This window comes from Myotis daubentonii, chromosome 7 (genome assembly GCF_963259705.1).
Source record: "Myotis daubentonii chromosome 7, mMyoDau2.1, whole genome shotgun sequence".
Classification (NCBI taxonomy): domain Eukaryota; kingdom Metazoa; phylum Chordata; class Mammalia; order Chiroptera; family Vespertilionidae; genus Myotis; species Myotis daubentonii.
In genome coordinates, this window is record NC_081846.1 from 8,102,513 (window position 1) to 8,390,870 (window position 288,358).

General features: G+C 45.3%; 1 protein-coding gene across 10 annotated transcripts; it reads right to left on the bottom strand.

The window, feature by feature from the left end:
* Positions 1–44,930: 44,930 nt before the first annotated feature.
* Positions 44,931–229,408, bottom strand: SATB2 (SATB homeobox 2). 10 transcript variants are annotated; one of them, XM_059702663.1, is made up of 12 exons: positions 229,393–229,408; positions 225,209–225,290; positions 220,659–220,886; positions 199,108–199,284; positions 148,092–148,218; positions 146,399–146,522; positions 132,729–132,831; positions 115,263–115,735; positions 96,450–96,662; positions 92,031–92,186; positions 79,152–79,349; positions 44,931–48,114 (listed from the first exon to the last, which is right to left on the bottom strand). In XM_059702663.1, the coding sequence occupies exons 3-12, from the start codon at positions 220,825–220,827 to the stop codon at positions 47,650–47,652; spliced, it is 2,205 nt and encodes a 734-aa protein (XP_059558646.1). In that variant the 5' UTR covers positions 220,828–220,886; positions 225,209–225,290; positions 229,393–229,408; the 3' UTR covers positions 44,931–47,649. The 10 variants fall into 10 exon arrangements, with proteins under 10 accessions (XP_059558646.1, XP_059558644.1, XP_059558645.1 ...); XM_059702661.1 differs by lacking the exon at positions 229,393–229,408 and adding an exon at positions 229,285–229,328; XM_059702662.1 differs by lacking the exon at positions 229,393–229,408 and adding an exon at positions 228,269–228,285.
* Between the last annotated feature and the right edge of the window lie 58,950 nt (positions 229,409–288,358).

Genomic DNA, 288,358 nt, shown 5'->3' on the forward strand with positions numbered 1-288,358 from the left:
TATTCATTGAATAATGATTGATTTTTATTTACAATAGTTTTTGTAGATCAGCATTTTTTTTATTTTAATCCTCACCAAGGATATTTTTCCCATTGATTTTTTTTTTTAGAAAGAGTGGAAGGGAGGGAGAACGTGGGGCAGAGAAAGAGAGAGAGAGAAACATCTGAGAGGCACATTGATTGGTTGCCTCCTGCTCACACCCCAACCAGGGCCAGGGATGGAACCACAAGTGAGGTACGTGCTTTTGACCAGGAATCGAACCCGAGGCCCTCCAGTCCTCAGACCCACGCTCTAACCACTGAGAAAACCCAGCCAGGGCTAGATCAGCATATTTGCTTGGCTTGAAATGACAAAGATTCTCTCCTTAACCAAACTCTAGACAGGCTCCTCTGAGCGCAGTTCTTGACCAGGCCTCCACCTGGCCAGGGAAACTACAGACTCTCAATACACATGACGTCATCCATCCCCTTCCCCCACATTGAAAGACTTAAACAAACAGGAACATAGTTCCTAACAGTTCAAGGCCACATCACAGTCCCCCTTAAAGTGCCTGCCTCAGAAAGCTCAAGCTGCCAGAGAATGTACTGTCCGTTCTAGCCAAGGCCTCAGAATAGACCCCTGACCACTCTTCATTAGAGCATTTACTAAGAGGGGCGTCCGATTGTAAATCTCCCCTCTGTCCCTTTGAGGTGTATATGCATTCCCTGTAAGTAAGGACCTGAAAGCCACTCCTTTATGAGGTAATCATCAGGCAGGAAAGGGCCTGGGTGTCTCAGACTCTGGGAAAAGAGAGCCCTCACTTGGATCATTTTGCCCTCGACAGTCACAGTTGACCGTCAGCATTCACACTGACCAACCCTTTGTAATGTTTCATTCCCCTCCTCTGCTGAGCTCCAACTCACCCCCCTCACTACCTCTGCATTCTCTCTTCTGAACTCCCACCCCCTCTGTGCAAACCCAAGTTCCTTTAGTCCATGCTGGCCCCGCTCCCCAGTTGTAAGAGCATGTTACTAAGAAAATCTTTCCTTCCCACTAGTGTCTGATCTTTCACAGAAGCTTATTCTTATCTTCTCTACCTTTTCAGCTAATATAGGGAAACCAAATATTCTAACAAAATTAGTTATAACATATTTCTGCAGAGAGTTCTATGACAATACCATCCATCAACATGTTTTACACATGGTTAGATACCTTTTTCCCTTGCATCCCACTGGAAGCATTGGGCTTCTTTGTATATGGTTATAATTTCAAAAACATTAGAAAACCAGTTCCAAGCACAAAAATCCCATAGGTCATTAAAAGCTATAAAGTATTTTAGCATGTGTCTAAAACTTTACTATCAGTGTCTTAATTTGTGACAAAAGGTTTACTCTCTGTTCTAGATGGAATGGTAGCAAATCGCCCTGGCTGGTGTGGCGCAGTTGGTTAGAGCATCATCCTGTGTAGAAGAAGGTCCTAGGTTTGCTTCCTGGTCATGGCACATGCCTAGGTTGGGAGTTCACTTCCTGCTCAGGGTGCATGCAGGAGGCAACAGATCGATGTGATATGTGTCTCCCATATCGATGTCTCTATCTCTCTCCATCTCTCCTCTTCCTCCTCCTCGTCCTCCCCAATCTCTAAAAAAAAACAAAAAGAAGGAAGAAAGAAGGACAGGTAGCAAATCTCATAACCACCTTTCAGAAGGGTCTCCATATCTTGCATGTTCATTGTTCTCTGTGCCTGCCTCTGGTGTCAGCGGTCCACAGATAAATAGTAATAATGGCCATCATCAGTGAGTGCCAGCAGAATATCAGACTCTCTTCAAGATACTCTCTGGGCTTCCCCTCAGAATGTACCAGCAACACAGCAAAATTGATATTATTAAAAGTGGGGAAATTGAGGCTCAAAGAGGTTCAACCAATTGCCACAATCACAGAGTCTGTAAATAACAGAGCCGTGATTTGAACAATGGACTGTTCGACTTCAACGTCTGTGTTCTTCCTATTCCACTTCACATCCTCCGTGCATATAGTCACACTTAGCTGTGGGGCTCTTTCTTATTTCTCATCCTTCATAACTAACATGCAGTCAAAACAAAAGCGAATGCGAGGGGAAATTAGACTCAGAATAAATACCGTCATTATAAAGAAAAAAGAAGGAGAAGAAAACAGTCAAGCTGTGGCAAAGCAAACTCCAAAGCAATCAAGAGGCTTCCAAGGCCCTGATTTTCTTTAAAGGAGCCATATTCATTCCTCCGAAAACTCTGGCTTTAGCGTGAAGGTGGCAACTGCGGGGAGACCAAGGAAATTAAACTTTTTAACATCTTATTGATTCCTATTTCTTTCATTCCATCTGTCTCCTTGGCATGGTGAAGGGGGTGACGATCAGCGCAGAGAAAGTCGGCTCTGTCAGTCAGAGGATCGGAGCTGACAACCAGACACGGGCTTGGGGGGCCTTCCGTGCGGGAAGGGCCCTGTGCCAGGTGCCAGGACTCATGGCGGGGCTGACAAAGTGTCGCAGACAATCAGGACGCGTCTGATCCAGATTTCATAGATAATAAGCAGGCTCGGCTCCGTGTGTATGCGCATAGATTTGAATATTTCTGGTCAAGTGCCTTATTTCGCATAGAACAGGAAGTATATCACAGCAAAAAATAAAAGAAAGGGGGCAAGCAGGAAGGGGAAACAAAGGAGAAACAAATAACTACACGTACAGTACAGAAGCCTTGAGTATTTTGGATCCACAGAGGATAATGTAATGACATGAGGGGGAAATGCTTCAGAAGTTAATATTTCTAACATCACTAGAGCACAAATACATTGGGATTTCGGGAGTTTTCTCTTGTTAGAACACTCAGTTGATGTTCCACCATAAAGAGCCTATTTCGTAATTTCTATAAGGTCACCTCCAATACAAACTCTAAAATAGCCATTGAAAATGATGCCTTTTGCACCAGAAAGACTCTGAAGCAGGTCACATGAAGTCCATGAAGAGGTGTAAATTCTGGGCGTCCTCATGAAGGGCTCCATGCAGAAGGGCCTTCTACTCTGGCAGAAAAAAGACTGAAATGGAAAAGCAGATCATGGAAGGAAGCTCATTGTGTCAGGAGCCAAGGCACCCACACGTGGCAAGGCTGCAAATGAGTCGGTTTTACCCTTTCACTGCTCCCGCCCCCCCCCCCTTATGATACTATGATACTATCATCCACAAAAGGCATCACACTATCTCTTCGCCTGCTTTCTCCTGGACCTGAAGGCTCTCATCAACACAGATGAGAAATGTCAAAAAACTGTAATCCTTTGAAATCACAAGACTATCTTAGAAAATCTCCATGTAAATAATTTGGTTCTAAAACACCCTTGATTTAACCTTCATAATTCAGCTGTTATGGGTTGAATTGTATTGAGAGAGAGAGAGAAGAGAGAAGAGAGAAGAGAGAAGAGAGAAGAGAGAAGAGAGAAGAGAGAAGAGAGAAGAGAGAAGAGAGAAGAGAGAAGAGAGAAGAGAGAAGAGTAAGAGATATTTTGGAGTCTCAACTCCCAGCACCTCAGAATGTGACCTTATTTGGAGATGGGGTTTTTACAGAAGTTGTTGAGTTAAAATGAGATCATTAATGTGGGCCCTAATCCAACATGACCGCTGTCCTTATCCAACACAACTGTTGTCCTTATAAAAAGGGGAAATTTGGACACAGATGGGGTGTCACCTAGAGAGGATGCCATATGAAGAGGTACCAAGAGAACAGGGAGCACTGAGTTATCTATATGCCAAGGAGAGAGGCTTGAAACAGCTCCTCCTTCACAGCCCTTGAAGGAGCCAACCCAGTCAACACCTCGACTTCAGATTTCTCACCTTCAAATGTAAGACAATACATTTCTATTGGATAAAACACCCAGGTTGTGGTCCGTGGTTATGGCAGCCCTTGCAAATGAATATTGACTTTGGTATCAGGAAGCAGTGGTTGCTGTAACAAACACCTAAATGTGTGGAAGTGCTTTGGAACTGGGTAATGAGTAGAGGCTGGGAGAGGTTCGAGGTACATGATAGAAAAAGCCTAGAGTGCCTTGAAGAGAGTGTGGCTGGAAATGTGAACGTGAAAGGTGCTTTTGGTGAAGTCTCAGGTGGAAATGAGGAAACTGGAGGAAAGGGTCCTTATTACAAAGCTGTGGAGGACTTAGCTGAATCATGTTCTATGGAATGGAAAGCAGAACTTTAACTGATAAACTTCGATATTTGGTTGAAGAGATTTTTAAGCAACGTTTTAAAGGCAAACCTGGCTTCTCTTTGCTGCTTATAATAACATGCAAGAGGAGAGAGATATGTTGAAGAGGTACAACTTGAAGATTTGAAAAACACTCAGCTAACCCATGTTACAAACAAGGACAGCATGCTCTGGTGAAGTCCCCAAGGGTGTGTGTGGACAGCCACCTGCTAAAGAGATGAGCATGTGACCTGTGGACCCAATTAAGTATCTCAGCTGAAACAGTGCCAGCCTGGACCGAAGACGACAGACCAGGACAGAATGAAAGAATGCTGTCAGACCTTTGGGCGTCTACTGACACAGCTAGTAGCAGTAAACATGAGTGAATGTTATGGAGAGGAAAGAATGACCCTGGGCTGTCCAGAGGCTGGTGGCCACTGCCATTATGGGCCTGAGGCCAGAGAGTTGGCATCTCCTTCTTAGGTCCTGAGGTCAAGGCCACCTCCTCCATTCAACATGGCAGGACACCCTCCTTGCTCTTCTCAGCTCCCCCTCCTCCCTTCTCTGTTTCTATGGTCTCACTTCCAGTAACCGAAGTTCAACATGTCATCAATGACTCCTTTCCATTCACTCCTATTCAATTAGGACCTGGTTCTGTTGATTCTTCCTTGCTTCGCAATAACCACTGTTACATTCTTAACCAGTTTTATGACATTGTACAAGGAATTTCGTGTGGTTTATGTTTTTTAAATTTTTATAATTTTTAATTTTCACTTGGGAAAATGTTCTCCCTTCTCAAGTTCTATCATCTGTAATATTCTATCTAAACCAGCCTCAGGTTTACTATGTTGACCACTGAGACAGAAATCATCACCTTCCCTCCACACTTCCTCTCCCAGAGTTCCCTGTCCACCTGCCAATCACTTGCCACTCACTTAAAATCTTAATGCTGCTTTTGACTCCTCACTCTCACATGATCCGCTTCTAAATGCTATTGTCTGTCCTGCCCCTAAAGGTCTCTGGATATACCGCTTTCTCTCCGTAGTCACTCACTATCTCAGTCCTCTTTTATGCTCCTTGGACTTCAGAACAAAAGAGAACTAGCCCTGGATTAAATTTCCACCCTCAAATGAGCAAAGACTGACAGGACAAAAGGGCTGAAGGAAGAAAGAAACTCAGGAGAGAGACTCCAGTGGCTTATGAGGAAAGATATAGTCCTAGAGAGATGAAGGAGAGAGGAGATAAAATCCATATCAACTGAGGATGGGGAATGTGGAGGATGGTGATGGGAGGTTCTGAAAGCTTGAACATGAGGAATTTGAGGAGAGAAACCAAGAAAGGGGAAAGGTAGCTGGGATCATGAGTCAGATCGCTTTAACTCAGCTTTGAAAGATAAGCAAAGTTTGCCATTCTTTTAAAATTATAGTAATACCCCCTTATCTGTGGGAGACAAGTTCCAAGACCCCCAGTGGGTGCCTGAAACCACTGCTAGTACTGAACCCTATACATACACTATGTTTTTTCCCATACATACACACCTGTGATAAAGCTGAATGTATAAATTAGACACAGTAGGAAGTTAACAATTATAACTAATAAAATAAAACAATTACAACAACATACTGTGATAAAAGTTATGCCAGCCACCATGTTAGGCCCTTTACATACATTATTTCACTTAACGTTGCTGAGGTATTATCCCTGTAACTGAGACAGCTGAGACTCACAGGAGCTTAGTAACTTGCCTAAGGTCACTTACATAGTCATTGGCAGAGCCATGAGCTGAACACAGATCGGAGTCCGCAGTCTATGCTCTACTAATCATTAAAATAATGTACCTCCGAAGACTGATGAGAGAAATTAAAGACCTAAATAAATAATGTGTTCATACATTGGAAGACTCAATATTGTTAACATTCAATTTTCTGTGGTTTCTTTTTTAACCTTTTTAACCCTCTTTCTTTTCTAGCCCTGCTTGTCTCCAACTGGAATATTCACCCATCTTATCTTCTCACCAGAATGTACACAGCCCTGAAGATAGGAACGATGGCCTACTTATCTTGGTCTAGCTGAGTGTCTCACACCAAGTAGATATCATACATATTTACCAAAGCAAATGGCATGGGATCCCACGGCCTTCTTGATTTTTGCCCCTATTAGGCAACGAGGTGAGTTGTCCACAAGGCTTTTGCATGGGAAAGCTTCTCATGGAAAATCTTAGCTTCTTTGTTATAGATGAAGCACCAATTAAAAAGCACCAAGTGACACAGTCTGAACCTAGAATATATCCCGGGGCCCAGACCAAAGAAAGAGACAAATTTAAAGTTGTACAAACCAACAGTGGGAGGACCGTCTATACTTAGTGACTCGTCTGTCAGAGTGAAAAACCTCAAGTGGGTTGTAAATATAGGGTTGATTCGTTGGGAGATTTTCCTTCTATTTGCTGATTCAGCTCCTACAATCAAGAGATTTTGTTGTTGTTCAATTTTACTTAAGGCAGACTAAATCAACTGATTCCATGTTTACTCTGGATTCTTGTTTTCCTTACCTTGGCTAAACTCTGTGTTTTACAAGGCCCTTTTAGTTTTGGTGATCAAACATATGCTTTTATCCTTTTTATTTTTTTTAAGCCATCTAATTCTTTGCTCATGCCTTCTATTGAAATCCAACTAATTTCTTATAAAACGTGATATAATTTTAATTTACAGGAATCCACAGGACTCTTGCCTTCTAATAGCCTGGCTGATAATATTGATGGATTTTCTTCCCAGCATTCATTAGGGCCCACTGTGAATTCATGTCTGCTCAACATGTAGATAGCTCACTAGTTGGTACAAATGGTTGTTTAACATTTTGTATTCTCATATTTAACAGTGTAACTCCTTTCATGATTTTCATTCTCTAGAAATAGAAGGGAATATTGAAGGCATATCTTTCAAGGAACTGCTCATTTCAGACAATCCAGTCTACCCAATGTTTACTTCCGTATGAGGGCCTTAAATGGGGGAATCAGCAAAAGAACAATGATTAAAGTTTCCCAAGCCTTGATTGGGCCAAGGTTTTAAAGGCTTTCTCCTAGAGCCACATGATATGGTCATTAGGCATTTAGGGGAATAACTATAAGATTAGCCAAAGTAAAGCAGCACTTCCCGCCACCAAAGTTCTAGGCAAAAAGGAAAGAGAGAGAGAGAGAGAGAGAGAGAGAGAGAGAGAGAGAGAGAGAGAGAGAGAGAGAGAGAGAGAGAGAGGAAAGAAAGAAAGAAAGAAAGAAAGAAAGAAAGAAAGAAAGAAAGAAAGAAAGAAAGAAAGAAAGAAAGAAAGAAAGAAAGAAAGAAAGAAAGGAAGAAGGGAGGGAGGGAGGGAGGAAGGAAGGAAAGAAAGAGAAAGAAGGGAAGGGAAGGGAAGGGAAGGGAAGGGAAGGGAAGGGAAGGGAAGGGAAGGGAAGGGAAGGGAAGGGAAGGGAAGGGAAGGGAAGGGAGGGGAGGGGAAGGGATGGGAAGGGAGGGGAAGGGAGGGGAGGGGAAGGGATGGGAAGGGAGGGGAAGGGAGGGGAGGGGAAGGGATGGGAAGGGAGGGGAAGGGAGGGGAAGGGAAGGGAAGGGAAGGGAAGGGAAGGGAAGGGAAGGGAAGGGAAGGGAAGGGAAGGGAAGGGAAGGGAAGGGAAGGGAAGGGAAGGGAAGGGAGAGCCCTTTGGGTCCACCATGTCTTAATGACCAGCATACTATGTTCTTCTTGAACAATTGCTTCACCCATATCTCCAAATAACAATTTCCCAAATATAAGACTCTGGCTTTTGACAATTCATACCCATTGCAGGCACCCACATATGATTCCCACATACGCACACACCCACACATTTACACACAGAAGTTTTCTTTCATATTTAGATTTGCAGAGGGTTGGAGGAAAAGGAGAGGAAAGACTTAAGCAAAAAACCTCCAGTAAGTTTGATCTAAACAAAATGGTTATTCAAATGGGCCCCCCTACTAATTTCACAAAGATGCGTGATAATATCCAACATATGGCTTCAACTATGTTTTTTAATATTAGAAATTGAATGCACATTTTAAGACACACGTTTTGCTGATATGCTCTTGATAATAGAGGAGAACTATTTTCCATTTGTTTCTAATTATCTTAAAGACAGCCTGGGGATCGTTCACCCTGGCTTCAGAGCATGCAGATAAGTCCGCAGATGCGACAGGCGGGCATGTGTCAGCTACTGCAGTGGGGCTGTGTGAGGGTGGCTTCACCAAGACTATCCTCTTATGACAGAAACCACTAGATACGGTTCCTAAGGTCAACCAGTGCTGAAAAATAAAATCCTTCCTTTGTCAACAGTCTTAGGATGTGGGCTCTGGAGCCAGACTGCCTGGCTCCACCATTTAACTAGCTGGGTGACCTTGGGCAAGTTAGTTAACCTTTCCTTGCCTCAATGTCCTCATCTGGAAAATGGGGCTGTGCCTGTATTGTTGGGCCATCACAAAGATTAAAATACCCAGAACGATGCCCAAAGCTTAGAAAGCACTTAATAATTCATCTGGCCCCAGCGTGGTTCTGCTTAATCTCTCTCTGCCTCCTCACCCGTGAAACTTGCCAGCAAGATATCTTTCAGGTCTTCCAGCATGCCTTCCCTTACCTTGGGCCTCAGTGCAGACAGCACCCGCTCCAGTCCGAGTTAGGTGGTCCTCACCCATGTGCCCACAGATCCCTGGGTTTCTCCTATTATGCTTTGTATAACACAATATTTTTAAAATGTTTTATTTATTTCAGAGCGGAAGGAGAGAGAGAGAGAGAGAGAGAGAGAGAGAGAGAGAGAGAGAGAGAGAGAGAGAAGCATCAATGATGAGAGAGAATCATTGATCAGCTGCCTTCTGTGTGCCCCATACTGGGGATCAAGCCTGCAACCCAGGCACATGCCCTGATCGGGAATCGAACCGTGACCTCCTAGTTCATCGGTCAACTCTCAACCACTGAGCTACACCTGCTGGGCAACACAACATTTTAATACTGATCAGTCTACCCCTCTGGACTCAGCTCTGAGGCAGGGATTGAATCTGTTTTATTCATTGTTGTAATCCCACCTCGTGAAAAAGTGCTTTGCACTGGAACTAACTGGATTATTATTATGTGTGAGTTTGGGGGAGATTTTTGTTGTTGTGTTTTGTTTTTGCAAGGCAGGAAAAATCACCTTCTATCTTCAGTAGGCAATCCCGCAGAGGAGGCAGGGGAGAATTATATGCTTACACAGCATTTTTTATTTTATTTTATTTTATTTTTTTAGGGTTTTTCTTTTTTTAAATATATTTTTTATTGATTAAGATATTACATATGTGTCCTTATCCCCACGTTACCCGCTATCCCCCCCATGCCCTCATCCCCCCCCCACCCCCGTTGTCCGTGTCCATTGGTTAGGCCTATATGCTTGCATGTAAGTCCTTTGGCTGATCTTTCCTCCTTCCCCCCACCCTCCCCTACCTTCCCTCCAAGGCCCGACAGTCCAATCAATGTCTCTCCTTCTCTGGATCAGTCCTTGTTCATCAGTTTATGTTGTTCATTCTATTCCACAAATGAGTGAGATCATGTGGTATTTATCCACTCTCCAGTTCCATCCATGCTATGGCAAATGGTAAGAGTTCCTTTTTCTTCTTCCTCTTCTTAAAGAATACCTTTCAGCATTTCATATAATGCTGGTTTGGTGGTAATGAACTCCTTTAGCTTTTTCTTATCTGTGAAGCTCTTTATCTGACCTTCTATTCTGAATGATAGCTTTGCTAGATAAAGTAATCTTGGTTGTAGGTTCTTGCTATTTATCACTTTGAATATTTCTTGCCACTCTCTTCTGGCCTGCATGGTTAATGTTGAGAAATCAGCTGACAGTCGTATGGGTACTCCCTTGTAGATAACTGACTTTCTTTCTCTTGCTGCTTTTAAGATTCTCTCTTTGTCTTTTGCTCTTGGCATTTTAATGATGATGTGTCTTGGTGTGGTCCTCTTTGGGTTCCTTTTGTTTGGGGTTCTCTGCGCTTCCTGGACTTGTAAGTCTATTTCTTTCACCAGGAAGGGGAAGTTTTCTGTTATTATTTCTTCAAATAGGTTTTCAATATCTTGCCCTCTCTCTTCTTCTGGTATCCCTATAATTCTGATGTTGGTACGCTTGAAGTTGTCCCAGAGGCTCCTTACACTATCTTCATACTTTTGGAATCTTTTTTCTTTTTCAGTTGGGTATTTTTTGTTTCTTTGTATTTCAAATCTTTGACTTGATTCTTGGGATCCTCTTGTCTGCTGTTGGATCTCTGTATATTATTCTTTATTTCAGTCAGTGTATGCTTAATTTCTAGTTGGTCCTTTTTCATATCCTTGAGGGTCTCACTAGATTTCTTGAGGGTCTCACTAAATTTATCGGCAGTTTCCATAAAATTCTTGAAAAACCTTATAAACATGGTTTTGAACTCTATATCCAGTCGTTTGCTTTCCTCCATTTCTGTCATTTGTGACCTGTTTCTTTGTCTCCACATTTTTTATGCTTCCCTGTGTTGGTAGAATGGTTTTGTGTGCTAGGTGTCCTGTAGGGCCCAGTGGCTCAGCCTCCCCCGTTACCTGAGGTGGACACTCTTGGTGCACTCCCTTGTGGGCTTTGTGCACAGTCTTGTTGTAGTTATGCCTTGATTGTTGTAGGATCACTGGGAGGAATTGACCTCCAGGCCAATTGGCAGTGAGAATCGGCTGTGTCTGCAGTGGGAGAACTTCTGTGCTGAAGACACCCTTCTGAGGCAAGACTTGCTTCAGTGGGGCTTTGGTGCTCACTGAGTCTGCCCCCTGGGTGTGTCCCTTATGGATCTGAGGAGTTGTAATCTGGATGGTCCCCCTCTGACCACTGGGTACACTGGCTCTTGGAGGTTACCCAGCAGGAGCTATGAAGAGAACTACAGATTTCCCTTCCTTTTTTGGAGTTTGGAGGTGCCCTGATGAGGCCCAGCTGTGAAGCAATGCAAGCTGCTGTGGGGCCTTGGGCCTTCTCTTGGAAGTTCTGGGTCTGTGGCCCAGCTGCAGTTTGTTAGGTAATTTTCAGGTTGCAAAGGGCCAGGGCATTCATATGCAAAAGCCTCTGCCCCAGCCTGGGTGGGGCGGGGTCTCAGGGAATCAAAGGGCGGAGCAAGCAGCTATGGCGGATCCTCAGCCCTCCCCTAAGGGGCCACGCACGTCTGGGTGTCCTGATAATTTAATTGCTGCAAGCACCTCTGAGGGAAAGCCGCCCTCGAGTTCCAAGTTCTGCCCGCTGCCAGACAGTCCAGTTTCTCCCCGTATGAGTCCTGGGTCCCCAGAGACTTCCCGGAACCGGAGTTCAGAGCAGTCGGGAGCTTGTGACTCCCTCCCGATTCAGAAAGACAGCCGCGTCCTCAGGTACCAGCCCCTTTCTGCGCGCACTCGAGCCTCCGTACCTTTGCACTTTACTTCCTCAGCTCCTGACCCTCAATGTGCTTTTCTCTTTCCTTCTAGCTGTAGAATTTCCACTCCGCCAGCCCTCCTGTAAGTTCTGGATGATGTCCGTTCTGTCCTATTATTGTGTTTTGAAGTTGTTGTAGGAGGCAGCAATTTCGGTGTTTCCCTATGCCACCATCTTAGTTTTTCCAGCATTTTTTATTTTAATCCTTTTTGAGATTTCATGAGCCCTGTCAATCTGAAAATTCAGTGTTTCATCAGCTTAGGGATTTATCCTCCCACATCCACACATGGATGCTCATGTGCATGCCCACTCTCTTTGCTTCCATTTCCTCCTTTATCTCCTGGGTAATGGTTATCATTGGCTTAGACAGTAGTTCTCAACCTTCCTAATGCCACGACCCTTTAATACAGTTCCTCATGTTGTGGTGACCCCCAACCATAAAATTATTTTCATTGCTACTTCATAACTGTAATTTTGCCACTGTTATGAATCGTAATGTAAATATCTGATATGCAGGATGGTCTTAGGCAACCCCTGTGAAAGGGTCGTTCGACCCCCAAAGGGGTCGTGGCCCACAGGTTGAGAACCACTGGTTTAGTAGGTCTCCTGGGTTTGTCGATTTATTTCTTCTCCCATCTTCACAGCCATGCTGTTCTTGCACTTCATATCTTTGCTCTGTGTTTGAAACTGCTCCTCCATTTAACCTTGCAGATCAGTCATTTTGTCCTCAGCGATATGGGTTCTCCTTTCCCTTCTGCCAGTGAATTGTTTCCACTTGGAAATGTTGGCTTGACTGTGCTCATCTTTCCTGACATGTTGCTAAAGCATTCGCAGTACGTTTGTTTATTTATTTGTTTTTTAAGTTCCATCTACTTCTGTCTTTAAATCTTCCTCCATCCATGGCAGCTTGGCCTGTCTTTTTCAAGTACCTGGGACCCCTTTGCTTGTCCCTTGTGGTCCGTGTTCATGTCACAGAGCAGGTAGGTCCATTAGCACCGGCCACTCAGGTTTGGGGGAGTTTGGGGGGCTTGGAGGCTGTGACAGGAGGCTTCCTAGGAGACGAGTCCTGCAGTGCCACCAGCCAAAGAGGGCCTCTGTGCCGAGAGCGGCCCTCCCAGCAGCCGGGCGCAGAGCCTGCACTGTCTCCGCTCCCAGAGCAAGGCTCCCCTCCGATGCCCTGGAAACATGGGTGCTGGGTGCCTGCTGCTCCTGCCCGGGTCCGTGCCCAGACCTCCGCGGCTCAGCTTCCTACAACCTGAGTGGATCCTGCAGGGTGCGCAGAGGTACATGGCGGCCACGGGCATGTGTCCAGGCTGCCATCTCCCTTTTTTAAATTTTATTTTAAAACTATCTGAGGTGATGAGAATAAGGGAGAACTATGACAAAGCCTCTTAAAGACAAAAATGCTATAGTCGAAGCTGAAATGCCTCAAGTTAAAACAATTAGGAGAGATTTCCAATTTTAAAGAGGAAACTACAAAATCAAAACTTCTCTGAAGTTTACTAAGATATCCTGTAAGATCCCCACATTCTTATAGAAAAATTTGCCTCAAAGCTTGATGGATTCTTTGAAGCCTAGCATGGCTGTCCCTGCAACACTGAATATGGAGGCCACGGGGTGTTAACTACACAGCCTTGCCTCAGTTTCATTGTCTGTACGATGGGTTCATAATGATTCTCACCTCACGGTTTTGGGAAGGTTCAATGACTCAGTATTTGGAAAGTGCTTAGAATAGTGCCTGGTATATAATAAATGCTACGAACATCTTTGTTTTATGAAATAAGTACAATATCAGTATTGAAAGCTGTGAATGCCAAAGGAAAATTTTTGATAGCCAGATCATTGAATTTTTATCTTTCTCAAATACCTTCGCCATCAAAATGGGTTCCTGGCTGCCTATTTAATAATCCTCTGATGGATGCGACAAGGACAGAGGCACAGACAGTCCCGGGATGCCAGGGTCTCCAGGGAGAGGGAAGACGAGGAAGGAAATGGACATTTTTACTTTAAAATGTTTCCTTGATAAATGTCTAATCACCATATTGTACACCCAAAATTAATAATATGACATTGTATGTCAACTGTAATTGAATAACTTTAAAAATGAAAAAAAAATAAAAAAGTCTACTCGGCTTATGTTTTCATTAGAGGCTGTTTTCGATGTGATGATAGAATAATACAGTATTTCCATCAATTAGACAATATTAGCAAAATCCTAAAGTTTCATCTGTTTTAGAGCTCTGTACACTCTCAAGCCACAGCAGAGGTATATTTTACACTAAAACATTGAAACGCTGAAAATTTAAAGCAACCAATTCGGAGCAATTTCCAATTTCTGAAAGAAAACAACAGAATGAACGGCAGCCACTGGCGCATTTGCTCAGTGAGAGCTAACAGGAATGCACGCGCCAATGAGCCCTCTTGCTGTCCCTGCCTCTGCGTCACCAAGGTGACAGGAAGGGGCAGCACCAGCATCCGAACAATGACTGACACGCCAGTGGCGGTGATTAAACGACGAATAATAATAAATAGTGAGAGCTACCAGTTATCGGAGCATCTTGATAAGCACTTTTCCAGCATTATTTCACTTGATCTTCCATAGCTGGGATTTCATAGCTTACTTCTCTGATTACGCCTTAGCTCTTAGAGGATCTTAGGTTAGCTGTATCGCTCCCATTCCTAAAGGCCAGTTAACCAAACAACTAGGTCCATTTCATTTAGTTTTAATAGATTTTTAACCTATATTTTTATTGATATTTTAGAGAGAGAGGAAAGGAGAGGGATAGAGAGATGGAAACATCGATGAGAGAGAAACATCATCAATCGGCTGACTCCTGAACACCCACACCCCACCCCACCCCCCGCCGGGATCGAGCCTGCAACCGGGCATGTGCCCTCAATGGGAATCGAACCTGCGGCCTCTTGGTTCCTGGGTCGATGCCCAACCACTGAGCCACACTGGGTGGGCTAGTGTTAATAATTTTGATGAGCCAGATGCCAGCAGAGGTTTAGGATACAGGGCGTTTTGGAGGCACGCAGAAGTGGGAGGTTAAAGGGCACCACATAAACGGTTGACTTTGACCCGCTGAATATGCTTCCACCCGCTGTACAATTCACGCAGAACGTCAGCTTGATCCCGACAACAAGGACCACGCCGGGTTTCATCCTACTTGATGCCGACAGGGGAGCGACGGCTCGCTACAGCATTGACCGTCAGCCTCTCTGTCTCTGAATGCCACGTGGAGTCCAGTGCAGAGATCATGTCCTGCTAGCGTTTTTTTTTTTTAAAGAACGGCCGAGGCTCAGGCACCAGAGAGAAAACAAATGCATGTGACACGCAGAGCCAGGGAGGAGGTCGTGTCCGCTGCAAATTTGGATTCAGATCCCCACCGTTGCCCAGGTCGTGACCCGGCCCGTCTGTCTCCCACGGCGAACAGAAGCAGAGCGTTCTGCCTCAGCGGACACGAGCAGCCACTCTGCCGTGTGAAATCCCCATCAAGGCCGCAGAGGTTTCCTGCCATCACCCTGCGCCAGGTAGGCACTTGTCACGAAGCATTAGAGCTGAAAGGGGCTGACAGCGGAACTGCGGGCGAGCTGGGGGCTCAGCCCGGCCCGCACCTGCCGCCGCTCAGAGGGGGTGTCCTCTGTCAGGACACAGCCTGGCGATGGCTTCAGGAGGCACCCGTGTCACTGCCCTTCGCTGTCAGCACGCTGGAGGGCAGCCTGTCTAGCGAGAGCAGGACGGAAACCTTGCAGGCCACCTGCCTGCCCCCATATGGTGACCATTTAAAAACCCGTCACTTTTCTAAGGAAGCTCTCGGATTATTCATTCCTCAAGCGCAGTCTTGACTGGCCCGGATGCCTCGATGCATGATCACCTGATTTTGTGGTTTGAAGAGCTTTGTTTTGAAAAGGACGGCATCTGTGTGTTACTAAGGGAGAGGTTGCTTAAATACACCTGGGTAAGCGAGTCAGGTCCATTCCCCCTTCTGGGCGCCCACACCCACCTCCAGCGCCCACAGAGGACTTCCTGCGAGCAGGAGCGTGTGCACATCCCCGGGGACCTCCCTCCCAGCCCTCGGAGGGGGCATCTCACAACTTGTTTCCTCCCTCCCTGGATCCACAGGCAGACAGTTCACGGGGGAGGAGATGGGGGGAGTCAGAACAGGAACCACAACAAAACACTGACAGGCACAGGAGTGTTCACCCAGAGATCAGCAGAGTCCAGACAGCTGAGCCACGGAAAGGGCCCGGAAATCCGGGACCACCTTCATGCACATCCCATTCCACCCACAGTTTTTCTTTTAAATTCACCCCATGAGGTGACGCAGGGGTATGGCAACGTTTCACTAGATTGCTCACATTTACTTCCTGATTTGTCTTGTGTTTTCTGATAATCTCCCTTCACTATTACATAAACTCCACAAGACTAACCACTGCACCACTACAACACCGGGGCCTGAAGGGCGCTTGACACGTAGGAGGTACTCAATAAATCTTTAGCAGGAACACTGGACAAATAAATGCAAAAAGGAATGAAATCTTGAATAAAGCGCCTGGTGTCTTATAACAGGGTTTCTCAGTTCTTTTGCAGGGGCTGTGATGGAAGAGGTGAGTAAAGTTGAATGATGAGAGTAATATACATACTAGTATATTCATTTTGATTTAGTTTGGTACACTTGGGCTGAAAATGTAAATGAAAAAACCCTGCAATAATAAGGAATGCATTGATGGGGCACCTGCTAATTGGAAGCACTTCGCTGCTGTCTGCATGTGAGGCTCGTGCACATGCCCCACCTCACAGCAGAGAGGTTCATAAGAAAACAACAGGTGAGGGTTTACATCCTTTCTCCTAAAAACAGCTGCTAACAACCGGGTCCTTTTCCTTCAGTCTCATCTTGCCGCGCACGTCATCTATTCCTCTTTCGTCAACTGACGACTCTGCTCAGGTGATAATTACCCCGAGACTCCTTGTGAGATTGAGCTTCTGCTCAGACCATTAGCTCCACTGGGGGGGTCCCCAAAACCCACAAATGCAACTCCCAAACTCCTGCCCATCCTCCTGCAACAGCGCCTCCTCCCCTGTGTCCATCGCAGTGAAGGTGCCAGCGTCACCCAATCCAGCAAGCTGAGGACACCCAGGATGCCTCCCAGAAGCCACTTCCCACACCACAGCCCATGAGTCACCACGTCCAGTGGATTCTGAGTCCTTAATGTCACTTGCTTCTATCCTTCACCCCGCCCCCCTTTACTACAGAAACTCAGTTCAAGCTTTCATGATCCGAACTAGGATGGTGCAACGGCCTCTCACAAGCCGTCTTGCCTCCAGTCTTGCCTGGGTGGTCTTTCTAAAATGAAAACTTTCGTGCTACCTCTCCACCAGCTCAGTGTAAACCCACTCAGTGGCTTCCATTGTCTCGAGGCCCCCGGCTGAGCCTCTATCCTGTGGCCTAGAAGAGCCTGCGGGACCTAGAGCTCGTCTTACTGCTCAACGAGACTTCCTCTGCTTCCTTCCTCTACTCCAGCCATGTGAGCTGCACAGGGTTTCTCAGTGGCTAAGGCTGTTTCATCCTCAAAATGCCACTCATGCCCCCAACACCAGATGAGTTAGGCCTTGAAAAAGAAAGGTATCCTGGCCAGTTGGCTCAGTGGTTGAGCATCAACCTATGAACCAGGAGGTCACAGTTCGATTCCCAATTAGGGCACATGCCCAGGTTGTGAGCTCGATCCCCAGTGTGGGGTGTGCAGTAGGCAGCCAATCAATGATTCTCTCTCATCACTGATGTTTCTCTCTCTCCCTCTCCCTTCCTCTCTGAAATCAATAAAAATATATTTTAAAAAAAGAAAAAAGGAGGTAATAGTTGCCTCCCCCAAGGTGCTGGAATGGCAGAGGTAGGTAGCTAAAGAGGGAAACTTGCCAATATTGGTAGAGCTTACTAAGAAGCCCCACCTGCTGCGTTAGCCCACAGGAGAACTCAGCTATTCCTCTTTAATTTTGGTGCGAGAAAGTATTGGCCGGACCCTTGTGATTTCTTGCCTGGGCCAGAAAAATGCCTTCAGAAGTATCTTCCCTTTGGCCTTCTCCTACTCCATTCTCCGTACTGCTGCCAACTCTCTTCCCAAACCTCAAGTAGATTATCATCACACTCCTTCTTGAGTCTTCTGTTGCTCCCAGCTTCGCCCCAGTTCTGAGAAGGCCTTCCCACCTCCCAGGGCGGCTCACAGCACACTCAGCTCCCACCTCCTGCTGAACAGAAGGGCATTAGTAGCTTCCAGACTGTCCAGGTAAATGTTTAAATTTTAAATGAGAATGGACAGGTTTAGAACAACAGCAGCAGCAAACAGCGCCTGTCAGGGTCCATCGCTGGTGACATGTGTTTGGGGTCTGTGGTTGTCGTTGCAAGCCTTGCCTCTTTGCCTTTCCCAAACTGAAGCAGTGGGAAGAGGCTAGAAAACTACAGGCTTTGAGAGGCAAGGACCCGGGTCCAAAGCCTGGCACGACCACCTACGTGTGATCATGTCCACGGGTCCTACTCTCTGTGAGCCTCGGTCCCTTGTCTGCAGGTGGAGAGCATACTCTTATATCATGGTAATTAATTGTGGGGATCAATTGGTGGGTATGCCCCTTTCAAAGGACACCTAACTTACCTTCTCTGGGAACACAATATGTCCACCTATTTGGATTACTTACATCAAACTTAAAAGGCATATGGTTTCTTTCTATTAAAAACTATTGCTAAAATGGAACAAATAAGCAAAAATACAATAAAAGTGTTTAGCCTAAAGCTGGGGCTAAGATCTTGAGGCTTTGAGGGATAGGTGGGCTGGTTTTTTTTATTTGTTAGTGTTTCCTTCTCTCACACAGATGTTGGGTCGTGAGAGACAGGCTGCAATGGACACTATAAAGAGATCATCTGACAGAAGGGGTGGGCTTCGAGGGAAGGAAAACCCTGTTTTCAATTCTTTTAAATCTTTAAGGTCAGCTTCAAACAGGGAGTCGGGAGAGCCTAGCCAAATTGGGAGTGACTAGGCAGTGACCCAAGCCGGGTAGCACATTGCTAGCTAACAGAACCAAGTCACCTTTCGTGCGACCCCCAGCTGAGCGTCAGGTTTGCCTGCCCGCCACTGACAGCCCAGACCAGAGTCTGTGCTCCTAGGACCACCTCCCACAGAGGCCGGCTCGGTTCAGGGCTTGGATGGAAGGTGTTTAGATAAACTAATAGTTGCCTAGGGATGTGGTTTGCTCAGGAGAAGACAAGACTGTGTTTAAATGTCTGACATTCCTGGTGTCGCTAATAATTGTAACCTCTGCTTCAATAAAACACACAAATCATGTTTCTGAAACATTCCTAATCACAAGGTATTATTTTTGGTCTGAAACAGATGCAGCCCTCGGCACTTGAAAGGACATCTGGGTGGATTTACCTCCGCTTGAGTGGAAATAAAAATGTTGTAACGCTGGCCAAGCCCCAAATCTGAGAAGCATCTATTGGAGCGGTGGCAGCTGAGCAGCGTGACTGAGGTGCCATTCCCATCTCAACCACTAAGGGTCGTATGGGGAGACCCTTATTTAAGGTCCTGGTGGAAGATAAGCCAGTAGGTTGAAGGGATATGAGTTGGCAATTTTGAACACATAATAGTCGTCAGGCTGTATAGGAATATGGATTAACCTCATTTCCATCTCACAGCAAACCCATTTTACAGATGATGAGACTGACATCCAGAAAGTTGTATAATGGACTCATAGACACCTACATAGTAAATGTGGAGCTGGGATTCAAACTCAGGGCTGTCTATACATAAATCCCATGCCCTTTGCATGCTCTCATCCCTGGGGAATTGTAAAGAGCTAACCTCCCCCACAAGGGGCACCTGGGGTCCAATTGCCAGGGTTCAAATCTGTGCTCCATTTGCTGCTATCTCTGTGACCAGGATAAGGCGTTTCATCTCTCCGTTCTTTAGTTTCCTCTGAATAAAACAGGAGTGAATATAGCTTCTACCTCACAGTGCTCTTAAGAGGCACTGCAGATACAAGACTCAGTGCTCGGCCTCTAGCCTTGTGCCCAGTCCAGACACACCGACACCAAGCCATCAGACAAGCAAACTGGCTTCTCTCTTCAGCCCAGCCTTTTCCATAGGACCCCTGGGTTAGCCCAGAGACTACTCACTCTAATCCAAAAGAGAACCCTACTGCACCCCCACCCCCACTAAATACCCTGCAAACAGCCATGACTGCAGGTCAAATGCTTCGTCTACCACAGGGCGGTGGGTCATCTCCCAGGTTTTGCACTCAGTTGCCCTCCCAAGCCTGCCCTGAAGATACTCCCAAGATGCTGAAAACCCTCAGCCCACTCATAGGAACCCACATGTCCTTACTCGTTCAGGTCGTGCTGGAGTCAGTCTGCCAGTAAAGATTTGCCAAGCCCATGTGGAAAACATTAGCTGCTCTGTGGATTCAGGCAAAAGGTAGTTAGTATCCAAATAAATCAGATTGATGCTTTATCTAACAACCATTAAAGCAAAACCTGGATTCAATATTTCTGGCTGCAGACAAGGCTTCATATAAAAAGAACAATCACCCCAACTGGAAGGAACGAAAGTCTTTGGGTACAGGAGTGCTTTCTCCTTAGCCAGAAATAGATGCACACCAGTGTTCTAGAAGTTAATGTCTTGCATGGGACATATTAAACAGATAAGGTACACCGCAATTGTAGGGAATTATGAAAAATTAGGCAGTGAGGTAAAATAAATTCTTCTTTTTTCCAGTTAATCATTAACATTTCTCCAGGAAATAAACAACCGAGGCTATTGTCTTATTTCCAAAGGTTGCCCAGGGGTGAGCAGAAAAGCTAATTTCATTAGATGCAATACATAAGCCCAGGGTGGTCACACAGGCATTGCATGCATATGTGCCTGACCATAAAAATACCTCAACGACTGGGAAGTTTCAAAGTAAATGTAAGAATAGGATACACAACGACATTTCACACAGTGTTTAAACATGTACATGTTTCAATAAAATGCACAAATCAGATCTCCATTGTTTAAATACAGCCACTCGGCCATTATTCAATGCAGGTCAGGTGCCAGGAAAGCAGAAACTGACTTCCCCTTGAGTCCCATTTCGGTATTTTAGAACAAGAGGTAGAGAAATTGTGAAAACAATACATCATCCACCATTATCAAGTCAAGCAGCAGAAAGGGGGGAAAATCAGAATGCTGAGTTTTTTAAGTAACCAAGAATTGAAAAAGAGAGATCTTTCTGTATTTATTCTCATAACTACACAGTCAATAAAGCTCTGGATCACACGTTTTTCACCACGAAACGTAATGAAATTCCACTAGTCGAACAATTAGCAGTGTAGGGCTCCATAATGTAAGGAAAGCTCTTAGCCCAATGGTAGGCACATGTAAGAACAGGGTTATAAGTTATCAGGAGGTAGGTCTTCAGTCTTTCTGTGATTATTATAACTGTTATCCCCTTTTCCTGAAATTTATCTTAACCATGGAGGATGTCACATGGTTTTCTGTTCTGAATGTTTCTTCACTGAAAAGTAAAGATTAATGGATGAGAGTTGCCTCCTTGGAATAAATCCTTGAAAAAGAGATTCAAGTCATTTAAGTCCTGGAGATACTCAGTTTCAAAGGCTTTGGCCACTCTCATTTCTTAGGCCCTGGATGTAACAGAAATGGCGGAATTACCAAATTTATAGTGAATTCTAAATGTTTACCTTTTCCAAATTTACATTTTAACCCAAAAAATATAAAATGACAAGATTTACTTTTAAGGAATTGAAATGTATGGCCCGGTAGTTTGTAGAGACATTGAATTTGTCTGATGCCTGCTATCCTCCCTCAATTGTCACAAGTCTATGTAGAGCAGTGGTTCTCAACCTTCTGGCCCTTTAAATACAGTTCCTCATGTTGTGACCCAACCATAAAATTATTTTCGTGGCTACTTCATAACTGTAACGTTGCTACTGTTATGAATCGTAATGTAAATATCTGATATGCAGGATGGTCTTAGGCGACCCCTGTGAAAGGGTCGTTCTACCGCCAAAGGGGTCGCGACCCACAGGTTGAGAACCACTGATGTAGTGTCTCTGAGACTCATCTAGGCTCAGCATGAGGATCCCTGGTGTTATTGGGTAAATTGTGCCCCCCAACAAAAATTATAAAAAATATGCATATATGTTGAAGCTAAGCTATTATTTCTAAATAGGGCCTTTACACAGGTAATCGGGTTAAAATGAAGCCTAATGGGTGGGCCCTTAATCCAGTATGACTGGTGCCCGTATAAAGGGGGAAATTTGGACACACAGACAGATATGCACAGAGGGAATACAATGTGAAGAGACACAGGGATGGTGTATGTGAAGACAGGGGACTGGAGTGATGGATCTATAAGCCAAGAGAGGCCAACATTGCTAGCAAACCACTGGAAGCAAGGAAGAAGCAAGGAAGGGTCCCCCTATCAGTCTCAGAGGGAGTATGGCCCTTGCGACATCTTGATTTGATATTTCCAGCCTCCAGAACCAGGAGCCAATCTGTTGTCCTAAGCCCCCCAGTTTGTGGTACTTTGTTTGGCAGCACTCGGAAACCAAGACACCTTCTGGGCCGTCCCTGGTGGCCTCTTGCCCCTGTGTCTTACTCCCCAAAGGATCTCTCCCCTTAGACACGAGGCAGCTGGTAAGAATTCCAGGCGACCAACCTGGCTTCCGCAACTTGAATGACATTTGTCTGCAATGTTGTTGGGGTTCCTTTAGATGCGGTGTGTGCATGCGGAGAAACAGACATCTCATGAATATGTTTTTGTGCATTACTATTTCCAAAAAGAAAGCAAGGAAAGGAGGCAACAACCTTCTGTTACATGTTCATCTTAGTGACAGGGTTATGTTATCAAGAGGTAGGTCTTCAATCTTTCTGTGATGATGAAACAATTTTCTAAGATGATGGCAGTTTTGGATTTTAAAAAAGGGCACATGGAGAACATGGTCTAGTGTACACAGACTCCTTATCCACATTTCAACCTACGTCAAATTGATAGGTCGTGGCAATCAGCTGGATTACATCTGAGTACACGTGCAACTCAGTTTTCTTCTTTGGGGGGTAACTTTTACATGTTCTTTTCCCTGAACCTCCTCTTCCCTGGAAAGAGTCCCAGGATATAATAATGATGATGATGATGATAGCTAATATGTGTCATTTGCCACCCACTGTGCCAAATCTTTTATGTGCTCTATTTCATTTAAGCCTCATCATGGTCTTTTGAAGTAGGTGCTTATTGCTTTTGCAGATGAAGAAACAAAATCAGGAAATATAAGTAACTTGCTCAAGAGAAGATGGGAGTGAGCAGCAGGGGCAGAGCTTGAGCACCGTGTTGTTGGCCCCCAAACCCCACACTCTTAGGCACGGCATGACCCCTCCTCTGCTAGACATCCCACCTGAGGGGTACTTTAGATGAGGCTGGATGCAGTGACCAAGATGCCTGGATGCTTCCTGTCTAGACTGACAGCTCTCATTCTCAACCAGTCAACCTTGAGGTCTGTGGGGTGACCCGTCCGCCTGCATACATATAAATCCAACAAAATCCCAATGATTATTTGTTGTGTTCGTACTCTCTCTATTGATTTGAAGTTCTTCATTTTTAAACTCTTAGTGAGCCAGTCAGAGGTTATTTTCAACATCATTTGATAATTTATATAGACTTAAGAGCACCCAGAGAGTTGATTTTGACTCCAAGCCAGCTATAGACATTCATCAAACCACCATTTTCCTGTATGATAAAGGACTCAAAATGAACTTTACAACAAATGTGCAGTTGCGCAACAAATATCTGACATTTCTAGGTCTCTGGTGATTCAAGATACCAGGCCAAATCTATGTAGCCGTCGCATAGAAATATTACATCTATTGGTAGGACAATTTGATGGGAGCTTCTTTAAATAAGAACCAACAATTCAGCAACAACTGCCATTGGTTGAGTGCCTATTCCAACAACGTGCCAGACACAATACTGGTAACTCTGAGCCTAAAACTGATGGTAAGTTCTTCATGTCACAGATGGGGACAGTGATGCTCAAAGATGTCAGAATTTGCTGGTGGCCTCACAGCCAGGAGAAGGCAGCACTAGGTTTCCAACAGGGGACCGTCTCTAACTCTTTACTGTTTCACTACCCTGATCCTCGAGCCCAGCGGTTCTCAACCTGTGGGTCGCGACCCCTTTGGCGGTAGAACGACCCTTTCACAGGGGTCGCCTAAGACCATCCTGCATATCAGATATTTACATTACGATTCATCACAGTAGTAACATTACAGTTATGAAGTAGCAACAAAAATAATTTTACGGTTGGGTCACAACATGAGGAACTGTATTTAAAGGGCCAGAAGGTTGAGAACCATCGCTCTAGCCACATCGTGCGGGAGTTGACCTGGGGGACAGATCAAAGAGTAATCGAGCGACTTGGACAGAGTCTGCATCCTGCCTCCAACTCCATTTAAATTACATTTTTATCTGTCTGGAGACATTTTTATCTGGAAACATAATGAAGAGGAGAGTTATCATCAGTTACACCTGTAATTCTGATTAGATAATCTTGCTTCTGGAGAGTCCGTGGGTTTTAAATGCAGGTTATCCAAAAAGACCAGAGAAGCACCCAGATCTCCTTATTCCTCATCTTCTCCAAGCACAAAACCAAAAGATCGCTTTGAGATTGGCGCTCATCTCTCAGACGGAGGTATCAAAAGTCATATGTTTATTAGTCAGAAACACATTTACTCCAAATGGTCCTCAGTGTGACCAGTGCTCACCAATTATTCCGTAAACACAATGAACTTAGAGTCAGACTCAGCTATTCTCCTATTAGCCATGTCACCCTGAAAAAGGCCCTGTTTGCCTCTGTGCCCGGTTTACCAACTGTGGATGTGGTGAAAACAGTATCTGCCCATCCTACACAAGTGCTATCAATACCAAGTGCCACATGAATTTGAGGGGCTAATACTCCACCACTTCCTTTTCCCTTTATCATCATTAACAGTAGCATACCCCTGGTCGTCCACCACTAAATAGTAGGAAAGTACTATTTGTGCAAATATTCTCTCATTTGCTTTCATTCCCACCTCAGTTAGAAAAACTTGGCAATTTTTTTCCTGGACCTCCACCCTGAACTTGTTAACAGCCAGTACAGAGCTCCCCATGTGCCTTCTGACTCCCCACACTGCCTGTCCGCCTGTGATGAATCAGACCCCCCATGAAGGCATGTTCAAACACTGTCCTTCTCAGCTTGCTCAGTGACGTTACAGGGTGGTATTTTAACACCTCATCTCCACAGCCTCTTAATTTCTTTCATCTAGTATGATGGGTGTACATTCTTACCAAAAAGAAAAACCCAACTGGCACACTTTCAGCTTTATGTGGACTAGGTTGTATGTTAAAGTTTGTTTGATTTTAACAGATAGTGTCAAGTCTCTCTTGAGCCTTCTTTAACTTTCTTTTGCCTTTCAGATGGAAAGGTGAGAAAAGCCTGATCAATGACATTCTTTCACTCATCCTTCTCTGACAAAGACCAGGGACTTGGGTATGGGCACAATAAGGCTTGGAGGAGGCTTATTAACGAGTTACTCAGAGCACTGGTTCTAACTTAGCTGCCCATTGGCCTCACTTGAGGAACTTTAAAAATGCTGCCTGGCTGGCATGGCTCAGTGATTGAGCACCAACCTATGAACTAGGAAGGCATGGCTTGATTTCTGGTCAGGTCATATGCCCGGGTTGCGGGCTTGATCCCCAGGAGGGGGCGTGCAGAAGGCAGCGGTCAATGATTCTCTCTCATCATTGATGTTTCTATCTCTCTCTTCCTCTCCCTTCCTCTCTAAAATCAATAAATATATATTTTTAAAAATAAAAATAAAACAAATAAAAATGCTGATGCCCAGATCTCAGAAATATTGATATAACTGCTCTAAATTGTGGCATGGGCATTGGGATTTTTTAGGTTCCCCCAGTGATTCTGAGTGCAGTCAAGTTTCAAAGCTGCTGATTTCCAACTTGGAGAAGGCCAGTTTGAGTAGATTTAGCAAGTCAGGGAGAAACATTATGATAACAGGGATGAAGCTATCTTGATTTTCCTTTGGTAGAGCACAGACGTGAACTGGCAACTCCTAACCTGCCCCAGCACACACTGGGGCAACGTTCAGGGGCTTAGCTACGCTCCCTCTGCAATTCCTCTAATGGCCTCCTTTCTTTGGGAGTTTACTCCTCGGCTTTCTTTGATTTTTATGTAGAGTGAAGATATTTTTTAAAATGCTATTGAAATCAATTCTGCTCTTTGCTTTGCAGCACCACAGCTTTTAATAGAGATCATCTTTCAGACCACGTTGAAACAAACAAACCCGTCTGTTTGAAGCTGCTTGGTAAAAATTCTTCTAAATACCAATCCCAGCAAAGAAAACAGAGAGGCCAACCTAAGAGGCTGGGATCATTCCTCCCTGAGTAGCGACTCAGTTGCCGAGTGTCAGCATGACAAGCCAAGAAATCACCAGGTGAAGAAAGAACCCGGGCGGGTAGCGCCCACATCAGTGCGGTGGACGAGACGGTGTGGTCTTAAATAGTTGGCCCTAATTTGGAATTTCCTTGTTTTGGTGAATTAAAATCCTTAGCCCTAATCTCAGGCGGTTATTTTTGTAGGATTTATTTTCTCTTCCTTTTTGTCATTCAATATTCAAAACCACGTGAAATGCACCTCCCTCCTCACATGGAGAGTGAATTCAGCAACAACTCAAGCACGTAATTCTTCTCTGCATGGGAGGCGCTTCTGGACATCTGCTCACCCCGACCGCAGAGCGACCCGGTACCTGACACGGCAAAGCAGCCGAGGAGGGGTCCCCGGCGGCTCCTGGCAGCACACGCTTCAGGAGAGAAGCACACACACAGCTTTATTAGAGGGAAAGGACCTGTGAGTGCCGCCTTAAACACCTACCTACTGTCTGTCTGTCTGTCTCCTTGAAAATAAACTCTCCAACCTTGTGTGCACAACGTACGGACGCAGACAGTGGGGTGGTGAGGACCTGGGGTGGAGGAGAGGACCGAAGGGGACCGATGGGGAAAATGGGGGACATACGTAATACTTTCAACAATAAAGATTTTAAAAATTAAATAAGTAAATAATAGCCCTGGCTGGTTTGGCTCCGTGGATAGAGCGCCGGCCTGCGGACTGAAGGGTCCCAGGTTCGATTCTGTTCAAGGGCACATGCCTGGGTTGCAGGCTTGATCCCCAGTGGGGGTGTGTGCAGGAGGCAGCCAATCAGTGATCCTCTCTCATCATTGATGTTTCTCTTCTCTTCCCTCTCCCTTCCTCTCTGTTTTAGCTATTGTGAATAATGCTGCAATGAACCTACAAGTACAGGTATCTCTTTGAGATAATCTTAATTCCTTTGGTTATATACCCAGAAGTGGGATTGACGAATCATATGGTAGTTCTATTTTTCATTTTTAAAGAAATCTCCATATTGTTATCCATAATATCTGCACCAATTTACTTTCCCATAACAGTGTACAAGGATTCCCTTTTTTCCACATCCTTGCTAACATTTGTTATCTTTTTTTAATAATAGCCACCCTAACAAATGTGAGGTGGCATCTTATATGTTTTTAATTTGCACCTTTTCATTTCCCTGTTGGCCATTTGTATGTTTTCTTTGGAGAAATGTTGTCTCAGTTTCCTTACCCATTTTTTACATTGGGTTATTTTTTTATCAAGTTGAAGGAATTTTGTATATTTTTTGCATATTAACCCTTTATCAAATATATGATTTGCAAATATTTTCTCCCATTCTGTAGGTTGCCTTTATCATTTTGTTAATAGTTTCCTTTGCTCAATTTTATTGATCGTTTCTATAGTGTTTTTAATTCACTTATTTAGCTCATGCACATTTAATGGTATTACTGATATACTTGGATTAACTGTTTTCTATTTGTTGTCCTTGTTTGTATCTTTTATCTTACTCTCTTTTTGTCTCCTCTGTTTTTATGGGAGCATTTTATATAATTCCCTTTTAGCATAACAATTATATTTCTTTTTTAAAAGTTTAGTTGCTGCCCTAAAATTTGAAATATACATTTACAACTAATCTTAACTTATGGTCAAGTAAAACTGTATGCCTTCGCAGAAGCACCTTAGAACAAGATTATTCCCAGTTCCTCCCCACCATTCTTGTAGCATCGCTATCATTCATTTCATTTATCCACGAGCTATAACCACTCAGTACATTGTTGCTGTTACTACTTTGAACGAACAGATATCTTCAGGAGAGTTTTGGCCAAAAGTAAATAAATAAACAACAACCCCTTGATTTCGCATCAGTGTCTTACCCATTGATCTAAAAGTCCTTTATGAGGGATCAATTTACACCAGGAGCTCAGTATTCTAGCATTGCTGTTCATTAGAATTCATTAACAGCTAAAATCAATTTCCCATTCCGCTCATTTTACTGCCCTGAAATCCTCTTCTCAGCATATCTTTCTAACAAGTTTGGTTCAGTTTAATACCTACTATCCCACTTTCTCCACTAACAAAAAGGGTCAACATCCAACCAGCAATGTCCTGCTAAATATTTCACAGCCAGCTTCCAAAAAATAAAATAAAAATACACAGAAGCAGAGTGATTTCTAGAATTCAGCTCTGTGGGGTATAAATACTGCCACTATGGCCAATTCCTTTTCTTTTTTTATCTTTGTTGCTGAAGGTATTACATATGTCCCCTTTTCCCCTCATTGACCTCTCCCAGCCCCCCTTCACCACCCTATTGTCTGTGTCCATGGGTTATGCAAATATGCATACCAGTTCATTGGTTGATCTCTTCTCATCCACCCACCATCCCCTGCCTTCCCTCTGAGGTTTGACAGCCTGTCGGATGCTTCTGTGTCTCTGGGTCTATTTTTGTTCATCAGTTTATGTTGTTCATTAGATTCCACGTGTGAGTGAGATCATGTGATATTTATCTTTCTCTGACTGGCTTATTTTGCTTAGCCTAATGCTCTCCAGGTCCATCCAGGCTGTTGCAAATGGTAAGGGTTCTTTCTTTGATACAGCTGTGTAGTATGCCATTGTGTAGATGTATCACTGGTTTTAATCCATTCATCTGCTGATGGGCACTTAGGCTGTTTCCAAATCTTAGCTATGGTAAATTGTGCTGCTATGATCATAGGGGTGCATACATTCTTTCCAGATTGGTGTTTTGGGTTTCTTAGGATATATTACTAGAAGTGGGATCACTGGGTCAAATGGGAGTTCCATTTTTAATTTTTTGAGGAAACTCCATACTGTTTTCCACAGTAGCTGCATCAGTCTGCATTCCCACCAGCAGTGCACAAGGGTTCCCTTTTCTCTACATCCTTGCTAGCACTTGTCCTTTGTTGAATTGTTGATGCTAGCCATTCTGACAGGTTTAACGTGGTACCTCATGGCCTTCTTTTTTTAAATATATTTTTATTGATTTCAGAGAGGAAGGGCAAGGGGAGAGAGAGATGGAAAAATCAATGATGAAAGAGAATCATTGATCGGCTGCCTCCTACATGTCCCCTACTGGGGATTGCACTGGCAACCCCTAGGAGATGCATCAGTAAACATATTGCTATGAGAGTTGTCTGAGATTTTGCTGCCAATGATTGCATTTCTTATATTTAAGTCTTTAATCCATTTTGATTTTATTTTTGTGTATGGCATAAGTTGGTGGTCTAGTTTCTTTTTTCTTTTCTTTTCTTTTCTTTTTTCTTTTTTGCCTGTATCTGTCCAATTTTCCCAACACCATTTATTGAAGAGACTGTCTTGACTCCATTGTATGCTCTTGCCTCCTTTGTCAAATATTAATTGAGCATGATGGCTTGGGTTGATTTCTGAGTTCTCTATTCTATTCCATTGGTCTAAAAATTAAGATACTTAGAAATAAACTTAACCAAGGAGATAAAAGACCTGTACTGAGAAAACTACAGGATGCTGAAAAAAGAGATAGAGGAAGAGATACACAAGTGGAAGAATATACCCTGTTCATGGGTTGGTAAAATCAACATCATTAAAATGTCCATACTACCCAAAGCAATCTACAGTTTCAATGCAATCCCTATTAAAATACCAATGGCATATTTCACAGAACTAGAACAAACTCTCCAAAAATTTATATGGAATAATAAAAAACAACAACAACAACAAATAACTGCAGCAATGTTGAGAAAGAAGAACAAAGCTGGAGGGATCACAATACCAGATATCAGTTATACCACAAAGCCACCGTACTCAAAACAGCCTGGTTCTGCCCTGTGGCCAAATTCAAGCTCTCCACAGGACCTCACCCGACGTGGAGTGGGAGACAGACACTGTAGCACAGGATCACGTCATACTCCCACGGTGGACAATGGAAATAACCTCAGGAGCATCAATAACAGTAAGTTGATGGAAAGTAATTTTGTAGTGATAAGTTTTGAGTATGTATAATATTTCTTTTACTGTAATTAATTTTATTGTAAGCTTATATAATTTAAATTTTAATAATGTCTGCATTTAGCAATTAGCTCACAGTGTTCCTAGAAACACACCGATCGACACGCTGGTTTGAGGGGCTCTCCATGCTCTCAAACGGCACTGTAGTGAAAGGATGCAGCAAGCATCGTAATGAGAAGAAGGGCCCTGGATTTTAGCTCAGAGACTGTGGGTGACCTGCGTAACTTCTCAGGCTTTAGTGGCTCTCAAAATACATCCTATTCAAGCCACAGGGCTCTGATTTCCAGCTTTCCATTGCCACGCCAAAAAACTCTATTCTGCTGCCCTTCCCACTTTACACATGTAGATTCCTTTCCACCCAAACACATTTACAACATGAATAAGCATTTTTCATAATAATTGCTAACATTTATTGAACATATACTATGTGGCAGGAATATATTAATAATAACTTATTAATCCCCCACAATTCAATGAGACAGATACTCTGATTATGACCACTTCAAAGATGAGTAATAAATATACGAAGAGGATTAACAAATTGCTACCATGGCCTCTTTCACTTAATCATTGCAATCTAAGTAAATAAATAAGAACATTCCACTATGAAGGGGTCATTTTTAGGACTATTCAGTGTTGTGATATTTCAAAGGGAAACCTGATAAAACAGGAAGTGTGTTTGTGGGACCAGATACACGGAAGAAATACCCTATTTTACCAGGGTCAATATTTTTTGATGGCTTACATTTTTAAAAGGCTCTTTCTGCCCTAGCCGGTTTGGGTCAGTGGATAGAGCATCAGCCTGTGGACTGAAGGGTCCAGGCTTTGATTCTGGTCAAGGGCACAAGCCTGGGTTGTAGGCTCGATTCCCAGTGGAGGGTGTGCAGGAGGCAGCCAATCAATGTTTCTCATTATTGATGTTTCTATCTCCCTCTCCCTTCCTCTCTGAAATCAATAAAAATATATTTAAATAAATAAATAAATAATAAAAAGGCTCCCTCTGCCGGCTTGTGTTCTCAGTGGTTTAGCACAGACCCATGAAACAAGAGGTCACCAGTTCGATTCTCAGGGTTGAGGACTGGATCCCCAATGCGGGGGGTGTAGTAGGCATTCTATAGATGTTTCTCTCATCAATGTTTCTATCTCTCTATCCCTCTCCTTTCCTCTCTAAAATCAATAAAAAGAAGAAAAAGTAGCCCTAGCCGGTTTGGCTCAGTGGGTAGAGCGTCGGCCTGCAGACCAAAGGGTCCTGAGTTCGATTGGAGTCAAGGGCACGTACCTTGGTTGCAGGCTCCTCCCCGGCTCCCGCTGCGGTTGGGGCTTGTGCAGGAGGCGACCAATGGATGTGTTTCTCTCACATCCATGTTTCTCTCTGTCTTTCCTTCTCTCTCTGCTTTCCCTAAGAATCAATGGAAAAACATCCTCGGGCAGTGCCCTCTGCGTTGGATCTGTCTCCTCTTCCAGTGTTTGGAGGGAACAGCCCCAGCGACGCCCCTTCTTCCAGCCTTGGTCAGGCTCCGTGTCTTATCCAGTCCCCACCTTCAGAGCCACCTCGGGGACCAGCCAACACCCCGCTGTCGCTTCCTGCCTTCACTCCTCGTGGCCCAACAACCACGGGCTCCAGATTCCTCAGCATTATCCGCCCCCACCCCCACCCCAGGAGGAGGCTGCAGTCACCACCGCCACCTGCCCCGCGGGCCGCCCCGCCTACCTGTCTCTGGGCGTCTCTTTCCACCTGACAGTGAGGCCCTGGAGGGCGGGGAGGGAGGGGCGCGTCTTCCTGGAGTTGGAGAAGCCAAGGGCGCTGAGCCTCTTAAGATGCAAACCCAGCGCAGGGCCGCTTCTCTCCAGGACGAGCTGGAGCCTCCCCAGGGGAGGGGGTGACACTGGGACCCCAAGGAGGCCGTGGCCTTGGAGAGGAGGTGGCCCAGGCCCTTTCGGAGCTGCAGGCCCTGGTGCTGCCCACAGACCCTCCGCCGTGACCCCTGCAGAACCACCTCCGGGTGAGGAGGGCGGCTCATCAGGAAGATGGGCCACACCTGGCCCCTCCGCAGGTGGCGGCCCCTGGGCGGGGCTGGCGAGTGTCTCTCCCAAAGGCTCCCCCTCCAGCACCGCCAGGCGCCTGGGGCCCGGAGGCCTTTGGGGGCCCCTCTGTGTCCCCCTGGGGTCTCCCCAAAACCACACTAGGCATCCTTTTACCACCTGGAGCCTCTCCCAGGCACTGAACCAAATGCAACAATAAAGCTTTTTGCAGGCAGGAAGGAAGGAAGGAAGGGGGGAGGGAGGGAGGGAGGGAGGGAAGGAAAGAGAAAAATATCCTTGAGTGAGGATTAACAAAACAACAAAAACGAAGAAATAATAAAATAAAATAAAAAGGCTCCTTTCTCTTAAAAAAATGTAATATCCTATAGTAGGTCCTGACATAGGAAAGAATTCTTCATTAATTTTAAAAAAAATACTGCTTTACTATGCAATGAGCAAGATGGCAGCATACAGTAATACAAACTTATTAGATACAAACAAATGAGATAGTCCCTTACCGCCCCCCGCCCCCAATAAAATCACATAAGATAGCACTGATTACTGTGATAATTACCTTCATTTTCACCATCTGGTTCTTCTGAATAGAGAGAGTGTGTGCCCATGAGCCTGAGAACAAGACTGGGAACTGTTGTTATCTTGAAACATTACAACATGTGAAAATAATTGCTTTTAGTGTGGCTAATACTCATATCACACACAACACAACTTCAGGGCAAAATTCTTGTCTGTGTTCCATAGAATAGTTTGACTCCTACATTCAACTCTCCTTAATATGCACACAACTGACTAAACAGTCAAAGACTGAATAAATTTTGCATAAAATTTTCCAAACTAACTCAGTGAGGAAAACTCATACACAAGAATAGGGAGTTCATTTATTTATTTCCATAATGTGCATGACCAGGTGACTTGAGTTTTTAAAGAAAGATAACATATGTGCACTCTCTGCGCTGGTCATTCTCCAGGTGCCCCTCAATCCTGCCCCCCCCTTCCCTGCTCTGTGCCAGGGGGGCTGACCTCTCTCATCGCCTCAACCCCTGTGCCCTCTGGCTTCCGATTGGTTTGGGACAATGGGAGGAATTGAAAGGATATTGAAACATGTTGGAAAGAGATGGGGTGAGAGTTTTATGCCCCTGCCTTGCTGTGGTTCTGAAGGACTTCAATATTCTGAGGCCACAGATCCTGTTACACAGCCCCCCTTATCCTTCCACCTCCTGGTCCCTTCAGACCTTCACGGGGTGACAGCTAACACTGTTGCTAACCCCTCAGGTGCCCAACACCCCTTCTGGGTTCCTTTCCCACTAACCACACCTCCTTAAGCAGGCCCTTCATTACCCTCATATAGTTAAACACTGTGCATGTCCCTTGTCCAGCCATTCATGGAAACACCATGCTTCAAAGAAATGAAATATGCATATCAGAAATATTTTTAATGATGAGGTGGATGATTTGTTCTATGTGATAACTTGTCATTGTGTGTGTATGTTTGTGTGCACATAGATACATATTTTCTCTACTCAATATTCCTTCGAACAAAGAGTAAATCCTGAGCTATTTGGTTTAGGTAAACCTGACTTAAAAGCCGCTTTTCAGGAGATGTACCTGTCGCATACATGGAGGCATCCTGGAAATGCAAGGTGTAGCTGAGTGCTGAAGAAAAGAAAGTAAAGATGCATCTTGGTCTCTGGCCATGGTTTTGGCTACTAAATAGTGAAAGCCAACAGAGTCCAGAAAAAAATAAGACCCATTCTATCCCACGTTGTACAACTGGCTTTTACAGTTTTTCATTACCACCTTGAAGAACTTTATTTTGCTGCCTTTTTCACTTTTGATCTATAGACTAGAGGCCTGGTGCATGAAATTCATGCACAGGTAAGGTCCCTAGGCCTGGTTGGTGATCAGGGCTGATTGGGGCCTTCTGGCTGCCTTCAGGGGCCTCCCTACCCTGGCTGCTGGCTGCCCGCTGCCGGCCAGGTCCTTCCTTCATTCCATGCCTCCCCCTGGTGATCAGCGCATGTCATGGTGAGCAATGGAACTCCCGCTCTCCCGGTTGAACTCCCGAGGGGACACTTTGCATATTAGCCTTTTATGTATACAGATTCCTTTTCAGTCACACACAAATAAAGTGAACTAGTAATCCTTGTCCATAACAATAATACTTGATAACATTTATGAAGCCAAATATTGCATGGGACATGTGCTAATTCTCTGAAATTCATATTTAACTAGGTGTCCTGCTTTCTTAAATTTTGTTGTGGTTTGGTTTTGCTAAATCTGGAAACTCCACACATGTGTGAGGGGCTATCATTCTGGGCAACAAAGCCATAGAACATTGCCATCATTGCAGAAAACGCTACTGCAGAGTTCTCTTCCAGATGCTTGTGAGCTCCATTCACATCATGCACTTCCCGTGCATAAAAACCAACAACGTGCTCTGTGTTGTCCTCTCGCCCCCTGAAGGGCAACACATTTTTATAAAAACAGACATTTGTGTCATTGAAATCCTGAACACTTATACTGACTGTATTTGTTTGGGGTGAAGTAAATATAGAATGAACCTTTTGACCACCAGATTTGAAGTTAACACATTGGGGAGTTGAAGGTCACTTTCCCCAATAATTAACCTTGTGAGACAGCCTTCTTGTCAATATCACATCTTTTTAAAATTCTGTAAAAAAAATAAAATCTCCATACAGAAATGTGTTTAATCCATTACTTGTCTAGTTTCAAAAATAGTCAGAAGTCTTGACATTCCTTCATGATGTGTGGTAGAGGCTGGCTACTCTCATGGTATCATTCTGATTTCTTCCCATATAGTTCTCTAAATCTGGCCAGAAATAGCTTTCTTATGTTTTAAACTCCCCTTCCATCAGCACCTGATAAATATGTTGTTAGAATCCTCGATACATTATTTAGAAACTAAAGGAATAGATTGTGTTAAAGGGAGGCATTAAGGAGATTGACCTCTGTCTTTCTAATAAAATTGGGAGAGACAGGATCCTTCCAGCCCAATCAATGCCATTAATTAGTTATTGAAGCAAATGAATGATTCTCTTTACCTGTTCTCCAAATTTAGGAGGAGCTAATCTGGTCAATTAACCTTTGGCATCATGAATCCGAAGCAATTTGGAAAAAGACTATTTTTCATTCCCCGGGGCTATTCTCCTGCCCCATGGACTCTAAGAGAAAACTCTACCCAAGACATTCCAATAAACATGGCAGGAAAAGCCCCGAAGCCCCGATGCCAGAGAGGTGAGAACGCCCAGGAGGATGTGGGCCTTGTTCTGGAGGGAGGCAGCTGGGTTGCTCTCAGCGCGACTAAGAGCATCTTTCTCTTTATGCGGCTTCTCTGATCAGGCCTGCGGATGGGCATCAGTTTACCCGTCAGTAAGTGGAGTTGAATAATATATACTTACCACTCGATAGTAAATGAATATTGAAGATCTTTGGCTAAAGAGGGCCATGAATATGTAAAAGCACTGTGAATACAAATCAAGCATTCATGACTTAGTAAAAGCTCAATATGTTGATAAATCTTGAGTTTTTGCAAATGCTGAGATGTTTCACTTCGATTCAGAATATATAATAGTCAGGGATTGAGGTTTAGCCAGAGAGGCTTTATGCAAAGGACACATATGTAACTACATTCAGCAAAAAGCTGTACATCTGGCATGGAGGGGGAAATTGCAGGGACCAGTCAGTCAAAAGTTCTGACTAACACGTCTTCCCTGCTTTTGATAGCTCTCTTATTTCCAGTCTTGGCCTCGGCACTGAAGCCTGGGGGCTGAGGGGGTGGGGAAGAAAGGTGGAGAGTTTCCTCAGGCAAAGCTCTGCTTTGCCCCAACTCCAGGGCAGCAGAGGTAGCCGGCCTCTGCCCCATGGGAAGGCCAGGAGCCCCGAGAGGGCCCTGCTCAGCAGTCATGCGGAGGTGATGGGAGGAGAGCGCTGAGATGGGGTGCAGACATGCAGATGAGTTTGCAGAGTGAGGCAGAGGCGGCCGGCCACTCTGCCCCTTGCTGCTGGTTAGGAAAGGTGCCTCGTGCCCTGGACAGGAGCAGACCACACACCACGGGAGGCGACTTGGTGGCCTCTGCCTTCTTCACCTGGACACAGTGCCCCTGTGCCGTGAACAGCTGCACAGCCAGTCGCATCAGGGGCCCGAATATGAACTTGGGAGAGGTCTTTGGTCTCTTCAGAAGGATGAATTCGTCTGTGTGAAGACATGTGATTAACTTTCATGTTTTGATGACTTGCTCCTAAAAGCCCTGTGCTCTCCAAACTCAGCTTTCTGGGTACCTGCAAGTGTCACCTCTTTTCCATTTAGGAGTACAGGGTTAATTCAGTAGCTAGGAATACCCATTAGAGTTGACTCTGAGCTTCCTAGCAGCCAGGGCAAAAAGGAAGTTTAACTGTCCTCATGATTGGAAAAAGGTGGTAACATACCCATTCCACTGGAGAGATCTTTTGTGCTTTCCACTCTAGAAGAATTTCTCTAGTGGAATTTCACTTGGGAGCCACTGAGGGATTACAGGCCACAGCAGCATCAACAGTCAACAGCAGACTCCGTGGCAAGTTCCCCTCGGGCTGTGGTTTCTCCTAACAAACCTGGATACCAGCAAAGCCAGGTTGAGACAATGCTGAGAAAGCTCAGCTACTTAACTGTGCATCTTTGGTGCTTGATTTAATTTAAAAATATCGTATCTGGAATAGGAAGTCCCCAGCCTGGTCCTCAGAGCAGCGACTCTCAAATGTCATCTGCAATTAACTTCTGGCTCGTGAGTGAGAGATTTTTCGCTGCCCATCAGGGAAAGGCGAAAAAGAAGAGCAAGACACACACATGTCATTGCAAATCGGTTAACACTCCTCACCTGGGTAGGACCACACCTTATTCTAAGATTATGTCCTCCCACCTTTGGAAGGGTTAAAGGTTCTCTCTTTGACGTAATGATGGTGGAGCAGATGGTAGTTTTGTATTTTGTGTTGTTTGTTGAATGTATGTATTAGCCAATGTGAACTTAACAACTATATTCACCCCAAGTCCGAGGGGTGGCTACGACTGGTTCATGAAGCCCGATGGACTCTGTCCCCAATGGAACTGCTGAGAATAGCAGCCAGCTGAAAGTTGCACTTGGCGCTGAGAGCTCGGCCCAAGTGCGCCTGCTCCATGCCCGGGCTGAGGATTGCAGTCTCCCCACTGTGCCTGGTGCAACAGGCTCCCCACTGCCCCAGAGTGGGGCCTCGAGACCACCTGCAGGAAGCAGCCTGGGGTATGTGCAAGAAGTTTAACACACAACCTGGTTGAAACCCCATTGTTCCCCTGTTTGAGACTGGAGGCTCTCCAAGCAGTGTTACCTGTCATCTGCCTTGGATGTAGAGAAGGTTCTCTTGTTTTGACCATTTTTCTGATGTTTTTCACCACAAAGCAATGCTTGCCCACCGTAGAGTTAGTTGTAAAATGTGATCCCAGATCATCTAATGCGTGGGAGTGGGCCTGCCATCAGGAAAGGTTAATGCTGTGCAGCTGAATACAAATGAGTGACTGTGGAGATCTACCCTAGACTAAGTCCACCCTGAGTCCCGCTCACAGGATAAGAGATCAGGACGAAGTACAGGGTGAGGTCACCCCTTGTTTCTGCTGATACAAGGAGGCAGCCGTACCTTAGTGCACACTGACCTTCCCTTCCCGTCTCCAGGGGATCGAAGTTGTCCCACCTCAGGGTTCACAGGTCACCTACCCACTGTACTGTCATACTTTTCTTAAAGGCAAACACCACGACTCCCACAAACATTCCCACAGTTTAAAAAAATGAACACTTTGCCATTTGCAGCAACATGGTGGCCCTAAAGGGCATTATGCTAAGAAAAATAAGTCAGACAGAGAAAGACAAATACTCTTTGATTTCACTTATATGTGGAATCTAAAAAACAAACAAACAAACAAACCGGACTTCTAGATACAAGGAAAAGTTGATGTTTGCCAAAGGGCAGGGGGTAGAGGGATGGGAACAAACAATAACAAATAATTGGATGCTTTGCAGCAGGCACCATCCTTGGGAAGGGGTTGTAACTATAATGAGGGAAGCAGTGTCATTTGCAGGCAGGCTCTGTGCTCCAGGTGCTTGAATCATGATCCTCACACACGAAAACAACCGCAAGGTAGGCATTGTTTTTCTCCTTTTACAGATGTGGACACTGTGATGCAGGTGAAACTGTAGCCCGAAGTCACAGAAGGCTGAGCAGCCGAGTAGTCAGGATTCAGACCGGCCCCTTCTGATTTCACACCAGGCCCCATGTTGTTTGAAGGGGACGCGGCACCTTTCTGCAAAGAGCTCAGTCAAGTAATCCTGTTGCTGTTGGCGGTCAGGCCCCGAGCACCCCTGCCAGTCTCCGATGTTCAGGGAATTTCCCACCTAGGAGTCCGTATTTCCTGAGACAGAAGGCAGAAACTCATGAATCATGAATTTTCTGATCCATGTGTGGGCCTGCCGTCAGGAAATGTTAATGCGGTACAGCCAAATACAAAAGAGTGACTGTGGAGATCTACCCTTGACCAAGTCCACCCTGAGTCCCACTCACAGGATAAGAGGTCAGGACCTAACCCTAGCCCTAACCTTAACCCCTAACCCTAACCCCTATCCATAACCCTAACCCTAACCCTAACCCTAACCCTAACCCTAACCCTTAAACCTAACCCTAACCCTTAACCCCTAACCTAACCCTAACACCTAGCCTCTAGCCCCAACCCCTAACCCTAACACCTAACCCCTAACCCTAACCCTAACCCTAACACTAACCCCTAACCCTAACCCTTAAACCTAACCCTAACCCTAACCCCTAACCCTAACCCCTAAACCTAACCCTAACCCCTAACCCCTAACCTAACCCCTAACCCCTAACCTAACCCTAACCCTAACTGACCTGTGACTTAGGCTCCTTCAGTCCATGGCACCTGCTTGACACTTTCCTTTGGAAGAGAGTGGAATGAGGAAAAACTGCCCTGGGGATTCCAGTCTGTGAAGGGCAACAGCAGAGCCATCCAGCCTTTGGAGGCAGCAGAGGTAGAGGTTCTCCAGGCGGCATCCACGCCCGGGATGAAGGGCCCAAGTTGTGATGCTGGTGCCCCCTGGACAGCAAGGTGGTCTACACTAGAGTAAACATGGGCATGGACCCCAAACGCTACACCAGATTTTCTGACTCTGCCAGAAATTCTCTGAGCACTCTAATGTTTTTTAGTCCACCTGAAAACTTGCTATGAAATGTACCCCACTTACACGTTTATAGATTAAAAATATAGGCTTTGGACCCTCTGGGTATTTTCATTTGGAGCTAGAAAACTGACAAATAAGCAAAAACATAAAATATAAGGAAATTATAGGTTATGTTATAAGCTAAGGGGAAAAAAAAGGAAGTGGGGTAGAATAAAAGGGACCCAGAAGGCAGGGTGAGGTCTCCTTGCAACTTTGAATAAGGTAGTCGGAGCAGCTCCCACTGAGGAGGTGACCTCTGAGCAGCCTACAGGGAACTGAGGCGTGATCCGTGTGGCTCTCGCGGGGAAGAACTTTCCCGACTTAGCAAAGAGATAGAAGAGCAGGGGCCTGCAGGCAAGAGTGGGCCTGTCTGTGACACATCACCTGTACATTGCACTGTGTGCCCACCACCCAGAGTCAGGTCATCTTCCATCACCATATGTTTGACCCCCTTTCCCCAGGACTACCACCCACTGCTTCCCTCTGGTAACCACCATCCTACTATCTGTGTCTATGAGGTTTTGTGTGTTTGTTTTTCTTGTTTGTTCATTTGTTACTTTCAGCTTTATATCGCACACATGAGAATCAGCATGACTCTCTAACCAACTGAGCCACCTGGCCAGGGCCACCAAAAAGTTTGAGTAAATAAAAAAGTGACATAAGGAATGGTCAACTCTGATACTTAAAAAAAGTAGACAGAGCATGCAATTAGAAGCAGCATTTGCTGGATTCCACTAAATAAACAGACTCATTACAGGGGCCAGGGAGAAAAAGAGTGGGCCTATTTACTCCAGGAATCCTGGGGGGCGTGAAAGAAAAGGAGGTAAGAGAAGCTCAAATTGGGTCAGGGATGATCTTGATGGCTCTGACCACGCTGTAGCATATATCAAAGGTGAGAGGTTGGAAGCTTGTGAACATATCTCCAAGGTAGAGCTAAAAGGACTTCGTTGACAGATTGAAAAAGAATAAGAGATAAATCTCAAGTTTTAGGCCTGGGCAACTGGAGGGTTGTAGTTGTCATAGCTTGGCTGAACAAACCTGGGAAGAAGATAAGGAGGTCATTTGGGACATTCCAGTGAGGTGTTAACAGGCCTAGAGCTTAACCGTTTGGAGCTGCGGAAAAGGTCCAGGCTGCAGATGGAAACTGGAGTGCTGTCCACACATGGGTACATTTGGTGCCATGATGGAGGTCGAGGAAGGGGTTCATATCCAGGGAAAAGAGGACCAAGGAAGGGCCCTGCAGCACCCTGGGCACCAAGGTGTTAGAGAGAAAAGAAAGAATCAGCAAAACACACTGAAAAGGAGCAGGAAAAATGTAGGAGAAAAACAAGAATGTGGTACCATTTGTGTTTAAACTTCTAATTTTGAAGACGTCAGAAGGCTGCTAAAACATCCCATTTTCTTTCTGGTTAAGAAAGAAAATGATCTTATAGCTCTTGACAGGAGGGAATGAGGGAGGGGGGAGGGAAGGAAAGAGGTGGTAAAGAAAGAGAAGGCAAGAAAGAGAGGGAGGCAGAAGGACAAAGCAGGAAACACAGCACAGTAGCCCTTCAGGCACAAACACTTCCAATTGTCCGAAACAACTTTCGCAAACGTCAGACTCAATCCTACTTTAAAACTCATCTGAACTGTGTAGGGTCATTTGTAACATGTTCTTGGCCTGCTTTCCTTTTTCCCTTGGAAGGAAGGAAGACAGAAAGGGTTGTTCTAGATGCATCTACCTAGTTATTTAATCATAACAACAATTCTGAGATATATGAGTTATTACCCCTTTTGTGAATGGGGAAGTTGGGGACCTGTAAAATAATGTAAATTGTGCCTGGGTGGCATGGATCAATGGTTGAAGGATAGACCTATGAACCAGGAGGTCACGGTTCGATTCCCGGTCAGGGCACATGCCCTGGTTGCAGGCTCGATCCCCAGTGTAGGTCATGCAGGAGGCAGCTGATCAGTAATTCTCTCTCATCATTGATGCTTCTCTCTGATGCTACCTTCCTCTCTGAAATCAATAAAAATATATTTTTAAAAAATAACATAAATTGCAAACACGATGAGACATAGATACTAGGGTAGCTCACTGCCTCCTCCCAGTTGACTTGAGGCAGATTCGGGCTCTGCCAGGCTCCCTCCCCTCCTTTCCCTGAAGGTGGAGGCTGCTCCTGGGGCTGCAGTTGCCTCCAGGGACTCCCTCAGTCTGTGCTGTTTTGTGTTAAAATGGAATTGTGCTTGTTAATGGGTAGTGAATAAATTATAGCTCTCCCTTTAATTAATCATTGCTCTGCACTATTTATTGCAGTGCTAATGGAATATTTGTGTAATTATTTCTCCATATGTGGAGGTAACACTTTAAACCTTTTAAAATGTCACCAAAGAAGCGACTTGTGGATGCTTCTGGGATAGTTTTGCTAGCAGAGCATGTGTTTTTAAAAAATACGTTTTTCTGTCAGAACTAAACTCCATGAGAAATGTCAGTCTCAGACAAGATTATAAAAAAGTGTGTTAAGACAAGTCCCAAGGTCACCCCATAAAAAATATGTTGGTCAATAAATTGATGTTCAGTTTGGTTCATACAACCTTTCTAGAACACTCTAGGACATGAAAAGAGAGTCATGTAGACCTGCCTTGGATCCTGGCTCTCCTATTTCCTGACAACATTTAATGAGCAGGGTTCCAAATCTCCTGCCCCTCATGGCACCTTCCATGCTTCACTCCTGTCTCTGATTTGATATGCTCATGGTGTTGGCCATACTCATCCAGAGGAAACACTGCCACACCTGTCCCCACAGAGCCCACATCCCCTCTACCTGCCTGCCCTGTCCTCTGGGCGGGCAAATGCAAAGAAAGACTTCATACCTTGCCACTGAGCATCCACAGCAACCACGCTGTGCTGGTTAGTCCTGTGACCGTAGACTATAACTATGCGAGCATAGGAGGATTTGTAACCACACGGCAGAGCAGACCAGGGAGGGCTTCCTGGAAGAAGTGGTTCTTGGATTAACCCTTACACTTAGCCAGGAAAAGGACTCGGGGTGCGAGGAAGAAGAGCTGCAAGCTTTGAGAATAGCCGCAGGGTGAATGTGCCTTTTCACTTATCCTCTTGGTCTCTACCGTTTTCAACATCCTTCTTGCTACCTTCTCTGGCAGCAGTTGTGTGTTGCCTACCCAATACCCACTTCTCTCTGGAATGAATGGGGAAGGGAAATAGTTGCCAGTTTCCCCGCATCCAGGTGGGGGGCTTGGAGACGTCTCCCCAAGAGAAAGGAAGTACGCTGTTCTTTCCTCCTCTCTCCTTCCTGGGGTCTGGAAGGTGTGTGTGAGGGCCAGAGCGCTAGCAATCTTCTGGGACAGAGGCAGAGGGAACACGGGGGAAGTGGAGGCAGAAGCTGGGAGCTCCTGGGCAACGTCATGAAGCCACTTGCCTCAGCAACTTCTTTTATGTAAGAATCAGGTAAACCATCACCTCGTCTGGGTCATTACCAGTTAGCGTTCTTTCTATTATATGCAGCCACCCCTAAGTGATCCACCTCTCAAGACCAGCCTGGCTCACAAATAATGATCGTTTCCTTCTCTAGATTCATAGCGCTTGTTTGCACCACTCACCGGACAAATAAATCTCCGCCCGGAGACACCGGTTGCGGGGCTATTTCACTTTTCCTGGATTTATATAAACCTCCCCAACCAGCAACAAGCTTCTGGAGGAAGAGCCTCAGGCCATATATCTGTGCCTGTCACTCAGTTCCTAGCCAATTCCCTGGCAGCGCGTGCATGCTTAATAGCTGTTCACTGTCGGATTATGCCACGATTGCCCTTCAGAAAAAACGTGGGGCTTTTAAATCTTTGTTTCAAACTCTTCAGGAAGGGCAATAACAGTGTAAAGGAAACTATCCCCTCTAAGGAAAAAAAAAGACAAAAACTCAACCCCCAGAGTAATGGCTCTGAGATGCCATAATACGACAAGGTGTAGCCAAGACATCACTCGCGTTGCTTCCTTGGAAATAGGCGTTGGTAGCCCTCGCCCATTTGGCTCAGTGGATAGAGCACCAGCCTGTGGACCGAAGGCCCAGGGTTTGATTCTCCAGGGCACATGTCCGGGTTGTGGGCTCGATCCCGTGTGGGGCGTGCAAGAGGCAGCTGATCAATGATTCTCGCATCCTTGATGGTTCTCTCTCTCTCTCTCTCTTCCACCCTTCCTCTCTGAAATCAATAAAAATACTTTTTAAAAAAATAAAAAGTAATAGGCGTTGGTAGCACAGAGACCCCCTTCCAGACAGAAGCCAGCCCCCCTGTGAGCAGAGCCTCGCCTTCTGAGTTTGTCACCGCTGAGATGTCTGACCCTGGAAACACCGCCTCACGCACAAGGGAGCTGTTGGTGCTGGAAGTCAGATGGCCCCACACATGCTCGCCCTCCACGCCTTTCTCCCAAACGCAGCCTTCAGTGCCACTTGCACAAACGCTGTGCTTCCCCCTGTACAGAGCCGCTGGTTTGGCTTTGGAAGCCTCAGGGCTGTGCTCTGGGGCTGCCCACCTCCCTGCAAGCGCTGTGTCTGCAGACTGTCCTGAGCACTTACCCACACAGCCGTGGGACAAGGCCAGGGAAACTGAGGAAGGGGGGGCGGGCCATCCCATCTCTACATCCACCAAATACAAGACATGGAAAAGAAAAACACAGGAAAGACGATGTACAGTGTCAAAAGAAAACAAAAATCGCTTTCTAATGGGCTTCCTCTTCGCCAGCTCTGAAGCGAGGCACTTGCTTCCTCCTTGTTAACATTTGCCTTTTGAGTAATTTTTTCCACTGTAAGCACTTTCTAAAAAATCGTTTTCACACATTTCTCCGATACATGATTCCTTTCAGCATTCCTCCATGCGCACATTCTGGGACCCCAGCTCTAAATAGAAAAGACTTTTATTATGTCCATTAACCATGGACATGTGTGCTCCAAAAGTTTCCTGACACGCAGTCATTTGTGGTTTTTAATTATAAACAGAAAATATTCACTAGAAAAATAAAGCAGCAAGCCCATAAATACATCTTTATGCATTTGCTCGCGGACGACAGAGCATTTGGATACACGGCTCTCCCGGTTGCCAGCTCCAGGATGCGAGCACGTGTGCGTTTAGAAACACACAGAGAGGAACATACACTCACATGCACATTCAAGTCCATGCATCGTACTGGACTCTGGCATCTTTAACTTAGAGTACCGCTGTCGGTTTTTCCTTTTAATTTCAGAGAGGAAGGGAGAGGGAGAGAGAGATAGAAACATCCATGATGGGAGAGAATCACTGATCGGCTGCCTCCTGCACACCCTCTACTGGGGACCAAGACCACAACCCGGGAATGTGCCCTGACCGGAAATCCAATCGTGGCCTCCTGGTTCATAAGTCGATGCTGAACCACTGAGCCATGCTGGCCGGGCCCACTGTCTTCTTTCTAAAATAAAGAAACGGGTTTTCCTCACCAGCTCTCACTCTACATGAAGGTGAATTGGCAAAGGCAACGCCCAGTAGAATACCTGACAAACAACGTCATATTTATTGAATGCGTTTTATTTTAACAACCAAAAAATTCTAACAGCCTAACGATGCACATAAGTTAAAAATTAATTATCACTTAGTGATAACAAAGATAGCTGATTTACATGGAAAAAAGAACATTTACAATATGTTAATCCTTATTCACATTGTTGATACCGCAATAAAACACAATTTGTTTTTCATTTCACACACACAAAAAGGCGGGAAATTGTGCTTTGTCAAGAGGCACTACAAGAGAAAGTTTCTTCTTCCAAATAGATATTATATGACAGATATTGAATAAATAGACATATATGCATTGTAATTCGCAAAGATCTGGCAAGACCACAGGCTAAAATGCCCACAGATTCACTTAGAACCACTGCAAACTTGGCAGTGAAATTAAAAAATAAAAGGCAAGACTTAGCATTGAAAAATACCTAATAAATTTTTGGTTGAAGTGTAAAAGATACCAAATGCGGATGCCATCCATCGATGAACCACCTTGTAAGAGCTTGGCAAATCAGTTTCCGTTACGTGGACAGAGTGACCTTCAGCGACAGTGTAAGAAGACAATTTGGAGAGAGTAACTCGGAGATCAGGGGGCAGCCGCGGCCTTTCTGATGAAAGCCGCAGCGCGCTACAGGAGGAGGGGGGCTGGGCCCAGGCTTTAACCGCAAACAACCATTCCTTCGCAAAGGTATGTGATGCTCGTGTGGAGATCATCTTTTCAACATCGGTATTGGGAAAAGTACAGGAACATGTCCCTTTAAAAACTCCAGAGGTTACTGAGCAGCTAGAATTAGCTTGTATTGCAACGTCTTCTCCCTGTATAGTGTAAGTTCTGAGTTAATATCTACACATAGAGGTTTGTTTTTTTTAACTCCTACCTCTTATACCTTTCAAATATATAAATAGTATTAACAGTTATATTACAATGGTTGTGTAGTAAACAGAAAATAACTTTCAAAGTGATATTGCATGAGGTCTTTGACAAGGTTGCATGAGAACACAACTCAATAATAAAAAATAAAAAAATCCAACGGTGTGGGGCTGTCCGCTGGCCACGATGAAGCCGGGTCAGGCTCACCAGGCCGGTCCTGAAGGTGAGGTCTCCTCTTGCACTGACGCTAATGGAAGTGGGCAGCAATGCTACGAGTGTTTCTGAGAAGAAGCTAAAGGTTGGGGAGCTGTGGCAGAATGCAGCTCTCCTGCTCATTCCACTCAGCAGCCCGTAGGCATTCATTCTGCATTAGGACAAGTAACTGCTGTGTAGGGAACTGGGAAAACGTTTCTGATGGTGACAAGCAGGCGACGCCACTGCAATTGTGTCACCTGCTCTATTGCTTGGAGCTGCACAATGACTCAACCCGGGGGTCTGGTGAGGGCTGCCACGCGGGGGCTGCGAGAGCAGGAATGAGAGTGTTTGGTCGGGGGGACGGAATGTGCAGGAGGGAGAGGAAGCCCAGAGTGAAACAAGAGTGGGAAATGCCTTTTGGGAGACGGATGGAGATTTATTTGAGAGGGGGCCCTTGAACTGGGCAGCAACTTCTTTTCTAACTTAACGTTACATTGAACTATTTTCTATTTAAAAACAAAAACAAAAAAAGACAAAAGAAAACAGCAACAAACAACTTTTAAATGAGCAGGCTTATTCATTTTAAGATTTGAAGCCACGAGCAGGTAAATAAATTTCACAACAGAATGTGGCTCATACTATGAATTCCATATGTCCAACATCAAAATGGCGTTTCATCAAGACCACGCTAATGTCCAAGTTTTCTCTGTACCGAATTTCAGGTTTACTCGTCTGGAATTCCACAGAAATACATCTGATCACTAAAGCAACGACAGGTTGAATAACGGAACATATCGAGTCAGTTTAAGTGTGCATTGTGTCTTTAAGAGTAATTGGACTTGTATCATTTAAGGTGCCCTGATTTTCTTTTCCCTTTACCTTCTTCTTCTCTCTCTCACTTTTTTTTTATTTTTTATTTTTTATTTTTTGGCAGTGTTGATTTATTTTGTTAAATACATACCTCAAAAATTACCCATCAAGCTGCCAGATAGGAAGCCATAGAATTCAAAAAAAATCAGGGATAAACACAGAAAATAAATAGGAATTCAAAAATAGTCACCCCACCCTGAGAGCAGGCCTGAAGTTTATCAAAAAGCCAAAGCGACTCACTGGGAAGTGGTTTTTTGTTTTTAATACATAAACAAGTCTCTTCTCCAAGAACTCATTTCACAGTCTCTTCTTTCCGGTTGTAAGGTTCTCTGTCCCATGCAATTTTCATATATATATGTAAATATATAGATATGTACATATACATATACACACACGCGTCGCTTCCTTCATGTGTCTCGTCCATCTTTTCCTCCCGGGACTGGCCCCCTGGCTCTTCGATGAAGTGCAAGAACAGCGAAGGCAGAGTCCCCCCGGGCCGGCATGACTGTGCTCCAGTCCGTGGTCGAAGTGTAACACTCGAGTGTCTTTGCCAAGGCGACCTCTGGTTGGGAAATACTGAACGTATTCACTCTACAGGTGTATCCTGTGCAACAAAGAAATGTCAAAAAAAAAAAAAAAAGGTAAGAAAAACCAAACAGACCAAAAAAAAAAAAAGGCAAAAATAAAATAAAGCCAAAATTTTTTTTTTTTAAAAAAAAGCAACGAGAACAGGAAATCCTTGGACCGATGTATTGCTGTGCCTGGCGGGGTTCACATTATCTCTGGTCGCTGTCCGCGGGCGCGGCCTTGCCCTTGTCCGCGCCCTCCTCCTCGGCCTCCACCTTGAACATCTCCTCCGAGCCCTCCTCGCTGTCGTTCTCCTCCGACTCCGTCAGCAGCTCCTCGTCCTTGTACTCGGCCACGTCCACCGCGGCGCCCAGGTGCTCCTTGAGCTTGCCGTGGTGCTTCACGTGGTACCGCTGGTTCTGGAAGAACTTGATGATGGTGTGCTTGGGCAGGTCCAGCTGCGCCGAGAGCGTGTGGATGGCCTCCTGGTCGGGGTACAGGCCCACGTCATGGATGAAGCTCTGCAGGATCCCCAGGGCTTCCAAGGAGATCTTGGTGCGAGACCGGGGCTTTTTGGCACAACTGTCTTCTGCGGGCGGCGGCGGGGGCGGGGCCTCCTCGCGGGGAGGGGAGCTCTCCTTGGCAGCCTGGGCCTGCTGCCTGTGAAGGACCTGCTGGTTCAAAGGAAAAGGGAGTTAACATGGGACTCGCCATGTGACCTTCGCCGCCGAGGCATCATCCTCTGCACGATGGGCTGTCCGTGCAGCAGGGGCGCGAGGCTGTGCTCGCCTGGACGCTCGGGCCTCCAGAAAACCAAAAACACTGCTGGGGATGTAGACTCACATCTACAAGAGGTTCGTAAGAGCCCGGCCCGGGTGACTCAGTGGTTGAACATCAACCTATGACCCGGGACGGAGGTCATGGGGCGAATTCCGGTCGGCGCACATGCCGGGCTTTCGGGCTCCATCTCTAGCGTGGGGTGTGCAGGAAACAGCCGATCAAAGGTTCTCTCTCATCATTGATGTTTCTCTCTCTCTCTCTCCTTCTCCCTTTCTCTCTGAAATCCCTAAAAATGTTTTTTAGAAAGAGGTTAGTCGTAGTGATGTTGGCAGATATTTACATTCTGAGGCACAAAGACGTTGGTCATGGTGGCCAAGGTCATTTGAATTCAGGCAACCTGGCTCCAGAGTCCTCCTTGCAGTTAGCCAGCATGAAGTGCCTGCTGCCTCCCTGAAAGCCAATGGCAAAGAAACCGGACCCAGAGGAACATGTGGGCTCTGCAATGACAACCCATGGGTTCAGGTCCAGATGCTTCCACTTAGCGGGGTGTCTTCATGCAAGACACTGACCATCGTTAAGCCCAATCTCATCCCCTATAACAGAAGGATGAGACTACCTTCCCAGGGGCGTGGCAACAAGGAGTAAATGGCACAATGTAGGTAGGAACAGTGCCTCTCGGAAATCAGAGGCTGACAAACGTGTCCACTGAAGGGCCAGAGAACAAATACTTTAGTCTCTGTTGAATGGCTCAACTCTATCTTTACAGCATGAAATCAGCCGTAAGTAATATACACACAAACAAACATGGCTACGTGTCAATACCATTTTATTTACAAAAACAGGTGGCAAACTGAACGTGGCCCATGGGCCATTGTTTATCCACTCTGGCTTCGGGCCGACTTCCAGTGAATGACAGTCAGTGCTATCATCAGCCTCACGATCACTCTTAGAGGAAGCGTGGACATTGGAGCCAGAAAACCAATCCTTCATAAAACTGGGAACTTTTCTGTATTTTCTCTTGGCTCTGATGTTGATCCTTATGTATATATTTTTAAATAAAAACTTCCCCATGAATTTAAAGGTAAAACTGTTTAGGAAATTATGAATTTTAAATGACTGTTTCATACTCATATAGGTGACTTTCTCAATGTCACTATAAACTATTAATCCTGTTTTGTACACATTGTCTACTTTCTGCATTTTTACCCTTAATATCAAGGTTTTCTAGTTGTAATTAATTTAAATTTCTGTTTTATCTTTACCTATCTTCCACTTATTTTTTTTAAAGCTAGTTAGGCAAGCTTTTCTTTCTTTTTTTTTTTTTTTAATCCTCACCCAAGGATATGTTTTTTCATTGATTCTAGAGAGAGGGGAAGGGAGGAGAGAAACACCCATGGGAGAGAAAAACATCATCAGTTGTCTCCCCTATGTACCCCAACACGGGGACTAAACCCACAACCTGGGCCTGTGCTCTGACTGGGGGTGAAGCCATGGCCGTTCTGGTGCACGGGATGGGGCTCAGAGCACGCCAGCCAGGATGGCAAGCTTATTCTTGGTCTTCTTAATGACGTCCCTCCACATAGAATAATCCCCCTTAATATTTATTTATGAACTTACTTACTATGACAAAAAAGGGAGCAATTCAGAGGAAGCAGTCAGAACCACTCCCTGCACTGTAGTCATCAGCCCATGTGAGAAGGGTCATATGGGGGGAGGGCTTCTGGGAGAGGGGGCAGGGCATGGATCCTGAGAAGGAAGCTCAGCTCTGCTCACGCCTCGCAAGGGCAGCAGCGATGTTGTGGAACGAAGAGGCGCACATGGTGGCCCCACTATTGTGAAGGCAAAGACCACATTTCTCCTACCCAGATCCTGCCTAACTTCCCGGATCTTGCCAAGCCCTTCAAGAACAGTGAGTGGACTTTCTAAAAAGTAAACACACGTTTCTCCTCTCACCATTCTCTCCTATTTTATACCATCTTTTTCATGTTAAAGTAACACGTTCAATACTTTGCAGAGTTCAGGGGGAAGTCCGTCTAATCAGTGCTGAAGAAAACATGTCTAGTTGCATTAAGGAATGACTGGTCCCACCACCCTCACCACCATCGCCGTCACCACCACACACTACCCACGTGACCCGGTTTCCTTTTTAGCCATAAAACCTCACCATCAAAGCAAGTGTTTCAGAAAAAAAATCGCTGACATTTATCCTCGTCTTAGGGACCATCTGATGAGAAAATAACTTCCCAGCAATGGGAAAATGCCAGTCTTTCACACAGAATTTAACAAATATTGGGGCAGATGAAATTGTTACCTACGATAACGATAAAAGAGGATGAAACTTTTCAAATAGTAATTGATAATCAAGCGACAATCAAGACAACAATCAAATCTAATGCAAATAAGAATATCTCATTCTAAGCTGACTGCCGGGAGTAAAAAGGAATCTGAAACAGAGACCAGGAAACAGTGGCTCAGGAGGTCCCTGTGATGTTGGCCAATTAAAATGAATGTTCCTGGCGTTTGCTTTATCGCTTTCAACTAAGAGCAAACTCGTGTGGTCTGCCATGGGAAGCTGGCGTCAGCAAAAAAGTGAGCCCCATTACTTCAACACCCTAATTACAGCAGCAGGAGATGCGGAGTGGCGTGGTGGGCCGCACTGCCCACGGCAGCCTTGATGGCAGGAAGACCCTGCCTCTGAGGTCAAAATGTGGGCGGCCGGGCCCTGCAATAAATGAACCCCCATGTCAACAGGTGAGGGGTGGGCTTTCCGGTGAGCGAGGGAGATTGGAATTATGTATGGAATATATACATACTCAAAGATCAGACGCTCAGGCACGAGTACCCCCTATTAGAGCAATTGCATTAATTGGAAAACAAAAGAGAATTAAAATGCCCCATTTTCTAAATTATGCTTGCCTTCTGTAGTAAAAGTCAGCACAACGGTTCCATTTAATTAAATCATCAGATTGGTTCTTTAGGGGTTTTCCATTGTGCACTGGTTAGATTTAAAGAGATTTTTCCAAAACTCTACTTGGAAGTTACTGTAATCTTTCCGCATGACAGGGTTTGTCCCCCCAGCAGGCCCGCACCACCGCCCTGCTTCATTAGGACACAGCAGTGGCAACACATGCACACGGGAAGCCACACATGAAACAGAAACAGCGGGGATCACAGCTGCCCTTACTGACTGTGTCCTCTGTGCCAGGCAGTGCTGAGAACTGCACGTGGACGACGTTTATCAACCTCCCGGTGCAGCAGGGAAGTGCTATTTGGACCAAGAACAACCTGAAAACACAGAGCATCTCGGGAAACACTTTCCATTGGAAATGAAGACCACCAGGTGCGGTGGGCTGAGAAAGCAGGTGTCCAAGGAACAATGCCAGCCCACCACAGGAGAGAAAGATGTTTCTCAGAGAAGTAACAGCAGTAGACATCATCCACAAAGTGGACTCTCTTGTTTCCGGTCAATGTTCTCTAGTGAGTTGGGCAGCATGGCACTGTTCCATGAACAAGGTTAAGTGGTATTTCTAGCATCTTTGAAGTGATAAGGAAAAATAGAGATTGACAAAATGAGTAGCTCTAAGGTTAGACTGTCTTACAAGTCACCAAAAGGGCCTACCTGAGGTTTTGGGGGTTTTATTATTATTGATTTTGTTTTTTGAAAGAGAGAGACAGAAGAAGGGAGAGGGAGAGAGAAACACTGATGTGAGAGCAAAACATCAATTGGCTGCCATAACTCTATAGTTGACTTTTCAATACGACAATTTGGGTTAATAGCACGGAAATTTCTAATTAGCTTCAATAATAAAAAAATAATAATGATGATGGCATTAGTAGGTGGTAGCATTCATAGAAAGAGTATTATGAGTTAAAAACTAGCTTAAATGCTGTAAATATATTTTATTTTCGCAGTAACGCTGGAGGTAGGTGTTTTTTTACCCCATTTTATGATGAGGAACCTGGAGTTCAGAGAGTTCAGGTAATTTGTCTGGGGCCATGGAGCTTGTAAGTAGCAGAACTGGGATTCTAAAACTTGTCTGTCTGCTTTGAAATCCAATGCCCTTAAACGTATGTGCTCCTGCCTTCTGTGAGCAAGATTGCATTGGAAAACTGAACAAAGTCTCTAGAGCAAAGATGGCAGACCATAAACAAAACATCAGGTAGCAATAACTACTATAAGCAAAAATAGAGCAATAGATGAGGAGAAGTGAGGGGAGGGGACATTATTTTAGAAACAGTGACTCAAGGAAGCCTCTCTGAGGAGGAAGCATTTGAGCAGAGGCCTGAGGGAGTGAGGACCAAGCCAAGAAGAAGAGCATCGGACACAGGAAACAGCCAGCAGAAGGGCCGGAGGCAGGAAGACACTCAGTGTATTTGAAACATCAAGGAGGATACCACGTTAGAGCTCTGCCATCCAACAGAGCAACTACTAGCCACACTGTCTGTTCACATTTAGAGTTAAATTAACTGAAACTAAAAAAGAAAAAGCTCAGTTCCTCAGGCACATTAGCCACTTCTCAGGTGCTTGATGACCACACTGTGCAGTACCATCTTGGACAGCACAGACAGGGCTCATTGCCCTCCTCACAGGAAGTGGTGGTGGGCAGCCTACACTAGACGGTGCAGAGGTGGCCTTGGCCAGAGCAAAGGACCTTGGCATCTACCGTCAGGGTGGTGAACGTCCTCACAATGAACTGCAATCATAATCAGCCCAAAATATAGTGGGACGTGAAACTGCCACTATTACTAGAGAGAAGAGAAATATTCATCTATCCACATGTGAAGTAAGAAAAGCTCAGTTTGTAAGACATTACTGGACTTTCAAGGGCCTTCCACAAATAGCTACGCTATCATAAACACAACCAGGAAGATGCATGGGCATTCTCTCCTCAAGAGAATGGTCAATTTACACTTAGCTGACGGCTACCCTTTTCATCATACATGCTTAGCATGTCTAAAAGAAATTAGATTTAAAACAATCAACCTTGGGTCAAAAGAGTAAAAAAGGATCCATTTATCAAATATTTATGGAATGTCTATAATAATTGAACCTATTAACTTACAAAGCTTTCTAATAAGGAGTCCTATCTTCAACAATTAGGTGTTTATGAATAGGTTATGGGTAGGACATAAACAAATAGAAAGTTAAAAGCCTAAGTTCCTTCTAATTTATTTGCTGAAATCTCCCTGGTCTAAATATGACATACATGTACATAAAAGGACATGAAGATGTGACAAAAAACAAACAATGTTGTAAATATACTCAAAATAGACATCAGCTGCAGAATGAGACCCAAGCCTCCTTGCCCAGTGATGAAGTGCAGTCAGAATACGGACACGCCATTGTCTGCCCTCAAAACTGAACATCTTGAAAACACAGCGACAAAATGGTACCATGACAAAATCTGAGGAAGATAAAGCAGTGCTTCTTAAACCTCTCAGTGTTCAAATACATTTTGAGGGCTTCAATGAAAACCAGCTGGGAGTCATGTGTAAAATATAATGGTTTTTGCCTGCAGGGAAGGAAGTGAGATCTTGAATGATTAAGTTGAGGAAAGTATATAATTCACTGTATCATTATGGGGTGAAATGGATTACTTATAATAAGCCAAGACTTTGTGGTCTTTTTATAGAGAGAAAATGAGAAATGATTAAGGAGGTGACTGCAGAGGGTGGCTGATCCAGGGTGGCAATAGGTTGAAACAAACTTGCCCAGGTGGTCGCTGCCACCTCCCTAGGACAAGTCCCACCCGGAGAGGTGAACCTCCCCGAGCTCAGGGCTGATGCATGTCCACGTGCACATGAGATGAGGACACAAACAAGACGGCTTTGTTGCATTTATTTTGAGTTAGTATCAGAATTACTTGGACTGGTTTACTCTTACCGCATTCTATGATGGCAGAATGTAAAAGAGTTGACCCAAAAGAGGAAAGCATTCTTCCACTAAGAGTTCCGAGAGGAATATATTTAACAGATGATAACAACTGGTTGAAAGACCCTGTGCGTAACTCAATTAGACTTTGTTAAATGAATGAATGAATAAATTCTGTTATTTAAAAAAAATACCATATATAAAAAATACCATATAACTTGAGATATTTGTCTTAAATTTCAACAACCCAGTGCTACACCCTAATATTACCCTTTTTTCTAAAGCATCATTTAAGACTATCAATTTTGGCTCAAAAATTCAATGAGGAGAACTTAGCATTAATGATTAATGATGAATGTAAATACCGTATATCTATCTCAACGATTGGACTGTGACCTACACACGGGCATGCCATATGCCTGGCACGCTGAGTGCTCAGGTCCTCTGTGCTCTGTGGCACTAAATTAACTCCATATCCTCTCTACTTTCAGACCAGTTATTATTCTTGTTCTATGCATCTTACTATTTATTTTTTACAAACTATGTTTTAAAAGTAAAGAAACTTTACTCATCATAGAAACTTACATTTAGTGTGTATAGGAGAGTATATATATATACATACCATTTCTTGTATTAAAAAAACAAAACAGCAACAACACAACAAAACATACCGGGGCATGGTATAACCCATAAGATGATTGTTATAGAAGTTGTGAGCAAGAGTTTGGGGGTCACAAAGTTCTGGTTTTGAATCCAGCCTTACTCCCAAAAGCACATCTGTTTACTAGCCTGGTGAGTCTGAGAAAGCCACTTTGCTATTCTGTAACATCTTTCATGTAGCGATATGAGGAATACGCGAGACAGTGCATGTTAAGTTCTTAGCAGAGTTCTTGTCATAAGGTTTTCATAAGTAGTTACTACCATTATGAATGAAAAGAGGATTTAAGAATCAGTAGTATACTGCCTCGTGTATTTTTCTATCAATTGTGAGTCATCGACAAATTCAGAGATTTCTTTCCTTTCACACCAAAAATCAACAGATCTGCAAATAGAGGTGTCAACCAATAAACGCTCTGGTTTCTTTTGCTCATACACTACCTCTGTCTTTGATCTTTAACATGCCACCTAGCACACGGGTGTTGCCTCTTAAGCAGCTGTTACATTAAATTATACTTCACAGTCACAGTCCTGTGGGAGGCGACACCTTCTATATACACCGCCTGGGCTCCCCACCTTAGGAAGACATCCTTTGTCAATGGTTCTCAAAATGTGGTCCAGAGACACCCGGGAGGATCCCAATACCCCATGAAGACGTCCATGACCTCAAAACTATTTTCATGGCAGAACTAAGACAGTATTTGCCTTCTGATCGTGCTGAAATTTATACTGACGGTGCAAAAGCAGTGGTGGGAACACTGCTGGCCTGTTGGCATAAATCAGGTCAGCGGCATCAAGCTGCATCTAGCTATATTCTTCACAGCCACACGCACAGTAGAAATGCCACTTTCATGTAAGAAGGCCCTTGATGATGTAGTAACATATGATGAATTATATTAAGTCCCAATCCTCGAGCATACCTTTTCAAAATACTCTGCAGGAAGAAATGGGACGCACCTCTGAAGGTGCGAGAAGGAAGATGGGTGATGGTGGTCATGAGAAAGAGCATCATTTTTATTGGAAGGAACAACTAACAGACAAACTATGGTTATTCAGAGTTGGGTATTTGGCAGACATTTCCTTAAAAGTGAAGTAAGCCTGTTACTTCAAGGAAAATATCTGAGAGTATGTGTGGCCAATGATAAAAATGGATCTTTCAAGCAAAAATTCAAATTTAGGAAAACTTGTAGCTGCCATTATAAAATTAACAGCTCCCCACAATCTTAAAACTTTCCTAATGATATTGATGGTGATTTAACAATTCTTTAAGGTGTCCTAGAATGGAATATGTCAAAATTTAGATCTACATAACTCAATATTTTCCAAATGACCAATTCATGGTATTGTGACATCATAAATAGGTAAAAGAAACATTCAAAGTGCAAGGCAAATGAATGAGTTACAAAGTTAAAAAAATATATATGAAAAGTCCATCAATATGATTTTAGATTCTAATTGGCAAATATCCTGTAAGAAACCACTTGTAGAGTTTTGCTATAATATCAAAGAAGAATATTACCTGGGGAGGCTATGAATATATTCCTTCCCTTTCTAACTGCATGTCTGTGGGAGTCTTGCTTTTCTTCATTTACTTGAACCAAAACCATATATTGTGTCAGAATGAATGAAAAAGCAATTAGGAGGATCCAGTTAAGCCAGATATTTAAAAATATTTACAAAAAATATATAATCCTATGGTACTCTTCTCATTTCTTTGTTTTAGAAATAGTTATTTTTTTCATAAAAATATATTATTTATACATATCACATATTCTTATACTTATTTTAAAATTAAACATTTTTTAAAATTTCTCAGAATTAATTTCTACTATGGTAAATACTCACAGTTAAAACACATTATTGTAGTTCTCAAAAGTAAAAGTAAAAAGGGATCTGGATACCAAGAAGCTTGAAAATTTCTAAAATACATGAATCACACTCAACATATAGGCCTGTCATTTTCCTAATGAAAATCAAGCACTTCACTATAACATTCAAAATGGACCCCACAGTGTAAGACATCCTTATCTGAGCCAAGTCCCCGGAAACATCTTAGGGAATGAATGTAAGAGAAATTACACGTGCATTATGACTGGTCTCTTGACTTTATCACTCAAAGACATTTTCACAGGCAAACCATTCTCCAAGAAACACAATTCAGACTATCTCTAAGTCCAAGTGATCTTACTTGAGTTGGCTCTTCTGGTTGTAATTTCACATCCTAACATTATAAGACTTATTAAAAACCATGCTTTAGTTTTTGTTGCTTTTTTTGGATTATACAGTATCCTAAGGTCAAAACTCAGGAAATCTGTTATTAAAAAAAAAAAAAAAGTATCCATGAAGTGATGACAAATTGCAGACTACAGGTGTTAGATTACATTTTTACTCCAGGCAGGTTTAATATAAGTCGGTCTCCTTTTACAATTGCTCTTAGCACATACAGCTATAAGAAGGGGATTGTTTTAAAAAATTAAAAAAGGAGAGAGAGAGAATAAGGAAAAAAAAGAGCAGTGCTCAATAAAAGAAGATCGTGTCAAGAGAAATCAATACAAACAAGCAAAATGGTAGGAAGTCTGACATGGAAATATGTGTTCAATTTCATCCAGCCTTAGTCTGAGTTTCCTTTAATATTGTAACCAAGATGATATTGGGACATCATGTATGTTTTTAATGCAGCTTAATAATTGCTTCTCAAAATAAACACTTTGGACAAAGATAAAAGCACTGTGACACAATAATCTGTTAGAATAAACTTGGGTGTTGGAAAAAGCCTAGTTCTTAAAACAGCCTTTGGCTTATATCATTTCCTCTTTGGTAACAAACTGAGAACAACTGATGCTAACAACTGTGGGATGGTTTGGGTAAAAAAAAAAAAAAAAAGGGTGGAGTGCAATCACTGATCCGACTATTGGGAGTGGCCAGAGTGTCAAACACAGAAGAGGTAGCAGCTGGGTAGCGGCTCCCGCACTGTAAGAGACGAGCTGACAGACAGGAAATTAAGCAGAGTCAAGATGAGCAACTATGTCTCAATCAAATAGACATCATGCAGCTTAACAAACAACCATTTCTCCTGTTAGAATGTAAAGAGGCCAAGCATGGACATGTCTTGAATCTAAAGGCAATGATACCTTTCCCTTCATCAGCATCACTGATAGTACGACCAACATTCTACCAACAGGACAGACAGAATCCGTGCGATGACTCAGGAGGAACAGGCTCTTCAGAATGGTCCAGGCCATGGCCATGTATCCTTCTGCCCAGGAGAAACCATCTCCCATCCCACCCACCCCAGTTCCACTTGCTTGGCACCCATGGGCATTCATATCCTCCCTGCTCCCATGCACCCCCACCTCCTTCATAGCGTCTTCTCAAAACAGAAGCATGAACAGAGAAGACCCAACTCTTTAAGGCCAGACTGAAGGTACAGGTACCACTAAAGTGTCTTTAAAGACTTTATATTTGTGTTAAAATGATTAAGGACTAACATGGACATGGCGAGGACTGGCAGTTACCTCTGGAATAATGATTTGAAAACAAATGCATGACTTGCTTCCTAGGTATAACCAAGAAAAAAGCGGCTGTTGCACCATCATGATTGAAAAAAAGGGTCTAGTTCAAGTTAAAGGTAACCCAGGTGACTAAACAAAGAGGGTAAAAGGTTGGGATCACTTGAATACCAGGAATTCATCATGTATTAAAAGAGCCAATCTGAAAATGCATAATACCACATCGATAGCAAAGGCCAAGAGAGGAAGGTGTGGGAAGGGTTTGGGATAAGGATGACCCATTAGAATTGTTAGACCGTGGGTCCAGCTGGCGAAAATAATTCTCAAGGTCAGAAAAGGCGTGACCCGAATGAAAACAACAGCCAACGCCAGTGATACGTGACTCGGTGAGCTCTAAATTGTGAATTTTTAAAACAGATTCAAAGTACGATTTAAAAGATAGAATGCAGACACTACTTCAGATCAATACATTGCATCCAGTAAGTTTAACCAGAGCAGGATTTTGGTTCCTGTTATATGAAAACATGTTACATTAAATGGAGGCAGAGAATACATGCATTTTCCTAAGTACAGATATCATGTAGCCAACCCAAGAACTGTGTCAATGAAGATTTAAAAATGATTCCTAAGATAAAGCTAGAGTCAGAACTCAAACCACTTCCAAATCTGGTATTTATAAATCCAGTGACAAAAATAGTAACTTGAAAATGCCTCTTTGGTAAAGAATGACCTAAAAATGAGGATAACATTGGGAAAAGTAATTATATATACTTTAAGTCACAGAATCTCAATAAATTATGTGAGCATCACTGAAAGAAAGCATTACTCTTCTTGATTTACACACTCACTATACAATGTGACTTGGGGGTCAAGTTCCTATAACTATTTAATCATAGAATTAGGATATTATCAAAGCATTTACTGTATTTCAAAATGTAAGTGGGTACTGTTGCATTTATTCTTCAAAGGAGGAAATGAATACATGAAATTGAGCTCTGGCCCCAAGTCACAAACCCCAGAGTCTAACCTGCAACATACTCTTGCTGCTGCTTAGGGCTAGGAAATGAAGAAAAACACAAAAGTATGCTCCATTTCAATTTAAGTTTTGAGGACAATTTCATTTTGGTGTGAATAAATATCTTCCAATTAAAATATAAAAATAACCCTGGAAACCACAGAGGGTACTATTCAGTGTTTCAAGTTAGGAATTACAAGTGAAGACAAAGAAGTCAGAAAAATTGGAATACATGATGGAGAAGTTCCCCTCCCACATGCTAACCCCACTTTTAAAAAAGCACAGACCCCATTTCATCAAGATGTCCTAGCACCAAAGAGAGAGAGAAGTCCTGACGAAGCTCAGCCAGGACTCGGGCGAGGCCTAACTATCCCCTAACTGTGATGACCCTAGTGACACTGTAGTTCTGTCCTCTCCCAGCTTCTTAAAGAGGAGGATTTATTAAATTACTTAAGGAGAAAGTTTGGATTAGATTGTTTACTTGGGGCAGAAAAAGAAGAAAGAAGGTAACCCATGTGTCCGAGGCCTCAAGGAGGCTCCTGGGAATCCCGGGATGGGCCGCATTTCCTGCATAATTTTTACAGTCGGGGCATGCAGAAGTCAGAACCATCTGACAGCTATGGTTAGTGAAAATATTAGACGTTCGCCAATAAAATACTACCTCAGCGTATTTCTTGCTTTCTGGATGTAACCACTTAATGACAGGACTTAAGAAAACTGCGCTGTGTGGATCAAACACATAAAAGCACAAATATTCCTTTTATAGAAAGCGAGCCTTAGGCAGCGCATTATAACCAACCCCTCTGGTGGAAGACGGAGTAGCCAGCACCAGCACATGCTGACATTGTGGTGTATTATAACCTCATGTCCAAACTGGGTAAACAGAGTCAAATGATCAAAGAAAGGCCTTCTCCTTGGCCAGCCGTAAAGTGGAGGCCACTGATCCCCAGGGCGTGGCAGCGAAGATTCCCGGAGGCTTAGCCGTGAAAAGGTGTCAGAGGAGAGCTTATCAAACTCACGTCATTTCATCAGAAACCGGCTCCCTTGGCATGACTGTCTCTCAAGAGAAAAGGAATATGGAAAGATGAAACGACAGGAGGTAGAACTTCCCAAAGGCTAATTCTGTATCATTCTTTTAAAGTCTAAGCCACTTTTAATTAATGTGCGAGGATGCTGGCTTCACACCCTACCACGTGAACGGAACCAGGGATGGGGAAACTGTGGCTTCTAAACTCGGTGGCAAGCGCACCAGGTGAGATGGAAAGCAGACGGGCCAGGGGGTGGTTTCCTCAAGAAAATGAATGTCAGTCTCCCTCCCAGCGCGCCAAGATGGCCACTGGGAAGGGCAATGCTCAGCTCCTCGTTCCCTGGCGATTCCTTTCCCCACAGGAAGCCCGGGGTCTGCACCTGCAGGTGAGCCATGTGCCCGCGGGCGCGGCCGGCCCAGCGGCATCCTTATCGGCTCAGACGCACAGAGCAAGTCCCCCGGTGTCTCTGAGCCTCAGCTTCCTGAGCACACAGGGTGGGCCAACAGAAGGCTCACAGTTGTCCGTATGGAAGAGAATGCCACCGTTAATCAATAATAATATGAGAATACACTCTGCTTCTCCAGCTCATGGCTGCAAGCCCCCTGCTGCCCACCTGTGTGGCTGTCCTCAGGGACCAGAACTGCCAGGCATTATACTTTCAGATGGGAATGTGCTTCTGGGTGGATTTAATGGAAGAGCTGAAAATGCTGCACAAAACAAAGCTACTTACAGATGCCAGGGGCCGGGAGGTCATCAGGAACGCTGGCTGGTGCTCCAGACGCTGCCCCCGAGGTGCCCCTCACCCGAATCCCCACATGTAGTCAAGCCCTGGCTGCTGACCAATCCTGAATCTTAAACACGTCTGGGTAGTGTCTCCCTCTCCGCACTCACTCCATTGCTGTTGCTCAGGCTTTGACCATTGATGGCCTGAATGACTATGACTTCCTCCCAACTGGCCTCCTGCCAGGGCCAAAAGAGAGCATCTTCCCAAAGGCCTCCCGCGGCCCTAAGACAGGCAAGGCCTCGGGGCTTCCGAGGAGGCTCCTGACCCGGGCCCCGGCCCCGGCCCCCAGCCCCGGCCTTGCTCCTCCACCCCGCCTCTCGGGCTGCCCTCGGACCCCACAGCTGCGGCCGCCACGCTATGCTGCGGTGCCCCTCCACCTCGGGCCTCTGCCGCCCCTGCACCGGGACAGCTCCTCTATGAGGATTCTGTAAGTGCCCTGGGCGGGCCTCCTCCCGCTGGCTCTCGGGTACATGTGCCCCTGCTTTGGGCTTTTCCTCCTCTGCCCCACTTCCAAGCTGGGGGTTGTAGTCATCTGTCCTGCACCTGTCTCGCCACAAATCTGTGAGCTCCTGGGGAGTGGATGCTGTGTGACCTCCACCTCCACACGCTTGGCACTGCGCACAGGTCAGGCTCTGTGTCTGAGTGACTGAAACTCAACACTGGTCCTCCAAGGTCCGGAATCGTCTGCACTGGTGACAGAAGTGCCATGCAGACCAAAGTCTTCCTAAAATTTAGAGCATGTCTTCAGCTCCAAGGGGAGGAAAGCAGTGACAAGGTAGATGGCCGCTCATTGAAAAATACACTTATCACCAAAAAGAGCTGAGTGACAGTCGTTTGTGATAGTTATTAAATGCAGACATATACTTTGAATAGGCTAGTAATATCATACAGTGATTCATGCAGTTCTATACCCCAAAATTATCTCATTGAAAATCACCGACACTCAGAGACATACGTGCAGTTTGTGACTGTCCTCAGGGCTAAAAGCTGACATGTTTATCGGTTTGCCTCACTCCCTCTCCCCGGTCTGCAGAACTCACAAGGCCCTCAGCGGACAGCTACTATGATGAGGAAACCGCTGGAGGCAAGACAGCAAGGCAACAAAGAACAATGAGAGAATCTACAGAAGACAGAGAAAGGAAACCTTTTAAAAAGGTACAAGAGCCAGACGTATTTGCTTAAACGTGGGTCGCATGGATCACAGTAAGAGCCTGAGACACAGCACTTCTCAGCTGCACGCAGAAGGCTGCCTATCTACACGCCTTGGGAAGCACTCAGGTTTTCTCCAAAACACATACGAAATGCCAAATGGTTATTCTTGGAGTCGAATGAATGGCGTGAGCCCGTGTGTGGAGGAAGAAAAGTAACGGAGTGACTTCAAAGCATGTATGTTTGCCTCCACTTTGAATCAACCTCTGTAGTTCCTACACCACACAATCCAAAGTGAGTGAGGCGAACGGTTTCAAGTCGGGGCCAGAACCTGCCGTCGGCGCTTCCTGCCGCCTTTGCAACACAGTTAGATCTTATCAAAACGTGTTTTTAGAAGTATTCCACTGAAACCAAATAAACCGTGGAAGTATGGAAAATCTAGATGCTAAATAGAAGCCATCTCCTTCATACTGGCAGAGACCACAAAGCATTTTGGTCCCAGAGAACGTTTTTGCTCCATGGTGCGGGGCTTCTAAGGTGTTTCATAATTCCCCTCGCTGACAGCACAGTCAGCTCTGTCAGGGTCTCTGTTGGAATAATAATTCCAGACTGAGCAAAGAATTCTATCAAAACTCAATTATCGCATTAAGACACTCCGTCATGTGTTCCCTCAAGATTCCCAACTTTCTATTTCTGAAAAGAGAACAGATTTAATGAGATATTTTTCAAAGTGGAGCTGGTGAAGGGAATATTTGTGAAGAGGCACTGCCAAAAAGACAATTCACTGGGTAGGCACAGATAAGGCAAAATTTACCACAGACGCTGGAGCGATGGGTATTAAACAGTCATCTCCGAATAAACTCTACACATCCACGGGGCCCGGATGGTCTACGCCAGTGGTCGGCAAACTCATTAGTCAACAGAGCCAAATATCAACAGGACAACGATTGAAATTTCTTTTGAGAGCCAACTTTTTTAAACTTAAACTATATAGGTAGGTACATTGTTATTAACTTAATTAGGGTACTCCTAAGGCTTAGGAAGAGCCACACTCAAGGGGCCAAAGAACCGCATGTGGCTCGCGAGCCGCAGTTTGCCGACCACGGGTTGCCAAAGGTGGCACTGCCTAAAGGAAATCTCTAAGGTCAACTCGCAATTAACTGAAAGGTTTTGATTAAAAATGCTATTGACTGCTTTTATATCACACAGCTTCCTGCTTATTATATTTCATGGGCTAAGGAGGTGCCAAGACATTAAACTGTCAATAATCTATTAATACTGGACTGTTACACTCACTCTCCCCAAATCCGCAGGCAAAGTTCTTCAAGCCAAGTACCTGCTTGGCTCATGCAAATTCCTCAATATGGAAAACATCTCTTTATGAGCTCCCAGATTAAATGCCTAGGAGTGTTGACAAAATAGGACAAAAATATGCAGATAATAAATGCGTATTCAGGGGAGTTAAACTAACATTTGTTTTCTTAAGAAACTGCTGAAGGGATGGGGACTTTGTCATGGAATTGGGCTTTCTTTCTAAGCCATATTTAACAGTTTCTAAATTGAATGTAATAAACACTTTACGAAGAGAAATGAGAAGTTATTTAAAGGGAGGCTCATAGGTCCCTGCCAATCAGCATCTGGAAAGCAGTTATACGTTGGGGCAGGGTGGAGGGGGGGCTTTTAATGAATTTAATAGAGAAAAGCACTTCAATTAAATGCTGTCAAAGCGGACTGTATTAATGACTGCACACAGAGGAATTTCGAGCGGGCCAAGTTTATTTAGCAAAGAGGAACGGGGCTTTCAAAGCCTGCGAGTATTTATGTTTCCGCAGTTGCAGTACATCTAGAAGATGATGGTGGTGCCAAATAAAAGCGTTGAGTTATTAGATATGATTTTATTTATTGTGTATTATTAAAGCCTCAAAGGCCTCAGGGGAATTAATTTCATTTTCAAAATGAAACTCCGCGTCTGATCTGAAAGGGTTAAGGAGAGTGAATATTGGCCCCCATTTTTCCGTGCCCTGAGTGGCTCCTGGGGAGGACCCTGCCCAGCGTCAGCCAGTCGGCATGCACTTTGCAGCATGGCAGTGGCAAAGCAATCGATGACAGTATTTCTTCTAAGACTTTTTCTCCTGGTGTTTTTCTTTCCCAGTGATTTGCCACTAGACATAATTCATTCTATTACACATAGCAATAAGCTGAAAAATGACCAAAGCTCCTAAAAATCTCCATGAAAATTTGGCTGCCATAACTTTCTTAATGGAAAACACGAGCAGCGCAAACTTCGACAAAGGAAAAGGCATGGGGAGTTTGACTCGGGGCGAACAGGAGAAGAAGAGAGGTCTTCTTCAGTACCTGCTAGTCAGAGGGAGACCACAGAACAAGCCTATCATTAATGCTCATATTTTAAAAAAATAAACAAAGAAAATATGAGCCTTAATGCATGAAAGCTGTAAAGGATTGAAAAGCTGGTCTGGCTGGAAAATCCTACGTGTGTGTCAAAATGATTTTCTCTACCGTTTGTAAAAATGTAATTATCCATGATATGCTATTATCCACGATATGCTGCAAGGGCGAGGGATTTCAAGTGAAGGCACCGCGAGCCGAGGTCTCACGTCCCTGCCTCCACCATGTCTGTGCGATCACAAACCACGCCATGATTTACCACATCCTTCTCGCAGTTATATATAAACATAGATACACTTCTTCGGTCTGTCTTTAGATTTTAATTCAAAACATGAGGAAGGGGGAGGAGGGAAATGTGAGGATGGAGGAAAAGCGCAACACACAAAGCCGGGCACCTATTTCCTTGCGAGAGCAGGGTAGTGATCGCCAATGGAGACTTTCAACGTCCTAAATAAATAATCTCATTTTTAATACCCCCCCATCCCAGCTATTTATTAGTATCAGATGTCTGATCTGTGTCTTTGTAGTTCTGGGATTTACAAGCAACTCCCCATCTGTGCTAAGATGTTTCAGACCAGTCTTTGAAACGCTGCAAATGCAGATGAATATGACATAAAATAGGAACTGATCCATGCACATAGGACACAGGACACAGATGGCAACACAGGACACAGATGACATTGCATGTTCGTAGGGGTCCTCTATAACTCAGCTCCATGCATGCACATATGTAGAGATCATGGAAGTCCAGCTAGCTGGCCTGACCGAGGGGCTCAAGGGAAAGTGGTTGGTTTCTTGCAAATAGCATGTTAAGGAAACATCTCCCCTGGTACGTCAGTAGCTCTACTATGTAGATGGATCAAAGAATCGTCAGTTGCTAGAACATACCGGTGCATCTGATCCAGATTATGTTTTACAAGCCAAAGAATCTGTCAATTTGCTTCTCTCCTTTCATTACCAAGGCAGCGACTATATTAACTCCCAGCACAGACTGTTTAACCACTCTAGCTCTATCTCTTTGGGAGGCTTTTGTTTCACGTGAAGCGTAAACTCAAATAAGGATTTCTCTCAAACGTCTACCCCTAACTTATACCGACATACAAATATTTGGCACTGGTCCACCATTATTCCTTCCCACTCTTCTGTTACCACACTCTTTGACGTGAATGGTCATAAAACTGAAATGAGAAAAATGATACTTAAAAAGTACTGGCGTGTGGATAGTGCGCGTCTACAGTATAGGCTCATGTTAGCACATTCTGTTCACTTAGATCACAAGAGAAACAGGAAGACCTTTCCATGTCTACATATATTTATCTTTAAGGGGTCACATCATGGATATTAGCTCCCTAAGCTTAGAGTACTTCTTAAAAAATAACTGACTTTCCCTTCTGAAGTGCACTGTCTGGGTTCAGTTTACCATATTTTTAAAAGTTCTGCTAAAATAACTTGTTTCCCATTTTCTACCTAGAGTCCTCCAATCTCTTGGGTGTTTGGCGCTAGGAAATCACAGACTAGGGACTCATGATACTACATGGTTCTGATTCTGCAAAATGAATCTAACCAGACACTAAAGTCAGACGTGTACATCACATATGGAAAGACACACGAAGACAGACTTCCTTGAACATGAAGAAATAAATGTAAAGGAAGGGAAAACATGGCAGGGGGAAGAGGAGAAACAACTGTCTAAATAAACCATTTTGATACCCAGGTGATCATGTGAGCAGTAATACCATTTGGCCATTCAGTTCTGGGAACACCTGACCTTTCTCTCATTCAGTGGTTTTCAGCATATTTTCTTTATAAAAAATAAATAAATGGATATGCACAGACCTTCAAAAAAAGTTAAATGGAGTCTATTCAGTGTTGTGCTGGAAATGTCTAACAACTGGCTCTCTGGAGAAAAAAGCCCCAATTCGATCATTTGCCAGTTTCTGTCCTGAGAATAATCCCAGCGTGGCCAGCTGAATTCTACTGACGGTGTAGCGCCACCTTCCCAGATTCCTGACCTGCAACCAGGGGTGCCAGGAGCCTGTGTAAACCGACTCCAGCTCACACATAATCTGCTGTGCAGCGGGAGACCCGTTCCTCCTCTGCTTCCAGCCTTGCTCCCTGGGACCCTTAGCTTGGCCTGATTTACCTGTCACTGCCCCAGCCCCACAGTGACGAGGACGACCCCGATGTGATATATAATTCCAGAAAAGAGTCTACATCAAAGGTGAAGGGTTATATGATTTGCTTTGAATTAGATCTAGAAAACAACCTGTGAAGAAATTGAACTTGTGACCTTGGAACTGTCAAACCTATCTACTTTGCTTCATCCCCCATTTCTAGGGTTAAACCGAGTAATAGGACTTTGGCAGTCTTCCTTTAATCGAAAGTGTGCTTTTCTATCATTACCAGGGGAAGTTCCAGACTTGAGCTTAATAAAAGTCAGCGGCAGTTTTCAGCTACATTAGATTTCCACACTAAACAGAAACAGCTGAAGAAGCCACCGTAGGTAGGTTGGGCTACGAGCGTTTAAAACTCAGTGCCTGCCTTTCTCCTGCAATTGTCATAACTCTCAGTCATGAGACAATCCACTGGATCTCTCTGAGCCCATATGAGGTGTTCATTAGCTATTCTTTTGCTGCCAATTTCTTTTTCCAAAATGCATTTAACCTCCCAGGAGCAATGTCATACTACACTCATATTTAAGAAAATCCCAGTCATCTATATTGAATGTGTTTTAAATAATTATAATCGGAAAGATCTGCATTTAAAACACACATTTATGTCGGTGTCTGCCATTCTGGAGGACACGACAATTTTTTCAAAATTAAAATCAAATGGCTATATTTATCACCAGGCTCGTAATCCTACGGCGCCCACTCACGGAGCCATGACTTATACATTTGCTGTGAACTGCACTTCAAATGATAGGTTACCATCAATCGCAAAACTTGCAAATGTTTGACTTTTTTCTTTTGTTGGTGGTGGGTTAGAGCTGCTTCTATACTCCTTCTATAATGACACTATTTATACATGCCTCCACTCCTCCTGACTTGCACTGATGATAGGAAAGGGGGTAGAATTCCAGGTGGTGATGCCAGAAATTGAGTCACATGCATGATAACCACCCACTGTTATTTCAGTATGGAGGACTGTGTGAGTGTCCTAGGATCACAGTGGATTCTGCATCTTTGCTCAACCTACACGACTGAGCCTACTGTGCAAAAGTCTGTATTCACTCCTCTGGCAGCAACACCAGCCAGAGGCTTTCCTTCCCCGTCTGAGCCCATCGGAGGCCAGTACAGAGCTGCTGGTGGGTGGGTGCTTGTCTAATGCTGGACCAATGCGATTCAAATACTGTCATGAGTGAGTGACATTTGGACAACCCTGTGGATTGTAATGTGTTGAAAGGGTCAGCAGAAGTTCTAGGGATGATCCAGAAGCTATGTGGTCTTTTCGCTTTTTCAAGCTAAAATCTTTTTTTTTTTTTAAAGTACCAACCCACTTTTGTCATATCCAATGCATTTTATTATGCCTAACAGGGATTTTATTCAGAGCTCAGAAGAAAAGTTTTCACTTTTAAATAACATATAATGCCTTTTAAAAGAGCTTGGAAATGTAGAAAGATCAGATGAAACTAGACAGCTCTGAATTTTTCAAATCTGACTCCAAACAGCTGCACAACATACAGCCGCTGGAGGCGAGGCGCCCTCACATCTCACCAGGATCCTGCTACCTTTCTCAGCGCCTTCTGTGCAACCACCTTCTTGTGTAAGCCTCAGCGCTGGAGAGCTGGGGTTACTGTCACTATTTCCAGAAAGTGGAAGTGGCCTCAGCAAGACCACAGAGATCCCACTCCAGTGCTGACCCAAGCCCAGGTCTTCTGAAGGCCCAGCACTCACTCCTCATTACCCAGACTCCTCTTCGGGCTTCTGGCCGGCTACGGTGCCCATCTACTTGGATCAGCACTTTGATCATTTAATCACTTGTGTTAAAAAGGAAGGAGGAGGGGAGGTCAAAGAGATCTAATCTTCATTTGGATATCGTACTTTCTATTAAGATATTTTTTGCCTGGCCGGTGTGGCTCAGTGGTTGCGCATCAACCTATGAACCAGGAGATCAAGGTTTGATTCCCAGTCAGGGCACAGGCCGGGTTACAGGTTCAACCCCGGTGTAGGGGCTGCAGGAGGCAACCTATTGATGATTCTCTCTCATCACTGATGTTTCTATCTCTCTTTCCCTCTCCCTTCCTCTGTGAAATCAATAATAATACTAATATTTTTTTTAAATCTGGCACTCCAAAATTTTATAAAAATGGCTGTACTCATATGGATTTGTGGGCCAGTTTTGTCAGCTGCATCATTCCCAGCACGCAGCCCCATAAATCTCAGAAAAGCAACGCGGACTGGGCGTCCAGAGCTAGCCTCACGCCCTGTTTCAGCTGCAGCCTTCTCTCAGGTTTACGGACTTGGGTGATCAAGCCTGAATCAAAGTCTGTGAAGTTAGCACCCCTGCCCTCAACAGTCCAGTGATGAGAACTTCATCCATGTGGGGAAACCCTTCTGTGCGGATGGGCAGCTGTTTCTTCCACAGAGACAATGAATACCTCCCAAATCCACAACCACCGATGAGAGGGAAGCGCTCCGGTAGGAAACGTGAGGAGGAACGTGAAGCAGGCTCCCATGGTCCCAGGACAGTGTGTGTGTTTCTGCCACAACTGCTCCCTTGGAGACGGACCAGTTCACACACCTGACCCTCCACAGGCCACACACGGCTTTACCAGCACCCGCTCCAGGAGCCAGGTAGTTCGGTTCAAGGGTTTGGTCAAGTACTAACAATAAATTCACCCATAACCCCAGGGCCAAGTCATAAGGTAGCTACTTAGAGAAGTCACTTGGGTGGAGAGAATGAACATGAACAAGATTTGGAAAGCAGTGTTTGTCTGTGTGGCCAGGGAGCATTTAGGGGTGAAACAGACATACTTAACTGTTTCCCATCAAAACCAACTTTTCAAGTGCCACTCAATCACTAATCTGCATATGCAATTTTTTTTTAGAACTATGTGAATCCCCTGGGATTCTTTAGTATAGCCTCAGAATGTCTGTTTGCTTCAAATAGCCATACTTTCTTTCTTTTCTTTTCTTTTTTTTAAGATAATATCATCTCTGAGAGGCTCAGTGTGTTTTAAAAATATTACCCAGTACCTTCTGGAAACAGCTAGAAAAGCTGAAGCAAAGAGATTCCACACAAAGTCAGAATCAGAGAAAGAAATAGAACCTATGGATTCCACTAACTCACAGTGGAATTCTAGATTAAGGCAAGGTAATAAGAAGGAAAATACAAGCTTGTTTTAAAATATAATTCTAAGTGAGTAAAGGGGAAAACTGCTCAAAATTTGTGTGAAATTCTACCTGTTTTATTCACTGCTACACACATGGTGCCCAGAATAATAGGTGGCACACTGAAGGAGCTCAACAAATATTTGTTAAATAAATAAGTAGAGATGTGAGAATAAAAATGGCCAGTCTTCTCAATCACGTCTGTAACTTGAGGCCTGAAAACAGTTTTTCCATCAATATTAATCATCGTTGCCAAAAGCCAGACTTTGCTAGACATCTATACACGTATTCAAAGGGGTGTATTTTGGTTCTCACAGATGAAATGTGACAGGGCCCCACAATTGCCTTAATTTAAGTTCAAGCTTATTTTGTTGTTTCTGTGAGTGGGGGGAAGAAAGGACGCGTTCAAATGCGTATCTTAGTTTCTCTATTCATTCTGCCTCTCTCTTTCCCAACTTGCTCCCTAGTGCTCAAATTTAATCAGTTTGCCCCTCAAAAAATTTATTAGCCATTACCCTCTATTTATTCATGTTTTGGAGTTTTTTTTTTTAAGTGTTTCAGATTATTGAAAAGAAAGAAAAAAAAAGGGCAGGAGTGAGGTAGAGAAGGAAGAAAGGACAAAAGAAGGAAGGGAAGGGGGGAGGAAGGAGGGAAATAAGGAGGGAAGGAAGAAAGGACAACCAAGCTTTATGTTCAAAAGTATTATGTGTACATGTTTGATATTATTTTCCTATCAGAACATCCAGAGAAGGCCAACGTGCTAAAGTTTATTTGTGGCTTCATTTGATGTCAGGAGGAAAAAAGACAAAAAAATGTGTCTGAAGAGTACCCTGCTGTCCCAAAAATTTTTAAACCAGACATAAAACTGATAACTTCTTTGGATGATTTTAGTGATTCCTGAGCCCTGGGCAGTGAAGGAACCTGTACCATTGAGGAGTACTTGAACGATGTCAATGACGCAGCCAATCCTGATTCTCGCCTTTGCCTGGAGAGCAGCGTTGGCTAAAACACCTTCCATTCATTGGTTCTAAAAGCCAACGAATATATCAGTAACCCACAGTGTGAGAGAAAGGGATCATGCTGCACCTCAGAAATGCAAAATATCAAAGTCAGACTATTTTTTAAAGCAACACAGCAATAATGGAAGAGCAAGGTTCTTTGTGTCCCCGCAGGGCAGGACAGAGGGGGGGAAGGGGAGCCCGGTTGACTGACATTCCATCTCCCGCTCCCAGCCAGCCCTGATGTTTAGTTTGGAGGGTGGTGTGTTGTGAAAGTGCAGGCGGGAGAGCTCAGCTTGGCAAAAACACTGGAACAAATCCACCAAGAATGAGAAGCAGAGAGCTAATTCCAATTACCGACATGATAAGCCTAGTAAAATGTTGACCCCACTTTAAAGAAATAAACAAGCAGACCCAGAACATTACTATAAAATTCTAAGCTTACTTCCTCACAGTACCTACAGCACAATGCCTGAACACGTGGAAGTACACAATAAATGTTTTTCTCTAAAAATGCAATAAAATAAAAAGGCATAAAACTTTAGATACACGTGAAACTTAACATCGCCCTGGGCATTGGTGTCCTTCTGCTCGCATGTCCGCAGCTCTTTACATAGAAAAATCATATAAATCTCCCTTAATATGAGAATTTTATATTAGACTTCTCACTCATACCCACAATCATCCACCATGGTAAGTGCAGGGTCCTAGAAGCCATGTTCAACGATATGGCCCTAATTTCCGGCCCAAGGGCCGCCCATTAACATGTTACCTACAGGTGGTCTACAGCCACTTAGCTTTCTGCTTCTCATGATACTGTTCCAACATTCTTCCCAACAGAACTCCACCTTTAAAAGGCAGTGCTTTCCAAAGGAAGCATTCACCTGACTGGTTGGGAATTAAAGGTCAAGAAAGTTTCCCTTTGTGGGTTAAGGTGGACCAGTCAATTTCCCTCTGAGTATAAGAATTTAAAGTAGTAAATATAGTTTGGGCAACAGACGCTGGACTTGACAAAGACACAGAGGTAAGCTATGAGGTAGAGCAAAGGTCATGGGTAGCCCAAGGTTTTGAGGAGGCAGAATTATAATTCAGAGAAACTATGAGTATAAGCAGAAGGTACAAGGTAGTACAAGGATTCAGAGTAAACGGGAAATCCGATGACAGTGAGAAGAAAAGCTGGAGTAGAAAGAAGCTGACATGAGTTGGAGGTATGTTATGTCTAAGACAGCAAGCAAGAGAGTGAACCCATGGACTACGGCTGCGTAATTGAACCCTAACCATGTTCACAGTCCCACACCCGGATTTTCATGAAGGTCTATCACCCTCAATTTCTTTGACTTTATCTCCAATAATTAAGCTGAAGAGCCTTAAGCTGAACAGTCTTTGTCAGAATGTCTGGTAAAAGAGCACCTTTAAAAAACTTTAACTTTCGCTAATGTCTAATCTATTGGCTACCGACTCTAAAGAGGTTCTTCAACTTTCTGGCATCATTACTGAGAGAACACACCCACCACACTTTGGAAGAAGGTCAAGACAGAAACGTCCATTTCCTAGAAAAAAACAAACTGGCTGCGAATGAACTCCAAATCTGCTCTATACTCCCAAGTCACAAATGTAAAAGTTTGGACATGTCGAAAAGCTAAGTCATAACATAGAAATGAAGAATAAATGCATGTGGTTAACATAATAGTAATGTGAAAGAAGCTAGTGTGGCTCCTCCTTGAAGGTCAGGGGCTCCCCAAGTTTTCCAGGTGAGGACCTACTTGTCCCTAATTGCTGGAATATGTCACTAGAAATGACAAGTGTCCTTTCGCATCTCTCCCCAGGACTCAGCCTTGCCCCATTCAGACAGAAGGCTTTTTAAGAAGGAGCTTGGGATGAATGCAAGGTGGGGGAAATTCTAGTAACCTGGTTAGAGAATTTGCAAACATCCATAACTGACTATTAATTAGCTTACACATTTCTTTTCTTAGAAGTCCTTCTAAAAGGAAGCAAATTCACTAATCAAGATATAGCTACAGCTGGAGTACAGAGGCATGAATGAACTCTCAGGGCTCAAAGATGTAAAGTACCCTTAAATATTAGCAACGGGAGTCATATTCTAAAGCCATCTCAAAAATGTGTGATGCAAAATAAAAAATGTCACCTCTGTTCTCTGACATCACACCCAGGCTATAGGTTTCACCGCATTAAGTATCCTGTAAAAAAGGAAGCTCACAAAACTAGATCTGAAAGAATAACTAAAAACTGACCAAGGCCCGGCCGGTTTGGGTCAGTGGTTGAGTGTCGACCTATGAACCAGGAGGTCACAGTTGGATTCCCGGTCGGGGCACATGCCCGGGTTGCGGGCTCGGTCCCCAGTGTAGGGTGTGCAGGAGGCAGCCAATCAATGATTCTCTCTCATCACTAATGTTTTTCTCTCTCCTTCTCCCTTCCTCTCTGAAATCAATAAAAATATAAAACTGACTTACATACCTCAACAGCTCTGCATAACACAGGCAGCTGACAGCAAGTGCTCCTGGCTGCCGGTGCTGCACGCGGACGTTCTGCCCAGCACCCGGACAGAAGTCAGACACGGAGGCAGACTGATGTGGAGGGAGGTCTCCCTTTGAGCAAGTTACTTCGCTTCTCTAAGCGTCAGTTTCTCCCCCGCCCCCTTGGTTTTTCACAAGGTTTGAGGAAAATAAGACGTAGAAGTCTCACACTTTGGAAGCCTGGTTCCCCAAAAGGCGAGCTGCTGTGGGACTGAAGACCCATCGTCGTCACCACCACGATTTGTAGTTCTGGGGTTTGTACGGGAAGAGCTAGGAAGAGGCCGCAGCGGTCACTATGCTTTTTCTCTTACCGTGTTGGCAGGTAACAGTGTGTCCCTCCCAGGGCCTGGCCCCAGCACCTGGCACTGGTGGACAGAGAAGTCTCGGTTTGGGGGGAGGGAGGCTGCCCTGTGTATTGAGGGATATTTGGCCTCATTCCTGGCCTCCACCCAGTAGGTACCAGTAGCATCTCCAAGTGATGATAACCCCAAAATGTCTTCAGACTCTGTCAATATCCATGGGGGTCCAAGTCACCCTGGCTGAGGACCCCGGCTGACAGCAGTGGCAGGGCATGGGGGTTAGGAAATGCTGCGAACCCCCCCAGGGGCCGCCAGGGGCCGAGCAGGGCACACGCCGGCGGCTGTCCCCACCAGGTCTCGCATTCCTCCCCGGTGTACGGCATGGAATTTTAAAACAAGGACTTGTCAGGAAACCACACAGCAGCAAGCCCAGAATTCCTGAGCTTACAAAATAAGCCATGGAAACACTGTGGTGGAAATATAATAAAGCCAGAAAGCGCGCACTTCACAGACACGAACCGTTCGGCCACGGCTCCCCAGCCAGGCCCACGCAGTGACCAGTCCTCCGTGAGCACCGTCCCTGCCTCTCCGGTGCGCGGAGAGTGTGGTCAGAGGAATCAGGGTGCCAGCGCCTGCCTGTTCATTCAGCGGGCGATTGGGCCTTCGGGCGAGGCTCACGTCTCTGCTCCAGTTTTTCCAATTGAAAAATACAGACTTTTGAACAATAATAGATACAGAGGCAGAGCTGCCTCAAACAGATTGTCGAGCTGCAGCGGGAAGGCCGGGGAGGGTTGGGGGGCAGGAGGTAGGGGGGTAAGAGATCAACTAAAGGACTTGTATGCATGCATATAAGCATAACCAATGGACATAAGACACTGGGTGATAGGGGAGGCTAGGGGACTGTCTAGGGCGGGGGGATAAAATGGATACATATGTAATATCCTTTGTAATACTTTAAGCAATAAAAAAAAAAAGAATAACAAGGCCAAAAAAAAAAAAAAAATACAGACTGTCCAATCTCCGCGGGAAGGCGGGAGGGGGGGTGGGAAGAGATCAACCAAAGACCTTGTATGAATATATGCATAGCCCATGGACACAGACAATAGGGGGTGAAGGCCTGGCGTGGGGGGCAGGGGCAGGCTAGATGGGGGGTAAGTGGGGGGGGAAGGGAACATATGTAATACTTTCAACAATAAAGAGGTGTTTTTTTAAATGTAAAAAAAAAAATGCAGTTGATCATAACGGACACTCTGACCTGACTGGGTTTTGATCCTCCATTCACTACAGGGCCTCAGGTCATAATAACCAGTAGGGAGAAAATCACTACAACCACAAGAAACAATTGTGCCTCCAACTTCTGGCCTGAAAAAGAGAACTTGTTTCATCTTTGCCACGGAATGCCGTAATCTGCCTTCCACGCCGTCTCACTGTGCTGGCCTCCTTTGAGCCACAGCTGCATGGACCAGAGCATTCTGCATGTTAGTAGCACTCGCCCCCCACTTTCCTCTCATCCCAGAAGGCGCCTACTGAGGGATGTTTCCCTAATCATCTCTCCTGCTTCGTGACATTTTAATACCAGAGATCTACTGAACAGCTAGCTCCCTTTGGAGGCCACGAGCCATTGTAAATGGAAGACTCTTCGTGCTCCCCACAAACCCATTTTCACCCCCTGGGGCAACACTGCCCCCACCCAGGGCCCCCAGTATAGAGGCATCTACCTTGCAATGTGAGCCCAGAGCCAGGAAAGCCCCCTTCTCCTTGGCGGGGCCTTCAATGGGGGCTTCCGGAGGGACCCAGAACACCAGAAAGCAACCGGGAGAAGCCAGACGGTCCCATTGGACCTCAAGGCTACTCACCACCCGAGAGGTCGGCATTCCTGGGGCGGAGCCACCTGCCTCTTCCCAGGCCCCCCAGTCTCTGGGGCCCACAGCACCTCTCGGTGGCCAAGCCCAGCTAGACCCCAACCATGGCCTAGCCCAGCCGTGGGCAAACTACGGCCTGTGGGCCGGCCGGATCCGGCCCGCTTGAAATGAATAAAACTAAAAAAAAAAAAAAAAAAGACCGCACCCTTTTATGTAATGATGTTTACTTTGAATTTATATTAGTTCACACAAACACTCCATCCATGCTTTTGTTCCGGCCCTCCGGTCCAGTTTAAGAACCCATTGTGGCCCTCGAGTCAAAAAGTTTGCCCACCCCTGGCCTAGCCTCATCTTTGAGGGGAGATCCCACCAACGGGAATTTCTTGGGAAGCTTTCAAAGGATTCTGTCAGGTGTTAGGATTATAAAAATAAACTGCAAAACTGACGACGGAAGAAGTCATGATCACGCATGGACACGTGTGGGTGGCGAGGGCCGTGCAGCGGCGAGGTGCGTGCGTGCCCTGCAGAGAAGGACCAGCTCTAGCCAAGCAGCCCAGGGGGTGGATCTCCTGATTTCATGGCTTTTATGTGAAATCTGGATTTGATGTGAAATCTCCTGGTTTTTAAATGTGGGTTTTAAATTTTAAAACCCTTTGTGGACTTTAAAAAGGAAACACAGCTGTAGGCAACATAAGCCTATCGCTCTGTAAGCTATTTGCAAACCAACAGCAGGAAAAATGCCCCCTCATCCCAGAGGAGAGAGGCCCTGACCCAAGGTGCTTCCCAGCGTCGCAGAGGGTGCTGACGGGCGAGGGGAGGGGACGCTCCTACAAAGCAGTGAGGTGGGGAATTATGCACGATGTCCGATGCCTTACTACTGAGGAAACACTGGGAAGGTGCGCCCTGGCTGCTTAAAGAAGTGTCAGTGGCATCCTCCTGTGACCACTGTGAGGCAGACTTCGTGCATTTTAATCCGCTACATATACCAGAAGCTCTAATCATCACTGATTTCACCGGAGCTAACCATTTAATAATGGTGCCTTTTCTGCCTAATGAGATAATATGTAACATCGTCCAACCAATATTATGCTACACATGAATTTTAAAATTCCCAAAATATGTAAGCAACCCTAGCTCCTTAAACTTTTACTTGGTATAAGGATACAAGTGAATTCCAGTCCTGAGTTCAATGGCTTCCCTTCTGGACAATTACAGACATTGTTTAGCAGTTTGGGGTCTTTCTGAATACAGTCCCTCCCAAGTCAGAGAGGCTGTGCCAATCACATTCTCCAGGCTCAGGAGTTCCAGTTATTTTTCATATCAAGACTCTAATGAATACTTAATACAAAACTTTGTATTTTGCTGATAAAAAAGATGCAGCATTCAAATCAGTGCAACTCAGAAATAGGCACAATGTAAAAGAAAAGGTGATATATTTGAAGAGTTTCAGAGTAGTTATGGGTTCAAAGTCATTGGCTAAGGTTAAGTCAATGTAGAGAAAATTACCCAATTTGTAAACTCTTTAGCTAAGATCTGAGTGATGAGAATAACCTCTAATACAATAAAAAATGCTCTCAGTGATATCAGAAGTTAATGTTAATAGCCACAAAGTGTTTAAAACTGAATATAAAAAATTACAGACAGATTCTTAGCCATTAAGTATTGTTAGCACACTCCAGTTTTGACATACTATCATAAAAGATAATAAAACTCATAAATCAATTGGCTGTCCAATTCTAATATTTACTTTTCTCAAACTGGTTAGTTAAAAGAAAAAAATATCACACTGAATATCCTTTAGCTCCCTAAACATTAGGACCTCATAGAAATGAAAACTTCTGGACAAAAAATGGAGACTGAAATGTACAGGAGCCATCATTCAAATAAAGCAAAGTTCTTAATTATAATAGAGACTAGGTTTTTAGTCTTTTTATCTCAAACTTCTCTAAATTTCCAACCCTAACATAAAAATGGGATTTAAAATGGGATGCTGCCAATGTCTAGAATAAAACAGCTTTTCATTGCTGGATTGAACTAAGATGAACCTGAATGCAGGTTCCCTTAATATTTTTGTATAAATTTATTTTCCTAAACAAAACAAAATTTTAATTTCTACTAAATCTCAAAATAGGAAAACCCTGCTCTATGTGAGTCAGTGTGTTGATTTAATAGGGAGGTGCTCTGGTGTGTGAATGAGGCCCCAGCCAGGAAAGGTCAAGGGGAGGAAAGAGGGTGGGGTGGGTCCTGAAGGGCAAGCCCAGGGGTTCACCTCTGAGGAATGACCCCCAACCACCACCCCAGAGCCAGGAGTGAGGACTCAGCCACTTATTAGCCCGCCCGTATCACCCACTGACTGAGTGTGCTGTGGATGGTATGAGATGGCCTCTAGGCGCTTCTAGCTCTATGAAGTCATTGAGTTTAATCTGTGACTTTGGAAATTGACCAATGAGAACAGGAAAGCATTGACTGAGATGTCAATATTTGGATGAAAAGTGATGTAAGCCAGAAGTCACTTCTGACTTCTCCCTCGGGCATGTAAGGGTGGACCAAGGGGAAAGAAGATAGGAAGCGTCAGGGTAGAGCATCTCACTCCATCCTGCACCACCTCTCCTGTGCGTCTTGATCAAGAAACCATTCTTTCTCTCGCCTCATCTCTTTCATTCTCTACACACACATACCCAGCTATATGCACTCCTGCCTCAACCTTCCTCTTCTTGCTACACAAAGGGAGACTCAGAGGGAGACTGTGGAGGGTCCTCTTTGGTGGCAGCTGGGTTGGTGGTATGGGCAGTAGGACAAATCTCATCACCTACCAAAATAATCTGTGGGCAAAACTCTGAGGGGTATAACCTTGTAACCCCTAGTTAAGATTTCTCCCAGAAGCTAACTGATTTTTAGAGTTCAGCAAGAGTCAGTAAACTCAATCAGTCTTAGGAATATTTCAATGGTAGCAAAAGCAAAGCAACAAAGCATGCAGCCCAAGTGAAGGTAGATTTCTAAAACAGAGGAAAACAAAGATCGCAAAAATGCATCTTAAAATTCCAAGACTCTCTCAATAATTCCTTCCCAGGCTTCGGTTGAGTCCGGGTATTTCCTAGCTCATGGGGATATTTCTTTCCCTCAGCCTCATCACACACTCCTGGAGGAATTTTGACTCAATTCACGGCCACTTCAGTGTTTTCTCTTTAGAAAATGGACTGATGAGAACTGTGAGTTATGTTTTCTGACGGGGAGATGTAATTCTGCACGAACCTCTTGCTTCTGGATCCCACAGGTAACACGCCCTTAGGACAGACAGGGGCTGCCCCTGGCGCTGATGCTCAGTCACGTTTCTCTGTGTGAGCAGGTGTGTGCATGTGTGCGGACACTGTTCCCACTGAGAGAAGGGGGTCCTTGTCCTAAGGACACAGCCTGAGACCCCCACAGCCGCCAGCACCGCCAGCGCTGCTCAGAGTGGAAGGAGGGCGCTGGGAGGGGGCGCTGACCTGCACTGGCTCGGGTGGCAGCTGGACCACGTGCTGCATGCGCTCGCTGTGGTGGTGCCGCGACTCCTCCTCGTAGATCACGTCTCGCTCGTGCTGGGGGAGGTTCAGGAAGCGGCGGATGGTGCACAGGTTCTCCCAGAGCGTGCGGTTCTCCGGGCTGGGGTTCTCCTTCCAGCGGAGCAGCTCGCACAGCCAGCCCTGGGGAGAGAAGGTCACTAGAGGTCACCTGAGGAGCGCAGAACAGAGGCTGCTGGCTGCAGGCAGCGCCTCCCCCCTGATCACACTCTCCTGCCCACACTGCTCCCACCAACCTGGGGAGGCACGGGGGCAGCCGGCATCTCTACACCCAACCAGTCACCACTGGGCAGGTCACACCAATCAATGCCTGAGAATCTTCACTCGTGTTCATCATCTTAGCACCTTTCCTATCACAGACATTCTCAGTTAATTCTCAGTTCCTTTGTAAAAGATGCTCAAGCAAGATTAGTTAGCCAATCCTCAGAAAAAAGCAATTTTTGTTGGTCTACTACAATTTTTAAAATTAGCCAATTGCCTTTGGACTGAAGGGTCCCCAGTTGGATTCCAGTCAAGGGCACATGCCCAGGTGGTGGGCTCGATCCCCAATAGGGGGTGTGCAGGAGGCAGCCCATCAATGATTCTCTCTCATCATTGATGTCTCTATCTCTCTCACCCTCTCCCTTCCTAAAATTAGCCAATTGGATGGTATCCCACCCTATGAAAAGAGTGAAGATGAACAAATATGTATTACAAGATGGAAAATTCTAAAGAAAAACAATGTCTAAGTGTGAAGAGCACTGAATTCCCTAGGGAGAAAACAGCCTTACAATCATCAATAATTCCACCTAACAGAAGCAAGCACCTTAGCTAGAAAGAAAAAAGAAGTGTATATGTGCTCCATCTCTGAATGCTTGTGGCTCCAGGCCCTGTCCCCATCACCTTCCCTCCACAGCCACACCTGCAGGAAGGTAGGCAGTGGGCCGGGTCACACCTGCAAATGTGTGCCTCCCACCTCTGGCATCAGAATGTTCTCGCAACGGCACGAGGAAGAAAATGCAATGCAAATAATGATGGAGTATATGAAAATAATACAGAGGATGCTGTCAACATCGCTCGCTGGCTCATGTCAAAATATTTTCCCCAGTCGCTTTCTAACTCATCATTTCCAAGCTACGTCGCTAATTTTAAAAGCAAGAACTGTCCCACATCGCGCCTCTTGTAAGAGTCAGAATTTTTCCAGCAAGGTGCATAAGTAAACACAAATGACTTTGTGAAAAATCAACCCCACACCTCCATAAATCTCTATATCACAACTTGTAAGCCAATGGGCGTTCCCGACACGCATCCTAAAGCCTCCATATCATATCATGAGCCGTTGTGCGTCTGACACTCCACTGTGTCTTCTGCCTTTACTGCCCCCACTCCCCCCCAAAAAAGGCAAGATTTGATTATCTCCGCTGCATCGGCCAAGACAGCAACACCAGCTGTTCGCATTGTGCAGCCTCTTCCTCGCGGCCTCCATGTTAATAACCTGATCATTCCATTTTCTCCTTCAACTGCTGGCTGCCGCACCGCGAGGAGACAAAAACCCAGGCCCATCTGCAGCAGCTGTAGGCACTGAACTGTGAAGCCACCGGGGATTTATAAACTAATCTGTAACACAACACTGCCTTGTTTTTACAAGTGAGAGGCCACATTTGCGCAGACCTGATCTTTTCTTGCAATAAACTGGAAGCTGGGGAGAGTTAGAGGGCTAGGAAGAATGAAAACAAGGCATCTAATCATTTCTTTGGAAATGTTTTCCCAAGCATTTTCACAGATTTTTTTTCTTTTTTCAACTCAACAGAGAGATAGGTAAGTACTAGTTGATTTTCAAGGTGCAATGTCTAGAAACACCAGAGACAAAACGTTTATCTCTATCAGAAAATCCATGATATTTTTTTTTTAAAAAAAATCTCCCAGTCCCAACGTGTTTCCTCAAGGGTTTCTTGGTACAAAGGAAAGGATTCTTGAAATGGAAACGAAACCATCTGTGGAAAAAATAAGCTATTTCCCTGTCGTTTCACAGATCTGAATGCGTCTCCAACTGAACTCTTTCAGATCTTTCAAACAGGTATGCTTAACCTCTCCCAGGGGGAGCCACAGCCTGGAGACCGATCGTTTAACAGAAAATAGAAACAAAAACCTACATCTGTTAAAGGATGAAGTTCTGACATGCCCAGACCTTCAGGGGGACGGCACCTGCCGTTCCGCCAGAGGCGTGAGCTGCATTGTGGGAAGCCAGCGCTTGAAAGGGGACAGGTGACAGCTGAGTGGTACCTCCACTTAGGACGCGCGGAATGTCTCACACCACAGTCACCGCCGCGTTTGATTTATAGGTGCTGCTGTAATCGGCGCTCATTACAATCACTTAGAACCAACTACGGCCTGGTCGCGGGCCCTGCTGTCTGCCATCAGTCTTTAAGGAGTGTGGTGCTCAATTTGCCCACTGACATGCGAGGTCCCGACCTTGAAGCTATTAGGGAGCGGATTAGACACAAGTGTGATCATGTGTGCAGACATAAGCAAACCAAATTAATTTCTGGCACAGGGAGGGAGCCAACAGGACCCTGTTCCCGGGGCACCAGAGCACTCCCCCCCGCCCCCATTCCTGGTGGAGCTGAGCTAATCGCGTGTTTAAGGGAACCCGGTTTTGAAGATGAAGCACATTCATGGTATTTAGAGGGTTATTAATCTAGTTTCCCCACCAAGTGTTTGCTTGGCTGATCAGATTAAGGGCTGGAGCCTTCCGCAGCGCGCCCCCTCCGCAGCAGGCCCCGAGAAATCTGTGATACTTCACAGCCTTGGACATATTGCACCATGTGTACCCAGCTGCTTCAATAATTAGCTTATGAATGTATCAGCTGGTTCTGCGATTTTTATAAATAATAACTAACCTACGGAGCAGAAAGATTGTCAGGAGCCTTACAGCAGCACCAAACGGCAAGGAGCTCTCGCTGTCACTGGTTCTACTGAATGCCGGGATTCCCCACTCACAGAGCTCCCGTGGTGTCATTTATAAGTTATTTATTTTGCGTCTGAAGTGGCAATGTGTCCTGGTCCATTTGCTTCACGGCAGCCATGATTTGCTTTCTCCTCACTCTCCCTATTTTATGCTCACCTTCCAGAAATCTATTCTCCCACCTCACCTCCCATCTCACCCTCCATCATTTTATTCACGCCACCCTTCCACCAGGCCATTCGGGAAGCTTATCTTTGTTTTCTCAGTGGGATGTCTCATGAGCTTGTTTGGTGGCTAATGAATGTGTGAGAAAGTACCACGCTCTTGCCTGAACACACATGCATGTAACTGTGAGTGAACCCATCTCAGGAGAGACAGAGTCCCCACTTTGGGATTTTTTTCATCTATATAAATTTTGCATGCCATCCAAGAAAGTTTTGCAGTATCAGGCAAAAAAAAAAAAAGTGTAAATGTCAAATAAAACAGTGACAGATGACAGTATTCTCTATTGAATAGCACTGTTTCTGCCGTGCATGTTCAATGGGAACTCATGAATTATTAATAAACAAATCTCCTTTTTCTGTTAAAAATCTCAAGTAGGTTTTTTGTTGTTGTTCCCTGTGTGGTATGTGGTGCATTCCAGGAGAATGAGTTCCATTTTGGAAATACTGATACAGACGTTCATCTGATTCTCAGCCCTGGCCAGTTCTGTGAGAGGCACCATGAGCTTTTAATCTGGTTGTAAGTTTTGACCAAATGTTGGCTAAATATTCCTATAGTCAGTTGAGCTTTTTTAGTGTGGTAAAACTAAGGCTAAGTGTTTGAGCACAGCTGAGAAGCACAGAGAGCATTCAACTTGGATCCCAGAGACCTAACTGCTAAGTTCCTGCTCCAACGTTAAGTAACTGAGTGACTTTCAGGCAAGTGGTTACCCTCTTGGAGCTTCTGGGAAATTAATATGGTACATTCCATGATTTGTTACCTTATTTGCCAGAAATAGCAGATAATAGTTGACTATTAGGATTAAAGGACAAAGAAGAAATCACCTTGACCAAGGTGATCAAGGTCAACATCACCAGCGATGACATGCGGACACCATGAATCCTGTGATGTGATGCACCACAAAAGACACACACTGCGGTAGTCTAGCCCAAAATGCGTAACCTCAATCGAATCATGACAAACCCACATTGAGAGATGGCCAACAAAAAAGCATTCTGTGAAAATGGCAAGGCCAAAAAAAAAAAGGAAAGTCTAAGAAGCAGTCGCCGACTACAGGAAACTAAGGAGAAATAATAAAAAATGCTGTGTGGTTTCTTGAACAGGAAATGGACTTAGAGGAAAACTATGGAAATTAGAGTACATTTTTTAAGTTTAGTTAATTATATTAAAAATGTTGATGACCTGGTTTTAATTATTGCACTATAGTAATTTTTTTGATGTAACGTGTTAACATTAGAGAAAGTTACGTGAGGGATATATGGAAACTACTCTTTTGCAACATTTCTGTGAGTCTAAAATTTGTTAAAAAAAATGAATAAATAAACATAGGGACTCCAGAGAGGGAATATAGGTTTAAAGGCTGCATCCTTGTAATCGATGGTTAAAGCATTCTCACACATTCAGGGCATATGCAAATAGTACCTATTAACATCTCAGTTTAGCCATGCTGTCAGCCTCTTAACCAAATATATTCCCCTCAGTAGAAAAAAACAAGTCTGATCCTCCTTTTCCACTGTGAAGGGGATGCGGCACGCACACCCATCAAAATATAGTTTATTTACAAATCCACGTGTTCCTATAAAGTTGTACATCAATCTAAATTTACAAAGCAAATTATGTTGTCAATGTATTAGCAATGCTTACTACTTGAAGACATGTGTCATTATTTCTTTCTGGAAGATGAGTAATAACCCCATAGTTTGTCCGTTAGCAAAGTGGTAGTCACTGGTGAGTTACTTAAATGAGACATCTCTCATTCACAATTCGAAAGCATTAAAAGAGGAAGCAGTAAGAACCACAACTGGCTCCTGGTTTTCCTTCATGGTCTCATCTCCCACCCATTTCTCTATTGACCTCGTGCTCCCACAGTGAGTTACTTTCAGTCCCCAAATCTGCTTGGTGAATCCTATCTCCATGCATGAACTGTGGGGTCGGTACCTATGTGTGATTTCTCTTTGAGGATGGTTGTAAGTTTTAACCAAAGGTGGGCTGAATGTTTCCATAGTCAATTAAGCTTTCTTTAGCTAAAACTGAGGCTAAGTGAATTACAAGTGTTAGCTACAGCTCATGTTCCTTGAGTTACTCCCTTGGCTGAAATGTCTCAGACTCAACCCTCGTCCCCCATGAGAAGTTGTGCTTCAAGGCTCAGCCAACATGGTCTCAGCTGATCTCCTGAAAACTGGTTGCTCAGCCTCGCTTGACCGCAAGGCATTTTGCTTATACTCTTTCACAACTTGATGATGATTATTGTGATGGGTGAGCACGTCTGCGTTCCCATCACAACCGTCAGCTTCCTGATGGGGCTGGAGGGAAAGGGACGGCTTCTTCCTCAATCCAGCCCTTTCAGCGGAGACTCTGGGACCTTGCCCATAAAAATTGCTCAGTGAGTGCTCATAGGACTGAGCTGAAATTATTAGAGTATATAGAAATGAGTGTAGAATTTCTCAGCCTCAAACTTGGAGTTACAGTTGGCGAGGAGTACCTTCCTCCCTCCCTTCCTAACTCCCCTCCTTCCTACCTCCTTTCCTAACAAGTCCTTCGAGAAAACACTGGGATAAAGTTGAGAACACCATGGACTCACAGTGGCCTGGCTGTAGTAAAATACATACTTCATCAGCTTCATTCTCTAGGAGTTTCATTTAAAAAAATAATGACCTAAATGCCACACTATAGCAATCATTTTAAAAAATCCATTCTCATCTTTTTAATCATTTTTTTCTGTGTGTGTTGCTGTTGTTGTTCAGATGAAGCATTTTAAAGCTTTCCTGGGTTAAAATGAATGAGGAAAGGCAATATCTATTTCACTAAGAAAAAAATCTTAAAATTTTCAGGTAGCCAATAAGTGAGTGATGACGTATTCTCCAAATGACATGTCAAAGGCTGAGAATTTTCCAATGACCAGTGAGGTCTTTTAACACAGGCCAGTGTCTGAGTTTGAAGTCCATCAGATGTAAGCTTGAATCCTAGCTCCAAAACTTAAGGTTACGTGATGGGGGAGGGGATGCAAGTGGGAAGATTAAGGTTCCTGTCCGTGGTACTGAAATGTCATCGCCTATTAGGTACTTGTTGTCCTACCGCCAGGACACTGGTAATGATTCCAACTTCCCCATGTTTTCTCCTTAAAAATAAATAAATAAATAAACAAAAAAAATAAATAAATTCCATGTTGGTGACACATTTCCTAGTTTTTATAATATTTTAGAACAAATACAAACCAGGGTTTGCTCAGCAACACACACAGGTTCACAGCGGGCTTTGATCTCCAACAAAAAAACACACACATAAATGGCCGTTCCTGTTAAGTAAGGTATTATGAGCCTTGAAGGCAGGGCCTTGTCACAGCTATTCCTGTTCCCCTTCATGTGTCTAGCACAGAGCTGATGGGTGAATTCAATCTTCAGTCAATGGCCCCCACCACCTTTGCCCCGCTGGGAACGCCAATAAATAAGTGGGCAAATGAACAGCCTTGGGAGGATGACTCAAGGATTCCTACACCAGCCATGTAAAAGGCCATTTACTCACCCACATTTCCAATACAGAAAATGTCAGCATATGCACCCGAAAGGAAATGTTTTCTGAGCGTCTCAGAAGGAAATTCAGATTATTAACCACAGACAGTTCGCTTTCTAAATGGAAGCACACGAAGTCCCAAAACAAACTTCTGTAGCTGTGAGAGGATTTCTCTTCATCTGGTTGAGACTCTTGTGAAGTGTGAAATGAGCCAGATAATATTCAGCTCTTGTTTCTTAGTCACCGAATTCTCTTTTCATGAATCCAATAAGTGTCTATTAAAATAAATAAACCCCCTAATGATTCAAGATAACCTAATCAGGAAGCTGAAATGGGTAAAAGGCTAATGGCAAGGGAGACTCATCAAGGGCTTCAGCGAATGCCTGACAGGGGGTCACCTCAGCCCGAACAAAGGTGGGTGCTGGGCATTTGGTTTTAGTTCATGGTTAATTATTTTAGGCCTTGCATGTGTGAAGTAAAAATGGCCCGCTTCTGTCTTTATTTTTCAAAATGGTACGCTAAGTTCCAAACTGTATTTTCATGGGGACCAATTTTCAGCTCTCTCCGGGCATGTCCCTCACATGTCTATGGATGTGCTTGTAAAGACTGAGTCTGTAATTGGGAGTAATGAAAATTTTATTTCAGACCAATTCCTTCACCTCTGTTAGAGAGGGCTCAAGTCAAGAGGGGATTTTTTTTTTAATATATTTTATTGATTTTCTACAGAGAGGAAGGGAGAGAGATAAAGAGCCAGAAACATCGATGAGAGAGAAACATCGATCAGCCGCCTCCTGCACACCCCCCACTGGGGATGTGCCCGCAACCCAGGTACATGCCCTTGACCGGAATCGAACCTGGGACCCTTCAGTCCGCAGGCCGACGCTCTATCCACTGAGCCAAACCGGCTTCGGCTCAAGAGGGGATTTTATAAAATCATTCTGCTCTCCTTACCCTAGATACATAGGATACACATTGCTACCTAAGAGTGTGAAAATTCGGTATGAGTTTATATAAATATGTACACACACATACATGTGTACATGGGAACATGCATCTGAAAAAAGTTGTCCATATCTGTCAAAAAGATGAATGAATTGGAATTGTGTTCTTCTCCACTTAAGTAGTAGAAAGGTCTTACCAGTAAAATGTATTAAAATATGAAGCAGAAAACAACAAAAATATTTCCAGGCCCTGACTTCAGGTCCAAATTCTAGCATACCTATGACACAATACTATCTATTGTGCAAAGTGCCTCAAAAACTTGTAAGTGCAAGAGGGAAAAAACCAAACACATCAGAAAACTGGGAATGGTAGTTGTTTTTAAAGATCGGGGCTGGTTCTAGGGTGAGGCAGGCAAGCGACTAGTGCACAAAATGTAAGGGGTGTGGCTCTGAAAGTTCAGGCCTCCTTATGTTGTACATCCTAGGACCTAGTTTGCCTCACCCTACTCTTGACCCCGTGAAAGGGAGAAGATAAACCGTGTCTACAGAAAAGTGGTAGGAATCATTCATAGGCACCAACATTCTCCACATGTAAGAACCCTGCTTTAACTCAATGTCCTCTTGAAAAGATTGCTGGGAGTGTTCAGGGACGGGGCTTTAATATGCCAACCTGACTGGTTTCAAAGTTGCATGCAAGTGTCCAAAGGCGCTGTGTCATAAACAGGCAAAACCATGCAACTCAAGGTTTCTGCAGTCAAGTTGCGCTTAAAACCAGTACATGAACATTAGCAGTGGGTAAATGCATCTGACATTTTAAGATCTGCATATGAACTCTGTGATTAATCTCTGTTGATAGCTAATTAAGGGCTCCCATAAAAGCTAGTTTTAGGGCATGAAACCTTAACATAACTAATGGTGGGCACAGTAAAAAGATCCCAACTCCTCACTATAACGTGGATACAGATCTTGAGGGAATTCTGCTTACAAAATCTCACTAGAATCTAATCCTCTAAGATTATGCTGAGAGAAAAGGCAGAGAATCAAAGACAGGTTCAACCCAACAATGAAACAGGAATGTTGAGAAATCTAATTTCTTTACCATGTGGCATCATCATTTTTTCAAATGGCACTTAGAGTGTAAACGGCTTAGTTCTTTATTTGAAGTTGGTGGCCAGCCCTGACATTATGGCATCCATACCCCAGTTGACAAGAGTAGAAAGCTCTCCTTGGTAGGCTATAGAAATTACTGGCCAGCAACAGGCGCAGCTGCTCAGGTGAGGCTGCCTGCCTCATTTTAGTCTGCCTTCCGCGCTGAATCCAAGATGGCAAAAGCAAAATCATCAGGAGTAAGACTAAGATCGCCAACTCATTTTACATGGGGCATCATATGGTCTGTACTTCCTGTCATGGTTTATACCAAAAAGATGGGTAAAGATCTGCGTCCATTGGCCTGAGCTAACTCTTCCCTATAAAGCCATCTCCCAAAAGGAAAACTCATAATATAACTTGTGTAAAGAGGCAAACCTTTGATCCTTGTATAATATTTTCTAAAGGAAAAGAAATTAACTAATGAGACTAAAGATAGTATTTTTATGCCCCTACATAAAAAGTTGGCCTTAAAAATTGTACTTTTGACTTGTCTTATAATTATGTGTCATACAGTATGATCGTAAACATCCCTGTGCACACCCATACATATATGTACATTAGAAGGAAAGACTCTAAAATGTGAACAGTAACTATCTCTGAGTAGTAGAATCATGAGGGACTCGTATTTCCTCATTTATACATTTCTTCATTTTCTAAATTTTCTAAAGTGAGGATATTATTACTTTAACATATAATAGAGGTATTTTTAAAATATATATGCAACTAAATTGTGCCTGGGACATTTTTTAAAAAGAGATACAAAAGCGAAGATTAATATGGTAACCCAGAACTGAAATGAAAAGATTATGTTAGCACATATACTGAATGTATTATAAACTCCAATAGCAAAGAGCAATAAGAGGAAAACAAACCAAATAACATATCCAGTATTTTTCTTTATGTAAAGTTATCTGTTTCTCCTTCATTTTTTGCCTTATTTTAAAAGGACCTGCCACTGAGACCTGTACGCAAATGCATCCTGACATAACCCACACACTACGGAATCACACACACTTCCCAGGAATATATCCCACCAGCAGGACCTTAAGCCAAACCTCAAAAGCTTGTCACTCTTTCAGCTCCTTTTCTGAATCCCTCTTCCCATTGTGTCCCTCAACACTTAAGCCCTCAGGGACCATCTGGGCCCAGAACCTGCAATCTCTCTAAAATTTTCCTTTCTTTTTCCTACTTCTCATTCAAAGCTTGCCTCACACACAGTGTTAGGTATTATTCTTAATAGCTGAGGACAGCAACTGACACCAAAGAGTGAATGTGGTTTAATGGAGGGTTTATTTCTATTTTAAAAGATAGTTAATATGGAAGTGGAGGGGCCATGGTGTCTATTTGAACTGGGCCTTCAAGGTTCCACGCCCACTCCCTTTCCCCAAGCTCCTCATGAAAGGTTCCCCTGATTTCACATCCGAGAGAATGAGGAAGCCTCCCTACCCAGCAGCCTCCTCCGGCCATGCAAGGATCCCTGACCTCTCCAAGAAACACACTGAAGGGAGGAAAGGGGGGAACCTTTGCTCTCCATCCTTCAGTGCAAGGAAGAGAGCGTGGCCACACCCCACTGCAGCCTGGAGGGGTTAAGTACCGTGGCCGAAGTCCCACAATTAGTCCTGTGCATGCACCCTGTGGGTAGGCACCAAAGACACGTGCAAAGTACCGAATCATGCAACTGATTTCACTAAAGATGCTTTTCATAAAGCCAAAGCTGGTGCTCATAAAACGGAGCGAATGTCGTCTGTTAAATCACCATTTCAAAAAGCTCAGCATTTGATTTGCCCATCTTGTCAGCTATTTCCAGCAAGGTTCCCCATTCACAAATGAGCACGAGACCATGGTCCCAAAGGAAAACAGAAAAACTGCAAAGCGCCGGATCCCCACTCAGGCTCAGTCTCATCCTTCAGCACATGAGTTCCTGGGACTACATTTTCCTCCAGATTCTACAGAACCGGGGCTACCGCGTTCTTTGGAGGCACCGCGCATTTGGAGCACTAACTGTGGGCCGCCTGGCACCGCGGCTTTCACTCAGCCACCTGAGTTATTTCTGGAGGCTGAGGGCATCACTCTTTCCAGAAGCCACGGTGCCAAGCCAATAGGAAGATCACAGGCATTTTGAATCAAGTTCTCAGACTGTGGTCTTCATTTTTTCTTGAAAGCTTCTTATTAAAAAAAAAAAAATAAGGACTGAGTGAAACTTTTAATATTTACGTCAAGTCACGACTAAGGGGCAGGTTTGCAAAATCAATTGTGTAGCTTTTATACCCGCTGCACATCTACCACATATGTCCTTTATTACACAGTGGAAAACCATTAAATGCACAGTAGTTTTGCCAAGTGGCATTATGCATTTAACAGCTTTATTCGTTTAACAGCTCCAACTCTCATTATATTTTGCCATGTGGTCCATGGGATTTTATGCATCGAACAGTTCAGGAAGGCTCCATGGTATTTTCTTTTCATGTATTTCATTCTATGGTTGGACATCAAATCTTAGCAAACTGCCTTTCAACGGTTTCACTGATGAGCGATAATAGGAATAATCTGGAAACATTTCTACATTAACATTGGAAAGGGAAACAAATATTTCCATTCTCGTCAAAGTTCCTTGATCTTCTACTCCTTTCCCTTTATCAACATCTGAAAAATAACTTAAGTCAGGTAACTGCCAAGCGGCAGGTAAAAATGGCTAAGCCCCATAATTAGCCTAAATATAGCACCTAACTCTCTCTCTCTCTCTCTCTTAAATTATATATAAAATCTTTTTTGAAACTTGATTTTTATTGAAAACCTTCTTGCTTAATAGAAACACAATATTCAGTAACTTCCTTTCTTCATAGCACACAATGGAAGATCTGTTGGGGAGACGACGGATCTTTTTACCACTTACTTCGCAGGGATGGGAACATTAGTCATGAAAGGCCACAGAGGAAATCAAGCTCAGAATCAAAGGGCTCTCAGAATGATGCTGCAGCCAACTTCGTCCCCTCCACCGTGCATTAGGTCATTGTTCATCTCGGGGAGAAATAAGCAGGCACATCCACCTAGCCCAGTGGTCGGCAAACTGCGGCTTGCGAGCCACATGCGGCTCTTTGGCCTCTTGAGGGTGGCTCTTCCACAAAATACCGACTTCTGCACATGGGCCACAAAGTTTCAATCGCACTGTACATGCGCGCCCGCACGTGGTATTTTGTGGAAGAGCCACCCTCAAGGGGCCAAAGAGCCGCATGTGGCTCGTGAGCCGCAGTTTGCCGACCACTGATCTAGCCCATTCTTGGACAGGGTGGTGGTTGTCCCTTTAAAGGAATGGGAACAGACAGTGGATCCCATCCACGGTTGCTGCTTTCAGAAATAAATTTCCAAAACCCTAAGCATCTGTCTACGTTGGTCCCCGGAGCATTCCGCCCCACCACCCCCGCTCTGCACAGATCTGCACTGGAGACGCTGCCGTGTGTTCCTGTTAGAGCTTTTAGCACACACCCTGGGCCCTCACGTGTGTTTTCTCCCAGAGAAACAACTGTATTCTACACATAAAAGGAACACCTGACTCACAAGGTGTCTCTGGGGCTTGAAAAGCAGTTATTACACCAATGTCAGCCAGGCCTCTGCTGGGAGTGAGAGGCGATGAGACGTGGCTGAGATGCGGTCTCAGAAAGATGCTGTTCTGTACATATCAAGTTTGGCTCATATACACAAAGAGAGAGAGAGAGAGAGAGAGAGAGAGAGAGAGAGAAAGGGAAAAAAAGAACAGAAGAAAGAATACATAGCAGTGTTTAGAATTAGAAGAGAAATCATTCGAGGCCAATTCTTTTTTCAACGATTCTTTAACAGACACAAGTCTGGGTTTTGACTTAGTCTCTATATTGAACTCCAATGGGAATAAAAGCAAACTGTGGCGCCAAACTCGGAACACGACAGGTCCCCTCGGGATTCCTGCTGTTGTTATTACTATGGGAACAGATGTATTTTTATGGGAGGGAGGAGGAGCACAGTGGAACCCCGGTGCTCGCCTCTGCTCCTTTAAGCACCGCTCACCTGACTTTTATTTGCAGCCACCTTGGCGAACAGGGCTTGGGACACCTTGGCCCTTTTCATCTCCTGCTGGATCTCGTCGTAAATGGCAGCTGTGATGTTGACGTTGGCGCCGTCCACCTTGATGGGGAGGTCTGCTGTCGGTGTGGAGGTTTTGGCCTACCAAGAGACCGTGAAAACAATCATTCAAAAAGTGCCGCATTCAGCCCAGCCATCTGTGCAGAAATTACCCAAGGATTTCAGTCAGCTGATGCCAAACAGCATTAGCTACAGAGGGACACTTCCTGTCCATTATTCTAATCGGGTTAATTGTGATTGGAAATAATTGCGGTGCATTCCTATAGGACAGGCGGAGCCCTGCACAGCCTGCTCCTTCCCTCACGGAACCCCAGGCGGCTCACAGGTAGGCCGCGCCCGGGGAACTGAAAGCCATCACTTAACTGCCGGCCACGCACGCAGGACACACACAGCTACCTCTCGCTTTCTAAAAATGGCATACCTCGCAGGGAGGGCCAATTCTTCCAGAAAAAAAAGAAAATGAGTAAATGGGTAGCGGTCTCTAAATAATAAATTATTACTCAATTGAATGCACTCCCCAGAGTCGCTCTCATTCTTTATTAAAGCTTCACGTATGTCATCCGAGTATGTGTGGTTCCCCATCGTTATCATCATTATGCGACCCAGACAGTCACCTAATTTCACCTAGGAAATCAGTGGGAATGAAATAAAATTTCATTTCATGAAACGAGGCTTCGGAATGCCTTTGATGTGGCGTTTTCATTTTCTTAAACTCATATTGTGGTTTTATGTATTCTGCAGCGCTCATTTTAATTGAATGATTTCCCATCAGCTTCAGAGACAAATGAAGGACAATAGAGAAGGGGTCTGTACTTCTTGGGGTTGGGAGAACCCTGGAACGTTTGGTGCTACTTGATCGAAAAGACGGTCAGCGCTTGCCCTGGTGTGTGATGCCAGGGGCTGGGTGGCTTCGTCAGAAGCCCTGGCAGCACGCATCCGCCCTAATCCTTGGCTTCATGAGCGTAACCAGCTGATTTGGTCTAAAGTGGGTTGTTTTTCCTTTTGTCCCCACTTACCCTTAATCCCAAACCAAGCGAGTAGTCCCAAATCACCACTGTCCCTCTATGGGTGTCCTAAGCTGTCCCCACTGGGCTGAGCAACACAGGTTTGGGGGAAGACAGGGCAGGTAGTCTGGACAACTTGGGATCATTCTCAATGACCTCGAAGCCAGAGCGAATGTCCCAAGTTGCCCTGACGGCTTGGATTCCTAAGAGCCATCGGTGACTTTTACCATTCCCCTTTGACCTCCCTGTCTCATAAGATTTTCTAATTATTACCAAAAAATAAGAAGAACTGATGCTGAGCTTTTTATGTGGCAGGCCCTCAAGAAAGCATTTTATTTCTGTTATCTCATTTAATTCTTCTAAAAACTCAATGAGTTAGACTTTATTTTCATTTTACAGATGAAGACAAGTGATAATGAAAGATGCTATTGGACCTCCTGGAAGACAGGCAAAAGCAAGTGAGACAACCATATTCTGAATACAATCCTTTCAGGTGCCAAAGCGTGGGCTCAGGGCCACGGTGCGAATCTGCCTCCCAAATCTCCAGGTTACACCAACGCTAGTTTCACAGGAATCTGCTTGCCCTCCAGTTGGGAGTCTGCCTATACCAATCCAACTGCCTGTCACTTTTTGCAAGAAATTCCTTTTCCTTCTCAAAATTTCTAGTACTCTCCCTGTCGAGTGCATGCTTTAGCACATTATTTCTGCCTTTCTCAACTCGGGTTTCTTATTAGCCTCACTGACTCTCTCACCTGACTGATCAAATCCTCTGTAAAATCCTGGGGGCTACAATGAAAGCCCTCGAAGCACTACGCTATGTTGTTAGGAGCCCAGGACTTGGAATTAGGGCAACCTGAGTTCAAATCCTAGCTCTACCACTCAGCCATGTGGCCCCAGTTTTCTCATCTGTAAAATGGGGATAACAATGCAAAACAGTGAAGATCCAATTCAGGCAAAATGCTCACAATACCTGATACACAGTAAGTGCTCAATAAATGACCGCCCTTATCCTTGTATTGTTCTGTTATTATTAAGTACATCAAGGGTTACGGGCCAACTGAAGCCTTATGAGAAGACTCTGGAGGTGTAATTTCAAATCTGAAATGTCTTGCCCTGGCTTAGTTGGTTGGAGCGTCATCCCATACAACAAAAGGTCACGGGTTCAATTCCCAGTCAGGGCACATACCCAGGTTGTGGGTTGGATCCCCAGTAGGGGTGCATATGAGAGGCAACCAGTTGATGTCTCTCTCTCTCTCCCTCCCTCTCTCTAAAAAGCAATAAACATATCCTTGGGTAAGGATTTAAAAAATAATAATAAAATAAATTTAAAATTCTTCAATTTGCTTTAAACCAATTGGGGTTTGGAAAATAATCTCCATGAACCTCTGTAAGGCTGACTCCCACCAAAAGGCTGCCTCAGGGGGTATCTAACATGTTTTCTCATGTGGAAGCTTTACTCGCCACGGACCTTCACTGCTGAAGCATGTCGGTAAGAATTCTGAGTACATACATAATCATGAAATGTTTTAACAACTTCCCCTTTCTCAATGTTTAACCAATAGGAAAACAAGAATGACCCAGAGAATGTGAAATGCTGGTGCCATAGCTGTAGTCTCAAAAATATTCTGAGAAAAACATTTTATATTTATTTTCATAAATCTCAAAACTGTGACATTAAACGATTCATTTCCCTGTTATCCTTGTCCCGAAGGGCACCTCTGCCTAGGAATTTCCTGGGTGGGATTCTGTGCTATTGAAAAAAGCAAACTCCTGGCTCTGTGCGGCCTTGTAAGCTGGTCTGGCTCTGACAGCTCTCAGGTGTTTGAGAAGACACCTAGGACAATGGTGCCGGAGAAATATCACGAAGGAGCACACAGACCTGCGGGATTTTCTAACAAGTGGGAGTGGCTTTCTCAGGAGAGGTGTGCGGGTGCACAGCCAGGAAGCATGGCTGGACTCTCCCATCATGCTTTAAAGGACTTCAGAAGCAGCAAAAATACTGGCAGATTTAATAGAAGTAAATATTAGTGCAAATCAACAGCTCACCCAATTCAATAGCCTAATATGTATGTCCCAAAATGGGGAAAAAAATCCCATACAAAAGCTTGGTTACACTCGTCCAAAGTAAGCAGTTAAGAGACTTATTTTTGGTTGAACAGTCATTACAGCTCATCATTCGCTAAAGACTAAAGTGTAAGCATCGCAGTTTGACTGCCGGATAGAAAATGATCTTCAGTTAAAAATTTATTGCGGAGTACAAAATTATGAAAGTTAGAAAATGTGAAAGAAAACGGATGTATATGAAAAAGCTCAAATATTTCTACTAGAATACAATTCTGCTTGTATGCTTGATCCGTTCTTTGGGACTTACCAGAAGACAAACTCACACACGCACACACTATAGCATCTAAGCAAAAAGTCCTTTGATTTCAAAGTACCCATTTTTCTGATTTGTACAAACGTGCATCTGTTGATTATCTTGAGAACTACCACTGAGAGGGAATTTGCAACCATCCTGGCAACAGTGGAAGGAGATGGCTGTGTCCTCAACCTCCCAGAGAGTAGTGCAGCTTAAGGATCGGAGGTAATAGGCTGGAAATGAGGGGTTCAGATCTGAATGGAAAATGACTCGTGACTGGCTGGACCCTTCAGTGAGGATCTCTGCAGCCCATGGAGTGACTAGCTGCCCGCATCGGCCAGAGGAGCTGAGAACAGAATGCCTTACAGTTGTGGAGAGAGGAGGATGGGCAGCTGCGCCCTGGAGTCCCGGGGGTCACCTGGGAAGCAGAATAATGAAGGCCTACCTTCCCATGACCATGTTCTAAAGGCTCCGTGAACGATCCAGCCATTGTGAGGGGTCCCTGCACATGGGAGCTCCCATCACGCCAGGTCCCTCCCCATTCTGTCTTCCTCAGATCACACAAAGCAGAGTTTGGATCCTCATGTGCCCCCTGACCCCCGCTACCCCCCCCCCGCCCGGAGTAAACATGATGTAAGGAAAAGCAGGGTGCTGGCGACGCACACTCAGCTCACACAAACCCCTCGCTCCCTCCTTGATGATGAAGCAGCTCCAGGTGGACACAGCCTCCCCCGTCTCCCTCCTCCGTCCCCTGCTCTCCTGCCGCGGGGGGAAGGATGGTACTTCTGCTCCCAAAGGGACACCCACGGCACAGGACATAGCAAAGCACAGCCCACTGCACACGGTCGGTTCCCTGTCCTCTCAGCAACACGCCCCGTGGACTCAGAACCCTGAATTACGTCTGTTTCCAGGGAAAACCCGCAGTGCCGGCCAGCTGCTTCCAGGGCAGAGAGAGAAATGTCCGCGGGGCGCACATCTCACCTGAGGGGTCCGGGAGGAGCTGGGGCTGCTGGAGGCCGAGGACACCATGCTCACGTTGGGGTTCATGCTCCGCTCCCGCTCGTCCTGGTAGATGCGGTCCCGCTCCACCTCGGGGAGGTTGAGGAAATTCTGCATGGCCCGCAGGTTCACCAGGAGGGACTGCGAGGCCGTCCGCGGGTCTTCCTCCTTCCGGAGGATCTCGGACAGCAGGCCCTGATTAGATGGGAAAAGAGGCCGAGTCAGATCTGGGGGGGGGGGGGGCGTGTTTCTGTCTCCCATACCCACCCCCTGTATTATTTGGGGAAACCAGTTGGCTGTGATGTCAAGAGCCGCAGTCTAATCCCAAGGCTCCTCCGGCAGGAAGATGTGGTGGGAAGGCGCTTGCCTTGCAGGCGCTGTGGCTTATTTTGGACCGTTCTGTCCTGACACTTTATCATCACTGTAACCATCGCTGGGGTGCAGAGATGCCAGCTCGCCAGGTAGGCGCCAGGGAAGGGATTGTGAAGTGGCAATTACCAGCAGGTGCCTCCTGCAAGGATTGCAGGAAGTGTCAGAACTCTCTGCTTGAAATTGGGAACACTTGGCAGTCCTGCTCCGCTTTAAAAATCTGCCAAGTTTGGTAAATTTAGTTCCGACATTTAAACAGCATGGGAGATTTACATCGACTTAAAAAAAAAAGTTCGGCTGAATTTCTATGTGACCGGCCACTGCTTTCAATATAGATGTTTCTTCTAGAAGAAAAAAAAAAGCAAATGGCTATAACTTGTGTTAACCCCAGCTTCTCAATGCACACACATAATAGGTATCCCTATGTATGTACCAGAGAGCACCCACACATTTCTTTGAGGCACCCTCCCAGGGGGAGCTCTAAGCCCATCATCAAAGGGATGAAGTGTGGTCACATCCGGTGAGGGGCCGGAGCACAACTGGAGATCGCCATGGTAGGCTCAGAGACTTTCTGAATGTGTGACATCCAAATAGACAGCTTTGAAAGGACATTAGTGCTTTATGTGCTCTGATGACAGAATTCACACACACACACACACACACACACAAGGAAAAGGTTGACAAGAGTGGAGACAGGCAGCATGGGTGTAAGAAAAGGCGGGGACCGAGCTGGGACACTGCAGGACCGTGGGCACCAGCAGAGCCACTTACACTCTGCACGCCTGTTAGATTATCACACAGAGGCCTCCCTTACACTCCCAGCTACCTCCGCACTCAGGACACTGTGAGATCAGGGCCTAGGACCAGCCCCCAGGAAGAGCTGAGGTGCTAACCTCTGTGGCTCAGACCAGATGGGGCAACCCCAAGTCACGAGAAGCAGATGCCAAGGACATTTCCACTGAGGGGACTATCCATGCAAAGAAAACGTGGTCAGATCTGCACCCTGTGGCTTAACTATACAATGATGCAAGAGGAATATGCCATCTCCTGGTTGGCCAGAAATCTTTAGGATAAGTTAGGCGATCTTGGCAAATAAAGTAATGCATTATAAAACAGTGACATACATGTCACTTACAGGAAGGTGCATCCCACTGTTATCAGTTCTCCAAGAGAATAATCACCGTTCAGGAGACCAGGAAGGCAATTTCACTACAAGGAACCTACAAGCACTATATAAGCCATCACATAGTTCTGCAACTTGGGTGTCATGCTACTTTGATTGGAGATGTCTTTACGAATGAGAATGGAATATGCCATGCAATGAAGCCAGAAGAAATGTTACCCAGTGCGGGTCTGTGGGCACGCGTGATCAAGAACAAGGTAGGATGGGATGGAAAATACCCTACTGGGAAATGGCTCTAAGAAAATCCAGATTTCTTGTCATACTTTTAGAAGCAACAAGTGACACATCTGTCTTCCAGAAAATGTTACACAATCTAAGTACTGATTCTCTTTCTAAAACTGAGTCAGTTGTGCCTTAAGTTATTCTACTTCCACTTGTGCTAAGCAACCTAAAATATTAATAATAAATTTGTTTCTGAGATAAAATATCTCCAAAAAAGAAGTGAATTTAAAATCAATACTAATCTCCAATACCAATAAGACGCTAAGATTGACCTTTCTGAGCATTCATAAAGGATAAGTCGGTCTCTTTCTCCTCCTCCTGCTTCTTCTCTTACTCCTCCTCCTTCCTCCTCTTCTCTCATAAGAGATTTTAACATTTTATTATATTTCAGACTACCAAATTGGAGGAGGAGTTTCAGGGTCTATACCAGTGGTTCTCAACCTTTTTTTGGCCATGCCTCGCCTAAGCATCTCTAAAATCCTGATACCCCCTCCCCCCCCCCCGCATGACATATAATTCTTCTTATTCAAAAAATGAACTCCTATTCACGTGGAGGAAGCCTAAAAGGCCATTAACTTGGTCTAAACAAGCTTCCAAAGAACATGGCGTCCATGAAAGAATCAAATAAAAGAACAAAAGGACAACTGAAGTACTGAGGAAGAAATCACTAAGGAATTGTTTTAAAATAATAATAATATGAAGTGATATGAAAAAATAGCAAATAAAGTTTCAAAACGTATCATAGAGAACTGAAATGCATAAATATGTGACAATGAATATTTATATACTGTATTTGAGGCCCCTAGAACCATAAGAAATGGTTTGTAAACGTCTATGAAATTATTTTCACATGCTGTACAGTGTGGCTCAGAATTTGCACACATGATAGTGAAATAACAAAAACTAGTCTTCTAATAGACCAGGTTAAAAATTGCTCACTCTTCATCAATCATAAAAGAAAACACTCCAAAGCATAGAGTGGTTTTTGTTTGTTTGTTTTCTTGTTTTACTTTCTTTTCCACATTGAACCTGCAGAGCTCTTTCCTCTGCATTTTCCACCGATTGGACAACCTCACAGGGAAGCGAATCCATCTTTAAGAAAAATCAGGCCCACGCATTCTTGTAAATGACTGTTCATCAGCATCATTTCTGACACGAGACCCAGTGTCTGTGTTTGAAGGGCTGGTGGCACACACAGTGGCCTCTGTTTCACTCGCCTAACTGAAGGGAAAGTCTCAAGCCAACAAGGTGGCCGGCGCCGTCTCCACGCATGGCCCTGGAGAATGAGCAGCCTGTTCCAAGCTATTTACTCAAGGTCTCATCTGTGTAACCAGGGTCCCGAAGCAGATTCTTCTCACCCAGACCTTTTCAGTAACAAGTGGCTAATGGGTGGGCCTAGGAAGAGTCTTGGGTGTTTTCTCAAGTCTTTTCCATTTTGGTTACTTATGCGCTTTTAACTACTTAAACTGGGATTTTTAAAAATAGAGTCCAAATTCTGTAGGCTCATAAATGCAAAAGGAGCTTATTTGGGTAGCTGAAAATCATCACTGGGGAGGAAAATTAGAAGAAAATGTATGGCATAACTTAGATACACCACACATTGCCCCATCTAATTATCAAGATAAGTAAATGTTGACCACATGGAAACCGTCTTGAATAGAACATAAGTTAATAATTTATCACACATAAATATTTCCAAGGCCCTTGTCACTAGATTGTCTGGCATTTTAATTATCAGCCAGCCCAGTGGAAGGTGTCACTTGGACATTCCCATTATGCAGCCCGAGATATAGAGACTGTGGCATGGCACCTGGGCACCGGGAAGGAAAAAAAAAAAAAAAGATGTACTCTTATGAATAGAAGGGTCATGAATATTGAAAATGTGAAAATTGAGGGACATTAATAAATTACCCAGGATATTGCTTATTAAACTTTCATATCAGTAATCACATTAAAACATATTGCGAGCATTGCGCAAAGTGGTCATTAAGTAGTTTCCTCATCGTAGGCAACAGAGCTTTCTCCTGGGAGAGGTTGGAACGGCTCCCCCTCGGAGTGAGGGAGGTTACACACGACCAGGAAACGTGTGGACGGGGAGGAGAAGGAACACCTGCGCGGGGTGGAGAGGCACCAGCACAAATACCTCTTGGGCGACAAGTCGCTGAAAAATGAAGGGGGTTGGGGAAAAAGGAACCTCAACTTGGCTTTCTCTGTAGCCTTTAAGCGGGGACTTTGCGAGCTTCATAGTCTTTCCAGCACCAGCAACGAACAGATGAGGATGGCAGACAATTCAAACAGAGCAAAACAATTCAAAACCCCAAACAGGAGCTAATACAATGCCACCTAGCCTGATTGCTAATGGAGGTTTCCTTTGCAGACAAAACATTCAGGCTGACTTTTAAAATTTAAAAAAAAAGGATGTACTTATTATGTCTAGTATGTTAAATAATATTTATATCTAACAAATTAAATGACTTTAATGTTTCTGAATTTGCAGTTTCTGTCGATGGGCTTTTTTATTTAAATGATTATGATTTCCATATTTCTTCAGTAATTCAATAGGTTGCCCCAGACTTCTAGCGTGCAAAACACATGCTAATACTCAGAAATGTTTGGGAAACATTGCCGTGAATGGCTCTATAGGATGTACTTGTAAGTTTCTGCACTAGCCCTTGAAGACCTGTCTGGGCAGGTGAGAAACTGCCTTATGGGCCTTACCCCTTTAAGAGAACAACAAGGGGCCCCATGCCTGGACCAGGCCTTAGGAACACTGAGCTTGAGCCCCTCAGACACCCCCCCCCCAGGCACTCCGGGCCCACCACCAACAGTCAAGGTCATTACTGACTCAATGTTAACAGACAGCGTTCTTCTTAGCTCTCACATCTTTGGTAATTCTTCAGGATTGAGCTACATCCCCCATAGACTATCTGGAGAACCCCCAAATTCAATATACCTAGTACCAAAGAATGACAGATCAATCCATTAATTAATTTCTTATTTGTGACTTGACACAAGGCTCAGAAAGGAATAAACAGATTCATTAAGACACAGATTCTGATGCCAAGCAGTTTACCATGTGATGGTTTACAGAAGCGCGATGCTGAAGATGGCAAGGGACATACATTCCAGATAGAACTACTGCCATTTCGGTGCAAGTGAGGGCGAAAGCATTGCCAACTACAGGACTCAGGGAAAGGGTCTTGGAAGAGGTGGGACTGCACTCGGCTGGGGTTTGAAATATGCAGAGTCCCTGGATATAGAGATAATGTGAGACCGGGGCCACAGAGGAGATCAGTGAGGGACAAGACAGTACCAGAACATTTGAAGAGCCCAGCCAGTGTGGCTCAGTGGTTGAGTGTCGACCTGTGAACCAGGAGGTCATAATTCAATTCCTGGTCAGGGCACATGCCTGGGTTGTGGGCTTGATCCTCAGTATGGTGTGTACAGGAGGAAGCTGATCAATGATTCTCTCTCATCATTGATGTTTCTATCTCTCTCTCACTCTCCCTTTCTCACTCAAGTCAGTAAAAAAATTTTAAAACATTTAAAGAAAAATAAAAAGCATGACTAACCCAGGATACCAAAAGAAGTTCCTATTCATTAAAAGGCACAAAAACTGATAAAGTCGTAGGAGACATTTTGAAGTGAAAATAATACTGCCCGTGTCAGTATCATTCTGAACTACTGGAGTATAGACACAGACTAACCAGCAAACATTACCCCCGAAATGAAGTGATATTAGATAATCTGTTCAGCCTTTTTGTCACCTGCAACAAATTAGGTTTTCAATATGCAAAACATCTTCCTTCCAGAAAAACAAATGATCATGATTCCATTTAATTGTAATTTAATGAGGCATAATTTATTTTTTAAAGTGATATACACCAGGTGTGTACTGAGGAAACTGGCCCAGCCAAACCCCAGTGCTTTTCTTTAGTAAAAATACTTCCAACTAGCAGAGGCTGTTTTCATTTCTGTAAACTGTATGTCTGTTTGTGGCTGTTGAAGTCGGAGAGATACAGCATAACTTGTGTTGCGGTGTTCACATATTTATTATTACACCTTTAAAGTAACTCAACCCCCACCCCCAAAATACTCAAGTTATATAAAGCAACTGGTTTGAAAGTGTTGGGTTCCAATCTAAACAAAGGGAGATATTATTGCAGAGTGTGGGGAGTGGTGTGGAAGAGGGCAAAGAGGGGATAAATGGTGATGGTAAAAATAAAATAAAAAAATATAAACCCCAAAGATAGCTGATGTGATTTCTATGCTAAAAGCAAGGCTGTGTGCTGGACACTTCCTTAGGAACATTTAGAGATAATAGGCCTTAGCCCTCATAATATATCTTAATTATTAACTGTTAGATGTATGAACAAAGCATATAAGCTTTTTCATGATGGTCCTCTCCAGAATCAAGTCACATCTCTTTAAAAATGTATGAGTTGAAACATTTATCTGGCAGTCTTCTGTAGCGGTAAGTTGAAAATACACTGTTTTAGTTCTAATTTTTATTTTTTAGCAAATGATGTCATAACAGCTAAGCGAGGTCAAAAGGCACACAGATCCCCGATTCACAGATTGGAAGTGCAGCAGGCCAAGGGTGGGAGGGCCTTGGCGCTCACATGGGCCAACCCTGCCTGCACCCACCTCTGAACATGACCTACCACACACGTCCCTTGAAACATACACACACACACACACACACACACACACACACACACACACTCACACTCACACTCACACTCACACTCACACTCCCTTCAGAGGCACTCCTCACCTTTCAGTGCCCCTTTTGCATGCTTATTTGTTAGCCTTAATTTTCACACATGTCTGAAATGTCTGGTTCCAGCTGACACGAGAGCCAAAACTGGTCTCCCCCTAAGAAGACCAGGTAACCCCAAATTCTGGGCCGAATCCTAAAAGTGAACTCCTGCATTTCAGCAGGCCATGCACAGGCCCCTGCAGCTGAGGAGTCAGCGGCGTGGCTGCCGAAAGCCCTGGCATCCTGCATCCTGCAAGCTGCCCACAGAGTCGGCTCTCTCCCACTCTCCAGGCTCATTTCCTTCTAGGTCAGTGGTTCTCAACCTTCCTAACGCCGCGACCCTTTAATACAGTTCCCCATGTTGTGGTGACCCCCAACCATGAAATTATTTTCGTTGCTACTTCATAACTGTAATTTTGCTACTATGAATTTTGCTACATTACTATGAATCGTAATGTAAATATCTGATATGCAGGAGACCCCTGTGAAAGGGTCGGTCAACCCCCAAAGAGGTCGTGACCCACAGGTTGAGAACCACTGTTCTAGGTGCTTCGAGAGGGCATTTTCCCCTCTGCTCATGAGCATAAACAGGTTTCCCTGAGCCCCATATTCATAATCTACACGCCCACTACGAACTTGCCCGCTGAAATTCATTGTGTGTTGCCAGAAACACCCCCCTCCCCTAACCCCTCCCCCCGAGCACCGCTTAGTCATAAAGCCAGAGTGTGTAGTCTGATTTGAATAAAAGGTTTATAGGGCACAACAATGACAATTTGATTTTTATTATTAAAAATGATGTGTTAAATCCTCAAAGAAAATGTCGTTATTGCATTAGTTTAATAAAACCTCTCTTTTCTTATAATATTTCTTTATTGGGAAAGACAGCCTATGCATGCAGCATTTTTGCAGGATGGGGGTGGATAGAATTGAGCATCTGAAGGGAATTAATGTCTCTGCAAGTATAAATGCACATTCAAGAATAACATCTGCAGATAGATGTTGCTGCTGCAGAGTGTATCCTACAATGAACTGAAAGCCTATGCATTGTGTGTACACACATACGCACTGCAGTTGGTGATACTTTCTCCCTCCTTTGAAGGGAAATGGCTCTAGTTCTCTCCCATTTAGGACACTTTTATCTTTTTTTTAAATCCTCCCACCAAAGGATATTTTTTCCATTGATTTTTTAGAAAGAGAGTGGAAGGGAACAGAGAGAGAGAGAGAGAGAGAGAGAGAGAGAGAGAGAGAGAGAGAGAGAGAGAAACATCAGTGGGAGACACATCAACTGGTTGCCTCCCGCATGTGCCCCGGCCAGGGCCAAGGATTGAAACGCAACCCAAGTACATGTCCTTGACCGGGACTCAAACCCGTGATCCTCCAGTGGGCTGACTCTCTAGCCACTGAGACAAACCGACCAGGACGACACCTGCATCTTTTATACTGTGCTGCTATAAAACATCTTCCCATGAAACAGGAGGCTCCTTGGGAGCACAATCTACACATTCTGTGCTTAGTGGTCAGTTGGGGGATATACAGAAACTTAGGGCACCAAGAAGACACTTCACGCATATTTTTTCATTGTTCTGAGAGCTGAGTCCTATTTTTGCTGAACAGCATGCCCTGACAGACCACACGTTCAAAGATTCCCATTATACGCAAGATCTTTTCGTTCAATCTATTGAAAACAGGAAGATGATGGAAACCGAAATTTCGGGCAATGCAAACTCCACTTTGGAACAAACATGCCATGTACCCCAAAATACAATAAAACTTTGCTCATGCCACGTGATACATCAAAACACAGAAAGCATGCAACACAATGTGAGTGCCTACAGCCCAACAGCCTGCACGTCTTAAACTTCCTCCCCGTCCGAGCCACACCTGAGCAGGTACAATGGAGGAACCGGGCCTCAAACAGACTCCTGGCAACGTGGCTCACATGTACCGACCTAATCTGTGTGTTAACAGATGCCATTAGATGAGCAGTTCCATCTCACTTTCCTCCCTACTCCTTCTCTCCTGGGCTTAGGAAGTCTTAGGTAGTGGAATGGGAGGCTACGCACAACCTAAGTCTAAATTTTCGAAGCGTGTTAGCACCAAAAAGCAAAAGCAAATGGAGAACTGAAGAGGTTCCCCTTGGAAGCACTTCACAGCGGTGCTATGGGCTCCGGGCACCCATGGTTTCTGCTAACACTCAGTTCCGGGGCCAGGAGCATTGCATTCCCACCGGCCTGGACCCCTCGTTATTCCATGAGCATTCTCCGAAACAACTGCTGGCAAAATGCCCCAAATTTACTAGTTTTTCCTACTTTTTAAAATCATTGGCAAAGATAGAACTTTCCAAAAATAAAAACAAACCCAAAACATTCATTTATTGAATATTTTTATCTCAAATGTATCAGATGCATTCAGATATAAGAAGTAAAGCAGTTGCCCTGACCGGTTTGGCTCAGTGGATAGAGCGTCGGCCTGCGGACTGAAGGGTCCTGGGTTTGATTCCGGTCAAGGGCATGTGCCTTGGTTGCGGGCACATCCACAGTGGGGGGTGTGTAGGAGGCAGCTGATCGATGTTTCTCTCTCATCGATGTTTCTAACTCTCTATCCCTCTCCCTTCCTCTCTGTAAAAAATCAATAAAATATATTTTTTTAAAAAACAGAATTAAAGCAGTCTGTTAATAAAGGAGCTGACTCTGTCCTGAAACAGTTATAAAACATTAGTTTTTCCTGCTGAAATATGTCTGCATGAACCTCCATCACCTCCAGGGTCAAGAGCATCTGTTCCCACGAGTCCATGTGCCACGTCACAGAACTTATCCTACCACCGTGGGAGCACTGCTTTGAAAGTCTCTCTACTCCTTGCATTTCACTCCCTGAAGGAGCAACTGTCCATCCTCTTCCGCTCTACGACAGCAGAAATGAGTGAAAACAAAGTGGTTCTGAGTGTGAGTTCCGCACTCTGAACTGCTGGGTTTCAAACTGGGCTCCGATTGCACATGGATTAATGACTCTTCCTGCGGCCCCGTTTCCTCACATGTCAAATTAAGATAATAATGCACATCCCCCATTGGGATCCCTAGAGAGCTTATAGCTGTACCCAATACATGTTAAATGTGCAATAAATATCAGCTATCATTATAATGCCTAGCATAGTCTCTGAGCACATAATAAATATTTGTTAAGTGAATGAATAGATAAATACAGACTTAACATCGAAGTACAGTTCTTACAGTCAAGGCTTTCCAGTTATATTTTGCTAAGTGTTTTACAAATACAGTCAAAAGAAAACATGAAGAATAAATTTTAGGAAGTAGGGTAATTAAAATTATTGGGGGGTAAAGGAAAATGTAAAGGAAAGTTTAATAAATTATACTAAGTGAAATGAACATTCAGGATAGCACTTAAACTGAGATATTCACTTTATACTTCAGAAAAGTAAAAACAACTTTTCCTCCCTAAGTAACTTTGTATCATTTAAAATGAGCCGTAGTCTGCATCATTGCTTAAACAGGGACTATAATTATTAGTGAGTGATAAAATTAATTTAGCACATCATAACTAACATCCTTATACTGAAATGCAATTAGGTTAGAAAGTGCTCCGTACATGGTACAGTACTGCTTCATGAAGGTTTTTTTTATCTTTCATGAAGGCTTTGCTTTAGAAATATACACATAAAGATATAAGTGGAAATGAGATCGAGTTCAAGATAGACATACAATATGCAGTGCGGCCACGTGTGTGCATGTGTGTACCAGCTCCCGCGATAAAAAGTATCTTACAGGGTGTTGCAGTCACAGCAGTTTGAAAGCAAATGCTTGCCCAGCCAGCGTGACTCACTGGTTGAGCATCGACCTGTGAACCAGGTCACGATTCGATTCCCAGTCAGGGCACATGCCCGGGTTGCATGCTCAATCCCCCGTAGGGGGCATGCAGAAGGCAGCCGATCAATGATTCTCTCTCATCATTGATATTTCTATTCTATCTCTCTTTTCCTCTCCCTTCCTCTCTGAAATCAATAAAAATATATTTAAAAAGAAAAGGAACTCAATGCTGTAGTCTGCACTGAGGCTCAAAACTTGTAGATAAAATTTAAGCAACCTTGAAATTTCCACCTGACTTTGAATTGATTCAGTTATATTTTTCTCACAGCATTTCTGGTCTTTAAATTTAATTCACTTTATTTGAACAAACATGCACTTAACCGCAGGCCAAATGGTCACCCTTTCACTCAATGGTCAGGGCAAGAACACTTGTGTATTTATTTTATTACTTTAAATAAGCAATGGCGAAAAGTACATAAATAGTGGGATCTAAAGCTAGTGTTTCCTGGTGTGTCTTCTACAAGAATTCTACTTTAATTATAAACATCACCCTGAATTTGGGGAGAGCAGTTCCATAATATGTTAATAATAAAACAAGAGGCCTTCACACTGAATGTGCAGGTCTCCACTGAGACACTCACTGGGGGTGAAAGAAAGTCCTGATTGAGGACAAAGACGCCTTATTTGTGTGAAATGAGTCCATCCTTCCTTGTTAGGGAATAGTGACAAAAGTTTATAAAACCATCGCCAAAAGGCAGTCTTTTTTGGTAAAAATGGTGAAACCTGCATTTTCTGTAATTAGCTCATAACTAATTTTATTTTATTTTAATCCTCACCCAAGGATATTTTTCCATTGACATTTTTAGAGAGAGTAGAAGGAAAAGGGAGAGACACAGAGAGAAGCACTGATATAAGAGAGACACATCGATTGGTTGCCTCCCACACACACCCTGACTAGGGCCTGGGATTGAGTCTGCAACTGAGGTACGTGCCCTTGACCAGAATCAAACCCAGGACCCTTCAGTCCGCGGGCCAATGCTCTATCCACTGAGCCAAACTGGCTAGGGCTCCTAACTAATTTTAAGAACTTCTCACACTAGTTGGTGAACAGATAGACCATGGGCTATCTTGTGTTTCCTTTGGTACAAGTTCTGTGAGGGACAGGGGTGGAGGGGCGGTGAGGGGGACAGTGGGTGGGGAAGAGTCTTCCAATTTTCCTTTATATAAATGTTTCTATTTCAAGTGGACTAGGGACTGAGGAGAGAGTTGTGTATGTTCGACAGCTTTGCCTCAACCTTCTCGTTACCCAGAGCACTAACAAAGCCAGCATCTTGCCCAGGCTTTTTGGTTGAAATTGCCTAGAAAGTGCTAATTAATGATACTCTTTCTATGTACACACGAGGCACTACAGGAAGACCACTATCTACAGGGCCATCCTCAAGCCATCTAATAACTTGGAGACACTGCTATTCTGCAAGATATTAATATTATTATAATCTTTAAATCTATGAAGTCACGCCAGTGGTTCTGAAATGAAAGATTGCCTGTTTGATGAAGCAAGCAGGGCCATCTTCTCCTACTTTATTAATTTAATGTTGAAATCAAAAGAAGGTATATTATTTGCTTCCCAAGCCAATAACATGTCCGTGCCTGATCTGTGGCATTTCATATTGACAGCCCATCGCTCAGAGGGTGGACTTCCTCTCCTGGCAGGTCCCCCTGTCGTTTTATAACCAGCTCACTGGACCATGGCGCCCAGACCCCCAGGTTTGCATTGTGTGTTATTCCTGTACGGCTTGCGGAGGGCCCTATCTTTACTGGAGAGAAGAAAGGCTGATGACTAAGACCAGAGGTCTGCTGAGGATGAATTCTGAATATCTTGGCTGTCAAATTTTCTACCCATATAAACTGGATGTGTAACTAAATCATGCCTATCTTTGGCAAACAATATATATAAATTAAACACAAGACTTAAAAAACAGCTTCTCATCCCCCCGCCCCCCCCCAAAAAATGACTGGCAAAGACTGAAGCCAAGACTTCCAAACAGCCTCGCCAGCATGGCTCAGTGGTTGAGCATCAACCTATGACCAGGTCAGGGCACATGCCCAGATTGCATGCGGGATTGATCCCCAGTGTGGAGGCAGCCAATCAATGATTCTCTTATCATTGATGTTTCTATCTCTCTCTCCCTCTCTCTTCCTCTCTGAAATCAATAAAAGTATATATTTTAAGAAACAAAAAGACTTCCAAATATTTTGGTCACTAAAATTTTCATCTTGTTACTACACATCTCTTCCTAATGCTAAAATTTTCATCTTGTTATTACACATCTCTACCTAATGGTGCCCCTTCAAAATATACTGGTCAGCAAGTCCTGAGGCATTTTAACCTTAATAACCTGAGTGTGCATATACCACAAACATGGTGCCAAGAAAGCATGAGAGCAAAATCCATGTCACTTCGCACGAAGACATTTGTATTTCCAGCCACTGACCTCACTGCCAACTTTCCTGATACATCATTCAATCTAATTTTCCAATCTGCTGAAACATTCTCCGGTTGCTGAGTGACTTCAGAAATTATATTTATAGCCCTGGGCTTCAGTTTCTTCAAATGATGTGGCTCTGATGCGTAAACAGCAGATTTTTGGCAAAGTCTCATAAAAAATAACAAGTAGTCAAATAAGGACGGGTCAACCAAGTGAGTTCCCTGAGGATTTTTTAAATCCTCTTCTCTTATCAGATCAGACCAGGACAGCTTTCTCCAGCCAGGCCTTGGACAAAAAGTTGAGAACCTGGCCACTCGGTGACTTTTTCATGGATCCAAAGAAGGAGCCAGATACCAAATCAGGGGCCTTACGGTTACAGAGGAACCACACCGCCTGCAGAACAGACCTGTGCCTCTACTGAAGACGTGTTTCTAAGAGCTGGCTCAGGAGAGCCACCTGAGACACAAAATGAGCCTGAACTTTCTGAGACTCAGCAAAAGTCTTGTTTAAAAATGATATAAACGCCTCATTGCCGATTCTCTGCAGAAGGATGTCAGATAAAGGGGCCAGTGGTGCAGAGAGAGGCCGAGGACCACAGCTAACTGCCCTTTCCGGGCATTCTAACGCTCCTATCCGCACATGCGGGCATCCGTGCCAATGGACTCAGCCTAGTTTGGGTCAAAGCGTCCTCTCCTTCATTTAACAGATTTGCTCAGATGGGCGGTCTCAGAGGAGAAGCAATGTTAGTAAGTGGGGGGTTTCTAGAATATGAATAAGTAGGTCATTGGATTTTTAACTAAATTAGAGAATAATTTATCTGTTAAGGAAGACTCACTGTACATATTTTATGAAACTGTGATCACAGGACAGTGGACATCCCACAAGCATTCTTTAAAAATATTAAGTCTTTTAAAATACTGTCATAAGCCTCTGGCTAATGTTTTAAGTCCATAAAGTGACAAGGGGCAAAAGAATACGTGAGGTTAGGATTCATAATCAAACTGTCAAAAGGGAAAGATGTAAAAACAGTAAGTAGCTAAGCAACTTATTCCATGTCCATAGCTCCAGAAAGCAAAGGTCTGCCAGCACTAAAGCAAACTCAGAATAAGGCAAGGGGAAATACATATGGAAAAAACACCTGACGGATAACTGGTCCTACTGCTTCTCGAAATTTTTGGTCCTGCATCCCCGACAGAGCCCTGGAGAAGGGGCGGGCCAAGGAGCAGAGTGACTCTGAAACTCACAGAAATCACATAACTCACCATGCAGACTCAGGAAGAATGGCTTTCATTTAAGTCAAATTTGGAAGATCTCAGAGGAACTCAAAACTAATGTGTATCTGACTCACATTCTCTCTCTCTCAACCCCCAATATCTAATACCATAAGTAAAACTGACATCAATATCAGTCCACTGAGTTCAGGGGACTCAGTTTAAAATAATAACAACATCTTGCTTTAGATTTGGGAAGGTAGTAGGCTAAAATGGAAGGTAGGTTTCATTCAAACTTCTAACCCATGGCATAACCAAATGTCCACTAGGCTGGCAATGGCATTGATCTATCACCTGGGACTTACTAAGGAAGTGCTTCTGAGGGATATAGGCGAGGGACTAGGAGGAGCAGCAGGACACGGGAGGGGAGAAACCCAAGCAAGGTCCCAGCCTCAGCCGATCCTGCAGAGAGGAAGAGCTCTGGGTGGGAGTCACTCCTCAGAGGGTCCCTGCGACAGCAGGCACGGGAGCTGGGCTTCGTCCTCCTCCGCCTGGCAGGCCTCGGGTTGGCATTGCCAGCCCCTTGCTGGTGGGAGCAGGCAAAATGCAGTGGCCTGAGCAGGATCCTTTGAGTTTTTCATCTGAGAGTCTTAAACATGAAAAGCTATTCTGATGTATATTCACAAGTCCAGCATCATTTATAAATGCTGTGCATGTGATTTTGTTACACACACACACACACACACACACACACACACACACACACACACACAAGATTTGTTCTTGGTCTAATCGTCAGGCACAAGTCCAGATACATAAACTGTAGGCTGAAAAATTGCTTTTCGTTTAATTTGATAATAAATGAATAATGGACATCACCAACTATCTCTGGAAAATACACAGTGGACTGAGGATACGCTACATATCAGTAAAGCAACTGAGTGCAAGACTGATACGGCCCTAGGTGTCCATCAAAACCAACGGTTCTGATTCTGTTTGCTTTGTGGGAGAGAGGAGTTGGGATTCTTTTCTGTCCAAAGAGTAACAATTCTTTTATGTAATCATCTATAAAAGTTAATTTTATTTGCTTATTATAGCTGGCAAATTATTATATCACCCATAAATGCCTGATTCCACTCAAAAAAAGCCTCCCACTTGGAAAGTGCATGGTTGGTTTGATAGGGCATCATACCCCCTATTTTCCACATAACAAGGCTGCTGGGGAAGCCCAGCTGTCCAGCCTCGCTGCTGGTGACTCCGTGCAAACAGCAAAAACAATCTGCCTGCTGACCTCCGGCTTGAGTTCAGACTATGTCATTCTGTCAATACCATCTACCTTGATTAGGTTGGGCTTTATACACAACAGGTTATGATCCCAGAGGGATGAAAAGCTTTCCCAAATTAAAAGCAGAATTTTAAAAGGAAATACTCATACATTCCTAGGCAGTTTCCATTTGATATCCTCAAGGCTGGCCCATGAACCCCAGCTCATGTTGATTGAAAGTGAATGTTCCTTTCTGGGTGTAGCCATCTCACAAATTTAATGGCAGGAGGAAAAAAAGAAAATGTGTTCCATGCTTCAATTAGACCTTTTATAACTTGGCACTTGAAAGATGGCAATGCCAAAGAAAAATCATTAATCCATAAAAATAGACAAAAAGGACTGTGCCGCCGAAGACAGACCTCCCGGAGTCTCGGCCCTGGCGGGGGTTCCCTCACACCGGCCGGCCTGGCTTTTGTCTAGCCTCATTGTGCGTCTTCTCTCGGGCTTCGTGCTACTTGGACAAAAGGTATACTGTATTTGGTTTTAAATCCGAAGTAATACAACCATGCTTTCAATTGTGTCCTTTGCCAAAGGAGCTGTATATAGAACCAGGCAATAAAATGTTGGCTAACCATGAAATGCCTATTCATGGGCATGAATGATACATGAAAGAACTCACCCGCACACACGTGCACACACACGCACGCACACAGAGCTGCACATGCAGACTGAAAGATGCATCTTTCCACTTTGTATTTTGCAGCAGCGCCCAACAGCCCCGCTCAAAAGGACCAGAGCTTTTCATAATCACAAAGGCTGCCTGAGGACCCGGAGTCACAAGAGAAACGTGATGGAGTGATGCTTGGAACATGCGCAGACCTCTGTGAACGTCAAGACTCACTTTCAAATGATGTAAACAGACTCCATCAATAACAGAATGTATAAATTTGTTAAGAGTCAAGGGAGCAAGAAACTTCACCTCCCTGGGTCTCCTGCCATACTTAATCCGTCAGCACCCAACCTCAAGCAGCCCCACGTGTCTCTTCCTTGCTCCCACTCCTGGAGGCCGGCATTGCTGAAGACTGAGCAAGCCACAGTGGTTGCTTCTAGCACTAGTGCGTGCTGGTGAACTTCAGCCGAGGCCTCCAACTCCCTCACAAATCCTTCTATCTCAAACTGACCCCCGATCCCATCCAGACTGTCAACCTACTTCTGGCCTCCCTTTCAACACCAAATTTTGGAAACAGTAATTTGCAGCCCCTGCTTCTGTATCCTCAATGGTTCATCACTCCTTAACTCCTAAATTCTGGCTCCTGCCTTCACCACTCTAATAAAATTATACTTTAAAGTTTGCAAAGATCTCTACCAACCAATCACCCAATTTCATGGCACAGTTTCAAGCTTCTTCCTCCCAGACTTCTTTTGGTTTCCATCCACAATGAAGTCTCCTGGAAACCTGACTCACGTCTTCCATCCATCTCACTACCACTTCCCCATTCTTCCATCTCCACCTAACCCCAGCTCTCCTGGCATTTCTTCTGTCTCTTCCTCGTAGGAGCGGTGGTGATGGTTTCTTCCCCTCATTCCCCTGACTCTCTAAATCCCAGGCTCTGTAAATAAATTTAAAATCTCGTTCTCTAACCCTGACCACTCTTTTTAGCATCAACCTCCTATTTTTAACGACGGCAACACATCTTCACGTCGGAAATCTGCCTGCACCTCCAAGTCAAAACAGCCCAATCCAACACATCTCTTTCAATATCCCCCTTGATTCTCTAATTACAGCTTTATTCTCAATCACCAGGCTCACCCCTTGGCATTATCTTTAGTTCTTTCCTCTTTACCCAGTCAAGTAGCTGCATTTTCTGTCAATGTTACTTCTGCAATGTTTCTTGACCACTCCATCACCATCAATCTAGTTGAAAACTTCTACTCATTTCAGCTAGACACTATGGCAGCCTTCTAAATGATAGTCCTACCCTCTTGCTATCATGAGGGAAAAAGAAATCTTCCAATTCTAATTATTGGATCATAGCACATTCCTACATAAAATTGTCAATGGCTTCCATGTGCCTATGACTTACCATGTGCCTCGTAAAGACTTACCACGCGCCTATGAAATAAAGTTCAAAGTTCTTAGCACGGCCCAAAGACCTTTTTTGATCAGTTCCCTCCAGATCAAAGTCTTACTATCTAGCTTTGCTATCAAGTACCAACTATTCTTATATTTTTGACTCAACACTTTTCTCATGAATTCCTTTAGCCTGGAATATCCTACTTCTACTTCTTTGCCTGTTAAATTTTACCTGTCCTTCAAGGTCTAACTCCCCAACATACTCAAGTCAGTTATTTGCACATGTGCTGGCCCATGATCTTTTTTATTTGCACAGAGCTTAGATTCCTGCCTAACTTAAACCCACTGTCCTCGTAGAGACTTAGCATGTTCATTCTACTGTAAGTATTCCTTACTCCCACCTCCCCACGAACACCCGCTGCAACCCCTGCTTCCTCTCTCCTATGCTATTCACCGCACTTCGTGTTTTACTTTTGCTATTTGGGCTCAATTATTTCTCACTACAAGGTCCTTAGTTCCTTGAGATTAACACTTTTTACTTTGTTACTCAAACGAGGGTTAGATTAGTGGCTCTCAAAGTATGGTCCTCAGACAGCAGCAGCAGCGTCACCTTACTAGAAACGCGAATGACTGGGTCCCACGCCCAGACCTATTGAATCAGCAACTAGGAGGCCACACAATCTGTGTTTTAACAGCCTTCCAGGCAATGCTGAAGCATCTGCACACACTGACGGAAAAAATGTCTTACTTAAAAGCACCCCTCCGTAAAGAAGACACATATAAATAAACTGTTCCATAAAAGAAGACACATATAAATAAATAAAAAAGGGTAAAAATAAACTTTTTACCCTTTATAGTTACCTTAGAACATTATAAAATGAATAAATTAGCCATTGCCACTTTATCCATATCTTAAATCTAACTTGCATGTTTTGAAGAGTTTATAAATTAAAGAAATTATAACATATAATGATACTTTTTATAAAGTTCAAAACCAAAGTAATAGATTGGGCATGTGTTAGTAGTTTTAAAATTACTTTTTAAGAAGACAAAGTAATGACAACCACAAAACTCAAGGTCAGGGTTACATCTGAGGAAAAGTAGATGAGAAGATGAGGGAGGAAAGGAGCACACAGACCAAGTCACTGGTCATATTTGGGGTCCTGAGTTGGTGAGTTCAGTTACGCTCACTGTGTTGCTGAAATTGACTCATTGGTTATAACTACGCATGGACGAATCGCGATAGTGGTTCATAAACTAAGCAGTATTCGTTAATCTAATTCTATGTGCTCTGAGAGCCAGAAGAGGTTTTTAAGAGATAAAAAAGAAAATGTGTCACAACATCATCCCTAGTATTCTTCTTACCCACCACCAGTTACCCTGCTCAGTGCTAACTGTACCTGTGTGCGGTTGAATGCCACTCTTGCAAAGACAGCTTGGGACACGCTGGCCCTCTTCAGCTCATCTCTGACTTGCTGGTAGATGTCGGGAGAGACCTCCACAGAAGAGTTGGTTGGCTCAGGCTTAACTGCTCTGGGGATGGGCGGATGGTTCAGGAACTGCTGGTTGATGGCTTGAGGGTGCTGGTGAGCCAGGAGGCGGCTCACAGCGATCTGTTGGTTTATCAGATGGGCCATGGCTATTTGCTGCCTGACAAGCTGTGGGCTAAGCTGGGGAGAGAGCAGCCCCGGGCTCATGATGGGCTGTAACGCGGGCACTTGGTTTCGGACTGGAGTGCTGTGGTGGATTTGGCTATGAGGAGACTGTTCGTTGGTTTTCCCCAAGGATGCCAGCTGATTCATATTTGGTAAATGCATTGGACGCTGGCCCAGAACACAATAGTCTGAAAGGTTTTCTCGTTCCACTCTTTCCACTGTTAAGAGATAAAAGTGATAATGATCATGATTTTCATTGGTATGATTTACTGCTAATATATCACATTTTTTTGGTAAATTAATGACATAAACAACTTTTAATATGAAACTGGAAACCCTGAAGTAAAAGTAAGTTACCCTTTCCTGCAAAATGTTAGAATAATAGAGTTTTTCATAGGTGATCTGAAAGTGATAATATTTGACACTTTAATTTTCTTAAATTCTTAAAAGTAGGCATTTTATTGAATAGCTAAGACAGAAAACACTAACCATTATACTTCTAAATCCTCTCATATATCCAAGCTCTATCATATCCTTTCTCACTCTTCATTATAAATACACCAGCTGTTCTCATCTTCTGTTGTTCATGGTCATCAGGAAATGATGAGCACAACATCTTCTGCCAAATGGACTACAACCTCCTAATAAAAATCCACCTAACTATGAAAACCATCATAGAAATGTCTAACACACAGTATTATCCTGTTATCTACTCACTCGTTATCTTTGCTATAGAAATATTTAAGAAACTGATATTTTAATGATGGTAATATACAGTAGGATAAGAAGCCTCATAAAATTAATAATACCACCTTGACTTGCCCTTAAATAAGATGCTCCCACCTCTGGGTTACCTACTTTCTTACATTCTATTGCACTTAAGTGAAACTTTAAGGACCAACCTTGAAAGGGAGAAGATACATATATGCTCAAACATGAGGCAGATTTTTTTTTCTTCCCCCTAGAATAGTTCTCAAGAAAGAGTGAGTCACCTCATAGTCAAATCCTTGTCTAAATCTCTGTATTACTTCATTATGTAAAACAGAGGTTTGCTTGGAGAAAACACATTTGGCTAAAAAACCCCTCCATCATTACTAGCTTTAAATGTCGATAGAAATAATCTACAAAATCTGTTTTTTAAACAACAATTCCAAACAGATGTAATACCTATTTCATAAAATTGCAAATGTTGGATATGATTTGCAAAAGCCTATTAAGATAACTGTAAAGAACACTACTGTGGGTGTTGCATGCTGGAGATCAAAAGTACTCACCTAGAGGAAAAAATTGTTAAGCACCCCCCTATTTTGTTCCGTTATTATGTGTATGTAATTTGGCATACAGTTTACAGTGACTGAATCATATTTGAATCACAAAAAGCACTAACTCTTGCCCAGCTGGTGTGGCTCAGTAGTTGAGCATTGACCTATGAACCAGGAGGTCATGGTTCCGAGTCCCAGTCAAGGCATATGCCCGGGTTGCGGGCTCAATCCCCAGTGTGAGGCATGCAAGAGGCAACTGACCAGTGATTCTCTCTCATCATTGATGTTCCTATCTCTCTCTCTCTCCCTCTCCCTTCCTCTCTGAAATCAATAAAAAATTTTAAAAATTTTTAAAAAGCACTGAGTCTCAAAAAAGTTTAGGCAGAAGTGAAATGTGCTGCAACACTGGGTGAGATGACTCAAAAAACAGTGATGAGTTTGTCTTTACTTTGATGGAAGATGCTCGTGACCGATCACATGTGAAGAATTATAATAATTAATTAATGAACTGTAAGGGTGGGGGAAAGTAACATTTCTAAATTAATATTTTACGTAATATGTGATTTTAAAATATATGAGGAGATAAATTAATACATAAAAAATGTAAGCAGACATCTGACCATTTCATCTGCATGTCTAGAGGTTTTATACATTCAAAACTTTTCATTGGGAAAATAGATAAATACTGATACCTCAGGTTCACATTATATTCAGACATATACAGCATTTTTTCTGCTTTAAAAAAAAACAACACACTGAATGATTGCCTAACTTTCCTATGAACCCCAAATAAGTCAAAAGTTCACCTCAAACTTCTGTAAGTGTTCAATTTTTAACTTAATCCTTTCAATGTAATTCATTTAGTTTGCATTCACCTTTTCCTCATAAGGTCAAGGTGAACAAATTATTTTAATCTTATCCTCTTAAAGGAAAATCCTTTTCAATCACTGTATTAATTAAACTGTAAGGCATACAGTCTTAAAATCAAACCAAGCAAATAGTTAAGAGTCTTCGAGTAAGGTAATCTAACACAGTGTCTGTAAAACAAAAATCACTATTATGACTTCCTTACTGAAAAGAGAAGTGGAGGCCATGGGCCCTTCCAGAGTCAAGTTGTACTTTAGAGGCGGAAATACTTGGCCTCAGTAGACATTTTATTCACTTTTATTTGTTTGTTTGCTTTTTAATTCAGCCAAACTAAAAACAAATTCAAATATTAAATTATGTTTTCAGGTACTTAAGCAAACATTTTATCCATTTCTTTTTCTACTTAAAAAGAAAACAGACCCATTCTCTCATAGCATGCATTCTTTGACCAAACGCTAATTTTCCAAAATTTCAGCATTTTCAGTTTTCAATGACTTAATTACACTTGAGTGAGTTACTTTCTTGAGATATATTTAAATGACATCATCAATTAAAAAAACATTCACAGATATAGTCAGAGCATGCACACAATTAAGCATGAACATCAGAGTTCTATGTAGCCTATATGAATTGGTAAAAAGAATCAGAATAATGTCAGCCCATATTCCTTTAAGATGATGCATAATGATTCTCACTTGCCTTATGAGTTCGCAGATCCTTCTAAGTTCATATAGTTAAGAGCAGTGACAGCAGAAGTATCCTTAGAAACATGTGGTACCACCACGAAGTACTAACTACCTAGTGGTGAACCATACGGAGCGAATTGCAAACACTTCCAGGCACAGAGCAGCCAGCAAAGCCAGCTGCAGAGGCAGGAAGTGGAGCGTGGAGTGAGGGAAAGCCTTGAATGAATGCACATGGCATATTGCAGATCTCTGTTGTTTCAGCCCCTCTCCTGCATCAGCCAGTTCTTGTCTTCCTCCTATTGTCATTTCTTCAGATTTTTTTTCAAGAAAATAATAAATCTGGATTTTTAGATGATCACTCCTAATTTTTTAAGTGTTGGCAACCAATTCCATTTACAAAATGTAATAAAAGCCAAATGAAATATTGCTGAGCCCAGCCAGTGTGGCTCAGTGGTTGAGTGTCAACCAATGCACCAAGAGGTCACAGTTTGATTCCAGGTTGCTGGCTCGATCCCCAGTAGGGGGCGTGCAGGAGTGATGTTTCTCTCATCATCGATGTTGCTCTCTCTTCCTCCTCCCTCTCCCTTCCTGTCTCTAAAAATCAATAAAAAACATATTTAAAAAAAACACCATTTCTGGAAACCAGATGCTGCCCATGGACAGCCAGCCTTAAATTTGTGCTTAGAAGACTCAAGACACCCCCTATGTTGTTAAGGATAAAAGTATCCATCAACACTTGTCAAAGATGGTAATGCAGACCTTATCAGGACCACTGCGACAGACAGAGGGGACCCTACAACTGGGTTGCACAGAGCGGAGAGAGTTTGGGCTTAACTCCAAATACAGCAGGGGCCAGTGGGAATTCAGAGCCGAGGAGGATGGTGAGGGTCAGTGGATGGAAAATGACCAAGAGGCACTAGCAGCAGTAAGGAGGATTCTGGCTCAACCAACCTAACAAGATTCTTTGCTGGAGACAGGCCAGGTAATCAGACATCACCTGGGGGATCCTGGAGGATGAGATATGGAGGGTGATCAGATACCAGGGGGAGGGGATTCTGGGTAAACTGACTTAGCAGGGTTATTGTTAAAACTGGAATTTACAAGGAAGTGCAAGGATGGGCCTAGGAGAAGGTCAGGAGCCTGTCGACAGGTTGGTCAAGCAAAGAACCTGAGTCAATGTTTTTCAGTCCCTGGCAGCTCTACTAATAAAAGCCAAGTTCTTTACTCCTAAGAATGACGCGGGGAAATCATCACCCCAACTTTACTAATGCCTAAAAATCCAGTGCTCAGGACCCCAAAGTCTTCTCAAGTTCATAGTTGATGAACTAACCAAGAGCACCCTCTGACCACTAGCTATTAAACGCCCATGATTTGGGGCGATGGCAGGCTGTTCATACCTCAGAAGGCTTTGCTCCTCCCAAGAGATTTATCCTCGTTCCAATTAGAAGATATTTGGTTCAAAAATATCATGTTACTTCAAGCAATTTTATAGTACATCCAGGAAGCCAAGTCTTTCTTTTAATTATTGCAAATCCTGATTATATATCTATATCTATATCTATATCTATATCTATATATATCTCAATACTATATATGCACACACACACACACACACACACACATAACTTGTCTTATATTCCTATCTGACACTTTTGGTAATTTCTTTATTGCCATTTTGGGAAAATATCTTTTCATCTGTTGGGAAAGATGTATGATATGATGATTATAAGCACAGACTCCTAAGCCAGACTGCTGGGATTTAAATCTCAGTTCTACCACTTGGTAGATGTGTAACCTTGGGCAGGTTACTTAACTTCCCTGTGCTTAGTTTCCGATATATTTATTGTGGGCTAATAACTGTGCCTATGATGAACGATTATTGTGTGGATTAAATGAGCTAATATTTGGTGACACTTAGAACAATACCTGGCACTATGCAATGTTTGCCATTACTATCACATTCATCTTGTCATGTGTGTGTGTGTGTAGACAGAGATGAATGAATGCGCACTGTATATTTCAGTTGTTTCAGAAATACTCAAAATATGGTCCTTTAACCATTTATAACCATCTCCCCTGAAAGACTGTTAGAAACATAAATTCATAGGCCCAGAATCAGAATCTCTTAGTGTTCTATGTGCACTAAGATTCCACGTAAGATTTGTTATATACACTGAAGCTGGAGGATCAATGTTTACATTGCCTTTGCTTTTACTTAGTATCTTTAGAGATTATGCCAGATGCTTATTATTATCTCAGAATTGTAAAATTTACATGATTAGTATCTACATAAAAGCTTCTTGTGAAAGTGCCATTGTAAATTTCAGAAAACTATCCGTATCAATATGACTGACAGATAAGGCTACTCATTGCAAAATTTCCTGATTAGGATGTCCTGGCCAATGTCTGCTATTTCCTAAAGGGCACCTAAAGAATTGCAATCTTTTCTTTGGTTTCAAGTAACTATGCCATGTTACATCATACCAAACTTAAAGACACACCCCCACCGTTTAAAAGAATTCATTATCAATACAGAATTGCATACTTCATGGTATGTGCAGGAATATGTTGCTATTCCCTTTCTGCCAATGAGGCTTCAGAGTTCACACTCTGACCCATGAATCAGGAGGCAGAATTGATGGAAAAGAAAATGCCTTAATCTCACATCACAACTCTTGACATTAAAGTCACAGGAGCGTTATACAAATGCAGCTTTAAGTGTCAAAAATTATTATAAATAAAAAATAGGGAAACACAATGAATAGAATATGCTTTAAATGTATGGGCATACCTCGCTTTATTGCGCTTGGCTATATTGCACTTCTTTACAAACTTTAGGTTTGCGGCACCCTGTGACAAGCAAGTTGATCAGCATCATGTTTCTACCAGCATTTGCTTACTCCGCATCACATTTTGGTCATTCGCACAAAATTTTAAACTTTTTCAGTATTACTATATTTGCTATGGTGATCTGTGATCCATCTGTAGCCACCAACATCAAGGCAAGGCCCTCTACCAGCAAAAGATCTTGCTGAAGTCGCAGATGATGGTGAGCAATGAAATTTTTATCAATGAAATATTTTTAAAGATATGTACATTTTTTGAGACATAATGCTATCGCACACTTAGTAAGCTACAGTAGAGTGTAAGCATAACTTTGGTATGCACTGGAAAACAAACACGTGCATGTGACTCGCTTGCCTGTGATTTGCGGTGTCTGGAGCTGAACCCGCAGCATCTCAGAGGTGTGCCTGTGCACCTGTTACATTTACCTGAACCGAAAGAAAGGAAAGTGTCCCACAGTACTTTTAAAAGGCTTGTTTTTATCTTCCAGAGAATGGATAAATATCAACATGTTCTAACTTTTAAAAAATAATTTTTAAAAAACACATACTCCAGGGACTAAGTGCCCCCTAATGTATTTTCTGAGCATTTATAAGCAGCATCTGATAGGCACAGGTGCCTGCCAATCAGAGCAAGATGTTATTGGATAGGTGGAAAGAAGAGCAAACGGGGACTTTTAAGGCCTGAGTTATAACTTGTTGAGTGTTTGGGGATTACCTGTAAAATGGGGAGGATTACCTGTAAACTGGGTTTGAATCAAGCTTCCAGGTTACTTACCTAATAGCATCTTAGAGTCCTGATAGGATTTTTAAACAATTCCCTCTCTCAGACTACATGCTTCTGTTTTTTCATTCTGGCAAGAAGTTAGGACTCTGCTAAGACATCTCTCTTTGTGAAACTCCATGCAGCAACAAGAATATTAGTAGCTTATGTAGTGGTAATAGTGGTAGCTGTAGTATTGCTCTTGGAAGCTAATCTACCAATACTGCTTTAAAAAACTGATAATTTTTCCAGAACAAGGAACCTAGTATTTCAATGCAAACTTTAACACAGTTCTTTTGGAAAATAACCCCTGGGGTCTGTCCATAATTATAGTAAGTGAAAAGCAATGAACTGAGTAAACAGTTTCACACTGAGAAATTTCTAGAATTTCTGATCTATGGATTTTTCCTTAAACCATTAAGATGCTCATGCAAAGGCATTCACTAGCATGAATGACTGCTACAAAAACCCTCAAGTATCCCCCACACAATATCTCCTAAAATCCTGAATGGAAGAATATAAGCCAAGTTAAAAAAAAAAAAAAAAAAGAAAGAAAGACTCTTTTAGTTTCAGAAAGCTCTCTGGAAGTGATTCGGCAAGATAAGACATAGGCTTGCCTTTGGCACTCTTGGTAAAAAGGTTGCCAATGAAAATGAAAATTTCAAATGGATATCCAAACCTTGAGCACATAGAAATGATACGTGAGCACACCATTGCCCTAGATTTCCAAACTTCCATTCCAAGGTCCTTGCTCCCCGCTCATTAGCCCCAAAACCTGGTGTCCACAGTGATCCTACCTAATACCCAGTGAAGTCAGATAACTTGTTCAAGGTCAAATATCTGTCCAAATGTAGATAAATATTTAGGAACAGTCAAAGGATTAGGGCTGGCTCTAGCTTCATTAGCATAATAAACAAAGCACAAGGCCAGGGAAAACCACTTCTTTTCTCTTTCTCTGAATAACTCAAAGTCAAATTCTTAGAGCCTAAATATTTCACAAGTACTTTTTAATGGATTTCCTTTAGAGAAAAATGTTCTTATTATAAGTACTAAAATTGTCATAGCATGCTAATATGTCTCTTTTAAAACATGTTGGCACTGTAGGTAACATCAGGCACTGAACTAACCCCTTTACACATTATTGTCAATTAATTCTCACAACAATTGTATAACAGAGATATGATCATGCCCACTTTATTGAAGAAGCAGCTCAGAAAGTACTGTCACACACTTATCAAAGGAAGAATCAGAATTCAAACCCATGTCTTCAGGACAGTAGTGCCTTTGTGCCACTGATTATGCTAAACTGCCAACTTGGGTCATGTGATAATCATTAATTTTAGGGTGTGAGTCAGGACTAATCAACTTTTCTACGGATAAGTCCTACTTCCTGTTTGTACATGCATGTGTGCATGCATGCATGCATGTGGCATGTACATGCATAGGTGATATCATGTATGGATGAGTTAACTGAATGGTGAGAGCTCAACCTCATGCCTCCACTAACATCCTGTCACCTTCTTGAGGTGACGGACTGAAGCAGATGGTCAGTTCTAAAAAGTGATGAAGTCACTGATTTAGCTAATCCATAAAACAAGGTCATTCACTTTTGTTTATTGTGTTAATGCGTATAATAAATGTTTATTAATCAACTGTTATGTGCTGGGAATGATGTCAGCTCCTGGAGATAAAGTACTGAATAATATCAGCTTTATAAAAAAACTCCACCTATGGATTTGTATCTGATAATTGAACTGTTTAGTACACGTAGATGCAACATCTGCCTATGATTTAAAATGCTTTTCTATTTAATCAAACATAACTCCTTTGGATCCCTGTCTCGTTTTTTATTATCAATTCATTCCAGTCATCTAAAACAAATTCACACTCGTTACATTTATTTTCATGAATCCCTCTTTCTTTTATTTTTCTTGTGGCCAAAAAAAGTTTTGTCCCAAAATGAGTGTGATCAACATGGGTCCCAGCTGACTGATGAATGACATGACTCACACAATGAAGACCTTCAGCAAGTATTCATCATAAACGCTGTAAATATGAAGTGCTTATTAGAACCACGTAGCCAACACAAAGTAAAATGGGTATGCACACTCACATAACATGGTAATAACCCCGGAATCTCCATTACATGGAATGGCTGATATGCAACAGTCTGACCTGCAAAAAATGGCAATTTCATATGGTCCTACCTGATATTGATGTTGACCCTCTCTCTGAACTGTACTACATATTGACGTTAAGCAACCCTACCATTCAGGCAAAATCTATCACTGAGTTAAATTCTTTTTAAAGTGTAAATATAACACTAATTTCCCCCAAAACCCAGAATAGCATCCCATCTGCCAATACCCATTATGTCCAATCACAGAAAACACTTCTAATTTAATCTCTCCTATTCAATGACTGCAGGTACAAAGGCAATTTGTTATATGAAAACCAATTTCTGTTAACACGATCAGAGACAGACATGATTTCAAAGAGCTAAAGCTAATATCCCATATATAACAGATATAAATCCCACAGCACTGGATGGGGGGAAAAAAACACACACAACTATTACCAGAGAGTTCACTAAATATAATTAAAGAAAATATTAGGCATCTGAAAGGGCTGGGGGCAAAAAAAGAAAAGCTAAGTCTTTGAGGACCACAAAACCTAAAGATGTTTTTCTCTACATTCGTTCAAGAGAATCTGTTTCTGGGTTGAGAACTTGCTTGCAAATCTCTGCCTAGAGCAAGCCATTCAAAGCCAACTTGTTAACTCCTAATAAAACAAGGCTTGGAAGGAAAACGCCTCCAGGCCCATAAGTGAGGTGGACCAGCCGGCACTGATAAGTCTGGATGACTGTTCTTAGGTGTATTTTCCCCTTATTATCAACTTCCTTTTTCCGTCATATTAAGATCCACACAAAAACCCACATATATGTCTAGCATAAAGCAACCTGAATCTGGACACCTCTGTTTTTTGGCCGTAAAAGCTCATAGGACCCCATTATGTTCCATGGAAAAAGTGAGCGTTATCCATCCACCTTTACCCACGCTGCCCCTGAACATTACTGTCCCTTTGGTTTCAAACAATGCTTTATCATAGTGTGGACAATCATTGATCACTTCAAGTATTCCCATAACTGTACGTATAGGATAAAGTTACTTATGTGTAATAACGTCTTTATTTTTCTTCTTTCTTTTAATCTGAAGCTATAGTTTCAGAGGTGAATTCACACATGAGAAAGGAAAAACACATTTCAGGAACTTAGCATCATTGTTTGGGAGCATTCTATCTTTGCCAGTTAGCTTTCTATGTGTATTAATTCCTTAGTTCAAACCTATTAAAGAAAAATCAATCAAGGAAACAATCAACCTATGATTCATTCTTTTTTACTCTGATTTTATAAAACTTAAATGTCTTAGGCCATTTCTTAAGGAAAATACTCAATAAACTAGCTAGAAAAACCTCAAAGGCATGTTTTCCTCAGGCTATATAAATGGTCAATTTTTACTCCATACAGGTGTCTCTTTCAGTGGAAGTGACTATTACTAAATCTTCAGCTCAATAACTAATTAGCAGAAAAAGAGAATGACTCTGATTACTAATTGGCAAAGGACATTTGTAAAATGATTCAAACAACCCAGTATTTTCTTTTTTCTCTCAATTGAAAAATCAGATAATAAATAAGATCAGTCACGATATAATATGTGCAAAAATAAAACTGTTCTAAGTGCACATATGTTCAAATAAGCTCATCTACATAATTTAATTCTATTACTATTTACTAAGTACCTACAATGTTCAAGGTCCTACACTCACAGGGCTCTGAGGAAGTCACACAGTGGATGTTTCTGAAAAGAATTACTAATCTAGTGGGAGTTATTCAAGAATCGAGACTACTGGGGAACACAGGACATAGAAAGGTGAGAGTTGAAGGGCCAGCATTAGCACTCATAGCCTCACTGGTATTCCAGGTGATTCTAGATCAGCCGTGGGCAAACTACGGCCCGTGGGCCGGATCTGGCCCGTTTGAAATGAATAAAACTATTGAAAAAAAAGACCGTACCCTTTTATGTAATGATGTTTACTTTGAATTTATATTAGTTCACACAAACACTCCATCCATGCTTTTGTTCCGGCCCTCCGGTCCAGTTTAAGAACCCATTGTGGCCCTCGAGTCAAAAAGTTTGCCCACCCCTGTTCTAGATTAATGCTCAAGCTCTTGGGACTTCAGGACTCCAAGATCAGATAACCTCCAAGTCTTACAAAAGTTAAAATGATGGCCCATCATCAGTCAGGCAAACAGCTGGTTAAACTGTCTACCACGGGCAACTGTCATGCTAGTCCCAGCATCTTACACAGCATTTGTACTTAAGAGCTTTGAGCACCTTGCAAACTTAAGTGCTTTTCAGCTTTCAACCTGGTAAATTGTCTGAAGAAAAACAAATGATTTTTGATCAAGAAACCAAGAGAATTCTCTGATTTTAACTAACTGGTCCCCGCCCCACCCCCGCCAAATTAGAGGACATCACTACAATCATGCCAGATTTTAAATAAGCTAGACATTTTCTGGTCTAAACACCAAAATTCTCTTTCACAACTCTGTAGATTCTTCATCAGTCACCGCCAGATATATCTTTGTTTCTGAGTTTTTAATTTTGGTTCAGGGCAAGACAAGTGGAAATCTGAAACTATGGGAAATCGAAAGCATGCTGGAAGTACTAATAAATGCTAAGAATTAAAGAGACCTGTTCCACTATGCATCCTGTCAGGTATATAAAGCAGATGCATAAATTTATTTTTAAATGACAAAACATGTGACAAAAAGTCTACATTCTATAGTCATTATTTCATATATAACATTGAGTTTTTGAAACCAGGCCTTGTGTCTTATACTCCTTTCAAACAGTAAGCATACATGATGGATGGATGGGTGAGTGGATGGATGGATGGATGGATGGATGAAAGGAGGAAGCCAGGAAAGCAGATATTCTATCCTTTTTAAGCATGTATTTTAAATGGCTTATAAATAGTATAAATATAAGCAGATAGCAAATTTGTTTCTTTTAACCTACAAACGACTTGTTGACAAACAATTGTTTTACTTCTTAAATATTTATGAATAAACATATTCAGGCTAAAGAAGCAGCTACCTGGAATAAGTAAGGAATGAGCCCACATCTGAGCTAGGGTCCAAGGCATTTTCCGTGCGCCATTCTTCCACATGCCGACTCTCCCAGGAAGCTTCTAGTAGGGAGGCCAGGGAGGGTACGGGGACTGGTGAACAGTCGCCCGAGCTCAGCAGGGACTGTCACAGTGAAACTGTGCAAGCTCTTCCAAGTGTTGGAAAACCAGTAAGATAAAAAGTGGTTGACTGTGAAAGTGATGTTTCTATTTCCAGGAATCCAATGTTGGTATGAAACTCAAGGGCCTGATGCTGGCATTACTGTCAGCAAGGTACAGTATAAGCAGGGGACAAACTTCCTTGCCAAACACCTGGATTTAGATCCAAAGCCGAAAGCACGTTTCTTTCATAACGCGGAGGAAGAACAAGGTAGACAACAGTAAGTGACTTGTACCTCCCGAGAGCCCAGCACCAGCAGGGGCAGCAGTCCCGGCCGCTGATTAAAGGCACTGTCCTGACCACCGACAGCACCGTGGCGAAGCGAGGGCCGCCTCCTGGAGCCAGGTCAGAGGACACTGACTCCTCTATGCAACTCGAAGGCACCACTTTGTAAATGACACAATCATTTTGGGGTACAAGAGGTGCTTTAAATGTGGTAACATTATATCATTTCAGCTATAATGATCATAATTACTTATTTCTTTTAATCACAACCCACTTAACCACTTTAGTACAGAGGACTAGTTCAAGGAGTTTAATTTCCATTCAACATCTAATCTTTGTGTTTACTGAAACCCTTCCCGGGCTTTGTTTACTGTCTGCGCGCTGGCCTGGACGTTTGATCTTGCAGGACTAGATCAGACAGCGTCAGATAAAATACTGATTACTAGAATAAACCAGGCTTGGGGAAGGAACTCTGATTTTTAACATCCTCGTTGCTCCCAGCTTTTTAATATTTTGCTAAATAAACTCAAATAAACAAATAGAATTAAGACAACTAGCAATCAGGGGATTCTTGAGCAATGACTGAGAAGAAGAAAGTGATGGGGATAATTTTGCTTTTTGAACAAACTATGGGGTTTGGTTAGGTCCATGCATTCTAGTGGTATTATTTTATGACACAAATAATTTCCCGATATGCACTAGTATCCATGTGAACTTGCGATGACCCCCTAATTCTGTGACATATTAAATACTTGTCACAGTATTTGAGCTCGACCTTACCAGAGACAACAGTTCACTTGGTGTTTGGTGCCAAGTGCAAAACACTTTAGATATAAAATTATTTTTTAACTTGTTAATTTTTAATTAGGAAAGATTTAAAATACAAGAGCCCTTCTTTGTTGTCACTATCTTATTCTTATAAAATCCCCTGCATGAGTAGACTGCCATAAAAGTATCGTTGCTAATGGTATGGCCCTCATAATTCCACTTAGTTTCATAAAAATGGTGGGGAAAGTTTTTGCCTAAAAGTAAGTAACACAAAAGAAGAATTAGGTTAAAAATAAGTTTTTTATTAAAATGTATAGAACAGCCCTAGCTGGTTTGGCTCAGTGGATAGAGCATTGGCCTGAGGACTGAAGGGTCCTAGGGTCGATTCTGGTCAAGGGATCAGTTGTGGGCTCGATCCCTGGCCTTTGTCAGGGTGGATGCGGGAGGCAACCAATCGATGGGTCTCTTTCGATATTTCTGTCTCTCCCCCTCCCTTTCACTCTCTCTAAAAATCAATGGAAAAATATCCTCAGGTGAGGATTAACCAAAAAATAAAATGTATAGAACCTATGAAAGAAAAATTGACGGAGTAAATCCTACATAATCCCAAGAATTCTTGAAAATAATGTGATGGCATGAACATCTTTAGGTCTTTGTGGACTATCCTTGTATCTAACACTAAAACTCCTCCACATTAAACAACTGTTGATATTACCCTTTTTTGTTCTTTTACACAACATGCACGCTTCTTTCCTTATACTTTGAAGCTACTGCTCTACATTGTAAAATGTAGGCCAGAAGCAATTATAGTATGAGATGAACAGCAATAAAAAAATTGCTGTCTAAACCAACCTACTATCCCATTCACCCGCTTCATTTCTTCATGGGATGTAGGCTCATAGTTCTGGACCTTAAAACCAGAGTATACACACTGTCTTCCCATCCACCATGAATGAACACTAACGTTAACTCAAATATGTCTGCGTCGACCATGATTGTCTTTGAAATTAAAGGAAAAAGGTAAACAGAATGTGCTCTGCTATGATCTCTGGGGAAAATAAAGTTAACAGGCTAACCCAAACCAACTTAGGTCTTTTTAAAAAATAAGTGTAAATAGTTTAGCTTTAAGAACAACAAATTCAAAAAACGCACATTAAAATGTTTACTTCAAAATTTAGACAATTCCATTTGTATATAGTTTTTACATCTGTTTTTAATGATATCAAGTTATTGATTGTTCATTTTTCTCATATTTATTTAAGCATTAACTATAGAATTTGCAATCTGATCTTTTTTTTTAATCCTTCCAGTAGACTTTTATTTTTGCCAGGTTTTAGTCATATTTACTTTGATCTTTCCGAGTATATAATTATTTTACTGTTTATTTATTTCTATGAGAAGAGAGAAAAAAATCTGACCTAGGAGATCTATATGTGGCAATTTGTAACAGAATCACATGGCTTATGTTTAGGAAATCATGGTTTTGATTAAGAAGCAACCATTTAGTTCCCACTGTTTTATTAAAACAGACATTAGCAGATAATAGGAAACATACTTGACAATGCAGCCGGCCTTCAGTTTGGGACATCAGTGAGTTAGCGTGAGATTTCCTTCCACGCTGACTATCAGCCATGGGACATGTAACTAGGTAACTGTGGGCTGAAAGCGAGGAGGGAGGGGTGGTGGGGAGGAAGCCCAGAAGGAGGGAGAACTGACTTAGCTCTCAGGAAGAGCCCCGAGGTGGAATTCTGGGTTTGCTACTACTCATTTCCTTCTTTTTATTTATTTATTTATTTATTTTTTCATTTTGAAAATGGATGGACACAAACAGAAATCTTACACACAAAATCATTACTTTCTCGTGAGAACTGGATTCTATGAGAGAGGATCCCCCACAGCAACATCTATTCGGAGCATAAAGCTCCTAGCCAATGAACCGTGTCTGTATAGGTCCAACACGTGCTTTTCTCTGGGGGTCGAGAGTTAATAAAACACTCTTCTCGGGTGTGGGTTTTCTGCGCACCCTCCTACCTGCCGCGAATGCTTTGTTTTCCCTCCCACCCCCTGGGCTGATGCATCAACACCACTTGAACTGTTTTACGGCAGCTTGTGTTTACTTCACACATACCTTAACCTTCCCTGTTCTCCTCCTACCGACACACACGCTCGCATACACACGCTTTCCGCAGGAATGACTAGCTCCATCTCCCTGAACAGCATGTGTACACAGCGTCTGGCAGCCTCTTCAGGTATGTGGATCCTTGACCCCTGATTGAAATCAAGGTCTTAGTCTGTTTTTACGGCACTTAAACAATTTAACTGTGCATTTACTATCTTGAAAAGAAAGAGGGAAAAAACCCTGGATTCCTAAGGAAAACAAGAGAAAAGTAGAAGCCATAAGGGTTAAGGTGTGTGTGCACAGATTCACACAGACACACGCACTCTCTGTAGTGGCCATCCTGAAACTGAAGGGTTTCCAGTCTTTCTGAATCTGGGCTTACACTCCAGATGACTAAAGGAGGACACGCTCTTCCGTTCTCTCGTAACAGCGAGCAAATGGGATTCCACAAGTGACCTTGGAGCTGCGAGATTCTGTTGATTTTTAACCGAAGAGGGTATGTTCAAGCACTTGAACCATCTTATGCTAAAAGAAAAACTTGGAGACAGCACTTACAGAAAAGAAACCCTTCTGAACCATGCAATCATGTCTTGTGGCGAGGAGTTGTTCATCGCATCCTGTACAAGAGTTAATACTAATAATATTCTAAAGCAAGTGCCCGAGCCAGAATCTAGAAGGTCCTAAGAATTTGAGAATAGGTTGAAAAGAAAGAGATCTGAACTCAATCTCCAGTGGATTTCATTTCTTTTGGGAGTTCAACATTTTGACATTTTTATAAGTTGTATACTTAGCATAAAATGCTCTCATTCCTTTGTAATAAAAAATGTGCCTCCAAAGGCAACCTGGTAAACTAACTCCCAAATGTTCAACAACCAGCAAGCGCCCCTTCTACACTCTGAACCCCGAGAGGAACCAGCTGTAGTAAAACAAGTAAATCCATCCTTCACTGTTACCTACTACCCACCAACCATGCCACTGGCCCTCAATAGGGCAGTGAACTGACAACAAGGCTACGAGAACCTACAATGAAATGTGATGGATGATATCATAACTATGCAAAATATGGACTGAAATACCTGTGAACATCAACCTATTATATTACCAAAAATTCCCCAAGTGCCCTCAGTGGCCAGCAGCATTTGAATTGAACAGCATTTGAACTGGGGTGAGAACAACGTAATTTTTCCAACATTGACATATGTGCAAAGGCCAAATATCACAGATATATTTAAAGGACTGGATGGTCTAAATCGCATGACATTTATTTTATAAGAGAGCTGTATATTCAGGACCAGACATAATTTCACATGTAAGACATTACTAGTAGTACAACTACTGCTATTAATTATTGTTATAGTAGGAGAGCTACTAATTAAGAGATTTCTTTGTGCTAGTATTAACTTATTAATACTAGCTAGCCAGCAACTTAGATACTTTTATCACTGCAACTTTCAGATAAGGAAACTGAGTCTTGGTGAAGTTAAGAAATGTGTTTGAGCTCACACAGCTGGCAAATGGAAGATAATGATTTGAACACAAGTCCCTTTGCTTTAACCATGGATGGCTCTAGAATTGTCTCCGAATACACACAACAGCAAAACTCCATTTCTGACTCCAAAATTCCTGGGACCACAACAATCCTTCTAATATGTAATTGCTACTTAAACTACAAGTGCTGATTTAACCTAGAATGACTGCTTTTAAACTTTCATTACTATATAAGTGGAAATGATTTATTGATTAGCTTTTAAATAAACATGCCTATGTGAAATAAACCATTTCAAAATATTTTGAAAGATCTCAACCCCCACAAGCATCTCTTGTGAAAACTATAAACCCCATATATTATGCTAAGAATTTTACTTTTAGCTCTAGTGGGTTTGGCTCAGTGGATAGACCACTGGCCTGCGAACTGAAGGGTCCTGAGTTTGATTCTGGTCAAGGGCATATACCTCGGTTTCAGGCCCCGATGGGGGAGCATATGAGGGAAAACCAATCGATGTATCTCTCTCACATCAATGTTTCTCTCTCTGTCTCTCCCCCTCCCTTCCACTCTGTCTAAAAACCAATGGAAAAAATATATCCTTGGGTAAGAATTAACAAAACAGAACAACAACAAAAAAGAATTTTACTTTTAGTTCTAATACCATCTTAGTTTTAAGGAAGTCAATTTGGATCTCTTGATGGAAATATTAAGAATATTATCTTTATTAAAAATTACATAAAATTTTATTTTAAAAGTACACCTAAAATTAGCATAAATTCCAAAGACTCAACAACTCATTAGCCTAAGAAACTGAAAATAGGCTTCAAAAATAAAAAGCTTACCTTTAATCTTCTTGTACTTCTTATACCATCGCCCAAACTCCTGGCACTTGGTTGCTGACACGTTGGCATAATATGTGCTATTTACAATGGATGAAATCATACTCTGTAAAGAAAAAAAAACACACAGTTATTTTTCATAAATGTGAGGACTCTCTTTTAGGGACAAAAAAGGGCACACGATCGCCCACACCAATCTCCTTTGTCTTTTAAGTTGGAAGGGCTCACCCTCCTACAAACTAAACTATTGAACACTAAATATGATTACCTAGCCCTAGCTGGTGTGGCTCAGTGGATAGAGTGTTGGCCTGCGGACTGAAGGGTCCCAGGTTTGATTCCGTCAAGGGCACATGCCATGGTTGTGGGCTCGATCCCCAACAGGGGGCGTGCAGGAGGCAGCCGATCAATGATTCTCTATCATCATTGATGTTTCTGTCTCTCTCTCTCTCTCCCTTCCTTTCTGAAATTAGTAAAAATATATTAACCAAAAAAAAGGCATGATTACCTAAATTTACTACCCCTTTAACTAATACGTGTCAAAGTATAAGGGACAATGTCAAAGATGGGTGGGCAGGCCACGCACGGCAGATGCCCAGGGAGAGAACAGTTGTGATTTAGGAACCAGAGCACCAGGTGAGACCCGAAGCCGCAGCCTCTGTCACCCAATAATGCCTTTCAGATGCGCCTGTTCCCTCTCCAACTGCAGCGAGCCCAGAGAGCCAAGAGCCAGGGAACATCCGTGCTGCACGCTGCAGAACAACGTTTAGGGAAATAAGTTAAATTAATATAATTTATAGGAACGTGTGATTAGCACTGGTGTGAAAATTCACCCAATGAAAAAATTAACAGTGCTATTTTGGAGCCAGGGAAACTAGGCCTAACACTTGTACTATGTGTCAACCAAAAATGAATCCAAGCTAAGCCTTTCTGAGTGCCTCCTGCTGGATTCCTCTCCTCCTCCTCCTTCCCTTCCTCCTCCGCGACTGTGGTAGCAAGAGAAGGGGAACATAACCCATTCACCACTGAGAAACTAAAATGGTGATCACACACCTTAAATTTTCTACAGCTATGTTTTCAGGCAATATACCATGCCCGGGCTAGCGCTGGTGGCAAACAGTAACTTATACCTCAATGAGTGTGATAGGGCAGGCGTTGTTTTATAAATAGGTTTTATTGCTGCAGCTTCTGTCTAAAAACAAATGGACACAAACAATGCAGGAGCTCTGAAGGTTTTATATCCTGCCTTGGACTCATCTTTCTCTAGAACAGGCCCCCCAGATACAACGCAGCTGAGCGAAATCTTAGGGCGTCTCCTGGGGTTGCTGCAGAGGAGCTGATGAAACGGAGGATGGCGCGTTATCCACCAGGCGGCTCTAGCGCCAGCATGGTCCTCACAGCCGCCCACTGGAAACCACGCCCTCTGCGAGCCCACAGGCTCCTTCTCTCCAATCAGTGTGCAGCGCTGGTGGGGGAGGGGCCCTAATTCAATTCCCAGAAACCCCTTGGGCCCTTTCGCCTGAGCAGATGGCCACCCTCCCCGGGTCGCTGATCTCTAAGTGACAGCTCTGCTCTCCAAGGGGAAATAAGGAGAACTCTCAACTCAGGATCTGAGCGCAGCCCTCGGAGCGCCTGAGTGTGTTGCCGAACTTTCGGGCCTCGCCCGCTGCCCTGGAAGATCTGTGGGACCCGAGCCTTCCCGAGGGGGGCCTGCTGTGGATACTATTAACAAAGCGGGGAGGAGTCTCGTCCTAGCTGGGCCAGTGCCCTCTGGCTGAGCTGTTCTCTGTGTCCTGGTCTGAGATACCCAGACCTGGGATGAAGTGACTGTATCTGTTTCCATTTTCTCTTCCTCCCTCATGTCTACCACAGTGCTGATGTGGGGTAGCTGAGTCACTGGAATATAAGAGATGAAAAGGGACAGCGATGAAATTTTAAAATGCGAAATTGAAATGTCATAATAACGGAAGATTTAACGTGAAAGCCTCCTAGGAGTAGAGGCACCGTCACCTTGGTGGCTGTGAACCATGGCAAGTGGACTGGTCATCTCGGAGGCTGTCTGTAGGGATGCTATCCCCCCAAAAGGCCCTGGCTACGCAGCCACGCAGGAGTCAGCACTAAGCCTTTGCTGCAAATGATTTCACATCCAGAGCAAAGGAAGGTGAGCTCAGAAGCATCAGCACCTGTCTTCCCAAAAATGCCTTTCAGATGGGTCCCCTTTCCTGCTGCAGCAGAAAGACTGAGGTGGGGAGTGCCTCAGGCCCTGCCCGGAGCTCAACTCCTCCGCCCTAGGACGGGCCACAACCCAATCACTCGGGGCCTCACACCGTCCACGTGTCCACGTGTCCACGTGTCCACATTCCCTGCCTTCATGCTTTGTCTTTGCTCCACAGGCACCTTCCCTGACACAGCCCCACGCCAGCGTCGACCCAGGTGGAGAGGAGATGAACACCTGGCTTTCTATGGCTCTGTCACCAGTCCTCCGCTGGGGGCACACTCACACTCAATTAAAAAGGAGGTGGCTACGGAGACTCAGCCAGATCTGTTCTCTTCCCCAGAGCGCTATACATTGGTTTTCATCTTTACTGATCGAAGAACAAAAAATAAACTGAGCCAAGGAACTATGGGTAGTAAGTGAAGAGAGCTTCCTAGCTAATGGGAATATTTAGTCACTGGAAAGATCTCTTCCAATTTGTGGCAAATTTTATTCCTACTAGTTCTCTACAGGTCTTTCCACATAGTTGACACTCGGAGAAGTCTTACTGATATAAGGTTGTATAATCCCCCCAAAAGCTTTAAAGACAGAAGAGGTACATCTTGGGGATGTGTTAGATGCAAGGTCATGTTATGCCCTATTACTTCAGTTTCAAACATGGACATGCCCTAACCCTACATTGGACTGTTACATTCTCATAGCCCGAGTCTGAGTTACTAGGCCTCACTAGAATATTCTGGATGCATACTACAAGGTCAACTTCATTTTAATGTCAACTTATTTTTAAAAAATCGAAACTTAACTCCTTATAAACAACACTGCAAGGGGCTAAGGCAGACGCAGCACATGCGGCCTTGACAGGGAAGCACGCCCAGAGGGCGGGCACAGGGAACCTGGGTTTGCCACGTGTCACCGTTCTCCACCACATGTGTTAAACCTTTACCGTCCCTGAAGCTGAGACGCATCTTACATCAGTAGCATGTTAGACCTGATGAGATAGTTGCTGCAAAAATGGAATGAGTAATGATTAAAATCTCCCCCACCTACTACCCTGCCAAAAAGATCTAATTTCCATTTACTGCTTTTTCAAAGACGTATATAATTCTGCAGTTTCCGTTGCTCTTTTATGTTTTCCAGTCATTCTCAAGCAACCACAGAACTTTTAGCATCCCCACACCTTCCTGATAAATGAACAGGAAAGTTCTCTTCCAATCCAGAATGCAACCAAACCCTGAGTGCCCAAGTCAATATAACGCCATGCTGATACACGTCAAAAAGATGAGTGCACTGTTATGTGTTGGCTAACCAAAGGGCTGTGCTTTATGGAGGGTTATATTAAAGTAACTGTGCATATACTGAGCTCATTTCTTCTTTTTTTTAAAAATATATTTTTATTGATTTCAGAGAGGAAGGGAGGTGGAGACAGAGATAGAAACATCAATGATGAGAGAGAATCATTGATTGGCTGCCTACTGCATGCCTCACACCAGGGGCTGAGCCTGCAACCTTTGCCTGGAATCAAACCTGGGACGTTTTAGTCCGCAAGACTACGCTCCTCCCACTGAGCCATACTGGCTAGGGCTGAGCTCATTTCATGTTGCATGGAGCAGGCTATAAGAAAGAATGGGAGGACACACATACAATGGGAAGTCAAGGCAGCACCTCAGACACTTGGTCACAGCCAGGAACATCACATAGACAGGGATACACCACAGCTACTTTATAGGAAAATATTATGTGTTAAAATAAATAGGAAGGCTTAACAGGTCCTGCCAACTACAGAAATGTTCTGGAAGTTCCAGACTTCTTTGTAATTAATCACGAGATTATAAATATGAAGACTGTAGATGGGGTGTATAATCAAAGTGTCCTCATTTGCAGTCACTCTGACACATCATTTGCCACTAATATTTGCAAGTTTGGGGGGGTTTTTTATATAAAAGGAGGTATTTGAGAAATCGAAATATACCAGAACTAGCTACTCCAAACTTTACTAGCTCATTTGAATTTGCTCCACGCCAAATTGCAAAAGCATATCATAATACTGCTAATAGTACTTATGAGAGCTAAGTAGACTGACTGCCTTATCTAAAAAGAAATTTTGTTTTAGGTTCCTCAGACAAATGTTAACCACATTCGTGTGTGTTTTTCACTAGTCAGAGAACAGATGTCACCTGTGATTAGAACTAAGGTTCCAATTTTCAAATTGAGGGCACGAAGCTCAGAATGTAGCATCTTGTCCAAAGTCAAAAAGCAATGGGTAGCCCCACAAAGAGACACCACTACCAGGCCCCACTGTGTCATGGGTCTCTTAAGAAGGAAAGAGAATGAATGAAAGGAAGGACATATTCCCCACCACCTCCATCTGCCAGCACACGCTCAACACTGGACACTGCAATCAATTCTTTAGACAAAGCAGGGAACAAGGTGACGGAAAGTAAAACAACGGTGTGACCTCAGGCCCCTTCTATGAGCGGATTAAGTTTCGAGTCAGAGAAAACTAAGGAATCAAACTTAATAGGAAAAGCAAAACAATAACCATGAACTAAGATGATCTGTACAAGACACTTAGAAAGATCTGAGGATCCCCTCTCCCTCCCCCAAAAGAGAAAGATAAAAGAATAGTCTGTTCTTCACTGCCTTCCCCGTGGCTCAGTGAGATTTGTTTGAACAGGAACGTTATAATAAGAGTAGCCAACCTGCAGACACATAATACCGTTGCTCTAAAAAAGAACATTTTAAAAGCAAAGTGGATGGTTAGACGTTCTGCCAGTGGAAATGTCCTGTTTAGCAAGAAGAGTGTGAGAGTAAGGGAGAAGCCGGCATCTCCAGCCTCTTGGCCCACGCTAACCTGGAGGACAGCATGACGCAGGCGATAACTAATGCGTGCGTTCCTTGCTCATTTTCGGCTTCTTCGTGCTGCTCTGTGATATGCTAAATAACATCCTGAACATGAGATGATAAGGATACTTCAATTAAGTACGGCGAGAAACAAAACCTGATGTGGAGGAGTTACTTGGTCATGAAAAACTCACTCGATGCCATTCGGCAGCCTCCCACCATGGCTTTCCAGCCCTTTCTGAGCTACGTGATCTGTGTGATCCGAGTGGAAAACCATTACCATCGGCGCTGAAAGAACCACTTCCTCCGGGCTTGGGGCGTAAGAAGCCCCAAAATAACCGCGGAAAGGCTTGCTTATCGAATGGTGGCCCCTCCTCTGGGGGCCTGGGGTGCGGACACCTGCCTCGGAAGGGTGTCAGGATTCGGGGAGATGATGCGTGGAAAAGTGCTAACACAAGATGCGGGATCAATGGATGCCGGCTCTCTCCCCTCTGTGCAATCACTTCGCATGGACCCTCCATCACCCACTCAGGTGTTCTTTCAAGCTGCCAGAGCCTCCGTCAACCTGAGCTCATGAGCTTGGGCCTCGAACTAAAACAACTTTGCATGAAAATAACAACTGAGAGCTGGTTACTACAAGACAGGGTGCATCCTCACTTTATACGCAAATTTAAGATTCAACTAAACAGACAATTGGCAACTGGTTAGCACAGGACTGGCCCAGAAGTTATCATCTGCTTGTCTGTAGGTGAGACACAATCAACTGGTTTTCTTCTCCTGGCCCAACTGGCTGCCTGATTTCACCGCCCAATTATGTTGGCATATGGTACATGTAAGTTAGTCATTTAATGATCCCCAAATGGACCATGTTTGCCAGGGGTAACAGAAATAATTATCTTACAGCCTCTTTCTAAAGAAGACTAGCAATGCTATTCCACCATCATACTGGAAACCTAGTCACGTGTTCGCAGTTCTGTAACTTTGGTCAGTCATTTTATTCCATGAATACTTGACAGTAAAACCGCAACTAGGGACATGGGACAGAGCTTTGAAAACATATCTACATGCTTGAAATAAGCCAACACACAAGGAGAATTATTCTATGACCTTACTTTTATGAGGTGCCAAAACAAGCACATTCACAGAGACAGGAACTAGAAGAGGGGTCCCAGGGGCTGAGGAGGAGAGGGGACGGGGGATTATAACTTCATGGACATAGACTCTCTCTTTGGAATGATGAAAAGTGTGGAAACAGATGGGAGTGATGGTTGCACAACACTGTGAATGTAATTAATGACACTGAATTGTAAACTTAAAAATGGTTTTAAAAGATAAACTTCATGTTATATGTATTTTATCACAAAAAAAATTTTTTAAGCATATCTAGAGTCACAGAGAGCATGGTTGGGGAGAGGGGGCGGGCAAAGGGACATTGGAAGGTGCATTCATTCACAGATTGTTTGTTCTTTCAATGCAATTTTCATCAACAAGATGGTCTTTTCATCCATTCCCTTTGGTCCTCCTAACCTATGAGGCTGACAAGGCAGGGACTGTGAGCTCTCCTTATTTCAATGGATCAAAACCCTGAGGACTGGGGTTTTATCATTTAACTCTCCCTCAATTAATCAACACTAATAAAAGAGAAAAATGGTAATTGGTGTACGAGCTACCCTTTTCATTGGCTAATCAGGGCTACATGCAAATTAACTGCCAACTAAGATTGGCAGTTAACTGCCAACAAGATGGCGGTTAATTTGCATATGTAGGCACAATGCAGGGGGCGAAAGGGAAAGCAGGAAGAAGCCCCCTGCCACTGACAGTAATCGGAAACCCAGGGGGGAGCTAAGAGCTGGGGGGCAGGGCAAAGGCGGCCCTGGGGCCGCCTTTGCCCTGCCCCCCAGCCATGATCGGAGAATCAGGTGCCTTTTCCGCCCTGGCCAGTGATAGCAGGAAGTAGGGGTGGAGCCAGCGATGGGAGCTGGACACGGTCGAAGCTGGCAGTCCCAGGAGCTAGGGGTCCCTTGCCTGGGTGCCGGTCCATCCTTGCTGTTTCAAGGGACCTGGCATATATGGCATACGGTTCTTAATATGTTTGCTCACCTTCTTGGCGCTGTGTTTTAACCAAGGTCACCTCTCCGAGAAAGGTTGAATCCCCAGGTAGGGATTTTCCCCTGAAGTTAGGGAGGGAATAAAACCCCTCAACTAAGTGCCAGGCGGGTAATTAATCCCTTTAACTACAAACAATCATGCTTAAACTACATAATCTTTTCTCCCTGGAATGGAGATAAGAAACGCCCTAACCTTTGTAATAGAGATTGATAGGATTGAATCAACTGGTATAAATACAGTTGTAACAAGACAGAAACACTCAGAACTTAGAACAGAATCAAGAAGACAGAACTTAGAACACAGAACCAGACAGAGAGACAGAACTTCAGACACAGAACTTAGAACACAGGGCTTGGAAGACAGGACCAAGAGAGACAGAGCCTAGGCACAGAACCTACACAGAACGTTCTCTAGAGACAAAAGAACTTCGCTGGCGAGAACATGCCGGAGGATCCTGGACAGGGACTGGCCTCGGAGCCTGGAGGTGGAGCCTGGCGAGAGAGCATCGCAGGGGATCCTGGACTGAACCTGACTGCAGAGATTGGCAGGAGAGCCTGACTAGAACCTGGCTACTGAACCTGACTGGAGAACCTGCAGAACCTGGCTGGAGATCCTAACCAGAACTTGGCTGGAGATCCTGGCTAGGCTGCTGATCAACTGAACGCTGTCTCCGTGTCATTCCTTCTTCTCCGACTCCGTCCACACCTTTGGGGACCCCTGGACCCGCTGGGGCTGGACCCCGGCACCTGGGCCTAAAGCGAAGCCCAAGATCCCGGGGCCGCTGCAGCTGCGGGTCCCCGCTGCCCGGGCCGGACACCTCAGTCAGAGGCGTCCTGCAGGGGCAAGGGCGGAGCCCGGGCGATCGTGGCACTTCCCCCCCCCCCCCCCCCCGCTGCCACTGCAGGTCCCTGCTGCCCGGGCCGGACGCCTAGGCCAGAGGCGTCAGGCCTGGGCAAGGGGCCGATCCTGCGATTGGAGGGTGATGGGGGTCAACGCCTGAGGGCTCCCAGTATGTGAGAGGGGGCAGGCTGGGCTGAGGGACACTCCCCCCCACACACACACCCAGTGCACGAATTTCGTGCACCGGGCCCCTAGTTATAAATAAGCCACAGAAAGATGTGTTCATCTGCCCTTGCATGGACTTTCCACTCTTCCACTGTCCAGGGTGCTCTTCTGAACTGCAGCCCACTGGGAAGTTCAGGAAAGGCTGTATTAGCCACTGAGTCATTCCTTTATGCAACTGCCAAATTTGAGTGAGGAAAGATCTAAAATGGTTTGGTTTGGAGGTAATAAGGAAGAATTATTTAAAAACAGGAGATCACGGTTTGATTCCCAGTCAGGGCACATGCCCAGGTTGGGGGTTCGATCCCCAATGTGCAGGAGGCAGCCAATCAAATATTCTCTTCCATCATTGATGTTTCTTCTCTCTCTCTCTCTCTCTTCTTCTCCCTTCCTCTCTGAAATCAATTAAAAATATATTTTAAAAAATAAAAAATAAAACTAGACATCTTTTACTCATGAGTGGAGTCTATTTATTTTAAGTAGCCCAATAGCCAACCTTTCTCCTTTGAAGCAAATAGTGCTGTGTGCTTCGCTCTCCTCTTCCTAGATAGAAGGCTTGGTCCCCATGGTCACCACCATACCCCCAGCCCACTGCAAAGTGCCAGGCGCTTACTTGGGGATCCATAAGCTGGTGGACTGCACTGCTCAACTGCTCTTTCACCTTCTTAGAACAGAAATGCGTTCTTTTTCACGTTCCATAGGTTGAACTTCAAGAAATTAAACCACTGCACCTCTTCTACTGCAACCTCCAACAGAATAAGTGAGGTTGTCTAAATGCAGTCCAGCCATGCGATGCAGGTGAACAATCTGGAACATTTGAGGGTACTACCTGCAGGACTAGGGAGGGGTCCACATTCCATGCCCATGCTGGCTGAGGACTCCTGCATTGAGATCAAAATCACACAGCACCCCAGAAGCCCAAGTCAAATCCCCCCCAAATCTAAACAGCAGTCCCAGCCCGCTTGACTAAAACTGTACTGGGCATCACCTATCAGCTGACTGCAGTCACTGTCACTAGTTCAAGACAGTGTAGGGCTGCCAAGGACACTGTCACATTACTAAACCTTCACATGGCACTGCACTTTCCACAACACTTTCCTACTCAACTCTTCATTTATTTATTTATTTACTTGTTTGTTTGTTTTAGAGAGGAAGGGAGTGGGAAAGAGAGAGAGAAACATCAATGATGAGAGAGAATCATTAGTCTGCTGCCTCCTACACAGCCCACACTGGGGATGGAGCCCACAACCTGGGCGTGTGCCCCGACTGGGAATTGAACCATGACTTCCTGGGGATGTGCCCTGACTGGGAATTGAACCATGACTTCCTGGTTCATAGGTCGACACTCAACCACTGAGCCACGCCCGCTGGACCATCCTGAACTCTTTACACCCGTCAGAGCAGTGGTTCTCACGAGAGAGTGACAGTGCTCCCTCACGGGGCACCTGGCAATGTCTGGAGACATTCTGGCTGTCACAACGGGGGTGGGGGAGGGAGAGGGATGCTACTAGCATCTAGTGCAGCGGTTCTCAACCTGTGGGTCACGAGCCCTTTGGGGGTCAAACGACCCTTTCACAGGGGTCGCCTAAGACCATCCTGCATATCAGATATTTACATTACGATTCGTTACAGTAGCAACATTACAGTTATGAAGTAGCAACGGAAATCATTTTATGGTTGGGTCACAACATGAGGAACTGTATTTAAAGGGTGAGTAGGTTGAGAACTACTGATCTAGGGGTTGGAGGCCAGGGATGTTCTAGACATCCTACAACACCCAGACAGCCCCACCGCCAAGACGGGTCCAGCCCAGAAGGTCAATAGGGCTGAGATGGAGAGCTCCAGCCTTAGAGCCTCAGCTATGGGGAAGAGACACGTTGTGCTGAATGGGGACATGACGATAAACAAGAGTTGGCGTCTGCGACTGTGGGCAGTTCATCCGTGATAGGACAGGCAGACCCCAGGGCAGTGGGCCGGGATCAGCGCTGGGACAGAGGGGTGTGCGGAGGCTGCCGAGAGCAGAAGCCATACTTCAAGCGGAAGTCAGAGTCCTGCCCCAGCGCTGACTTTCCGCAGGGATATGAAAGATTTCATCAGTAGGAGAGAGCAGTGCATGCTGGAGAGAGCACGTGCGAGAGGGAGCGGTGACTCTGGGTCATCGGCAGGTGTGCAAGGGCTGCCAGAGCCAGAGGCCAACCCGGTGCATCTCCCTAAAGGGCCAGTCCCACAAGCATGGGAGACGGTTAGCAATTTTACAGGTAGTGATTTCCAAGGCTTTTTTTTTTAAATATCAAAAACACTGGTATATTGAGCAGAATATAAACTTGGTGTGAATTTTTAAAATAACACAATAACCTGCCCCGGGCGGTGTGGCTCATTTGGTTGAATGTTGTCTCATGCACCAAAAGGGCACAGGTTCGATTCCCTGCTGGGGCGTGTCCAGGGTTGTGGGCTCGATCCCCAATAAAGGGTATGCAGGAGGCAGCCCATCGATGTTTCTCCCTCACATCAATGTTTCTCTTTCTCTCTCTCCATCTCCCTTCCTCTCTCTCTAAAATCAATAATAACATTTTTTTTAAATATACAAGAAGCCCAGCTGGTGTTCTAAGCAGTTAGCGTCGACCCATGAACCAAGAGGTCAGGGCACATGCCTGGGTTGCGGGCTTGATCTCCAGTAGGAGGCATGCAGGAGGCAACCAAACGAGATTTCTATCTGTCTATCCCTCTACTTGCCCCTCTCCCTAAAAAAAAAAAAAAATCAATAAAAACATTTTTTTAAAAATAACACAAGATACTTTGGTAACCTTACAAAGTACAAGGGTACTAGGTAGCTTTCTCCCACTTCAGGAATATTTTGGTGAAGTTTGAACAATGGCAAATGTTCCAAGTAATTAATGCCATGTGTTTGGAGCTCAGAGCAGGTGCAGGTAGAGGGGGCAGATGGCTCTGGTGGGAGGTGGACAGTCTTCCGATGGCTCTCAGAGGCCATGCTACGGAGTCTGTGCTACCGACAGACCGGGTGTGGGAAGGGGGCGGAGATGACGGGAGGGTTACATGGCAGGAGATGGCCTGCAGTAGGGCTGGAGCAACAGGGGGCAGGAGAAAAGTCATGACACATGACAACTTAAAGAATCTCAGATGAGAGGTGAGGGAAGTCTCAACAAGGCCCTGGCACAAAGGAGGGCGGTTTTCGACGTGGAGGCAGTGGGACCCACAGGCTCAAACATGAGAGAAGAAACTTTTCAGGTTAGGCAAATGGTGGGCGAGCAATGGGCACGGAAAATGGAGAGAGAGCTCTGTTTACAGCAGGAGTAGAGATGATGTCATGTGAACCTCCAGGCAGCCCTGTGAATGACGGAAGATGTGTCGACACGATCATGTCGCGTTGACAGAAGAGTCTGATGGAGCTCGGGGAGCGCAGGCCTCGCCAGGATCTTGCATCCGGCATCAAAGAACAGGCCGTGGGGCTCAGGGCTCTCGGCCTCAGATCTGGGTTCTTTCCACTCTTGCCCTCTCTCCAGTCACACGTCATAGTTATAATCAGGCCTGATCATCATGATAGATCAGTTTGGGCCAAATTTCCATCGGCCTTAAGAGCCCTGGATAAAACTCTGAGTTGGTGATACTAAGTTAGGAGCTTGTCCTCCTCCAGGCAAAGCCCATTCTGACTTCCATGTACGTAAATCCAAGAGGCAATTCATTGTGACTAATTGTGAAATCAGGACAAATGATTGAAAGTTCTTTTCCTAAACTGCTCTTTACTCAGTCCCTGCGTATGATCAGAATAATTCAAAAATAATTATTTTTTATAACTTCATGAGCTATCACATTGGAATAAATCAAATTTCTAGCAACAGCCTTAGCACCTGCATACATCCCTACAGGTAGGCACTGAAATGGCCTGGGTGTGCCCTGTAAGCACCAATGCAGGCACAGAACCGGTTTATGATCAGTTCACTTAACATGCAGTATCGCTCTTTCTCCAGATGCACTTCTACCTGGAGTATTCACCACGAAATCCCTACAAATGTGTATGACGCAAAGACCACCTCTCTCTGCGAGACAGGGGAAGGGCTCAATAAATACATATAAATAAAGATGGGTCTGACATGGTTGACTCACTTCATTCACCAACCTGTGCAATGGTTTCAAGAGCAGATCAAGAAGGCTAGTGCCCCTCTCTTTCTGTCTAGCTGCCTACTACTCAGATGCATGCCTCCCTGACATTTTGGGAGCAAAAACATGAATAGTATGATTTGTCTCAGAGGGTCTAAATACTAAAACACACCCCAAGACACACACACACAAAAAACTGTTCACTCCAACAATATGATGTCTCCATCATAACAGCTGATACTGTTCACAGAACATCGCTGCACACCATGTTGCAGGCCAAAATAGCTCTCACTCTATGACTTAGAACTATTTCTATCCTGGTTTGCTTACAAAGAAATAGGCTCATAAAGGTGAGGTCATAGAGGCCATAAGCCAAGACATGCATCTAGATCCACCTGCCTCCAGAAGGCGCGCTCTGAACCACCAGGCTCCCTGCTTCTCCCCAAGGCTCCATCATCCGAGAACCAGCTCCGGTTCTACGGTTCGCATCACCTTCCCGTGAGCTTCACAGGCAGGTAAGTAATCTGCTGTCTTACACCAAGTGTAGCAACTCACACCAGGAAGTGGACTTCCAGGAGTGGCTTTAACTCCTGTCAACCTGAGTTCACGTCGCCACGGTTCTAAGCCACTGCCTCTGGCCACCAACATGTTATCTCATCGTTCAGAAGAGTGGGGCCTTGCCCACGGACACAGATGGACAAGCAGCCCTTCTGTCTGCTGCATCCCCCTTCGATCCTCTCAGTCTCTTGTTTTGGTCTATGACCAGGTCACTAGAAGTGCAGCATCACTTCTTCTCCCAGTGCACTTCCACCCGGTGAATTCACTACAAAATCCCGACAAATGTGTATGATGCACAGATCACCTCTCTCTGCTAGACAATAAATAAACAGAAATAAATAAAGGTGGGTCAGGCGTGGCTAACTCATTCCACTGAGCAGGTAGTGCAGTGATTTGGAGCCTGAGCTTCGGCAGGTGATGCTCAGCGTGTCACTTAACCAGCCGACCAAGTTCAGGCAGGTCGAGTGCTTCTCCCTGGATTTCTTCATCTATAAAATGGAGACACTGAGACCTACCTTCTAGAATACAAATGAAAAGATAAAGATTGTAGATGTAGAAGGTTTTAATACACTCCCACTACATCAAAGCTTTCAGTAACTGGTATCTTCTATGCTACAACAAAAAGCATCACAATCTCCATAGTTTTCCAACCAAAATGCAGTGCGACTCTATAAATAAAACACAGCTGTCAAAGCCAGTGTGCCCTCCCGCGGGATGGTCCCCCGTGGCGTTTCCTGTTCTCCGGCCCCCCCGCGCCCCCGACCGGGATACTGACCTGGGAGAGAGGGCATTCTTTGGCTAGTGTGCTCTGGTTCATCTCTTTGAGCAGTTCCTTTAAGGCATTGCGGACGGTGGCGTGGTTCCACTGCTCCGCGGGCAGGTCTTCCAACTTCGAGCAACTGGAAAACACAGCGAGGAGGAACAGGCAAACCTTAATGAAGGGCCTGACTGCAGAGGTGTGGGTTCCTCCCGGCCCCACGGCAGCACTAGAAAAACTGCTAAAGGCCCGGCCTGCGTGGCTCAGTGGTTGAGCATCCACCTATGAATTAGGAAGTCACGGTTTGATTCCTGGTCAGGGCACAACCCGGGGTGCAGGCTGGATTCTCAGTAGGGGGTGTGCAGGAGATAGCCAGTCAATGATTCTCTCTCATCATTGATGTCTCTATGTCTCTCTCCCTCTCCCTTCCTCTTTGAAATCAATAAAAACATATATATATTTAAAAGTAAAACTGCGAAAGAACGCAACCCAGTGTGGGCCCCAAATAGGGAAGGGGGCAGAAAATGGCTTCTCTCTGCCCCTGACACAGCCCAGCAGTTGCTCACCCCAGCCTGAGAGAAAAAGCCCCTTCGGACTTTTGCTAATTTTTAAAAATAAGATTTCCCTCATCTGCTGAAGGAAGTGGTGTGGCCGTGGGAGTATAAACTTCCAGGATACAAATGGAATTACTCGGCCTCCCTAAGGCTAACTGTCAAGCGATGCTCCGTCAGACCTGAAGTTTAAAGGCCCAACCTTCACTCTCACAGAATGATGCAGAGATGTGGCTTTCCTCCCCGAAACAGAACTTTTAAGAGAAGACACAAAGCTATCCGTGCTCCCATCAGAGCACAAGTTCTCCGAAAGCGGCAAATCCAGAGCCTTCACACTACAGGATGTGGTTGAAATCACGTGACCGCAGGCATGCACAGGAGCAGGCTCTGCAGTGCCTCCAGAGCCGTGGTTCCCAATCTTGGCTGCATATGAGAGTCACCTGGGAATCCTTTTAAAATCCTGATTTCTGGGCCTCATCCTCCGGAAATTCTGTTTCTTTGTTACTCATGTTGTGGCCCCATCCCATCACAAAGAAACAGAATTTCCGGAGGATGAGGCCCAGACATCAGGATTTTAAAAGGATTCCCAGGTGATTCTCATGTGCAGCCAAGGTTGGGAACCACTACTCTAGAGTCTTTGAAAGAGGCACCATTTGTTCTGGATGCTGTATGGGGGATGGGGAGAGCGGGAGACAGTCACCATTCCCAGAATCTCGGCAGCCCGTCCGAGAGAAGAGGGGCAGAGGCGTCCAGTGCGGTGATTTTTAGTCAGTCTCTCCCACGGCAGAACGCTCGCCCCTCAGCACACAAACCTGAGACCGAGGAGGTATTTCATCCTCCAGGCCTCCGTGCTGAGCATTTCCCAGGAGGGCCCATGGGAGCAGGGCGGCGGGGACCTCCCCTTATGGGCCGCAGATCTGTAATGATTTGTCAGCTTCCCTTCCCCCGGTTACCACTCCGCTGCTTCTGAAAACAAACCCTAACCCGGCTGGAATGTGGAGGATAAAGATGCCTGGGGAAGGCACTCTCTCTCTCTTTTTTTTTCTTTCCCATTTCACCCAATGTCTAGACACTCGCACAGACAGACGCACTGGGCTCCGGGGTGACACCTTGCCGGACGGACGGACGGACGAGACGCGAGGGCAGACGTGCGGACCCACCTCTGCAGCTGGATCTTCAGCGTCACGACGTGATAGACGTCCTGCAGCATGTCGGCCACCGTGGCGTCGGGGGCCTCGGTCACGTAGCTGAGCGGGAGCGGGTTCCACCTGCCCAGCTTGATTATTCCTGCGCGGGGAAGAGAAACATCATAAACACCTCTCTGCCATTTATTAAACCTGCCGCTGTTTGTTCGCGGTTAAGAAGGTCACTCCAGAGTCAACAGGCAAGGCCCCACTCGGAGAAATTTTACAACCCAGGCCAATAACCCCGTTCGTTCTGGCCGACGGTGGAGTGAGCCAGCGCTCCGGGCAGGAGGGGAAGAAAGGGATGAGGTTCAATCACGGACAATCGGTTATTTCATGTTTTCCTGTTTCTTAAATTACTTAGCAAACCATAAGGACACTTCCTTCCCCCAAAGTCTCGATTCACACTCTAACTTAAGCCGGATGCTAAATATACCAGACTGCTGATTTCATAGACCAGAAGAGAAAAAAAAAAAAAAGCAAGCAAGCTTTAAGTAAATAGGAGATCTGGCCTGGAATTGTACAAGAAAATTCCTGCGTGTGGGCTCGGCAGACACCGTCACATCCTGACTGCGGTGCGAGCCCAGGGTGAGCGGTGCTTGGAGCTGACGGAGCAGTTCGAGTTCATGCCCAGATTGCATCGCACCGGGCAGAGGGGGTGTTCGCCAACGGCACAGGGGCTGACCACAGATCGCAAAGAGCAGCCGTGCCTTCAACTTCCTTCTTTTCTAATTCCTCCGCACTTTTTATCTTTTTTAAAAAATATTTTTTAAAATATATTTTCATTGATTTCAGAGAGGATGGGAGAAGGTGAGAGAGAGAGAAATATCAATGATGAGAGAGGATCATTGATCCGCTGCCTCCTGCATGCCCCCCACTGGGGATGAGTCCACAACCCAGACATGTGCCCTGACCAGGAATGGAACCATGACCTCCTGGTTCATAGGTCGATGCTCAACCACTGAGCCAGCCGGCCAGGCTCCTCAGCTCTTTCTAGAGTGGCAATGGTCCCCTTTCCCTGTGGGCTCCCATGACAGACGGCACACACAGGACAACGGAGAGAGAATAAAATCCTGGTCAAGTTCAGGCTTCATAGAGCAGCGATGTTGGGGATACCCTTGCCACAGGAGGGTTCACGAGACAGCTTTGGCAGCATGTCCTGAAAATGCTAACTTCCTCTTAAGCTGGACCCATCTTCTCTGGGCACCCATAACATTAAAGAGGAAAAAATAAAGAAAAACTCATTTCACAAACACAGAGTAATGAAAATTTTATTTGTGTGCTATGAAAAGTCAAATGGTCCCAGGCTGTTGGAAATTCTCTCTCTCTCTCTCTCTCTCTCTCTCTCTCTCTCTCTCTCTCTCTCATTAACACAGCATTTTTATTTTTATTTTTGACAATACAGGTGAGTCCAACTACACTGTTCTTTTAAAAAATATTTTTGTTATCATCAGAGAGAGAGGACACCTACATACTCAAGTGAATGTTTAAAAGCTTCACAAAATAACGCCTTCTAGCTATGGGGTGAAATCCCAATGATAGGAGGCGAACTCCCTGGTCAGGCCATGTCCTGTCCAAGATGAAGTAAATGAGTGCGCAATGCTTGACATAATGCTTGAAAACAGGGGGTAAACAGAACAAAAATATTAAAATGATGCACTGTTTCAGTATTAAGCTTGAACAATCTGGTGCTGAATATGCTGCAGTATAAATAGTGCCTGGACTCGCTTCCAATAAAGGAACACAGCTCTCATTCATGGTACCGTATGTCTCCAGTGCTGGCTCCTTCAGTCATGTTCCACTTGCCAAGAAAAGCTGTTTTCTTTTGGGGACGGTTGTGCTAACATTCGCTCTCATGACAATGAAAAGTGCACAGCACGCAGCACGCAGTAGCCATGAAATGCGCATCCGGGCCCGCCGGACAGCCACCCACGAGGGGCGGGGGCTGCCTCCGTGCTTCTTCTACTCCTGACACGTGAACATACTAAGGAGATACCATGTCACATGTCTAACGTATTTCCTTTTAAAAAAGAACCACTCCACTGTTTTAAATTCCTTTAAGAGTCATGACCGTGGTAGCCCATTGGTTGAGTATAAACTGGCCAAGTTCTAACGACACGACGTTTCATTGTCAGAGGTGAGAGAGGCATGAAAACGAAGCTGGCAGTCATGCACGATGGAAGGCAAGTAGCAGAAGCTGATTCTGTGGGTCACTTTGGTTACTACGGACGCAAAGATAATACGAGGTGAATGAATCCTGCAGAGTGCAATGTACAAGCCTAGAAGAGATGCATCTATGCTGTTGTGTGTGTCTTTGTCCACTCCTTTTTACTGAAGAGGGTTCCACTGTAAGAATGAACCACGCCCGGCCGGCGGGCTCAGTGGTTGAGCATCGACCTATGAACCAGGAGGTCATAGTTCGATTCCTGATCAGGACACATGCCCGGGTTGTGGACTCAATCCCCAGTGTGGGGTGTGAGGAGGCAGCCGATCAATGGTTCTCTCTCATCATGGATGTTTCTCTCTCTCTCTCCCTCTCCATTCCTTTCTGAAATCAATAAAAATATATCTTTTTTAAAAAGATTAAACAACAATGCAGCTAAAAACAACACACTATTTCTGTATGGTTTCATTTATATAAAATGCAAAACAGGCCAGACTCATCTAAGAGCTCAACCTCAGAAAGTGGTTGCCTGGGTGGCAGGGGCAATTGACTGGGAAGGGACAGAAGAGAATTCTCTTCTTTTGCTTGGTGGTTGCATGGGTATAAAAGTTGTCAAATTTCATAAAACCCAACAATATGCATACATTTTATTGTATGTAAATTATACCTCAAAAAAAAAAGGTGAAGGGGGAGGAAATGATAGACAAATCACTCTACTGAAAATAGCAGCCTCCATTTAAGTAAATTCTCTCCCCACATTGGGAGCCAGAAGGAGACTTGTTTGGGCTGGAATTAGACACACAGGTGTCCTCACAACACGCAATGCCTCCGCCGAGAGCAGCTGCTACAGGTTGGTCTCTGCCTTAGACGAGAGCTGCTGACGGAAGAGCTATTTTCAGGCAATGGGGAGTGTGCGCCCTGCTGACTAGCGCCCCAGTCCTGGGAGCCTGTCCTGTGCTCCACTGTGTCCCAGGTTCTGCAGGTGGCGGATCTGCTAGGACAGCCGGTGCTAGGCACTCAGACCAACGCAACCCTCTGAAATACGTGCCTTAGCTACAGACTTGCTTCTCTGATATAAAATAGACAAAAATATGATTTGGACTAGGAGTCAAGTGTTAATTGAGGAAATCAAATTGGGGTTTCATATAAGTCCAGTCCTCCTCTGTGACTTATAATAATGAGGACGTAAAAATATCCTTGTGTCAATATTTTTTTAGATAAATGGACTCTACTTTTTAAGAAGTATCAAGACTTCTTAATAGATGCATCTCTTCTATTGTTCAGTTGTGCGCTGAACTCTGCAGGGTCAGTTCAAAAATCAGGTTGGGAAGCAGGAGAGCACAGTGGCTAAGAACACAAGCGGCCAAGTCTAACTGCCTCCGTTCACATCCAGGCCCCTCCACCTACTAAATGTGTGGGCTCAGCGAGTTACTGCGTTCCTCCATGCCTCAGCCTTCTCACCTGTGAAACGGAACAATAAAAGTACGGACCCCCTAGGATTCTAATGCAGAGTAAGCGGAAAGCCTTTAGCACAGAGCCTGGATGTAATTAATCTCAACAATTGTTTACAGTCATTATTCAGGTGATTTTAATACTTCTTAAAAAGAAGATAGAGTCCAGTTATTTAAAAAGATATTGACTCGAGGATATTTTTCCATCTTCGTTACCTTTCCCTTTTTAATCTGGTCGTGTGCCTGTAAAAGGCCTCGTTATTATAAGTCACAGAGGAGGGCTGGACACCAATCATGTCCCTCCTCGACCCCCACCCTCTTCAATGCCTCCATCCTTACCCCTCAAGGTCTCCTTTCCTTTCCCCCGAGTAGACTCAGCTCTCCCTGCTCTAACCATTGCACTTCCACACTCCCTTTCCCCTCAGTGCTGCACCGCCACGTTCACTGGAAGTGCACCTCCAACTTCTCCCTCAGACCTTCGCCGCTACGTATCTAGTTTCAACACTTTCCTGGGGAAATGGGAAATCTGAAAGAACAAAGCCCAGATTCCCTTCGATCGCCACGTGCTTGCTCTCCTCAGTACCCTCCGCATCACAGCGGCTCATGTGTGAGGCACGTCGGAAGAGAAGACGGGGAGAGAGCGTGGTTCCAGGCCTGCCAGGCCTTGAATGCCCGGCTCAGCAGCACGCTGCATGGGTCAGAGGTCAGGAGCAGAGCCTGGAGTCAGAGGCGCGTGTAGGTCCCACCTCGTCTGCTTTCAGCTGTGAGACTCTGAACAGGCTGTTCATCTCGTTGAGTCTCAGTCTCCCTCATCTGTAAAATGGGATCATAACGACATCTACCCCTCAGGGCTGCCAGGAGGCTTTGAACGAGAATTAGAATTTAGGGCTGGGGCTGGCACACAGCAAGTGCTCAGTCAACCTCAGGGGAAATGGATCCTTCGAAGTCTGGGATTTGGGTGTAATTTAGGAAAATGAACCTATACTGGAATGCAGATGGATCGAAAGAGGGATGCATTTTGAAGGAAGAAAAAAAGAGCTGCAGTAATATAGATAGGTGTGTCTAATTGTAGCCTCTCCCTGGCTCTCTCTAAGGAGGGAGACCAACCCCAGCAAATGCTACTGCCCACTGGCGGAGGACAAAGAAGAAAGGATCCCCTGTAGATACTGGCTCACATCCCTGGAAAAATCCCAATAAAAATGGCATAACTATAAATATACAGATACATGTCCAGTGCTCACATTCTATGAATAGGTTTTGAAAACCCCAATCTGGAAAATGAGAGAAATGAATTATGATTAAATTAGATTGTATTATGTTCACATAGGTGTACACATACACACACACCACACCTTGAGCCCAGCCAGGCACACGGGGAATGCTCAATGGATGCCAATTCCTGTTTCTTCCCGGAATACATATCACACCCTCATTCTGTCTGGAGTACTGATCCCCAATATTCACTGCTAGAAATCAGACACATTCTTTCCAATTCTGCCCTGAGCATAATTCTAACCCTGATCAACCCAGCCTAAAGTAATCCTTTCCCTACACAGCGGCACAATAAAAATTCTTGGTTGGTTTGGGTATCTTATAAGAGACGAACTTTGTCACACCATCCCCTTGTGTTACCTTACAGTTTGCAAGTGTTTTTTTCAACCCATTAGTTCATTCTCATGAGAAGAGTGATGGGGCAGCGTTCTAACTGGCAGCCAGCTGAGGGTCACAGAAGAGCCATTTTCAAGGACACGAGTGGGGAATAGTCAGAGCGAGACACTGGGCTTCATCTCACCAGTGTCCTAACTACAGGGCCAACACCACCCTTCCCACTTAGCTCCGCCCACATACCAATGCCCAAACACACGATGGGCCCTGGGAAGGCTGGGCCATGCGCATCCGCATCCGAGGTCACCTACCAGGCAGGGTCTTGACGTTTCATGTTATACAAAGCAGATGAGACCAATGAGGAGAGAAGTGATGGGCCCAGAAAAGCCAGCTATACTTGGAACTTCTCTGGAAAACACTGTCTCCCACAACAGTGCCATTTCAGAAATAAACATTGTTTCCAAAATCATCGTTCCTATTTCTAAGGAATTTTTCATCTGCAAGCATTTAGAAAAGGCCTGGTGTTGAGAAAAGGCCTGACTATTACAGATGCAGTTTCAAGGTCTTTGAGTCACAAATTATGGGCCTTTATTTGGGGGCTGAAATTCATACAAATGTTAACATGATTGAATGGAGCTTTATAGAAATAAAATTGTTTACACCCAGACAAATCTGTTCACTGAAATACAGAGGACCAATCCACTCTTTGTGCAGAGCCTTTAGACCAAATAACAAAATGCAATTGTAGGTAGATTTCCCATTAGTGCCATAAAATTAGGTTGGCAATGGAGGCAATCTTTGTCTAAAATTAAAAAGATGCAATAATGGAGACCGGTTTCCACTCTCTCGATGCAGTCTTCTGTCATAGTCACAGAGCTGACATTTCATAAAAAGAAATACCAAGTTGTGCGTGTGTGTTCATGTTTTCGTTATTTTTTGAGTTTATAATCTATCTCAGAGAAATCAAATACTCTTCTCAGTAGATGCGTAATTCATTATTACTATTATTTACCTCAAATTATGCAAAAACAAGAGTGATAATAATATACATTATAGTTCATCAATGTTTAGCTTTTTAGAAAGTTGATCACTTCTGAGAACTAAATAAAATTATATGTCTAATACAACATAATCAATAGGGCATCAGAAGGGTTTGTATTACGCAGTAATCATTCCTTCATTCATTCAACAAGTTTTTCTTTTGTGTCTCCAGCACAAATCGCAAAGATGCAGAGATAACCCGGTACACGCTCTCCCTACACCCTGGGGTAGAGGAGCTTATTATCGCCAAACACGTAGCTAAGTGAAACCACTCCTAAAATAAACCACACGATAGCTTTTATCCCCTGTACTTCAACTATGAGAAACATTTACTTCACGAAGGCCTGCATCAGATACCTTGTGAAGTACACACACAGAAATAATTCTCACTGTTTGCAGCAGCATATAGACACTAATAAAATAGGTATCGATTGGGTGTACTGTAGAATAAAATCCACCTACCAAATTGTGAGACAGATATAGGGACCCGCCAAGATAGCAGCAGTATTCTGATCACGCAATTCAGTGAATAATGTTCTTTTATTCCAGTGATGTTTTAACATGAATTTTCAAAGCAAAGTGAAAACTCAGCCTGGGGGGGAAATGAGACATTTGCTTTCATATCCAAAGGCTGGGGCTTACATATCTCATTACTCCCTGAAAGAGATTTCAGCAAAGGAGTATCAATAAAAAAGCCAGGCTCAGAGTGACTAAGCCTGGGGCTTCTGGCTCCTGGTATTATTTCCATACCCACTGGTGACGAGGCCCCTTGTAAAAACAGAACTCCTGGCATCGATCGCACCTCAGAGTGGCCGTGGCTCTATGCGGCAGCATATAATTTTCTGTTGTTCAGCTACGCTTTGTTAAAGAAATGAAACACTGTCTGTCCTATGTAACAATGCCACAGGATGATTTATCTGGAAGTCAGTTCATGGGAAATCCCTACCCGGCAGTGTGTCATAACTCAGCTTGTTTCTAACCTGTGCCGACTGTGGTATATCAGCAAACTGTAGCAACACAAAGTCATAAATTGTAGTTATTATTGTTAAACCTGTGGTGGGAAAGACTTTTCCATGAGAAAAGAGGAAAAATGCCGGACAAAAGTGATTCTTGGAGTGCATACATTTCCCTTTGTAATGCATAGCTTAGCCGGACCCCGATACAACTTTCTATAGCTCTTCTTCACCTGCTGCTTTGATTTTAAGGACTACTAGTATGTTTCACATGTCTTGCATTGGGGTAAAAGTACATGGAAAATGAAATAGCATTCTTCTAGCATTTACATTATCCAAGGGCCATGATAACTTCCACAAGTTAATGAAACTCACAACACACTTGTCTGGGAACCTGCAATACATTTAATCTTGTCTTTATGACAATACAAAAGAAAGCACCAGGCACAAATAAATAATTCAGTGATTCCCAATAAACGTTGACGCTATATTGTTAGATAAATCATCTAAAAATCAACATACACACACAGGATGTACTATTTCCTGTCTCCAGACAGCTCCTCTATCTGCATCAACTTGGGGATTATTGACAAACACAAACAAGGTAGTTTTGTACTCTTTAAGAATCCTAACTTTTATCTTAAAGCATAGCTGTATCTTTCAGGGAAAATTATCCTCAGGAACACTGTTAGTAGTAAGACACTGAACTATGATGTTAGAGAGCTTTCTGAATTAACTCTAGGGATGAACAGCCGTCTGTCAATCTTTACTTGAGTTGACTACTCCCTTACGCTACAGAAATGTTCTACTTAAAAAATATTTACAGTACGATTTGGTGCCTTGTAATTCTATACATGGTTTTTACATTTTGCAGCAAAAAGATTTTTGTCTCATGTAATAGATGCAGCTTCACATTTGGGAAACGTTATGTTATAACCCTGACTTTTATTAGATTATTTAATATAAGCACTAAGTAACTAGACTAAATTAATAAAGACCCTATTGAAAAAAACACACAAAATTATTCCACAAATTAAATAAAACTTTCTGAAGTTGGCATTTTAGAAACCTTTATTTAATTTTGAAAATTCCGATTCTTCTGAAAAACAGCCAAAATATTGGTCAGGATATGAAAAAAATATGGTTGCTGTTTAGCTATTTGTTTCGTAAGCATGCCATTGAAAATCGTTACAATGGAGGAATGGGACAAATGAGAGAAAAAAAGGGTTACGAGAAATTATTTGGGATCCGTTCTAAGCTCCGGTCACGGGTTAAAAAACTATTTCATCTGGTACATATTGTGTTATTGTCCCCAGTTTAATAGCTTAATCATTATCTAAAAGTTTGGAATTCAAGGATCAGTTTTGGCAGGTAACCCAAACAAACCTCTCTTTTCTTTTCCTCCTTTCCATTCAGAAATACATTTGCATAAAGAGATTTCCCGCTAGCATTTGTCCCCCTAAAGTATCTTCAATAATCCAAGACACAAGGGGAAAGTGTACTCTTTTAAACAGACTTTGCTATATTCTAGCAGATGCTGTTCTAGCCCGCGTTTCTGCCTCCTCTGGGGTAAGCAGTACCCACTGACGACCTAAAATACAGTTGCCGCACACGGTTGCCATCCTAATTAGTGACATGTATTCTTTGCAGATGGGGCTGGAAGGACCTAGCCTTCCAGGTGCTCATCTCGGGCCCAACACCTGCGAGATCCCAATTACATATTCCAGAACTGCCCCCCGGGCATCTTCTGTTCCCGATAATTTAAGGTTGCGCAACATGTGACCTCAAGGGCCACACTATATTGGCATGCTGATTATCAAAGAAAATGTTGCCATATAATAGGAAGGGAAAAAGTAGACTTACTTATGTTGTACATTTTTACTCATGTTCCCACTAACCTGATTTCACAGTAATTTGTTAAGAAACTATGAGACATGGAAGCAAATATGGTGTAACTATTACAAAATGGTAACTGCTTTTGGCTTAGAGTTTTGTTTGGCTTTTTGTTTATTCGATTTGATAATTTTGGGGCCCCTTTAAGAACATTTTAATAATTTTCACTTGCAGTACATCTTCCTATCAGATGTTTTACATTCAAAACAATTTTGAAAGTTATTTAATTACCATTTTTGGAAAATGTTATATTAAATGCAGCAAACTCAACCTTTAAATATGGTACTACCATTTTTGTTTGTTTTTGTTTTGTTTTGTTTTTTAAATTTTCTTTATTAAGGTATTACATATGTGTCCTTATCCCCTCATTGCCCTCCCCACCCCCTGCTCATGCCCTCACCCCGCTGGTGTCTGTGTCCATTGGTTATGCTTATATGCATGCGTACAAGTCCTTGGGTTGATCTCCCCTACCTTACCATGTTAATGGCTATAATTAAGAGGCCCAATACATAGGTGGGGCTCTCCATTGGCAAATGTTTCTTGGCTTGAATCTAAGATAGATCTGTAGCCATTACATAACTGTTTATGAACAATGACAATGGTCTACTTGAGTCCAATAAAATATTCAGCCATGTCAGGAAAATGCCATATAGAATCAATGGGCTACTGAACTGTGATCCTTAGCAATTCCTCCTGAAAAGATGCCAGGCTATCCTTGGTAGCTGAGAAGTTTGGGATGATCTGTAGGGCAGAGCAAGGTCAGAAGTTAATTCTTCCCCCCACCCTCAGGAACCTCCCTTTCAGTAAGGGCTGTGCTGCCGAGAGCTGTCACATGGAGTGATCGAGTTCCAAGCTCATCCCCAGTCATGTCTGTGGCCATGCTCTGCCCCAACCCCACCCCAGCTTCGGAAACCAAAGTGCAAAAGGTAGGTCCCGGGAGACACTGAGGGTGAGCCAGGTGGAGAAGCACTGCCCAGGTGGCCTGCTAATATTCTCATTACTGTCAAGTAGGAAAAGAGAAGAGAGAGAGTCAGGGCATGTGAGAAGGAAAATGGGGTTAGGAGTGCATCGTCACTGAGTTACATTTCTTTTTAAGTTTTCAGGATTTGACATGAGCTAAAGAGGTGAAGGCCAAGGGAAACAGGTTTCCTGTAGATACATAAGCTTCCCTTATCCCGACTACAAACTGCCAGAGGGCAGGGTCAGTCAGCTCACTGTTTTTACAACCCTGTCACAGCCCGTAAGCCTGAGGATGCCTCGGACACAGTGGGCATGCGACGGCCGCATCTCAGGAAAGCCACTTGGAAGCAGCAGCAGCAACCTGGCATCATGATGTCTAGCTCTGGTCTTGGGTTCTGTCGCTCTGCACTTATGGCAACTCAATCTCCCGGGGCCCCTGTCTTCACTTCTACAAAATGGGTATTGGAAAGCAAATCAATGCTCACTGCAGTGTCATCTACAAATGCCAAGATATGGAAGCAACCCCAGTGCCCAACACTAGACGAGTGGATAAAAAGGATTTGGTACATATATACAATAGCATATTACTAGGCCATAAAAAAAGACTGAGATCTTACCATTCATTTCATCATGGATGGACCTAGGGGGTACTATGCTAAGTGAAGTAAGTCAGACAGAAAAATTCACATACCACATGATTTCACTTACATGTGGAATCTGAAGAGCAAAATGAATGAACAAACAAAATAGAAACAGAATCATAGATACAGAGAACAGACTGGTAGCTGCTTGGGGGGGGGGGCCGGGGGTTAGGGGACTGGATGGAAAAAAGTGAAAGGATTAAGATAACAAATGTGTCGTCATGAAACAGTCACAGGATGTAAAGTACAATGTGGGAAGTCCTATCATTAATGTTGTGATAACTGAATACGGTGCCAAGTGAGCACTTGAAACATCGGGGGGACACTTGTGAAGTATATGACTGTCTAACCACTAAGCTGTACTCCTGAAATAATAGAGAATAATATTAAATGTAAATGGTAGTTGAAAAATAAACTTTTAAATAAAAAATAATAAAAGCAAAAACAATAAAATCAACACCAAAAAGCAAAACAAAACAAAAAAACCCTCCTGTCTGACTCACATAAGGGAATTACAATAAAATACATAAGCTAAACTGCACTGAAAACTGAAGGTGCAGCATAAACACATACTGGCTTCCACGAATTCTAAGTTAACATGGAAAAGGGAAGCATAGCATTTTTTAGAATGTTTCTAAGGGAAAGTTTCCTTAAACAAAAATGGGAATCTTCTAACACGTCATGGCTGATGTAGTCAGAGAACCCAGGCCCGGAGTGCCTTCCATCTCATAACTGGGGCAAGCCCCTTCCTCTCTCAGGCCCCCACTTCATCATCCTTAGGAGCTGAAACCTGAGACGCAGCGTCAACAAGGCATTTCACCACCTGCCCCACCGCATCCCAGACCCCCTGCGGCTGCAGTGCTCACCGGGTCCCTTCCTCACTAGAGCCAAGCTGCACAGGAGCGCAGTGCCTGGCAGATGGCAGAGGCACAGAGATGGATGGATGGGTGGGTGGATGGATGGATGGGTGGATGGATGGATGGATGGATGGGTGGGTGGGTGGGTGGGTGGGTGGGTGGATGGATGGATGGGTGGGTGGGTGGGTGGGTGGATTGATGGATGGATGGATGGATGGATGGATGGATGGATGGATGGATGGGTGGATGGGTGGATGGGTGGATGGATGGGTGGATGGGTGGATGGGTGGATGGATGGATGGATGGATGGATGGATGGATGGATGGATGGATGGGTGGATGGGTGGGTGGGTGGGTGGGTGGGTGGGTGGATGGGTGGATGGGTGGATGGATGGATGGATGGATGGGTGGGTGGGTGGATGGATGGATGGATGGATGGATGGATGGATGGGTGGATGGATGGGAGGGAGGGAGGAAGGAAGGGAAATGGGGAAAGGGAGGGAGGGAGAGACGGAGGGAGGGAGGGACTGAGGGAGGGAGGGAGGGAGGGACCGAGGGAGGGAGGGAGGGAGGGACGGAGGGAGGGACGGAGGGAGGGAGGGAGGGACCGAGGAAGGGAGGGAGGGAGGGACGGAGGGAGGGAGGGAGGGAGGGACGGAGGGAGGGAGGGAGGGAGGGACCGAGGGAGGGAGGGAGGGACGGAGGGAGGGAGGGAGGGAGGGACCGAGGGAGGGAGGGAGGGAGGGACGGAGGGAGGGAGAGAGGGAGGGACGGAGGGAGGGAGGGAGGGACCGAGGGAGGGAGGGAGGGAGGGATGGACGGAGGGAGGGAGGGAGGCCACTTTGCCTTGATCCATGGGCATCACTGGCTCACTTTGCAGGTTCACTTGATGCTCTCTCCCCAGATTCTGTCCCCAGCCTCCTGCTACCCCCCAATAAGTAGAAAACTGAGCTCCCACATCTTGGCACCCTGGACACCCAGCATAAGACATATTCTAGACCAGTGATGGCGAACCTATGACACCCGTGTCAGAGGTGACACACGAACTCATTTTTTTGGTTGATTTTTGTTAAATGGCATTTAAATATGTAAAATAAGTATCAAAAATATAAGTCTTTGTTTTACTATGGTTGCAAATATCAAAAAATGTCTATATGTGACACAGCACCAGAGTTAAGTTAGGGTTTTTCAAAATGCTGACACGCTGAGCTCAAAAGGTTCGCCATCACTGCTCTAGACGCTGCTGAAGGCACAGAGAACTCTAGGCCTGAAGAGATGAAACCCCCACACCCCATCTTCTCATGGAACCACGCTGCGCAGAGATGTCCGGATCGCCGACCCCTGGACGCTCTGACGCTCTAACGCAAAGCCCCGTCTGAATGCTCTGGCACCCAGCCATGGAGGTGTTGACTACTGTCATTTTAAAAAACACTTAAGCCTTCAAAACTGTGAAAATAAACTCAACATTGAATTGGTAGACTGAGGAAGGAAGGGAGAGCGGGAGGAAAAGTCAAGAACTCAGCATTTTGCTTCCCAGGGAGAGCTCATTTTTAAACTTTCCAAGTAAAGTAAACAACTTCTAAATTCAGGGTCATTGAAGGTCTGCCAGTTGGTGAACAAAACAATGGCTTTGGTATCAACCACAAGAGGAAACACGGCTCAATCAGGATTTTATTAACTGAATATCCTTCTGCCAACTGCACTTTTACTAAAAGAGCAAAAGCTGCTGCCTGCAGACTACTGAGCGGACCACTACCTGAGCAAATGCAATTGTGTTCATCACTCCTCACGTTCAAATCATTAGCCAGAAGTGACTTTCCCTGGGATTCTTTCATGTTAATGAAACATGGTAACACAATTATTAAAACAGGTAAGACACGCACAGATCAATTTTGCATTTCCATCATACCGAACAGAAGACATAAATTGTTTATATGCCTTCCCAAATAAGTAATTTCCTGTCCTTAAAGATGTATTTGTATATAACCAAATAAAGTCCCTAACATAACCCACATAAGTAAATAAATCTAATTCACTCAGGAAGTATGATGCTGAAAATTAAGATCAAGGCACTGAAATCTCAAAATTATCTGATTATAAATACTAAGAAATTCCCTAGGAATCATGGACATATGAGACCCTGGAAATGTAAGCGAGACTTACTTTTATTCGGGGCTTTAAAAAATAAAGACTGGCTAGGAAGATGAGAAGACAGGAGCATAGAGCTAATACTGCACATTCCTATTGTGTCCCATTAGAAAAAAGACTGGAAAGAAGCCCTGAGGGCTACAGCCTCAGGAGGATTTAACTTTAATTCAACCATCCTTAAAATAACTTGCCCTAGCTGGTTTGGCTCAGTGGCTAGAACGTCGGCCTGCAGACTGAAGAGTCCCTGGTTCGATTCCTGTCAAGGGCACACGCCCGGGTTGTGGGCTCGATCCCCAGTGGGAGGCGTGCAGGAGGCAGCTGATCAATGATTCTCTCTCATCATTGATGTTTCTATCTCTCTCTCCCTCTCCCTTCCCCTCTGAAGTCAATAAAAATAAAATAACTTGAGTGGTGTTTTATTTTGATTCTAATATCAAGCCACCATCAACTTCCCACCTCTAAAGAGAGGAAAAAAGACAAATCTCAAAAACTGATTTGGTTCTCTGGTCACTAAGTCAAATGGGGGGGGGGGGGGGAGAACAGTTTATTTCACTTTTTGTTATTTGCTGCTTTAACATATATGCTCTACAATACATGGGAGTGGCACAGAAAATAGTCACTACAACAAGACTGGCTTTCTTCGTGTCTTTCATAGCACGATGAGCTGCATGGGCCCTAATAGGCCCAACTTTTCCTCTCAGACTCACTCATCAGTCTGTGTAGCATCATATTCACTTTCTAATGATCCATCAAGAAACTGGGCGTTACTTTGATGCTTCTCATGGTATTGCTAAGTTACTACACTAGAAGAGAATAGTTAACCAAATTATCGAGTATCACATTAAAAATAGTTCACACCAGAAACAAAGAATAAGTTACTAATTTTTAAATTCTGATGTAATACTTTCTAGTCTGATTCACAGTAAGTTAAACTTATTTATGTTAAAATGCCCATGGAGTCCAATGTGGCTCAATGGTTGAGCGTCGACCCAGAAACCAAGAGGTCACAGGTTCAATTCCCGGTCAAGGCACATGCCCAGGCTGCGTGGGCGTGCAGGATGCAGCTGATCGATGATGCTCCTGTCTCATCAATGTTTCTATCTCTCGACCTCTCTCTCTTCCTCTCTCTCTAAAAATCAATTAGAAAAAACATAGTTTAAAAAAATGTCCATGGATATTTACGTATCAATTTGTGGTTCTTCGAAACTTAAAACATCTCAAAACCAGTTGTAATCAATCAGGAACTATTCATCTTAGTGTCCTAGCCCAGTGATTGACACTTAGTCAAGGCCTCAAAATAATGTTTTAAAAATACTGAAACATGATTATGTTCTAAGAACTATGAGCCCAAAAATGGCTGCAAATGTCTTTCCCAATCACATCCCTGTAACTCATAACTTTAGCATTTTGTTTATTTTGCCAAGTAAAGTAAATAAGAAGCAAGAGCTTATCCATTCTTGCCCCTGCTACCTACCTAGTTATTTGATGACACAAAATATTGGGTCGGGTGGTGCATATAAATAATGCTCATAATAAGCCAGAATAAGGGTTTATTATGAGTCTTATTAAAACACAAACCTTTTATTCTTCCGTAAACCACTCCACATGAAGCAAACCCATGTAAAGGACTAACTATGATATCTGTCACACAGGACCGTCTCTCTCCGCTCTATTCATGACGACACAGACTATGTTAATTGTTTGATGTTCTGGCTCCCCCATGGGCAGGAGCTAATTCGGGTTACAAAAGGACTTCACATGAGATATGGCTCATATTAAACAGCCAGCCATTTTCAAGGTGAGCTGGACACAGACTTTAGCTGTTTATGCACCCAAACCTGGAGAAAGGGACCCAATTTTGTCTCCTGAACATACAGCCCCTTCTGGGTTCATACAAACTTTTTACTCTTTTCCCATAAAGTGCAATTATTAGTACCAAAATATTTTCTTAAAACCTGGTCTAATAGAGTCATAAGAGATGCTTGGGATTTCCATACCTGCTGTCTCTATTCTCTTTTTGGAAGATCATTAATGCTTCACCCCAGGGCATTCAAAATAACTGTTGCAGTAAAATTGCCCAGAGTGGGTATCCTTATTCCAACATTCATTCTGGACAAGTCAAGGGATTTGCTCTTGCAAATGTAAGGCCTACAGATGTGTTTGACAAAAATGACACTAACATTTGCATTTGGGATGCAGAGGAAAATGACCTTTCAAAGTCGCCCCAGCACAAAGGGAAGTCACAATCCCCCTAATTTCTGGAAACCCCAAAGTCCTCAGGGAGAAGCCGCATGAGAGCAGAGGAAATCAGGAGGCCCAGCTAGCGTGTGTTGGCCACACTGAGGAACTGCCCGCGTGTGCCCTGACCCATGGCTATTCGTGAACATATCACCTGTGTTGTTAACTCGTTCCCAGCAAACACATGCCTGTTTTAATGGAAAAGAAGATCTGGGTTCACACTAATCAGACCCAACGCGAGGCCACATTAGCACTGCAGGTGCCCGAGGGCCACACCTAATCTGCATGAAGGGAAGCAGATTGCAGCCGCCCTCATCGTTCTTATTTTTAAACTGGTTTCTGAAGCCGCGCATACGTGAAGTCTCAGAGGGAGACAAAGAGGCGGTAGTGCATACACTTCCCTTCATGCCTTTTATTGTCATTCTTTTTGTACAAACCACCTTCCCGAACGACTACGGACTGAAGCAAGGAGAACAGAATGAAGGAAAAGGAGCAGGCAGAGACCACAAACGAGAAAGCAACGTCTGATCTCTCCTAATAGATCTTTACAATCCTCTACGGTATCATTTTAAGTCCGTTTTCATTTGACTTTAGTGTTCTTATATCATTTGATGAAGACAAAATATTCCCCAAATTTGGAAAACAGGCTGCAGCTAGCAGAGATCCCAAGACCAATAACTATTTGTAAACGATGACCTGTCTCATAGAGAGAAATATTCTAACAAGTGTCACCCTTATCATCTCAATCCTGGCTGATGCTGCTCACAGAATAATTTAAAGTGACAGAACTCTTTAGATCCTAGGAATTGATCATATAAGTCCGTGGTCGGCAAACTGCGGCTCGCAAGCCACATGAGGCTCTTTGGCCCCTTGAGTGTGGCTCTTCCTAAGCGTTAGAAGTACCGTAATTAAGTTAATAACATTGTACCTACCTATATAGTTTAAGTTTAAAAAATGTGGCTCTCAAAAGAAATTTCAATCGTTGTACTGTTGATATTTGGCTCTGTTGACTAATGAGTTTGCCCACCACTGATCTCAAACATTCGATTCAAGCCTGGGTATGTCTGCAAAATAACTCAGCAAAAATAAATGTGCGTCAAGAAAGAAACACAAAACCTGAAAAAGAATAAACACAGATCATTTTTTAATGGCGGTCACAGAGACATGACAGTCTCAGGACGGCCGTGATGAAAAAACCTGGTTGCTGCTGCTTTAGAAGAACAGGGGGTGCCGAGTCAGCAGGGTCCCCGGGGGGGTGGGGAGGGCACAGGATGTTACACAGAAAATGGTTTCACCTCAAAGAGGCCATATCTTAAGCACATTCCATTCCTCGGCAAGAAGGTGAAATTAGGACCAAGAAATCGGGAACGCCTTGTGGTTTTGAAAGAGAATGGAGGAGGACCTTGAAGTTGCTTCTCAGGCAATGAGAAGCCACTGGAGAGCATGGAGAGGTGACTGAGAAATGCCAAGCTACCATCTCAACTCAAGGCAGCGCAAGCCTTCCCAGAGCCACAGAGTTTGGTCAGAAGAGACAGCTGCATAAGATGGCCACAGAGAAGCGAAGCAAAGACGGCTGTGGTCTAGAGAGAGAAAGAGGGTGAAAGGATGAACGCGGGCAACCCTGGGAAGAAAACCAGAATCTGAAGACAGGGAAATAGAAAGACATGCGCGATAGGAAGTGACAAGTACTGGATGGGAGTCAGGAGACCAAGCCACCCCATTCTCAGTGCCTCTCCACCTCCCCGCTGTGAGCAGATCACAGTGGCCTCCATCGCCAGGCTTGCTGAGAGCACTGAGTGCGGCCCTAGGAATTCAGGTTCTCTGGAAAGTCGAAACTGCCAACCAAATGCTTTGTTGTTGCTGTTATAAAGAGTAAACATAATGACAAAGAGCTTAACATGATTCATTTCTGGTTTTGAATTTGAGAAAGAGGAGACGTTACTTTCTCGGCCAGTGGGTGAGAGGGACAGTCCTAAAGAGCCGAGTCAGTGTTCCAACAAGCTGAGTCTGAAGTGCCGATGAACTGCCAAACTCTGAACTCTTAAAGACAAAGAGACAGATAAGATCGGAACAAGTACAAGAACTACGGATTCTTGGAGTGGCGGCTATTTTGTAATTTCCTGTATACAGAGAAGAGGACAGAATTCCAGGTGATTGCAAAATAACGCATTGATACGTCTCTATGAGCCGAACACTTTCTCGAGTATTCTTTTCACAAAAACCCTTTGGCACAGATATGCGCTTCTCCACTTTAGATCTGGCTAGATAACTCACCAAGGCCACCAGATACTCACCGGCAGAGGCTGAAGGCAGATTTCCCGACCTCAGAGTTCATACCCGTCTCCCATCATGGCACCTCCCACCCCCTGGGCAACTCCAGCTTGGCCTTCATGGTCCAACTCACACAACACTTCCGAGAAAATAGCCCTTTCTCTGTTTCCCCCAATAAAATGAATCTCACTGCACTTGTATGTATTCATGAGGTAAATGACTACACCATTCACGTGAAGTTCCCTTTCCCACTAACCTGTAGGGTCCTCAGGATAGCTCCTTCTCTGTCCTCCTGGTAGCACCAGCACTGAGCTGCGCACCCGGCATAGACTTGGTACCCGACTAACAGGTACTGAATGAATCAATGGAATTTAAAGGCTCTAAATTGCCACAAAGTAACTTGATCTCAATTCTTTCCTGCTGTTATTTTTATTAACCACCCTTATTCATTTTTTGAAGGTCAACTATGAGCCAGGTAGTGTAGCTGTAGGTATCCTATATCAGTTCACTTTGTATTATTATATTATGTATAACAATCATGTGCAAATTAATTATGAAAGTGTGTCATAATTTATAATACATATAAATTACATTATATAATTTAATCCTAAAATTATTCCTGTTAATAAAAATTATCCTCATTTTACAGATTAAGAGTAGCAAAAGAAGATTAAGCAACTTACTACAAGCACATGGCTTCTAATGATAACGATAATAATATAATTTAAATGCCGATTTTGTGGGAAGCACAGTGTTAGGATTTTATATATATATATAAAAGGAAGCTACCTGCATTTAGAAATCTCCATTATTTGATCAAATATATATATTTGATCCCCTTTGATCTCCACAACAAACCTATGAGATAGATTTTATCACCTTTTAGCAGATGAGAACATCAGGGGACAAAAAGGTTAAGACGTTTCCCAAGATTACACAGTTAACAGGCAACATAACTGCTCTTTAAACTCTGGTTTTTATGACTCCAAAGCCCACATTCTTTCCACTATATCAAGATCCCTTCTGCTATGTCATGGTGCCTAAATCTTTCTATTTTAAATACCTGAGATAAGCACTAGAGATAATAAATCTCTAATGGACTATTTAACCTGAATTGGTCACATTTCATAACTGGGTCAGGCAGAATTAAAAATAACAGATAGGCAGGTCAAAGGGGGAATGAAGGTCTGCATCAGTTGTATTTTGTCAGACCCAGAAGACCATAAATTGCTTTTGAATATAAAAAGTTGGAATATTACTATTCTCTTCCGAATGCATTTTTTTTCGCTCATTTGTTTCGACATTTACGGAGTTGTTTACCCAAGTACTGGAAGTCCAGGGTGATGAACCAGATAGGCGTGGCGCCTACACTCCTGACACTGAGTCCACTAGGTCTAACCCATGAGCAAAACAAAAATAAAAATGGAACAGACGCTAGCACAAAAGTGATAGGATGCTATCAGCAAGAATAATCAGGTGGTCAGGGAAAATGGCCCAAGGGACGCCCTGATGAGCAAAATTGGGGGAAAGAATGTATGCTGGTCATGAAGAGGGAGAGGCGGGCCCAGACTAAGAGGCAGTGTGGCTGGGACAGGAATGGGGGTGAGTGGTTCAGGATGAGGACCAGGACAGATTGGACAGAGCTCCGCAGGTCACGGCGAGCATGTGGACTTTCCTCCAAATGAAATAGAAAACTGGGCAAGGGTTTAGGCAGAGGAACAGAGGAACGGCGTTACTCAGTTTACGTACAGAAGCCATCGCTCCGGCCTCAGGGGGTCTGAGCTAAGGTGGATCAGACATGAAAAGCAGAGAGGCCCTTCAGGGGCTGTTCAGTGAGTCAGGGTAGAAGGGACTGCAGACTGAACAGGGGGAAGCAAGCCGGGGAAACGGAAACAGCAAGATATTTCCAAATCTTCCTCCACGTAGCACCGCCGAGCTCTTTAGGGAAAAATAAAATCCACAAGAGGAAAGCATTAAGGAGTTTCAAAGGTATTGGGAATGCTCTATTTTCTAAGCAGAGTAGGCAGTAGCAGGATCTGGTTTTGGTGTGTGTGTGTGTGTGTGTGTGTGTGTGTGTGTGCGCGCGCGCGCGCGCATGTTTTAGTGTTAAATATACATATTGTTGATAGTTGTGTGTAAACATGGCATATTTCATAAGAAAACATTTAGAGGATCAATGCTATGGGTTTTAAATGACTGCTATATTTTAGAATACCCAGGAATAGCCTTTTTGTGATTTCAGGGTGAACTTTCTCAGTTTGACCCATAATCAGGACAATCGGCTCAAATTCTAATGAAACAGGTTATTTCCTAGTTCCAGATTAATTGTAATAACAAGAAAACTATGTTAAACTTAAAATCTGAACTTTGTCAATGTAACATCTTAGCTATCAGTAAAAATAAATCATGAGTTAGTCAACTGGGAATATATCCAAAATTTTTAAAATGATTGGCCATAATCCCAATTAACCATAAATACAGAATGATATCCAAATACAAAGATATTCATGAAAAAGTTGTCTGCAAAAGTAAAAAACTCTAAACAACCTAAATGTCCAAAACCATTGGTATGGTTAAATAAATGATGGTATACTCATACTATCAACCATTAGGAAGTCATTAAAAATTAATGCCATGGAAAGTGTTTATTATATTAAGCTTTAAAATGTTATATAGCCATTGCCTATGAGGAGAGAAGGAAAAAGAGATTGTGAGAGATGTGGAAAAGACTCTATCAGTAAATTTTTTAAGATAAGAAATACCTTGGACCACAGGGATGCCGAAGGGGACTGTAACTTTACCCTTCCCACTGCTCTGTATTTTCTATAAGGGGCGCATTTATTTCTGGACAATTGCTGTGCTTTCCTTGCAAATGATTAAGCAAAGCAACCACACACAAAAAGGAAGCTACCTGCACTTAGAAATCTCCATTCTTTGATCAATTCTTGACTATTTTCAGATGAGGAACCCTTCCATTTAGAAACCTTTAGCTAGAAACACAAATGGTTACAACGTTGCCTGAAAGATGAACCAAGAAAGCCTTAGAATTCCAAGTGACTGGATGATAGGAACACCAACAAATCAATGCCATCTGATCAATTAGCAGCAATCTCCTATTCTTCACCATTTATTCAGCCAACATCTACCAAGTGCCTTCTGGGAGGGCAGGATACCGAACCCCAGGGAGACACAGTCTGTCCACAAGGGGTTCCTTATCACCTGGCTAGAGAAAGAGCAGGTAAGGCGAGGACACCCAGGACACATCAGCAGGGAAGGCAGAGGGAGGGAGAGAACCACCTGGAACGCTGTGCCCAGAGCGGAGCTGGGTGGGTAAGACTTCCCCATCCCAAATACTACAGAGGACCGCCTGCCAAACCGGACCAGTGGCCAATGTTACTCAATGAACGCGACACTGGCACCAGGACAAAGGAGGAGTAAGAACTTTCACACAGAAACTATCCCCAAAGCTAGCTCCCCGGGCTCCCCCGGCCCTTCCCGGCCTGCCAAAGGCACGATTATCACGTTAACAGATAGCAGACAAAATGTAAGTGGCAGCGCTAACTGACATAACCAATAACTCTCAGTTAACGGTTGCTTACCTTCATTAAAATAGTGCACATTAGGTAAAAGAAAGTTTGAACATTCCATCGGAAAGAGCAATACAGGATATAAAGTGGCTCAGTATAATTTTGGGTACAACCACAAAAGAAAAATATGTCCTTGAACCCAGAGAGTATGCGTTTACCACGTGTACTTAGCATTAAAGAAGGTATATTCATTGTAAAAATATGAACACTGTGAAGATCGGTTTAATGCTGTGTGAGTCACTTCAGGCCCCCTAAATAAATAACATGTATAAAAAAAAACCATTGCTTTAAAGTAAATGACATTTTAAATAAAATCATGCAAATTCCAAACAAATAATTCTTTTAAAGTCATTTGGCATTCTTCCTTTTTGGCCTCCACAGTATTCTATTTCATCGATTAAATGCTGCACGGACCTTCTCTCTTTCCTTTCGGGTATGCCCTGGAAATAACGGTGATGATCCCAGAGCTCAGAGCTTTCAATGTGTAAATAACCCCTCCCAGAAGCCCAAATCTCCATATCTTAATATCATGAAAGCTGGAGCTGTAAAATAAAATCTGTTAGCAGCTGAAATCTTAATGAGGTTCTACAAAGGAGCGGCTTTCCTGCAATGACTCAATGCATGGGAACAGTTGAGTAATTATAAATGCATGGGCTGAATGTGAGTTGGCAAATATAATACCACAGAATGTACCCAGAACCAGGGTTGTCCCAGTTCAAATGAGCCCGTATTCCTTTACCAGGGCAGGCACCCGACGAACCTGAAATGTCTTTGGCTGGGAGGTAGGTATGAGCCCATAAAATCGTGTCCCCTGACTCCCACTGACATGGCGACAGTCTGTTCTGGCCTGGCGGCAGCCTGCTCTCCAACCACAAAACACTGCAGGGGAAACATGGCTTAATGTTGGGTTTTCTGACATAACACGCCAGTGACAACGGGACTGGACGGGGTTCTCAGAACCTGGGGACCTGAGGCCCGCACCCATAAAGAACTTATGAAAGTGAAGGTTTGGCATCTGCCACCAAAGGACCCAATGCATGGGGTCAGGAATCTGCACTTATGTGAGCACCCCAGCACCCCACAACCAGCCAGGCCTGGGAATGGGGGATACTAGAATAGGTGTGTCCCCCTGAGGGAAGTGCAGGAAAGCCAGAGGGAAAATAATATGAATTAGGGATGGGGGTGGGAAGAGGGGATCCACATTTGGGGGAGGAATACTCTACCATCAGCATTTTTTCAGGGAAAAGAAAAGGAATTTCCTCAAAAGTCTTCTCTGAACGTTCACACATATCACTGCAAACTTAGAACATGGCCTAGAAATATTTTAGTACAACTATTCATGGTAAAGAAATCAAACTCCACATGCTTATTTCTAGTTATTCTTAAAAAGGCAAAAATGAATAAAAAAGCTCTCAGGGCCCGATGCTCTCAAATCCATTCTTACTTAGGAATTCCAGAAATTCAGGAATGCTTCATTAGACGAACCCTGCACAGTCCTGGCTAGCACCATGACTTACCCTCTGCAGGCTGCTTATGAAAACCAGGCAGTGTCTTTAACATTAACACACTAACGCCGAGGTAGGAAGTTACCATGTAAACACAGTGAAACCCTTTATTTTCGTGATTAGGTTTCCACAATCCTCACCTATTTTTCCCTAAGCCCATTAAATCCCTGGCTCTATATGCTAATAACATGTTTAGCTTTCACAATGTGCGGTTCTTTGTGAGAAAACCCAGGGAAATACCAATCCCTCCAGCGGAGACTGGGCCCCCGCCCCCCAGAAACTGAGGTCTCCACAGAGGCTCTGAGAGCTCAGCGTCCTGAGAGGCGTGGGCAGGCCCCTCAGTCCCCGGCTTCTGGCACTCACCGTGGGACACAGTGAGCACCTTTCTGAAGGTGAACTATGCTGAGCCTAAATGGGAGGAACAGGCTCGAGGGGAATGAAGCCATAGGAGTCTCGCAGGCACAGAAGCCCACTTCTCCTGATGTGTAGAAGAGACAGGTGCTCCATCGTTTAGAAAAGCAGCCATCAAACAGATGAAAGAAGATATGGGTGTAGTTCTATGAATAAAGTTGTTTCAGAGGAGACGGTCTACAAGAGTTGGGAGGCTGTGAAAAGAGTTGGATGACCACAAACATGTGAAAGAATACAAGTGGACTTCACTATGAGAAACAGTCGTAATAAGATTAACATCCATTGAGTGCAATGGCACATTTCGGTCATTGACATAGTATCTCACCTAATCCGTAGACCAGCCCTCGAGTAGGGCGGGCTCATACCCCATCTCCCAGATGAAATGTGGACACGAAGGTCAGACGCCCTAGTAAGGAACGAGGCCAGGATCTGAACACCATACGGAAAGCCTCCTGGTGGCTGCTGACCAAGTTCTCCCAGGAGCTTGTGTTTTTAGGATTTCATAAAAACCGAGGAAAGCGGAGCAGAGAAATAGCAGGGACCGCTAAGAATCTTATTGAACAAAGGGGTCACAGTTCCATTTCAACCACGTTTTTCAGGGAAGTCAGGGACCAAATGATGATCTAGGAAAAGACAGGCCTGTTTCAGGGCGATGGTATCCTGTTAACAAGATAAAAAGATGAAAGGCCAACTACCCAACTGCCCACCTGTCTCCATGTCATCTGCTAAAGCAAATGAAGCTTCAAACTGCAAATGCTAGAACAATGGCTAAGAAAGCCCTCAAAGCTAAGAAAGCAATGGAAGACCATCAGGCTGCATCAGGCTGTGGGGAGTGAGTGTGAGTCACCTGGCCTAGGAATTCACATCCTGGGGCCTTCAGAAATGTGTAGAAGTGACATTGATGGTAAAACACATACACACATACATACACACACACACACCCCGTGGGGCAAAAGTAGGTTTATAGTTGTGAGTACATGAAACACAGAGTTTATTCTTGCATTACTGCTTATTAATTATTGCATTCTCTTCCATATGAACAACTGTAAACCTACTTTTGCCCCACCGTGTGTGTGTGTGTGTGTGTGTGTATTCATGAAGAAACAAAAGAATTTCAGAACAAGCCCAATTTTAACTCAAGGTTCAAAATATTAAAAGCAAAAAAATGCAGTCCACAAAGAAAGTGTGACACCAAACCAAAGTCATGTCCTCTGACCCCGGGAGCAGGAGAGGCAGAAATGTTTGAGGAAACCATTCAGGATGCCCTAGCGAACCTGACAGACAGGTAGTCTGCGCCTTGCTGAGTCATAACTCGTCTCCAAGTGAGCGGGCAGCCTTCCAGGTGGCGTTCCAGGCTGTTACCAGCATTCTCTCTGCCCAGTCAACATTTTGCCATTGATTTGGATGAAGATACTTATAGAATCTATAGAGTTCACAAAAGCCAATGTAATTGATAACATAATTTAGATTCAAAATTATCTCAGAGGGCTATTAACACTTGACTAGATAAAACAAAATTAAATTTAACAAGAATGAATACATTAAAGTCAAATATACATATATAAAAGCCTAAGCGACCGTTCCACCATTTGACCAGTCGCTATGATGCACATTGACCACCAGGGGACAGACACTCCAACCAGTAGGTTACCTTGCTGCTGGGGTCTGGCCGATCAGGACTGGGTGAGACAGGCTGGACACGCCCTGGAACCCTCCCTGGCCCCAACTGTGCACCGGTTGGGTCCCTCGGTCTGGACTGCACCCTCTCACAATCCAGGACCCCTGGGGGGATGTGGGAGAGCTGCAGACCAGGCCGAGGAACCCCACCGGTGCACAAATCCATGCACCAGGTCTCTAGTATATATAAGTTTTTACACCTTATCTAAATTCATGTGGAGGGAAAACAAACAAACAAACAAAAAACCCAAACTTGATTATAAGGTGAGATCCTGAGTCAGTATTGTGAGTATCTGCTAAAAATAATTACTGCGTTTAGAGAATGGAGATCACATGTGAGGTAGTGAGATGCGTTAGTCTCAGGGGGCCATCAACAGCCACGAGCATCCAGGTTCAAGGGCAAGACAGCGTAAAAGGATGGACAAGGACCAAAGGTGCAAAGGGCCTTCTGTGGTTGGTTAGTCTCCAAAAAGTCTTGCAGAGAACATGGTCCTTACCTTCCAGATACCTGAGTGCTCTTTCCAAATACACTGTGTCTGAAGACTATTTCCTTTACAATCCTCGGGAACGGTAAAACTAGACCTACTGGTGACAGACATCTACAGCCTCACAGAGAAATGAATGAGCTCCCCACCCTGGAAGAAGCCAAGTGCAGGCTCGATAATACCCAAGAATTCATGGAGATTCCTGAATATGGTGGGGAGCAGAAAGAGGTGATCTGTAATTATGTTTTATGACTCAACTATAATCCCCATAGCCCATTCCCGTTTTTCTTTTTACAGCCTGTTATTCAATGGTGATCTCCACGGCACTGCAGAGGAGTGAATTTACATTAGATTTATTGATATACAAAAGGCATTAATTAAAATAATACTTAGGAAGTGGAATTTAGATCATGTGCAAACTTCCAAGATTTTACAGAGCAATAGCTGGCTATAAGACATTGCATAGTTAATGCCATCTCCCGGAGGAATCGCTTTTTCCATGGACAAGATGGTGCATTAACACATTCATCATGGCTAAATTAATCTGTGCCCTACAACTGTGCCTACTTTACATTTTCAAAACCTGACTTTAAAAACCAAGACTAGATTTTTCTATGCCATGGTGTCATAACACCACCTGCAACAAATGTCAAGTTTTCAGGAAGGAGGGATTTTGCCCAGAATATGCATGCTGTTTAGCATTGTTTTGTCTTTAAAGATTGGTCACAGTGCAAATGCCCTTTCTCCTGCAGGGGGTAATGTTAAGAAATTCAACTTCAAAAGAGCCCCTAGCTCATCTTCACAGTGTAATGATACTTCTGCTCAGTCTGGATTTAATTACAAGTGTGCAAAGAATGAGGGAGGGAGGGAGGGAGGGAGTTTGCCAGCATGCCATTCCCTTCTGCCCCCCTGCCCCCGTCTCCATCGCTGCCACCTCCCCTATTACTGACTTTTTTTTGTACACACTCTATGGGCCAGACGCAAGCATGTCAAAATCGCGGCCGGCAGGCCACACGCCTAAACGAGGCGTGTGGCCCGTTGGCCGCGATTTTGACATGCTTAGGCCAGAGTCATTAATAAGCTGTGCAAACAGGCTATTCTAGAGATGATAAGGATGCCCTCCCCCATGTGTGTTAACTTAGCAGTTAAGGCTACTTGAGAGATTTTTAAGACACTATAGAACAAAGCCTTTGTACAAAAAAAAAATATATCAAGAGCATTTTCTTCCTGGCTCCCTGAAACTAAGCCAGGACTCCCTGAACTCTGACCTGAAAGGACTCTGGGTCGGCCAGACCTAATCCCGGGCTCTGAGATTAGCTTACTGATACTGAGGCAGCTGAGACCCACCGTGCTGCATGTGGCCGCCACATTGTAAAAAACGAGTCATTGTTCCTGGGGCAGGTACTCTCATCTCAATGGCATTTGAGGGAAGCTGCTATCACCCATCACCATTCCTCAGGGCAGATAACTTGCCAAGCAGCACAGGGAGGTATTAATGCCTTAGAACTCCACACGTCCCTGTATCATCTGTATTTTAACATCTCCCCAAAGAACTGGGCGAAGAATGCTGGGAATTGTCACTGTTACCAATCTCCAGTCCTGCAGTGAGATTAGACTCTGAAACACTGACTTCCCAGCGCAAGTTGGTGGAACTTTAACTGGGGAATATTTTGGGCTGCAGTTCAAGAAGAATGAATGCTCCGTTATTTTAACCGACTGCTCAGGGTGGTCACTCTAGTTTTTAATGCAACGTCCTACACAGGAATGACATCATAAGGCTTCCATAAAAGCAAGTGTTAAAACCTGTGATGAATTTTCCTACTATAACTAAGCAGTTAGTAAGTGTAAAAGTAGATCAAAACATACACTTATGATCTGGTAAAACAAACACAAAAATAAAAAGTTCTTTTAAAAGCTATAAAAGTCCTTTTGCCGCTTACTTCTAATGCTCTATTAGTGATCCTAATGCCTGGAGACTTTTTTTCTAATTAAAAAGCCCAGCCTGGCTGGTGTGGCTCAGTGGTCGAGCACTGACCTATGAACCAGGAGGTCACAGTTAGATTCCAGTCAGAGCAAATGTCCAGGTTTGGGGCTCAATCCCCAGTAGGGGGCGTGTGGGAGGCAGCCGATCAATGATTCTCATCACTGATGTTTCTATCTCTCTCTCCCTCTCCTTTCCTTCCTGAAATCAATAAAAATATGTTTTTAAAAGCCCAAATAGCAATTGCTAATAAGTGACATTTATTGATCTTGGGTAGTTTCTCTCTTCTTAGGATACAGATCTCATTTGGGCCATATTAACTAAGTACCAAATTCAAATCCCACTGAATGCCTTGCTCTACTGGGCTACACACATGCCCTTTCATTCTCTCACACAGCTTCCTTGCCACCTGTGAGAGACTTCCTTCTGAGGCAAAAAAAACCTTTTTTTGTAGACAGAGAAACTGAGGTTCCCGGAGGTTTACACACTTATCCGCTATCACAAAGCCAGCCAGTGGCAGAGTCAACCTATGGCCTCCTGTCCTGGGCGCGAAGCCAGTACGGTAGCCATGAGAGTTGTTATACAGCAATATGGCAAGCAGTGGGTGCAGACAGAACATGGGCCCTGGACTGAGTAACTCACAGACTTGGGTGGGGTTGGGGGGGGGGGATAAGTAAACAGGCAGACTATAATCCATTGTGTTAAATGTTGTTACAAAAATCAGCACTGTGGGAGGAAAAACCACTAAGGCTGATGGTGAAAGGGCAGGGGGTGGGGGGAGGACCCTCCTGGATGGTAACTCCAGTTACAACTGGGTCTTCGTGTTGGAGGACTGGAGAGGGACAAGCACTTCAGCAAACACGTAAAGACAGAACCCAGGAAAGAATATGGTGCATCTAGGAACAATGAGAAAGGCCCCTCTGAATGAGGGTAGAAGATGCAAGCGGTCCCATGGTTGGAAGGGGATGGAAGGGAAGACTTAGCCATATTGTGGGGCCCTGCATGTGCTCACTAGGAAACCAATGTTGATCTCAGAGAGCAGAGGCGACTTGAGATGGATGGGAGCTAGACTTTGAGGATGGAGTGATGCAAACTTAGAATACATTTTTAAAATTTTTACTTATTAATTTTGAGAGAGAGAGAGAGAGAGAGAGAGAGAAAGGTACCTCAATTTGTTGTTCCACTTATTCGTGCATTCATTGGTTGATTCTTGTATGTGGCCTGACCAGGGATGGAGCCCACAACCTTGCTCTAATCAACTGAGCTACCCAGCCAGGGCTGAATACATTTAAACAAGGGAAAAAATAAGGCACGGTGGTGGCCTGGATCAGGGAATACATATTGAGAATCTCTGTTTTAGTGTCGGCTAGGCTCGACTGAGCATTTCTGTAGACCAAAAAGCAAGAGCCAATGGAGGAAGGAGAAATGGAAGACACCAGAACTCTGGGCACAAAGGATGAAGCAAGGTCCCCAAAGAGGTGAGTCAGTGCTGAGTGAGCAAGGAGCGAGGACAGCCCTGGACAGGCCAAAGGACCCCTCGCCTAGGTGCCCGCCCGCCAACGTGAGCAGCACAGAGGTGAGGCCGCTCCAGCCATTATCTTGTCTTCTGTGCTGTTCTCTTTTCTTCCCAACTAGGTAACAGATCCCTGGAGGGGACGGGCCAAATTCTGTATTTCTTTGTATCTCCCTCCATCCTTAAAACCGCGTGACCACATGTGAGCGAGGGACACATGCCTTATCCTGGCAGTTGGAGGGAGAAATCAGAGACAGAGCCAAAGAGGCAACACCTCCCCTAATGGGGACGAGTCAGGGATAAGAAACAGAAACTGCATCTTCGCTTTGTATGGTGGGAGGTGCCCCAGATGGAATTGTAAAATGCATGGAGAGCGTAATTGAACTATTTATCAGGGGGGAAAAACAAAAAACACGTGTAATAAATTGTCACATTATAAATAATCCTGTTAGAGCAGGGGCTGCGGAGTGAATCTGTTATCTCCCATTTCCCTCGCAGTAACTAAATGCAAGTAGAGTTGATAACAGAACACACCAGCACCAAGTACTACAGTGCTGCTTTTTAAATACTTTTTAAAATTAATACATGAAATACCTTTGCTAGCCCCCTAGTTCCTCAAATTATGAGAAAACAGTTTCAAATAACATTTCTATCTTCTCAGAATCTGTATGTTGGTTCTTATAACTCCATGGTTAATCTGAACACAGCACTCAAAAGCACCTAGGCCAGCGGTTCTCAACCTGTGGGTCGAGACCCCTTTGGGGGTCGAACGACCCTTTCACAGGGGTCGCCTAAGACCATCAGCAAACACATATATAATTACATATTGTTTTTGTGATTAATCACTATGCTTTAATTATGTTCAATTTGTAACAATGAAATTGGGGGTCACCACAACATGAGGAACTGTATTAAAGGGTCGCAGCATTAGGAAGGTTGAGAACCACTGACCTAGGCCATCACTCCTGGATTTTGGCTCCTGGGTCTCCAGGGCCCCCGTGTTACAGAGGAGAAACGTAAGGTGCAGACGTGACTTCTTCAAATGCATGCGTGCCTCACGACCATGCCAGAGGGAAAGCCCAGCTTTCCGAACTCATTGTCCCACGGCCTTTCATTCAGCAAGCCCACAATGGACATGGGATCTTGGGTTGTTCTCTCTGGATCTAATCAGGAGCCTTGCTGGCAAGGCCAGCCCTCCGTCTTCCCTGATTTCCCACGACAGCTTCACAAATGGGCTGTGGCCAGCGCTGCTGCTTGTCTAGCAGTGTTCACTCTGCCCTCTTTCTTCCTACAGAATCCCGGTTTTTTTCTGAGCAGCACTGTGTCATAAAACACTTGATTTCCAGGCTCTCTAGACCCAAGACTAAGACAAAGTCTTGGGGGAAGGTGTCCCTTCCAGGATAATAGACAGAGCCAGCCCAGCCAGTGTAGCTCAGTGGTTGAGCGTCCACCTACGAACCAGGGCACATGCCTGGGTTGTGGGCTCCATCCTCAGTGTGGGGCGTGCGGGAGGCAGCCGATCAGTGATTCTCTCTCATCATGGATGTTTCTTTCTCTTCCTCTCCCTTCCTCTCTGAAATCAATAAATATATATATATATATATATATATATATATATATATATATATATATATTTTTTTTTTTTTTTTTTTTTTTTTTTAAAGACAAAGCTTCATGAGAAGAGGCATCGGGCCCTTGGCCTCTATCCACCCCGTCCTGCCTGGGATCTGAGCTAAAGGTCTGTAGGGGCAGCAGCCACTCTGCCGCCCTCAGGAGAGCAGCCAGGAGGCAGACAAACACTGGCTGAGCCGGGGTTGGCCGCCTGCATGAGACAAATAAAACCCCTACTTGTCTAAACCATTGTAGAGTGTCTGCCATGTGTAGTCACTTGCAATCTTAACTGATTAATATCTAAACTCACATCGAACTCTGACATAGTTTCAACATATCCCTCCCCGGACTCGAACCTTCAGGGGAGGCCGGACATGGGAGGCCGCAGAGTAAACATCCAGGGCCTCAGCCTGTTGTCGAGGGCGCTTTACACAGATTCCTGAGGCGGATGCCGCCTGAGCTCCCCCTGCACACCAGCCACACAGAACGCCCGCCCGCCCGCCCACAGCGGCCTCTCGCCTCCTCTCTCCCGTCCGTGAACTAGTCTTGTCAAGGCCCCGCTCACACTCCGCCTCCCACTCTGGTCTGAAGGGATCCCTCCAACCAGATGAGATGTCTTTCTCTTTTGAAATCTCAAGGCAATTTTGCCTGCCCCTCTCCTGTGCCGTGCTCTCTCCATGATGGGCATGTGCTCCCAGGCGAGGGGCACCTGAGGGGCACCCTGTCATTCTGTGGTGGGAGTCTTGCCCACACCCGTGCCCAGGGCCCAGGGCCCACACACAGCAGCTGATTAACAGACCACGCCCCTCTCCTAATGCGTCTCCATGGTCCGGAGAGAGTCCCACCAACAGAGACATACAGGGAGCCTGTGTGACAGCAGGATCGCTGAGCACAGCTCTCCTGCTGTATTGTTTTGACACCAGCACAAGTGATAATGGGCTGTTACTTGGGTGTCAAAGCGCTCACTCAAGCCGCCTGCCAGCCTCCCCTGCCTGTCACAGCCCAGGCTTCAACAGCCTCTCCATCCAGCACCATGTGCCTTCTGCTAAGGAACTCCTGTGGCTGGTCACTCCTCTCCCAGGGGGTCCCAAATAAAACCAAGGGAGTCCAGGGGAAGCAGGGACTGCCTGGGGTGCAGGGCACACACCTGTCCCTCCAGAAGTGATCCATGTGGCGGGGGGAGAGGGGGGTGCAGGGGAGACGCAGGATGCTGTGGCTGGGGAGCAGTGACCAGGCAGACTGCAGTCCTCTGGTTAAGTAGGGGCACTGCCCAATCACCACCACCCCAGCACAGCAATACTGAGGGAGCATGCAATTCACATTCAGTTCAGATTGCAAAAGGCTGGGGATAATAAAAGGAGGAAAAATCCACAGGATGAGAGGAGGTGCAATTTGAATACAATCTAAAAAACAAAATAACTCAAATAGGAATGAGAGCCATACCATTTGCATATTAAAATACAGGCTGTCCTTCATCCCAGAGCAGGCCTGTGGCAAGTAGATGCCCCATGACTACAAGTCCACAAGGAAATGCTATCTTCAGTAACAGAATAGTTCTAAGTCTGCCACCAGTCCACTGGCCAAGGGCTCAAGTAGATAACTGCTCAAAATGAGCTCAAACAAAGCAACGGTAACATGTGTAATTAATTGAAATGGAGACTAAATCATCAATATGACTATAAGTCTCAGAGAAGAGTGCTAATCACTAGCCATCTGAATCACTGAACGCGCTATATAGTATTGTTTTAACTTAGTAGCTACTATAATTAAAAATAATATTGCTTTACAAGCATTTGATACTAATGACGTGGGCTGGTTAAAAAATGAATGAGTGAAAGTTAATAAGAGAATATATATGGATATCAAAGTTGCATTAAAATCCCATAAATAAGCTATTTAATTTGATAGGAAGGTGAATACTTCATTCATGAGAATTTTGATTAAATGAATGAATCCCTCACACCCACCAACAAGATTGTGTTTGCTGGGTGCCCAGCGGCTCAGCACCCTCTGTGGCCTTGCAAACCTTGGTGATTAGAGACTAGACCTGTGGTGCTTGCACTGCGCTCTGAGCTGGTCCAGCTATTCTTCTTTTTCTTTCTTTTTTTAAAATATATTTTTAACAATTTCAGAGAGGTAGGGAGAGAGATATAAACATATATATATATATATATATATATATATATATATATATATATATATATATGCCAAGCAAGTGACTGGAACGACCAGAACAACTGGTCACTGTGACATGCACTACAGCGGCCAACCTCCCGTGGCCCGGCCCCAGCAAGCTCTGCCCCCGACTGCACCCCCCCATTGGAGGCAGGGCCGGCTGACCTCTGATGCCTCTCCCCCCAACCAGCCTGGCCCCAATCAGGCCCTAATTGGGGGGCGGGGCAGGTGGCCAACCTCCCACGTCCCCTCCCCCAGCTGGCCCGGCCCAATCAGCCCCCATCAGGGCAGGCTAGCTGGACCCCACCCATCCACGAATTCATGCACCAGGCCTCTAGTCAATGATGAGAGAGAATCATTGATTGGCTGCCTCCTGCACACCCCACACTGGGATCAAGCCCACAACCCAGGCATATGCCCTGACCTGGAATCGAATCACGACCTCCTGGTTCCTAGGTCGACACTCAACCACTGAGTCAGACAGGCTAGCTCTTCCTCTTAACACGATGCTTCATCCTACTCCACCAGGCCTCTGAGGGAGCCTCCAGGCCCAGCACACTCCCTGCTCCAGCCCCACCTGCCAACAGATAGCATCCCCACTGCCCCTGCACTGTGAATGGTCACAGCGTAGAGGTGGCTGTCAGATGGCCTGGCCTGGGCAGGGTGAGTCCTTGGGAAGGTTAAAAATAGGACAACTGGACCCAGAAGGGAGTGGGCACCGCGACCTGGCAGCCGTCACACTATAATATTTGGCAGAAGGAACATTCTATTTCTATTTCAGTGGGTTTCAGTTACTTCCATATAGGTGCCGTTATTCTTTTACACCAAACTGGGTTGTTTTGCCTATGATCTCCTGGATGACCATTTGTGGGGAAATAAATAAATTTTAAAAATACACAATTTTAAAAACACTCCTTTATGTACAAGTCTATGAATGGGTAATTATCAAATAGACTGTCCACTAATAATTATATTTGACTTCGAGGTACACCATGCAATTTTTGATACCGATTTACCTTCGTAATTATACTTTCCTTAGAGTATTATTAGCTTTCAGTTGGGAATTCTAATATTAAAATAAACACACAAAAACACAGTGGGACCACACAGGTACTAGCAGGCAAGAACCAGGTCTTCCAATGCTGTGTTTTCCCACAGGTAATCCAGGCCTAGTTTTCTTTTTTTATGGATAGAATATTGCTCAATAAAGGGCAGGGATGGGGAGACAGAACTATTTCAAATACAAAGAGCAGGGAGAGAAAGAGTGAGGATGGAAAAGACTGCAGGGTGAAGGAAAAGAAGTGGATAAATCAGGATAAATGAAAACTGTCACTTTGGAGTTTCCACTTTTTCCTTTCTTATTGCCCTGGTCACAAGCTGACTGCATGATGCAACAACGTAACTGAATATAACATAACATAACATAACATAACATAACATAACATAACATAACATAACCTAATGTCTTTATCTATCAGACTCTTTAGTCACACAAATGTCACTATTTTACCCTCTTATAGGCCACGATCATTGAGCCCAGGTAAAAGTGTGCAAAGCAACAGGATCTCATGGCAAACCTGTCTCCTGTGAGATGCACCAGGAAGGAGAGGGAAAAGGAGGGGCCAGGATTCAAAGGTGATAGACGTTACATTCAAATTTTCCGGGACACAAATACCTACTGGCAACATGTTCCCCGAGGGAAAACATTTACATCCCTTCCACTCCACAGTCCCCCACTCTTGGTGAGATAGGTCCACAGAGGGATCACTCAGAAGAGAAAAGACAGAAGCAACTATGTCGGAGGGGGAATGGGAGGGAACACTGACTGGGTTTCAGCGCAGCTGTGAAAGGTGTGCTAACTCAGATGGCTTCGCTGCGGTCCAGTCCCGCTTGTACGAAAGTAACTGGGTACGGAGAACCCACGAGAGGAGAGGATGGAACTGATGCAAAATAGTTGTCATCTGACTAAAACACTAGCTGCTCATTTGATTGCAAAGCCGGCGGCAAACATTTCCATTTGTTATTAATAAAAACGATGGCATTTTTAAAAATACACAATTTCAATCAGATAATTTGGGAGGAAAGTTGCAGTATAGTAACTTTATAAATAAATAAAATATATAAATATGCGTGAACTGCTTGGGGGGGGGGGGGCAGGGTAAAAGGCGATGTATTACAGAATACTTTGTCCACAAAAAGGGAGTTGACTCTTTTCTTTGCCATGGAATAGGATTTTGTTGATCAAAAGACATGAATGTCAGAGGATCTGTTCTTATTACATAAGAAATTAAAGAGATTAAGGAAACAATACTGGCAATTCTCATCCAGTGTTTCAGAATGAGGGATTGATTTTCATTGAAAGCTACAGAAAACAAAAGAAATTAACCTATCTGGCTTCTGCATTGCAAAGTAATAACACTAGTACTTGTAATAGTAACCAAGGTGTACCCAGCCTTTACCCTGTATACTACACTTCACATGGCTTGTTTTATTGAATCTTTCTAACAATCCTGGAAGGTATTGTTACCGCTATTGTATATTGAGGAAACTGAGGCAGAGAGTCACAGAGCTGGAAAGTCATAGCACCAAATTAAAAGCCCAGCATTCAGCCCTGGCCGGGTAGTTCAATCGGTTAGAGCATCATCCCTGTACACCAAGGTTGTGGGTCCAATCCCGGGTCAGGGCACATACAAGAATCAATCAGTGGATGCAGAAACAGGTGGAACAACAAATCAGTGTTTTTCTCTCTCTCCCTTCTCCCTCTCTCTCTCTAAAATCAATCAATATTTTTTTTTAGAAGCCCAGCAGTCAGACTCCTAAGTCCACACACCTAACCACCGCACTCTACTCTCCTGTCCTCAATGAGGAGAAAATTCTAGAAGACACAGAATTGGAGATCAAGCCATTACGCCCCATTAAACAGCTCTCAGCTGATCTGACAGATGAGCTAAGCCAAGACAATCAACCGTTCACCAGGAGCCACTCCCAACAGTGCCTTAGAGAAAAGAAACCAGCAAATCAACACACTTTCAACCATTTATTTTTGTTATGTTGGGAATTAAATATATATGTTTTTAAAATACTAATGTACAACTGTCTATCAGTGACCTTTACTTCCAAATTTTAGCTTGGTTTCCTTCTACATCCTCAATGTTGACAATACTACTTGTTGTTAGAATTAATAAATTCTAACTTTCAAACTGGATAGTCGTTTTCCACCAACTCGCTGCTGCACAGGATGGAGAATGGACCTGAGAAGAGAACATCACCTAAAGCATCGAGTACATGTCCTGCTCTCGAGGATGGCCCCTCCTGTGGTCTGAACGGATCAGGCTGGAGTCTGAGGCGAAACAGACCACTACCTGCCTAATGGAGTTCTGCTTTTCAACTTGACCCAAAGAGACCTGATCTTCACCCCCGTCCCTCCCCACCGGCACTCATCAGCTGTGGAGGGTCACCCAGGGGACCCGGGGAGGGATTCTGCCAAATTAGGTGAAAAATCTGCCACTGCCCAGAAAAACCAAGGCCGCCAGCTACCAACCCATCACCAATCGTCCCTCACACAGGACGGCACTCTCGCTTCCCCAGAATCCCCAGGGCTGCAAACAGAACTACTTTGGTTCCACATATTCCAAAGCCTTTTTAAAACTCAGGACAAGCACATGACTGTGGCAGCGTGGGACACAGGTCCTTCCAGAAGCGCTTCCCCTCACCGGGTCCCAGTGCTGCGCGCAGCCTTCCGCCCCACAGTCCTGCAGCTGGTTCTAGTCCCGCGGGAAGAACTAGCTCAGTCTTACCATGAATCAGGTTCCCTCCAGCAAAAGCCAGCACAAGCCTTCCAGGAGACCATGCAATGCCCTGAAGAGAGAATTTCTAAATGCTGCCCCCGCCCCCGCCCCCTCCGCCATGCCCTGAAAGTGTCCTTCTCCCCATGGGATTGAACCGCTGATTTCGGAAAAGGACCTGCCTCGGAAAGAAGTCCTATTAACAGTGATGGCGAACCTATGACACGCGTGTCAGAGGTGACACACGAACTCATTTTTTGGGTTGATTTTTCTTTGTTAAATGGCATTTAAATATATAAAATAAATATCAAAAATCTAAGTCTTTGTTTTACTGTGGTTGCAAAGATCAAAAAATTTCTCTATGTGACACGGCACCAGAGTTAAGTTAGGGTTTTTCAAAATGCTGACACGCCGAGCTCAAAAGGTTCGCCATCGCTGTATTAGAAGCTACATCTGCATCCCCCGGCTTCAGAAGTTCCACGGGAGCGGAGCTTCGCGTGGCAGCGTTTTAAGAGTGTCAGTGCAGGTTGTAACTCACCTGGGGGTGCCCTGGGAGCGTGCGTGGGAGCCCACGTGGGGCTGGAGCGCACTCAGCTGCTCCTCTCGCCCCCGGCGCTGGTAATGAAAACACCGCCATCCATCTTGATTTGTCAGAGAACAAATCAGTTTTATCTGTTCATTTTGTGGTTTAGTGTCATAGGTACTTTAGAAAGCATAATTTATAATTCCTCATGCAATTATAGATGAAATTAAATCATCTCACTTTTCCACAAGCATCAAAATACTTCAGATTAAGAAGGCACCTGCAATGTCTTTGAAGTTCTCATCCCCCAATCTACTACCAGAGGAAAATAAAGGAAAAGGAGGGGGGATTGTGTAGCATTTTAATGAGCTGGTCTAGTTCTATTGGGCCAGGCCTTATAGAGGCTTTTATTTATATTCTTAATAATAACCCACTATGATACCTAACCATGCCATAGACATGAAAATACCTAATCATGCCACCGAGGGGCAAAGGGTAGTGATAAGCCACTGCTCCAAAGAAGCAGAATAACTGGGTTTGAACATCTGCATCCTGGCTCCATCCTTTCCTTGCTGTGTGTCCTTGGGGAACTTATTTAACCTCTCTGTGCCTGGGTCTCCTCAGCTATACAATGTGGATTATGGTACCTAAGCCTCACATGGTTTGTGAGCAATAAATGAGTTAACATCTGTAACCAGTTAGGACAGCGCCGGGCGCCGGGCACGCGGAAAGCTCTGTGCTCGCCAGCGTAATTGGCAACAATAGATACACCACTCTTTTTCTAAGGCGTAAACAGACATGAAAACAACACTATCTTACGGACTAACACCGAGGCATTCCAACGGAGATACACGACCGATGGGTCCTTGATTGAGTGGTAAATGGGAAACTGTAGTAAACTTCAAGACCACGCAACCAAGATCCCTTACGAAGTACTCAGTGACGCTCAGTCCCCTGGGAGGAGGGGCCGTTCCTACGAGTGTTTCAATCCCCCTGATTTACAACAGAGTTGGGTCCGTTCCTTTTACTTTACCTGGTTAAACGCATACCTGTCTGGAGACTACAACCAATTCATAATCTTACCATTAGTCATAACAGGACACTCCCCCTTGGTAAGACAGAAAAGCAATTGCTGATCCTAATTGCATTCATTTAAACTGCTAAGGGGAACGTTTTAATATCCACGGGGCGGGGGGGGGAGGCGGGGGGGCAACGAATCGAAAAGGAACACAGTAGCAAATTGTAACTTAAAATGGTACATGAGACAGCTCTGGTTTGTACACTTGAGAAACCACTGGTTTCATCATTTAAGCTCATCTTTCATTATAAATGGATATTTTTGGTGACATGAGTACATTTTAATAGATAACCTGAGTTACATAAATCCTGACCGATCCCTGCTATGTCTGTTACGAAACCCTCCTAAGTAGGTACTGAAAGCGGATACTTCTCTCTATGCAAGGGACACCAACACCATCACAGAGGAAAAGGAAGCTCCCTGCCTGGGAGCACAGGCTCGGTGCGCGGAGGGCCTCCCAAAGGCACCCAGAAGGGAGACAAGAGGACTGGTGCCCGGACACTCCTGGGAAAGGGTGCAGGGTGAGCGGCAAAGACCCCTGCATTCCAGCAGGCCCACCTCACACCTGCGAAGCTGTGGGGTCAGTCTTAGAATTCTAAAATGCAGGAGAGAGACAGAGAGAGCGATGGCTCATCTCTGTCCATGCCCAGGGGATCCGAGGTAAGATACAAACCAACCACCAAAAGGGATTACAACCCGTTCCTCCTTCAAGCTGGGAGCCCTCCTGACTTGTTTTGACAAATTCCCTACCCATTAGTGGGCTGTCCTCCATCCATTTAAACACAGAAAAAAACCTCCCCTAAGAGTTTCCCCCAATGACTCTTTCATAAAATCTCCATCCTACTGCACAGAGCAGAAACCAGAGGCTACAGTGCTGTCATCAGCTGTTAACCCCCGGGACATCTTTAACTCAGGGCCCTGGTTGAGAAACTAGCCAGCACTCAGTCACGCACCCGCACAATGCTGTGTGTGTTCTTTAAAAGAGGAGAAAGACCAAAATGTGGGCAAGAACATAACTATTGTAAAAACAAAATATGAAATCAATTAACTAAAGCTTCCTGAATGACACAATGTCCTTCTACTCTTCTCCCACATTAAAGAACTTAACTCTGTACCACAAGGCCAAGTGAGAAAGAAAGCAGGTCAACGCCAAATTAAAAATAATAACAATAACAATAACTGGCCTTTCACCTGCAATAAACCAAATGGGAAAAAAGTGGTCTCACATACACGTTGGAGGAAGTCACTCTGGTGGTGCAGCACGGGCTAGGCACAGCCGCAGTACTTACCCCCTCATTTACTGACCCGCCTAAATGTTCTAGACAGAAAGCTAATGCTTCACATTGGATCTGAACACCAAAAGCTTGCTGGGCTGGCATGGTTCAGTGGTTGAGCGTCGACCTCTGAGCCAGGAGGTCACAGTTCAATTCCCAGTCAGGGCACATGTGCAGGTTGCAGGCTCCATCTCCAGTGCAGGGCATGCAGGAGGCAGCCAATCAGTGATTCTCTCTCATCACTGATGTTTCTCTCTCTCTACCCCTCACTCCTCCTCTCTGAAATCAATAAAAAATGTAGGGGAAAAAAAAGAAACCCAAAAGCTTCACTACTGTGTAGTATTTAAAAAATGATAAGAAAAACTATGTAAATTACACATTATAACATTAACAAAATTATATATATATATATATCTCCAGAGCTCTAACTAGAAAAGAATGACTGATAAGGCTGCCGGCTGTTATCTCTGGGCGGTTGGACCATGGGGGCAGGAGGGTGTCTCCTTTCCACCTTTTCTGTATATTTTTAGTTTTCTATAACTAAAAGCAATTGTTTTTTATTAGAAATAGATTTTTTTTAATATATTTTATTGATTTTTTACAGAGAGGAAGGGAGAGGGATAGAGAGTCAGAAACATCGATGAGAGAGAAACATTGACCAGCCACCTCCTGCACACCTCCCACTGGGGATGTGCCTGCAACCCAGGTACATGCCCTTGACCGGAATTGAACCTGGGACCTTTCAGTCTGCAGGCCGACGCTCTATCCACTGAGCCAAACCGGTTACGGCAAGAAATAGATTTTTTAATATGTAAGTTTATAAGGAGTGAGATAAATAAAAATGGGGTCTAATAAAATAAGTTCTTATAAAATGCCATCTCAAGCCAGCAAGTTCAATTTTGTTAGTTAAACTTAAAACAAGCTCCCACTCAGTTTAAAAAATCTATCTGGTCAGCTACCAATTCCACAATGTCAGCCTTTGCTTTGTGCCTATAAAATCTCGTTACTGTAGGCTGGAGCGGTGGACTGAATTGACAGACTGGAACTATGATGCCACTACGCGCGGCCCTGGCTGAGGACACAGTCTCCGGAGCCAGTGTTTGGTGTCAGACGGCTGTTTACCTCTCTCAGGCTCAGCTCACTCACTGGTACAATGTGGACAATAAATTTATCTTCTTCAGGGGGATAATATGGGGACTGAATGTTAAGCACCTAGAACAGGGCCTGCTGTGCCAAAAGCACTAAATAAATATTAGTTCTTAATAGAATAAACCCATTCATCATATTAATTTTCTTAAATACAGCCATAGCTTGTCTATCATGCAAAAATTTCAGTGTCCTTTTCAAAATCGAAACCATGGCTTAATACAAGCTAATTCTGACAATGTTACATTTACCCTATCCCAAACAGGACTGAGCCCACATCGGTAAATTTTTCTGAAAACGGAGGTTTAACCTTTTAAGAGCCTATATCATGTGTTTTTAATCCTCAAAACCCATTTGAAACCTTCCATGTTGTTCTGGCTAAGCAGCTACTTTATAGAAGCCTCACGTTGCCAAACTTCGACACCATGGAGAGAACAGGGCCAGCATCTGCATAAGACGATGCCAGGCCCCACCCACCACTTGTCACGTGCTCATGGTTTATTTTCCATGCCCCCTCCCCCCCCCCCCCCCCGGCATGTCAGGGTCCTGAGGGCAGTGGCACTAGATCCTTGGTCCTCTGCTGTGTCCCCAACACCTGGCACAATGCCTGGCACACACTAGGCCCTCCACAAATACTTTGCTAAGTGAGTACATAGAACGATTCTATGTGGCAGAACTAGAGAATTAAGGTGCAATCTTTAAATCTTCCTCTGCAGCTTTCTTCTCCAGAAAACGGGGACAATAAAACTCGACCGCATTTCCTCCGGTGGAGCTCCACAGGCTAAATAAAGTGCTTTCTTTCCAAATAGCGTTGATATATCTTCTATTGCAGTGTCTACACCAGGCCCCCTTCCTAAGAATCCTCCGTCCCATCCCAAGGAACCACGGTATTCATAATAATAACACATGACATTTAGAATTGTCCTTTATGACTGTGGCTCTGCAGCATATATTTAAAAAAAAAAAATCAACCATCAGAAGTTGGTGAAACTGTCAGAGCTTTTGATCCAGAACAGACTCCTCCCAACATGGCGGGGGGGAGGAGTTGGAAGGGGCAGCCTTTATCTGGGAGACCATTGGGCCTTGCGGAGCCCAGTCATTGAGGGCAGAGGTTTGACTGTGCCGGAGCCTTCCCGCTTTCATCCTCTGATTTATAACACTGACAGAGGGCCTATGTGTGACGGATCCCCCGCTGCTGGCTGGGAGCAGGAGGAACCTAGGGTGCTGCATGTTTGCGGGTAGCCCGCAGCAATCTTCCCACCCTGAGTCACAAGCTGGTAAAACAGGAGGGCAGATTTGCTGCTCTGTCCTGGGCGATAGATAACATATTTCTCCAAACTCAAGAGAAGCAGACAGACAGAGGAAAACCTTTGTGTGTTTTTCTCATTGACACACAAATAACGTTGCCAGCCACTGCTTTCGAGCAAGCGAACGGTATGCACTCACGCTTCAGAGCTCTCAAAGCTGCCATCCAACAACAACAAAACACTGCTTTTCAAAGCCCTGGCTCTGTAGATGCTCATCACAGCCACGAGAAATCCACCTGACACCTCAGAGACCAAACCAAGGTGCCCATGAGTGACCAACTGGCCGCTGAGAGCTGGGCTTTCCCCTGCCTCCCGTCACCTCCTCTGCACGTGCCCTGTCACACACAGATAGACGTGGTCCCTGGCATCTCCGGGTTCCCTCCTGTGCCAAGCTCCCTAAATGAGTAATAACCCCCCACGTAGGGATAGGAGGCAGAGGACTGGGTTATTATGGCACTGAGCTCCCATAAGAATTTTAAAATTCAATAATCCTGTATCTGAGAAAAGTTGGACGAAGTATAAATGTACGATGTGCACTAAAATAAAAAAGTGAAAGCACTGCAATTGTGAAACTTCACAAAGAAGTGACTCAAACTGTAAGATTTAGATGATAGAGCTCTTATCCCTATTTTTTTTTAAGCAGGGAGTTTTTAAAAAGCATTTTCATTATTACAAAGTGCTCCATGGCCAAGAATGTTTTACTGTCTATCAAGAATGTCAAAAGAGACTTTATTTAGAGTTGGAACAGGGTGGGGCAGCACCCAGACTGAGGGTTGTACCAATGGAGTGCTTTCACATGAAGGATCTACCTGGAAGATACCAGCTCTCTGCCGTAGCATTTGTAAGTGTCTTAATGAACGCACTTTTCACCAAATTAGTTCCCTGAATGGAATCTGTGCTACATCTTCTCAAAACACAGAAAGACCAGGGTCTGCAGCATTTGACTGACTCTCCCCTGCATTTAAAATATGAAAGGCAGTTTGGAAGGGAATGAGATTAAAAAAAAAAAATTTAATCACAATATAAACTGTATCGGAGTATCGCCAGTTTTAGGTTGTCAGTTTCCTACTCAAAACTCTACAAAGCTATGTATGTGTAATGAGACATACTCTAAATAGTAAATAAAAGCTGCATATCATTGTGAGTCAATCGGTTTCACCTGGATCATTTCACAGGCATGACAAAACACAGAACTTAAATGGTAAGTCCCCTCCAAGTCATAGGCATGAATGCCTAAACTCTGAGAAGGATTTTAAGCAGTTTAAACAATACTCCAAAGCTAATTACCATCATGGCCATTTGCCCCAAATGAAACAGCTAACTGAAAACATTGCTACAGACTTCTCTCATCATGGAAGAAATAAGGAGCTAGATTTTTTAAATGAATTATTTCTAATGGTGTGATTTTTTTAAGTGGGCAGGTAGAAATCACAAGACCAGAGGTAAAATGAGATGACACCCCCCCCCTTACACCCCCTCCACACACACACACACACACACACTGGCTTTAGCAGTTTTTATCAAATACTTCCTACTCAACCACTAGGCATCCAACATATCAAGTCAGATAGGGTCGTCCCTTCTGCAAAGTTACACAGACAAAAATACCGTAAGCTGACCCTCATGTGAGCCATAATTACATATCTATATATGTGTAAGAATATAAACAGCCTGGTCTGGCCGGCGTGGCTCAGTGGTTGAGCATCAACCTATGAACCAGGAGATCATGCTTCGATTCCCAGTCAGGACACATGCCCGGGTTGCAGGCTCAATCCCCAGTGTGGGGCGTGCAGAAGGCAGCCCATCAATGATTCTCTCTCATCATTGATGTTTCTCTCTCTCTCTTCCTCTCTAAAATCAATAAAAATATTTTTTAAAAAGAATATAAACAAATACAAGAAATACAGGACTATAAACATTTGTATTAGATAGTTTCTTAAGTATCTATTAGACAGGGAAGATAAGCATTATTTTCCGCCCTTGGCAGGAGCAGTGTTTCAGGTTTTGCCGCGTGAGTGAACAAACATATGTGCTCACACACATACATGAGTATTTCATTGTACGTGGTGAAGGAGGGAAGAGTACAGGGCTTGTTAGAGGTTTGTGTTGGCCCAGCCAGTGTTTCACCTTTTGGCCCGTCCAGCTCTAATGAGGTTCACTGAAGCCTGGTTGGGAGCAATTTGGGGGTCGCTTTTTTAGCTCTCTTTTGAGAGCCACAGAATTTTTTTTTTTTTTTTTATGCAGCTTGTTTGTTAAAAGTTTGCTCCAAGGCCTAAATTTTCTAAATATGCACCTTTTTCCAACATTGCCCTTATAAAGAGAAAACTGCCGAGAGTATCCCAAACATGAGCATTTAATTAAAGAAGGAAAAGTAGAAAAAAAGAGAGCGAGCCAAAGAAAGAACCCAAAGAAGCAAGGCAAGGCGAGAGAGCATTTTACACATGTTCAATGGGGAGAGTGTCAACCTTTCAGAGCAGGCGGCCTCGGCTCCAGACAACATAGGACGGTCAGCATCCTCCCTCAAAAAGAGTGATTCTCTGAATTCCAAGGTTATGATTGAACTTATTGATTGTTTATTTGAGGCCATAGCATTCGCAGTATTTCTAGGGTAAGAACTGCCATTAAGTTTAGCAAAACAAAAATTATTTTGCATTCACTTGCAGCAAACCTATGTTTTAAAAAACTTTTTATGAGCAAGATTCAAAGACTTCATAGACACATCAACCAAGCACAATAAATACATCGATTTGTGTGGCTCCTAATATAGCAAACACTTAAAAAAGTTTATGAAACAATTGTGTGGAAATTTGAACTTTGACTGAATATTTCAAGATTTTAAAAAATTATCTTTGTTTTTAAGAATCATGCTGGTATTGTGGTTATGTTTTTAAAATAAGCTTTATCTTGCCCTGGCCCGGTCACTCTGCTGTTTAAAGCACCACACCATATACCAAAAAGGTTGTAGGTTCGATTCCAGCTCAGGACACACACCCAGGTGGTGGGTTCGATCCCTGGCTGGGGCCAATACAGGAGGTAACTGATCAATGTTTCTCTTTCACATCAATGTAGCCCTCCCTCCCTCTCTCTCCCATCTTTTCTCTCTAAAAATATCAATAAAAACATCCACACGTGAGGATAAACATAAATAAATAAATAAATAAATAAATAAATAAATAAATAAATAAATAAAAATAAGCTTCATCTTCAAGAAATACTTAGTAAAATATTTGTAGTTAAAATATGAGGTCTAGAATGAGCTTTAAAATATTCCAGTGGGGGAGCGGTGAGAAAAGGTTGGCGGCAGCAATAAGCAAGGTTGACCATAAAGTGTGAATTGTGAATCCTAGATAATGAGTTCATGAGCATTTAATACACTAGTCTCTCTACTTGGCATATTTTGCATGTTTCTGTAATAAAACATCTTAGAGAATTAATTTAAGAACAGAGCATTTCAAGCACTGAACAATCTAAACTGAAAGTGTATTCATTTCTAATGGCAAAATTTACTTAGAAAGTAACTTCTGGTAAAGTTCTTCCCAATAAAATGTTGTACAAAGCTAGTCCACTGGAAAGTTTATACTAATAAATATTATCTAAAATAATAAATATTAAAAAATTAAGCCATTCCTTTTTTATATAAATATCCTTACTATTTTTGTTTTAAGTCTTATTCTATTTACTTATTGTTTTTGTTTTGTCTTTGTTTATTGATCTTTCAAAGAGAGGAAAGGAGAGGGAGAGAGGGAGAGGGAGAGGGAGAGGGAGAGGGAGAGGGAGAGGGAGAGGGAGAGGGAGAGGGAGAGGGGGAGGGGGAGGGGGAGGGGGAGAGAAGCATTGATTAGCTTCATCCCGCACACACCCGGATGGGGGATCAAACCTGCAACCTAGGGATGTGTCCTGACCCTTAATCAAACCTGCCACCTTTCAGTGCATGGGGGGACACTCCAACCAACTGAGCCACACTGGCCAGGGCTATTTGTTTAATTATAAATTAGCACCAAAATTATAAACAAATTTTATATGTATTTCTATTCACTGAACCTCAGTAGTTGATATTTCTGAGCTCAGAGGGTCAAAAATCAACTAATAACCCATACTCTACACTCTTCGTGTGTAAGTAAACTACCAAATGTTTGCTCCATGCATGCAAGATTTTTTTTTCCCAGTTTTTTACCCCCAGAACCTAGAAAACTGACTGGCATGTGGTAGCACTTAATATTACTGAATTAATGACTTTTGAAGATCAGAATCAATAAGCAATATGCTTTCTTTTCATATCAGGAATCATCCTGGCCTCATAAGCAAGATTTGTGTATTAATCACACAACCTTCAATAGACATTAATTCTGTGAGGTTCATTTTTTTAATTTACTTATTTGTTTTTAAGGAGGTATGATTTGCCTACCTTGAAAAAGTGTCTCTATGTATTGCATCATAGGAATGAAATATGCATAATTTATCATTATCTAAGAAATATAAACTAAACTAAACTCCCAGTGACCACGTCTGTCACAGGACAGCCTGTGGGGAAGGACCCTGAGTCTGGACGTAGGTCTCCCACCCCCTAGTCCTGTACCACAGGGAACGTTACTGCCCCTGTTCGTTTGCCTCAGTTTCCTCATCTGTGGAATGGGAAACATAATTTACTTAAAAGAGCTGTTGTGAAAATTACTTAGTAAACGTAAATCTCTAGAATAGTGTCTGACATATAGTAATTGCTCAATTAGTATGATCTAGCACTATGAAAACTCTAAGAAATGCCTTGGTTTATACATCATAGGAGCATACTCATGACCTACTGACTTTTAAAATCTTAAACAGAATAAAACAAGAGAAATGCATCTGTACCGTGTACAAGTTTTCACGTTTACAGATAAATTAGGGACAACGTGAACTGATTATCAAAATTGGGGAATAAGGCAGAAACTTCCTACTTTTTCAGAGAAGAATTCATGAAGCAGAATTTCATACTTATACATTGTTTTCTGATTAGAAAAAAAGAGATAAAATCCCACTTAATCCACATAATGTATTTCCTGTCCTTTTTTTCCTATGCATATATGTGAAATTTTATATAATTAAGACTGTAGTGGGGGAGGGTGGGGAGGAGGGGGAGAGGAGGAGAGGGAATGGGAGGGGGAGGGAGAAGAATAAATGGAGTGAAGAGTTTAAGTGGGGAAAGAGGATGGGGGTTTCTGCATAGCAGTCCCCTATGTTCACATTCCTCTTCCAAGAGACTTGGATTGAGACTCGGACTCATCGCCTACTGTGCCATATAAAATGTCCTTGCTGCTCACTACACCTCAGCCCACCTCTTCTGGGAAAAGCAAAGAGCCTGCCAGCGGCAGCGTTTGCATATGCAAAACAGCAGATCAGATGCATCCTGTAGCTCCCATCCTTGAGACTCACAGCTACCGGCATGTGTGCTGGGAAGGGCGGGTTTGGGTAAGTTAGGAGCATAGCGCCCGGGATTTATGAAGGTATCCTGTGTCGTTCTCTCTCTTGGGTACCACTATCTGGTCTGAAATAAAGAAGGTTACTATTAAAAAGGGGAAGGGGTGGGAATTGGAAATCTCTGAATTCCATTTTAGTGGGCCTTCTCTCATCCTTTAGAAGTAAATATTCTTTATGAATACAACCTCTGAGAGGGAGGGCCCTGGCTATCCCGGGAGGGGTGGGAGTGCTGGTGGAGGTGGCGATGGGCAGAGGGACATCTGTAATCGTGTCAACATAAAAACAACATCTTAAATAAATCAATAAAACTAGAAAAATAGAAAATAAGAAAAAGAAAATCTACTATCAGGCTCCTTTTATTGTCCCCAACAGCAGTTCCACAAACTTGGACTATATATAGATATAGCTTAACCACACCCTGAAAACAAGAAAAAGACATGGACTATGCCACACGCCGGGAGCATGGGCCCAGGCCCTTGTGCTGGGACTTGAGTCTCCCTCCAAAATAAGGACCCTGCGGAGACATGCGCTCTTTTAAAGCAAGCCCTCGGGATACTGGCCCAACCGATTTCTGAAACTCTTTTCTGGTCACGTCCACATGAAAATCACACTTCAGGAGCCTGGAGTTTTACAGCAGGTGCAAGGAGTCCGCTCTCCACGCAGCTTAGCTCTGCCCCCGGGGAGAAGGGCTCGGCTTGGTACAGGCAGTTCATAGGCTGCAGATGACTTGCTGGTGCCTCCCCCACCCCTGGGGGGCGTTACCTAAACAGGCACAACCCAAACCAACACAAAACAAACCAGACAACGAGAGACAGGAAACCTCAGGCCTCGAACAGGAGGCCATACTTTGTCCTGCTGCCTCCCCCAGCTTCCCCCCACTCTGCTGCCGGCACAGGGACCACCTGTCCCATCATGCTCTCTGCTTGCTCCATAACCAACAAGCAGCAAACTGCAGACCCTCGAGGATCTAAATGACAACAAAGACCTAACACATTCATCTCAAAGCAAACAATTCTAAGTTTTCCTATTTACCCACAGCAGAGACCAAGGAGCCTAATTTAAAACCAAGTAAACACACCGTGATTTCTCTTTCCCTCTGTGAGGTTACAGTACAGGGCCCAGGGATGAAACCTCTGCTTGCCTACAAAATAAAGTGTACCTGTGATCTAGGGCTCCTTCAGAACAGCGATCCGGCTCTGTTAATAGTGTAATAGTTCGCGTTTTTTAAACCAGGGTTTTCACCCACTTTGGGGAGGCGGAGATTCGCTTTTGACTTGCCCACGGTTTAACTCCCCGCTGCAGAGGGCATTTCCTACTAGTGCGTCGCACGTGGGGGTGCAGGGCTCTCGGTTCACATCACTGAATGGCACAGTGTGGCTCCGCGGTGCCCATTTCCTGCGCGCCCCTTCCCGGAGCCCGTGCCAAGAATCAAATCTTGGCCACTTAGCGCTGTGCGCTCCACATGTGAGCTCACGGCGCGCGGAGCAGCGTGCTAACGGAGATGGATAGCCTGTCAAGCAGGAAGCCGGCACGCCAGGATGCAAGCAGTGGGATACAATGACCTTTACATTCAGGGAGGAATATCCCTAAAATGGCATGGAAAGTGTGTGGGGGGGGAGCGGGGGGCGACCCTTTTATTTCATAGCGTGGAATAAAAGCATGCTGCCAGCGTGCAATTTGCTCCAGATCACATCTTGAATCCTTCCTACCAGAAGGAAAGTCCTGGGAGAAAGGAAGGGAATCATCCTTTACTGAGCTGCGGTGGCAACAGCAGACGGACGCCAGGATTCGCTGTAGGCGGCGCGGTTCCGAATGTCCTTGGGCTCACCAGAAGCCAACATTCGGGACCCCTGGTTTCGGATGGGCTGTTATTTTGGGAGAACTAAGATAGAATTTAGATACTTCACGACAGCATTTGTTTAAGGTACTGATCTGCTCACAAAATCAGAGCCCAGAGCTTGATCACTGAAATCCCATGTCCTTGGTCACCATATTTGTTAGTTTGCATAAATAGCTTAATCTCTCCTGGTTTCCTTATCTGAATAAATAGATGTTCTGACTGATAGCTCCTAGGCATTTCTGGAAGAGGAACGAACTCATACACAAAATAGCAAAGATCCACACGTGTGAAGATGGTAATTTATAGGAATATATGTAGGAAATTGGGGTAAAACACAAAACCCAGAAGTCACAGGTTTCTCTCCTCCAGTTATAACTATTATCATAAACTATGCAATTCAATCCTTTCAGCTGGAAAACAAGGATAATCATTCCATTGAGTCAAAAAAAATTTTCTATTCTTCAAGGTTTGGGGCTGTTTGTGTTGTTATTTGTTTTGTCAGTCCTTTGGCAGGAAGAACAATGGGCTCTGCCCAGAAGGCTGCCGCCCAGGCTCACAATGGGCTCCCAGCCGCACAATCACGCTGAAATACTGATGCAACTTTAATATTCAATTAAATAGGTAAGAGGGATTGATCACAATGACACTGAGATTTTCTTTTCTTTTTTTTTAATGAATGGATTACATCAAAACTACAGCGCAGTATTCAAAGACACAAAAGTCAGATGCATCCATTTTTTTTCTATTTAATTAAAAGCCGATTGTCAAGTGGGGAAGTTGCAGTAAATACATTTTTAAAACGGAGCGCTTATAAATCATGTACTAAAGTTTGGCAAGTTAGGGATGAAACACCCCAGCACCAGCTCAAACACACATCCATCGGGGGACTCAGAGAAAACGCCAGGGTTATCAAAGAAAAACAAACCATCAAACACACCGTGGGATGATCCCTTTGAAACGCAAGGTGGTTTGGGTGGCTCTAGAGGTGCTGGTCCAATCTTTCCTAAAACAACCAGAAAATAAGACTCCACCCTGCCAGGCGTGGCTCAGGGGTTAGGCGTCGACCTATGAAACCAGGAGGCCACGGTTCGATTCCGTGGTCAGGGCACATGCCCGGGTTGCAGGCTAGATCCCCAGTGTGGGGTGTGCAGGAGGCAGCCGATCAACGATTCCCTCTCATCATTGATGTTTCTCTCTCTCCCTCCCTCTCCCTTCCTCTCTGAAATCAATAAAAACACTTTTTTTTTTTTTTAGAAAAGACTCTGCACAAAATATTCTGCTGTTCCCTGTTTGAGAAAGATGCTCAATTTGACCATTCTCCTCCAACCCGTGTTTGGAGAATCACTTCAGGGAACACATTCTTCCCCACATCACGACAGACGAAAGGCACGCGGCGGAGGGGAGGGGAGGGGAGGATACCTTGGGCCTGGGCGGCGGAGCTGTGGGAGTAGCCCAGGGCCAGCAGCGCCGTCTCCACCAGCTGGCTGAAGAGCACGTCCTTCCGAACCAGCACGAACTCGGCGTGTTCTTCTCTGTTGTCATATTCGAGAGAGCCGTCCAACTGCTCCACCACGCAGAAGACGGGGATCATCAGCCCTGGGGGACACGGGCGAGAGCAAAACGCAAACATTACCCAGCGCGTCTCCGTCACCACGACGAGAAGGGAAGGGACAGTCGTAAAAGTCACTCATCTGTGATCCGTGATGGTTTAGATTAAACAAGCCTCTCGGTCAGATGGGCCTAATGGGAAAGCTGTGGGTCCCCCCGCCTTCATTACTCTCGGGCCGCGGCCGGACTGCCCTGGGCCAAGGGGGGAGGGCCTCCGACTCCAGTCATTAAATGGGGGCCGCACCAGACCATCAGCGGAGTCCTGCCGGCCCTGCGACCTGAGCTCCCCGGTGGCACAGAGGTGAGGTCCAGGCGACCTGCGGGCCCCTGGCTCCCTGGTGGCACAGAGGTGAGGTCCAGGCGACCTGCGGGCCCCTGGCACCCTACCCCTCCGAGTCTACGGTTTTATCATTAACTATCAGCCAGGAGGACTATTTTCAGGCCAGAGCTGCTCTGGTCGGGAAGTGCTGTAAATTACCCAGTAGGATGGTAGGTTCGACGTCAGGGCCTGTGCCATTGTGTGACTATGCACCGGAACGTCAAAAGGCGTGTAAGAGACGTTTCTCCTGTGTATTTTATGTTTCTAAATCCTGGTAAATAGGTCACCCATGAGCCTGAAATAGCCCGTCCATGAAGGTCCTAACTGACGGTGAGCTTAGGTCACGATACACATCGAAATAAAAAGACTTTGTCCTCTTTAAAATTATGATTTTTATCCGTCAGCACCCGTGACCACTGGAAGGGGACTGTCTCTTGTGTTTTCAGAGAAAAGAAGTAAACTCCCCCAAAGAATAAAGCAAATTAGTCTCATTGAAAATCTGTTGAAATCTGTTGTCACTGAAATATTTCTCTGCTTTGTATCAAAGTGTGAAAAGCTAAAAAATGCTTAATTTGCCAAAGATTTTTATAAACTGTTTTTTATTTAAAAAAAAAAAAAAGTTGTACAGGAGTTTAAATCTAAACATAGTCAAGGCATAAGAAGATCAAAGTTTCACCAACATACAAGTAATAAACATGGACTCTGTCCCATGCGACCTACACAAATGAGCGTGTTATGGACTAACAATCGGCTCTGGATCTTCTCTTCGTGCAAGAAAAATCGAAAGCTGTGAAGGCTGGTGGGCAGGCGGAGGGAGAGAGGGGGAGATGGAGGGTTAGTGTCGCTGTGAAGGCCCCTCACGCTGAAGGTGACACCTCTGGGCAGTGCCGAGCGGAGGGCGCCGGAGCTGCGTGCGAAGCCCCTCCCTGCGGCCGGACCCTGGCAGCCTGACTCACTGATCTGGACAGAGAGGGTGGCAGCAGACACTCCGCCAACGACCAGCTCACAGATTTTTGTTCTGAAGATAATACAAAGGCACAACTGGTTCCCAGGTGCTAATTATTATTATTAAAGATACTAAGTATTGGGTGTCATTATTAAGTGTAATCCTTATTAACAATAATAACACTCATTAGGAACTGTTATCATTAGAGATCGGGGTAATTGTTATTAAGCCGGCACAACACTCTAACAAGTCACACCATATCATCCCTGGACGACGACTGACTCAGTGTTCACTCTGGAGAACAGCAAAGCAGCAGTACTGCTTGGAGCGAATGCGCCATCGACGGGGCGGATTTATGGGAAACAAGAAATAAGGATGGAGCAGACTGACTGTTCTAGACAAAGAAGAGAATGCAGCCTGGCCACGGGGTGCCTTGCAAAAACACCTTTTTAAAGAAATGCTTATTTATTTATGCCCAGTGTATTCCCAAATGTAAGTAAGACATGTAATGAATAGTAAAAACTAGATGTCCTTCAAATTATCTCATTCATGTATCCAATTTGTATCCCCTGAACACCTACTGTGTGCCAGGTATCCCCAGTGGCACCAGGGATACAAGTGAGAGCAAGTCTGATTGGCTGCTGCCCTCAATGCTGTTGCAGGGGCTGTAAGATATTCTGAAGCAAGAATAACATTTTATAGGACCCACTCCTGAGAGGCCCTCCCGGCAGGGAACACCCCCCTTTCAGACCTTTTAGCTCTCACCTCTCTGTCTGAGGAAGCAGGTGGATTTCTATTTCTAAAGATTTCAGTGTACGCACACATGGGGCCATGTCGTCAGGGGAGCCATAAGCCTCCTCACCACTAATACCTGTGTGTACGTGAGCCTCGACGCTGACAGCCCATGTGCAGTTCCTAATGCCAACACCTGAGTGTCACGCACCTGGGAATCACAGATAAGACCTTCCCATGAATCCAGGGGCTCCTGGAGCTATTACGTATCCATTACTTAGGAACCATAAATCCTCCTCAAGTGTAGGGTCGACTGAGAAAACTTAAGACCCTATTATTTCTTAAAAATGATATGAATAGTTCAATGAGCTCACTATGAAATACAGCATGATAGCACAGGGGTCTACTCCATGTAGGGCCTTACATTTTGGAAGTGTCAACGACCGAAATCCTTCCTAAACATTTTAGTTCAGTGACTGAAGGAAGCAATTGCTATCGGACATGATAACCATAACCCCTCCCAGTCAGAGGGCAAACACCCATCCCTCACACGCATCACTTACTTTGTCAGAAAGAAAAAATAAAGGGATTTGAGGTAATTTGTAAAATAAAACAATATTAACCAGGAGAGGGTGATAATAAGCTTGTTCTGAAGCCCATATGTATGAGATCCCAAAGAAAACCATAAACAGGTTATATTTAATCCCTAGAAAAATGTACCTCTTCCCTAGGATTTCATCGTTCTAAACAGTTATGAATTTTTTACAGTGAAATGCAACCGTTACAAAAGAAGGGGATGACAGGAAAAACAGGCTCAATTTCTAGTGACAATGACAAGAGAGATGAAAAATAGTACAATTGAGGTCAATTGTGGGGAAGAAGAAAATTAACGTCCAGGTTCTTAAAGCCTTTCATAGCAACTCCGTGGGGGGGGGGGGGGGGTGAAGATGACAAAAGAATGTGGAGAAATATATTCCATAAAAAGGTATTTATCCGTTTGGTCCCCCCACTCTCTCCAGGCAAAATGAGAAAAAAAGAAAGAGAAGGAAAAAGTGGCAACAGATGAAAACATAGAGACTGTTTGGAAAGCACTTCAAAAAATAAATTAAGAATGGGAAAAATTAGTCCAACAGAAGAACAGCCATGTAGCACTAAGATGCTCTGACAACAAAACTGAGAAATAACCAAGAAGAAACAAGCCTCCCTTGCCCAGCCCTGCATCGAGCGCTCCTGGCCTTGTTTTTCTGACTGTGGCACAGACCCATTTCCAGAAGATCAAGTGGAGACCTTTGAGCCTTTGGATCGGAAGCCTCCCTAAGCCTTTTACAATCCTGGGAGGGGAGCCGGGAGTTTAATGCCAGGGACAGGCACAGAGCCACCGCCATTCGAAAAAATGACACCTGGTTCTGCCGAGTGGGCGAAATGGTGAACCTGTTGTCATAGAGGCAAGATAAGCATGAGCCTCTCTCTCTCGTAGAAAAACGCTTTCCCCACTCTCAGGAGTGGCCCTGCTCAAGGTGCCACTGTCATCGCGGCGTGACTTCTGAGGGGTGTGTAACTAGAAAGAGCCACCTGCGCTGGGCCGCCCGGCCATGGGCACAGAGGCCTGGGGGGAGGTGGTGGGAGATGGTGGTGGTGACTAAGCTCTGAGGCAGGAGGCAGGCGACCTGGAATCTCATCCTGGCACTGTCCCTCCGTCCCTGAGAGAATGACCTGGAATCATGTATTTGGCCTCAAATTCCGCTTAGCAAAATGCAAATGATAATGCCCGCATCCCAGAGCTGCTGTGAGGAGTGAACAATGCAGCCTCGTTAAATGGTCTGACAGCCCTCAAACGGTGGACGCTCTCTGCTTTTCTTTTTTCCAAAATCAGCACTCATACATTTTATGAAGAAAAAAAAAGAGAGCAGGAGAGAGACCAATAATTCTTTTTCAGGGTCCCATAGTCAATACTCAGGATACTTACTAAGAAGCATTTCTTCGTAATAAAAATATTACTGATAATCACTGAGTGGCCAGATTTTATAAGATGCAAATAATAACGGCCTAAAAGGTTCAATGTGCCTAATAGCCAAATGGTAACGGCGGTAACAGCACCTCTCCAACAGCAGCCGCTGGCCACGTGTGGCTGCCGAGCTCCTGCACTGTGGCTCGTCCTGAACGGAGGTGCGCGGTAAGTATGAAACACACACTCAATTTCAATGATTTCGTAGCAAAAGCTAAATACACCACGAATAATCAAAATTAACTGAAATAGAAATAATATTCTGAGTAAAACATCATTAAATTATTTGCACTTGTTTCTTTAACTTTTTTTAAAAAAAAAGCTACTAGAGCCTGGCCAGCGTGGCTCAGTGTTTGAGCTGCAATCTATGAGCCAGAAGGTCACGGTTCGATTCCCGGTCAGGACACATGCCTGGGTGGTGGGCTCGATTCCCACTGTGGGGTGTCCAGGAGGCAGCCGATCTACGATTCTCTCTCATCATCGATGTTTCCATCTCTCTCTCCCTCTCCCTTCCTCTCTGAAATCCATAAAAATGTATTAAAAATAAGTAAGTAAAGCTACTAGAATATTTAAAGTTACATGTGTGTCTCATATTTGTTTTCTATCAGACAGAGCAGCTCTGAGCGACCTGCCGAACACCAGCACATACAATGGCTTTCTGACACACGGTACATTCATGAGAAGCAGTAACTAGGAAACTGAACGACTGCCATGAGCATTTCTGAATGCTCCTCCGTCATCATGCCTCTGTGTTCCAGGTCGTAGGAACCTGAGGGCAGGTGTCCTGTCAGTGAAATGCCATAATCGAGCATGATGTCTTCTCCGTATCAGCAAGCAAACTGTAGGCTATGGTATTCCTAACTCTATTAATCCAGCTTCTTTAATCAGAAAAAGGCTTTTTTCCCCTTCCTTCATTTTAAAGAACAACGACAGCGTTCCAGAAACACCACAGCACTGCCACGAAAGGGCCTGAGGAGCAAGCATCCTGCAGCGCTCACTGTGAAAGATGCAGGGTCCAGCAGACGAAGGGTTCCACGCCTTCCACGCCAGTTAGGGTACAAAACCACCGCTCCTCGCATAGCAGCTCCTAACTCATCAAGCACTCTATCATATTCCCTCCCCACATTTACCCCGAGAGAGGGTTCATCTTAATCTCCTTTAGTAAATGAGGCAGCTAAAACGGTGAGAAACTGCCCGGCTAGTGTGGCCCAGTGGTTGAGTGTCAACCTCCTATGAACCAGGAGGTCACAGTTAGATTCCCGGTCAGGGCACATGCAGGGGTTGTGGGCTCGATCCTCAGTAGGGGGCCAATCACTGATTCTCTCCTCATCACTGATGTTTCTCTCTTTCTCTCCCTCTCCCTCTTTGAAATGAGAAACTAAATAACATGCCCAAAGAAACCCAAGGAGGCAAAAGAAGAGCAGTTCAGGTTAGCCTCCTCCAAACCCCAAGCATTCTGCTTTCTTGGGGGTCAAAAACAACACTCCCAAACCCACACCCACAGAAAGCTACAGGCGTGGCCTTTCAGGAGAGGACCCTTCACCACTTGCTGTGTCCAGGGGGCGACCTGCGTTGCTTGTAAGTGAATTCACCGTAGGTCCTACCGCAGGTCAGGCACTGTGCTGGGCGTAGAGGAGGAACCAAACACGGTCGCCAACCTTCAGACCCTCACAGACAAAGAAAGGCTCCAATCAAGGGCCACACTCTGATGTGGGTGAGCATGGTCTCCAGCCTCCTGCCCAGCCCCTTAGGTCCTGGGTCCATCCGCAGGCTTGGACCTGCCGCCGGCATGACAGGAGCTGGTCTGAGATGACAGGAGGCTAGCCCTTCTCCTCCCCTTTCCAAGGGCTCCTGCCACCACCTGTTCGAAGAAGGCAGGCAACAACGGGTCCCGCCCCTTCCGCATGGCTGCCAGGATATCTGGTTCTATCACCTGAGAAGGTCCCAGGGCTAAGTGAGGATTGCAAAGGCTTCAGGGTGGAGCTTCCCATGCCTGCTTTTTGCACAAAACTGAACCCGGAGAAAAGCACCCCACTCAGCAACCCCCACCATCAATAAATCACAGAACCCCTGAAACACCAGCCAATTCCACCAAGTAAATCGCATGTGTCGCACAGGGTCTTCCAGGGACTGGCGGAGGAGCGAGTGAGGGTGGCAGCTATCATTTCTTACTGCAAATTTACTGGGAAAACAAAACAACCACTTACTTTCTATATAACCTCTCTCTCTCTCTCTCTCTCTCTCTCTCTCTCTCTCACACACACACACACACACACACACACACACGATCATATTCACACAGTCAAGAGAAATAACTTGCCAATATTAACCTCTACACACTTCCTTCCAACAATGAAAGCAAGTTTGAGCACCAAGAATTGCAACCAAAGACAGAAAGAGAGAATACAGTTGGTGTCCCTCACCTCCCCCCTGGGGTCCCAGCCAACATTTCCAAATGGATCCAATGGATCTGTCCTCTCCCAGGCACCCGACCTCCGGAGCCAGGGCAGCCAGAGGCGCCACAGTCCATGGTTCCCCCAGGGGCTGAGCTCAAAAGTTCCAGAGACAAAAAATGCTGAACCTCACTGTCTGGCCCGAGTCAGGCCTTAATCTCCTTAGCTATATCGCCATTGTAAAAGAATCACAGTGCATCCCACGTTAGCCACCGATGGAAAGGATTTCAGGTCATGAAATAAAGACATGCTATAGCCAGTCTTGGGATGGGGGAGAGCAACCACTTTAGGGGACAAGGGAGCCACCCACAGGCGGACCAGGCGTCCACTTGCCAAGGTTCCTCTGCATCCTCTGCTTGGGAACTACGGATTCAACGGAGGATGCGTTCACTTGCTTGTGCTGTGGTCTTATTTTTCACCCTGACTGAGGAGGGAGCAGCAGCCGAGGCAGAGGTGGGACAGCTCAAGGCCTGGGTGGTTCCCAGGTGGAGCAACAGGCCATCCTACGATGATGGAGAAGGAGCTTTCTGCCTAACGATCCCTCGAAGGGACAAGAGGAGCTGGATGTGCAGAAATTAGACTTCCTGCTCCTCCACACCCCGGTGGCTCGTATCTCAAGAGCAGGCCTCCAACCAGAGCTTCAACAAGAAGGCTCCTTGGTGGTGTTGGGTGGGGGGGCAGAGGGGATGTGATCAAGGAATATTTTTCTCTCAGAGTTCCCTCTACCGACACCAGAAGCTGCCTTTCAGACCCCAAGGTGGACCCTAACTTTGGAAGATGAGAACAAAAACAGACTGAGGATTGGGGTTGGCGGGTGAAGTCTGGTCCTCTTCTCACTTGTTACCCTGAAGTCTCAAACTGGGGTAAGGGTGGCAGAGAAGGAAGATGGATTTGGGGTTCCAGAACCAGGACTCCAGGCCCATTCGGGCTGAGATCACCATTCCGCCCGAAGCCAGCTCTGAAGGCTGAGGGTCAGCCCCAGGCCTGGCCATCCTCTCCGTGGTGGCAGGATCCCGGGGGCCTGGCAATCTGCAAAATGGGATTCCACAGGCGCACAGGAGGCACAGCGTGTACCTGGGCCACCCCTGGGAGCTGGGCAGTAGCAAGCCTGACCCAAGGCACTAAGTCCCTGATGACGGACATGCCCGGTTAGCCAATGACAGGGCCGCCTCCCCTCCTCCAACATGGCTGGACTCAGATAAGTCTCCTTCAGTCCCCCTCTCCCCGCACCCCTGAGCCGACCTACAGCAGGCCCACAGTAAATGCTGGCTCCGTAACCCAAGGCTCATCCAGGGGGACATGCATCGCATCATTCATCGGTGGTGCCGGCGCTGTCTGTTCCCTGGAATCCCCAGCGGCTGAGCTTGCCCACATCACATCAGCCCGGCAGCACTGCATCGAGCAGCAACGGACAGGAAATGTCCCAGAAATGGCCGCACAGTGGGCTCAGGAGCTCGCCCCACGTTCCCGGGGGAAGCACACAGACAGCGCACTGGTGATGGAACCTGTTGGCTTATCCATCGCCCGGAAGGCCAGGCGGCAGTCACTGCTGTGAGACTCCAGCGCCCAGCAGCTCTGTACCCGGTGCCTGTACACACGTGGGACCCGGGGGGCTAACCTGCAGTCCCACCCAAGACTGACTTGGAAGGACAGCAGCATCTATTCTAAGTTTAATAACCAGAGAGAGAGACAAAATGTTTACTGATCCCAGATTTTTTTTTTTTTAAAAAAAATGTTTTTAAGGAAAAAAGTAGAATATGCAAGTTTGCGCTTCACAGAAGGGTTCACACATGTGGCATACTGTTTCGCTAAATGTTGGGGGTTCCTTTCACAGTGGGTTACAGAAGCAGATGTTAATAAGTGTCAAGACTCAATGGATCGGTAAGCGGACTGTACCCTAATTCATCAACCTCAGGGTTCTGTCCTCTGACCTCCATGAAGTAGAATTTTACCCTGGAGCTTTCTCAGAGGATAATTTTTTTTATTAAATAGTATTTAAGTGAAGATGCATTTGCTACTCGCCTCGTTCTCATTATCCTCTCTGGAAAGCAATTTGCAAATCAGAGTCCCGTAAGTCAAAAAGGAGTCGATAAAATTGTCTTTATGCAATCATTTGCTTCATCACCTCAGGTTCTGAACTCCACCTAAATGTTATTTTATTTCATTTAACAATTAAAAGGAAAAACCCTTGATTAGCTTCTCGAGTGTGGTGTTAAGGAAAGGCTGGCTGCGCTGAGGTTCTGCAGCCAGGAATTAATAAAGGAACCAAGCACTCACTGCCAATAAGTCAAGACTACCCAGGTTCCTAGTGGGGATGGTTCATAGCACAAGCGTGTTTTCTTTGGGGAGGTTAACTCACCAAAATTATTAAAAATTGAGCTCAAACACTGGTGCAAAGTCCCAAAGGAAATCATACGAGAGTGGAGAGATTTTTTTTTTTTTATCAAATAAAACCCTGAAAAGGTAAAGTTTTTATCATGAAAAATAAAAGGATTTCTCCTTTACAAAAGGAAATCTTACTGGCTGTGCTTAGGGTTCAAACAGAAAAACAGGCCGGGGTATTTAACAGATGTCAATTTCATCCCTGGGAGCGGAATGCAGATTGCACAACGCTGAGCTGAGCGCTGCAGGCAGGCCACCCTTCCCCAGCCACCAGAAGCCACTCTCCCCGGAGCCCATCACCTATGCCTCCACCGAGATGCAACAGCAGCCAGAGCCCCTGAACGGGCTGACACCCGAAGGAGAAAAAGAGAAGAGAGCAAGAAAGTGAGGAGCAGGGTGTCCTGCAGTTCCCTCAGGGCACGCGGGACCTCGGATGGCAACATGGAGGATATTACTGTTGTGACTGAGATGAAGTTAATAAAGCCGCTCACAGGCTGGGGAAACTCGGGTGCCCACCGATGGACTCCAAGATACTTTAGTAAATGTGTACCTGTGTAATCTGTAGCAATTACTTAACTAAGAAAAACAGAGCAGAGAAAGTGAGTGTATTCCTTTTTTCATTTGAAGACACCCACTTTACGTCTATAGTTTCCAAAAGGAAATACTAAATTTAGTATTAAAATAACCCAAGAAACCTCTTAAGCCACTGCATATAAATCCAGTGAGAATCTTATATTCATCCCTGATACTATCCAAAGGGAACCACCCAGCCACAGGAGTGCTAGTCCACGTTTAACTCTCTTTGAGAAGTGTCACCAAAGCCCAGTGACCTGTCTCCTGAAAAAAAAAAAAAATTTTTAAATCTAAATATTAAGAAAAAAATAAGTTTCGACCTTCCTTAAAGAAAAAAAGAAAAAAGGCCTGGAAAAGCACCCCCATCATTTCAAATTGTGGGTAATCCCAGATATAATGCATCTCAATTTGAAAAAGATATCACTCCCCGCAGATCCCCTGGATTCATACATTCTTTTCTATAATAATTTCTGAGCCACAAAACGAAGCCTATGAGTGTCATTTCTCCCCTTCCCCCCAAAGGCAACAGTTTCAGAATAGATCTAATCTCCCAAGCTCCACACAAAATAGCAGAGAGACAGGTCAAAGCCTCCTTTCCAGCCCTGCATTAAAGGAGGCGGAGGTGCCTGTGTGGGTATAACCTGGGGCTTGGGTGTGAACTAAGGACTGACTGGTGTGGCACAAGCCTCCCTCTCATGTCCCGGTGAGAGGGGCTATTCTATCTCAGCACCATCTCAGCCCAGATCCCCATAAAGATGGTAAAAGCAACTACGCCTAACAGTTTCCAGGCATATACGTTCATGTCTTTAGTTTGGTAACAGAAGTAGGATCACAAACGGATATGTTTTCAAAGAGCGAGCCTGTGTGTATTGTATATACGAGAGGCGGCCTGCGAGCCAGACAGCCTGGAGGGGTCCTAGGGCAGGAAAGAGGGCGCATCTCAGGGGCGCTCCTTGCTCAGAAAGAACCGTCGCCCTCAGACGCGCTTCCCAGCTCTACATCCATCTCCCATATAATTATGTTTGACAGAATATAAGCTCTTGGCAGTGAACTTGTTTACAATAAATGCTTCGTTTGGGTACATGGGCCGTATTTCAGTCTTATAAATATCAAACACAACCTTACAACAGCCCCATTATGAAGCTGAGAATTATTCTGCTATAAATCCTTTTATTGGGGGGCCAAGGGGAATTACTTTGCAGCTTGTATTCCACTAACCCTTGGAACAGTGTGAGAAGAGGTGCATTTACACTCTGGCCCTGTGCTAATTGGGCTTCTGTGGGTTTCCACGGGAGAACGCACCGTATCCACCCTGAGCGCGCAGGTGGGTCCCCAGACAGTCGGGCCACGACAGCAAGAAAAAAAAAAAAAAAAAATACACGTGCAGCAGAATGGCTCTTCCTGGAGTCGCAGCGTTTGCCTGCAGTTCTTTCTCCTCCTGGAACTCCCTGGGGAACTAATGGCCATTTGTGACGGATTGGCAGGCTTTCAGTGGTGAGCTCCAGTTTAGGGAGATTTATAAGTTAGCCGTAAAAATGTGCTTAAGGCTCAAACTGACGATATGAACGGGCCTGTAAATAGAGTCAGTTTCTCTCAATGTTACCTGGCGATTCATTTGAAAAGAAAAAAGAAACCAGGATCGCCTTATTTACCCGTCAAGTACATTTACTTGGGTCTTAAATGTGTAATAACTTCCCCTTCAGAGAACAATTTGCTCCTCTCATACGTCCTCAGTAACAGTAAAGGGGGTTTAGTCTTCTAAGACCATATCTGCCAAACCTATAGGGCAAAACCTGGTCTGAATGGAGCGTTGTCAGCTGAAAGCGGGCAAAGCTTGGGGCGGGGGGGGGGGGGGGGGTACCCACGCTTAGCCCCATCCTCCGTGGACGCCTTTCTCCAGGAACGTACCCCTCACCAGCATACCCAACACTTTCTGGTTATCAAGTGATGGTAATTTATCACTGCTGGGCTTCTGCACTGGTTTCTTAATTTCACAATGACCTTGTCATCAGATTACTATAGTAATTTAACTTTAACATAACACTGACATCTAGAAAAGATCATCTTAAGAATCCTAATGTAAGTATGTTTTCCAAAATAACTAATACTGGGAAATAGTCACTTTATTACTTAAAAGTGAGATTCCAACTCCTTTCCTTCCAGTCAGCGTTATAATTCCAGTTGATGTAAACTAATTTTGTATGTCTCCCAGCTTCTAATGAAGAAAACAAGCAACTGATTTATAAGTTTCAAGGGTCATGAAATATAATGTTATAAAAAAATTTTACCACATGACTTTAGTATATGAGACAGAGAGAGAGAGAGAGAGGAAAAATATTTTCATTGCATTATCAGCCTCACCGATCTCTCTTGTTCATATCAAAAACACTAGTTTGCAATGTGAACTAATGGAAAATTGTTAAATTCACCTAAAATAATCACTCCCTCTTTTGAACTAAATAAGCCCTTTTAAAACCTTTGACTATTTAGCTGCTATTTACTTGGAGGAGGGGAGACATGGAGAAGGTGACTGTATGAAAAAAAAAAATACTTTTTTTTTATTGTAGAACAAAAATTCCCTCCAAGGCAAGAAGACACGATGCCAAGTTCCACCCAGAATTAATGTTTAGGTTTAAATTGTAAGGTCCAGAAAAAACAGAACCACTAAAAGACCCTTAAAGCTCATGGCATTCGTCAACGCTGTTAGGTTATGTAAATGTTAAAACTGAAAAAAACCCTTTGCGGACAAAAGTTTTTAATGAAAGCACTATTAACTAGGCTCTCGGAACTGCATGTTTTAAGCCTTTTGAGCAGTTCCACTGGGAGGCGGACGGTGCTCGGGACCCCGCCGGGAAGGGCTCACTGCCTATCTCATCCCTTTCCTCCTGCCACGCTCAGAAAGCTTTGTAAATACAGACCCCGAGACAACTCTTCCCACAGAGCACAGCCCGCTTCTCCAATAACTGTCCACAGACTCCAACCCAGGGCTCCTGCTGCCTGGATCGCCAGCATTAGCTGCGGTTTCAGTAACTCCACAACCAGCAGAGGTGAACTCCACTGTCTGGGCTCACCACTGTCACCCGCAAGCTGCGGCCGCTCAGTGTCTATGGACAGAGTCAGACACACAGCCTCGAGGGAAAGGGCACCGGCCACTGGTGCTGGCTGGGGCCGCAGGGCCGCCTCCACGTTGCTGAAAGCTCCCCTCCCACTCGGGCAAGGAGGCCGGAGGCTCAGCGACGTGGAGGATCCTGGGTTCACCGGTCCCGGTCCCGGTGATGCAGATGGAAGCCAGAGGCCCTGCATCTCTGGTGAGAGTCTGTGTACCTGAGTGTCAGGGGATAGTGCACGTGGAAACTCGGGGTCCCCCACAGCCCCTAGTGTGCCAAGAAGTAATAAGGGTGCTCATTATTCGCCTTCACTCTCTCCCTCCCCGTCAGCCTGGTTATGGCGTCCAGAGGAGGAGCAACAGGCCCAGGGACCACACCTCCCCTTTCCCGGGCAGGGCTCTATAACAAGAGGGACAGTCATTACTTCTAACTTCCATTGACAAAGGTTAAAAAAAAAAAGAGGAGACAGTTACACCTCAGGCAGAATATAAGAAAATGCGATGTATATGAAAACAAAAATCAATGAGCACTGTGTATATATAGATAATGATTGATTTCAGAGAGGAAGGGAGAGTGAAAGAGAACAGAAACATCAATGATGAGAGAGAATCATCAACTGGCTGCCTCCTGCACGCCCCACACTGGGGACCGAGCCTGCAGGCTGGGCCTGTGCCCTGACCGGGAATCGAACCGTGACCTCCTGGTCCATAGGCTGGCAATCAAGGAGCGCTTTTAATATCTCCCAAGCAACCGCCTCCCCCGGGCTCCCTCCTCTCCCAACTTCCCAGGGAGGAGCAAGAACCAAGGGGTCCTCCCCCAGACAGCTTTTAGGGCAAAAGCCCAGCGAAGTCCGTGGGAGGCACTCTGGTTATTCTGCATCTTCCTCAGGACTCGGGATGTGTACACTGTGTGACAGGTCCACCTCATTCTTCTTAATGATGTTTTTATTATTCTTTCACTCAATTAAAACAGAAATGGATATTGCATCTTCCCACTGTATAATTGTTATTGTAATCTGTTTTCGATCACTGCTCGGGAAATGGGTCCAAAACAACATAAACTCTCCCCTGCCTCGCAAGGCAAGTCATTTTCTTTTACTACGACACTTACAGAGGCATTTATCATGCTGCTCTCTTAGCTTCTTTGGATGATGACAAAGAAAAGTTCTTGCTCTGTGAACCCCGCCCCCCCAAAAAAATATTTTGAAAACATGGCTATTTAAAGAATTTTGAGATGAATGCCTTTCCCTACGAAGCTAGCAATTTTGCCTTCCCTTCCATGTGTAAATAATTGGAACACATGCAATAAAAGTATCCAATTTTAATATGGGAAAGAAGGAAATTTGAAAATCAATCTTATTCGGTTATATTTAAAAAAACAACAACACACATACCCTGATACCCTTACTTTCCAACCAAATACAAAGACAACTTGCAGACATTTTTAAAAGAAAGAAAAAGAGGTATCTGTGCTCAATATAATGAAATTCAAACTGTTTCTATAGAAAATAGACATCCCCTCTTTGGAAAACACTTGCTTTAACCAGAGTCTCTGTCACTACTTCTCACACCTGTGCAAACCTTCCGCAAAACCAAGGGAGCCACTGAGCGCTGTGCACGCTTCAGTCACCGCGCCACCCTCCGTGGACGCCCCACGGGCTGGTGGGAAATGCACATTTTTAATAAATGGCAGTGCTTCCCCTTCACTTTTTGATCTTGGTTGTCATGTCGGGCTACCGTTCACTAACCCACTGTGCTAAGACAGTTCTCCATTCCGAAGATAAGGCAACGTGTTACGGGCAGAACCAAATTTGCCTGACACACCAGCAACTAGTAATAATATCGGAAGCAACTGTACTTGAAATTCAGTACTTCCCGCAGTTGTCTTATCCTACGGTGTCAGAACCACACGGAAAGCTTATTCTTACTACAGGATAGGACTGGCATATTTTGTGGAAAACTTTATTTCAAGGTTCAAATTCTTGAATTTCTATTCATGCTTTTTTCTTTAAGTATTTGTCACACTAGTAATGATTACGCTCACTGGTTTATACGTGTACACATCACTTACAAAATGGAAAAAATAAATGCCATAAACCCAACTGGCTTAGTATGTCTAAGGCACAATTTACTCCACATACAGTCATTTTTACCTAGAATTTTTTAAAAATCTGGAATAAGAAGAACTTTGCAAATGAGGAGCAAAGGACATCAGTTATCGAAGACCGTTTCTGATGCAGCCTTCCCCTGCCACTTCGCTACGGTGGTTCTGTCACCGTTTTTAAGTGCCTCGCTATTAAACAGCAAAACAGCTCAGTTACTTCAAAACAAAACAAGAACCCTATAGAGCTCCGTGATTTTGAAAACCCCACCATGGAACATTTTTACGTAAACACCGTGCGGCATGAAGTGCCATGGGGCTTGTTTCATGTAAAAGAAGAAAATAAATGTGTGGCTGATCACTGACAGTAAGGGCAGCGACCTGCCTTCAGAAACGGCACAGTGTGGAGGCTGGCCGGCCTTTGGGGGGTTCTGTAAGTCCTCACCTGGCTTTCGTTTTAACTCAGACCGCAGGGCCCTCCCCTTTGACTTGAAATATCTATCACTTTGCCTGTAAGCAGTAGGGTGATGAATCTTTTGTATATAAAAACCCCACTTTTAGCACATAGACGATTTTCAAGCCTCCATTGCACTTTTAAGATCAAGGGCATGCACAGCTCTCCTTCCTGGCGCCCTGAATTAATGCTGAAGAGCAGTGGGGACTGGAAGTGAGAAAGGCTCCACACAGTCCAAGCCAGCAGGGGGAAATCACTTATTTCCAAGCTGCTCTAAGGAGAAGAATGAAAACTAAAAGACAAACTCTCTTCTTCATTTTTTTCCAGCTAGGCTTAAAGGTCTCCTACTTGAAACCATTTTTCAGTTTTCCTTCTCTCTCTCTCTCTCTCTCTCTCTCTCTCTCTCTCTCTCTCTCTCTCTCTCAAAAAATAACGAGTTAAAATGTATGGGTTAGATCCAACATTTCACTGCTGTTCTTATTCTTGGGGAGCTGGGGGAGGAGGAACTTGCTGCCAAAGCTTCTGAAAAGAGAGTTTTGCTGCTAATTTTCCGTTCACAAAAATCTAAATTTCCCTGATGCATCTCACACAACTCATGGAATAATACGAAACAGTATTATATCACTGCAAATTGAGACATTTTTATCAAAATAAAGAGTGACGATGCCAGCATTTCATTTGTCATTTCCCACTTGTCACTTTTCACTGACAAACTGTTACACATACAACTTTTGTCAAATGCTTCATCTTTAAATGTGTTCCAAAATGCCTTTGTATCTTAGCATTCATGTAAGGAAGAGAGTAAAAACTACTATGTTATCATACATTAGTTATATAGGTTTTAAAAAAAGACTACTTATTAAGTAAAAGAATATAAAGGACTTCTTATTTATTTACATGCTATGTAGGATAAAGTTTAAATTTCCCGAAATATAACAAACTGTGCGCATGTTGTATGCACCCAAATGTGAGATTATTAGCTATAAGAAACTTTTTTAATAGTGAGAAAATGGGCCAGTTTCATCTCAACAGAAACCCAAAATCTCTAAAAAGACCAAAGAAAATACTACAATTTGAAATTCACCTAGCCCGAGTAATCTAATGTCTTTCTGATATATACACATAAACTGTTCCTACACTGAATTCTTTAAAAGGAGAAGAAAGAAAAAAAAAGAAAGAAAGAAGAAAAGGGAGAAGAAGGGTTTTTAATTGTCAAAGTGTAACCACCAAACCTGACTGTTTACCAGATATACCAAAAAATGACCAACTAATTACCTAGAATATAACTGATTTCCATATTCTTAAGATAACTCATCCATATTCTTAAAGAGCTAATATAATAAATGATGATCAGTCTGTTTCCTTCCCCACAGATATAGTCAAAAAAACAAAGAAGACTTAGCCCAGGACTCCTAGGTGTAGAGACTGATTTGGTCACATCCCTGGGGAAGGGTGATGCTGCTTGCCTTCTATGAGGGTTAAAGAACAGAACGCCTCCAGGCCTCTGTACAGTCCCAACACACACACACACACACCACACGCACACACACACACGCACGCACGCACACGCACGCACGCACACATTTCCCTGCAGATGATTTGAATATAGACTGGTCAGTGGGTTTCTGCGGATGGAACATAGAGCTTCCAAAATTACTTGAAACATCATATTATGCTCAGGACTTTGAGGGGCGGATACCCTATGTTCTGTTTAATGTGTATGTTCCACGGCATAGATTTTTTTTTAACCAAGTATATCTTTATTTTAATAACAGGCCACGGACTAAAAACACTTTCGAGAAGGGCTATTTTTCTACCTCAGCAAAACTACAGAGGACACGCTCGGTGGCTGGATGACCCCAACACCTAAGTTCATTCTATTTAAAAGACATAAAACCCTTAAAAAAAAAAAAAAAGTGGAGTGGGAGAGGGAAAGACCATCTTTTCTCTTTGGAAGCCATGAGTCCTCCCTACAAGCACACTGGTATCTATCCTTGGTTAAAACGAATGTAACGTTTGCTCTATTTTTCCCATGTTGACAATATGTTTCTCCGTTTCTAATGTATTTAATGCATTTCAATCCGTCAATATCTATACCCTTTCATATCTGCACTCCCTTCAAACAGGAAGGTGCCTCTCTACCACTGCTAATATGCTGACTGCTCCCAACCTGGGCTGCGTGTCTCTTACTTCCCATGGAAAAGGGAATGGTCCCCATGTAGACAATTAGACCATGTTCAGCTCTCGGTGTGGCCCTGCCCAACAACACTGATCGCATTTGCTCTCCCATGTGAAGGTGAATAATCACTTTTTGTCTCCTTTGCAACAAGACAGTTATATTCTTGACAGGGCTGCCTGACAGCAAGAAGAGTAGGTCTACTTCCGGCCAACTAGTCCTCAGATAGCTTCAACACATGATTCTTTAGCAAAATGAAATTATACTATAAACGAATTCTCTTCCCCTGCCCCCCCCCCCACAAAAGCAAATATCTCTAAAAGATATTCCCAGTGCTTAAACACTTCCCCCTAAAATCTAGAACACTGAACCCCAAAGAAAGCATCAGAAGTCACAGGAACATGAAAAAATCTCAAAAAGATGTCTGATGTTCCATGCCTCCTATCAGCAAATACACCATCTGGTCGACTCCAGCACGGTTCATTCAGTTTAAATAAAGCTGTCTGGAAGTTCTTCCTGAATCCAAACAGTAAAAAATGAAACTGCTTCTGTGGACAATGAATGAAGCGCCGTCAATTAGTGCTACTCCCGCCCGGCGGGCCAGTGGCTCTCCGGCCAGGAGGAGAGAGCGCCCGGCTGGCCTGGGCACTAGGTGGGCATCACTTTCGGTTTATGCTGCAGGCTGCGTGGCTGAAGGGTTACATGTAGCAGAGCACTGCAGGTACTTATGCTAATGGTGGTAGAAAGGATCACCTGATTCTTATTTTTGTCATCTTTTAAATAACCTTTGCTTTTCCTAAATCTTCCAATAGATCTGTAAGTTTTAATCACCAATTTTACAAATATAAATTTCCCCACCATTAATCATCCTTTTTCAGAATCCTTATGGAGTGAATTACTAGCTGACAAGGAACGCCAATTCGGGTAAGTGAATGTTACCCAGCAGGGACATAAAGCTGTCAACACCACGGTGCTCTTGCCTGCTCTAAACTCTCTCCCGGCCTTCATATGTTTTTTAAAGAGATATTAGCCTGTTTTTTTCCTTCCTGAGGACCTTCGATAAAAGCTGACTGTCATACACATCTGAGCACGTATATTTTACTACATACGTGCTTTAAAACACCGCTCAGATAAGAGCAAAAACACCCTAGAAAGTGTTGAAAAGACAAAGTAAAACTGACCCCTTTCTTATAGTCTTCTGAAGCTAACCACATTGTAAACAATGCACGAACTTAAAGTCCTCTATTAAAACTGTGAGAGTGTATCTACCACCTCAACTAGTGAAAAGCCAGACACTAAAATAAAGCAAACACCCCCCCCCTCAAAAAGTAGAATAACAAAAAAATAAAAAAAATTTTACTGTCGCAACCAATGCACTCAGAAACATTTATCCACTCACTGTTTATCAAAGCAGTAAGATAAACTGCCATTTTATCAATGAACAATTAACAATAATTAACAATTAACAATAATTTCTGCTATTTTTAGGGGGGAGCTCCCCCTAACATCACTAAAGATTAACAAATACAACCTCCCAAACTGAGCTCTATTTTTAAAACATATTATTATAGTCATTATTATAGCAACCTTTTCAACATCTACAAGACTGCACTATACCTGAAAATTGTAATAACAACGCAGAGGTATATTTCTGTAGTTGTCTATACTTATTATATTGCTTCAAAAAGAAAATTTAAACAAAAGGAGGTAGCGTGATAGAAATATAATCTGGTTTTTATTTACACTATGCTCCAAAATGTAAGTCTTTGAAGTATAAAAACCTGCTAAATAGAAATATATTTTAAGCATTTTTTAAAATTTAGAATGTGCATTTTTAAAAGCTTTGCTTTTCTCCAATCTGTGCCTGATTAAAAGTTACAAGAAAATGAAATTATTAACATTTCAATGCACATTTGGAAACTACTGTATATAAATGTAAATCCCTAACATAATCATTAACATTCAATAAGAAAACTTTGTATTATTGAAATTTTATGTTCTAGTTGTTACATTTTAAAGCTTTCTAAATTAAAATCTTTCCACCCTATTATGCTATATAGAGTAAAATTTTTCTTTTTTAAAAATCTTTAAAAATCCACCATGTGTAAACTATTTAAACCACTTTGCTATTAAGTATTATAAATGGTAATTGTTGAGACAAAATAATGTCATCTTTATTTTCAGTTTGGGAGCAGCCAGTAAGATCTTTGCTATTACTAAATGAAGCTAAAGCTCAGATAAAGTGACAAAAGTAGTTTGTTGAAACAAATCCATTATGCATCACCAAGACTTAATAATTTTACTTTATATCAAATTTATAATAAGTAGTCAAATGTTAATTATAGTTTCAAAAAAACATGAAAAGCAACTACTATTGTACACTAAAGGTAGCCCTGGTTATCAAAATTAGGCTGTGTCTTTCACAGTTCAATATGATATAAATAAAATTTGTTTTAGAAAAGCACAATTGTTAACAATTATATTCAAAAATATTTAGAAACGTCTCTCAATTTAGTGACTTTTTCTAGGTCTTCAGAAAGAAAGCAAAATTTCAAGTCTATGTTTTTTCTCTATGCATAAGGCCACTTTGAGAACAAACCTCCAAGGATTTCTAAGAGTTTTTTAATCAAGCATTATCAGCGCATATCATATCATCCAACATAGTCACTATATATTTTTCTTTCTTACATGCATATATTTAAAAAAGGATACAAAAAAGTCAAAACTTATTGCTCCAGGCTCAAGACAGAACATTAATAAATACCACTTTTAAAAGTGGGTCACAGAGCTATCAACTTTTCTTTTGCTTCATTAAAGTATGTCTTCAAGCCCCTAACATGGAAGATATGTAAGCTACAATCTATAGCCAATTAATTTTTAAAGCTTTAAAAATTGTGAGAATGAGCGATTCTCAAAGGAGATGATTAATATAAGGATCTAAAGCAAACCTTCCTGAGTGTCTACCATGAAGACAGTAATAGCAAAATCAAAATAAAACCCTGTTACTTTATAAAATGCCTGTATTTAACTCTTTAAAGGGGAGTGAACATGTTAAATAATTACTTCAAAATACATACTATGGCTATTTAGAACCTAGGGATGGAGCTTATCACTAAGTTTTGCCAGGGGTTTGTAACATTACAACAGGCTAATATAAAGAATTATATTAAATGGGCTACTGCTGAAAATTTTAGGACAAAGAAAAACTTTAGAAGCAAAAAAGTTAAAAGTCACTTATCCCAAACACAATAAAACTGCATACCATGGAGAAACCTGCATTTTATTTCTAAAAAAAACAACGGGCAAATGGCACATAAACCTCAAAATATTTGAGTAATGCATCAATTCCTTGCACATCTTCATTTTATAAAATTACTTTTCCTAACCACTTTAAAAAAAGGTAGCTAAGTAGTAAAAAAAAAAAAAAAACTACAAAAGATTATTTTTAATAATATTGAATTCCTGGAAAGGAAATAAGGCTACTATGCTATTTTACCTATTGTGCTCTAATTCCTAACGAAGTTACGAACGCATGACTCTATAGGAAACAGTAGCATTAAAGCCGCTAAGGGCCTGATGGATGCCTGGTTCTTTATTTCACACTGCAAAGGTGGCTGGGAAGGCCCCCAGTTGTTACTCACTGGTCTCCAAGCCCATCTATGAAGTAACAACCCTCCTGACGCTCATGCTCCGGCCCCGGAGGGAGCATGGAACACTAGCCCCCCAAGAGCGAACGTACCTGAACTTCATCCCTGCCACCGACACTGGGAGGCCAGGCAACAGAGTGAAATCCCTAAAAAGCTCTCGAGGAAAAGCTAGAAACAGTTAGCTGGCTGTGACATAAACCTGCCAACACCTCAGCGCACAGGGAGTGGCAACGTGCCCAAAAAATGCCACCCCCTGGGGAAAGCGCTTTCTGGGCTGAGCTGGAGAGGAAGCTACCAGTGGCAGAGGAGAGGCCACGGGGCCTTATCTGGCGACCTGGCGGCCACTTCCTGTAACCCTACACCGGCAGGAGCCCGGGGCACCTGAACCCCGGCCTGGCCCGGGCCCCCATCCCCGCGCCCGCCGCCGCCGCCGCGGGCCGCCGCCTCCCTCCGCGCGCGGGCTGTTACCTCCCACGGCCTTGGCCACGGCGCCGTTGGGCCTCCCGCGGGCTCCCATGGGGCTGCCGTTCTGCTCCAGCCGCGCCACCTTCACCGGGGGAGGCCCCTTGACGTCGGGGCTGCCGCTGCGCCGGTCGGGGCTGTCCCGCAGACACGGGCTCTCGCTCCGCCGCTCCATGCTGCTCCGGCTCGGAGACAGAGTTCCCACGGGCAGGTCGCAATAAAACGCGCAGGGACCTAGGGAGGGGGCGGGGGGAGGGACGGGGGAGGGAAGAGAAAAAGAGGGAAAACCGCTCACACACGTGATAGACGTTCAGGCCAGTGGCAAAGCGACGCGCCACAGCCACACAAACTTCCTCCCACGCGGCCCGGGCCCGGGCCGGGAAGCCAGTGCCAGCCTCTCGCCCGAAGGAGCCCCGGGGCTCGGAGGGCTGCGACGCCACCCCACCCGGCGCTGCTGCCCAGGAAGAGGCCCCCACGGACCCGTCGGGGGCCCCCGCCAGGGGCGCCCCGAAGCAGCGGCCCCTTGGAAGGGGTTGGCATCCACTGTCCCGGGTGCCACAGCTCCGCCGTCGCGGGTCGGGGTTGTGGGCAAAGTGAACTTCCTAGAAAGGCATCCCACCGACTCACTGCGGGGGAGGGGGGGGGGGGGGACGCGCACAGCCTATAAGACACCAAAGGAACCACACGGTGAAGGCGCTGTTCCTGGGCAGGAGCCGAAGGCCTGGCGACAGGAGCCCTGAACCCCTGCGTGTTACCTTCCCTGAGGCTCGAAGCGCGTGCACACACTTTGCACAAAATCAACCCTCATTTCACAGTCAGAAGCATCCAGAAACATTTGGAGGTGTTCCTCTGAATAACCCCCAACAACCTTCATCCCCAGGGCGGGGCTACAATTGTTGTTATGTTGGAACTTTCTTATCTTCGAACGATCCCATGTGATTTTTTTAAAAGCTCTTCAGCATAACATCCAAAAGCAAAAAACAAAAATAAATAAAAATAAAAGCATTTAAATTAGTGCAGCCAGGGCGAGACTTGATCAACCCCATGTTTAAATCTCTCCAAAAAAGTTTTCCTCCGGGTCGCTTGACTGGCAGCGCTCTCCTCGGGGAACCCACAGATCTCGGCACCCCTGGATTTTTTGGGGGGGGGCGGCGGCGGAGGAGAAGGAGACACCTGATGAAATGTCACCACGCTGTCGCGACACCCCGAGAAGCAGGAGCGGGGCACCGCGGAGTGCGCCGGGCATCCTCTCCAGCGCTCCGGCCGCAGGAGCAGCCACTGCGCCCGGCTCCCCTAGACAAGGCGGGGGCGGCCGCGGGGAGGGGAGAGGGGACCTGCCCGCGCCGCAGGGACGGAGCCCCAGGGCTGCGGTCAGAGACTTCGCCCGCACTCCCGGGGCTAGTGCTCCCCGGCCCGAGGCTGCGCGGCGGGCAGGGAATGGAGCCCGAGCCGGGTTTCCCCAACTCCAGACGCGGCGCGGGAGTCCCGGCCACGTACTTACTGCTCACGGTCTGTCTGTAGCTCGGCTGGCTGGGGCTCTGTCCATGGAGCAAAAGTAGAGACTCCAGGGTGGAAAGTTTCTGCTGCTTCGCCTCGCAGTGCAGTCCGGGGCTGCCTTCCTCTCCCTGCTTCCCCTCGCCTCCGCCCCGGGTCCCACCGCGCACGGTCCCGGGTCAGGGTGCCTTCTAGCGCGGAGATGGTAGTTATGATGAGGATGACTGGGGGGGAAGGGGAGGGGAGGTGGGAGGGAAAGGAGGCTCCTCCGAAGGGGCACCGAGCGAGCGGGGGAGGGGGCCTCAGAGGAGGGGAGCAGAGACGAGGCAGAGAGAGCCCTTCGCACCTCCGCGGAGGAGACCGGTTCCGGAGAGCAAGCGCTGGGGACCCGGAGGCGGGCCGGGCTGCCGCTCCACCGGGCTGCTAGCTCGCGAGGAGGCGCGGCCGGAGCCCCAGGGCCGGTGCCACCGGGAGCCGAGGCGGCGCAGGGAGCCGGGGCCGCGCACGGGAGAGAGCGCGGTGGCCGCCCGAGCTGTCACCTCCAGCCTCTCCGCTCCGGGCCGCCGCCGCCAGCAGCCGGAGCCAGACTCCCTGACAAGCCGCAGAGAGAGACGCACTGAGAGGGAGATGATTATTAGTTGCGTTGAGTCATCAGGCAAAGTGAGTCCTTTTGGGTTGTCCTCGGTTTCCGATTTCTCCCCCTCCCCCTCCCCGTCCCCAGATCTAGCGCCTTCAAAATAATAATTTGGGGTGGGGGCGGGAGACGTCTCTGGATGATTTCGGGATGGGGGTGGGGGGGGAACGATCTAAACCCAAGCCAGACTGGTCCACCGCCGCGAGAGCGGCGAGTGGGGGGCGGGGAGGAGGGCGGGGGAGGTGGCCGGGGGAGGGGGGCCCCGCCTGGCAGGAAATTAAACATCAATCAATCAATCGCCGGGAGCCGAGCGACCCAACGGCGGCGGGGCTGCGGCGGAGGTAGAGGGACTGGCGCGGGGCGGGTGGGAGGCCGGGAAGAGGGAGGAGGAGGAAGCGGAGAGGCGGCGGTGGGCAAGCCGTGTGGCAGGGACCGCGCGCGCGGGGCGGCGGAGGACCGAGGACCGAGTGCCGCGCGAGCGGCGGGTGCTCCCGGGCGCAGCGGGCGCCGGGGCGCGGGGTCTGCTCCTCCTCCTCCTCGCGGCGAGTCCAGGGTGCGGCTGCCTCTCCCAGCCCCGAGGCGCGCTCGTCCCGGCGCGGAGGCGGCAACGACCGGGCTGGCGCTGGTTGCCTGGTCTCCCCGCGGAGGCGCAGACAGGCGCGCGGGAGGTGGCCACGGCCGCCTGGGCTCCGGGTCCGGCTCGCTGCGCCGAGTACTTTCGACTTCGGCGATAGGAGGGCTACCGCCTCCCCCACCCCCCGCCTCCGCCCACCACCCACCGCCTCCGCCCCTCCGAGCAACTTTTCGCGGAGCCTGCGAGCTCCCCCTCGGCGCGGAGCCGCCTGGCCGGGCCCGCCGCGCGCGCGGAGAAGGCCGCTGCGCCCTCAGAGCTGGCACGATCGCGGGTCCAGAACAATGGCCCGGGTGTCCCAAATGGCAGGAGCGCTGGCACTGCCCGCCGAGCCGTGGGTGGCACAGGAGAGAGAGCTGTGTGCGGGGCGCAGAGCCGGGAGCATCCCTGGACGAAGTCCCTGGAGCGCTCGCTGCGCCGGCGACATCTCGATCGGTGCCACCCGAGCCCCCCGGAGGCCGTGCCGCGGTGGCAGCGAGGGCGACGGGGCCGCCCGACCCCCGGCTGCGGGGCTGGAACTCCGGGGACCTCCAGCGGCGCGGGCCCCGGGCTGCGAGCGCCGGCCGAGCTGGGCAGTGAGGACCTAGCCTCTCGGTTCCCGGGGGGCCGCGGGGGGCGTCTCCAGCGGGTCCGGCGAAGGCGTCGCTCAGCCCCAAACTTTTGCCGCTTGCCGCGGCAGCAGCCCTCCGCAGCCCGGCTCCGGCTCCCGCCGCGGCGCTCATTTAAGGTGGCGCGGGCATTCGCCGAGCCGGCCGGGCTCCGGCCGCGCTTTTGTCCCTGAGGTCCCGCTTGGGCGCGCAACCTCCTTAAAGAAAAGCACGTGGGCAAGAGCCGGGGCCCCCCGCCAGGTGCCTAGGGCGCTGGCTGACACTCGCGGGCCGGATCGGGGGCGGGACGCGTGGACGCGACCCTCTGGCCTGGAGGCCAATGAAGACCCCCTCAGCTGTCCGCACCTTTCCTCCCTCCTGCACACCTTGGCTCCCCCTGATCCCCAGGACCCGAGGACTCCCCACACCCAGCTGCCCAAGCCACCGGTCCCCCTTAAGAAGTGCTGACTGTACGGCGGCGCCAGAGGGCCAAACTAAAGTCGGTTTTGGGAAACGCTCTCGGGGGTGATCCTGGAAATTCTCTGCACCCGCGCACGCACCACGGCAAGTCTTGCCAGCCTCGTCCGGGGCCTGGCCGAGGTCCCCTCGCCGCACCCACCGCCCGGTGGACGGCGTGCGCACGGCCATCCCCTAAAAAGTAGGGGGAGCCTCTGGAGCAGAAAGGACGGTCGAAGCGAAACCTGCCCCCGGCCGGAGTCTTGGCGCCCGGATCCCCGAGAGCCCCGCACCCAGGCGCCGCCCGCCCAGTTTCCAAGAAGCCCGAGGCGACTCCCGGGGCGGCCGGAGCCCTGCCGGGAAGGGAAGCCGGCGGGGCCGCAAACCTGCGGGGAGCCACCCTGGGAGTTTTAGGCAGCGTTTTCTTTTCCCCATTTTTTATTCCTTAAATCCCACCCCAAACGCACCGGTTAGAGAAAACGCACCCTTCACGTCGGCGAGGAAGAAAAAAAAAAAAGTGGCTCAAGTAAATCTACTCGTGGTGGTAGCTGGAAGGGTTTGGGGGCTGCAGAGAAGCAAACTGTAAGTTTGATCGACAGACTTTCTTCTTTATATACCTATCCCGCCTGAATGGGAAGGGGGTGTTGCAAAAAGCAACGACCGCCGTCCAAGTTTGAGCCTGCTTTCAAAATGGTGAAAGGCGCATTTCCATTTCACATCCCCGCGACGACAGTAATGCTGTTTCTTTCCTTACCTGGGTCCTGAACTGCGGGATCCTCCTCGGGATCCGGGCCCAGGAACTTGGAAGAATTGGTGATATTAGGTCTTCAGGACTTCTGGGGAGGGAAGGAAATGCAAGTGGGTTAGCCAGGATCGGATCGTTCCTGTCTGATTCGTCACTATTATTATATCTGATGATGCGAATGGTTGGAGCGATTCAATCTTAAGTCATTAATGAGCTATTTTACAAACGCCACTGCCGGAGGGTCATTTACATTTTGCGAAGGATCACTTCCCTAACCTCACAGGCTTGTGTCAACAGCATGATTGCAGGACTTCAGTCACACTTTTATGAACAACACAGCCCTGTGGTTAATCGGTTAATATTTTATACAGTGTAAATATTTTATTATGCTTTGAAGGGGAACTATTGATTCTAAATTATTAAACTCCCGAGAAGGGCGATTTAAATAAAGTATACAATTATGTACAATTAAATGTACATTGCGGCTGGTTTGTTTTCAGGTTCCGCACACCCTTTTAAATTCATTGCTTTCTCTTTATTGAAAGCAAAATTCACTGCTTTCTGTTGTCCATTTTTTATATCATTTTGGGGAAAAGAACAACTATTTAAAATTACATTTAGCGTAAAGGGAAATGTCGAATAATATGAATGATTACCAGAAATGTGTTTTGAATGTAGACTTATGTTTAGTAACACATTTTACAAATATCTTTCGATTTAAATGAGAATTTTAGAAGTTTCGTGATATATGTCTGCTGTGTGTTTTATTCCCTCCTAGAGTTTTGTCCTTAATAAAGGCTTTTATGTTTCAAATTGCATAAGCTTTTAGATTGAAACTGAACAGTTTTTGTATTGATCTTATATCATCGAAGTAAGCAATTATTTCCAGCATGTTTAATTTTGACAATAAGAAATTTTAAATGACATTTTTGCTTTTGATTAGGATTTTCTATTTTTTAAAAACAGTAAATAAATTATGATGACTCTACAAGTTTTGTTTGGTTTCGTTTCATATTCCTCAAGTGGTTTATTTCCTAACATTTTAAAAACAAAATCATACTCAAGAAAAAAAATTGTTTCAGTTACTTTTCTAAAAAAAAAAAAATAATTTGACCCAAAATGCATTTCTGTGCATTATCCGATAGTTTGCTGCAGAACTCACAGCCTAGAGTTCCCATGGGTGGGGGGCATTGTTATCTCTCCGCTTGCTTCTCACTGACTCGTCGTTGGGAATGTACTCAAATTTTCCCTTCTTCCCCCTACTCCCAATTTTTTTCACATGCCATTTAGTCAAAGGTCGCCTGTCTTTCACAATCACTGAGATTTATTATTTTAAAAATCAACGGATCTTTTTTGCTGGGCTTAAATATGCATGTTTTTTCTTATGTCCATGTTCTCCCCCTTTTCTCTCTAGCTCTTCGCAGGCCTTCTCCTTCCTTCTAGGGCCTGCATTTTAATGACAACACTCGATTTCCGTCTCCGGACGCCCAGGCTTTGCCGCGCTAGCTCGCCACTCACTGGGGCCAACCGGCCAACCTTCCTTCTCCGGGGCCCGCTGCCCACGCGGGACGGCATGGGCCCCACTGCCCGGGAATAGCGCGCCGGTGCCCAGCCCGGGCGTCCGCTCCCCGCTGGGCCACGCGGGCCTCCGAGGGTCCAGCATCCGTCCCAGGGCGCCTAGATTTCGAGTCTGGTCCCCAGGCCAAGAGGCCCTGCTGGCCAGGCACTGCCCTTGAGAGCACAGGCAAGTTGGGCCACGTCCTTCCCCCCTCCCCCCCCCACGCCCACATGCTCTCAGGGGGGAAACTGAGACATCCAAACCCTTGGACGGTTCCTAGGTACCCACGCGGCCTGCCTCTACCAGCCTCCCACCCCCACGCACATACCACCACCACCACCTGGCCCTGGGCTCGCTCTGCTGGGCCAGAAGGGGGCGGGAGGGAAGCCTTCATTCACGTGAAGCCAACACCAGTTCAGCGGCCAATTTCCGCCGAGAACTGTCCTGGAGAGTCGGGCGCCCCACATGTTCGAGGACCACTTCCCTGCGCCGGGGTGGGGTGGGCCAGGGCGCGCGCCAAGTGGACGAGGCCCGGGGCCAGCGCGCCCCGAGGGGAAGGAGCCTGGACGGCCGGGTCGGGGGTGTCTGGGAACTGACCCGAGCGCGGGGGGCGGGGGGCACTTACTCTGCTTTCCGCTCGCTTTCCCCCTTTGGCATCCGAGCAGGACAAACCCCAGCCCGCGCCCGGCCAAGACAGATGACTCCTGGCTCCCGCGGCGGCCGGGCGGGGGCGGAGCGGGGAGCAGCCGTCGGGCCGCCTAGGCAGGGGCGGCGGAGGGCCTCCCATCCGCCAAGGAGCCAGCCCTGCCGCTCGGACGGACACCAGTCGCCGGGCGACGGCTAACTGGGGAGGGAGGAAGGCCACTAGTCCGGGTCAGACCAGTGAGCCCAGCACCGGGAGGCGGCGGCCCAGGGAGGCCGGGGGCACAGGCCTGACGCAGGCGCCCAGGGGTCCCAGATGGAGGGGCTGAGCGCGCGCGTCCGGGATGAGCGATGCCCGCGCGAGGGAGGAAGGGAAGGGACGAGTTTCGGGGCCGGGGAGGCCTCGGGCCTCCGGTGGGGATGCGCCTGCCGGGGCCGCGGGCTGGGAGGCCGGGGAGGCGGAGTGCCCGCGGGGCTCCGAGCACAGCTCCAGCGGCTCCGACCGCGCCCGCGGGACTCCGGCTCCTGCAGCCTCTCCACGGACCGGAGTGGAATAGCGAGGCGTCCTGCAGCGGCGGCGCCCGAGAGAATGACGGCCCCGCTCTCCTCGCTTTTCAAACGCAGAAATCGGCTTTAAACGTCCTGGGGATCCAGGCAAAGGGGCCGGCACACGAAACGCCGCAGGAGCGGCCGCGGCCCCCGCCCCACCGGGGGGCGAGGTGTGGGAACGGGAGTCACGCTCCAGCCCCGCCGCGTTTTCCGTCGGGAAGCACCGCGCCAGGTGGAGGGGGCCGGTCCCCTCGCCCATCCCCGGGCCCTAGATGGCGGCGAAGATCCCGAGGCCTGGACTCGTCGTCGCGGCCCCTCACCCCCGAGCGCGGGTCACCGCCGGGGTCCCCGGCTCAGCCCAGGCGTCCGCTCCCGACAGCGCCACCGCGTGGGCTGCGGCCCAGCCCTGCGCTCCGCTCCGCCGCCGCGCCCGAAGCCGCGCCTGCTGCCGCCTGGACACCTCGGACCCGACGGGGATGCGGCGGGGCCTGGGCGGGCCCCGGGCCCCGGACGCAGCCCGGCCGTCCCCCCAAAAGTGCGATGCGTGGGGCAGGCAGCACGCCCGGGCCCTCCGCTCGCCCCCGCCCCTCGGAGTGGAAAAGACACCTGGGAACGCCAGGCCCGCACCGCACCCGCACCCCAGACTCCGGCCAGGCCAGCCTGCGGTGCGCACCCCGCGCCGACCCTCCAGGGACCGGCGAGCCGGGAGGCCCGCGCTGGCTTCGCCCCGCCGCGGAGCCCGCACCGGAGCCCAGGTCGCGGGCACTTCCTGGGACCCTGGGACCCTGGGCCAGACGGAGCCACCGTCGGTCTGCCCGGCGGCCTGAACCCGAACGCGGTGGCGGGGAGCCTAAGGGCTTCCGAGGCTGGAGGCTCGCCGGGGCCCTGGGTCCCCCTGGGCCGCACCCTCCCGGTCGGTGGAAGCCCGATCCCCGGCTCGGGCCCAGGCGGCGCGACAGCCGTGTCCTGGGGCGCAGACCCGCCCCGCCCGGGCGCCGGCCTCGCTTGGCTGCGCTGGGCATCACCTCCCGCTGCCAGGGCTGTCGGGGCTGCAGAGCCACCCTGTCGGGCTGCGAAGACTCAGTAGGTCGATTGGGAGCTTATTTTAAATAAATTCAACTGTTCACACGGGCGCCCCCCCCCCCCCCACACACACACACTGTCAGCTATTGAAAGGGACAAGCACCCAGAAAGGTGCACGCTCACCGGGGTCCAGCCCCACGCGAACAGCAGCCTGGGGCCCTCAGTGGTCCCGTGCCCGGCGGCCACACTCAGGCGGCCCGGGCTTGTCACCAGCCCGCTGGGTCGGGCGCTCCGCAGCCCCGGGCCTGCTCACCCACGTCCTTGCCAGTGGCGGTGACGCTTCGTCTCCCAATTCTCACATCCACAGGCCACGGAGCCTCCTCCCAGCGGGCCCGACCGGCAGCCCTGCCCAGTGGCTCACCTCCGCCCGCTGCGCCCGCCTCTGCCCGGTGCCCAGTCCCGATGGGGCGCGCCTGCACCTCCAGGAGCCTCCAGCGGGTGCCCAGGGCGTCGCTCTGCCAGCCCCGGGGCTGATTTAAGTAACTAATAAGCTGGGAGAAATTTTACGAGGGGAACTTTCCCTTTTAGTATCAATAAAGCCTAGTAATTGGGTTTGTTGGTTACCTAAGCTCGAGTTTCCCAGTCTTTCTCTTGGCCCCTCTTCTCTCTCTCCCTCTCTCTCTCATTCAGAAGCAACATTTTTGAAAAACCGGCCATGGTGTGTGCGGCTGTGTGCCGCGTGCAAGTGTGAGCGTGTGAAAGAAGTTTGTTTCACAAGCCCTCTGGCTGCCGAACAGTCGTCTTTGTCACTCCCAGGGAAGCCTTCTGAAAGGTGGACTGTTGTTATTTCCGTGGAGGAAAACGCTGACAACAATTCCAGTCTCACCATACAAGTATCGTATAGGGGGGTCTGAGGAGTGTTCCCTGTGGGTGTGATGAAGACATAGGCAGGGTCTCTCGCATAGTTCGCATTGCAATTCCCTTTCACTGCATTTGGAGTTCCAATCCTAGATTGTAGTGATAGCTCTTTGACTCCGGAGACACCCCGATATGGTAACGCATTCTAAATGTTTGCTTTAATTTTCTAACCCTTTTGAAAGCACGTTTTTTTTAGTCATAAAGAATTTTTCCACCTGGGAAACCATACCTCAATTTAAAAACAGAAAAGGCCATTCATGAATGATGCCTGCAAGTAGCCCATTCGCTAGTGTCTGCAGAATCTCCGGGATCTAAAGACAATCTGAGCATCCTTCCCTCAGTCAGAGCGGGCTATACATTGGTTTTTTTTTTTTCATGTCTGTTGTACGGAAGTAAACAAATCTTTTAAAGGACTTTTCGAAAAGCGTTATATACGAAAATTCCCTTGAACTTAAATTCTATACGGAATACAATGTAGCTAGTGTTTGCCATTACCAACCTAACGAAATGCAGTGTTTCTAAATCCGATTCTTGTTCGGGTCAGCAGCTAGTGGATGAAAAGCGATGAGAATGCAATTGTGCGAACCAAGGGGGTGGGAAGGCAGCCGCACGGAAGTTCCCAGGAGCACACCCGAACCTGGGCGCTCAGATGTGGTGTTTACATATACGGCATGAGAGTTTGTCCTTTTGGCTTTCAGCTAGAGCATTGCTGAGCTTTCTTTGTTTTAGCCTGCGAGCCCCAAAGTGAGCCCAGGGCTGCCTGCAGCCAGGTAACTTCCCGAGGCCCAGTGATTCCGGGATAGACCCAGCCCTTTGCCCAGGCCCCTGGAGAGCCGCGTCCTGCCCTCCTCCTGGGTGCCGCCGCTTCCCCAGCCTCGGGCGGCGTCGAGGGCTAAGGGTACGAGACAGCCTTTCCCTCCTCTCCCTTCTCCAAGATCAGCTTGCCAGGGTGTTGGCATTTGGCTGCCAAAGCGGGGGACTCCTGAGCTGTGAGTGTGCACTCCCCGTCGCCTGCTTTCTCAAAGGCTTACAAACAACCCTCCTTCCCACCTGCTCCTCCAGGGCTCCTGTCCCACCGTCCTCCTCATTCCTGCCCTCGCCAGGCTCCTGGCACCACCGCAGTGGCCACGTGCTGGGCACTCACTGTAGCAACCCCTGGTCCCCTAAATTGGCCGTGTCAAGGACGTGTGCTCCTGCGCTGCCCTCCCAGGGCCAGGAAGTGGAATACAGTGGCTGAGGGCGATGAAAGGATTGGGAAGAACAGGGCAGGGCTGGGGACAGCCCAGCGTCTCTGCCAAGTACACCTCAGCCTCCCCAAATCGACCAGGACCTGCCTGTCCCTCCCTGACCTTCCGCTGAAGGTCCCATCCCAGCTGCGGTCCCCAAGGAGCTGCCCTGTGAACCCAGGCTGTGCCCCAGCTTGTAGGCACCCCCTGCTCTCTCCTGTTTTGGTTTCGGCTAAGCTGTTTCCTGAGGTCTTGGAAACTCCGCTCTTTGCCTCCTTCACACTCCTTTAAAAAGCAAAAAACAAACAGATATCCCGAGCCCGGCCTCTGCCAGGGCCCTTGCATCCCCCAGAGCTCCGTGTGCAAAGGGAGCAGAGATTGGTCTGTTTACAGCCGATTTAATTAAGACAGTTATGTGCCGTGAACTCTTTGGGCCCCCAATCAATGCGATCTGATTTGGAAAGTCAAATAGAATCACATCTTACACTTGTGCAGCCCCTGTTGGCCGGCGGGGCTGGGGACAGGCGCTGTGGTCCTCCTGCACTGCCTGGACCTGGCCCAAGAGCGCCCTGCGGAGCAGGTCGCCCTGCTTGCCCCGTGGTGACCTTGGATGGCCTTCCAGCAAGACCCAGGCCTTGCAGGGCAGGGTGTGAAAGGCTGAAGCCCAGCCCCGGGTGCCCCTAAGCCAGGAGCCAGGCCTGGGATCCCGCTTCCCCAAGGCCCACGCCCTGCAGAGCTCCAGGCCCTAGTCCCCGTCCACCTGGCCCAAAGGCAGAGAAAGCGGGGGAGCCAGCCTCTCCTCCCCACTTGTGCCCCCAGTAGCGTCCCCTCCCCCCAAGGCAGACTCAGGTGCCGGGCTGCAGCGGCGCGTTTGCCTAATTTGTCACGTTGGAAACCTCAGAAGATCTGAGTGGAACACTTTCCGGGCTTCCAGGAATATGCTGACAGCAGGCGCTCAGTGGAGGGGGCAGGGGGTCTGGAAGTGGGGGGGGGAATAGAGACAGAGGTTCTGACCTGCCCTCCTGGGCTTTCCTCCCCTCACCGCCACCTCCCACCTTCAGAAGCAACCCCTCCACTTCTTTGCCCTCCAGGAGCAGCGGGAGAGAGTGCCAGGGTCTCCCAGGTTCTTCCCCTCCCCTGGGGTTGTCCTGGGACCCAGGACTCCGAGGCCTGAGCCCAGGGGCTGGCAGTCCTGGCTGTGTGGTGTGTGGGCGCCTACTACTCCTTCCTGCCCCTGCCTCCAGCCCCGGGGCCACCCTGCCCACTGCGGTCCTGACCCTGGGAAGTCGCAGGCATGCCACTGCCTTCATCACCCATCTAGATGCCCCCCTGGGTTTCCAGTAGACTTGGGATCCAACAAAAGTGCCTTATTTTTTTTAAGGAATTGGGGCTGTTAAACATTCTGGGCCTGCAGTTGCGGGAGGAGGGTCTTGGAATTGTCCTCAAAGCTGCTGGGACACCGGCCAGCCCACCTTTGCAGTCACCAAGGCCTGGGTAGGGTTGGCTGTGGTGGGCCTTGTGTGCTCCCGCTCCTGCACCCCCCCCCCCGCCCCTAATAAAAAGGCCCCCTGCACCTGGGGAGAGGAAGATGGGGCTGGAGAGTGCCGCTTCCAGGGGGCTTTTTGCATTTTAAAAGAAGTTGTTTATTTCCTTGAAGGACTCAGCCCAGCCCTAGAAGGTGCAGTGGCGGCTGCCTGGGACTCGCCCCTCCCACGTGTGTCTGGCTGCGGCGGTGACGGTTGGCTTAGCGCTGGGAGGTATTGGGGCCTGGCCCTGGCCGAGCATTGGGCCAGGCGTCTCCCAGAGGCCCGGGCGCCCTGCGTGCGTGCGTGTGCCAATTGCCTGGGGTGTTCGTGCCTGCGAGTGGGGGGCCGGCCTGGTGCTGCACCCACCCTCGCCCCAAGTGTGGACGCAGTGCATGAGCCCACGGATCAGCTCCACGGAGGGGCGGCGGGGCCTGGGGCGGGCAGGGCTGCGTGCAGCTGCGCGGCCGCCCCCTCCCTCCTCCGAGGCCGAGGTGGCCCGGGAGCCCCGCCAGCACGCCCGCCCCGCAGGCGGAGCTGGGCCGGGCGATCCCTGCACTTTGTCATCACGCCCGAGTATTTGACATTCGCAATTATCTGCAAATACCCTGATCGCTTTGTATATGAAACACTTTTTTTCCTGCCTAAAGATTGGAATCTGGTAAGTTTCAGACAAGTGGTTGCGGGGGGAGGTGACCCGGGGGACCGCGGGGTGAACCCTACTCGGCGCGGTGGGCGACGAGAAGGGACGCGTCTGCGGGCTGCCCCCTCCTCCCCAGCCCTGCGCAGAGGAACAGCCCGGAGAGGTCAGAAAGGGCCCAGAAGGCGACCCCGGGGTGCCCCTGGGAGAGGAGTGCCCCCTAATCCCTGGGAGGGGGAGCTGCAGGGAGAGGGGGAGCCCACCAGAGGCAACCCCGGAGGTTAAGCGTCTTGATCACCGGATAGGGCGCTGCCCGGCCTGGTTGCCATCACTGTCAGTCACCTGCTCTACCCGCCGCAGAATTACCTGCTCAAGGACCATCCCCATCCCGCAGAGCCCTCCGCCCCCGCGCGCCCCGCCCGCTGTCTGCGGGAAATAACCCGCGTCCTCTTGCCAAATAAACGGATGTCCCTTTGACCCTCCTCCGCCCCCAGAAGGTTCCTAAACCCGGGAGGGCCGAGCCGGCCTCAGATCGCTCAACTCCCACGTCGCCGCCTCGGGCTACCGGCCCAGGACGCGGCCCATCAGCAAAGGGAAAAGTGGCGGCGGGGACAGGGTGGGTGCAAGACCCGGATTGTCTGCTTCTTCTGCGGCCTGGGGAGCCTGCTCCTGGCCCCTGGCTGGGCCGAGGCGCCTGGGGCCCAGGCACGGGGAGGCCAGACCCTGCCCGCGCGAGGTGCACACAGCCCGGGGGCCCACTTTCCGCCTCCCCCCGCCCCCCCGCCCGTCCGGCTCGGTGTCTCTGTCTCCAACCGGTAGAGCCTCTTTGCAACAGTGTATCCGCCACTTTAGAAGCCCCGGCCCCCGTGCACGAAGCCTGCAGCTCAGACGCTGGGCTTGGCTGATTTTCACACATATTACCTTCCGTCGGAGGAGGGCAGGTTAGAGAAAGGTGTGTGCGGGAGTGCACCGTCTCCAAGGAAAACTGCGGGAGCGGGAGGGGGCGTTTGGAAAGTCTGCCTTCATCACAGCCCCACCGCCAAACCACCGGCGCATTCTGCAAAGGACGAGCGGGGAGAAGCGGGCGGGAAAGAACCCCTGCCCCTGCCCCTGCCCCTGCCCCTCACCCTCTCCCAGTGCCCCCAGTCGGCCACTCCGCGGGGAACCCAGAGCTGCTGCTGGGAGCGCAGTCGCGCTCCTGGTTCTGGCTCAGGCGGCTCTCGAGGGTCCTCCCAGCCTCCCGGGCGCCCGTGACCCAGGAGAGCCCCAGGAGAGCAGAAAAGGCAGCGGAGGAGATCTCACTCAGCAGCAGCAGCCTCTGCCGGAGGGGGGGGGGGGGGGCTCCCTTCCTAAGGGGTGGCCCGCATCGCCCACCCGGGCCACGGCTCCTGTCCTGGGCTCCCCGAGCCTGGTCTGCGGTTTGAGTCCCTTTGCGGACACCAGTCAGGGCCCTCGAAGGAGGCCGCTCCTGGACCGCGGATGCCAAGCGGGGGACGGACGCCAGGCTGCGCCAGGCCGCAGGGTTTCTGTGGGCGTCAGGGTGGGCGTGGGGGGGGGGGGGGACCAGATTTCCGCGGGGCCGGGAGCGGTATGGTGACCCTCGGGGCGCCCTGCGCTGCCTCCGGGAAGGCCCTAGGCCTGAGGACGGGGTGAGGACACGGGGCCAGGGGCAGGCCGAAGCTCCCCCCTTCATTTCCTGTGATTTCCTCACGTCCGTTGGATAGACAGATGGCCGCTGGACTCGGCGGTTTACCCGACAGAAAATGCCCCAAAGACAGGGCAGGGCGGCGCACGCGGCTTCCCTGTGGCCGCTCTTCCGTGTTCTGTACCCCCCCAACCTCCCCGCCCGAGGGCACCAAGGGCAGCGCCCACTTTGCCAAAAGTTATGGCTGCTCCGGCGCACGGGGTGCGCCTCGCCCAAGCGTGTGCACCCCAAAACGCACCCTCGCCGGAGCTCCCGCCCAGCACGCCTGGCGTCCCAGGCACGTGCGCGCATCCTCCCGCTCGGAAGCGCATTCGCCCCGCGTCTTTCCTCCCAAACGGCTTTGCTCTGGGGGCGCTACTCAGACCCAAGTCCCAGGAGGTACGTCCCGAAGACAAGAGCTGGGGGTGCGGGACCCGCTCCTCACCTGGGCTCGGGGCTCTCCAAGGCCCCAGTTAACTAGCGGCTGCATCGGGGCTGGCGGGTGTGCAGTGGCTGCGCCCCGCGGAGGCGCTCGGTGTGGGGGTCCGGGTGTCAGCAGGCATCAGGGGTCGGGGTGGGCGGTGCTGACTACCTGGGCGTGCGGATCCCAGGCCGGGAAAGGGGGATCCCAGGCCGGGAAAGGGGGCGCAGTGTGGCCCGGCTGACGGCTGATCCAAGGCGGGGAAAGGCGGATCCCCGGGGGAAAGGGGCGCGGTGTGGATCAGGATCGGCCCTGACTTTGCTGGTAACTTCAGCGCCTCTGAACTCAGGGAGTGCGTGTGGGGCACCTCCTTGCTTTTGGGCCTCGCGTCTTTTCCTCCACCTCCTGCCCCCATACCCCCCCTCCCCCCTCCTGCTGGAGGGCTCGATCGGTTTACAGAGCCGCCGGTTCAGACGTTCAGATGTTTACTCGCAGCCAATTGTTTATGCAGGAAAATGCTCGTTCCCCGGACCGCGAGCTTCCGCCCTGCGCTGGCCACCGCTCCGGCCGCGGCTCACGGATTCCACCCACAGGAACCGGCGGCCGGGAGGCTGTGCCACCGGGACCGGCCTCGGCGCTGCTCCGCTCGCCCGGCAGGGGGAGCAGCCGCGGGCGCCGGCCAGCCGGGCCCAGGCCTAGGCCGGCCCTGTGCCCGCGTCACCCCAAGGGATGCGCAGCCCTGGGGCCTCCACACCTGCCCGCCAGGTGCTCCCCGCCAGCAGAGGAGGGCACGCAGGGCCCAGCCTCATTCCCGGGTGTTTCACAGCCAAGAACATGGAGGATACAGGAGTATAGACTCTTTACGACTAAATACAGTTAAAACAATGTGTAGGTGAGGTCACCCCCTTTGCCCACATGCAGTGGGAAGGAAAGACAAAACATAGGTCGGTATATAGTGATATACACACATACGGTGATGTATACACTCTATAAACTTTCCTCCCACACATCTTGCGCCTTATTTAACATTTTCGGTGGTCTAATTCCTTCTCACTGTGTTCCCAAGTGGTGTATTTCCAGGAGCATTAGCTGGTCCCAGCACAAAACAGGGTGAGGGTGAGGCCTGCGGCAGGTTTTCTTCCTTCCTGGCTCCATGTGCTTCATTCAGCAAGAGTGCAGATAGGATAGGACCGATGTTGAGAACAATCTTAACCCAGGGCGAAAGGGGACCCACAGACCCCCCCCCCCCCCACCGCGCCCCGTGTGGCTGCACTCCTGTGCTGCGGGAGCAGAGATGCCTGGCCAATACTCCCACAGCTACCAGCCGGCCAGCTCCCCCACAGAAATCCCTGCGGGGCCCACAGCTCTTCAGCGCTGTCCTAAGGCGCAGTCCTCCAAGTCTCTCCAGAGAGGAGAACAAAAGCAAAGAATTTCACACTTAGAAGGAAACTTGAAGACCATCTAGGGGCGAACAGTTGTAGTTCACTGGTCAGGAACATGAGCTGGATCACGGCACAGAATCACACTCCAGGTGAGAAAGCACCTGAACGGAACTCTCTTCCTGGGGCCTCAGTCCTGCAGTTTTGAGGACAGGCTATTAGAAATGAACGTTACTGTTGTCATTATCCTTGTAATTCCCACTGTGTTTCCACTTATTTGGGGTTATTTGTAAGGCATACTCCTTTAATAATATTGTACCAACAAATCTGCAAGGTCTGTGTGAAAAGAGTATTATAGTTGGTTCAAGGGAGGATGAGTTTTAGAAATGAAGATACGGTACAGCGTGGAAGCATTTGGAGAAAAGATGAAACAAAAAGTTGTACCGTTTTACCCCAGCTCAACAACATCGGATATGTGCAAATATATGAGTGAACGAACAAAACAGAACGTACCTGGGATTGTGGTTTTATAACAGCATTCTTCACATTGTGTAATTTCTCTCAAAAAACCAGAGCTAATTTGGTGCATGTAAATGTTCATTTATAGATTTTTAAGTGTTGAATTCTGGTTTATTTTTAAGGACCAAGGTGAAGGAATATAAACATTTTTGAATTAAATATTAAGGGATAAGAAAACACTCCCCACTGGCTTTGTCATAAATCCTGAGATATGAATGATATTTTATCATCCTCTCCATAATTATCCTCCTTTTTTCTAAGGTCAACACAAACATTCCTTACAAGGGCACTGCACTATTCCTCTTTATATCTGGTTCACAAAGGCAAAGAGATACATCATCAAATGGACATGTCTGACTCTTTCCGTAACTAATGTCTGATCTTTAGCAAATGGCGCTGTGATGTCATTGAAATGGGTATTGGACAAGGTACCAATTGATTTATTGATTTCCCTTCTTCAAGTCCTTTGGGGGTTGGGGAGAAGAAGGAAAAGCATAGGTTGGCTGAGATATGCAATACTTACTCTATCATCCACATGCAAGAATTATATTTGGCTGATCAGATTGAGAATTCAGAAGCATTACTTACAGAAATTCATAATGGAATGACATTGAAGACACTCAACTGATCAACCTGCCTCTCCCCTACCTTGTCATCCGATTTGCCCTTCCAACTTGTACCTTTTAGAAGTAAAAAAAAAAAAAACCCACTAAGTTTTCAGTTAACCTACAGACAATGGGCGTAGGAAGAAAAGAGACAGAATAGGCATGTTTGCTTTCACATGCATAGCCTCAGGAGTCCTGCTCACAGCCCATCAGCCGGTGTGACTGACCCCTGGCACTTGCGAAGGGTCTCACAAGGGTTCTCTGTGGTCCTCGGGGTGGGACTGACTGCCCACCTGGGGGGTCTCAGAGCTTCCTGTAGCCTAAACCTGTGATGGTTCACAGAGACTCGTGGCAATGAAAATAAAATAATAAGGCTGCTCTGATTGTCTTTGGTTTTGTAGGAGAGGATTTCAAAGCCAGGATCCTTTCAGCCTCAATCACTGAACCGTGTTTTTTTTTTTTTTTTTTTTGAGGAGAAAGACTTTTAATCCGAGTCCTGTTAAAAATGCCAACTAAACCTAGCCTGGAGAAACTCTACATTGTAACATCTGCCTAGAAATTACCACACACAACAGTATCTACAGCGAAGCTGAAAATATATGAATAAAAGCAAACCTCAGACTTCCTCTCCCTTGGCACGCGGTATGGATTAGCTGCATTGAATGACAGGGAAGGTTTACGCTCAGGCATTCTCAGCACAACTGCACATTAGCGACTTTCTTCCCTACTCCGAGAAGAACTGAACATCTGAACTTCTAGAGCTTTCTATGTATTCAGCTCAATCTTTGGGGTTTAGCACCATCATCTAGGAAGTCCCTACTCACTAAGATGAGTCAACTTCTCTTGTGTGAAAAGCGGGCTGAAGGACATGGCGGAGAGAACGTCTATTCCCTATCCGGGTACCCTTCCAAAACCTGTGGGTTATTGGACCCTAGTCATGGGCCCCCTGTTGAGGCTGGCGTGCAGGCGTTTTCTTCTCCAAGAGAGATTGGGTGGGGATGCCGATGAATAAGGATCTGAAAATTGTGTGCACCGCTCCCCTCACCCGAGGGAGGGCTAGTAGTGAAGAAGACATTAGGCAGGGAAGTATGATGGAGAGGAAAGGAGAATTTGACCACTGTAAGGAGGTACGTCAGTGTGTGTTTGGAGCTGGTGCCGGAAAAGGAAAAACACTCTCTTTAAAAAAAATAATTAATTTATTTAAACAATAGCATCCACCTTCTTGCAATGCTAACTTTAATGACTATTAAAAATTCTTAACATTTCTGTAAATATTGAGGGGAAATGAAGCTTTGCGCTTCAGAATTAAAAGACTCCGGGGTGATTGCATTCTGTCTTCACCACCTACCAGCCGGGCAAACCGAGGGAGGCCGACTTACCTCTCTGAGCCTCGTTTTTCACATTTGTCAAATGGGCATAATACCAACAGCCAGCTCCTAAAATCGCCAGGATGCAATGGAATACTACATGTGAGTTCCTGGAACATAATGAAAACTTAGGAAATGTTCGCTACATATTATGCCGTGGGAGCTGCTCATCCGCTAGGTTCTTTTTTTAATTCATTATGCAAATCACTGAATGGGAACAAGGACTTAAAGGCTGGATCACATTGTTCTCCTAGATTCATTTTTTTTAGACAAAATAATGTAAAGAATCTTGTATCACTTCATCACCAATGAAGTTTGTCTGAATTTTTTTTTTAATATGTATTTTTTATTGATTTCAGAGAGGAAGGGAGAGGGAGGGAGAGAGAGATAGAAATATCAATGATGAGAGAATCATTGGTTGGCTGCCTCCTGCACACCTCACACTGAGGATGGAGCCGGCAACTAGGCATGTGCCCTGACCGAGAATCGAACCAAAGACCTCCTGTTTCATAGATCGACGCTCAACCACTGAGCCACGCTGGCTGGGCTGCCTGAATTTTATCAAGCATCTCTCCAGAACCTTTCCCTCAGCTCTTCTGCACTTTCTTCCCTACACCAGAGGCTCCCTCGCTGGTGAGATGGGCAGAGGTTACCAGGACTGTCTGCCAAGAGGTCACTCAGCATCCTCCATGGAGAGCTAAGCTCGGGCGGGGGGGGGGGGGGATCTTTTCCCAGGACATTATATTGGCTCAGGGTACAAAGAGAGAGACCCAGACGCTATATCCTCTAGGCTTTGATTCTTGCTACCAAACGGTGAGAAAACCGTAGGCTTACCCCCTGAAACCCCTCTCTCACCCTCTGCACTCAACTTGCCCAGGAACCAATATTGTTTTGTTTGGTGTTGACAACAACAATAAAACATTGCTCTTTGCCTCTCTAGTACAGCTATTTGATTTTATGAGAGAGAATGGTTACGCCTTGCTGGGTTGGGCAACATTCTCCGTCCAGTGTATAAATCCCTGTGCCGTTCTCACCATGGCCAGCATCCCCTCTGGGCTGTGCTCCCTTAGCTGCACGGAGAGGCCCAGCAGCCCCAGGAGGGGCAGCGACCCGGCAGAGCGTCCAGGGGCAGCAGTCACAGCCTCTCCAGTCACTTACCGGGAAGACCACGGGCAAAGCCGGGGACTCTCCTTGAAGCCTCGCTGGAGCTGCCTTTTAGTCAAAGCAGAGCAGGCTGTAGGGGTGACCACCAGAGCCCCGCTTCCTCCCTCCTGCGGCTCTGTGTGTGCCTCTTTCCCGGGGAATTTCTTGGAGTCCACATGCTAAGCCAAATCAGCTTTCAGCCGGCCGGCAGGCTCCACACACCTGGCCCACCGCTGCCCTGGATGGAGATGCAGGTATCAGAGAGCAGGGCCGTGAGGCCCAGGGAGAGAACGCCAGGAGGGAAACGCCCGGGAAGCTGTTCTGTCTGGTTCTCTCTCGGACTCAATGTCTTGTCCTTTGTGAGCTCTGCTGGGATGTTTACATCAGTTAGAAACGTTCATACAATAAAATCTCAATGACCTTCCGGACCGTGTTCACGCCCACAAACCAAACACACACTGATTGCTTTTGACCAATCAATGCTCAACTGCAGCTTCAGTGGAGACGCTGCCAGCCAGCTGGGAGCCCTTGTCCCAGGAGGAAAATCCTCTGGTTCTTTGGGTTAGCCTGTTTATAATAAACAAAAGCAGAACGAGGTAGCCTGAGGTACCCACTCTCTCCCTCTTTCCCTTCTCTCCTGCAAGACAGCCATTTCTTTTTACTGCCCCTGTGGGTGTCTTCAGTGCTGAGGAGAGAAAGGGGATGGACCTAGATATTAGCCACCAAACTGGATTGCCTGAAAGGCTGGGTTTTCTGCTGATTTCCTGGAGCTCCAAACCCGGATCACAGAAACATTTCAACTCAACAAATCTACCGAGAAGCTATTGGCTCATGGCTTCTGTTGTCCAGTTACCTTCTATCTCAAGGACTAATCAAAACTACCGAGTAATTGCTATGAATGTTAGTAGGCTCTTTATGTGCATTATCTCATTTAATCCTTCAAACAATACTGTGAGTTAGGTACTATTATCATGCACATTTCACTTTCCCAAGTGAGTTTAAAGAGGTTAAATAATAACCGCTAATTAGGAGGTGGGTTTAACTAGCAGATCTAGCAGAGGATTCAGACCTTTTTAAAAATATATATATATTGATTTCAGAGAGGAAGGAAGAGATAGAAACATCAATGATGAGAGAGAATCATTGATTGGCTGCCTCCCGCGCAGCCCCTACTGGGAATCAAGTCTGCAACCCAGGCATGTGCCCTTGACCAGAACCGAACCTGGGACCCTTCAGTCTGTAGGCTGACGCTCTATCCACTGAGCCAAACCAGCTAGGGCAGAATTCAGACTTTCTATCTGGTTTTGCCATCAACCTAACCATGGGAAGGCAAAGATGAGATTTTACGCATGTGACCTTGTGTAAAGGCACCTTTTAGCAATCACTTTGAAGTGTGTTTTCAGACCAGAAACTGCCCCAGGCACATTAAAAATACATCACATGCATCCTCTAAGAATTTACCATCTAAGATCAGCTATTGCGTCCTGCCTGACCTCTCGGACGACAGGTAAACAAACAGCTCTCAGAGCCAATGTACTATGAGCCAGCTTTTGGAGTGGTCATTGCAGAGGCATCACTTCTTTAGAAACCCAGGCTTAGAGGAGGTGTGATCACTGTCTCAGTGAGGGCATGTGGGGCCATGTGGGGCCTGCTTCCTGGAGAAAGAGTTCTCTCTGATGCTGATGGAACTGAGTGAGATGGACACCATGGTGGGGAGGAAGCTGGTGTAGACACTGACGTGCCCCATCTGCTGAGGACAGAAGAGGGTCTCACCAGCAGGGGTCAGAATAGCCAACAGGAGTCCCATGGAGGCTGGCTGTCAAGTCAGGACAAAGGGGACGTTTTCCAAGGCCACACAGTCAGCTTGTTACTATGTTGGGGTCCAGCCCCAGCAGGTCCGGGGTCCCCAAAGGTGTGGACGGAGTCAGCGAAGAAGGAATGACACGGAGACAGCGTTCAGTTGATCAGCAGCCTAGCCAGGATCTCTAGCCAGGATCTCCAGCCAAGTTCTGGTCTGGATCTCCAGCGAAGTTCTGGTCTGGATCTCCAGCGAAGTTCTGGTTAGGATCTCCAGCCAGGTTCTGTGTCCATGTTCTCTTGCTAGGTTCTCCAGCCAGGTTCTCCAGGTTCTCCAGCCAGGTTCTGTAGCCATGTTCCCTCACTAGGTTCTCCAGCCAGGTTCTGTCCAGGTTCTCCAGCCAGGTTCAGTCACCAGGTTCTAGTCAGGTTCTCTTGCCATGTTCTATCCAGGTTCTGTAGCCAGGTTCTGTCTCTAGGTTCTGTGGCCAGTTTCTGTCCAGGATCTTTTGCCATGTTCTCTCCAGCGAAGTTCTTCTGTCTCTAGGTTCTGTGTAGGTTCTGTCTTCTAAGTTCTGTCTTGTTACATCTGTATTCATACCAGTTGATTCCAATCCTATCAATCTCTATTCCAAAGGTTAGGGCGTTTCTTATCTCCATTCCAGGGAGTAAAGATTATGTAGCTTAAGCATGATTGTTTGTAGTTAAAGTGATTAATTACCCGCCTGGCACTTAGTTAAGAGGTTTTATTCCCTCCCTAACTTCAGGGGAAAATCCCTACCTGGGGAAACAACCTTTCTCAGAGAGGTGACCTTGGTTGAAACACACAGCGCTAAGGGGAGCAAACATATTAAGAACAGTATGCTATATACGCCAGGTCCCTTGAAACATATGCTGTGCAGATGTTTCTATCCTGCAGCGACTGTGTCAAGCAGCAAGGATGGACTGGCTTCCGGCATTACTACACCCAAGGCCCCCCCACCCCACCCCCGTTACCTTTTTCATTCCTTCGTATTCATGAGTACTGTCCCTATGAAATCCTCCTTCAAATATTTTGTAGGAAGGGTGACCAGTGGTCTGACACATGTTCATTCCTTCAGCTAAGATGTGAATACAGTTCTCAGAGTATATTGACCAATGTTTTACCTATTATGTGTTCAGAACTATGCTAGATCGCGCAGAGAAAGCAAAAAATTTACAAGTGCTCGCCCTTAACCCTGAAGAGCCAGGACTTCATTTGGGAGGTCAGAGTCACTCGGGAAAATAGTTGGCAACAGGGGTGTGGGACAGACCTGAATGAAATGTCCAAGAAGTGATATATACAGTTAAGAAGTAAGATAGTCACAGGAGGTGAAATTTAAACTAGATCTAGAAAGATGACTCAGCCTGAAGTGGGCAGGAGGACAGGGTTTGATAGGAGTAGCAGCGGGTCCGTGAGGGAACCAGAACAGCCTGGACGGAGGAATCCAGGGAGAGGATGCCTGGTAGCTAGACTAGCACTACTTACGGAGGCCTCAAATACTGCCCAACAGGTACGGACTCGATGAAGAAGCGAGAGCCACAGCAGCTCCCAACTGTCCCCTCCCAACTTTAGACACATTTAGTCTTTTTATTATTACAAAAATCATACCTGCTCATTTGAGTGGAATTTAAAAGTAAGAAAAACTCCAACCCCAGCAACAACAACAAGAAATAGAAAACCACTCCCAAAACTCCTCTTGGCAAATTCTGAAGTAAAGAAGGCTCAGAATGAAAAGGGTTTTGAAGGGTTATCACGGCAACAATAGGCAGGGTGGCTGTGAGGCGAGAAGGTGAGTGGGCTGGTTAGAAGCTGGCAGGACAAGCCCATCACAGCAGCCTGAGGGCCACGCCTGCAGCAGGAGGGAAGGTTGAATCTGAGACCTGGAGTCACCTTTCTGAGAACCATGTGGCTCAGGGTCCCCGCAGCCCCTGGAGTTCCAGCCCCAGGGCATGGCCGCGGGGACCCTCGCCGGGATCCTCCCATTCCAGCCATTCTCCTCCAGAGCCTGGGTCCCCTGGCATCTCACAAACTGGCCTGACCCCAGTTAAGTGGCCCCAACGTAGGCTAAGAGGGAGCTGAAGTTCTAGAAATTGCTATGTGCACCAGCATGAAACTGTCTTCCAGCTTTTAAAAATTTTATTTTTTAAAGATTTCTTAAAAATATATTTTTATTGATTTCAGAGAGGAAGGCAGAGGGAGAGAGAGATAGAAACATCAATGTGAGAGAGAATCATTGACGGGCTGCCTTCTACACGCCTCCTACTGAGGATCGAGCCTGCAACCCGGGCATGTGCCCTGACCTGGAATCGAACCATGACCTCCTGGTTCATAGGTCCACCCTCAACTACTGAGCACACCAGCTGGGCATCCCAGCTTTTTAAAGTATTCTTCACGGATTTTGACCTTTGGACTGACCTCCGGGGCCTTCCCCAGGCTGAGCAGGTGTGGAGGGACCTCCGGGTGGCCCTGGGCTGGAGCAGCATCTGCTTCCGGGAGGGAATGTCACCCCGGAACGGTCACTGTGCCGCTCAGCACCTCCTCTTCCGTCTCTCCTTCCCTTTAGCAGACCTCTCTGCTCCGTGCTTCCTGGCTAGCACTCACTTTCCAGCTGTTTACATCAGTGACCCATCATCACTCTCCCTAGAACCACCAGCGACCTCACTGCCTCTACATCACTTTTGAATCACAAGCCAAGAACCAAACTGTTTCAAGAGACGTTACTTTTCTAGGCATGAACTTATTTTTTCTTTTCTGTGAAACGTGGGGTGGATGGATCTTCAGAAATACCAGCGCTTACAGTAACAGCAGCACCTAAGGCTCTGCCAGTGAGGAGCTTGAGACGGGCTTTAGCTTTTCATCCCATTTGTCCTTCTCTTCCAGGCGCCTGGCTTCCCAGCTGAAGCCTACATTTCACCTCGCAGCTAGGTGTGACCATGTGACCGGCTTTCGGCCAGCTAAATGAGATAAACTGTGGGTGCTGCTTCTGGTCTTAATTCTAAAAGGATCAGGCATGCACTTCCTGTCCCCATTTATCTGCATGAGAAAATACAAGAGCTGGAAAAGACACTTGGAGCCTCGAAAAGAGATTCAAATGTTGAGGATGGCAGACTGTCCTACGGGTTACCTCTGGAGAGGCATAAAAGGGAAACAAACTCCTACCCTGCTCCAACCACGCTGCTTACCAGTCCTTTGCTTCTATCAGCGGGCCTGCAGTCCAGCTAGTTTTAATCCCTTTTACGTGTAGTGGAACATGTGAATAACTTCCTTATGTTATCCATTCAATTTCCCGTGAAGATGCCAGTAAGTCGGGAACTGCAGAGGCATACAAAGAGCTGAGGAAGACTGAAGGAGGCTGCATGGCGAACAGCATGAATTCTGGCCAGGAAGTCAGAAAAGCTGAATTCTAATAACAGTATCAGTTACCGCGTATTGAATGTTTACAATGAGCAGGTACTCCGCAAATGCTTCGTCCTTATTGTCCCACTATATACCGTTGAGGTAGATACTTTTTAAAACCCTTATTGCACAGAGGAGGAAACTAAGATCAGAAACGTTAAATAACCTGCCCAGAGTCACAAAACAAACGATTGTGAGAGCCCGGGTTCTAAGCCAGATCTGACCCCGTAGCCTGTGTCTGTGCCCGTGAGACTCCACCGGCTCTCGTTCCTATCTAGGTCACCATTAGCTCGGTGACATTTGGCAAGGGTTTCCCTCCCTGGGTCTCGTTTTCCTTAACTGTAACACGAAGGCTTTGGACAGGACTATTGCTGGGGTTCCCTTTAGTCCCATCACTCTGTTGAATGACTAGTTCTAAGTTTGGCTGCGCAATGATTTGCTGGCATCCAGACGAGGAGTTGGACCTATTTTTCCAGCATGTATCATGCCAGTGATCGTAGCGATGTGTAAATAAATCACAGGCGTGCAGTCAAGCCTAACAAAACAGCCCGTGGCATTGACCAGAGATGGTGGCTACTGTGTCCCCAGGCCCCGGGTTCCCTAACTTCCCTGCCTCACATTTCCTTCAGTGGTTGGCTGCCACCTCACTACTCACTGCCTGAACCCAAACACATGGTGGAAACTGAGGACCTGTTCCAGACCCTCTAACATTCCCAAACCACCCAGTACCCCCCAGGTGAATCCTGGCTCCTACAATAGTCAGCAGTGTCATCATCATCATCATCTTCTTCATCATCATCACTCTACTGTGAGGAAAGCTCTTAGGTTCCTCCTCTCCCACAGTCCAGCTCTGCAGCGCTGACAGCTCTGGCAGCCCACCCTGCAGCCGTGGGCTCTCAGCACCCTCTGCTGGGCTCTGCCTGCAGCTCAGAGCCTCTCTCCAGGAGGAAGTGGCCAGGCTTCCCCGGAGCTCTCAGGGCGGTCGCCTGGGGGAATGCACCAGGCCCGACTTCAAAGGCATTCCTGCCAAGTGGAAGGCTGTGCTCCAATTAGGCTCTTTCCCTGGACCCCCAAATGGCAGTTGTCCAAGTCCTGACATCCAGGCCTGGTGAGCTACTTTCCCTAGTTTTGAGGGGGCAGAATGCCTTGGTTCGGGAAGCTGTGGGCCACTCCTCCCGGGGCCCATCTCAGGGACCCTCCCTACACCAGCAGAAGCCACCGCGGAAGACCAGAAGCCAAGGTTTCCAATGAGACTGTCCATGATCCACCCCTAATTCTGTCACTTCACAGCTTTCAAATGTTGGTCAGGACAACCTTTTTTTGTTGTTGTTTCTTAGCTATGACATATGGATAAAAATCTATACATGCCTTGCCTGCCTCACAAGATGTTGTGACAATAAAAAGTGATAATTTGCTGAAAAGGACATTGAAAACTGTGGACTGCTACGCAAAACCCACTTCTTCCTGGTCTGAGAGCAGTGTCTACGCACCGATCCACGAAGCCACTTTAGGAAAACAATAAAGCAAGTTCTTACAAATGAAGGGTGATACCCGAGATCTGCAAGGCCACAAAATCCGTGGAATCATGAGCCTTCCGAGCCTGACTGGGATATGGGGCTCACAGCGAACACCGCAGTGACCTGCCATGCAGATTCCACATGTAGAACCTGGGATCGGAAGGCGCAAGGATGACCTCAGAAGCGAATCCCAAGCCAAACCTAGTTCGAGTCCGATGGATCTGTGTCTCATCGGACTCCATACTCCTGCCCCCTTCTCCCGGCAGCAGGAAGGAAATCAGCGGACAGATTCATGCATTGGGCAGGGAAGATGGGAGTCCCTATGCGCTTCACCGGGGTGCCGACCAGACACCCGGGGGAGTTTCAGTTACTACATCCTTCCCTCCTCCAGACAGCTCTGCCTTTGCAGTCTCATTCCTGTGGCACCTCTGCCCATGCACTGGGTTTCAGCCCCCTTCATGAGCGGGGCGGGGGGGGGGGGGAGGGTCTGTTTCAGCCACTGGCAGGTGCTATCCAGTAGCAACTATAATGCCAGACATGTCATTTAGAATTTTGTAGTAGTTATCTTTTTAAAAACTAAAAGAAACAGGTAGAATGAATTTTAATAATAGATTTTATTTGGCCCAATATTTTAACATTTTCATTTCCACATGTAATTAATATTTAAAAATTACTAATAAGATATTTTATGGGTTTTTCCGAATGCTGAGGTTTTGAAAACTGGTGTGTGTTTTACACATTACATTTCCATTGGGATTAGCTGGATTCCAAAGGCTCAAGGGCCACATGTGGCTGGTGGCTCCCAGATCGGACAGTGTGTGGCACTGAAGCACGTTATCCAGTGCCATTTGGTTTTCTAGCCCCAAAGCCAGGTTTCAGGGCTTCCAACTAATAGTGAGAGAGCCTGATGGGGCTCAATGGGATTGGGAGGGAATTAGAGGCGTCCAGGCTCCATTCTTCCTGCTCCCTTAATGATCCCCCAGGTCACAAAAAGGCACACCTGTGCATGCACACCTATGCATGCACACCTATACATGCACACCTGTGCATGCACTCCTATACATGCACACCTATACATGCACACCTATACATGCACACCTATACATGCACTCCTGTGCATGCATACCTATACATGCACACCTATACATGTACACCTGCAACGCACATCTGTGCATGCACACCTATTCATGCACACTTGAACCGTGCAGCTTCCTCCCTCTCTTTCTAGTAACCTAGGTATTTGAATGCGAACAGTAGCTACCCCCACCCCTGCAATGTCATTAAGGTGAGATTTCAGGTCAAGTTGAGGGAAGAGGGTAGCAGATGTGCTAGGGGTGGGGGACACCCTTGCAGGGCTCCTCCAAGCAAAAGGTATGGATGGCTACCTCCCTCCTTTGGGTAGGGACAGACCTATTCAGTGTGGTGGCCAAGACGGGACATGGAGCTAGTGAGTGCTTGGTGAGTCGAGGACAGCGAGCTTGTGAGGGAGTCACCTCCAGGGTTCCCTGGCTCTCCGTGTCCTTCAACAGGCACAGTGAGTGCTTGCCACGGACCCTGCCAGACAGAGAGAATCCTGAAAATAGGACTGCCGCTTCCTCATCTCTGCATGGCCGACGTCCCACCTGGGCCGTTCCTACAACTTCAGTCCAACGCAAAAGATGCGTGATGTTTTCATTTTCCCCTGCAGCTTATTTCAGATGGAATCCACCTGGGGCTTTCCTGGTGCGCGGAGGAGGGTGTGTGTGGGCGGTAATGCCACTGCCAAGGCCACAATTCAGCCTCATTGTCTCATAAGGTGTGAACTGAGGCCCCAGATCTTCAATACAACCACAGAGATTTTTACAGTTGGGCAATTTTCACGGAGGGAAGCTTCTGGAATTTTAACAGTCCATGCCATCTCTGAAGGCCCAGGCTGGGCTGCAGGGAAGCGGCAGTAGGACAAAGGCAGACCCAGCAATGCCCACAGGAGAACCCACTGGGTTTGCAGCCCACGTGGCCAAGCAGATGCTGTATTCCTAGTCATGCACCTCACGCTCCAGTCCTCACAAGCCGCCCAATCCCATGGGTCATTCTGCATCCCACAGAGTCACCGGCTGAAGGAAACAATAGGAAGTAGCCAGGCCCACCGTAAAATGCCCCTCACAGCGCTGGTAGCTCATGACAGAGGAACTTCGGACAAAAACCTCCTCGGCCTCCGATTCCTGCGTCTCAGCGAAGCACACGCGGGAACTCTGGGAAACAGAACCGTCTGGTCACCGCAGCCACGGTCCGTGCGAACGGGGCTCAGTCAGGAACAGGCTGTGCTCCACAGGCTCCTCTGTGATTCCGCGTGGGAGCCCACACGCATTTTCCCACGGAAACAGCCATGCTGATCAGGACCCCGCCTACCCTCAAGGACTGCCCCCGCCAGCGCCGTGAAATAGGAGACTTTTTTTTTTTTTTTTACAAATTTTTTTTTTTTTATTGCTTAAAGTATTACAAAGGGTATTACGTATGTATCCATTTTATCCCCCCGCCCTAGACAGTCCCCTAGCCTCCCCGAAATAGGAGACTTTTACCCTGATGAACAGCAGGTGCTATGTCATCGCCACATTAGGAGCGAGCACAAGAGGAAAGAGCTAGAGAGTGACAATAAAAGCCGAGGTCACGGGGAGATGCCATCTATCACTTGCCACCCTCATAACAGGGTCTGATGACCAGAGACCCTGCCCCCCAAACCACTGAGGCTTGGACTGTCCCCTCCAGGCCCCCACTGCCTTTCTCACCCGCCACTGCCCCCCCCCCCCCCCCCCCCAGGAAGAAAAGCTTTCCCAGGGTTTGCCCTTGACAAATGCCCTTCCTCCCCAACATGCCCCCTGCTGGAGAAGGCACTTTCTGCCAGACTGCTGTCCTGGAGGCTGGCCTCCCATCTGAGGAGCAGCACCCGGGGCAGGAAGCCCGAAGCCCTGAGGAATCTCTTCCCGGAACGTGATGGGGACCAGTCCGCAGGCTGCTGCTGGCCCCTCGGTCTTAGAGCAGGTCAGGGAAAGAATCCAGAATTTGGGGTTGTTCAATAACAAGATACTTAGAAAATACTAATCGAAAACCAATGAAGCCAGCATGTGCCACATTTCAAATTATTTTATAAATTTGTGTCAACCTCAGTGTCCTAGTTTGCTTTTTCTATATCGAAGGAAACATTTCTTTTCTGATCTCGAGCCTGTCGGCGGGCCCCAGAAACGCCAATGAGCCCTGAGAACCGTGTGTGTGGCCAAGCGCTCCTGGCCTCCGGGACACAGCACAGCCATCCGAGTGACCGGGTGTCCCTGGATGGGTGTGAGCCGTAGTACGGACCATCAAGATATAACTGACATTACAATCTCAGGATAAATTTCTTGTTTCAGCACCAACAGCTGGAAACAGCTAATAAGACAGAATAGGAAACCCAGCAGCCTGTAGCAACATGACAACGAATTCCTTTAGGACTGTCCACCAATTCTACCTGCAGGAACCCACCGTAGGGACAGGTTTCCAAACATCTATAAAAGAAAGTATCCACTGATATATTATGGCACTGCTCACAGCCTTGGAAACCTGGAAGCCAGGGAGAACAATCAGGAGGCCCCTGCTGTATTCCACGGGGGCGATGGTGGTGACTTGGGCCGGAGGAGGGGAGGAGGGTCTGGAGTAGATACACTGGGGATGGTAGATCCTACGGCAGTGACTGAGGTCTTGGAAAAGAGAGAAGGCAAAGGGAAGTTTAGGTTTTAGGCCCAAGCAACTGCGTGATAGGAAATTAATTTCTTTTTTTTTCAATCCTCACCTGAGGATTTGTTTTACTGATTTGAGAGAGACAGAGAGAGAGAGAGAGAGAGAGAGAGAGAGAGAGATGTGTGAAACATCCATCAGTGGCCTCCTGTACACATCCTCACCAGGGCTCGAATCTGCAACCTCTGTGCACAGGACGACGCTCCAACCAAGCCAAAAGGCAGAGCTGCTATTCCATTCCATACATCCTTCTTATGGTGCTTAATATACAGCAGGTTGTCAAGACATTTCTGTTTAAGTCCGGTCTATAACGCTAAGGTGTCATTACTTCCATCTCAATAGTTGTATTAATTGAGTCAATAGTTTCTTAGTTGAGTCAGTCTTATACAGTAATTTATGAATGCCTTCATCTTGATATGGAACTTGAAGTCAGAAATCTGGTTCTACGACCCACCCTTCAGCGGTGGTGCTCAAGTCCTGAGTGTTAAGCTTTGTGTGTGTGTGTTTATTTCCACAGAAAATGTGGCCAAAAGGAAAGTCAATATTTTAGCCTCAGTTATAAATAGTATTTGGTTTCTTTGCAGTGATCCTGTGTTTTGAAAAGGACTTAAGGAAGGGGTGATGAGGGTGCAAATAGGAATGGAAAAAATTCAGCAGAGCCTCTAAATGACAGATCAGCCTGTTTCTCCCCCTCAACCCCCTCCCCGCCCACCCCCCGCCACACACACATTCCTCTGGGCATTATGCCAGCTGAAATGCCTTACATGTCTTCAGCTCACCTTACATGCAATTCTCTGTCATGCCACATATGTGACAATGTGCTAAATTACTAAGACAGAAACAACAATAATCTGGAAAAAACACTTCCCCAATTTCACCTTGAAGTCAACCTCCATCTTCATCATAGAAGACCCGTTGTATTGCTGCCTCTTTGTGGCAGCTTCTGCTTGAAGAACGAGTGTTGTAAGAATGTACTTCTGCATTGGGATCAAGGGGTAAAATAAGAGGCTGGGGTTCTTAAGAAAGCCTGGGTGTCAGCCGAGTCCTGGAACACTCAGTGAAGACCCCAGTGAACACCCTTAGAGAAGCACACGCATTCACAAGTGTTTCTGCTGGAATGTGTGTCTGTGATAGATTCCTGAAAACGCGGAGTTCCATACATCTGGGCAGGCACTCAAACCAACCACGTTTGTGAGTTCTATAAATCTTGCACTCAAACCAACGAAGTTTGTGAAGAAAATATAGTTGGTGCAAACCACTCAAAATCTATGAAACTTGACAATTAGGATACGACCTAAATAAATAACACCTTGCACAGCGTATAATGAACATACTCGCATGTTTTAAAAAAGCACGATACAATCCTAATAAAAATTAAATAAATATGAAATGTAAGCTTAAAAAAGTCAAATTATTTGGATGAAAGGGACTTCTGTTAGATAAAAGATGGTTACAAATTTTTCGCTCTTCCTCCCATTGAAAAGTAGAGTCTAGTTCCCTCTCCTCGAATCGGAGCTGTCTTAGTGACTTGCTTGGCCAATAGAATAGAGCGGAAGTGGGTCTGTAGACGTCTGAGGTCAGATCATAGGGACATTGTGAGTTTCCACCACAAACTCTGGGGGAAGTCAGCTGCTGACCTTCCTCCTCACATGACAGAGAGTGAGAGCAAGAGTCTGCAGACACACGCTGGGCTCGTCCTCCCCTCATAAAGGCACCAGCACCATCATGGGGGCTCCGCCCCTACGACCTCAGCCTACGTGCCTCCCAAAGCCCCATCTCCAGATACCAACAGATGAATGGGGACGGGCACGAACATTCGGTCCACAAGAATAAAGTTGTATATTTCTCTACTAGACAGTATATAGCACAACCAAATGGCTTTTATCAACAGGGGTTCTATGTAAGAATTAAGCCAAACATGATTTGACAATTTTTCTGGTGTCACCAGGAGGTACACCATCTACCCAAGGATGGTACATAGATCCAGCTATACTGCATAAGTGACAAGGGAATTCATTACACATAATGAATGTTCTAGAACACCAGGGTTTGATGCTCTTGGAACTTGAGGGGGTCAACTGCATAGACACCAGACCTAGACTGTGCAGTAGTCCCCGCTTATCCGAGGTTTCGCTTTTGTACTTTCAGTTACCGGTGGTCCACCATGGTCTGAAAATAGCAAGTGAAAAGATGAAGCAAGAAACAACTCATAATTTTGAATTGTACACCGTTCTGAGGAGCAGGATGAAATCTCAAGGCCTCTGGCCCTTCTGACCGTTTGTCCAATGTGTCCAACTGTCTATGCTCCCGGCACGTTAGTCACTCGGTAGCCATCCGGGTGACCACGTCAGCTGCTGTGGTATCGCAGTGCTTGTGTTCACATCACCCTCTTTTTCTTACCAAGGGTAGCGGCGCTGGCAATCCGAATGCTTGTCACTTCAGTACCGTCAGAAAGTCAGTAGCAGCTTAACGCTCTGGCACCAGTGCCTTGCCATTCATCTCACTTCTCCTCACAGAGGCAATATCACCTCACTTCATCCAAGAGGGTGAGTGAGTACAACACGATAGGTGGAGGTCAAGAGAGAGCCACATTCACGTAACTTTTATCACAGCATGTTGCTATAACTGTTCCATTATTATTGTCGTTAATCTTTACTGTGCCTAATTGATCAATCAAACTTTATCGTAGGTTGGGTGTATAGAAAAAAAATGTGGCATATGTGGGGTTTGGTACTATCAGTGGTTTCAGGCATCCGCTGGGGTCTAGGAGCGTGTCTCCCAAGCGTGAGAGGGGACAACTGTGAGGGTTCAGATCCAGGCCCCTCTGGTGACTTCCCAAACAACCAGGGACAAACCACCTGATCTCTCTGTGCCTTAGTTTCCTCATTCGTAACAGGGGACAGGAATATTACCTACCCTCTTCTTTGAGTTAGGAGGATGAAATGAGTTAATATATATAAGGCACAAGGTCAGCACATAGTAAATGTTATCTAAATGTGTTATTTCTGTAAACACGTTAGCTATTAAAATGACACATGTTTGGCCCTGACTGGTTTTGCTCAGTGGATAGAGCATTGGCCTGTGAACTGAAGGGTCCTTGGTTCGATTCTGGTCAAGGACACATGCCTGGGTTGCAGGCTCAATCCCCAGTGCAGGAGGCAGCCGATCAATGAGTCTCTCATCTTTGATGTTTCTATCTCTCTCTCTCCCCCTTTCCCTTCCTCTCTGAAATAAATAAAAATATATTTAAAAATAAAAATAAAATGATACATGTTTGGTAATGTGCTACCTAAAATCGCCTTAAATTATTTTAGTGGAATATATGCTCACTAACCCACCTGGATTAGTGACTCCCTTCCCCCCACTGCTAGTCCTCTTGATGGAGGTTCTTCAACATGCTGCTAAGCCTAACCCTAACCCTAACCCTAACCCTAACCCTAACCCTAAGCCTAACCCTAACCCTAACCCTAACCCTAACCCTTCATTCAACAAGAAGCTGCTTGTACTCAGAAAACCACACTAACTGCCACCCCAGCTGCAGGGCTGGGAGGGGGAACTGAGGGCTCGCCACGTGCAGGGAGGAGGACTGGGAGAGAATGTTCCCTGGCTCTCAGCCAGAGAAGCAGCAGACAGTGTCTGCCACTCATTTCTCCTCAGCACTGATTCTAGACTTGAAACGAAACAGAAGTTACGCTCCACGCTGAACCGACCGTCTACACTTTGCATTGGTAGCACGGGCTCATTCCAAGCTTGAAAAAGATGCTGGCACATTCCTGACAGCCCGGCTTCCGGAGAGCAGCTTATGAACAGGGAGAGTCGGACCCAGGGGCTTAAGATAATAACTACCGCACATTAAACGGACCTACTTATCTGTCATGTAAGAATAATCCTGTGATTGAACTGCTGATGATACATGTTTTGTGGATGAGGGCCAAGTTACAACTGTGTTTGAAAAGAATTTTAAGCTAACCCTACTGTGGGCAGGGCCCTTGGTGGGCACTGGAGTGCTAGTTGGAAGGAAAAGAAAGTGTGTAAGAAGCATGTGATGTTTTTGCAGTGGTCTGAGGGCCGGGCTGGGTAATTATACTCCCCAGTGCAAAACTCCGATGTGGCATAATGAGAAACACACCTCTGTCCTGCTTCCAAAACCAAGTCCAAGTACAGGACAGCCTTTGCCCAGGCTGGCTGTGCCCATGAGCAGTGCGTTTGCTCCATTCTGTGGCTACGAGGGCACCAGAAGGCGCACGAGAGACCATGGAATGTGCCGCCTCCTCCCTTTCTCTCCTGTTAACTCTGCCTCCCAGGCACCCTCCTCATCACCCTTTTTGCTCGATTGACTCATGTTTACAACAAACACAAAACCAGTCTTGATAGAAGGAAAAGTAGCCAGGCCAGTAGCAAGTCATTATTACAATAAAATACCGCCCATTGAGTGCCCTGCAGAGTTAGAAAAAGGATAGTTTGTGTCCGGCAGAAATAAAAAGCCAGCACGGAATTAGAGTTCAATGGGAAAATGCTCTTTTACTACAAAATTCTTACCCAAACCTTCCCTGCAACATCGAACATTTGACTACGGAACTTAAAACAACCCAAAATTGCCCCGTGGATTTTGAACCACATATTAGGAACATTCATAACATCTGTCTTCCCTTATCTAATAGAATTTGCTAATGGAAAGGGGAGACATTCTCAGTCCTTTTAGTATAAAAATATCAAGTTCTTCCTTTAGCTGCCTACATAGAGGGCTGATATAATTCACTGTTTATCCTATATAATAAAAGCCTAATATGTGGATTCCATGCACCGGTGGGGTCCCTCAGCCTGGCCTGTGGGGATCTGGCTGAAACCGGCTCTCCAATATCCCCCAAGGGGTCCCAGATTGCGAGAGGGTGCAGGTCAGACCTAGGGACCCCACCAGTGCACGATTGGGGCCAGGGAGGGATCTCGGGAGGGCTCCAGGGCGTGTCCAGCCCATCTCGCCCAGTCCCAATCAGCCGGGCCCCAGCAGCAAGCTAACCTACCAGTCGGAGCATCTGCCCCCTGGTGGTCAGTGCATGTCATAGTGATTGGTTGAATGGTTGAATGGTCGGACACTTAGCATATTAGGCTTTTATTATATAGGATAATCTATAAAGTAGAGAGTCATAATGAGGGGAGGAATAGAAAGCTTTTCATTGTATGGTATTAAAAAGATGGTATAACATATTTCGTTGAATTGTGTCGCATATAAAAAAATAATCAAAACTTTCAGGACTCTAAAGAAAATACTTCCTAAACTTTTGAATCCCCGAATAGCACTAGGGGGTGGGAGTGGAAACTCTGAAGACAATCATTTCAAAACAAAAACAAACTAGTCCTTTAATTATAGCATAATTATCCCTATTTCAAACTGTGAATTCCCTTTTGCTTTGGTCTTTTAAATAAATTATGCATGTTTTCCATATGCGGCCCCACACCAAAACTCCTTTCAAATCTGAGAAAAACATTTCCAAAATCCAAGTAAGTATCCAGACGCTGGGATATTAATTTGACTTTGGATTCCTCCATAAACTTTCCATGTTTAGCAATCGTTTTGAACTGTCCCTTGGGGTACACATGTTTGTGTTACACATATTCTATGTCTTTTAATAGTAACGTTTAAGAATTCAGTAGGAAAAAAATAAGGCCCTTGTAAATTCGATCTCTTTTACAAACATCAGAACATGAAGTGTTCTTGGGCTTACCCCCCACTAGGTTTACATTAATAAACCATCAATTGTAAGCCCAACCATCCAATTCCAAAGAAACTCCCAACTTCAATATTATATGCTGTTTTATTCTGTTGTGCATTTAACAAAGGATTAAGGCATAATGCATTTTTAATTAACTGAAATATTAATGGCAAAAGTCTTTTAAGAGCAAATTTTTAAAGGATTGCTCATCATAAATGTGGTTTCAATAGAATTTATTTATAAAGCTGGATAAAGAACCAGAGATGGATAATTTAAACTTTAAAAAAAAAAAGTTTTCCTTTTATATAAAATGGTTCACTTGAGAAACTTGATAGATAACAAAAAATGTGGGAACACTCTTGGGGGCCATGTATTAATTCACAAATGCTGAGGTTTTCTTTCACTTTTGTTGCGTTTTTGTGAAACTGCTTGTACTAAACATGTAGAGCCTTGATTATGTGTGTAGACTCCTTAATGGGCCCACACTCCACCGTCATAAGGGCCTCTCTCGGTAGCCACTAACAGGACCTGAACCAGAGCGCTGATGAATCCAGTGCAGCCTTGCTTTTATCTCCACTGTCCACGCTACTCAAAGCCACGTCAAGATTTTATACTTGGTTCTTGTTAGCGTTGTCTCCACGCTGACAATGAGCTGATTTTCACAGCCTCAAAAATTTTGAAACCAATTAATCCAATGAAGGTACGTTTGGCTAAATTCAACAAAAACCCACCAACAGGGGATCAACAATAACATTTTGTTTCTCAAATAAATTTGATGTCCAGGAAAAGGCATCACAAGCATGAAGGAAATCATCCAAGATTCAGGTTCCTTCTAAAGTCTACCGCTCCATCTTCCGTGGCGTCTGATTTTCATGGTTCCCTCGGTAGCCATCCTATCTGTGCTCTGAGCAGGAGGAAGGGAGTGCACAGGGCCAGTCTGCCTGCAACCTGAGTCTGTCTCTTTTCAACAAGGAAAATCGCATTCCTAGAAACTCTGCCAGTAGAAGTCTGCTATATCCCCATGGCCAAACCGTCTCGCATGAGTCACTTCCAGTTGAAAGGGTAGCTTGGGAAATCAAATTCTTTTTTGTCTGAGTACTTTGCTTCCCTCAGCAAAACCAACTCTTCATTGGAAAGGAAGAAAGAAGGAAAACGGATATTGGGTAGATAGACAAGTAGGAGTGGTTGTAACACCTGATGTGGCTTATGGTGACCAAATTAATGATCCATTTTCCACTTTATGTTGTAAAGATACAGCCTCAAATATGCCCTCTTGTAATCAGAAGATCCAAAAAGATTTTATATCACAACCACAAATCCTCTCAAATCCCCGGTTCTCTCCCACAGGCCTAGCAAGGCCCTCAGGGACTTCCCAGGTGTTTCACAAGGAGTTAGCAGTAAGGACAGAGCATGGCAGAGGGGGTCAAAGGATGGTTTGGCCATATTTATCTTCATCGTCCTTTTCACTCATATAAACCGAATCCTATTTCATTTAGGCACAAGGAATCATAGCTGATGACCACACACTCCTAATTTCGGGCCTACTTATGTTTCTGCATTAAATTAGAAAACTCTTCACTTCTCAATATTTCTACATCAGGCAAGTCCACAATACTCATGTGATAATGAATGACCCAGATTAGGAGTCTGTCAACTGAAGCTCACAGTCAAATCTGGCTGTCTGCCTTTTATTTATTTATTTATTAAATATGCTTTTATTGATTTCAGAGAGGAAGGGAGTAGGAGAGAGAGCTAGAAAGATCAACGATGAGGAAGAATTATTCATCTGCTGCCTCCTACACACCCCACACCAGGGATCGAGCCCGCAACCCAGGCATGTGCCCTGACTGGGAATCAAACTGTGACCTCCTGGTTCACAAGTCGGTGCTCAACCACTGAGCCACGCCAGCTGGGGATGGTTGCATTTTGAAAATAAAGTTTTCTTAGAACATGGCTGCACCTGTTTCTCTCTGTGAGTGGCACTGACTGCTTTCACATCAGCAGAGCACTGTGGAGTTGGTGCAACAGACACCACCGGGCCTGCAGAGCCTAAAACATTTTCTCCATGGCCTTCACAGAAAGTTTGCTGATCCTTGATCCAGAGCCAATATACAAAAAATGAGCAACTATTTGCATTGTGTGAGGATCACTCTTTTCTAAACATGTGGGAAGTACTTTTTTCCCTTGTTTTACCCCAGAGCCACTGCCCAGCAGCAGAAGCAAAGAACTCTGCTGCAGCAATCTTTGAAGGAATTGATAAAAATCATGGGAAGTGAAGCTCAGGGGTTAGTTAGTTAGAGACCCTCACATGGGTGGAGCAACAAACTGAAAAGCTTTGAAAAGTTGTGGCTACCCATATCACTCACTGACTGGAGTAGTGCTGTTATCGTCCTCACTTATAGGCTAAGAATGTAATTCAGAGTCATGCCATTTTTCAAGATAAAAAGATCTAATTTTCAGGATAATAAGAGAAAAATAAAATTCTCCCAAAGAAAAATAATTTCCCCCCACAATTCCAAGCAAAATTACATATTTTCTTCATAGGGGCCCTAGAATATTTTGGTGGTTAGTACTGGAATTATACGTTTAATAATTAGTTCACTAAGGGAGGCACCGGCTCATTGAGCTCTTCATCTCCATGGCCCATCAGGGTGCCTGGGTCTCAGTAAGTGCTCAAAACATGATTTTAACAGAAGAATCAATGAACCGGTTAGCAATCTTATTTTAGTGATTTATGGATAGTGCAAAAGAGGTCCAAATATCAATAGTTTGCAGTAAAAAACTAACTTTGCCCTAAGAGAGGTTTGGCCTTTGTTTCCTGCTCCTGAGAGGCAACCTGTAAGCCCTTGGAACTTCCTGCCTGAAGAGTGGTTTTGTTTACTCAGTGCCGTGGGCCACACCGTACATCCATGCTAACAGTGTAATTCATGGTGAGTGCCCGTAGCCAGAAGTACCGGCCTGGCTTCTGGAGGGGCTGGAGGCTGAGCTCCGCGATGCAGCCAGTCGATCATGTCTGTGTGACTGAGGCCCAATAGAACCTCTGGACAGCAGAGCTCAGGCGCGTCCCCCTGGGTGACAACACTGTGCACTGCCGCATGTAGTCGCTAGAAGAAACAGACATGGTTGTACAACTCCCCTGGGAGAGGACGAATCTTGCACCTGGAACTCTCCCGGACCCTGCCCTATGCGCACGTTCTCTAAAGAGACATTCCTCTCAGAGACCAAGGCACTCAGTCACTGCTCTTCTTTATGAAGCCACTTCATGGCCTCTAAGCGGAAGTGGAATGAGAGTTGCTGATGTGGAAAAGAAGGTAAATTTAGCTCTGCCCTTTCAAGAAACCAGTTTGGTTGAAGGGAAATAGTTTCTGCCTCGCTTTCTGATTGGACTCGCTTCTGCACAACTGACGCAAGATGAGCAAGAGCATTCTTGTCTGCTCATCAGCCAAAGGTGCTACTCTGATTCACGTGGGACGGAGTGTAAATGCCACGGTGTCTGCCCACTCAGCCCCACTGCACTCTTACCTGTGGGAATGTCATGAGGGTTCTGGCCTGGGACACACCTTTTCCGTTATATCCCTTTGCAATGTGAGTTTTCATAATTTTCTATGTCCCAATGGGTATTTTAAATGGGAATGGACAGACTGTGAACCATAGGCTACTTATGTTGATATTATTATGTTAAACCGGAAGTCCTAGTGTCACTAAAATATTTGTTTCAATGCCTGATGATATGCGAACATGTCTATTATGGAGTTATTCTTTTTTCTAGCTTTATTGAGATATAATGACATGTAGCATTATATAAATTTAAGATGTACAACATGAAGATTTCATATATATATATATATATATATATATATATATATATATATATAGAGAGAGAGAGAGAGAGAGAGAGAGAGAGAGAGAGAGAGAGAGAAATGACGACCACAATAGGGCTAGTTAATACCGCCATCAGCTCACATAATTATTATCATTTCTTTGTAGTGGGAACATTTAAAATTTACTCTTTTTTTTTTTTTTTTTTTTTTTACAACTTTTGGGTCTATAATACAGTGTCGTTAACCATAGTTACTACATTAGCTTTCCAGAACTTAGTTCATCTTGTAACTGAAAGTTTGTACTTTTTGACCAACATCTCCCCATTTCCTCTACCCATGAGCCCCTGGCAACCACCATTCTATTTTGTTTCTATGAGTTCGGCTTTTTTAGATTCTACATATAAGTGAGATAATACAGTAGTTGTCTTTCTGTGTCCGACTATTTCATTTGGCACAATGCCCTCAAGGTCCATCCATGTCATCACAAGTGGCAGCATTTCCTTCTTTCTCCTGACCGCATATTATTGCATTATGCACACACACACACACGCACACACATAAGATATATTCATACACTAAATGTATATATACATACACATCTTCTTTATCCATTTATCTGTCGATGGGTTTTTAGATCCTACATCAAACTAAAGAGTTTTTGCGCAGCAAAGGAAACAAAGCAAAAGACAACCTACTGAATGAAAGAAGATATTTGCAAACAATGTATCTGTAAAGCAGGGGTGGGAAACCCTTTTCCTGCCAGGGGCCATTTGGATATTTACCCAACATCATCTGTGGGCCATGCAACATTATCAGCTTAAAAATCAGCCTGCTATGTTCAGTCAAACATTTAATTAACTCACCCTAGCGCCTTGGCAGGGCCAGACCAAAAGGTTTCATGGGCCTCACATGACTCACAGGCTGGACATTCCCCACCCCTGTGTTACGGGGTCAATATTCAAAATACATAAGAAACTCATACAACTTTACACCAAAAAAAAACAAAACAAAAAAACCAAAACATACCCCAATCTGATTAAAAAATGGTCGGAACACCTGAATAGACATTTCTCCAAAGAGGACGTACAGATGGCCAACGGACATATCAAAGGATGTTCACCATGACTAATCACCAGGGAAATGCAAGAAAAAACCACAGTGAGAGGGTCCACGCTGGCAGCAGAGTAGGTAGACGTGAAACTCACCAGATTGGAATTGCAATTAAGTGATAGAACAATCAACCTGAATAACCAACTGAAGACGAGTAGAACAAAGTCCTGTGACAAAGGATTTACAGAAGACGCCACGCTGGGGCTAGTAGAAGGGCAGAGGTGCAAGACGGGCCGGCTCCTCGCCCCCATGCAGCTTTTGAGAATCTGAAGGAATATCTCAGCTGCAAAGTCCCCCCTGGGGAGTGAGTAGTCTCAACCCCAAGCCAAGCTCTCCAGCCAGGAAGAGGAGCCCAGGTACATCTGACTGAAAACCAGCAGGGATTTTCTGCCAGGGAGAGATGAGGGATCTGCTGGAGACCTAGGTGCCCTCTTAAAGGGCCAGCGCACAAAATCTCATTCGTGGTCACTCACCCTGGTCTCTGGCGAAGGGAAGGCGGCTCAGAGCAGACTGGAGTCCTACAGGGGGAGAGCGGGTGGCGTGGTTCTGGAGAGAGGGCTGGAGGAACAGCTGCCAATGTTCCTGCGCTGAGTGCATCTCACACTCTACCCACAGATGATATCTTTCCTGGGTCAAGCATTTTTTTCCATATGGCATTAGCCCGAGGGAATAGCCCCACCCTCCTGGGTCCGGATGGCCCCGCCCCGCCAGGCTCACACCCTCTGAGGAGGCCTCTGGCTGCGGCCAGCCTGGGCCTGTGGTGCACTTTCTTGGAAGGCTCTCCAAGATGTCCAGGCAGATTTGGGAGGCAGAGGCGAACAGGGAGAGGCTGAGCTGTGTGGCACTAAGTTGGGGGCCGTCTTCCCCAGGCATGCCTGATAACGCCATTGTTCCTGTGCGGAGCCCTCCCTCCACTCAGCCAAATCTTGGTCTGTTCTCGTCTGATGAGCTCTGCTGGTCTCACCCTGACAGCTCCTGAGACCCGGCCCCACCACAAAGGTCTGCAGGCCCCCAGCAAGTGTGGCTGCCTTGGTGTACCCTGAGACTTTTGCTGAGCAGCCTCTGACCCAGCGCGGGTACCAACTTTAAATCCATATCAACCCAGGGACACTCACTGTTCATCCCTACCTGGCGACTCACTCAGGGCCCACCTCATGCAACTCGCTACAGCCAGAGGCTCTCTCAGTGACTGAGCCTAAAGGGCAGCGGCAGGTGATGGCAGGTCTCAAGGAGCCGTGTGCCTTTTGGAGACCTGTTCCCGGGCTCAGTGCTGGTGGAAACCAGCCTTGGTATGCGGCTTGGCCCTGCCATGTACACCCAGGTCCAGCAGAGGTAGCTACGCACTGTGGATTGCTATGTAGCTCCAAACAAGTAGCCCAGGGCCAGTCATAAGCAGCACCTGATACTCACCTGCACCACGTCCCTCCCAAGAAGCCGAGAACCAACACACCGGTGGCAGCCTTCAGGCCACATCAGAGCACAGCACATGCAGCTCCACAAGGGAAATCTCACCCCAAGGGAAATCTCAGCAGGCACCAGGCCCTGCCGGGGCAAACTCTGCTTCATGGAGGCAGCCTCCACTCAACAATTCGTACACTGCAGTCAGCCAGCCTAAAGGTCAACCCCACCCATGGATGGGCCAACAGCAATCAAGACTCAACTACGACAGGAGGGCTCACGTAATTCACACAAGAGAAATTTCTGGAGCCCCTGACTCAGGTGATCAGGGAAACGGTGCCACTTAATCCCACAAAACACCTATTCCATAGGTCACCATACCCAGGCTGGGAGACATAGCTGATCTACCTAATACACAGAAATAAATACAGAGAGGCAGCCATAAATGGGAGACAAACGTGCCCCAAATGAAAGAACAGGAGAAATCCACAGAAAAAGAACTAAATAAAATGGAGGCAAGAAATCTTCCAGACAGAGTTCAAAACAATGGTTATAAGTAAGGATGGATGCTCAAGTAACTTAGGAGAAGAGTGGATGAACTCAAGGATAACTTACACAAAAAGATAGTAAGTATACAAAGAGACACAGCAACTATAAATGAAACCAAGAGTTGGTTCTTTTACAAGATAAACAAGATGGATAAACCTTTAACCAGACTAATCAAGAAAAATAGAGAGACAGCCAACATAAAATCTGAAATGAAAGAGTTGAAGTAACAACTGACACCACAGAAATACAAAGGATTATAATAAAATATTATGAACAAAAAATTGGGCAATCTGGAAGAAATGGATAAATTCCTAGGAACATATAATCTTTCAAAGATGAATCAAGAATAAACAGAGCCCTGGTCAGGTGGCTCAGCTGGTTGGAGCATTGTTCCGTACACCAAAGGTTGCGGGTTCAGTTCCCAGTCACCGTGAGTGCAGGTGGCAACTGATTGATGTTTCTCTCTCACAGCAATGCTGCTCTCTCTCTCTCTCTCTCTCTCTCTCTCTCTCTCTTCTCTCTCTCTCTCTCTCTTCTCTCTCTCTCTCTAAAAATCAATAATGGCATATCCTTGGGTGAGAATTAAAAAAGAAAAAAAAGAAACAGAAAATCTAAATAGACTGATTACAACTAACAAAATCAAAGCAGTAATCAAAGAACTTCCAACAAACAAAAGTCCTGGACCAGGTGGCTTCACAGGTGAATTTTACCAAACATTCAAAGAAGAATTAACACCTATCCTTCTCAAACTATTTCAAAAAATCCAAGAGGAGAGAATACTCCCAACCTCATTTTACAAGGCCAGCCTTATCCCGATTCCATAACAAGATAAAGACACTACAAAGAAAAAAAAAATGCCAATATCCCTAATAAACACAGATGTCAAAATCCTCAACAAAATACTAGCAAACCAAATTCAGCAATACTGTACAAAGATTCTACACCATGGTCAAGTGGGACTTCTCCAGGGATGGAAGGTTGGTACAATCCCCGCAGATCAATACATGTGATAAAGCACATAGACAAAGGGAAGGATAAAAATCACATGATCGTATCAATAGCTGCAGAAAAGGCACGGGATAAGACTTAGCACCCATTCATGGTAAAAACTCCCAGCAAAGTGGAAATAAAGGGAACATACTTCACCTTAATAAAGACCATCCATAACAAATCCATACCCAACCTCATACTCAATGGGCAAAACTAAAATCGTTTCCCTTAAGATCGAGAAAAAGACAACAAGATAGGGATGTTCATCACTCCTATTCAGCATAGTACTGAATGTCCTAGCAGTCAGACAAGAAGTAAAGGGCATTCAAATTGGGAAGGGAGAAGTAAAACTGTCATTATGTGCAGGTGACATGATGTTATATAGAGAGAACCCTAAATATCCCACCAAAAAACTACTAGAACTGATAAATAAATTCAGAAAAGTAGTATTTTATACACCAATAATAAATGATCAGAAATGGAAAAGAAATCAATTTCACTTACAATTACATTTAAAAAAATAAAATACCTAAGAATGAATTTAACCAAGAGATAAAAGACGTTTAATCAGAAAATTATAAGACACCGAAGAAAAACACTGAAGAAGACACAAAAAAAAATGGAAGCATATACTGTGCTCATGGATAGGACAAATTCACATCATTACAATATCCATACGACCACCCTGGCCGGTGTGGCTCAGTTGGTTAGAGCATCATCCCTTGCACTGAAGGGTCGTGGGTTTGATTCCTAGTCAGGGCACACGTGTGAGGCAGCTGATCAATGTTTCTCTCCTTCTCCCTCCCCTTTAAAAAAATATTATTATTGATTTTTAGAGAGAGAGGAAGGGCGACGGAGAGAGAAACATTGGTGCAAGAGCAGAATATAGATGGGCTGCCTCCTGCATGCCCCCTACCAGGGACTGAGTCTGTTATCTGGGTATATGCCCTGACTTGGAATTAAACCGGCAACTTTTTGGTTCATGTGATGATGCTCAACCACTGAGCCATACCGGCCAGGGCCTCCCTCCTCCTTCTTTCCTCTCTCTCTGAAATTGGTGAAAAACATATCCTCTAGGTGAGGATTTTAAAAAAATGTCCATACCCGAAGAAATCTATAGATTCAGTGCAATCCCTGTCAAAATACCAATGGCATATTTCACAGAACTAGTACAAATAACCCAAAAATTTATATGGAGCCACATAAAACCCCAAGTAGCCTCAACAATATTGAGGAAGAAGAATAAAGTTGGGCATATGATACAATCCAATATAAAACTATACTACAAGGCCATACTAATCAAAATGGCATGGTACTGGCATAAAAATAGACATATAGATCAATGGCACAGAATAGAGAGCTCAGAAATAAACCCACATCTGTATCATCAATTGATATTTGACAAAGTCAGTAAGAAAATACAATGTGGTAAAGACAGTCTATTCCATAAATGGTCCTGGGAAAATTGGACAAATATGTGCAAAAAATAAATAAATAAAAGTAGACCACCTCCTTACACCTTATACAATAATAAACTCAAAATGGAATAAAGACTTAAATGTAAGACTCAAAACTATAAAAATCCCAGAAGAAAACATAGACACATTTCTTGTAGCAATATTTTCTCTGATATACCTCCTTGGGCAAGGGAAACAAAAGAAAAATAAACAAATGGGATTACACCAAACTAAAATGTTTTTGCACAGCAAAGGAAACCATACAAAAAATAGACAACCTAATAAAAGGGAGAACATAAGGAGTTAATACCCAAAATTTATAAAGAACTGATACTACTCAATACCAAAGATAACAATCCAATTCATAAATTGACACTGCTCCAAAGAGGACATGCAGAAGGCCAAAGGACATATGAAAAGTAGTTAAACATTACTACCTGTCAGAGAAATGCAATTAAAACCACAATGAGATATCACCTCACACCTGTCAGAATGGCTATCATCAATTAATCCACAAATGACAAGTATTGGCAAGCATGCAGAGAAAAGGGAACCCTGGTGCATTGTTGGTGGGAATGCAGATTGGTGCAGCCACTATGAAAAACACTGAAGTTTTTCTCAGAAGATTAAAAATGGAACTGCCTTACAACCCAGTGATTCCATTTCTAAAGATTTACCTGAAAACCCCCCAAACACTAATTCAAAAGAATATATGCACCCCTATGTTCCTCACAGCATTATTTACAATAGCCAAGCTATGGAAGCAACCCACGTGCCTAACAACAGACAACTAGATAAAAATGTGGTGGTAATACATACAATGGAATATTACTTGGTCATAACAAAAATGAAATCTTACCATTTTTGACAGCATAGATGGACCTAGAGGATATTATGCTCAGTGAAATATGTCAATCAGAAAAGGACAAGTACCATATGATTTCACTTATATGTGAATCTAAAGCACAAAATAAACAAACAACATTGAAACAGACTCACAGAAACAGAGAGAGAACTGGTGGGTGCCAGAGGGGAGTGAGGGCTTGGGCACTGGGTGAAAGAGGGGAAGGAACTAAGAAGCACAAATGGTAGTTACAACATAGTCACAGGGAAGTAAACGATAGGAAATATAGTCAGTAATATTGTGATAACTATGTACAGTGCCAGTGGGGTGCTGGAAATATCAAGGGGGACCCTATGTAAAGTATATAATTGTCTAACCACTAAGCTGAACACCTTAAACCAATCTCTCCCTCTATATATATATGTGTGTGTGTGTATATATATAATATATATAACACATATATATATATTGTGTGTGTGTGTGTATATATATATATATACATATGTATATATATATATATATATATATATATATATATACATATATATATATATAAAAGCCTAAGTGACCGTTATGACGGTTGACTGAACAACCAGTTGACCAGTCGCTATGACGTGCACTGACCACCAGGGGAAAGACGCTTGATGCAGGAGCTGCCCCCTGGTGGTCAGTGGGCTCCCACAGCCAACCTCCTGTGGCCGGCCAACCTCCCACAGTCCCTCCCCCCAGCCAGATGGTCCCGATTGGCCCTGATCGGCCCTGACCACAGGCCAGGTCGAGGGACCTCACCCATGCATGAATTTGTGCACAGGGCCTCAAGTACATAGTGAAAAACAAACAAACAAACAAATAAATAACCACCTGGATCTCAGTAAGAAAAAAAAGTCCATACCGACCAAAGCAATTTATAGATTCAACACAATTCTTATCACAGAACTATAACAAATAATCCAAAAATTTATACAGAACCACAAAAGACCCTGAATAGCCACAGCGAGCTTGAGAAAGAGTAACAAAGTTGGAGGTGTCATGCTACCTGATATCAAACTATATTATAAGGCTCTATTAATCAAAACAGTGAGATATGGGCATTAAAGACAGATGTGTAGACCAATAAAACAAAATAGAGATCTGAGAAATAAACCCACACCTATATGATCAATTAATATTTGACAAAGGAATCAAGAACATAAAATGGGGTAAAGGCAATCTAGTCAATAAAATGATTTTGGAAACACTGGACAGATACCTGCAATAAATTAAACTAGACCATCTTCTTTCACCATATACTAGAATAAACTCAAAATGGTTTAAAGACTTAAATGTAGGACTTAAAACCATAAAGACCTAGAAAAAAAACACAGGCAGAAAAATCTTGGACATTTCTCATAGCAAAATTTTTTTCCTATATCTCCTCGGGAACAGAAACAAAAGAAAAAATAAACAAATGGGACCACATCAAACTAAAAGCATTTTGCACAGCAAGGGAACCATCAACAAAATGAAAAAACAACTTACTGAATGGGAAAAGTTATTTGCCAATGATACGTCCGATAAGGACTTAATATCCAAAAGTTATAAAAAAACTCACAACTCAACACTGAAAAACCCCAAGCAATTCGATTAAAAATGAACTAAAGACCTGAATAGACACTTCCCTAAAGAGGACATACAGATGGCCAATAGACATACGAAGAGATACTCAATGTCACTGACCACATTTTGCTGGGATGTAAACTTCATTACTTGTGTCCTAAAGAGTTTCTGAGGTGAACAGAATTATTCTGGCCTCTAAGCAACTAGTTAATTTAATGAGTATATATTCTCTCCTTGAGGGAAATCTAGAGCAAGGACAAGGAATGTGTCTATCGCTTTGAAACTTCCGTTGGCAACTGGGTCAACTTGGTCTAACGTGTAAATTCCTCCTTGCAGGGCTGGGCTGTGGCATGTTGGGAATTAGAGCTGATAGGAACAGACCCGGGGGCGGCGGGGGGGGGGGGGGGGGGGGCGGTGCCTGGCGGCTGTACAGTGAGGCCAGGCTGAAGGCCCGAGGCTTCATGTTTACCAAACTTCCTAGGCTGGCGTTTCTTCGCCGTGTGCAGAGTTTCTCCTTTCTTTCTGCATCCCAGCACTTAAAATCTATACACTGACATTTGACTGCATTTGAAATCTTCTGAAATCTCTCTGGAAAATGCTTTAATGGTTCAATTTTGGTCGTGGCGTTGACAGCGTCATGGTTAGGGGAGCATTGCCTAGTTTGAGTTCCTCTTGGCCGCTGTGATGGCGTTCTACTTGCTGCCTTGCCCCCCATTCTGTGTCATTTCCCATCTGTTGTCTGAGTTCCGAGGGACAGATTTGATCACACCGCTGTCTTAAGAATATATATTGCCCCCCAATGGGCCTACAGGACGGAACCTTAATTCCTTAGGAAGATATACAAGGCCCTCCTCCCACTCTTGCCTCTACTCTGTGCTCCAGGCAAACCAGAGTCATGGCTGTTTTGCTCACCATTCTCCGCTAGTGAGCGGCAGGTTCCGAGGTGACCAGGCCTCAGGCATGAAGGAGATTGGGCGGATTGCGGGGGGGGGGGGGGTGGTGAAGGGTATGGGGTGAACGGGCAAGCACCTGCCTTTTCAGAGGAGCAGGCATAGGAGCTGCACTCAGCCGTATTTGTTGCCATGTGAGAATGTGGGCCCCGTGTTGCCAGATCTTCCTTTTTTTTTTTTTTCAAGAGAAGCCAGAAATCTGGAATTTTATAAGAAATCTTCCAATTTTTAAATCTTGGCAACTAATTCAAAATATTTTTAAAACACTCTATGGGCCAAAAAAAAAAAAAAAAAAAAAAAAGTCTGTCAGCTAAGACTGTGACCTCTTTGGTAAGAGCCAGAAAGTGTCTGCTATCTACCTAGCTTGGTGCCACCCCTCAGGCACATGCCGGGGATTGTGTAGCCCTCTCCAGCATCGATCTCGCTGCCAGAAATGCCCTCCTTCTCCACTTGGAGGCTCCTATGCACCCTTCAGGACCCCGCCCAGATGTCACCTGAGTGGTGGGGCTCACCTTCGCTGAGGAGATGTCCCCGGGCTCTGCCCAGCCTCTGCTATGACACGCCCCATGTGTACAACGATCCTTCCAGACCAGGAGGGGCTCTTATGAATCTTCTCTGGCACCCGGAACAGGATCTGGCACATAGTAGGTAGGCTCTCAAAATGTTTGTTGAATGGATGTGTTCCCATCAGCATGAATATATGAGATTTCCCGGGGAAATAAACACTTTTCATTTCCTCTCATCTTTGCCACGTCGGCAAACCCATCTGTGGATGCTGTGTCCTTTTTCAGTTCTACACCACGTGCAGGCTGCACTCTTCTGGGAGCGCCCTGTTACCCACTTATTGGCTTAGGGTTAGAGCGTATCTAGGCAGATGACTAGGCAACTATTGGTATTAAATGGGCGGAATTATTCAGACGGATGTTCAAGGACTTAAGGTGTAGAGGAGTTGCTTCTTAGTGACCTGGGAGTCAGTTTTATGGAAATAAAATTATTACATGCTGGGTCAGGTAATTCCAATTAAAAAATATGCCACTAATTTTGTAAGCTTGACTTCTTTGTGAGAATTTCATTGCTTAAAACTGTTTTGATGTATATTATGAGAATAATGCCAGCTTAAATGATTTCATATGAGAAAAATGAAAGCCACTCCAATCTATCCTTACCTCTGTTGAAGTAAAACCATAAGTGCTTCTAATTCCTAATTTCCTGTATACACCCTATACTTCGCAACAAACAAACCCATCCACATAATTTGACCACATATCCACCCACACACAAAAAGCCCACAGATTCCATACACACACATGCTTACAAACAGAGAAATATACTAAGCAATTTGCATATAATCATTCTGTTTACACATATAATATTCAAAGGAGACTTCCCCTCTGGAATTTGATGCACTTGAATGTTAATTAAGAAACTATATTTCTCCTGCCTCCATAAACCCATACATTCCCCTGTTTTATTTTTCTGAAAATCTCTACCTATTCTAATATTTATATATAACTTGTCTGAAAATGCGGGAGGGTTTTGAACAAAGAACAACATCTTTTCCTAAAGTTATCAACAGAAATTTAATCTTACTGAGGAGCTGCATGGAGCAGGATCTGAAAGAAGATCTTCCCACCTATTACTATCATTCCTATGAAATGTCATCAAAGACAGCACAAATCAGTTTTTTTTAAAAAAGACAATAGTCTTTCTTTAATAAGACAGCTCAAATTTAACCAGATCCAAAGGATGACTAAAATGCATGAAGTAGAAAATTCCATATAGCAAAAATTGAAAAGAATAAAGCTTCCAAGTAATTTGTTTTCCAAGACAATAAGATATACCATTTTTGCATGATGACTGATGATACATTATTATAATATGAAGTTCACTCTACATGACTACGGCGCAGTCTTTGTTCTTCCCTGTACTACATTTTCTCCTAAAATACACCACTAATAGGATTACTCAGTTAGGCCCTCATGAACTCCAGAAAAGGGTCAGGGCAACACACAATGCTATGCTTGGCAGGGAAGCCCAACCACAATCCCAATGCCCCCTCTGCCCTCACACAGGGCTCCAGAGGCTAAAGTAGGCCAAGTCATGTGTCACCGCTGAGCCAATGGCCTCCGCAGCAGTAGGAACCCAAGTGAATGAGGAACAGGAAGCGCTAGGCAATGAACTCCGAGGTCAGGATTTTGAACTCCAAAGCTGGTGAGACCTTGGTCGCTGGCCAGCATGAAGCATCAACCACCCCTGCCCATTTGTGTGTGTTCTCTAATGGTCTCTATGGATGCAAACACGACTAAGATGTAGGGTCTCAGGGCACGAGGATCCTAATCTAAAGCCAGGGAGGTCCGGCCCCCTGGCTTGGGTTTATTGGGTTCCTGGCTCCCGTGAGCTCAGTCCTTCCCTAACCTCCAGGCCAGGCCAGGCCCCTGTCCTAAGGCGCTGTGCCCCATGCATTGCCTTGGCAGCTTCCTTATCCTTTCCGGCTCTTCTTGCTTCCCATCCCCTCATGATAAGACATTTACAGGATCACTATGACGGCAGGAGTATTACAAATGCCTTAGATGTCAACTGGAAAATACACTACTGGCCTGGCTGGAGTGGCTCAGTGGTTGGGCATCGCCCTATGAACCAGGAGTTCATGGTTTGATTCCTAGTCAAGGGCACATGCCCAGGTTGTGGGCTCAATCCCCAGGGTGGGGCATGCAGGAGGCAGCCGATCAATGATTTTCTCTCATCATTGATGTTTCTAGCTCTCTTTCCCTCTCCTTCCTCTCTGAACTCAATAAAAAAATATACTTTTTTTTAAAAGAGAAAATACAATACCGTACCTGTAAGTCAGAGACAGAAGGGACAAGGGTGTGGTGTGTTAGGATTAAGCATTTAGTGAAAAAGGAAAGTATGTTCACCAGGAACCTCATGCTCCCATTCAATATGGCCTGTCCATACATTTAATTTTCAGAGACAATAGGGAGATACCAGACAACAAAGGTAGTAAGAATTCCCAGATGGAAAATGATAGCAGGTCATTTTTAGACTAAAAACCTTGCATCTTTCCTCTTAGGGAGAACAAAAATCCTTTGCTAGGATGCAGTGGTAGACATGGCCTGTTATTAGGTTACACATTTTAAAAACCTTATTAGGCTCCCCAAACCAGGAATATAAAAGTACAGTTTATCCAATGCTCCCCAAAGACATATTTATTGGCAACTACAGTGAAAAAAAAAAAGGCTCTGCGAGTCCCAAATGTATCTAAATGAGCAGTTAAGAATACACAATGGGCATACGCCACATCAAAAGAGGTCTTGTAATTTAAGGACGGCAGGGTAAAAAGAAAGCCCAAATCTGCCACAGTTGCATGGAAATGTGTTTAATCCTCTGTCTGGGTTATTTTGTAGGAAACATGACCCCGCCCCAACAAACCTTGACATGGACTTGGGGGGAAGTTAGCCAGGCCGCTGGGCTCTGTGGTTGGCCAACCCTCATACCCCTCCCAGGGCGACCAGGCTTTAAATAAACTCGTCTGACTTTGAAGGAATGTGATGTAGACAGACAGATTGTTTGTTTGCACTTAGGTCTCTGAAATGGAGATGATTCTACTCATGTAAGTGTCGCAGCAGCAATCTTCACTGCAAAGCAGAGTCCAGGGACTCCCATCGGTACCTGGGAAGGGACCCCGCAGGCCTCCAGAATGGGTACCTCTTTGATTGGGCCAACAGCTGTCTGTCCGACTAGTCAGGAATGCTGGGCCCAGGAGGCTTCCACATGGTACTTGGCGGAATTAGGGGCGTTTCCCCCAAATTATATTAGTCATGCTTTGGTGCCAAATGAGTGATTTTTTTTAGAACCAATTGCACATACATATAATGATCATAATGCTAAATAAAAATTATAGACATAGCAATAGAGCTAAAGTTGATCTTCTCTACACTTTCCCATGTTCATTAAACATCTACTTCATGGCAGGACTTGCATTGATTCAAAGAGAAACATAGGAAGCTCACGCACCTGGGCCACTACAAATAGTTCCCAGAGGCCAGACAGTGGGTGCTAGAGGGGAGGGGCTCACACGCGGAGGGAGCGGAGGCATGCACTCGTGTCTCCATCTCCCCGCAAGTCACAGTGGGTGAGGCTGGGAGGCAGAGACATGGCAAAAATCTCAAAAATGTCACCCTTGATGTCTTTATGAAGGTGTCACATGTCACCCCTCAATAACTTCATTCTATCTTTTAAAAATATTTTTATTGATTTCAGAGAGGAAGGGAGAGGGAGAGAGAGATAGAAACATCAAGATGAGAGAGAATCATTGATGGGCTGCCTCCTACACACCCCACACTGGGATTGAGCCCGAAACCCAAGCACGTGCCCTGCCCGGGAATCGAACCGTGACCTTCTGGTTCATAGGTCCGTAGGTCGATGCTCAACCACTGAGCCACTCAGGCTGGGCAATAACTTCATTCTAGACAGGCTTTCTCCCCAGCTTCATGGAGCGGGTGCTTCTCCTGTAGAGTACAGATGAAAAATGTGCCTTCCATCTTGAATTCATGTGTACAGATGCTGAAACACTGGCACCCTGTTCAGTGTGGTGAGATTTCCGCCCCATGAAAGGCACGGAGAAACTCCCTGTTGAAGGGGAAACAGACACACATCTCCCATCTCCCTCTTGATTCCAGGACGTTCTCTCATTTAGTGAAGTCCTGCAGTATTTCAGTATTTTAGTTGTAATGTCTCTCCCTCTAGACTCTTCTACCGGGTACTAAGAGTTTGTGTTTAGAAAATTGAAGGGGAGCGTGTGAGCATTACTGCTTGGCCAGGGGTAGTTAGAGGAGTTTAACACACCCAGTCTTGGGGTGTGGAATAGTGAGTGGTAGCTTAGAGGAGGCATATAAGGAAGGGGTATGGAAGACAGGCTTGGATAGTGTTACAAAGGCTGGCGATAAAGCAGAGGCAACGGAAATGGAAGGGAACGATTTCAGAACGGACATGTAGGTGGTAGAAATGACAGGGGTTAGTGATGACTGAGATAAAAAGGACGAAGCAGGGAAAGGTAGGAGTTATACTAAGACCGATTTTTGACAAGGTATGCAAGAATTCGATGCTATTCTTATAAACAATTTATAATTTGGGCCGGCAACCCAGAAACACATGTGAAAAACTTGGCATTTATGGTGTGAACTGTGTGATGTTTTCCCCAGCATCTCTGTTGTGAAGGACATGTGAATTAGGGTTTATGATGTATTTGCGTGCCAAATTTTTTATGTTGCTATCGCGTGAAGCTATGAAGTAATTTCTTAAAAAGCCAGATTTTGATAACAAGGAAATTGAATTGGCACGTGCAGGTACAATGCTGGTGACCAGGCTGTCCTTGGGACTTAACCTGTTTCCCAGCAAAGCCTGACAAATCAGTGATTTATAACACTGCTATCAGAAGCAGTTAGGGCCAAAGGTTGATCCGTATGTAGAATATAGCACTTTTTGTAAAAACAAAAGTGTCAGCCCTGACTCAAATTTAAGGAGATATGCCATTGTAGGAACTTTCTTTTACTGTGGTTTATTTCTAGTGTGATATTGAATCCTTTAAGATTGGGATGCGGCACTGGTTCTGGTGTCTGTGGCATGCGGAAATAAAAAAAACCAACGCAATTCTATCTGAACATTCTGGCTGGTTAAACTGCCTGCTGCCTGTACTCCATCTGGTAGAAGCGTGTCCTCATTCTTCCTGGTCCTGCGCCTGTCTTGGAGGGAGCATGTGAGTATGTTTGTGACACTGTTCATGACAAAGTGGAATTATCTTTGTTCAACTTATTTCTTCTAGCTCCTCGGTGATTTTAGCTAAAGAGACACGAATGACTATAGCTTGCATTAAGCAATGATGCATGTGGCAGTGCTGAGATGTTTAGGTCTTGTCAGATTTTCTTTCACAGAATTTTGTCTGGGGTAGAGATTTTACATAATTTCACGAAGGTAAAACTGACCATGCATTTCCTCCTCTAGTTATTATCCTGCTGTGCAGAGACCTACCTTTAAATTCCAAGACATTGTTTTAGACTGAGTAACATTTACTATCAAATCATGTTATAAAACTTAAAAAAGTAGACACTTCAGCTATAAGATAGTTATGATAAAAGATAACATTACTCCTTAAATTAATCAAAGATGCCTAAATTTTAGGAACAACAACCAAAGAGTTTACCGTTGAGAAGTATTAAAAGCTGAAACAGTACATCTATCATTGTAACAAATCATATTATTTTCTCTTTAAGAAGGCCTGAATATATTGACGACTTTTGAACACAATGGAAAAATTCTCCATTTGGCTATAGAGAATACACTACATTCAAGAAACATTCTCTTGTAATGATTGAAAATGATGTCTTCTCTCCAGCATGGATGCCAAACTAAGACATCATAAACACACACTGTAGGCATAAGCAATATTGATTTCTACCATTTTAAGAAGAATCCGCCTCCAGCCTAAAGTAAAACTTTCTTGGGGGTGAGGTGCATTCTGGGACAGGCAGGTTTGGTGGGAGAGCTGGAGAAACGTCCAGTATCTGCCAGTACTAGCACCGCAACAAGAAGGATCTTAATTTTGACTAAACTCTTTTTAAAAAAATATATTATATTGATATTTTACAGAGAGGAAGGGAGAGGGATAGAGAGTTAGAAACATCGATGAGAGAGAAACATCGATCAGCTGCCCCCTACACACCTCCTACTGGGGATGTGCCCGCAACCAAGGTACATGCCCTTTGACCAGAATCGAACCTGGGACCCTTCAGTCCGCAGGCCGACGCTCTATCCACTGAGCCAAACCGGTTAGGGCTTGACTAAACTCTTAAGAAAACCACCTCCACACATATGTAAGGAAAGAAACGTGCTAGAAACACATGGACACAACGGAAATCTTTTCCCAGTGCCCCTGGCCCCTGGCGCTGTGCCCACGGAGGCACCCCGGAGGGAGCGGGGAGGCCTCCCTAGGACAGGGCACAGGCCCCCTTTCTCCTGAACTCGGCGTGTCGTGTATTATCCCTGAAAATCTGGGCCCAGCTCTCGGTTTCCTCCTCGAAGGGTTCCATACGCTAGTTTTCTCTGTAAGGCTACAAGTTGGCCTGCATTTCCGACGTTTCCACATTCCTAATTAAGAAGGGCTGCCTGTAGCGGCTGGCAGATGGTGCTGCGGCAGAGTCTGCTCACACCGAGAGGGATTTGTGAGGCCTCCCCCATCGGAGATTTATCATTTACCAAAAGGAGCACATGCACTCGGCATACCTCCCATGGCAAGTAACTAGGTACGTGGGGGGGGAGAGAGAGAGAGAGAGGGAGAGAGAGAGAGAGAGAGAGAGAGAGAGAGAGAGAGAGAGAGAGAGAGAGAGATATCTCTAGGGGTAGAGACAGAGAGGTAGGGTAAAAAGGGCTCATATTACAACATCAAGGTCTTCCCCGCTCCAAGTCCTGCCCTAGTTCTCTACAGAAGCCAGTAAAGGGTAGCGGTTGATACCAGAGAGCTGAAGCCTGACAGATTGTATCTTGAATCCCTGTTCTGCCACGTATAGATGGGCAAGGCCTTGAACTTCTCTGCACAGCAGTTTCCCGCATAAAATGGGGACAGCACACTCTCCCAGGGGGAGACTACAGGACCCATGAGGTCATACATATAAGGAGATAATTTTACAACGAATGCTGACACAGCAGGAGGTCCCAATAAATAATTTTATATTATTAAAGATAAGCTAGTTGAGTTTATATCTATCCTCGATATTGGAGATATAAGTTAAATTTGTATAGAGTGCTGGCCCAAAATATTACTGGTTTTCTTGGGCTCCAGAGATGTAGTTCACCAGCATAGCATAAAAACACTGGGCTGACTGGTTTCTGTTTGGGGTACAACCTAGTAGCTTGTAAAGATTTTGTTTTCAAGGAAATCTACTCTGGGTGTTAAATATCAATATCAAGGTTAAGTTCCCTCGCAGTTTATCTTCTTTCCGGTTTTATCATACCTCTACAGGCCAAGTAAACATTCTCGGAAAAAAATAAGCTGTAAACGTTGAAGCTCCAGAGTGGCACTTGGCCCAAGAGTGAGAGGATGCGTTCTTCCTCATCCCTGCTCCTCGTATCCCTCCTGCATCTCTCTTTGGAATCCAGGCCAAGTGCTCGCCCGTCAAGGCATCCTGGAACTGTCCATGATGGGGTTAGCTGACAGTCACTCTTTGTTTCTCAACAGAGCACACCTGAAGAGCCCAAGAGCTTGGGAGGCAATAAAAGTCATCTCCAACGGCAACATTTTAGCTAAGTATGTGCCAGGGAGCCTTCCAGAGGCTGCCTTCTCCGGACCCTAATTCTACTACTATAGTCATCTACCGAAGGCTGGCGTCGCGGGGCAAATGGGGAATCCGTAGGGAGTGGGGCCTACGGAGTCTCGCGACCAGCTATAAATATAAAAGGAATTGGGACAAAACCCCTCTTCTTTCCTCTCCCCCAACTCTTCTACACATGGAAGAAAAGCAACTACATTCATTTCTTAAGAAGAAAGGCATTATTAGTGGCAAGGGTTGTCAAGAGGCAGAGCCACTGGAGCACTCAGATGCTGGTGGTGGGGATGAAAATTGGTACAAACACTTCAGAAAATCATGGGGTGGTTTCCACTAAAGCTAAGCGGCACACACCCTGTGACTCAGCAATTCCGCTGCAACAGCAAGGCGCACATAGGCCCGCCAAAAACATGGACAAAAATGCTTTTCCCTTTATGCGTAATAGATAAAAACTGCAAGGGTCTCAGATGTCCACCAACAGTGGGACCGATGAATGGCAGTATTCACACAATGAAATACCAGATGCCAAAAAATGTACTGCTACACACAACACAGTAGGTGAATGCCATGAACATAACTTTGTGTGAAAGGAGTCAGACACCGAAGAGCATCCACGATGTGATCCATCTTATCTAAAGATCAAAGCCAGACGAACTGACTTACGGCGTTGGAAGTCAGAACGGCGGCTACACATAGTGGGAGAGTGATTGGGAAAAGGCACAGCATGGAAGAGGGCTTGGTAACAATTTGTTTCTTGACCTGGGTGTCTGGTTGTATGGCTGTAACCCCTCTGTGAAGAGGCATGGAGTGTATGCTTACAATTTGTGCACTTTTAGGTGCGTCTATGCTATATTTCAATAAAATCTACCCAAGGAGACAAAACAGCCTCTGGTACCAAGACGGCAAAAGTAGACTACGGGTTGGACAGAGGCTGTGCTGGTTCTGCCACTTGTCTGAGGATGAAGGTCAAAAGCAAGGGCAGAAGACCCGAGTTCCTCTCGGAGCATTGGGACAAATCGATGATCCTCTCTTGACCTCATTTTCTTTCTCTGAAAGGCGGGGAGTCACGAGACTCTAACCTTCCTAATGCCGTGACCCTTTAATAAAGAAGTTCCTCACGTTGTGGTGAGCCCCCAACCATAAAATTATTTTTGTTGCTACTTCATCACTGTAATGTTGCTACTGTTATGAATCGTCATGTAAATACCTGATCTGCAGGATGGATTTTCAGGGGTCGAGACCCACAGGTTGAGAACCGCTGCACTCGAGGGTCCCGAAGAGTTCTTTTGGCTTTCACATAAGCATGTTCATCTCAGAACCAACACACGCAACCACCCAACGTGCCATCTGCCCGGACTGGACCACGGGCAGTTCACAGCCTCTGAAGTTTCCAGAGGTGAAGCCTGCTTCTTCCTCAGACAGATGCTTGGACAGTCTAGTGGAAAACTACACCAGAACAAACTTTTAGAAAAAAGTTTTCTTTTCTGTTAGACTATATCCTGGGTCTCCTTAAGCAATTACCCCCTCAAGAGAGTTTATTTTTGATCCCAATAGAAGTGGGAAGGGTTAAACCAAGAACTGAGGTGGAGGCCACAACCTAAAGACCCTAAGTCAGCTATTTTGAGGGGGGTTATGTTCTTGAGTGGCCACAGGCAGCATTTGGCTTTTTGATTGCCTACCGCACCCAACTCCTAATAAACTGGGGTAATCAGGGAGCCTTTGCTAACTGAATTCTTCTTTAAAAAATAATTTTTATTGATTTCAGAGAGGAAGGGAGAGATAAAAACATCAATGATGAGAGAGAATCATTTATCGGCTGCCTCTACACACCCCACACGGGGATCGAGCCTGCAACTTGGGCTTGTGCCCTGACCGGGAATCGGACTGTGACCTCCTGGTTCACAGGTCAACGCTCAACCACTGAGCCACACCAGCCGGGCTTGCTAACTGAATTCTAATGTGGAGGTCTGAACTGAAATTAAATGCAGTCCGTTTATGTGAGGCTTTCTTCAGTAAGCTAGCCATAGCCATGCCCTTCACTGGGCCAAAAGCTTCTCTAAATTGATATAGTTGTTTAGAGATGGCATTTCCCCTGCCCCTGCATGGGGAGAGGGCAAGCCCCTTCTCATTAGACCCCTTGCCCCTGACCCTCTCTTCTTACCTTGGAACAATCTAGAAAAGTTATTCGGATGGAAAATATGTTGCTGAATTTTTTTTTTCCCCTATCATTTCCGAGAATTTTCCAAAATAGCAAGGGGGGTTGACTTCCCACTAGGACTCAATAGAGTGTATAGCAAATCACAGTTTTCCAATGGCATTTTCCTACCACTCATTTAACCACATTTCCCACCCCACAGAGAAGTCTTGTGGCTGCAAGCGGCATTATATATCTGAGATTCTCACATTGAAATAGGTATGTTTTCAAATCTTGGAGGGAGAAAGGAACAGAGAGAAACTCCAGAACAGACGTGTGAGAGGGGGTGGGGTGGGCAGGAAAGGACAGAGGCAGTGTCATCAGGGGAGAAACACATTCACTTACGGTCTGGACTCAGGTGGAGGTGTGGTGGGGACCTGGCTGGCTGGAGAGTGTGGGCGGGGACCCCAGAGGACAGTTTCAGACGCTCTTCCCTGTGATCCGCGGGTCTCGTCTAATCAGGGAAATGTTATTTTTCATCATTCCTTGCTGAGCTGTGACACATGAAAATAATTACTGAGGTTAGGGATGGAAAATATTTATTAGGTCAGCTCGACCATCCTTCCTTCTATGTAGGCCGGCTCCCTCCTGGGCTGGAGAGACAGAGCGGTGACAACAGCCTGCCATGTCCCTGTCTCCCAGCACCTGAAAAACAGGTTACCGCTCCCTCCTTGATCTTTGCTGGGTCAATGAAGACCAAAGAAGGGGGAAAAGATGTGATCCAGCAACACAGCCCTGCCTCCCGGCCACCGAGCGGCTATTCCTATGGGACCGGGTCCAGTTTGGCCTCAAGAGGTTGACGTCCAGCCCCCCGGAAGGCTCCGTGACTGTTTGCTTGTGACAGATGTGCAAGCCCATGGCGAAGGTTGGGAAGGTGGCGCTGATGGGTTGCATCCGGCCTGCATTGCTTTCCCTTGGGCAAGAATGGGCCCCTCAGAAGTGATGCTCAGCGGATCCTTGCCGGGGGCCTGCATGCCCCGCTGGTGGTTACTCAGCCGAGGACGGTCCCCTCTGGGCTGGGGAGCCCAGGCCCTCCCCCTGCGCGCCTTCCTTTCCGTGGTTTCCTCTGCACGGCCTCCAGCTCGCTAACACGGGACCTGTCCGAGGGAGACCGCAGCAGCACGCCGCCGTCCAAAGGTGGTCTCTCCAGAGCCATCGAGACAGGGTTGCCCCTGTGCTAGGCCCCCCAGATAAACACCCTCCTCAGCCCCCCACCAGCGCCAGTCTATGCGCCCTTGTTTCGTGCGGAAGTCTGGGGCCGGCTTTCTGCGGGACGCAGGGCACAGAGGCGCTGATCTGGGTAAAATAGTGCTGTCTGGCTGCCTCCCCGTCCCATGTGACCAGGGGCCGGGAGGGCTAAAGGGCTTCCATTTCCGCCAAATCGCCTCACACCCTGACAAGCTCAAGGGCCCCACACAGAACCGGTCTCCACAAATAGCCAAAAAAAAAAAAAAAAAAAAATTGATTCCAATTCCTACCCGAGCCCCAGAACATCTAAAGGGGAAAATGGAGCAAAACTCACTACAAAATGAAGGAAGTGATTGAGGAGAAGGTCCTGAGGATGGAAGATATTCGCACTGAGGGCTGGGGTTGCTTGTACAGGTGGTGCGGGGCGGGGACAAGCTCACACGGAAAGACAAATGATCCATACAGTCTGCTTGTCCATGGACAAGGAGGGCCTGGACGGGATGTTTGTAAGGTAACTGGACACCGTCCACAATTCTCCGGGGCAGCTTCATAGGACCGGGGAAGTGGAGATCTTTTGCAGGCGCTAGATCGGGGCCTGGTGTTCCCGGGAGCTGTTTACCACCGGGGCCTGGCAGGCCCGAGCCGTGCCAGCTGAGCCCCCGGCTCTGCACTGCGACGCTGTGTGCTGGGGAGAGTGGGGTTTACACAACAGACCTTCTCCCAGGACTCGAATATGCTGAGTGTTAATCATGTGTGTCCCTGGCCCCTCACGCCCTTGTCCACACCCCCAGGCAAGCTACTGCGACAGTCTTCTTCCCGCACGTCAGCTGGCCGCACAGCCTCTCGAGGGGGACGCCCTCCCACGGGACCAGGCGCTGCTGTTTAAGGATGTCAGCTTTTCAAAAGTGAGGGAGGCCATCTCAACTGTTTATAAAAAACCCAGCTTATCATTTTTTGCTACACTAATTAGTTATCTGTGGAGGCTGCTCTCCTAAGTGATTATCAGCTGCTATTACGACTGTGTAGGGACCTGGGAGAAAGGTATAAGCATGAATAAGACATCACATGTGATTGGAGACGTGTAATTAAAGGTAACAGTTTTAAAGGAAGGGTTTCTCAGATTAAAAAAAAGAAGAAGAAGAAAACATTTAACAGTGTTTCCTCTATGCCAAAGCTGTACTATATCTCTTTTGGTTTTTACCTCTAGTATCTTTTTTTGTTTTTGTTCATTGCTCCATATAACCTGTGGTAGGGGACTTGCTCGCCTCATTTCAATATATTTTTCTTATTCGTTTTAATATCCATAAATACTCCAATTTTCTTCCCTATTCTCCTGGGGGAAAAAAATCCATGCTTCTCACTTTTTCTTTTTTGAAAAGAAATTAACCAAAATGTAATATGATATGGAAGTGCAGAGCGCCACGGATGTTAAATGGTCCACGTGGCGTTCCATTATGGTGTCTGTTTTGTTCTGAGCATCTCTCTAATACAGGCTAACGCGGGTGTTCACACAAATTGCTCTGGTTTTATGGAACAGGAGGCTGCATTCTTTCTGAAACCCAGGGCTCGGGCGCAGTAATAGAAAAAAGAAGCAGCAACAAAATAATGGGCACTGGCAATCAAACCATCATTATAGGTACATTATGTGCGGGGTGCTAAATTGGTAGAGGGCCTTTATTTTTAATTTCTGCTCATCTGTTCACCATTATTAAGCGAGCTCAGACATCAGAGGAGATTTAAGAGTGACAGAGGGTAATTATACACTTTAGGAAAAGATATTTTTCATCATAGGGTTAGAACTGCACAAGAGAAAAGCCTCTTTGGAATTTCATACAGGGCTGCGGAGTCCATTTGTGTGTGGCCAGGTACACCATTTTCATTTTGTATTCCAGTTTGAGTTCCACAGAATGCTATTCCCATTTGATTTTTACAGTCTGCTGCTACTGTATGTCATCTCATAGTTGTTTTTAGAGGGCATAATTTAAGTGAGTAATTGCTTTTGCATTCTGTACTTAAAAATAATTCATAATGCAGTTAATTAATTTTCAATTTCCCAATTATGGTTAGTGTCATTGGGATGAAAATGTGAACAGGATAAACATAGTTGCAGCCCAACCGGTGTGGCTCAATGGTTGAGCATCGACCTATGAACCAGGAAGGCACGGTTTGATTCCTGGTCAGGGCACATGCCAGATTGCAGACTCAATCCCCAGTGTGGGGTGTGTGGGAGGCAGCCGATCAATGATTCTCTCTCATCACTGATGTTTCTATCTTTCTCTCTCAAACTTCCTCTCTGAAATCAATGGAAAAAAAAATATATTTTTTTAAACATAGTTGCAGACTTTGGTTAACTCACATGATTAAGGGCACAGAGTCATAGAAACTACAAATTTTTTTTCAGCAGTTTTATTGCTATATAATTGACATCCCATCAACTGCATATATTTAATTGCACACTTCTGTAAGTTTTGAGATATATTTGAATAGATATGATATATAAATACTCACTAGCGAAATCATTACCATAGTCACAAGATAGTGGACATAGTCATACCCCCTACACTCTTCTTATGCCTTTCCTTTATAATCCCTCCCTCACACCCTTTCCTGCTCTCTGCCCCAGGTAACAATTTATCAGCTGTCATTACAGATTAGCTTGCATTTCCTACAGCTTTACTTAAGTGGAACCATGCGGTATATACTCTTTCTGGCTTCATTCATTCAGCATAGTTATTCTGAGATGCATTCGTGTTGTTGCATGTCATGTGTCAATAGCTTATTCCTTTTTAGCTGCTTCATTGTATGAATATATTATAATTTGTGTGTTCATTCACCTATTGATGGACATTTGGATTGTTTCCAGTTTGGGGCTATTACAACTAAAGCTGCTACAGACATTCATGTGCAAATCATTGTACGGATATATCCTTTCTTTCCTTTAGGGGCAAATACTTAGAAATGTCATAGTTGATTTATATGGTAGGAGGGTGTTTAAATTTTTAAGAAACGGGCAAACTGCTTTTCAATGTGGCGATACCATCTTACATTCCCACCTCAGTCTATGAGAGTTCACGTTGCTCCTCATCCTCACCAGCCCTTGGTATGGTCAGTCTTTTACATTTTAGACGTATAGCAACATCTATATGTCTAAATTGTGTATAGCAATACCTTATTCCGATTTTAATGTGCATTTCCCTAATGGCTAAGATGTTGAGCAGCTTTTCATGTGATTATTTGACATCCATATATTTTCTTTGGTGAAGTGGCTGTTGAATACTTTTACCATTTTTTAAAAAAAGGGTTGCTTGTGTTCTTATTATTGAGTTTTGAGATAGTTCCTTATTACATAGTCTGGATACAAGCCCTTTAGCAAATGTATACTTTGCAAGTATTTTCTCTCAGTCTAGGGTTTTTCTTTTCATTCTTTTAACAGTATCTTTAAAACAGAAGTTCTTAATTTGGGTGAAGTGCTACTTGGTTATTATTTTATGAGGCCGGACATCTCAAATGATGGGATCCTGTTTGACAATGGTGTGTATCAGAGCCCTGGAAACTCTTTAGGGACTGCCCCTTTCACAGATAGTAGACAAAAAAGTAGGAATAGTATATATATTCCAATTATTTTTCCAAAAGAAAATACCATCACAGTCAGTTACTATGCTCCCTAACCTATTAGTTAAAATAGTGCTAGCTGGGCTGGTGTGGCTCAGTGGTTGAGCATCAACCTATGAACCAGGAGGTCATGGTTTGATTCCTGGTCAGGGCACATGCCGGGTTGTGGGCTTGATCCCTAGTAGGGGGGCATGCAAGAGGCAGCCAATCAATGATTTTCCCTCAACATTGATGTTTCTATCTCTCCCTTCTCCCTCTGAAATCAATAAATGAAAAATATTTAAATGAAAAATAATGAGCTCTGCCATGATTCAGAATAAGTGTCACAAAGAATCACACAACGTTGCTCATCTTGGGAAAGATGGCAGACATTCGAATGTCACCCAATAAACGCTGTGTCCAGTCACCCTGAGGAATGATGAGAGGTGGAGATTCACATAGGTCTGTTAATAGTCACCCGATTTTTCTTATACTTGTAAACAACTTTCAAAGAATGTGAATTCCAGAAAGTGTGCCCCCATTATGATATAGTAAGCATAATTTATCCTTTTACAATTTAAAAGATTTTCCAAGTCTTAACAATGGCTAAACGTCATTAGAGTGTATAGAAATTCAAAGATATTGTTAGTTACGGGATACTAGATTGAAAGCTTGCTGCCACCTACTTTGTATTAAAGTGTTTCCTTGCATTTGTACAATGCAATTTACTTACAATATATAATTATGAAACATATAAATATATAACATCTATGAATGGCTAAAATATCGATAAACAAAAAACCTGTGTACCCAATATCAATATTTGAGTGTCCTGTGTACTAGTAGCTTTCCCAAATTATATCCCCTTTCTCTATCCTCATGATATTCTGAACTTTGTATATAGGGCTCCCTCAAGTTTTATCATGTGGGCATGTCCCTGGACATTCTACTGCTTGGTTCGCATGTTTTTGAACTTTCTATAAATTGAATCATTATGCATTTGTTTTAAGTTTGTAACATTTGCCTACGCTGATAGAGTTAGCTGTAGTTCATTCATTTTTTTTCACTGCTGTAGACTACTTCATTTTTGAATATACCACATCAGTCATTCTAGAAATAAAGACAATTTTTTAAAATTGATTCATATTTTTGTGTTGTGTCCAAGTTAGAATGCCTCGAAAAACTCCAATCATTTCCTTCTGGAGAAACTGAAGGGAATGTGGCTTAAACCCTGGCTTTACCGGCGTCACTTTGGACTGGTTACTTAACCCACCTGAGCCTCAGTTTTCCCATCGGTATCATGGGGGTAGCAATAGTGACTATCTCACAGTTGTTAAATGATTAAATGAGCGAATACATAAAAAGTGTTTGAGACAGTGCCTGGCTCATATGCTAGTGCTCCCTGAACATTATCCACTGCGAGACAGAGACTTGGAATGAAGTCTAGATGTTTCTGCACATTTAAGTGTATATGAGAAGGTGTCCTAAGAATTTTCAGTTAATGAGCTACTGAGAAAAACATTGTCCCTAATACTTCTGGAGAAGAGATGACAAATCTTTCTTCCTTATACCACCTGAGGCATTAAAGATAGAGCTAAATGGACCAAAAAGAAAATGGAAAAGGGATAAGTTTCAAAATAGATTATATTACTGGGGTCCAGCCCTTAAATAGCGGAGATGAATATCTCTTATCTATATTGTAATTGCAGACTTTATATAGTTAGTCCATTAGGACATAAATTTATGATGTTCTTTAAAGAAAATTTATCATCATGAAAACCTCTAAGTGAATTGAAAGCTCAGTGAGTAATTGGAGATTAAATCATCATCTCATGGAATGAAGCCAATTTACTACTAAAAATCTACAACCGCCTTCACCCTTACCTTGGAGAAGAGCCAGAGGGGACGGGAGGAGGCAACTTCTGACAACAGGAAACATCATGTGACATTTGTGCAGGGAAAATGAATATTCCCTACTGTTCACGGATGGGAAGGAGAGTTGGGGTTTCTAAAGGAGGCTCCTTTAGTTATTATTGGTTGTCATTTTATGTGAAATACAGAAATAAACCTCACAAGCAAATATTCACCTCTCCTTTTCACAGTGTTATCCTTGTTTTTAAGATAAAGGTAACAGAATTATAGGAATAGAAGTGATCTCACAGGCTGGGCCTGAGTTAGCATATTGCTCTACCAGCCACTGAGGGACTGAGTGACATCATTCCAGAGACTGTCCCTAGTGGAGCTCCCGGCGTACAGAGTGCTTAATGCATTGATATATGGATGATGCTCAGGGAATAACATGGAATAAACAAACAAATCCTGTGTCACCTTGAAACAGGAATGGTCTCAATTATTCAACTGGTCTAGCAAAATGCATTTTAATGCTTGTCAGTTGATAATTCTTATTGCTAGGAAATTCATGTTTATACCACACTCACATCCCAATTTTATATTCAAAATCCATGGTTCTCTTGAAAAAATAATTCTAAAAACTATTTTTATTGAGAGGGGAAGTGAGAAGGAGATAGAGATAGAAACGTTGATGAGACCACAACCTGTGCATGTGCCCTGACCGGGAATCGAACTGGTGACCTCTTGGTGCATGGGCCAAAATCAGCGATTCTTAACCTTTTCAAAGACAAAGGCTCACTTTTAATGGTAAACATTTCACACCAGAAAAAGAAAATTACCCTTTTTGTATTTAGTACTTGATAAAATAAATTTGAGGATCCCTTTAAATAATTTAGTGGCAACATCCCTACCTGTCCTTCCCACCAGGTCTGGAATCCACAAATTGGCGATCAAAGTTCTAGATTCTGTCCTTGCATCCTGGCCCTGAAGAGAAAGAGAAAATAATTGCCCTGTATCCTCTATATCAGCGGTTCTCAACCTGTGGGTCGCGACCTCTTTGGGGGTCAAACGACCCTTTCACAGGGGTCGCCTAAGACCATCGGAAAAACACATATATAATTACATATTGTTTTTGTGATTAATCACTGTGCTTTCATTATGTTCAATTTGTAACCATGAAATTGGGGGTCACCACAACATGAGGAACTGTATTAAAGAGTCTCGGCATTAGGAAGGTTGAGGACCACTGCTCTATATGAAAATCTGTAATGTGATCGCTAATCACAGCACCAGTCACTCCTAAGTATTTTTAAACCTTAGCAAAAATAAATCCCTTTAATCTCGCCTCTCAGGCTTTGTTTTTCCAGTACTTTTGTTTTTCCTAGTCTTTTCTGAAACTTCTCCAACGTTTCCACATTTTCAAGTTGCAGAACCCACAAGTGGCCACAGGGTTCTGGTAGTACTCAGCTAGTAAGTGTAACAGAGTGGCAGGCTTCTTCAAGATATGCGCTTTTAAACACAGGAAACAGTGAATAAAAATCCAAATCGAGAAAGAAATACCACTGGTCAATTGCAGCCTGTGATGTTTGGTGAAAAAGATATCTCAAGACAATCCATAAAGTTCCTGTGTTTCTTGGACCTTATCTCTCCCAGGCCAGTGTTATTCTGCTGTGTAACGGGATACGCAGTCATGTCTCTAACCCATAAAAATGCAGGAATGAGTCCCATATGTACCTTTGCCTACTCTTTATGATGTAGACTCTGATTAGCCTCCGGGCCACACAAGTTGAGTTCACGTGTCTTTCCAAACAATTCTGTTATATTTCATTGCTCATGCTCCTGTTGGCAGGCTGATGAAATGAACAGTTGCTGTTCTCCCGGCGTCCTCCATCCAAGGAATCCACTCCAGGATCTT

Excerpts from the sequence above, each read along its gene's own strand:
- SATB2 (XM_059702663.1), bottom strand. The coding sequence starts at position 220,827 with ATGGAGCGGCGGAGCGAGAGCCCGTGTCTGCGGGACAGCCCCGACCGG. Across the intron at positions 96,663-115,262 it reads TGGCATTCAACCGCACACAG|GGCCTGCTGTCCGAGATCCT; the intron begins GTACAGTTAGCA and ends CCATCTAATCAG. Across the intron at positions 92,187-96,449 it reads GCTCCTCCCGGACCCCTCAG|GCCAAAACCTCCACACCGAC; the intron begins GTGAGATGTGCG and ends GTCTCTTGGTAG.